Here is a 288,358-nt window from a genome sequence, read left to right as displayed (position 1 = left end):
AAATGGCCCAAACTGGTATGCATTGTTACCAGATCTTACTCTACAAAGAAATGTGTTGCTATAGTTGTCACTCTGCTAAGTTTCAGTTAAATACATGTAATCTGAACAACATTAACAATAGATTCTGATTTTGTGACCTGAAATAAAAACTAAAACTTCATTAATGAATTTAAGGATTTTCCTTTCACATCTCACACACCTTAGGTTTATAACATGTATTTTATGGAAGTCTGAAAAAATTAATATTTAAACATTGACATTAGTAACATAGTCTCTATGTTCTAAGGTAGCAGTTTTTAATATCTTGCATTTATTTCTTCAAATTTCTAATATGGCGCACATTGACTATTTTAAAATTCTGAGAGTTACCTAAATTTTTAATAATTCACAAATAAGTTACTATTCTCCCACTTTAAAATATCTTTATATGTACATGTACAAATTTTAAAATTCTAAGGAAAGGGTAGTGAGGTAAATAATTATTATTAATAACCAATTACTGATATAGGAAGATGCAGGTTTTGTTCCCTTTCCTTTTCCTCATTTAAATACTAAATCAAGGCAGCCTGTGAAGGACAGGGCTTATGATGCAATTGGATTTAATATTGGGCAGGATCCCACCCAACTGAGAAAGCTTAGTTCTTGATGCTAAGTGAAATGAGCAGAACCAGGAGATCATTGTACCCAGCAACATCAATATTATACAACAATCAATTCTGATGAATGTGACTCTTTCCAATAATGAGGTGGCTGATGCTAGTTCCAAAGATCTTGTGATGAAGAGAGCCATCTACGCCCAGAGAGAGGACCGTGGGAACTAAGTATGGATCACGACATAACAATCTTGCTCTTTTTGTTTGTTGTTTGCTTGCATCTTGTTTTCTTACTCATTTACTTTATTTTTTTATCTGATTTGTCTTGTGCAGCAAGAAAATTGTGTAAATATGTTAATTTGTATTGGATTTAACATATATTTTAACATGTTTAACATATATCGTATTACTTGTCATCTAGGGGAAGGGGTGGATGAAAGGAGAGGAAAATTTGGAAGACAAGGCTATGCAAGTTGTCAAATTATCCATGCATATGTTTTAAAAATAAAAAGCTTTTAAAAAATAAATAAAATGGTGTCAGAAGAGTTGAGAGAGAGAGAGAGAGAGAGAGAGAGAGAGAGAGAGAGAGAGAGAGAGAGAGAGAGAGAGAGAGAGAGAGAAAACTTAGTTTTGATTAAAGGGTAAAAACTATTTTATCTAGGTGGAATTCTAAACTCCATCATTGTTCTCCTCAGGTAAGACTGAGAGTAGATCCTTTTGTCTAGATTGCCTGAGACAGAGATGGTCCAAGAACGTTACCATCAAAGTCAGATTCTCCAGACCCTCATTAGGAAAAACATCCATCTTTATTGTAACATTGATTTTCTCATTAATTGTTAACCAATCAGAATTAATTTCTACCTGTTGAAAACACCCACTTTTCCAAGGTTATTTAAACCACCAAGGTTCATTTTTAGTCTGTGAGAGAAAGTCACTGACCTCAATCTATTATTTCCTAGTTATAATTAATAAACTGAATACTAATTATCCAGAAATTATGTCTCAGATTTTTCATTCAGAACTGTAGCTTGATTGATGGTCAATATCATAGATACTAGTTCATATTCTAGAGGACCCAAAAACCCTCCTTCGTTCTCAACCTTGAAAAAAGCATCCAATACTCTTGGCTCCCCCTTCATCCTTACTCAATGCAGACTCACCCAAGTGAGTCTTTCAGAGCTGAAAGGAATTCTGGGGGCCATCCCTTGCTCAAAATCAGAAGCCATTCTTCTTGTGTTTATCCAGCCATTTATTAAAGCTTTCTAATGAACTAGAACTGACTGTTTTCCAAGACATCCCAGTTCATTTTTTGGACAACTCTACCCACTTTTTCATAATTTTACAACCAAAAGGAGGCTTTAGTGATAAGATATCCCAATGTTTTCATTTTCTAGATGAGCATCAGAAACCTAAAGAGGCAAAGTCACTAACCTAAGATCCCACAGGAAGCAAGCGCCAGGACCAGGGTCCCACCTCAATCTCTAAGACCGTACACTCGGTGTTCTTTCCACTGCACCTCACTGATTCATGTCAAGCCCACATTGGCCACTCTATAACTTCCAGCCACTACATCCATTGCCCTATAAAAATCCTCTCTCCTCCTTTGGCTACAGTGATACTGCTAGATCCTTCTTCCTATTAGACAAATCTCTTTACTGTTTCCACTTCCTCTTCCTGTCTCCATTACAGCTTTCCTCCAAAATCCTTCCTGTCTTCTCTCTGCAATCTCATCCTCTCTCCTATGTCTGCTCATCACCTCTAGACTCCTGGTCTCAAAGTCTTTCTCTCCCCCCAACATCTGCTGAGCTCCAACTGCACAAGGGGCATTTCTATTTCTATTTCTCATGAATAATTTAAACCAAACCAAACTCTTTCCCCACCTGAATCATCAGCTTCTCCTCCTGGTTTCATTTGTTTGGATTTTTAATGACAAAAATTCCTTAAGAATTGGGACTATCCTTTCAAGTCACCCAGTCCATCAAGCATGCATTAAGTATTCACTATGTGCCTATCATTGTGCTGAGTACTGGGATTACAAATATGAACAAGAGAAAAGCACTCTCTACCCTCAAATAGCTTATATGGGAACTGAAAACTGGAAGGGGAAGGATACATCCACACAGGGGCATGGTGACAATGTCCAGATAAGCCAGAACAGAGCCTGGAGAGAAATGAAGACCCCTTCCTCAAAATGGAGGTCTTGTCATTTCCATATTTTAGCACTGGTCTGTACCATAGTTTGGGGAGGGGGGCAGGGCGTAAGTTCTTTGTGATATGATTGATCTTCCTGATCACCCAGACATCAAAGAGCAGTTATTTCCTGGCTCTTCCTTCATTCTCATGGGAAGCTGAGTGAAGTCCATTCAGTACCAACTGTAGAAGAGACACGATATAGATCCATAAGTACCTATGTCTCCCAGGCTGCCGCTATTCCTGTTACCAAAAGTCTGGGTTTTTTTGGACTCTCCATCAATCTCCTTCATTGGATCAAACTCTCCTGCTCTGAAATTGCACCAAATTGAACCACTTTGTGGACCTGAGAATTGACTTGTCTCGCTAGTCCTCTATGTGATACCCATAAAACTGGATCATTTTCTGGGACTTGGATTTTTTCCAGGCTTTATGCTGGGAGATTTGAAGGATACCTGGACAACTCTTCTGATCTAAAATTATCTGACACAATGCCTGAAATTCCACCATTAAAGTTCTAGTTCTTTGAATGAAGTGAAAGGTTTCTATTCACAATCCTCATTTATAGACAAATATCTGGGAGGGTCAACATTAACATCTTTTTTACTTCTTTAAAGAGATTCCATGACTTTGCTCATAAGTTTTTCTTGTTACAAGGAAAGATATTGCCTAGCTTTTTTCCCTGAGGCAATTGGGATTAAGTGACTTGCCCAGGGTCACACAGCTAGGAAGTGTTAAGTGTCTGAGATCAGATTTGAACTCGGGTCCTCCTGACTTCAGGGCTTGTGCTCTATCCACTACGACCCTGTTGCTCCATTACCTAGCTTTTTCTGTGAGATCTGGTTATCTGTCCTTTCTACAGAAAGATGCCAAAATGACATCATACTTAGATCGACTTAGTTACTTACCTACTTAGATCTACAGCTCAGCTGAAGGAATCCAGATGACTCCCTGCCAAGAGGCCTGCCAGACCTGAGTCCCCATCCAGGGAAAGCCTTGCTGCAAAAGCTAGCTTCGTGGAGCTCTAAACGAGCATTCCCAGAGGCCCAAGAGTCTTAAATAAATCCTATTTTTACATTTTCACTTCAGCACACATACTTTCTCTGCAGACAAGTGTGAGCTGCCAACTTTTTCTGTGTTTTTAATCCCTATTCTACCAGAGGGAAATAAATGTCTGCTAATAACAGTTCATAGAGAGTGGAAAGTTAAATACCCCTCCTTCCTTTGTCTTTTCCTCTTCTTTCAACCTTCTAACCTTCCTCCTACCTCCTTCCTTCTTAGTTTTCCCCCCTTTCCCCTTTTTCTTCCTGATCTCCTTCCCTTCTTTTTCCTTTCTTTTCTCCCCCTCTCTTCTTTCCTCCCAATCTTTCCCTTCTTTCTCTCCTAGTCATTCTTCCCTTCTTTCCCTGTTAAATTTCTTCTTCTTCCCCCCCAACATCTTTCTCCTGTTCTCACAAACCTAAAGCTCCTAAAATCCTAAAACTCCATAATACAGACTTTGAAAAAATAACACCACTCTAGAATTAAGTGCTTTGGGATTTTAAGAGGTAACAGACGCCCACCATCCTTAATAGTCTTGACTTGGTCTTATTCCAATCTAAAATAGCCAAACAGCCATAGACACCCTCCTGCCCCGTCAACTCATGGGATAGAAGAAAGATTATGGATTTGAATTCTGGAGAAATCTGAGATTGAATATGATGTTATGTTGACTGTATACCCAATATACCCAGTCATAGAGCAACATAGAAAGGAACTGGATGTCCACCATTTTGTCCAACCTATATCTGAATAACAGCTTTACAAGTGGCTACCCACCTTTTTCTTGAAGCCCTCCAGTGAGGGGGAGCCTACAACCACCTGAAGCAGACCATTCTACTATTGTATAACTCCACGTGAAGGAAGTTTTGTTGTTGTGATTGTGATTGTTGAATCATTCAATGTGTCTGACTCTTTGTGACATTTTAGGGTTTTCTTGGAAAAGTTAGTGAAGTGTTTTACCATTTCCTTCTCCAATTTATTTTACAAATGAGAACACAGAAGAAAATTGGGTTAACTACTTGCCTGAGCTCACATATCTAGTAATAGTCAACAAAATGAGCCTGGCACTCTGTCAACTGCACCATTTAGCTACCCAAAGGAATTTTTACCAAAGAGAAAACAGTTTTTCCTTACTTTTCTTTTTTTCATTTATCTCCTCCTGAGCCTCAGTTTTCCCATCGGTAAAAGGGCATAATGACACTTGCACTTCATTAGGAAGAGTTTAGTAAATAGTTGTAGATTAATAATTATAACAATTAATGAGAAGATGAATGAGAAGGATTCAGCCCATCTGGAAGTAATGTCAGGAAAAGTTGGCTGGCACTGACCTCTGCCCTATGTCTAGATGTCGTTAAGCAAAGGCTTCAAGGTAGGATTCCAAAGAAGAGAATTCTTGATTGAATATGGTTTGGATTAGGCCTTGGAGATCCTCCCAACTTAAAGATTATGGGATCATTCATACACACTCATTATTGTTCTTATCATTATGTCTATGGATTCTCACATCTCTGTAACTTAAAGAAATTTTCCAGCTTCTTCCTTAATTCACTCTTAGCCTATAGGGAGAGAGAGTGGGCTAGTGTGGGAGTGTGGCTGCTAGGCAACTCAGTGGAGAACACACTGGGTCTGGAATCAGAAAGGTTTATCTTCCCATGATCAAGTCTGGCCTCAGCTACTTCCTGATTATTGACCCTGAGCAAGTCATATAACACTATTTATCCCAGTTTCTTCATCTATAAAATGAGCTGGAGAAGGAAATAGCAAACCACTCCAGTATCTGCCAAGAAAATCCAAAACAGGATCACAAAAACTTAGCTTTCTTCCCCCCTTTCCCCTTTTCCTTCCTGATCTCCTTCCCTTCTTTTTCCTTTCTTTTCTCCCCCTCTCTTCTTTTCTCTCAATCGTTCCTTTCTTTCTCTCCTAGCCATTCCCCACTTCTTTCCCTTTTAACGTTTCTTCTTTCCCCTCTCTTAACATCTTTCTCCTATTCTCACAAACCTAAAGCCCCTAAAATCCTAAAACTCCATAATAAATCAATAATAAACAGTACATTATATGATATTTCTCCCGTTAGCCAATAAGAACTGTTACCTCCATTTTTGAAAAAGGAAAAGAAAGAAAAAGAAAGAAATTCTAGGAGCATGATGTAGCATCATTCATTCAGTTAAGACTGTTGAACTAGAAAGAGTGGAAAGAGTATTGACTTTGAAACTGGGGGTTCAGATTTCAGGCCTGCTACTAGCTATGTGATTTTGGACAAGTCACCCCCTTTTCTGGGCATTTTTTTCATCTACAAATGAGGTAACTATATGCTCTCGTCTATAAGAAATAACAAATATTATAGAAACAAACTGAACTTGAGGCTTCCATTGTTGAAAACTGTCTGGAGAGACTTACATGATCTGATGCTGAGTGAAATGAGCAGGACCAGGAGATCGTTGTATACTTCAACAACAATACTATGTGATGATCACTTCTGATGGGCGTGGCCCTCTTCAACAATGAGATGAACCAAATCAATTCCAATAGAGCAGTAATGAACTGAACCAGCTACACCCAGCGAAAGAACTCTGGGAGATGACTGTGAACCACTGCATAGAATCCCCAATTCCTCTATTTTTGTCAGCCTGCATTTTGGATTTCCTTCACAGTCTAATTGTACACTATTTCAAAATCCAATTCTTTTTGTACAGCAAAACAACTGTTTGGACATGTATACATATATTGTATTTAATTTATACTCTAACATATTTAACATGTATTGGTCAACCTGCTATCTGGGGGGAGGGAGAGGAGGAGAAAAATTAGAACAAAAGGTTTGGCAATTATCAATGTTATAAAATTACCCATACATATATCTGGTAAATAAAAACTATTAATAAAAAATGTTTAAAAAAAGAAAAACAAAAGAAAACTGTCTGGGGGCTGAGATCAGGGAGCACCTATACAAAGTTTTCCTCCTTTACCTTGCTAAGTACAAGTGGCTTCACCTTTCTATAGAAACCATAGCTTGTTCCACTTTTATACTCAGCAGGAAGCTGAGACTCTCAGGTGAAATGAGAGGTCTTTGGCAGCCCCTTACCCAACTGGAGAAGTGACCCCTAAGTGACCTTCACAGCCGCTTCATTGCTTCCACAGCTGCCTGCTCTTTTAAGCTTTCTTCAACAAGTGTCAGACATCCCAATTTTTATTATCAAGAGGTCTAGCCTTTAGATATTCTATTATTTCCCCTTTTCTTTTTTTTTCTCTAAATTAGAGAGAATTTACAAATCTGGAATGCTGTGAGCAATAGTGCAGGTGTACACCAACAAGCTGGTGTTTTGCTTATTTTTTATGTTTATTTTTACTTAATAAAAAATTTCATTTGTCTGAGCTACCAATCAGAAAATTATATTTATTTTACAACAAAGGGAAGACATTATATATATAGATATGCATATGAATATGAACTGACTCAGTTTAAAGTAAGCAGAGACAAGAAAACAATATAAATGGAAAGAAAAACAATAAAAAAGGAATCATATAATGATTTCACTCCAAAGGAAAAATGAGAAGATGCTCCCTCTGTTATTTGCAGAGGTAGAAAACTATGAGTGTAAAAAGTTGCATAGACCACTAGACTGTGCTCATTAGTTTCACTGGACATTTTTTCTCTTTATTTGTTAAAACTTTTTGTTACCAGGCATAGTCCACAGTGTAGAGAAGGGGAGAGGAATATATTTAAAAATAAAGGTATTGTTAAAAAAGCAATTACATCAAATTAAAAACAAAACAAATACAATAAATTAGATGTTCTCTAAAGTCCAGCTTCTTAAACTACAATTTGCAACCCCATATGGATTCTCATAATTGAATGTATGTATAGACAAATTATGATTTATTATCAGTAAATGTTTGATTGCCATATCAATTTTTCACATAATTGAGGTCATGCAAAAATTTCTTGGATGAAAAGGGATCACTAGTGGAAAAAGTTTAAGATGCTCTGTTCTAGGCAATAGCTTCTAGATATTGTTCTCTGAAATACTGATATTTTAGCCTGCCTCAGTGAGCTGAACACACCCCAGGAAAACAGGAGATCCCAGATGAAATCATATGGGCCATGTGGTACTAGGAAGCCTAAAGCTCTCTAGACAAGAATCTGCAATTCTCCCTAGTTTTATGTGCCACAGTCCCATAACCATTCCAGAAAAGAAACTCTGCCTAATGCCTACCCTAAAATGTTCTTGTTTCATTTTCCCTTCATCCAGGCCTTATACACATCTCACAATCATCTTACAAATGAGATCATTCTCATTTGGCCCTCAATGTAATGCTGTGCAGTGGGGGCCATTATTGTTCCAGAGGTGGAAAATGTAGGCTGCAATTAAGTAATCATACCCAAGGTCACACCATCACTAAGCACCTTGGACAGGATTTCAATCCAGGTCTTCCTAATTCTGCACAATCTGTCCAATAGGCCACATTATTTCTCAATCTTATTGAATATCATTATGATTGATTCATAGATTCCTTTGTTTGGCTCTGGAAAGGAACTTGGAATCGATCTAATCCAAAAGTCAACACTTTACAGATGAGGAAACTGAGTCACTTGTTTGTGACTTGAACAAGGTCATGCAGGTAATTTCAGAGAGATAATTTCAGAGAGATGATTTCAACTCAGGAGTTCTGGTTTAATAAATATTTACTGATTGGTGGGTGTCTGCTCCAGATCCAGTGTTCTTTCTGCCATACTACACCACCCCCTATATCAAAGTCTTTCCTAAATCTATCCCCAAACTTACCCCCCAACCATCATCTATCCCATATGGAGGAGCCAAGCTATCGAGCATTGGCCAAGCATTTCTTAAAGGGATTCTCAACTAACTTCATACCCACTTGTAAAAATTATTTCACAGCATCAAAAGAACAGTCGCAGAAGCATCTGTACATATACCATGTTGCAGGTATGGGTAAGCCCTGCATTACAGGCTCACACTTGCCCTCCATAAGCATGACATCAAAGGGCACAGCCCTCCAACATTCCCATCTTAGCTTCCCTTCGCCTCTGTTCCATCGCCCAAAAAAGGAACATCCTGACCATATCTTATCTTCTCCTGGGGAATAATCCGATGCGCTTTTTATAGCTAGAAACTCTCTAAATTCCGAGCACGACATTGCCTACCCGCTTCCCCTGGCAAGAGTTCTGCTGGTTATTTATAACTTTTAAATTAGCATAAAAGTTTACATTTCTCATCATTGCTAATCAAAACACTTGCACTTTCTAAAATAACAGCAGCCTCCTAGAGGTCAGAAGGAAACCCAACATTTTCAGCCTGGGATGTATAAAGCAGCACAAATAAATTTCCTGAAGCAATTCCCTCCACTCTCCCCTCCCATCCCAACGGTTCTCAAGCTCAGAACTTTTTATTAGGAACTTCCTCCCCCAGCCACTAGCCTCTTACCTTTCAGTCACTTCCTAGAAAGGAGATGTCCTCCAAAAGTCCACTCCTATCAGCAGTTTTCAAAAAGCAGCTTTGCAAAGCAAATATCTTGAGTAGACAGGCAGAGAGGGGCTGGAGACCCAGTTGAGAGGCAGTGACAGTGGGCCAGTCAGTCACCCAGGAGAGGAGAGAAAGAGGAGGGAGAAAAGGGGAGGTCACACACAAGGGTGGGTGGTATCTAATCCTGACCCACCAAGTCCCTGACTTCACTGACAACTTGTTGCTGAAAATACTTCATTGAGGAAGCCCAGACACATACTTTACCCAGAGATCTGCAAACTCGCCTATCCCAAAGCTCAGAATAAATGCTTTCCGTTGGCTTTTTCCAGATCTGTTTTGACAGTCATGGGCTCTCTAACTAGAGATGAAGGCAAAAATTATCAAGAATGAGGAAGACTTCAAAGCATAAATCATCAAAAACCAGCAAAATCACCCTTGGAACAGGGTAATTGGATTAAAAATGTGTTTATCAACAATAGAAGTGGTTAATAAATTAGAGAAATGACTGTAATAGAAAGTTACTGACCTATAAGAAGTGACATAAGTGAAGAATACATAGAAATATGGAAGAAATCACATGAAGAGATAAAGATAGAAGAAAGTAGAATCCAAATGGCCAACCCAGCATTTTTTAAACTAAAAGAATATGCAATGATTTGAAAAATAAAGATTGTAATCACAGCAACAAAATTTTAAAATATCTGAAAGCAAAATTATTCAGACGGAGACATGGAAGCAAAGGAGATGTTTTTACTGTTGTTTAATTAGAGTTCTCGCATACATTTTTCACAGATTATAAATAATTTGAAATATATTGGGTTTTGAATGATCTTTTTCATTTATTTGTTTTTCGTAAATTATAACAACAAGGGGGAAAATGGATAAAAAGCAATAAAATATATTACATATGGATATATATATATAATATAAAAGATAGCATTTCAGGTCTATTACATCTACATAAATAATGTCACAGTTAATGCACAATAACATTAATAATAACAATAATAATAAACTAGTGAAATTTATATATCAGTGAAAGGTATGGGAAGCACTTTGCATCTCATTTGAATCTCCATCAAAGATTATTATCTGTGGGGCAGCTAGGTGGCGCAGTGGATAGAGCACCAGCCTTGAATTCAGGAGGAACGAGTTCAAATCTGGTCTCAGACACTTGACACTTCCTATCTGTGTGACCCTGGGCAAGTCACTTAACCCCAGCCTCAGGGGGGAAAAAAAAAAAAAAAGATTATTATCTGCATTTTAAGAAATATGAAACTGAGTTTTTAAAATGTTAAATGATTTATTCTGAGTCAATATAGCTAACAAGTGTCAGAGGCCTATTTGACTCCAAGTCCAGCATTCTCTGTGCTAAACGATGTCTCATTAAATACTTTTCTTCTGAAACTATGTCCACGATGCAACTTGTGTCAGGTTTTATATTGACTGGTTACAATAATGTCTGGTTACAGTAATGCATGTGGTTAAATAACATGATGGACATGTTAGAGATGGGATAGATAGAAAGATGTGGACAGAAAGTCTCAGTTCACCAAATCAGAGTTTACCAAAAAGTTCATTATAGTGTCTGATTGCAATAATATTTATGATTAAATTATGTGTTCAATAATGAGATGTCAAAAAATAAAATAAAAAATAAAATAAAAATTTTTAAATGAGATGTTCAACAAAAGGCACCATTTGTTAGGTAGAATCCTAGCCCTGGAGCAAAGACGATTCCAAGGTCACAACTCATCTATCTACTATAAAAGGAACCTCACTCCAACCTCCCAACCCTATTTTAAAGATTGAGACCCAGAGAAATGCTGGAACTTGCCCCAGCTCACACAGATTGCAAGGGGCAGAATTCAAAACCAGCACCTACCAGCGAGTCCTTTCCTCTATAACAGGATTTCCCTATCACAGTTCTCATTCTGTCCTTCCTCATCTGTGCCCTCTATGCCACAATTCAGACTTGCCCTATTTTGTGTGCTAGAAATGGGAGAGGAGGGGAGGGTACACTCAGTACATGATGCCTTATGGTCTTACATCAGTTGCTTTGCAGAGCATGCCCTTGGCTTGCTTCCTAGTTCCCCTGCCATCCCTAAGTCTGTTGCTTTTTTCCTACCACCACAAAACAATAGAGGGCAACTACCCTTAAAATAGACCCTCTGGCACAGGTTCCGGAGGCCTCTCTCTGAAAGGCTGAACTCTGAGCAAAAGAAAACAGTTATTTATGGATCCCAAAGAAAGCATCTCAATGCAGAGATCATCATCATGGGGGCAAGAAGAATGGGGTTTCCAAAGAGGAAAAGGGATAGTCAGGAAGGATCTGTCATGCAAGGGACTTCATTACATAGGATTAGCACAGAAGTCTGGGGCTTGGCAGCCTTTGGTTACTGATGTGGTCTCTTTGTTTATAATTTAATTAACAAGCATCAGCCTAATCTGAAAAGTCTTGGTAGGCAGCAGTATGGCATCCCATAATTATTCCTCCTCATTAGTCTTCCCCTGTGGCTCTACTAGAAATATTCTTTATTTTACAATGAGAAAAAAAAGAATAAGTTATTTTATCATCTCAGTTCCTTCTTGTTAACATAAAGAAATCACTTGGAACTTCCTGAAGTCTTGAAAAGTTTTTTTTTTTTTTTAATTCTTTTATGGATTTTTCTGAGAATGCTTTCCTGAGAACGGGTTCTGGCATCATGACATAAATCACCCAGATTCTATTCTAAGCCTAGCTGCTAACCAGTCATAAAACTACAGGCCAGTTCCTTGGGATGGTACTCTGTGCCAGCATCCCCATCTGGAAAGGGAGGAAATAGTCCATTCAATTCCACAAATCCTCATATTATGGAAGGTCCACTGGCTCTGGAGTCAAAAGACCTGAGTTCAAATCCCAGAATCCCTGAGTGAATATGGGCAAATCACTTTATCTCTCTGGGTCTTTGCTCTGTAAAATGAAGGGATTGGTATGAAATGAAGCTATCTAGTAGCTCTTAAGGATCTCTCTCATTCTAAATAAAGGATCTTATATACTAGACATAAGAGGATTCTAAAAAGATGAAAATGAAAGAATCCCTTCCCTAATTAAAAAAAATACTTTTTTAGGCACAGCCAATGGGAGAATTTGTTTTCCTTGATTAAGCTTATTATAAGAACTAAAGTTTTTTTTTTCCTTTTTTCCCCAAGATCTCCAAAGATGATAATATCTTTTATGGAGATTCAAATGAGATCATGCATGTATACCAAACTGCATACAACATTTGACCCAGAAATATCATTACTAGACCTATATCCAAGTTTCCCCAAGTTTCTTTTTCCTTTTATTATCCTTTTTGTAGGAGAAAGTGGGAAGAAGAAGAGAAGCAGGATTAATTTAAGGCAGTCAAAAGAAAAATAGAAATATTTCAAAATCCAAAAGAGACAAGAAGCAAGACAACTTTGAAAGTGATGTGTCATATTTTTATATTCTTTTCAAAAAACAAACTGTACAGAATAGAGATCTACATTTACATGGGTGAGTTTTTTTTCTATTCTATGCATGCAAACTTTAATTGATGCTTTCCAATTCAGAATAAAAATAAATTTAGTAAATCATTCCACTTAAAAAATAAAGAATCCCTGCCTTGAAGCAGTTTATATTATGTGAGAGGAGAGGAATGGACAGGGATGTAATATATGCAAAAATATATAAATACAAAGTAAATTAAAGAGGGAAAACACGTCCAATTGGATAACTCAAGGAAGGCTTCATGGTAGACTCTGTTACCTGACCCAAGATGATGAAAAGAAGTTATGACAAAGAAGAGCATCCCAAGTTTGGGAAACAGCCTACAGGGAATCAGAGGAAGAAAAGAGAATGGTGGTTTCTGAGAACAACTACAAATTTGATTGGAAAGTGGAGTACTAGAGTAGGAAATAATATGAAAGTCTAAAGTTGGAGACAGATTTTAGTGAGCTTGATGTGAGTAATCTACATTTCGTTCCAGAAGCAATAGGAAAGTAAAAAGGGGAGAGGGTTCTCTGAATAGAGGACAGACATCATCAGATTTGTATTGGAGGAAGACTATATTGGTAGCTATCAGGAGAATAAAGTGTAGAGAGGACAGACTAGAAGCAGAGAGACCACCTCATGGAGCTGTTGGGAGATCCAGCCAGATTCGTGAACATAGAGAGCTTTATGAACCTTAAAGGGCTAAATAAATGTCATGTGTTGCTATCAGAGGATATGATGTTACAAAGAAACCTCAAAGACCTTCTGGTCCAGTTCCCTCAATTTACAGATAAGGAAAATGAAGTCCACAAAGATGAAGCAATTTATCCAAGACCATACAACCAATCCATGATATAGCCAGAATTTGAACCTGTTTGCTCCAATAAAGTCAAGATAGAATATCTAGACCAGACCAAGGATGCATAGAAGAAATGCATGCTGGTAGTATCTCTGTCTTTTGTTGTAATGTTCTTTGTTTAGTTTTCCAGAGATCTTTGGGGCAGCCTTTTCAGTAGACTAATCACCAGGAGAATAGCCATGTATTAAAGTCCAAATCCTTTATTATCTCCTTTACAATCCAGTTTCCTTGCCTGGGGCTCAGGCTAGCTTTCTTAAAGGCCTTCTGGAGTCTTGGTTTCAGTGGAGAAGCTAAGGAGGAGAGCCTGCCACCATGGTGGTGTGAGATAGACTGGTTATCATAACAATTTTGAGATTTCTAAATAAAACTAAAAAGGAAAATGAAGACTTTCATGAACAATTAGAGATTTTACAGGGATAACCACATAACTGATTAGAAAATTTATAGAATGCAAGACCTTATTGTGTTTGCTAATTAAAACAAATGAATAAATACATAAAGATATACAAAAATGAATAATTAAATGCATGTGAGAGCAAAATAAAGTGACTTGCCCAAGTGGGTAGTAACACTAAAACTCAAACTCCTCAATGCTAATGTTTACCAAAATCTGGCAAAGCATCAGGATGTAATGTCTTTTAATATCTTAATGATCTCTTTTCTTTCCTTTTTAGAGCTGTTTACATCTCCCACTACCCATTAAAACCACCATCAACAAATAACAGATAAACATAATCAAGAACAACCAATGTATACACTGGTCATCTCTAAAAATTGGTATCTCCTTCTGCACCTCTAATCCATCCCCTCTTTGCCAAAATGCAAGAAGTTCTGGTTAGTCACTATTTCTATCAGAGTTCTGAAGTGTTTCAAAATCATTATCCTTTCCTATACCCAGAAAGTTACCAAACTGTATACACCATTTGACCCAGCAATACCATTATTAGACTTATACCCAAAAAAGGAGGGGGAAGAGAAAGAGGAAGAAGAAGAAGAATGGTTAAAGGAGAAGAAAAGAAGAAGAAAAAGGAGGAGGAAGAAGAGGAAATGGAGAAGAAAAAGGAGGAGGAGGAAAAGGAGGAAAAGGAAGAGGGAAAGAAGAAGAGCAAAAAGAAGGAGGAGGAGGAGGAAAAAGAGGAAGGGGGAAGAGGAGGAGGAGGAAGAAAAGGAGCAGAGGGAAGAGAAGGAATAGGGAGAAGGGGAAGAGGAGGAGGGGCAGAGGAGAAGAAAATGAGGAAGAGGAAACAGAGGAGAAGGAAGAGGAGGAGGAGAAGAATAAGAATAAGACCAAGAAAGATGATGATGATGACAAAAATCTCCAAATATTTACAGTAAGCTCTAAGAACTGATAGAGGAAGAAGTGAGTAAAAACCTAGAGAAACAATTTTTAAAATGACATAGAGAAAAGCTCTGGTCAGCACAATGATAATCTAAGGATCCAAAAGAATGGAGAAAAAATAATGAGGCTCATCTCCTGACAAAGGAATGAATTTAAAATGCAGAAAGAGACATAGTTTCAGAATTGGTTGATGTAGAAATTTGCTTTTTGTTGGACAATGCAACTGTTTAGTGAATGATTTCTTTTTCAGTTTGTTTTTTAAGGTTTCTATCCTTTACCACAATGTGGTTGAATAAAAATTATTCAAATGTAATCTTAAAAAGTTAAAGGCACCAAAGTAACAAAAAACTGAGCCAAGAGTAAGAAAATCTGAGTTCAACTATAGCCTCAGACACTTAGTAGTTCTGTGATCTAACAAATCACCTAAACTTGTCTCCCTCAATTTCCTCAGCTATGAAATGGGGATAATAGCATCCCCAATATTGTGAAGATCAAATGATATATTTGTAAAGCATGTATAAGCACTTAATAAATGCTTGTTTTGCCTTCCCCAGTTCATCTACTTCTTCAGAATTAGTCCTTGGAGGATTTCATCCAAGATCCCAGAATCATGGACCATGTTTAATCTCCCAGAATCCCCAAAGGTCCTGCTAATTCAAATAATATGCAGCAGGATGTTCCAGGGCCTTGGCTGGCAGTAGACACAGATCCCCTAAACTTTATTTCCTACACTAAGAAAAACACCACAAAAGTAAACACAAGAAATGTGGCCTTCCTTGACTGTTCCCTGAAGTCTAGTGGACTCTAAAGAGCTCCTGAAAGTGGCCTGGCCCCCTGGGTTTCCCAACCTGGCCCACCTCCAGAGGTTCACAGTAAATCCTCCTTGTCCCCATGCCCAGCATTTATTCTTCTTCCCTATTGACTTGTAGCCTTTCTTGAGACTGGGCAGACTTGGACAGCCTGGCTCACCTCCAGTTGGGGTGAGGGGCAGGGAGACTGATGAATCAAGCTAGCTATTTTGCATTCAACCCAGGAGGTGACAGGCTGCATCTCTGGCTCCTAGGAGTATCCAAAAACAGAAGCCAGTCGACCATATTTATTGAGTTCTTACTAAATTCAGGCTAGTGTATCCAGTGCTGAGGGTTGGGGGGACGGATTGGAGGAAGGAGAAAAGAAAGGAAATCTTTAGCAAGGCTATGGCCACTAATTATGGTGTCTGGCACAAGGTGGAGTTGGGGAGGGGACCTCTGTGAAAGGCCTGAGGACATAAGGCTGAGACACCTCAGGACCCTGACCAAAAAGGAAAGGGATAGCAAGTTAAAGAATATGACAGAAGGAACAAGTTCTGTATCTGGAGACAGAATTATAGCTGTTATTTTTCAAAAGTATCCAATGCTCCCATGATCCCACGCCATTTCTTGGCAGAGATACTGAAGTGGTTTGCCAATTCCTTCTCCAGTTCATTTAACATATAAGGAAACTGAGGCAATCAGGGTTAAGTGACCTATCCAGGATCACATAGCTATTAAGTATCTGAGGCTGAATCTGAACTCAGGACTTCTTGGTCCCAGGCCTGGTGCTCTATCCACTGTACTGTCTAGCTGTCCCCAGAAATAGAGACCTGGCTTCAAACATCACTGCTGACACTAGTTATGTGTGACCTTAACAATTCATTCAAACTCTCTCTGCCCTACTTTCCTGCTCTGTAAAAGGAAGCAGATGGTCTAGATGGTTTCTGAGACCTCTACTACTTTTTAATTCATGATCCTGTAAGATCTCTGGACCTTGATTTCTTCATTTGAAAACTGAAGGGACTGTACTAAATCAGTTTTAAATTAATGTGCCTCTGACACCCCAGAATAACCACGGGAAAGAGATTTTTAGATAAATGAAGAGAAGAATCTCTTTAATCAGAGCTGGCCACCTTCTTACCTTCTTCTCATTTCAAGTCACTTTAATACTGGTGATTAGGCTGTTGTCCAGAATCACGAAGATATTTTATTTCTTTTCCCTGAAACTGAAAAATGTTCATCCTTTCACAGCCAAACGACCTGCACAGAAGAGAGAGTTCAAAGTCCGTGAACAGATAAAACTTTTTTTTAACTTAAACTCAGAGAGAGTTCCTGCTTCATCTTCAAATTTAAGACCCAAATGGGGCTGCTAGGTGGTGCAGTGGATAGAGCTCTGGTTCTAGAGTCAGGAAGACCCAGGTTTAAATATGGAGTCAAACACTTGACACTTATTAACTGTGTGACCTGAGGCAGTCACCTAATCCTGGTTGCCGACTAAAAAAAAATTAAGACCCAACAAAATGGAAGAGTAGGCACTTAAATATTTGATTAGATGACAAATTTAGAGAAGGGAATTTTTTTTATCTGTTTTATTCAATACCTTGATTAGGTCACAAATAACAGGTTATGTCTTTATATGTGAAGTGAAATTAAAAGTTGAGACTTTTTTGGAATATCTTTTTTTCTTTATTTAGCTTTATTTGAATTATTCAGATCAGCCATCTACACTGATATACTTTATCATCTTGTTCAAGTAGCCTCCTTCACTTTACTTGTGTAGACAAGGTCAGAATATTCACCGGCAGAGCTGTTCCTGGAGATTGTTGCACCGAGGACAAGAGTTACAGCATAAGCTGACTTGGAAGGGAGAAAGGGCAGCACCACTCCAGGAAGGGAAACAGAAAGCCCAGGACATTGGCATATGCCCGCTGCTGAGGAGACACTGTCTTGGGATTGGGAAGGAGAGGGAAAGGAGTTCATTTAAGAGATAGATAGCTTATCATGTGGGGAGAAAGCTCAAGCCCCTCTCAGCTACATCTTGGTTATATGATCCTAAGTAAGTAACTTCTCAGGGTTCTAGGTGATTCATTCAATCCTAGAGAAAGTGCCAACTTTCCCAGGGAAAGGAAGTTCCTTACTTGGGAAATCCCTATAACAATAAAAACCGTCCTTATCATTACTGATTCTTACTGATAATAAGAAGCAGTGTTAGAATTTGAATTCAGGTCTTCTGACTCTAAATGCAAATCTGCTTAGAGAAAGCTATGAAGAGAAAAAGAAGCAATATAACCATAGTATTCATTTTTACCTCTATAATATATAATGTTAATAAATGCAACATGATTGATGAGATTATATTTATTAACATAAATAAATGGATCTTGAACAGGATATTGAGCAGGTTCTGAGTCATGTGGTTGAAAAAATGAAAAGAGACAAGAAGTTTACAGTTGGGTCACAAAGTCAGACACAACAGAACAACATCAAAAAATTGTGGGAGGAGGGGATTGGTACCCCCCAGTGCTTAGAACAATGCTTGCCCTATTTTTCTGTCTGGTTACGGTCTAGACATAAGTCAAGCATTTAAAAACAAAGCCATTATTTCATAATCAGGGCAAACATCCTGAGCATTTTAATGAACATGTTTTTGTTTGTTTGATATTTAATAACGGAATATGTTTTTTAAATCTCAGTTGAACTATTTTGGCTCCAAGGAAGATTGAGACCCCACATTTGCCTTGGTTGTCTGGGTGGTGACTGAGGGCCCTGCACTACATGTTTTCCTCATTAATGTTTCTCATTTCATTTTTTTTCAGGTGCCAAGTCTCAGCTTTGATTGTCCATCTTGCCACTAGTCAATAGCCTTAAACAAGCTCAGTAATTACAGTCAATCATGTCTGCTTTAGTGCCATCGATTCTTTGCTTACTTCTTTCTCAACTTGCTAATGAAAATGCCCAGAACAGACCTTCCCAGTAACATTTCTTTTATTAATTAGCTCTCTTGCCTGGTCCTCAAACATATTAATAAGCTACAGGATCCGGTATTGATGGCTTCAAAAATTTGCTGAGCTTGAAACTCTAAAAGTCAAAACCATTTTCAGGAATAGATGCAGTCCAATGGAGGAGAAAGAGGAGAATTAGTGCTAGTGGTGGTGTGGTGGTAAGTAACAGTGGTGATGTAGAAGTAGCGATGGCAGTAGTAATAGTGGTAATAGTGTAGTAATAATGGTGGTGGTAGTGATGGCAGTAGTAGTAGTAGCAGTAATATAATAGTAGTAATAGTGTAGTTTTAGTGGTATTTAGTAGTTGTAGTTGTGGTGGTAGTGATGGTGGTAGTACTAGTCATATTAGTAGAAGCAGTAGTAGTAGAAGTAGTAGTAGTAGTGGTAATGGTAATGATGGTGGTAGTACTAGTCATACTGGTAGTAGCAGTGGTAGTAGAAGTATAGTAGTGTAGTAGTAGTGGTAGTAGTAGTAGTAAAGCAGTAGTAGTGGTAGTGGTGGTGGTAGTTATGGTATAGTAGCAGTAGTAGAAGTGATAATGGTAATAATAGTGTAGTGGTAGTGGTCGTTGTAGTTGTGGTGGTAGTGATAGTGGTAGTACTAGTCTGGACTAGAGTTAACAGCAATTGTCTGGAGACAACGGTTCTCTACAGGAAGAAGAATCTGTCCGAGAGATTTGAGTTGACACAGCAGATCTCCTCCCAGAGAGTGATTGGTAGCTTCTGGAGCCAACAGCACGTTACAACAACAGACTTAGATTAAGCCTAGAACATTAGAACAAAGAATTTGATGTTTGAACTTTGTACACAAAACACAGAGGATAGGAAGGGCCTTTACCTTCATCACCCATCAGGGGCCTCAGAAAATATATCAGAGATGGGAAGAACCTTCAAGGTCACCTAGTCAAGCTCTGTGCTTTTCCAAGAAAGAAATCTAAACTGAGGAGAGAGGCAAAAGATTGCAGCTGGTCTTCGAATATTAGAATATAGAAAAATAAAGCTAGAAGGGACCTTGCAGTCTATAACACTGCTACCAACAGGAAGCTTAGAACACAGAATGTCAGAGCCAGGAAGGGACTTTGGAGCTCATTGAGGCCAACCAAGACCAACCCTGTGCCTTTCCAGAAAAGGAAGTTAAGACCCAGAGAAAACACTGAGTCTAAAAGACATTGTCATTTACCCATGGTTCCAGAGCTAGTGAGTGTCCAAGGCAGGATTTTAATCTTGGGCTTCCTGACTCCCCATTCAGAGTTCTAAGCATTTATTGAGCATCTACAAAATGCCAAGCGCTATTCTAGGTGCTGAAGACGCCAAGACAAAATGACACAGTCACTTGTATTCTGTCAAACAACTTGCACATACATAAGAATATACAGAATAAATGCCAAAACTCCCACTCCCCAGAGTCACCTCCTCTTTCTTTAATGGACCTACTCTATCTCCTTTACCCTAAAACTGTAATGTGAATAATCTCACCTTCTTCCTCTCAATTCTCTTCTCTCCCTAACTCCTTGAAGTTTTCTCCTTTAGAAAAAGGAGAGACTTAAACTGGATGACTTGCAGGGCCCCTTCCAGTTCCAAATTCATTATCTTTTTTTGCCCTTGTGCTGATGATGGAGGCAGAGACAGCTATCAAGATGGTAATGCTAAAGATTATGTGGATAATAGTTGCCTGTGGAGACAACAGTGATAATAAAGATGGTTTGAATTTGATGATAGTGATGGTAAAGATGATTTAGATGATGGTAAAGAGGATTTGGGTGATGAAAAGTTGATTGTGGAGATAATAGTGATGATAAACATGATTTGAATTTGATGATAGTGATGGTAAAGATGAGTTGGGTGATTGTAGAGCTAACAGTAATAACAAAGATATTTGGTTTTATTGATAGTAATGATAAAGATAATTTGGGTGACGATAAAATTGATTGTAGAGACAATAGTGATAATAAGGTGGTTTGAATTTGATGATATTGATGGTAAAGATGATTTAAGTGATGATGGTAAAGAGGATTTGAGTGACAGTAAAATTGATTGTGGAGATGATAGTGATGATAGACATGATTTGAATTTGATGGTAAAGATGATGGGTGATGAAGGTAAAGATGATTTGGGGGATGATAAAATTGATTGTGGAGATGATAGTAATGATAAGACAGTTTGCATCAGTAGTGATTTTGATGATGATGATTTGGATGATATGAGGTAATAAAAATGTGAATGATTGCAATGTTGATTATAACAGGGACAATAGTAATGGAGGTAGTAAAGGTGAATAAAGTATATCATTGTGACACTCTCAGCATGGCAGTGTCATATGAAGCTGGCTAGTCTACTCCAATTTGTATTATTTTAAGATAATAAAATATCTAAATCATTCCCACCTTACAAAAGGTAAATATCATAAAGTCACTATATTCCATTTGCAACTATGTCAAGAATAAATAGGCTTAATTAGAAATGTAACTTTGAGAATGCATTGTCATTCTTTCCACATTTTCACTAAGTGGGTATGGAGAGAGTGTCTAGCACAGGAATTAAGCATTTAGAACATTGAAATCTCTCAAAATGTTATCATCTTTTAAAAATAATCAATAATGAACATCTAAATCTCTTTCAAGGACATTTATCTCTTCTCCATTGCCATATAAGACGCCTATAAAATCTATTAAATGTCCTCTTGGTTTAATATACCAAGAGTCTATTTTAACTTTTCTAATATGATAGGACAATTAGATCCATTCCCAGTAAGTCCAGAGTGCTTTGGTTGATTAAATTGATCTAGAAATACTCTCCAGGGCCTCTTATGATACCTGCAATTCCTTCCAGACACATTATCATAACAATACTCAGCCAGAAATGGGTATGAAAGCACAGGGCAGTAAATAAAGTTGACCCGAAAAAAAAAAAGGAAAAGAAAATCTTTCCATTTCTCAATGTGCCATCTGATCATCAGAATCACAGACTCTTAAGAAATAACTTGTCTGCAAATTGAGAATTTGATTGTTTGATTTTTTGTTTCTTCTTATTTAGGAGGAGGATATGACTAGGGGCTTGAGGAAGATTGAAGAAGATGTCTGTATCCTGGGAAATCAAAATGAAGAAAAAAGAAAAGGGACCTTGGTGCTCCATCAGTATACAAGCTGCACAATTAGCAATCCTGCCATGCTCCAAATTGGCAAATAATAGAGGAAGCTGGGCCATCCACTGCAATTTTAGTGTATGTGAAAAGCTGTCATATTTTGTTTCTGTTTTAAAAAGGATTAAAAAGAAATGATGTATGGGGTTACCACTGAAATTCTGTTGAAAAAGATGAAACTGGGGCAAGCTAGGTGAAGTAGTGGATAGAGCACCAGCTCTGAAGTCAACAGGACCTGAGTTCAAATTTTACCTCAGACACTTAACATTTTCTAGCTGTGTGACCTTGGACAAGTCACTTAACCCCAATGGCCTCAGAGAAAGAAAAAGAAAGAAAAGGAAAGGAAAGGAAGGAAGGAAGGAAGGAAGGAAGGAAGGAAGGAAGGAAGGAAGGAAGGAAGGAAGGAAGGAAGGAAGAAAGAAAGAAAGAAAGAAAGAAAGAAAGAAAGAAAGAAAGAAAGAAAGAAAGAAAAGAAAGAAAGAAAGAAAGAAAGAAAGAAAGAAAGAAAGAAAGAAAGAAAGAAAGAAAGAAAGAAAGAAAGAAAGAAAGAAAGAAAGAAAGAAAGAAAGAAAGAAAGAAAGAAAGAAAGAAAGAAAGAAAGAAAGAAAGAAAGAAAGAAAGAAAGAAAGAAAGAAAAGGAAGGAAGGAAGGAAGAGAAGGAAGGAAGGAAGGAAGGAAGGAAGGAAGGAAGGAAGGAAGGAAGGAAGGAAGGAAGGAAGGAAGGAAGGAAGGAAGGAAGGAAGGAAGGAAGGAAGAAGAAAGGAAGAAAGAAACCTGTGTATGAACATCCCAACATGTATATGAACATCCCACCAGCTACTTCATCACACTCTCTATCTATAGGGAAGAGAGGATTTCTACCTGACATTAATAGGATGGGAGAGTGATCCCATTTTGAGTACCAGCAGTCCAGAAGGATATGTTGCCAAGGACCTCATCATATTAGCGGCTTCCTAACTGGAACCACATTCCTGAGCTACAGTGTAGGAAGCTGAGCTCTGGAGATGGAGACAAAAAGATTTAGATTTGAATTTCCCTCAGATATTTTCTAGCTGTGTGACTCTGGGCAAGTCACTAAGCCTCAGTTTCCACATTTGCAAAATGAGAATAATAATGGCATCCACCTCACAAGGTTTTGAGAGGATCAAACAAGATATGTGCAAAGTATTTTTGCAAGCCCTAAAGTACCATTTAACAAAAAAAGAATTCCAAGGCATCTTGGGAAGGGGGAGGCACCTCTTACTATGGACCATCTCTGAAAGTTTTATACTGACAAAATAAATGTTGTATTAATATTATTATCAAAACATAATCCATTCTTTGGAAATGACTAAGTTGAAGAAAACTCATTATCTAGGAGAGCAATTTTTGTAATTTTCCAATTATAATGATTTTTCCAAAAGGTCAAGCATATGTAGTTAAACTTCTCATCCCTGGGCTTCACTAGCTGCCTGAATCATATTAATCCACCATGGAACATGGAGATTGTCAACCACGAGCCTTACCACATAATTAGTATCATAAAGAAGCCACAGACAAAAGGATCACTCAACTGGTTGTGATTCTGGGGCATTTGGAGGAGGGGAGATCCTTACCATGGAATGCCTCTAAAAGTTTGGTATTGACAAAATAAATAATGTGAACACTCATGGGCTGAGGGTCAGAGAAATCTGAGATAGAAATTTCTTTGGAGAGTACTTAGTTCCCATCCACACAGACAAGAAAGCAAGAGAGTACATTTTATTCCTTATTTCCTAATGGTCTCTCCATAAAAGTCTCCAATTTTTTTCTTTACTTTTTTGCCACAAAAACACTTGAAAGTTGAAGAAAATGTAAAATTCTTCCTCTTCCCCCTGCTCTTCCTAACTCATATTTCTTCAGAAAAGGCACTCTTCTGTCTCCCTGGGATCCAAAGCAAATCTCAGTTTCTACAGCTTATGACTCAAAAGATTTGCAGACTTACTTTCATCAATCCCACCCTCCTCCAACCTTCTGTATTATATTTGAAAATGTTGAACTCCTGCCTTCAGCCCAGGGATTAGCAAAGTGGACTAAGAGATTTTATTCCCCTACACACCAATCAGAATAAAAATGAGGAAGCAGCATTGTTGGATGGACTGAGCTAAAATGACTTCTCCAGATGTCAAGGATTAAATCTGAGGACCATAGATTTAGGTGTCCTAACTCCTAATGGAGTGCTCTTTCAACTGTCTGATCTACGATGGTATGACATATATAGAAATGAAGATTGGAGTAAATAGATCTGGGGTCAAATCCTCCCCTTTCACTATCACTATCTCATACTATTTCATGTGACTTTGGCAAAAAAAAAATCACTTAATCCTTTTAGATCATATTGCCTTCACCTGTAAAATGAAAGTGTTGATCTATATCAGGGCTTCTTAAACTTTTTTCCACCCACAATCCCTCTTCACATGAAAAGTTTTTACATGGCCCTGACTATATAGATACATAAAATAGGTATATAAATCAAATATTTACTGATAATAATTCATAATTTCACAGCCCCCCACATTTAGTTATGAAACTCCTCTTGGGATCATTAATCACAGTTTAAAAAGCTAGAATCTACATGAACTTTGTGGTGGTCTCTAGATCTAGAGCAACAATCATATCATTATGACAGATCAATTTTCATGATTTTCTCATACATTCTTCCTATTTTATTAACTAATGTCATTGAGGGTTTTTTATCCAGCTTCTTATAGTCTCTCAGAAGTCTTTACCCTGATTTCCCAACCATTTATAGCTACATAATTTAATATTCAAATGTGAAAGACATATGGACTCATTGAGGTTCTATTCTCACTGGAGATTATACTTCATAAGAAATTTTCTACAAATAAGTAGGGGAAAATCCTCCATTAAAATGATGGACAATTGAAGAGTATTTCCCCCTCCTTCTTGGTCAGAAACACTTTGATAATTGATTAATCCAAGATCTCATCTCTGTGGGTATTCCTTTCATATTGCAATCCACTGATACCTTCCCATCAGCTGCAATTCTCAAAGATGTCCTTCTCCACTAAGAATCTATCCAATTTCTTTCAGCCTATCCTTTAGGTCTACGAATATTTTGCAAATACCAGTGCAACATTCATGCTTTCCATCTGTTAATTCTCATTCTGGTTACATGACTGGACCATGACCTTTTGTAGCTAAGATGGTTATCTAGGATATCCCTGAGGTGCCAAATTTAAAAGATCCAGAAATATTTGCAGTCCTTTAATGTCACATAAACAGAGATTAACAGCTAATTAACAAAATAATTAACAAAAAAAAGCTTTAACTTTCTCCTTCCTCATACTGACTCCCTCCCTCCCCAGCAACATCTACATCGATGTCCCAGAGATGTCACTGTCTGCCCAAACATATGTGCATACACATGCACACACAAACACTGACATGCCCAAAGAGATGCTTAGAACATCACAAAAAGTAATATACAGACCTACTGCTCTCTAAATTTCCCTTGACCTTTCAGTCTGTGAAACTATCTATGAACAGGAACCATAGCTGACTGTTCTTTTTTTTTTTTTAAGGGAAACCAATTTTAATAAAATATAGTTATCAAACTATTTATAAACCCAAGTTCAAAGACTCTGAATTAAGAACCCTTGACATCCACCTCCTTTTAATCATTCTATATCTGTATCTATCTTTCATTCCCAACCACGCAATCTCATACTACCCCATTCTCCTGTGTTGAGAGTCTTTGGCACTACTTGATCAAACATGGAGGAATTACTACCTTGGATTCTTTGGCTGGCTCCATTCTAGTAACATTGATATTTTCCATCCTATAAAATCTTTCATATTTTGGTACTTCCATGCAAGAAATCCTGAGTAATATGCTTCAATTATTATACCCTTCAAGTATCTTTCCATCTGAAATCTCATCTTTCTAATCAGGGATATTATTTAAGGAGCCACTATGATTCGATTCAATTCAATTCAAAAAAGTACATAAAAATATGCCATATTGCTTGACCTTTGTGAGCCTTGGTTTCCTTATCTATAAAAAGAGGAGGCTAGAATAGATGACTTGAGAAAGAGGGTCCTTCTAAAACTAGGATCTAGTATGCCAGACACCAGGGAGTCAAAGATAACTCAAACCCCCTTTGATGATCCCCATGGCATTGAGGCAACTCTTAAGTTTCTCTTCACAGTAAAGTAAATCAAGTTCCTACCTTGGCCATGTCCACAAATGTTTTTTCTCATTCTGAATTTTTTGACCATCACCTCGCTGACAGGATGTCATCTGTCTCCCACTATATTCCAGGGCACTATCTACGAACCACATCAGGAAGATGGGTAGCTTTCTTTATCATCATGGTTGATTAGAGTTCTTCAATTTTTCAAACTTGCTCATCTTTACAATATTAGTGTTATTATGTAAATCGTTCTTCTTGTCAGCTAGAAGAAGCAGAGAATAGAGTTAGGAAGTCAGATACATCCTTAACTGGGTGACTGGATAAGTCACTTAAATTCTATCTGCCTCAGTTTCCTCATCTGTAAAATGAGGATAATAATACAAATATTTCATGATCCTGGAGAAGATTAAGATGAAATACTTGCCAAGTGCTTTCCAACATTGTGATTGTGATTATCATTATTATTACTTCATTCTGTGTCACTTCAAGTCTTCCCGGGGTTCTCTGAAACCATCCTTTATATCATTTTTTTCTTAAGTAAGTTTCTATTTCTCATCCATCATAGAAGTGCAGAGGCCACTCATAGGTGGATCCCACAACTGATCTGCGTAAAAGCTTTGATCTGCTCCCTTTTCAACATGGTCAATGCCTTTTTCACCTTTCCAGTCTTCTTACATCCTATTCCCCTCCAGATGACCCAGTGATACTGGGCTCCTTTTCTATCCTCATCAATAAATTCCATTGCTCCACTTTAAGAATTTTCATTGTTTGTCCCCAATGCCTGGAATTCTTTCTGCACTCCGGCACAGCTAAACTCTCACCTTCTGTGAGACTTTTGCCAGTCCTACTTGATCTTAGTACCTTTCTCTTGAGACTATTCCCCAGTGTATCTTGCTTATATAAGATATATACATGCTGTCGCCTCTGTTATATGGTGAGGTCCTTGATGGAAGAGACCATCTTTTGCCTATCTTTGTAGCCCCAGATTTAGTACAGTACCTGGTACACAGTAATTATTAAATAAATGCTTGTTGACTGACTGGCCAACCAGCTTGGAGCCCAGACGTGAATGTGAGGAAGAAGCTTGGATCATCATTACATATACTGAATAATGAATTATCAAGGGAAGAAACCAGGTTACAAAATGGAAAATTCAAAAATCAATCATCCAATAGCAAAGCAGAAAAAGAGTCAACAGGGGAAATTGTTGCATCCACAGGAGTGGTCAAACAAGTTCAAAAGCTTTGAGGTCTCAAGGTCAATGACTGGCCTCCTATAGTTTTTCAGGAAATATTACTTCAACTCCTGAAAAAAAAAAAAAAAAGTACAATCCTATTATATCTGCATGTGGAATTCATATTCTGATTAGCTCCCAAATGCTGTAGAAACATTAGCTCTCTTCAGTACCTGTGCACAAAACAGCAAATGGTTGCCTTCTAAAATTCCAAATTTATATTTGAAATCAAGTTTTATTTTCCACGCAGTCTGCCTTTGCTGTGTTGGATAATGTTTCTTTTTGCACGGAAATGCATTTGGGGGAGTGATATTCCAATCTTGATGACTGTATTTACATATAGATTGTCCTTCAAGAGAGCTGCTGCTCTCTCAATGGCTTTTCCCAGTCTTCAGAGATTCAGGACGGATGCTGCTGTGGCTGACAGCTGGCACTCTGCCTGTAAAAGAATGGAGAAGTCAAACTTGCATTTCTGCCTCAAAGTTGGAAGGAAGGGAGCATGCAAGGAACCAAGAAGGCGGAGAGAGCCTGTCCTAATATCCACTTCAACATCAAGAGCATGTTCCCTAATGCTGAGGGCCCTAACTCAGGCACTGATTGGAGGGAAAGTACAAAACAAGCTACCTACTCATCAGTAGCTGAGATGACTGAGAGCGATGACATGATCAGGAACATGGGGGGGGAGGGAAACAGGAGTCTGGTCAGTGCCACAGAACCCCAAGACCACACAGAGTACAGGAGCTGAGACAATCTGTCTAGGTGGTACCAGTATGGGAAGCAGATGGAACTATGGAAGAGATAATCATCAATGCTACTGCCTTCACTAAAGTCCCCATTCCTCTGCTGTTTTGAGATCTTCCCCCACTGATGCACTGAAATTATTTAATAACTGCTAACTTTTATACACTTAAGGTTTTCAAAGTGTTTTACACATTATCTCATCTAGTTGGCATCATGGAGCTTAAAGCACAGGGCCAAGAAGGCCCTGAATTCAAATTAGAGCCAGAGACTTAGCAGCTGTGTGACCCTAAGCAAATTACTTCGCCTCTGTCTGCCTCAGTTTTCTCATCTGTAAAATGGGAAGAACAAGATTTCCTCCTTCATAGACTTGTTATGAAGCTTGCATGAGATAATATTTGCAAAGGGCTTAGCATAGTCCCTGGCATATAGTTGATGCTATATAAATGTTAATTCCCATTCCTTGCCTTTCATTTGATCTTCCCAATAGCTCTGTAAAGTCCAGGCTATTATTATCCCAATTTTACAGATGAGGACACTTAAACTGAAAGCCATTAAATGTATTGCCAAGAGTCACACAGTTATTATGCACCTGATAGAACTCAAGTCTTCCCAGCTTCAGCTCTGGCATTTAATCTACTGACATTTGTAGAATCCATCTACAAAAGCACTTTTTCTTCTGATAACTAGACCACAGGAGAAAGTCTTATTTTGTTCTTTATTTGGTTTTTAATCAATTATCTTTGTGACTAAAAAAAAAAGTATTGGTAGCCTTAGTTGGTTGGCTTGCTATTATACTGACTACTCTAGACATGAGCTGAACTGAGATGTTCCTAGAACAATTCCCTGGATCAGTGGAAGTATGAAACACATTAATCATTGCTACAGAGTTTTCCAGGTTAGAATGAATCTTCAGAAGTAGAGGGATTCTTGGAACCCTTCTGGATTCAGATTTCATCTTAAAGGTGGTAGGGGCTTCAAATTTATTCTCCCCACAACTAATTTAGTCATTCCTCCACGGACTCTCTCCTCCTCCTGGTACCAATATCCTGGAAAAAGGGAGACAAGCAAGCTTTTGACTTCTTACTTTGCCTTTAGATATTAGTTGATGTCTGCTTTTTGTCTTTAGTATTTTGGGTGAGAATTGTAATTCTGAAAATGCTGAAGATCTCTCTCCTTAACTAAGAAAATTGGGGCCATTTGACTAGAGCTTATTCATCTCTTCTCTACACTTGAAACCTCTTGCCACTATCCCCCATCCTTTCCTTCTTTACTCCTCAAACCAGCTTCCCTTTATATAGATCCTTGAGCACATCCACTTCTATCTGTTGATCAAATAAATCATCCTCTCTCCCCTTAATTTTTTTCTTTTTTATGAGTTTAACAATCATCAATAAACTCAAACATTTTAAAACATGAAGAAATAAAGAGTTTGCAAACGTCTGTTAAGTAGTTTTGAGATTTTAAGTGGGTAATAAATTTAACAAGGTAGTTGCAAAATTGCCTTCTTTGTGTTTTCATCTGAGATAGTTTGTTTCATTCCATCATTTAATCAAGTAGAATTTCTTACATGATTATTATGTGCCAAGCACTGTGCTAAGCAATGAGAATACTAATACGAGTAGAAAAAAGTGCCAGCCTTCAAGAAGCTTCTATTCTGATGGGGGAAGACCAGCACATGAGAAGAAGCCAAGAGAGGGTACAGGTGGAGAGAAAGATGCCCAGTAGAGGGACATGGTAGAGGAAGTCCAGAGGACAAGTGGAGAGGGATGAGAAGCAGCGAGTCTAGAAAGAGCTGTCCAATCACAGGGAAAGACTCAAAAGATAGAGAACATTTTCAATATATAAGTTCCAAGGTTCTAGAGAGGGATTTCTGGATGAAGAGTTTGAGCACAATAGAGGAAGTCAGAGTGAATCATGGAGAAGAATGTGGTAGTTTAAATGCTTTTTAAATATGTGTGTGTGTGCATGTGTGTATTTTAAAGTATGAACTTTAAATGTTTTATTTATTTTTTTAAAATCTCTATCATAGCCCACTAACTGTCCACATCTCCCAAAAGAAACCCTCCTTTTTTTTTCCCTGAGACAATTGGGGTTAAGTGACTTGCCCAGGGTCACACAGCTAGGAAGTGTTAAGTGTGTGAGATCAGATTTGAACTCTGGTCCTCCTGAATTCAAGGCTGGTGCTCTATCTACTGTGCCACCTAGCTGCCCCCCTGAAGCCCTCCTTTTTACAAGGAAGTATAATAAAGATGTTGTCTTTTTCTGAAACATCTCACATCATCCCCCTTTTCTCTACTCTTTCAGTTCTCTTTCTACTGACTCCTTTCCATTCCCAGATCTTTCTAACACTTAAAACCCACACAATCCTTCCATCCCCTTAAGGTATCTTCCTATATCTCTTCTTTTCACAGTCAAATTCCTCCAAAAAAACTATCTACTTTGTTGCTTCCATTTTCTCTGTCCTTTCTCCTCACCCCTCTGCCTACCAACCGCACTCAACTGAAATTTGCTCTCTACAAAGCTACCAATGATCTCTTAATGTTCAAATCTGGCAGCGTTTTCCTCCAGCCTTCTCCTCATCCTTCCTGACCTATCTCTGTGACAGAGCTGACAACTTTCTCCTCTCAAATATTCTCTCCTCTCTGAGTACTCGTGAAATTGTTCCCTAGATCTGAATTTTCAGGCCTAGCTTCTCTCCCTATCATACATCAATCACTAACTGCCTGAGCTGACCAACTGTCAAATTCAACAGGTCCAAAACAGGACTCATTATCTTTCCCTGCCAAGCTCAGCTGTCTTCATAAATTCCTTGTTTCCATCTGAAAACTGCCATGTTCCCAACAATATAGCTGCATCACCCAAAACTCCCATGATTTCCCCTTACCCCACACTCTCAGCTAAAAACCTTGTTCATATTTTACATGGGAAAAAAAAATTGAAGCTATTTAGCTTGAGCTTCCTCTTCCTTATCCCCTATCACTCAGATGCTTTCTGCCTCCTTCACCCCTGTCTCACATGATGAAGTGTTCCTATTCCTTATTAAGACTAAGCCTTCCACTTCTTCAAGTGACTCCTTCTATTCTATTTCCTCCAATGGATTGAAATCCCTGCCCTTCCTCACCCCTACCACCGTCCCCCTTCCTTTACTTACTTCAAATTTCTGTCTACTGGCTCATTCCCTACAATACAAATAGAGGTGGCCCAGGATGCAATGATTGACTTTTGTATTTCCATTCTTCTTCGATCACTCAGGAAGAGAGAGTAAAGCTAATGACCTTGCACAGCTCTGCCTCACACATCCAGTTTACCCATGAGTCATTGCTCCTCTTTGAAAATGAAGGAAAAACAACTGCCTATAAACATGCCCATGTCTCCTTTATCCTGAAAAAGCCTTCACTTGGTCTCTGAACTCCTTTAAACCCTCCTATGTCTCTTCGGCCTTTTGTAAGCTAAACTCCTCCAAAAAAGCCTTCTCTAAGAGATGACTCCATTTTCTCTCTTCTCACATGCTCCATTTTGAAAAAAAAAAAAATAATGGCTTTTTTATTTTTCAAAATACATGCCAAGATAGTTTTCAACATTCACCCTTGCAAAACCTTATGCCCCAAACTTTTCTCCCTGCCGCGTTACCTTACCTTTTCCCCTCTCCCCTAGACATCAAAAATCCAATATAGGTTAAACATGTGCAATTCTTCTAAACATATTTGTCATGTTGTACAAAAAAAGCAGATCAAAAGGGGGAAAATGAGAAAGGAAAAAAATTAAGCAAACAGCCAACAAAAAAGGTGAAAATAATATGCTGTGATCCACATTTAGTCTCCATAGTTCTCTTTCTGGATGCCCTGGCTCTCTTCTTAACTTTTACAATCAGCTTCCAAACTCAGCATTCCATTCTCTCCAAAACTACAAATGATCTCCTTTACTGGAGTTTTCTTTCTCAAGTCTAATTATCTTTGATTTCTCTGGAACTTTTAACATCATCGAACACTTTCTCTTCCTTCTAGATTTTCAGGACATTACTCTCTTCCAGTTTTCCCCCTACTTATCTAATCATCTTGGACTCCTAACTATCTCTTACCCTCAACCCTTCATATCCAAGCAGCTGCCAAGGCCTTTCAATATCACCTTTGCAATATCTCTCCAATACACCTACTTCTCTCTCCTGATGTGGCTATTCACTCTAATGTAGGCCCTCAGCATTTCGCACCTGAATTACTAAAATAGTCTTATGATGGGTCTGCCCGATTTAAGTCTCTTCCTACTCCAATTCATCCTCCATTCAACCACTAAAGTAGTTTTTCTAGAGCATTGGTCTGATCATGTCATCCCACACACACATACTCAATGAACTTTAGTGACTCCATAGCACCTCTAAGAGGTGTTTAGCATTCAAAGCCCTTCATAACCTAACCTCCTTCTGCAAGCACAGGCTTCTTATACCTTGCTTCCTTCTTCCTACACTTTGATCCAGAGACCTATGTCTCCTGGCTGTTCCACAGGCTCTTTCTGACTACTCCCCGTGCCTGGAATGCTTCTTCTCCTCCATTCCCACTACTGATCTCCCTGGATTCAAGTCCTAAATGATATCAGATGTCCTACAGGAAGCCTTCCTTAACCCCTCTGAATTTCTTCCCTCTATTAATTATCTCCCATTTAATCTGGATGTAACTTGCTACACACACACACACACACACACACACACACACACACACACACACACACTTATTTCCATGCTGTCTCCCCCATTAGATTGTAAGCTTCTTGAGGAAAGCAACTGTCTTTTATAATCTTTTATATCCCTTCCCTCTTAACACAGTGCCTGACAGAGAGTAAGTACTTAATAAAATATTGACTGATAAAACGATCCTGACCTTCTCACTCTCATTCATACAACATATCCAATCAGTTACTATCATTTACTCTACCATCAGAATCTGTCTTAGAATCCATCTCCTACGTCTCTTATTCCCTCCAACCATCACCACCATTTTTCTGGCCCATATTGCCTTTTACTTGGATTATAGTCTTCTGTTGGCTCCCTGCTGCATCTCTCCCTCCTCTCCCAATGCACTTTCTATTCAGCTGCTTAAATAGTGGTTCCAAAGCTCCATCATTTTTCCCAAAGGACTATAATTGTTGAGTCTCCATTCATCCAAGTGGTATAAGTGCCCATGTTCATGTCTACTGAGAAGATAGTGAGCCCAAGACCCTTGACTAGAGCAAGGACTATGGGTAACCTCACAAAAGTAGACATGGGGAGTCAGTATCCATCTTAAATGGGTCATCCAGCAGCAAGTAGAAGCTGGGCAATGGAGGCAAAGATCAGAAAGAAGGTTTCACCATCTTTTCCTCCTCCCTACACCTCAGTATTAGCTCCTACTGGGCCCTGACACTGCCTATTGGACTATGGGTGCACAATAGTAGAGATTTGAGGACAGTTCCCATAAGGCACTGGGAAACTGACTTTTCATTCCCCCACTTTGTGGAAGTTACAACTAACTCCTGTTTCACTCATTTTTTAGAACTCTCAACCCCTTCCCAGATATCATGGGTCAAGAACCTAGCCACTCACCTTGATTGATTGAGGAGGAAATCATCAGCAATAGTCTTGGTAAGATGACAGACCATTGGTCCTTTCTTACCAACTGCCTGGCATTCCTACTTAAATATTCCTGGGCATTACACTGGCCCCACAGCAGAACTTCCTATATATGTACTCTCTAACCCACACTCCACCATCTCCAATTACAGTATAGCTATATGAGAATAGAAACAATCTCATTTTGCCATTTCTGTCCCTAGATCTTAACATGGTACTTGGCACATAGAAAGCACTTAATTAATCCTTTTTCATTCATTCAGTGGGCCCACTGGATCCCTATGATCTCTATGGCCAAATCAAAATGTCTCCACTTGACATTTAAAGTCCTTTATAGCCTGAATCTAATGATCCTTTCCAGTCTTATTGTATATTTTCTCCACATACTCTCTGATACAGCTAAACCGACCTCTCACTCTTTTTCAAGAGATTCTCCATCTACCACCTCCAAACCTTTGTACAAGTTATCCCCCATGGCTCAAATGTGCTCTCTCTTCACCTGCTCCAGCATCACCTTCTTTGGGAAACCTGTTCTAATCCCCCAGATTTTAGGGCTCCCTACCACCATCACTCAAAGAAATTACCCCATATATACTGTGTGGTGAGACGCTCCCTCAGGCTTCATAGGAAGACAAGAGAAAGAAGTTAAGAGCTGTTAGGGATGCCATAGCTACACAATACCTCTTCACAGCATCTTCATTCTCTAGGGCAAGGGAGAGGTGGGATGAGAACCTGATACATTTAGATTCCCATGGGCCTTTGTCAAGTGATGGCTTAGAGGAGGTAAATGGGCATCAGAGCCTCTGGCTGTGATGGTGAAGTTCCTCATATCCTAGACCAGAATAAGCCATACCTTTGGATACAAAGAGAAGAAGAATGGCATAATGCCTGGAGAACCAGGAAGTTCTGAGTTCAAATCCTGCCTTTGACCCAGACTGGCCTGAATGGTCTAAAAAATGAAGAAATATAAAATGTAAAGGAAGTGCCAACCAGTTTTGGTAAAGAGAGCAGCAGGAAGTTCCCTATATCAATGAAATAAAGGATATAGTCACTTTCCCTGTATACTGCTATGTATCCAGAATGTCTCTTCATGCTCCTCTCCTTTAGAAAACAGGCTCCTTAAAGGCAATGACTCTGGATTTTGTCTTTTTATCCCTAATACCCAGTATGAGGTGGGCACAATAAATACTAATTGATTGGTTTTTCTCTTATTTTTCAACTTTGTTAGAAGGTTGCCTAGTTAGAAAAGAAATGCATATATTTGGGAAATGAATGCAATAATAAAACAAAATACAATCAATTGAGAAAGAGGATGAGAGAGAAAGACAAGGAAAGAAAGAGGGGAAGATGGAGGGAAGGAAGGATGGAGGGAACGAAGGAAGGAAGGATGGAAGGATGGAGGGAACAAAGGAAGGAAGGATGGAGGGAAAGAAGAAGAAAGGATGGAGGGAAGGAAGTAAAGAAGGAAGGAAGGAGGGAAGGAAGGAAGGAAGGAAGGAAGGAAGGAAGGAAGGAAGGAAGGAAGGAAGGAAGGAAGGAAGGAAGGAAGGAAGGAAAGAAGGAAGGGAAGGAGAGAGGGAGGGAGGGAAGGAGGAGGGAGGGACAAATGAATTTTTTAAAAGGACCAGAGAAATTTAATAATCCCAGATTAACCCTCCATTTATTTTGAAACACCATGTGCTGCTCATTTGTAACTGTATTTACATACTCAATCTCATAAGCCTCAGGAGAAGCACACATCTTATTTTTTCCTGGCTTTATAGACTCAGCTCCAAGACTCTTAACTCCATTCCACTGATAAGTTGGTGACTTCCATATCTGTGACATTCCCAGCCCATCAATGTTTCACATCGGTGTCTGATAGGGGAAATTATTAAACCCACTGGAACTCCTCCTGCCAAGTTATTTCAAAATAATGGTAGGATTTCTTTTTTTCCCTTCTTTTTTTGTCCTGTTTACTGAATGACTCAAAGGAATTATAACTTGGAGATAAAACAACATTTTCAGGCTTTGGAATTTATCTTTATCAAAGGACTCTCGCACATTCTATATTTCAACAAATTCAGGGTTTTTCTCAAGTTTTGTACTCTGCTCATTAGTTCCTCATGAGGTACCTCCATTCTTCAAGGGCAAAGGGAAACAGGATATTCTAAGTTCTATGCAAGTGCCAACATCATCTCTTTGCTGACAGCAGCACAAAGGCCCCCCATTATCTCAGCCTGGAGAATCTAAATTAAATGTCCACTTGTACAGATATTACTGAATTCAACATATTACCAACAGCTATTTTTAGCTTCATGGCTTACAAAAGTTTCTATATGCAGTAATGAATAATGGAGAAATCACTTTCTTATTAAATCTAATGGAAAGTTGTGAACAATTGCAGAGAAGTAGGTGCATACATAAATTGGGTAGAATGGAAGACTGGAAACATAGCTTCGAACATTCTCTAGACAAGAAAAGCAATTGTGCAGGTAATTCCAAAGAAGCAAGCCTTCTTTCCTCTTGAAGTGAAGGAGTAGAATATTGCTTTATCCAATGTCATTGCATAATAATATTATTGATAATGATTGTTGACATTTTAAAAATTTTGTTTTTCAAAAAATTTACATATATTAATTCATTTGCACCTCACAATAACCTTTCAAGAAAAGCAAGATAAACATTTTTATCCCCATTTTATACCTTAAGAAATCAAGGCCCAGAAATTCAATTTCAATTCAATCCAAAACATATTTATTAAGCACATGCTCAGTGTCAGACAAGGAACACAAAGACAAAAATGAAACAGTCCCTGCCCTCAAGGAGATTACCTTCTCTAGTACAAGAAACAATGATTAAAAAACAGTTTGCACCAAACTTACAAAAAGTCATTTCAGGAAGGAATATTAATAATTGGGAGAATTGAGGAAGATTCAGGAAGGAAATGGCTTCGATGAATTTTACTTATTGTCTGGCAGCTAATAAGGACCAAAGGTAAAACCCCAACCTAGGACTTTGTGATTTTCAGTTCTCTGCCACTCCATTATTCCATAAGACATTGTTATAATACCCCTCATGGGATGATTCATGCTATGAATCAGATGGTTGGTTAAAGTAAACTCTTTCTTTTAATACTATTTCCTCCAACATCATACAGAAAAATTCAATGGATGTGTAATATTTATGTTTCTGTTCCAACCAAACAACTGGTCAAAATATATATTAATATCTCTAGAAAAAGAAAAAGTGAGGAGGCTCAAGCAATAGTCTCTTCTTATTTCAGATTATCAAGAACAATGAAGAAATAGGAAGAGGAGGGAAAAAAAAGAAGAGTCTGAATATGATAATCTTTCAATGAAGTAAAAGATTTTGAAAAGAAAGAAAAGAATCCTGATTTGTGTCCAAAGGTTGTCACAAAAAAAGAAGAAAGGAAGAAAGTCCACTGAATACTCAATGTGAGAAAAACAAATGTTAGGTTCTTTCCAAAGTAGGAGTTGTGTGTTACGGGGAGAAAGCAGTTGCATGTTCCCAGAGAAATGAAGGGGCCTACGGGTACTAGAGATGATAGATTATCCAGTAAAGATCAGAGAAAGAGTAGAAAAATATTGGTGGGTGCTCAAAGATACAAAGGCAGTGATTTGTTGACTGGTTACTAACAGCAATGTCTATTACATCTCTGTAAATGGGCATAAAGCCAAGATGTGCTTAAGAATTTCCAAAAACACTTCAAAATTATGACCATCACCCTCTTCTTAAGATACAAGGAGATAGAGACACAACAGATACTGCCAGAAGGAACCTAGAAATCATTACCAAGTATCATAAAGCTTTGAGGAAAACAGTGAAAACCATAGAGGCACAGATGACAGTTTTCTTACTGCTGCCTTTTCAAGACAAGGAATACTAAAGAGCAGATCTGAAAGGTGAACAACTTGTTAAGAAGGTGCTCTCAGAATAGGATTTGGGTTTCTGAAGTACAGGTATACACAAGCAACAGGTTCTTACCAGGGTTAGAGAACACCTAACAATGGTTCTCAATCAAACAGCCACCAAGTATTTGTTGCATTTGTTAAGCAAATACTACTATGTGCCAGAAGATCAGTGTGATGAAATAAATGAAGATCTGGGTTGGAGAACTGCCTCTGACACATGCTAGTCATATGACTTTGGGCAAGTTATTTAATCCCTCACTGCTTTGGGCAACTTTTTGAGATGAGAATCTCAACCTTTTTGGTGGAGGGGATTTTCATATATAAAACCTATAGATCTCTATTCAGAATAATGTTTATAAAGAGATAAAATAAAACACGTGGATAACAAAAGAAACCAATTATATTGAAATGGTCAGGAAAGAAAAAGGGTAACAAAGGAGGTGATGCATGATGGAAGAATCGGGATTGCAGCCTGTGAAGAAATGAAGAGATGGAGGGAAGGAAAAGGAATAAGCATTTATACAGTACCTACTGAGTCCCTAACACTGTACTAAGCACTTAACAAATATTATCTCATTTGATCTTCACAATAACCCTGGAAGTGCTGTTATTATCCTCATTTTGCATTTGAAGAAAGAGAGCCATTTCCCCAAAGACCCATACCTGGAAGGTGTCAGAAATCATATCTGAATTCAGCTCTTGCTGATTCCAGGTTCACCATAACTAGTCTGAGCATCCTCCTTAAATAGAGGGTCTGGGAGGACCTGTCCAATCAGAATGAGAGGTTGCCCAAGGCTGGGAGAACTTCTAAAGAGTTCATTCCAGAGCTGATATGATCTTCCAGGATGAAGATTTTCCCCACACATAATGGTGAAGTCTCTGGACTATACACCCTGGTGAGAAATGAGAAGGATGAAGTTTGGGAGAGTTTGAAAAAGCAAGAAGAAGTTTGGAAAAGCTTGTGTAGTAAATTGAGACAGGGAGGAACAAAAGGATCCCAGGGCCAAGTTAAAGTTGAATGAGGTGGAGGGTTGAGTGCCTTGCCCTAACTTTGGTAGCAGTATGTGAGTGGGAGCAGAGGAGGCAGAGAATGGGAGCAATCCACACTGAGGCTGGTAAGAGATGAGTGGTGCAGGACAAGGAAAAAAGAGGTGATGGTAGAAGAGAGCATAGAACTAAATTGGAAAACTCTTGGACCAGTGCTATAAAGGAAGGGAGGGGAAGTCAGAGACGAATTAATTGCCTGAGGAAATAGTTAAGGGTGAAGAGATTAGAGGTGTCTTTGAGAACATAAAATGAATCTACAAGATATGAGCCATTGAGACAAATGAGCTAAAAGTCCATTATTATTATAATCAAATAGGAAGGCAATGAGTAATGATGAAATTCAGTGGGAGATCACCTTATGTGTGGCCAAAGTGGAGTGATACATTTAGGATTGGAGAAGATGGACCTATTTCTTTGATGTGGAGAATTTCTGATAATGACAATGAAATGAATAGAATCAAGTGAAATTTTTATATAGTTTTTTAAAGAAAGAAAAACAAATTTGAAAGATTTTAGAACTATGATTTTTCAATGATCTCACAAGGCTCCAAATTCCAATAATGAACCATTTTCCACCTCTTTTCAGAAAAGTGATGGTCTAGAGGTGTAGAAGAGATATTCTTTTCCAGACAAGACCAGGTTTGCTTTGCATTACTATAGGCTTCTTGATTATAAGGATTGGGGTAAGAATGATGGAGGATGAAGGGATAGGAAGGGTAATGGGATGTAGTGATAGGAATACAAAAGAAAATAAGGATAAGATTTTCAATGAAACATTTTTAAAGTGTAAAAAATTGGAAGAAGCTCAAAAGAAAGCACAAATTGTACAGCTTTGAAATAAATATATTAAATTTTTGCATCCTTTAAAGAAAAAAGGGCTAATTGTACATAGTGAATAATGATAGTTGGATAGGTTTTTATGTTATTTATGAGTGGAAATATTCATCAGATGTTTGCCTGTTCATAATATTAAAAAAAGAATGTATCTGTCTAGAGTCAAAAATATAAACAAAAGGGATTTAAAGTGAAAAGAAAACAGGTCAGAGAAGAGAGTAAAAAACAGCCCATATATAATCATTAAGCCATATGCCAAGATATAATGGTTTCCAAATCTTATGTAGTGTCATCTACCTTTTTTAAAAATTTCCTATGATTCTATACTTTGCATAAAATAATGCATGTAAATAACTTCTAAGCTCATTTTTTGTTAAAAGTCAGAATTTATTACAATAGCATTAGTAAAAACAAAACCATTATAAAACACAACAAAAGAATTTTTAAAATAATGTGGCATGCAACCATTATTATCGATATAATCCTTCACAGTGTTCATATTTGTAACAAAAATAATTTGATAATAATGGCGGTAATGTTATTAATGAGACAAGCGGTCTTTTTTTACATGGCTTCTGAAAACTTGGTTTCATTAATATGGCTATTCATAATTCTTTTTCATAGTGTTTTGTCTTTAAACCATCAATAACAAGAAAAACACTTCATACAAATACAAACAATAGTAAAATTTATATCACTTTGCCCAACCAAAGGCCCCTTTATTTAACTGTGCTCAAAATACAAGACTTTTAGATTCAAGCACTTGTTTTTATGTTTTTAATGTACTTTGTTGTTGTTCAACCATTTTTCAGGCATGTCCAACTCTTCATTATTCCATTTGGGGTTTTCTTGGCAAAGACACTGGAGTGGTTTCCCATTTCCTTCTCCAGCTTATTTTATAAATAACATAATTGAGGCAAATAGGATTAAGTTACTTGCCTAGATTCACACAACTAGTAAGGATCTGATGCCAGATTTGAACTCAGAAAGATCACTGTTCCTTTCTCTAGTCCCAGCTCTCTGTCCATTGTGCCATCTAGCTACCCATTAATGCATTATCACAGGGCAAATCTATTTATCCTTCTTCAGATCAATTGCATCATATTTGGCCATGGCAAATTAGTTCTTTATCTATTATATTCAGAAATACTTTAGCTAAATCTCTAAAATTAAAATGAAAATTCAAGTGATTATTAAGCAGATCTTTTATTTTGTTTTTGTGGAAAGTATATTTTAAATTTTGAAATGTAACAAAATTTTTTTTCTAAATTTATTTTTATCTTTTTTCCAGAAATAAAAACCCTTTGTTTTTGTTATAAGAATATAAATCTTGTTACCTTGAAGTATTGAATGATTTAGAGTTCTTTGTTTTTCAGGGGAAAAAACACAAAGTATGTAAGTTTCAGGAGGACATTTTTGATTTTAAATGAATTTCTTTCATCTTTACATCACTAAGGAAAATTGCAATTTCTTCTTTTAACTCAAACACCCTTCCAAGTTCTTGGTAAAATAATGCTATGGTCTTCCCTCTTATCACAATACAGTTTCACAAAGAACCATCTTTTCAATGAACTTCTGAAAAAAGGTTGATTACTCTTAAAAATAACTTGAAAAACTGTATGTTGCTCCTTACTCATACTTCCCACTACAAAGGATTATGTGTGAAGCATGCAATGTGTCCAAATTGCAAATAAAATCACATTTTTAACCAATGCTTCAATTCTCTATTTTTGTCATCAAAGTGATTGAGCTCTACCAATAAAAGGATCTGATGTAATTCTCCTAAATTATATCATTTTAACATTTAAATCCATTAATTTTTTAAAATATGTTTTGATGTGGTAAGACCATTAATTAATAGGTTTGCAAAGTAACAAACTTTCCTAAACATCATTTTCAGCATATTATACTTAGTTAATTAAAAGAGTATCTTTAATTATATCTGTTGCTTCATCCACAGGAAATGCAAAATAGAAAGACTTTGATTTCTCAGTTAATTGATCGAGAAAGTCTCTAGATATAAAGAGAATATCTGCAAGTGGAACCATTCCAAAATAATTTGCATGTGATACACCAAACATCATTTTGACCACATTTATAGCTATAGGTAGCACAAGTTTTTTCATAAAATGAGCCTTTTTACACTTAGCAATTCTGTAAGCAACATTAAGCTAGTCAAGCTATCCTTTTGATGTTGGACATGATTTTTGAAAAGTGTGTTTTTTGCTTTTGAAAAGCATTTCATTTTCTCTGGGAAAAATACTCATTTTGTCAGTATATTCTGCACATACACTTTCCAGATATCATTTCACTTTAATTAGCTTTCATGCTATCTTCAGCTAAAGAAGTTGTACAAAGCAAAAACTATGATTTTTCTATCAAAAAAAGGTATTTTCGGGGCAGCTAGGTGGAGTAGTGGATAGAGCACCAGCCCTAAAGTCAGGAGGACCTGAGTTCAAATGTGATCTCAGAATCTTAATACTTCCTAGCTGTGTGACCCTGGGCAAGTCACTTAACCCCAATTGCCTCAGGGGGAAAAAACTAACTACTTCAGTCTCTCTATGGCACCAGTCAGTCATTTAACAAACATTTATTAAGCACCAACCATTTACCAGACAGTGTGCTAAGTGATGGTGAAAGAAAGAAATGTAAAAGACAGTTCCTGCCCTCCAAGGAAATCACAGTCTAATGAGAGAGACCATGAAAACAACTATGTACAATCAAGCTAGGATGAATGTTATTTAAGGAGAGAAGCCACTAGAGTTAAGGGGGAATCTGGAACGGCTTCTTGTAGAAGGTAAGACTTGAAGCCAGGAAGCAGAGATGAGGATGTGGAACAGTCAGTGAAAATGGCCACACTTGGAGATGGAGTCCATAGTTTGAGGGACAGCAAGAAGCCAGGGTTTCTGGGTCAAAGAGTACTGGGAACTGATTGTGTGAGAAGACTGAAAAAATAAGGGGAGGGGGTTCTATGGAGGGCTTTGAATGCCAAACAGAGGGTTTTACATCTGATCCTGGAGCTGACAGGAAATCACCGATGTTTGTACAATAAGGGAATGACATAGTCAAATCAGCCCTTTCTTATGTGATCACAATTTTTATCTTTGATATCTTTTGTTCTAGTTCTCCTCAATGGGGATCCTATCAGTAATTATAGTATATATATTAAATCTGCATATAATATACATATATATACACTATATATAGTATGCATATTATATATCATATAACAATAATATGTACCATATATATGAAATATAATGATTTATATGGTACTTTTTTTAATGTGATACTGTTTAATATTCTTTATTAATAATAATAACTATAGGGGCAGCTAGGTGGCGCAGTAGATAGAGCGCCAGCCTTGAACTCAGGAGGACCCAAGTTCAGATCTGGTCTCAGACACTTCTCACTTCCTAGCTGTGTGACCCTGGGCAAGTCACTTAACCCCAGCCTCAAAAAAAAAAAAAATAATAATAATAATAATAATAATAATAATAACTACTTTAAAGTTGGTGTTCTATTTAAAGAGTTTTTTAGTTCATGCTCCATAAGGCTAGCTTTTTCGGTCCTGTCTATCATCCCTGGAGATCCATTCATCTTTGTCCCAGCTCCTTTTGGATTTCCGCACATTTACTGCCTTGTTAGATTTTATTGTACTTCTTTTAAACAAAGATCCACCTGCATCGTTCATGGGATAATAAAGAAAACTCAACTTCCAATCCAATTTACCTGTAGCCCACTAAGCCCAGCGGTTTTAGAGAGAATAAGCTTCCCACAGGCTGTGTTTCCTTGGAATCCACTGATGAATCAAAATGGCCCCGTTAGAAAATGAGCAAGAGAGTGGGAAGCAAAGGACAGTGACTCTGGGACTTCCGAGGCAGCTGGCTTCCAAGGATTATCTTTGACCTCCCTTTCCAAGGACTGGTGATTGGAGCGGTTAGCAGAAAGGCACGTCCATCTGCTCTCAGCAGCAGCCCCAGTCCATCTGGCTGAAATGAGGAACTGCTATTGGTTCCATCCGCAGTTGGTACAAGTCTCTTACAATCACAGACCCTTTCTCATAAGATTTAGAATTAGAAGAGATCCTGGCCATGGTGGACTTGGAATCAGGATGACCTGAATTCAAATCCAGCCCCAGCCAGATTCTTTTGTATAACTCTGGGCAAATTATTTTGTGTTTTTAAATCTCGGGTTTATTTTTTTTTTTATTTTTAAAGTAGAAGTGATAATAACACCTCCTTCACCAGTTTTTTTATGAGGCTCAAATGAGAAAATGTATGTGAAGGGCTTTGTAAAAGTGCTCTAAGAATGAGAGACACCCAGACCCCTGCCTTTCAAAGAGAAAGAAACTGAGACTCGAGACAAAAAGAAGCCTGCCCCAGGACACATGGCAAGGCAGGAGCAAGATAGGGACTAAAGTCCACGTCTCCTCATGACTTTACCTCTCTCCAATGCTCCTTTTGGACAAGGAAGTTCTCAGACAGGGCTTCCTAAGTGCTGTGATGCACCAGCCAAGCAACGGTTCTCAGTTTTTATTGCTCTTTTCTTCTTCTGTCATCGTATCCCTGCCACCTCACCTACTCAGCAAGCCATCCCTCTGCAACAAAAGAAGGAAGCGGAAGCAGAACAGCTCAGCTATAGGATCAGTGGCCACATCTGAGAGCGAGTATAAAATTCTACATCAAGGGCAAACAGGTTAACATGGTGAACAGAACACAGACAAGGCCTCGAACCCAGCCTCAGACACGTGCTACCTATGTATCACCAGCTAAGTCATTCAACTTTTGTTTTCATCAGTTTCCTCATCTGCAAAATGGGGATAATAATAGAACCTGTCTCCCATGGTTGTTGGCTTGTGAGGATCAAGAGAGATAATTGTAAATTACCTAGAACAGTGCCTGATAGAGAGTAAAAGAAATATTGTTGTTAATTTTACTACTATAGCCTTTCACTTCTGCAAAGAAGGGAACGTGCATTTTTTTTATCTGTTCTCTGGAGTCAAGTTTGTACAACACATCTCGTTCAGTTTGAGAATTTGTTTTGATTCTTTCCATTTATAGTATTAAAGTCATTGTGTATTATTTTTCTGACTCTGCTCACATCCCTCTGCATCAAGTCTTATGAATCTTCCCATCCTTCTCAAATTTCCTCATAGTCATTGATTAAGCCATTCCCCAATCATGGGGAATTCTTATATATTGCTTCTAGCTTTATATTACTTATGGCAGGTTTTTTTCCAGTTTCCCATAGGTCCCAAGGTTTATTTTGACCCTTTCTGAAGTAACTTTGTGAAAGGTTTCTTTTGGGGTTTTGTTTCTCAGATCAGCACTCTTGTTTTCCTCCAGTGTATGATAGAGTAGAGAGAACTACCTGTCTGTGTGTCTGTGTCTTTTTTTGTGTCTCTCTCTGTTTCTGTCTGTCTCTTTGTCTTCGTCTCTCTGTCTTACTCTCTGTCTCTCTGTCTCTGTGTGTATGTCTGTCTGTCTGTTTGTCTCTCTCTCTCTCTCTCTCTCTCTTTATCTCTCTGTCTCTCTATCTCTGTCTCTATCGCTCTCTCTGTCTGTCTCTTTGTCTCTCTGTCTGTCTCTTTCTTTGTCTCTCTCTCTGTGTCTCTGTCTCCCTGTATCTCTGTGTCTCTATCTCCCTGTCTCTCTCTCTGTGTCTCTGTCTCCCTGTCTCTCTCTCTGTGTCTCTGTCTCCCTGTCTCTCTCTCTCTGTGTCTCTCTCTCTCTCTCTCTCTCTCTTTATCTCTCTGTCTCTCTATCTCTGTCTCTATCTGTCTCTCTCTCTCTCCCTGAATTGGTTTCCTTTGACCTTTGAAGTACTAGATTCAAGAAAGGAGGCAGAGAGCCCTCAGTTGTGGTGCTTGGGCCATAGGGCTCTTAGAACCCATGATTTCAGGCTAGATGTTGCAACCAGCCCCAGAATCCCTAAGGTCAGAATCTGAACTTTCTTTTGCTGAGGCTATTGGGGTTAAGTGACTTTCCCAGAGCCACACAGCCAGGAAGTGTTAAGTGTCTGAGATCACATTTGAACTCCAGGTCCTCCTGACTTCAGGGCTGGTGCTAGGATCTGAATTTAGTGGGGATAAATTTATTTAGGAACTTAGCTAAACTGTGAACCTCCCTAAAGCCTGAAGTAGAAGGGGAAAGGGAAAAAGGAAAAAGGAGTGTGCCCCAGGATGTTAGAGAAAATATTTGTATATTTATTCTTTCTATGCCTTTGAAGTAAATATCCCTTTGCAAATGCTAATCTGGCCTTAAATGGTTAAATGGAATATATGCTTATAGTGGGGGTTTGAGCTAATGGCACAAAAGAGAGACATCTCCCAATCCTTCTGGGAATAAGAGAAGCCTGGGACCCGGCTCTAATAAAATAGGGTTAGAGTACACCCACGTGGCCCAGATAATATTACAGAGACAGTTTAGCATCAAGAAAAAAGAGTGCTAGATTGAAATCTGGTTCGGATATCCACTTGTGACGCTCAACTGGATGGCCATAAGCCATAAGGGGAACCACTCTGAACCTTAGTATCCTCATCAGTAAAGTGGGGATAACAAGACACCTTCCTTCACATAGTTATGAGGATTAAATCAAATAATGTATACATGATGCTTTGCAAACATTAAGGCTGTACATTCATGTGAGCTTAATTATGCCCATTTTTTCCCTTGATCTAGAGCTCTGATTTCTCATCAATAGAGGAAGCCTCCAATGAAGAAACTCCTCCTCCCCATGGAGATCAAGGAGAGGAGAGGGGGAACAGAAGAGGGAAGCTAATAAGACTTAAGTGCTTTATAAACATTATCTCATTTGATCCTCAAAGCATTGTTTTCATTGTTTTACACATAAGGCAAAGAAAATTAAATGATTTGATCATAATCACGCAGATAGTAAGTATCTGAGGCCACATTTGAACTCAGGTTTTCCTGCCTCCAGGCCTAGGGCTCTACCCCCTTCACCTCCAGATGCCCCTAAATCCATACTTCCTCTGTAATTTGGAATCAAGTGGAGGACTTGAGCCACACAGGGTCCCCAGTGTCACATAGTCAGTATGTGTCAAAGGGAAATCTAAACTAAGATCTTCCTAAATGGGAGTCTAGCTCTCCATTTGTCTCTATGCCCATTTTATAGTTGAGAAAACTGAGACTAAAAAGGTGAAATGATTTGTCCCATGTTCACACAATCGATTTTTAAATGTAGAGAATAGATTTTAAATGTATAAAATAGGATTGCAAAGAAAAACAATTATGTTGGAACACAGTTATTGAAATGTTTAAAACAATGATAAAATGATAAAGGTGGAATCTGAACTCAAAGTTTTCTGACTTTAAGCCCATCCTTCAACTCTTAGAGTTGCTGGTTAGAGGACCCAGAAGACCTTGATTCCTTCTATATCCCAACTCTGCCCTATTACCATTCTGTGTTCCCTGATGAAGATGATGAAGGATGAAGGTGGGAGACTTGTTTTGTTGTTGAGTCATTTCAGTCATGTCCAACTCTTTGGGATCTCAGTTGGAATTTTCTTAGCCAAGATACTGGAGTGGTTTACCATCTCCTTCTCAAGCTCATTTTACAGATAAGGAAACTGAGGCAGACAGGTTAAAGTGCCTTGCCCAGGATCACCCAACTAGTGAGTGTCTGACGCTAGAGTTGAACTTAGGGAGATGGGGCTTCTGATTCCAGGCTTAGTGCTCCATCCATTACACTACCAGGCTATTAACTTAAGGTTACCAACTTTAATGGATTCTTTGTTAGAAAAGGCCCTGATGACCTCCCTTCTCTCTTTCTTTTTCCCCTTCCTTTTCTCTAACACCTTCCAATTCCTTGACCCTTGAGCAGAGTCAAACCAAAAGGGAGAATCTATTTTGTTCATAGCTCTCATAATTTGCTTTGCTCGTATTATGCCCTTGCTACCAAACTACTGCAGAAATCACCAGCACTGCTTTTGACTCTTCTCCTGTCAGCTTCCCTAAAGCAACTAAAAGGTGACCCTGGGAAATTCCACTTCATTTAGGGCCTGTTTGGGAGGAGAGCCCCAAGCAAAGCATAACAATAAGCCTCGTGCCCACCCTGCATGGCAAATGGCAGTGCTTACAGACTGCTTCAAAATGGCAGGAGCGTTTACAGATCTATTAACTTATTTGTTAAATGAACCATACAAGATGGGGAGGGAAGAGATTGCCCACCCCATCTTGCCTGTGTCTTTCAAGTCTTTGTCTAAATAAATGTCTAAATATCCCAAAATAAAAACAATAAAGGGAAAGTTAAATCCCCTGCTTTGTTTTCTGAAGGCTATAATTTCTGCTCAAGTGCACCCCATGCATTCCTAGTTTCCGGAGCAAGCGGGAAATTTTAATAGGTTGCCGGAAGGCCCACATCAATAGCCTCTTCTAATTGTCTGCCAAGAGGAGAACAAACTGCATATGAGATCATTGACCTAAAGCACTTTGTAAACCCTAAAGTGTAAAATAAATGGCACTTTTATTATTATTATTATTATTATTTTGATTAGCATCCAAGAATGATATGCCAGGGAAAAAGGTTGGGAATAGACAAGGAGCTGTCCAGGGTACTCATCTGGCATCCTAATGAGGTCAGGACTTCATAATTTGGGGTCAACAAAGAATCAAGGTGTCCATGGATAGATTTGGCGATCCATGAATTTGAGGGGTTTTAACATTTCAATAACTGCATTTCAACATAATTGTTTTTCTTTACAATCCTATGCATTTTATACATTTATTCTCTATATTTAAAAATCTATTCTGAGAAGAAATCCAGCTTTTACCAGACTGCCAAAAATTCTCCAAGACCCACAAAAAAAAAAAATGAAGAACCCCTGACCACCAGGTCCAAACCTTGTAGTTCAGTTTCATTCACTGAGACCCAAAAACGTCACACAGATAGTGAGTGAGTGATAGAGCTTCAGCCTGTTGGCAAACTCTGGGGATGACGTGGGTGGCCAAGAGTCTCACAGGATGAACAAATAGGAGTACAATGCAATCAGTATCATAGAGGGAAGTCCTGAATCAATGAGATCCATTTTGGCAAGTGATCATCAATAGGCAACACATCTTTATAGTCACACATTGACCAAAAGTATAGATAACACAAACTCCCAGTACACTTGTTTTGATTGGCTAACTTTTAATGCTTTAATTTTTCAACAAAGCTAAATAGCTTCTGTCTGACAAGGTGACTCCCCAAACAGATGGTAATATCTTACAAAATCCCTTAATAGGTACAATAGAGATCATTCAGTTTGCTAAGTCTCCTAATTTGCCCATGTCAAGCAAGCCATAAAACACGGTGCCATGTATTTGTCAAAAGTCTCTGCTGTTGTCATCAAGGATGTCCTATGCAAAGTCCAAATGGAAGAAAGAGTAGATGGTACAGTCTATCAGATGCCCCTGTTTGTGAATGTCTTCCTGTAGTTTTAAGCAAGCCTTGGAACACTGCAAAGACTCCTCTATGAAATCTATGATCATTCACTAGAGCTTGGCCCGAATGCCCCCCTGGAGAAACCCAAGCGGATGAAGCATGTCTATTGTCTAGACCATGCTATGCAGTTATGAACAAGCCCTACGGCTGGTCCGCTGGGGCGTATATACTGGATAGACATGGCAGCCAGACAATGAAATGAGCCAGCGAGAGAGTGGGATGGATTGTGTTTGGGAAATTGTTCAGCATCTTCAATGACTGGAAGCTTCTCCCTGAAATAAAAGTCTGTCTTCGTAGCATTCAAAGTGTCCTAACAAGGCCTCATGGCTGTAAATCATGCAATGTCCCAATCTCCAAAGAATCAAAATTGTGCATCCATCAGAGAGCAATAGAAAGATGCCCTGTAAATTGTCAATAGCACATTACTAATGAAGAATTTCATGCACAAAGTGAGAGAGGGAGGGATAAAAAGATTTTTAACTGGAGAGGAATAAGACGGATGCTTAAATTAGACCCAAAAGAGAGGTGGAAGGGCCAGTCCCATGACAAGGATGAGGAATAACCAAAAGGCAGCTTAGGCACTCCATGAGTTTCCATGTCTTGTTAAAACACCTAGAAAGCAGGACTTCTTAACCTGGGGTCAACAAAGAATCAAGGTGCCTGTGGATAGATTTTGGGCGGGGGGGTCCATGAATTTGAAGGTTTTTAACATTTTGATAACTGTATTCCAACATAATTGTTTTTCTCTGAAATCCTATGCATATTATACATTTAAAATCTATTTTATACATTTAAAAATCTATTCTGAGAAGAAATCCAGGTTTCACCAGACTGCCAAAAAGTCTCCAAGATCCACAAAGAAATTTAAGAGTCCCTGACCTAGTCCAAAGCTTTTAGTTCAGTTTTACTTCACTGAGACCCAAAAAGGTCACACAGGTAGTGAGTGAGTGATAGAGCTGGGATTCAAACCTAGGTTCTTTGATGCCTTCTATCATATCACATCACATTCTTGAATCCTTTTAAAATTCCAGATTCTTACAAGAAAGAAATATTTTCAGAGGAAAATGTTTGATTCCCTGCTCATGGTACCCTAAGGCAAATCTCCAGCACAAACTCGCTTAGGCAAGTGTTTCATTTGATTATTTCCTTGGCCAATGGACACATCATTCACTCTCTGGCCCCTGGGAGGGATTCTGTCTTTCAGGTCACAGTAGCCTAGTCTAACATCACACTCTTTTCCTCATTTCAGGAACAATCTCAAGGCAGTGTACTTACCCACCTGCTGATTTGCAGAGAAAGGTAAGACTTTGGGGACACCTGGGATAAGAGCTATAAGAAGCTATAAGATGGCTGCTTTAGTTGAGTCAGGGTCATAAATTATCTTGGTAGACATCCTTTTGAAGAACTACAGGGAGATGACTTTAATAGTGAGTGAAGGACACTTATTGTGTGATAATATTCAGAGATTCTTTTACCATTAATAGTTATTTCAAATTCCCAAAGACACAAATTTTAAAAAATAGAAAGCTCATGTGCCAAGTCATTCAAATAAGAGTTTTATGATGCTACTTAATTATTATTATTATTTATTAATAATTATTATTATTAATTTATGATGGTACTTAATTATTCAAATTAAGATCTCACTAGAACATCTGGATTCCTGATGCCAAAAATCAGGAAAGTCTCAGAAACTAACATTTTTTGCAACTATTTTGGACCTTTTTTTCAATCTTCTATATTAGTATTTTAAAAAATTCTTCTGCTCCTCATGGAACCAAAGCTAAGAGGCCCACTGTGGGATTTGAAACTCTGCTGATGCCAGAGACAATTACCTGTCCTCGGGACAAGAACAAGTGCTCACAGCTGGGAAGCTATGGTTTATAGGATGTCCCAGCAGGTCTGACTCTTCTGAGACCTCCTGACAAGACTCAAGGCTGCAGGATTTGGGAATATGTCCAGTATGAGACAAGCAGTTAGAAAAGTGAGACCCAGAGGTGGTGACTTGGACAAAAGTCATAGAGGTACTAAGTAGGAAAACTGCCATCTGAAGTAAGGTCCTCCAGTTCTAAATCCATCATCGTCATTATTATCATTATTGTTGTTCAGTCCTGTCCAACTCTCCATGATTCGACTTGGGGTTTTCTTGGCAAAGATACTAGATGGGGTTTGCCAATTTTTTTCTCCAGCTCATTTTACAGATGAGAAAACTGAGGCAATATAGGGTTAAGGGACTTGACCAGAGGTATACAGTGATTAAGGATCTGAGACCAAATTTGAACTCAGGTTTTCCTGACTCCAGGCCCGATGCTCCATCAACCATACCACTTAGCCACCCTTCCACTGCACCATAGCAATCATTTGGGAAAGAAAAAATTAGAGATGGAAGAAATGCCTGGAAAAGGGAAGGGTCTTAAGAAAAATAAAGCTATGGGTTTGAGCAGAAATAGAGAAAAGAGGTGGAGAACAGGAAAAGAGCTGCAGAGAAAATTGTAATTACATTCTTAAATCCAGGAGCCTGGCCCTTGCCTCCCCATCTCTGCTCACTCTTAGGGTCTGCTTTTTCTAATTTCTCTTCAAGAGTGCGCTGGAACCAACTCCAACAGGCTTAAAAGAGAGTTGATTGTTCAATTTTCAGAAGTTAGGGAATGTTATAAATCAATATTGATACATAAATCTTGGAAGGTATCACAGATGGACAGCGAGCAGGCCTTGGATTGAATAAAGGGGAGAAGGAAGGGAATGAGCATTTATTAAGTGCCTTTTATATGCCAGGCACTGTGCTAAGAACTTTACAAATATTATTCCATTTGATTCATAACAATCCTTTGAGGTAGATGCTATTATTGTTTTCATTTTACAAACGAGGAAACTGAGGCAGGTAACAGTTATATAACTTGACCTGGGTCACACAGCTAAAAAGTATCTGAGGTCATATTTGAACTCAGGGCTTCTTGATTCTAGTTCCATTGCACTAATAGAGAACAATGGGCTGAATCACATTTGGTGGGGAGGGGAGGAAGCCTGTTCAAGAATCCTAAGCTTCTCTCCATCAGTGTATTTCCATACCTGACCAAACAAGATGGCACATGAATTCAAAGCAAAGGCACTTAATTAAAACAGAATGGCAAAGGAATACAGAATTGGATAAAATATTAAAAGGTTCTTGGAAACTGTTCTCAAATGACTTCCACCCTCTCCTCCACCAAGGATTTCCAAGAAGTTCCAGCTCTAGCTCCCAGGTGTCTTCTCAGAGCAGCAGGAGAGCTTGCTGTCTGCTCACAAACAGCAGGATGGGAGCCTAGCACACACAGCTCTCAGGAACAGGTTGGGGAGTGCTGGGATGTCCAGGACACCAGAGCAAGCCAGAGATCACTGGACTTCTCCCAGAATTCAGCGGGAAGCTTTGCACCTGTCTGTCCCCACTGTTTCCTTCTCTCTCCCTAAGTGCACTCACACCTGTATCTCCTCATCCTAGCAAGATCCACATCTCCCCTTTTTTAGATTGTATATTAGAATAATACACATTGCATGACATCATCATGCAGTGAAGCTCAGCACAGACAACTGGGGGATGTAGGACCCAGATAACACGGGGTCTGCCAAGGGATACAGAGCCCTTCAGTCTGCGGGCTACACTGAAATTCATTACATATTAAAAGACCCAGAAAAAGGCCTCCTCTGAGGAAGATTTACATAAGTCATAGAGAAGAATTGTACAAGACAAAAAAACACGATGTCCTGTGATGTGCATCAGGAAACTGAATAGCCATATGGAAGAAACAGTGGATCCGCAGGCTTATCCAAGTATGTCTCCAGATAGATTGTAAATAGCACCTATTTACTGGGAGAGAAATCCATTCAAGTCAGGAGGCGTGGTTTCTAATCCACCAACCCCAGTGGCATTCAATGCTGAAAAAGCTCCAGGTTGGCCCTAATGAACTCGAAGATCTTTCCAGCATTCCCTTTTATGTCCATAATGAGGCACAAGTCACAACTGAAGAAAAGTTCCCAAACACTCATTTAACCATTTAATTAAGTCCCCATTTGACTCAGGCAAAAAGCCATAGAGCCCAGAATTCTGCTTTGGACATCGGGAACAAAAGCATCGCCAATCGACAAGGTAATTCTCTTTGATGCGATCATCCTGAAAGATTACAGCCATAACCCAAACATCCCCATGTTCCCTTTAATGAGAGAAGAAAATCACAGAAAACAATATTGCCAACAGTTTTACTTTCATTTTGAATGGTAATAAAATTCAAATCAAAGTACCATGGATGACTGGTCATGGAGAGGAAGCTGGTCATCTCACCATCTGGTTCCAAGTTATTCCCCTCTGTCTTCTTCCTGTGTTTTTTTGTCTAGTAAAACTCACCTGACTATTGTTCCCCATTCACATCATCACAGCTCCTACCCCTAAGCTTTGCACAGGCTGCCCCTTTTTCCCCCTCTGCCCTACAATAAACCCTTTACCTCTAGAAGCCCAAACCGCTTTGAATGCACATTTCCAGTGTCATGTCTCACAGGGAGCCTTTCCTGATCCCCTCTCCATTTTCTACCCTGAAATGATGGTTTATTACTTTGTATTGACTTATCTATGTGTTATCTTTAGGGGAATTAAAAATCCCTAGAAGGGAGAGAGAGAGAGAGAGAGAGAGAGAGAGAGAGAGAGAGAGAGAGAGAGAGAGAGAGAGAGAGAGAGAGAGAGAGAGAGAGAGAGAGAGAGAGAGAGAGACTGGGGAAAGACAACAGCAAGAGGGCAGGGGGGAAACTGGGAGAAGTGATGTACACAGGCATGGAGAAGTCTAAAGATTCAGGAGCAGAGGGGAGCAATTATGGCACCTCAAGCATTTCCCCAAATGGAGGTTCTTGGAATCACCAGAGAAGGAGGGAAAAGCAACTTCCAGAGCAGGAAGCTACTAAGATACAGATAAAGTCCGAGGCCCATGAGCACAACCAAGAGAGGGAGCCCCAATTACTAAGGCAGTGCCCTGCAAAAACAGTAGGCACCTAACAGACGTTTGCTGAATCAGAGTCTAATTGGCCTTTGGCCAGTGAGGAACCCAAGACCCACCTGTGGACCCAAGAGCTGGCACTCAGATCCAATTTCTCTGGCTCCAAAGCAAATGGATTTCTGGGCTTCATTCATGCTGTTCTTGAATTGCCACCACATTAGTTGGCAACACTAAGGTCTGTCTCGTGAAATTACAATATTCTCTTGTTTTTCTAAAGTTAAATTTGAAATAGCTCACACGGAAAGACATTCAGAGTTCAATTATCATTCTCTCTGTGCATTTTAAGAAATAAGAGCAGTGAAAAACAGTCAAAATAACATTTTAAAGACCACTTTAATTCAAACTGAAAATTATATTTTCCATACAAGCATTACACTCTTGAGATGTAGCGAAAGATTGCAAATAACAATCTATCTCACAAATACATATTAATTTAGTAGCATTTTCTTCCTATCTGGGCAGGGTTGTTTTCCCCTTCCAAACAATCCTCTCAGAACAATTTGGGGTTTTTGGTTCACCTATTCCAAAAAGAAATCAATCCCTTGTACCGCGCAGCTGTTGAGTATTTAAAAAACACTCTGAAAATGAAGGATCTCAAGCAAGAGAGAGTGATCGCTACCCCTGAATGCACATCCCTTCACTGCAGTGAAAGAAGGAATAAAGGCAATCAAGGGACAACTAGCTAAAAAGAGCAAATTAAATTCCAGCTTCTCTCAGAGCACATTTGGACACTGAGAACAAGATGAAAGTGGATAGAAAGTTATTACTCCTCACAAAAAGGCAATGAGACTTAAAAGGCAGAGGGGAAATTTCATGCATGTGATAAACCCAAGCCTGGGAGTCAAAAAATTTTCATCACCTTTTGGTCTCATTCGCTATCCCTAAAGCGAGGATGATCATTTAAAATCACTGCTCCAAATCAAAGGCAAAAATAATAGGAGGGAATTTTTCCAACGGCAGAAATATTTTAGAATAGAATAAATTTGATATTCAATACTTTGTGGTACCCCGCTCTCATCCAAGTGAACATCCTTTCCTCTTGCACAGATTCAGTCGGGATTGTCCCATTTGGGCTTTTCTTGGTTTGCCATTTCCTTCTCCAACTAACTTTACAGATGAGGAAACTGAGGTAAAGAGAATGAAGTGATTATAATATATTCTCTTGGGAATACAGACAAGTTTACAGGCCCACCCAACAGACATTTCCCATTGCCATGAGGTTTCTGAGTGACTAGGACTTTCTAAGTTCTTTTAGCCATCACATCCTCAAGTATGTGGTAATCAATCTCCAAGAAACTGTTGCAAAATCACTTCCTCCTAAGCAACCAGCTTCAGGACTCCCAGCCCCTGGATTCATAAGGTCACCAACAGGACTGAAAATAGCATTTTTCTTAGGATTGTTATCTGTGACCTGAGTTCAGGGAAAGGAATAAAAACAGAAATGGCTTCCAGGCTCAAGCTCAACTAGACAAGAAAGCGTCCTTGCTGCAGGGTGCACGTGAGTCACCCCAGGAATGGGGGTTCCAGGGAGGAAGGGGAGTGATTCCCACTGCAACTTCATCGGGAGATCAAGGGAAAATTGTCATTGACTAAGTTCCAACAAAGAGGATGTTCCAAAAGAGACGGAAAGCCGCAAAGTGGGCGATTCTTCTGGGCTGGGCATGGAGGGAGGGGAGAGGAAAGAGAGGAGGCAAGGAGGAAGAGGGGATGGGGAGGAGCAACAAAGACTGTCAGCCCTGGGTCTGTCACGCTGGCCGATGGCCAAGGTCTAACTACGGATGGAGAGGAAACGCTCGGAGGGCAGGGCCAGCACCTCAAACTACAGCCCGGAACCTCCCCCAAAAGGAGGAAGGGGTCATTGATCAGGGATAGCCGCACCTCCTCCCCCAACACTTTATATCCACAGCTCCCAGAACCCTGGTGGATTTGAGCTGGGGAGAAGAGAAGGTAGAGAGGATGGAAGAAGAGGATAGGGAAGGGGGAGAAAGGAAGAGGAGGGGGAGAAGAAAATTGGAAAGGGGAAGAAGAGGAGGAGGGGGAAGAGGAGGAGGGGAGGGGGAGGAGGGGGAGGAGGGGGAGGAGGGGGAGGAGGGGGAAGGGAGGGAAAGGGGAGGAGGGGGAGAAGGAGGAAAGGAAGGGAAAGGGGAGGAGGGGGTGAAGGAGGAAAGGGAGAGGAAGGGGAGGAGGGGGAGGAGGAAAGGGAGGGAAAGGGGAGGAGGGGGAGGGGGGAGGAAGGGGAAGAGGAGAGGGGGGAGGGGAAAGAGGAGAGGGGGAGGGGGGGGAAGAGGAGAGGGGGAGGGGGGAGGGGGGGAAGGGGAAGGGGAGGAGGGGGAGAAGGAGGAAAGGGAGGGAAAGGGGAGGAGGGGGAGAGGAGGAGTGAGAGGAGGGGGAGGGGGGGGAAGAGGAGGAGTGAGAGGAGGGGAGGGGGGAGGGGGGGGAGGAGGAGAAGAAAGAATTGGGAAGAGGAGAAAGGAGGGGAGGGAAAGGGGAAAGGAGAAAGAAAAAAGGAAGGGGGGAGAAAGAGGGAGAGCGGGGAAAGAAGGAAAGGGAGGTGGACCAGGGGGAAAGAACCGATCACAGAAGCAAAAGTTCTGGTTTGAATTTCTCCTCACTTCTACGAGCCCTTGGGCAGATCCTCCCCTCCCCCTCAGTTTCCCCAGAACCCCACAGCCTCTGCATCTGTAACCTCGGAGTTCCCAAACTGCAGCCCCCTTCTCGGCGGGAGACGCCGCAAGAATTCTGGAGCGGGCGGGGATGCATCCCAGAGGAAGAAAGACTAATTGTTTCACAACTTCAGTGCCGACTTCGATAGGCGCTCGGGCGGGTCACTAAAAGTCCAAGAGCCCGGAGCCCCTCCCGGAAGTCTCCTCTGTGTGACATCACCCTGCGCAGGCGCCTCGCTTTCCCGGCCGCTCCCCGGGGAGATTCGAGGGCCCCGCCCCGCAACAGGCGGCGTGCGTCCGCATTGGCAAGTACTCTAAGGCGTCCCCGCCCGCTTCGGTTCCCGACAGCAGCGATGGCCGAGTGGTTAAGGCGTTGGACTTGAAATCCAATGGGGTCTCCCCGCGCAGGTTCCGAACCCTGCTCGCTGCGGGTGGAGCGGGAGCTTCGTATTTTAGCGACTTTTCCTGCTGCAACTCTTTATGGATTTCAGTCCTTAACAGCTCCTCCGGGTCCCAGCAAGAGCAATGAGGGCAGCCTCTGCGACCTCAGAAATCGCCTCGTTTTACAGATGAGGAAACTGAGGCGCGAGCTTGGGAAGCGCTGGCCCGAGGCAACCCGGAGCTTCCCCAGATTTTGGAATGAGAAGCCGGAGTTCGCCTCTTCTAACCCTTTCACATTGTCCAAACAGGCCCCGGCGAGGAGATCTTCAAAATGGATTCCTTGCCCCGCGGGGAGACGGATGCACGCGCCCTGCTCATTCGCACCCTCCCTGAGGACCTGCTGGGCGCCCTCCCCGGTGTACGACCGGAAGGGCCCCAGAGTGGGCTCCAGGGAGATACCGGTGGGTTCAGGCTCAAAAGCCCCTGGCTCCTTTACCTAGAAAGTAAGAGAAGTCCAAGGCGGGGAGAAGCCCCCTGGGCCCCCCCCGGGCCCTTTCAGAGATCTCTAAGTGTTGGGGAGCCCCCCGGCCCCCCACGTGTGCACCCCTCTCCCAGGGCGGCCCCATCTACTGGTCAGCGGCGGTGAGCTCCCAGCTCCCAGCGCGGCCGCTTTCGAAAGCCGCCCCCTGTCACGTCCCTGAAAGTGTCCCCCAGGCTCTCCTCCCCACTCCCGCCTGATCAGGGATTGAAGGGCAAATAGTGAACGGACGCGGGACGGGGCATTCAGAAAGTCCCCTCCTTATTGGAGCGTTTGAGAAATTGGGGAGCCGAGAAGGCGGGAACTCCAGGAAGGGTTAGTGCCTTCACATGGTCAGGAGTCTCCCCAAGGGAGACGTTCTGGGCCCATGGGCCGCTGACCCCGTGACCTCGGCCAGGAAGTGCCCCGGAGTCACGGAATTCCCTTAGTGTTGGGTGGAGAGAAGAAACACGTGGGAGAGACACGGTAGCCACTCACGGCGAGCCCTGGATGCCAAACTAAGAAGTTTATAACTGATCCCAGAGTTAGGTTTTTAATTAATGTATTTATTTATTTTTCCCTGAGGCTGGGATTAAGTGACTTGCCCAGGGTCACACAGCTAGGAAGTATTAAGTGTCTGAGATCAGATTTGAACTCGGGTCCTCCTGAATTCAGGGCTGGTGCTCTCTCCACTGCGCCCCCTAGTTGCCCCAACTTGTTAGGTTTTTTAAAAATATTTTTGATAACTGGGTTTCAATCGGTTCCCCTTGTAATTTTATGATTTAAAACTATGATTCTAGGAAGGATTTCATCTACCACGGGGTCTGGGAGCCCCAGGTTAGAGTCCAGTTTGTGAGCACAGAGCCGATGTGGTTCCATCTGTGCCTTGTATAGAGGAAGTGACCTGTGGGGACCACCCCGTAGTAAAATTGGATTTTTAACCGTAACTTCAACGACCTTCTGCCACACCTGATGTCCACATTATAAGACCCCAAGGCTCACTGTTCTGCCTAGGCAAGCTTTGTACCATGGACACCGTCCCTGGCCGATCCTCCAAGCTGGACCTGCCGGGACAGTGATGAGGCCTCGAGGCTGGGACACTGCCACCTCAGAGGAGGCCGCATGGGAGAGTTAGCGAGATAACTGAAGACCCAACAGTGACTTTATATAACGGGGAAAATCCAACTCCAACTTGGAAACAAAGTAGGAAGTGGCGACCCGGACGCTTGGTGGAAGCCATCTTGGAGGAAATGGTTAGAGGGTTATTTTTCTAATGAACCTAAAAAGAAAATGGGGGGGGGGGGGGCAGCTAGGTGGCGCAGTGGAGAGAGCACCAGCCCTGAATTTAGGAGGACCCGAGTTCAAATTTGATCTCAGACACTTACACTTCCTAGCTGTGTGATCCTGGGCAAGTCACTTAACCCCAGCCTCAAAAAAAAAAAAAAAAAAAAAAAAAAAAGAAAATGGGGGGAGGGACGCGAAGAACGATTCAGAAAGATGGAGTGCTCCAGCCCCGGTGCTGTATTAGCACACGTAAGAAATGAATTGCTTTAGAGGCGTGGTCTCCGAGACCGATGGTCATCTTTCAAGACCGGAGAGAAGCAAAGTAAAATCACGTGGTCGCTCAGAAATCAACAACGATATACTGGCAAATTTCCACGGTAAAGTCAGGGGTAGGAAGAGCAACAGATAATGAATTTCTGGGTCGGTTTGCCCAAATTTTGTAAATAAATTAGTTCTTAAAAGAACCCACCCTTAAGCAAAGTGAGGTTGGAAACTGAATTTGGAATGTCTACTCATGATGACTCAGTGGCAAAATTCTTGTCCCGCGCACCCATTTACAGACAATCCTGTCCTCCTACAAGGCAGCTCTCCACCCTGAATTCTTTGTAATTCTCCGGCAAACATGTGCCTTTCTTGTTCCCAAGGCCTTCCCCTGGGGGACAATTCTGTCAGCCTAGGCTAGTGTAACCGGAACTTTCTCTAGGGATGGCTGGAATTCTGAACGGAAATTCCTAGAATCCCGGCCATTTCCCAAGCTGGAGCTAGAGCTGACTCATCTGAGCCAGTGTGCTGCTAGGATGAAGCCTCTGGGCTGCTCACATTTTAATTGTGAATGATTGTAAGAGAAACCGAAGAAGCAGGAGGACAGGAGCACGCCCCCTCATTCCTTCCATTATTGCACAGACTTCCAGTTTCTACTAGATCCCCTTTAACCAGAAAAGTTCCTTTACACTTAAACAAGTTGTGGCCCCATCTCTGCGCGTTCCACTCCGTAGCAGTTAAAACTGTTGTGAAAGTGAAGATTGACTGGCTGGACGGATCAATCGATGGGTCATTTATTAAGTGCTTAGCGTGTGATAGGAGGATGCTGGGAGATGAGGCTACAAAATTAAAATTAAAAGATTTCCTGCCTGTAAAGAGTTTATAAGAGGAAACAATGTAATCCTTGTCCCAAAGCCTATGAGATTCCTTACTGGTGGAGATGAATGTGAGTGAGAGGTAGGCTGGAGCTGTCCAGAAAGCAGAGCTCCAGTTCTCAGCCAGTCCCTGTCCTGAACTCTTGAGGGCATTCATCTCCTCTAATTAAGAGCAGCCCAAAGGGATGGGCTTTGGAATAAAGGAGTGGGGGAAGGGGGTGCATGGCAGGTGGGTGACACAGTAGATAGAGCTCTAGGTCTGGAGTCCAGAAGAGATCATTGAAATCCAGCCTTAGAGGCTTAGAGGCTGTTAGCCTCAGTTTACTCATCTGTAAAATGAGCTACAGAAGGAAATGGAAAGCCACACTGTATCTTTGCAAAGAAAACCCAAATGGGATCACAAAGAGTTGTTCATGATTGCAATAACATGTGTATGTTGTTCATATATATGCATATATATAATATATACTTACACATGTAAGTTTACACAAGTTGTTGTTTTTTTGTCCTTTATTCTCAAGAAGGACCGTGAAGGTCACGATAAGCAAGTAAATTGGATTTGAGGGAAGGCTGTGCAAGATTCACCTGCCTCACTTTCCCCTCCAGAGCCACCTGGGTCCAAGATGTAGATCAAGATATTCCCTGGATGAAATGGGAGACCTTGACTTTTTTTAAGCTAAGGTCTTCAACAGGCCTCAGTTTTTAGTTAAGAAAAAAAGGTTAGGAAAGAAATTAAATGTTTTAAGACAAGGCTAGGGTCAGTGGAGTAGCATTACACATATATAATGTGAGGGATCTAGAAACATCAAATGTAGCTTGACATCTCAGCAGAGCCGCCCCTTTCTTTGGGGACTGGACTGTGTGAGTCTGGGGGAGGTCAGAGGTGGAGAAGAGCAGGGGCAAGTCGGAAGCAGAGAGCAGCTGTCGAAATGGCAGATTGGGGACCACGAGCCTCAGAGTGACAGCCACAGCTGGTAGAGGACCAGCCCAGCTGGTTCCCTTCCCAGATCCACGGGGTGAAGAAGTGATTACAGAGAGGTTCAGAGACAGCCCTCCTTGGCAGCTGTCCATGTGGCTGAAGTTTGGGTCAGATTGCAAGAAATGGGGGGGGCTGGCAGTTTCCACCCATCTCTCATCTCCTTTCCAGTTGCTTGTTCATTAGCAGGCATTCACTGCTGATTGTTCCCTTGTTATGTGCTGAGCTGTTTACTTTCCACAGGCTTTTGCTTGCTCTATAAAAATTTGGGCAACCAAGATGTGTGTCTTGGCACTTGTGCCCTTCCAGCAGTCTGAGAGGGCTGGGGGCATGTGTAACTGAGTAACCAGCTAGCTGCAGATGCCCACTCCCAGTGTGGGGGTCTCGGTGCCCCGGGAGACTTAAGCTCTTGCTGAGTTCTATATGAGTCATTCCACGACGCCCTCACTAAGCAGAACCTTTAGCCTGAACTTGGCTGTTCACTTTCTTTCCCCAAAAAGACTGAGCTTGTATAACCTGAAGTACGGCTGAGAGCCCAAGTCTGCTCTCCTGAGGTCCTTTATCATGTTATTGTATGGACCAATGACAGCAGGAGAATTGGATTTAAGTGAGAAGCAGAAGGAAAGGTTGAGAAGAACTCTTTTGGGCCTATCATTCTCTACCCTGACCTCTAGATCATGTCATATACAGTGCTACCTAATATATATAACACATATATAACATGTATAACACATATACAATATATGTGTACATATAATGTATGTATTATACATACACATTTGTATATTCTATATTATACATGCCTTATACACATATCATATATGTGTACATATGATGAATGTGATGTGCATGTACGTTGTGTGTATATGGTATTATTTGTACACATATATGTGTGTTATGCATATTGAAAGGTTTTCTTTAGAGAATTTTTTAACCAGGTATCCATGAACTTGTTTCCTTTAATATCTCAATATAATTGATTACCTTTGCAATTCTTTAGATTTTACTTTTCTCATTTAAAAATATTGTTCCAAAAAGGGATGTACAAACTTCACCAGGGGTCCATGACACGCACAAAAAAATAAGAAAGATACTACATGTTTTAAGGAAAGGATTGGGTCAGTGCAGTAGCATTATACATTATGTATTTATATTCATGTGAGGAATCTAGAAACCCAAGGGAGAAAACAGTAGAAATGTTTAGGAGGAAAGATCAATAGCAAGAAGGAAAGAGAATTGATGTCTCTGAAGGAATATAAGAGACCCTTAGAAAAGAAGTGAGAAGTTTGAGACGCAAATCACAGAGTTAAAGTATAATATAGTAGCTATGAAGAGACATCATTCATCCAGAATTGATGTACTGATGAGAAAATTCTATAGACTGTCCATCCAAATGGACAAAGACATTCTCTATCCACTTGAATTTTCTGGATTGTTTGGTTGAATTCTTTTGTATGGTTGTGACTCTCACATAGAAGGTTCTAAAATATCCTAAGATGCAATCAGCTCAATGTCATCCCAAACTAGGAGCTATCTGAATGGCCTCACTACATGGAGAGAATTCTTCTTCCATTTGGACTCTAAAGTGAATGTCCTCCTTGACAGTGGAGAACATTTTGGTTAAACATCTGTCTCTCTGCTTTGTGTGCATTGAGTCATTGAACAGCCATCTCTGTCAAATCTATCAAGGAAGATATTCTTAATACAATAGACCTTAGAAAGCTCTGAGAACTTTGGATCTGCAGCCCTTGGCTCCTTTTCCTAAGTCCAGGGAAACAGTGTCAGGGAGTCAAATACGTAAATCATTGCCTGAGTGACCATCTAGTACAATGTTCTATTACCAGACCTTGCAAAGGTCATCAATCCAATAGAAAGGAACACACAAGACACAAAGCAATGTAACAAGTAAAAATAAGTCAAGTTACATAATCATTCTCAATCACATAAACAAATGAATATAATTATTATACCTTCCATGACAGAAAATGGAATGATTAACCTCTCAAGGAGAAAGTCACAAGGCAATGAAAAACTATTCTTCAACACATGTGTGAAGACTGAAGAAAGTCTATCCCTCTTCCTATTTCATTTCTACATAGGCTCATTTGTCAGCATAAATAGCTCTCTCAAGGCAGGCTGGAATTTGCTCACTGACTCGCCTATGTGATCTCCAAAGTCATCAGGAGTCCATGGACACTCTCACAGTACCATTCTATATATACACCACCTTCTATCTCCCCATTCCAACCAGTCTCTAGACATACTCCAAGAGTTCTTGAGCACTAAAGTTGGTCCTTCCATCATGTTCCTTCCTAACTCTTCCTTTTCCCTTTGATTCATCACTCTTTTTTCCAAATTCTTTCTGTCATGGAGGATGTGGTGCTCACAGTGCTCAAATGAAAAAGGGATTCTCCATGGGCAGTGAAGTTCTCCAAAAGATCTTGTTGGCAAAAGACATTGAGCTGATTGAGCCCAGCAAGACAGTTCATAAAGAAAGACCAAGGAGATGAAGAATAATTGTTGGCCAGACTGTGACATGCAACTGCATCGGCAATCTATTGTAGTAATCAATTAGCACATCAAGCTTGGGCAGACATTGTAATTGGTTAGGGAGCCAGAATTGAATAAAGTAATACAGTTAGGGGCAGCTAGGTGGTGCAGTGGATAGAGCACCAGTCCTGAAGTCAGGAGAACCTGAGTTCAAATCTAGCTTCAAACACTTAATACTTTCTGGTTGTGTGACCCTGAATAAGTCACTTTCACCCAATTCCCTCAGCAAAATAAATAAATTTAATGGCATTTGAGAAATTGAGAAGTGCTTTCAATGATCCTAAGCTGCTTCTGCATCAAAACTCACCTGAACACTGAGGTTCTCCAGGTTATGTTGGAGCCATCTATGATAGAACCCCAAGATCTTAGAGATATCAAATTTTTAGGTTACATGGAATAACATGTGCTGGGTGAAAGAGACTTTGCAAACATTTGTAAACACATGATTTGTGCAGGAAAGAACAACAACAACAAAAAAAGACACACTCAAGGAGCAGACAGGAAGATTTCTCTACATGCTTTCCCAACATGATTTCTTCTCTCTTGGAGAGAAAGGATAAGGGCAGGCCCTTCTTCAGCCCCAAAGCTGCTGGAACTATTCATCATTCTGTCTCATAAATTTATAGATCAAGAATGGAAGGAAACTCAGATCATCTAGAAAAATCCTCTTTATACAAATGAGGAAACTGAGGCTAGGAAAAGTTAAGTAACTTGCTTAAGATTTCACAGTAATAAATAGAAAAGGCAGAATTTCAACTTGGAAACTTTGATTCTAGAACTGGTGATCCTTACAAAGTATTATGGTGCTCACCAGCTACTCTCTCAAATCCCAGCAGAATGACTTCTGTCTCCTATGCTGTACTAAAGTTATTCTCAAGAGTCCTTGTGGCCAATAGAAGTAGCTTTTTTTTCAGCTGATTAATCAACAAGCATGTCTTATGCATCAGTTCTGTGCCAGGCACTGTATTAATCTCTGGGGATGCATAGACAAAGAGTGAAATTCTTTCCATCCTCACGGACCTTGCATCCTGCCCTCTTCCCACTAAAATCTTCTTCTGATGCTTCATGGTATAATAGAAGTGAATTGAATTTCAATATCTATAACTCTGAGCTCTGGCAGATCCAACCAGGCTAGAAAGCTCTTAAATATTAGCCAGACAACTGACTGTATTTTTATTGTCCAAAAACCTAAAGCTCTGGGAAACTCCTCTAAAAGTGGACTACAAGGAGACAGAATTGGGGGCTGTGTAAATTCTCAAACATCTTTTGAGGGAGGGGTTAGTTTCATCATCAGAGAAAGCATTCACACCAAAAGTAAAAAATAAAATAAAAGTTCAGCTCTTCAGGGTATTGAAGAGGATTTCTCTACCAAAATTCTTATTAGGTTTTTAAGGAATCCATCCAAGATGTTACTAATGGACCAGTTCTATTGGTTGTATTTCCAAGAGTAAATAATGGTAAGACAAGGGTCATTCTTCATCCATCTGGTTTTTCCTGCTTTTCCTAACACAATCCCACAAGATCTTTTTCCTCCAACCTTTCTCCCTTTCTGCCTACCAGATATGGAACTCCTTTCCCTGCCTGAACAAAATCCTGGTCCCCCAGCTTCTCGTTCTCATTCTCCTCTTTGATCTCCCCAAACTCCCAAATCCATAGATTATATTTTCCATTGCATTTTAGTAAGTTTTGTACTAAAATCAGAACATCATTGATTTAGAACTGAAAGGATCTTCAGAAACTATCAAATCCAATACCTTGATTTTACTGATAAGGAAACTGCCTATCTCATAGAGAATAAATGGCAGAAATGAAATTGGAACCCAATCTGACTCTAAATATAAGTTCTTTCCAATGTACCACATTGCCTAATTTTGTGGCATCTTAAAATATAAAATGTCATTTCAATCTCTGTTTTGTTAAATTTCTAATAAGTTTTTCATTGGAATACTTCCTCAGCCAATTTAAGGGTAGAAAGCAGGGCCTGGCTAGAATCTTATCATCCTTTAAGATTTGGACACAAATCCCTAATTCAAATATCACCTCCTATCACCTCCTCCATGAATGAGGACTTCCCCACATACAAAGACACAACTGGTAATGATCCTCTCAAATTACACAGTATTGACTATCTAGGGGATGTTAACTCCTTGAAGGCAGGGATTGACTCTATGGAACATGGCAGACTTTCAATAACAACAAATCAAAGTGACCTGAATCAAGTCATTATTACACAAGTTGACATTCACAAACTGGGAGTCAATAATTTCTAGATTTGTTTAATTTCATGGTCCTTCTCCGTGATGGAGAGTAGTCCATGATCCCTCTGACCGGTTCACAATTATGAACCTTTATGCAGAATAGTATGCTCATCACATCCAAAGCTCATGGACAGACAGAGAAACAGGATGCCCTGGATCTTTTAAACCTGCTCATGGTGCTTGGTCAAATGCCAGCCTGCAAACTTTCCTTTGCTCTCAGTCCAATAGTGCCATCTCCTGACCATCTCAGGGAAGTCTGGTCAGCTCTAGAAATTCAAAAGATTTTGTTTCATTTACTCTCTTGTGTTCCTTTGCTTTCGATCTAATAGCCCCTTTCGATTGTTTGGAGTTTAGACAGAACCATGGGTGGAAAGGGGGAGAAGAAGAAGCAAAGGGGGGCGAGGAAGAAGGACCCAAGAAGAGAAGGAGAAAAAAGACAAGAAAGAAGAAAAAAGAATTGGTATTTATAGTGGGTTTTAAGATTGACAAAGTATTTATTTTTGTTATTAATTTAATCCTTAAGGGGCAGCTAGTTAGCACGGTGGGTAAAGCATCAATCCTGGACTCAGGAGGATCTGAGTCAAGCCTCAGACACTTGAAAGGTAATAACTGTGTGATCCTGGCCAAGTCACTTACCTCTGATTGCCAACAACAACAACAACGATAATAATGATAATGATAATAATAATAATAATTTGATCCTTACAACCCTATAAGGTTAAGGCTTTTATTAATCCATTTTACAGATAAGGAAATAGCCTAAGGGTGGTTAAAATGCTAACCCAGGGTCAGGCAGCTTATTAAATTTTAAATCTAGATCATGCAGACTTAAAAGACAGCAATTATCATTATGGTGTGACTCTCCATCCTTAGAGGTTTCTATGTGAAGGCTGAATGACCATTTGTGGACAGGAGATGCTTATAGGAAGATTCCTCCGCTAGTCGAACAAGATAAACCACATGGTACACTGGAAAGAAGGCTAGATCTGGAACAGTATCACCTGGGTTCAAATCTTTTGCTGCTCAGCTGTGTTCCTTTGAATTGGTCATTTAACAACCTTACTTGGCTTTAGCTTCTTCATCTATAACAGGTGAGAGTTGAATTGTTGTTGTTTAGTCTTTTTTCCCCAGTTAATTCTTACTCTTTGTGACCCCACTTGGGGTCTTTGTGACCCCACATATCTTATGGCACTATATATATATATATGGAAATGTTCATCTTATTTGATATTCATTATTATATTTAGAATAAAGAAATAAATAAAAAATAAGCCTCTTCAATCTAACTGCAGACCTCAACATTCTGATCTTTCTAAAATTAACGATGCTTTAATTGTCAAATCTATTTCTCAGTCCTCATTTTTCTGGATTTCTCTGCAGCATTTGACACTATTGATCATCTTCTTTTTGATACTCTCTCCTCTCTATGTGTCATGACTCTCTAATCTTTCCTAGTTCTCCTTCTACTTGTCATTCCCTCTCCCTAGTTTTCTGTGCTGGTTTTTCATCCATACCATGTGCACTAGTTGGAGATATCCCAGAAGACTTTGTCCTGGGCTCTCTCCTTTTCTATACTCTCTCAGTTGGTGATTTCATCAGCTTTCATAGGCCCAATTTCTATCTTTCCATATCTATGTATCCAATTCTAGTCTCTCTGGAGCTAGTCTCACATTGCCAACTGTCAGTTGGGGATTTTGAACCAGATACCTGGAGTTCTCAGAATTCCAAACAAAACTTTTTTCCCCTCACAAATCCTTCCTCCTTCTGAAATTTCCCCATTATTCCCAATAGAATCACAAGATTTCCAGTCTTCCAAGTCTGAAACCTTAATATCATCCTCAACTTCTCTCTCTCAATCACACCACAATTTAGTCAGTCATCCATCAAAGCTTTTCATTTCTTTCTTTATGAAATTTTACATAAATTCCCAGCCACAGAGTCACTAGCAGCACGAGACCTCGATTCAATTCCCTTGCATGGATTATTGCAAAAACATTTTAAATGGGCTCCCTGCTTCAAATCCCTCCCCTCTCCAATCTATCCTCCATTCAGCTACCATTATTTTTTCTTAATTACGAGTCTGACTTTCCTCCCAATTCAGCACTCTCTAGGATTCAGCACTCTCTAGGATCCAACATAAACTTCTGTGACAGTTCCAGCTATTCATAATCTAGCTCCCTCCTACCTTTTCAATCTTTTTATATTCTTGTTATCAAGTCAGTGTTATTCAAATCTTCATGAGTTTTCTTGATAGAAATACTGGAGTAGTTTGCCATTTCCTTCCCCAACTCACTTTACAGTTGAAGAAACTGAGACAAACAGGGTCAAGTGACTTGCCCAGGATCACATAGCTAGAAAGTATCTAAGGCCGGATTTGATCTCTGGTCTTTCTGATTTCAAATCTACAACTTTACCCATTTGTTCTATCTAGCTGCCCCATTATATTACATTCTTCTCCCCTCTACAATCCAGACATTCTGATCTATGTGCTATCCTTATACATATTCCCTACCCCTACAATGCTCTCTCTCCCAACTTCTGACTCTTAGACCCCTTACCTTCCTTTAAGACTCAATTCAATGATCACCTCCTCCAGGAGGCCTTTCCCAGTGCCACTAGCTACAAATGCTATATCTTTCATGGCTACCTTCCCTCTACTCTCCATTTATCTTAGTCTTCTGATTCATATATATTATTTTTCTTCTTCCCCCCCCCCCAACTAAAATATGATCTCCTTTGGGATCAGTGTTTTTTTTTTCCTTTTTGCTTTATATCCCTAAGTACTTAGTAAATGTTGATAATTAATTGACTTGAAGTCAGAGAACATGACTTTAAATCTCATTTTACTAGTGTGGGGAATTTAACTAAGTCACTTCACCTCTCTGGGCCTCAGTTTCCTGATCTGCAAAATGAATGGAGGGAGATGCCTCCTAAGGAATCTCACCAACTCTAAATCTATTATTTAATGAACTTGAGATTATGTGAAAAATCCTATCGCAATTTTCCCACAAATTCCATCTTTCATCCAAACTGGCCATTCCTCTGCCCACAGAGCCAACCTATGTCCTCATTCTTCTATATTTGTGTCTAATCTCCATACAAGACTAGGCATAGGGACCATGTTCCATATAAATTTATGTCTCCCTATACCTAGCATAGCTCTTAGCACTCAGCAAGTACATAATGAATATTTGTTGAATGAATTCTCCTTAACGATAATTTAGTCCAAGGGTAGTCAACTTTCTTTTAAAACAGACTCGCTAAAAACCAAAATAAAAAGGGGAGGTGTGACTCTCCATCCTTAGAGGTTTCTATGTGAAGGCTGAATGACCATTTGTGGACAGGAGATGCTTAGAGGAAGATTCCTCCGCTAGTCGAACAAGATAAACCACATGGTACACTGGAAAGAAGGCTAGATCTGGAACAGTATCACCTGGGTTCAAATCTTTTGCTGCTCAGCTGTGTTCCTTTGAATTGGTCATTTAACAACCTTACTTGGCTTTAGCTTCTTCATCTATAACAGGTGAGAGTTGAATTGTTGTTGTTTAGTCTTTTTTCCCCAGTTAATTCTTACTCTTTGTGACCCCACTTGGGGTCTTTGTGACCCCACATATCTTATGGCACTATATATATATATATGGAAATGTTCATCTTATTTGATATTCATTATTATATTTAGAATAAAGAAATAAATAAAAAATAAGCCTCTTCAATCTAACTGCAGACCTCAACATTCTGATCTTTCTAAAATTAACGATGCTTTAATTGTCAAATCTATTTCTCAGTCCTCATTTTTCTGGATTTCTCTGCAGCATTTGACACTATTGATCATCTTCTTTTTGATACTCTCTCCTCTCTATGTGTCATGACTCTCTAATCTTTCCTAGTTCTCCTTCTACTTGTCATTCCCTCTCCCTAGTTTTCTGTGCTGGTTTTTCATCCATACCATGTGCACTAGTTGGAGATATCCCAGAAGACTTTGTCCTGGGCTCTCTCCTTTTCTATACTCTCTCAGTTGGTGATTTCATCAGCTTTCATAGGCCCAATTTCTATCTTTCCATATCTATGTATCCAATTCTAGTCTCTCTGGAGCTAGTCTCACATTGCCAACTGTCAGTTGGGGATTTTGAACCAGATACCTGGAGTTCTCAGAATTCCAAACAAAACTTTTTTCCCCTCACAAATCCTTCCTCCTTCTGAAATTTCCCCATTATTCCCAATAGAATCACAAGATTTCCAGTCTTCCAAGTCTGAAACCTTAATATCATCCTCAACTTCTCTCTCTCAATCACACCACAATTTAGTCAGTCATCCATCAAAGCTTTTCATTTCTTTCTTTATGAAATTTTACATAAATTCCCAGCCACAGAGTCACTAGCAGCACGAGACCTCGATTCAATTCCCTTGCATGGATTATTGCAAAAACATTTTAAATGGGCTCCCTGCTTCAAATCCCTCCCCTCTCCAATCTATCCTCCATTCAGCTACCATTATTTTTTCTTAATTACGAGTCTGACTTTCCTCCCAATTCAGCACTCTCTAGGATTCAGCACTCTCTAGGATCCAACATAAACTTCTGTGACAGTTCCAGCTATTCATAATCTAGCTCCCTCCTACCTTTTCAATCTTTTTATATTCTTGTTATCAAGTCAGTGTTATTCAAATCTTCATGAGTTTTCTTGATAGAAATACTGGAGTAGTTTGCCATTTCCTTCCCCAACTCACTTTACAGTTGAAGAAACTGAGACAAACAGGGTCAAGTGACTTGCCCAGGATCACATAGCTAGAAAGTATCTAAGGCCGGATTTGATCTCTGGTCTTTCTGATTTCAAATCTACAACTTTACCCATTTGTTCTATCTAGCTGCCCCATTATATTACATTCTTCTCCCCTCTACAATCCAGACATTCTGATCTATGTGCTATCCTTATACATATTCCCTACCCCTACAATGCTCTCTCTCCCAACTTCTGACTCTTAGACCCCTTACCTTCCTTTAAGACTCAATTCAATGATCACCTCCTCCAGGAGGCCTTTCCCAGTGCCACTAGCTACAAATGCTATATCTTTCATGGCTACCTTCCCTCTACTCTCCATTTATCTTAGTCTTCTGATTCATATATATTATTTTTCTTCTTCCCCCCCCCCCCAACTAAAATATGATCTCCTTTGGGATGAGTGTTTTTTTTTTCCTTTTTGCTTTATATCCCTAAGTACTTAGTAAATGTTGATAATTAATTGACTTGAAGTCAGAGAACATGACTTTAAATCTCATTTTACTAGTGTGGGGAATTTAACTAAGTCACTTCACCTCTCTGGGCCTCAGTTTCCTGATCTGCAAAATGAATGGAGGGAGATGCCTCCTAAGGAATCTCACCAACTCTAAATCTATTATTTAATGAACTTGAGATTATGTGAAAAATCCTATCGCAATTTTCCCACAAATTCCATCTTTCATCCAAACTGGCCATTCCTCTGCCCACAGAGCCAACCTATGTCCTCATTCTTCTATATTTGTGTCTAATCTCCATACAAGACTAGGCATAGGGACCATGTTCCATATAAATTTATGTCTCCCTATACCTAGCATAGCTCTTAGCACTCAGCAAGTACATAATGAATATTTGTTGAATGAATTCTCCTTAACGATAATTTAGTCCAAGGGTAGTCAACTTTCTTTTAAAACAGACTCGCTAAAAACCAAAATAAAAAGGGGAGGTGTCTACAACTACCCATCCTTATGCTCCTGAATACTAGTTTTGAATATTTCACAAAGAAATTTTGCTAACATAAAAGCACCATTAAAAAAATTTTTAATGTCATCTGTTCCCAGAGGGTAGCCCAATGGGATAGATATGGTTGGGATCACTTCACATTTGTTTGAAGTACCTCTCCAATTTATATTTCTTTGGAAATTCAGACAAAAGTGAACATATCAGGATATATTTTTCTCCCCTTGAGTAAAAATAAATTTCCAAATCCTTATTTTCAAAACTATATTGCAATAAAATTAATGCAAACAAGATTAGAAAGGAAGTAACAAACTTGGAAAACATTTTTACAGTCACAGGTTCTGATAAAGGCCTCATTTCGAAAATATATAGAGAACTGACTCTAATTTATAAGAAATCAAGCCAGTTTCCAATTGATAAATTGTCAAAGGATAGGAACAGACAATTTTCAGATGATGAAACTGAAACTTTCCACTCATATGAAAGTGTTCCAAATCACTATTGATCAGAGAAATGCAAATTAAGACAACTCTGAGATACCACTACACACCTGTCAGATTGGCTAAGATGACTGAAACAAATAATGATGAATGTTGGAGGGGATGTGGGAAAACTGGGACACTGATACATTGTTGGTGGAGTTGTGAAAGAATCCAACCATTCTGGAGAGCAGTCTGGAATTATGCCCAAAAAGTTATCAAATTGTGCATACCCTTTGATCCAGAAGTGCTATGAAAGGGACCTGCATGTGCCAAAATCTTTCTGGCAGCCCTTTTTGTAGTGGCTAGAAACTGGAAAATGAATGGATGCCCATCAATTGGAGAATGGCTGGATAAATTGTGGTATATGAATGTTATGGAATATTATTGTTCTGTAAGAAATGACCAGCAGGATGAATGCAGAGATGCTTGGAGAGACTTACATGAACTGATGCCGAATGAAATGAGCAGAGCTAGGAGATCATTATACACTTCAACAACAATACTGTACGAGGATGTATTCTGGTGGAAGTGGATATCTTCAGTAAAGAGAAAATCTAATTCAGTTCCAGTTGATCAATGATTGACAGAATCAGCTACACCCAGAGAAGGAACACTGGGAAATGAGTGTAAACTGCATTTTTGTTTTTCTTCCCAGGTTATTTTTACCTTCTGAATCCAATTCTTCCTGTGCAACAAGAAATTCGGTTCCGCACACATATATTGTATCTAGGATATACTATAACATATCTAACATGTATAAGACTGCTTGCCATCTAGGAGAGGGGGTGGAAGGAAGGAAGGGAAAAATCGGAACAGAAGTGAGTGCAAGGGATAATGTTGTAAAAAAAATTACCCAGGCATATGTTCTGTCAAAAAAAAAAAGTTATAATAAAAAATAAAAATATATATTTAAAAAAAAACTATATTGCAGAATAGCTTGGTTCTCTCTTAAATATGAGATCCTAAAAATTATGATGGGTTCAAAGCATAGTCAGGAGCTATTCAAAACCCCAGCTCAGTTGCCCCCACTAATGTTTCAAAGAGCATATTAATTCAAAACAAGTCACTTAATTAAATAAAATAGGTGACATAACAAATTCATTATATTCTCAGCTCCTTGGAAGGAGAGGGAATGGGCATCTCATATTCCAATATCTAGGGACAGAGAACCCAGTCTTGCCTCAGAAGTCTCACTTACAGACACTATCTCCTTATCTTATTATCTTATTATCATCTATTGGATGGATTTCTTCATCTCCTATTAGAGATAACATTTGTAAAGTACCTAGGACAGCGCCTAACATATAGTAGGTGCTTAGTAAATGCTTATTCCCTCCCTTCCTGAGCTGGGAGCTCTGATAGCATATGCTAGCTTGTTTTCAGCACCCTGCTGCCACCTCTTGGTTTCTGGGGCTCGTTCTTTGCTAATTGACTACTATCATCTGCTTTTCCCTGGTGCCCTCGGTACTGCTGAAGCTCCTCAACCTCTTCCCAGTAGGAGAGTGATCACAGGACTTTATAGGAATTACCTCAGGGTAATACTAGCTTTCTTGTGAGGCAGAGGGAAAGTTTCACCCACCCATCCACCAAAAAGCCTTTGATTAAATCTCTTTTGAAACTTCTTTGGACTGCACATATTTAACCTATCAGATAGCCTGCTGTTTGGGGGAAAAGGGAGGTAAGGGAATGAGGGAGAAAATTTTAGAACAGTTTTATAAAAATGAATGTTGAAAACTATCTTTACTGTATTTGGAAAAAGAAAATACTATGGGGGGAAGAAACTTATTTGTAGGGATGGTTAGAGCACTAACTCTGGAGTCAGGGACACCAAAGTTCAAATCCAGCCTTCGACACTGAACCCTATTGAAAGACCCTGTGCAAGTCACTTACCCCTGATTGTCTAAGTGAAAAGATTGCTTTAACCTACATAAACAAAACCCTATGTAATTGCTACATATTATAATTATTGTTGAAGATGATGATGGTGATGATGATGGTGTCTTAACAACCAGTCCCTCCAGCCTGTCAGTATTCAAGGTTGGACTAAGAAAATTCTTTTCAGTTCCTATCATCCCCCTCGCTATTGATTAGCCCTGAGGACATATTGATGTTGTTGTTGTTGTCCAATTCTGTCCAATTTTTTGTGACCCATTTGGGGTTTTCTTGGCAAAGACACTGGAGTGGTTGGCCATTTCTTTCTCCAGGTCATTTTATAGATGAGGAAACTGAGGCAGAGTTAAGTGACTTATTTAGGGTCATGTAATTGCTAAGTGTCAAGTCAGATCTAAACTCATGAAGATGAGTCTTCCTGATTCCACTATGCCATTCTAGCTGTCATAAATTATCTTAGAGCTTTGTTTAAGAAGACTACGAAGATGGAGAAGAGCTGGTAACTATCTTCCAATTGTGCTAAAATCATAATTTCCATTTTCCCTAGAACCACAGAATTCCCTGATGACTGCCATAGCAAGTAGAGTGCTGAATTTGTACTCAACAGATCTGGGTTCAAATTCTACTTCTGATGCTATATGTATGAGAATAAACAAATCAGCACCTCAGTTTCCTCCTCCGTAAAATGATTGTACTATCCATCTTGACAGATTGCTTTGAATAAAGTGCTTTGCTAACCTGATAAGTGAGCTAGTGCTCCCTTTTTAATGCTATTAGTAAAACTTAACCCTTTTCCCACTTCAACAAATCTTTGATGCCATTAGTTGTGAACACTTTCCTAGTTGTAAGAACCTTAGAAATAAGTCCAGAACCCTCATTTTATACATGAGGAAACTGAGACCCCACTACAGAAAGTGAATTGGTGAAGGTCTAAGGGAATCGGGGGAGATGAAATTGAAACCCAGGGTGACTAAGTACAGACCCCACATTCTTTCCACTTCACCTTAGTCTCTGTCACTCAAAAGTTATTGATCAAGCTCCTGGGGATGGGAGTAACAGATATCTTGCTGCTGGACCTCGTACATGACAATTAGTGGGATCTGGTAGAGCTTGTGTTTCGCTGATAGGGCCTTTGAGAAGCTAGGATCACCTCTAGGCCATGATAAAGCATCAGAGAAGAGCTTTAGTGTATCATGCTTCCCATTCAAAAAAATCACAAAATCCAACTATTACTAGTGATAAACTCTAATCATAAAAGCAACATCCAGAGCAAGATGTTCTTAACCTGGAATCTATGAGCCTGGACTAAAAAAACAAACCAAAAACATTTTTATAAGTTTATTTCAACATAATTGGTTTCCACTGCAATCCTGTGTAATTTATTTTATTTAAATATTTTAAAACAATATCCTGATAAGGGATCCAGAAGTTTCAGCATGTTGCCAAAGAGTCTATGACACAAGAGATTAAAAAAGAGAGACAAAAGAAAATTTTATTGGACTAGATCAATTTATACCTGCTGACCGAAGCCAGACAAAGACAAATTTACATTAATGAAGTATCTCAAGGTGCCACTGACCTCAGAGGTCAATAGTGCATCTTATATCTCACCAAAAATCTCTTCTAAATCATCATCATAACTGGCATTTATATGGTACTTTAAGGTTGGCAAAATCCCTTTTCCTATATTATCTCATTTGATCCTCAAAACCATCCTGCGAAACAAGTGTTTTTATTATCCCTATTTTACAGATGAGGAAACTGAGGCTGAAAAAATTTCCCAGAGTCACCCAGGCAGTAAATATCTGAAGCAGGATTTAAACCCAAGTTTGCCTGAATCCAAGTTCAGCCCTCTATGCCCTGTATCATCATAGCTTACTATTACTCAGCAAGATTCTTGAAGATATCTGGGGAAAGTAAATCCACCATGTTCTAAGGTAGCTCATTTTATAAGGAGATATCTCCAATCATTTGAATTTTTTTTTCCTTATTTCAATAATAAATATGTATTCTTGTATTTTCTACCAGTTGTTTTCACTCGTCTGATCTCTTTTCCACATGATAATTCCTTAAGTGATTAAAGTCATTCTCCTTCCACAACCCTTGTGTTCTCCATTCACTCCGCATTGTCAGTCAACAAACATTTATTAAATACCCTCTGCCACGCAATGGGTTAAGCACAAGAATGCCTTCTCCTTTGCCATCATCTTCTCCTTTGCTCCCTTCTTTTTCTTCTCCTTTGCCTGCCTTCTTCTTCTTCTCGTTTGCCTTCTTCTATACTTCAGTTCTTCAAGACTTTGTGATTTTATTGGTTACCTGCTACTTCACTTATTCCCTATTTACCTGCTTTATCTAATCTTTAACAGCTCAAATGTAGCCAGTTTCTTCATCCAGCTCCTTTAGGTCATGGTCTCTTCTCAAAATTTCAGGATGGGAGTTGATTTTCTGAGATGTGTGGAGAGGCCCAGGAAATGCCTCAGGAGAGTCTATTCAGAAGCTAAAGCAGCAACAGTGACATCTTTTTATCGCCTCCAAATCTTGGAGAGATTCATTCAATTTTATTTCCTACATGCTAATCATATGTATTATATTTTTGTGAAGTCTAGTGTTTTAATATTTCAGTGAATCAGTTATCCCACCACGGAATTTCAAAATTGAATGGAACCTCAGAAATCAACAGTTCAAACAGAGTCTACAATAGTCCAACTAGTGGTCATGCAGTCTCCTCTCAAAGCCATCAGTGAGGTGGGAGCCACCACCCTCCCAGACAATCATTCAACCACCGAATGACACTGTTAGGAAGCTTTTCCTAACATCAAACTTAAACCTTCCTTGCTTCATCTTCTGTTTGCTTCTCCCTCTCCCCCATAACAGATGACTGTGCACTCAATGCAGCTTCCGAAGTTGAGATGCAACAAAATATGGATCCATTCTCTGCCGCTTGTACTCACTTTGGCTTAGCAATTTACATCAAGAAAACCCATCAGGGACATGCCTCTCTTCAGTAGTGAGATGATTTAAACCAGTTCCAATTGTTCAGTGATGAAGAAAATCAGCTACACCCAGAGAGGCCTGTGGGAACTGAGTGTGGTTCACAACATAGCATTCTCATTCTTGTTGTTGTTGTTTGCTTGCATTTTATTTTGCTTCACTTTTTTTTTCTTGTGTGGCATGATAATTGTATAAATATGTATACATTTATTTGATTTAACATATATTTCTACCATGTTTACTATATATTGGACTACTTGCCATCTAGGGAGGTTGTGGGGGAAGGAAGGAAATTGGAACACAGAGTTTTGCAAGGGTTAATGTTAAAGAATTGTCCGCTATGTTGAAAAATAAAAAGCTTTAACAAGAAATAAAAATAAAAAAAAAAAAAACCATCAGCCAGCACCACACCATCCATATGTGCAACCATTGGGTTATAGCCAATGGAGAAGTTCTGAATGCTGTGGGTAAGTTCTCTTGCCTTGACATTGTATTTCCAGGGATGTCCACATTGATAATGAGATGGACACACACATTGCCAGAGCTAGCTCAGGGTTTGGGAGGCTTCAAAGAACAGTATGGGAGAGGAGAGGTAATAGACTGCTTACCAAACTGAAGGTCTACAGAGGCATTGTTGTGAAAGCTGGAAGGTACAGCAGCGCCATGCCAGGAAATCATATTGCTTCCAGTTGACTTGTCTTAGGAAGATTCTGAAGAGCTCCTGGCAGGATAAAATACCAGACATTGAGATCCTTTCTCCAACTAAACTGCCAAGCACTCCAACTCTACTACAGAGAGCTCAATTCCATTGGGCTGGCCACGTTGTTCAAATGCCAAATGTACACTTCCAGAAGGATTATTTTATGGAGAAATGCAGAGGAAGCATTCACAAGGAAGTCAGAAAAAGCCATACAAAGATACTCAAGATCTCTCTTAAGAACTGAATTGATTGTATGACATGGGAGACACTGGCACAGGACCGCCCAGCATGGCGTGTCCTCATCAGAGAAGGTGCTGTGCTCTATGAGCAAAGCAGGATTGAATTAGTTCAGAAGAAATGCAAGATGAGCAAAGTTAGAGAGTCCATCCTAGATGTTCATAGGGATTATTTGTATCTGAGCTGTCCCAGAGCATTCCAAGCTTATATTGATCTGATCGGCCACGGTGGGACACACTGATATAACTCTAACATAATGGTGCCATTTTGGTACTCTTTGAGAATGAAGGACAACTAGTGACCAGGAAGAAGAAAAAAAAGTAAAAAAAACACTTTGCAGTATCTTTTTCATTAAGAAGAATCTGTGGGGCAATAAGACCACCACCACACTTATTCTGGACCCACTTAGGACTCATCTTCCAGGCTATTTGTATAGTGGCTCACTCTATTGATGTGGCTTTCAGTAAGTCCTTCCTTCTATATGCCCACATTACTGTGGCTGAGGCAGCCAGGTGGCAGAGCATAATGAACCGGGGCTGGAACCAGAAACACCTGAGTTCACATGCTGCCCCAGGTGAACTTAATAATATGTGTCACTGGGTTAGTTACTTAACCTTGATCTGCTTCTGTTTCCCCTCTCCCGTAAAAATGAGAAATAATAACAGCCCTTAACTCTTGGAATTGTTGTGAAATCCAAATGAGATGATATTTGCAAAGCACTCACATAGTATCTGGCACAAGAGAGATGCTTAAAAAATATTCATTTACTTCCTTCACTTCTAGTTTGTAAGATATGAGTCAAGTCAATAAATATTTGTTATTCAAATGGCAAATATACACTTCCAAAAGGATTATTTTATGGAGAACTCACTCAGGGCAAGCATTCACAAGGGAATCAGAAAAAGCCATATAAAGACACTCTCAAGATCTCTCTTAAAAACTTTAGAATCGATTGTATGACACGGGAGACACTGGCTTACAATAGGAATACAAATTCAAACACAAAGGAAGATAGTCCCCAATGTTTTTTTTTTTAATGGGTGAAGAAAATCCATAAAGGGGAGTGTATGATAGGAGGGAAGTTGGATTGGGACATGCGAGAGAAAGTCCTGTGGAGAGTCAGGGGGACCAACCTGGAGAAAAATTCAGATATCCAGTCATCCACGGAGGTTCTGGAAGGGATCAAGCACTCGGAGAGAGATGCTGCAAGAGTGGAGAATAAAGACAAGGTGAGAAATGGCACAAGGATGGAATGAGCTTCCAGAGAGAAGAGCTTTCTATGACATGGTAAAGAAAGTTTGGTGGGGATAGATCACTGGTGCAATCTAGAAGAAAATGTAGAAGATGAAGGAACTGTGTGACTTTGACTAAGATCTCCAGTTCCTCATATGAAAAAGGAGGGGATTGGACTAAGTGAACTTCAAGGTTCTTTCTTGATCTAGATTTGGATCCTATGACCCTGTGATCTACCATGTTGTAGACAGGAGTCCAGTTGGGGTCTGCCTCAGACACCACTTCTTATTCTTAAATACTGAAATTCTTTGATTCTGTAACACCAATCAATGTCATTCTCTTATTATAATACCATAAAAAAGGAAGAGGAAGAGGAAGAAAAGGAAAGGAGAGATAAAGAGAAAGAGAAGAGAAGAGAGAACTGCTAAATTTTGATGAGAAAAAGGAGGAGAAATGATGTCAAAATCCTCTTCTTCACAATCACACATGTCCTATGCAATGTCATCCTATTACCTCCTCCAACCCATACCCCAGGGCACTTTCTGCCCCAAACTTTCTGAGTCTAGAAAAAGCTCAGAAAACACTAAATCACAGAAGGCCAAACCTTCCTCCCAGTATCTGATCAGTGCTCTTTCAGGTCAATCATGAGAAGACTGCAGGGATAAAGAAAGTTAAGCTCAAGGTCCATTTACATCAAATTCTCCTCACTGGTGGAATTTGTTGACTGTTCTGGGAGTAGGGGAATTGAGTCTCTATTGCTTCAAGAACTTGAAAAAAATCTTCTCTCTCAAAGCTGGAAGCCAAAAGATCAGGCTCTCTCTTCTCCCAAGTGCTCAACAAGAAATCAGTCTCCATCATTAAAGAGAATTTTCTTCAAATGGGCTTTGGTTACACACACACACACACACACACACACACACACACACACACACACACACATATACACACACAAATAGAAAAGTAAAAGCAGTCCTTACTCTCAAGGAGATAGCATTTTAATTGGGAGGGGAAGAGAGATATATATATATATTGAAGGTTTTAGCTGCAAGTCAGATGGAAAGATCCATTGATCTTCAGAGTTTGGAAACAAAAAATATAGCAATGCATTGTCTTGGATCTGTAAGCTCTTTAAAAGTACCAATTATTTCATTCTTTTCATTTGTATCCCCAGAATTTAGAAGTGTCTTCAAAAGAGAAAATATCTAATAAAAATGCTTAATGACTCCTGACAAAAATCTGATGGACTCAGGGTATCTTGAGATAGATACATGGATAGATGGATGGACAATGTGTGTGCACATATATAATATGTATATGTGTGTGTATGTGTGGAGGGAGAGAGAGAGAGACAGACAGACAGACAGACAGACATAGAGAGAAAATCAGGGTGGACATGACCAATGCAGTAATTTGTTTTGCTTAATTATTAATTATCAGTGTTAAAAAAGGTGGGGTGTTTTCTTTTAAAAAGAAAAAAAGGAGAGAAAATGAAATTTTGTTGGCTGAGAATGAATTATTTTTAAATGCGTGTTGATATGATTGGTGACTGATCTTTAGACCCAAAGGGTAAAACTGGAGATAATGGATAGAAGTTACAAAGAGGGAAATTTATCATTCATGTAAAGAAAACTTTCTAATAATTCATACTAGAGTAGAATGAGTTGCCTGGGGAGGGCATCAGTTCTCGTGAAAGCTGAATGAAAGTAATGGAGAGGATTGAACCAAATAGTCTCTGGAGTCCTTCCTTCCTGTTCTTACTCTTCTATCATTGTCTCACTCTCTATTCCTACACCACTCAAAACTCACATCCACAGTATTTCATAGTCTCAGATATTGAAACTTCCTCTCAGATTCAAGCTCATTCCTCCATTCCGTGGTCAGTCATTCCATCAAGAATGCCTTCTTGGACCCAACACCAACCCTAAGTTATTTCTTAAATAGTCCTCAGGGAATATCTGGCAATCATGATACTGTTCTTTATTTTCTTCAACCTCTGAGGAGACAGTGAGAGAATCTGAAGAAGAAGGAAAAACAGAAGAGAAAAGAAAGAGTACTAGAGGAGGGGAAATAATAGGAGAGAAAAAAGAAGAAAAGGAAAGAAAAAAAGGAGAAAAATAAAAGGAGAAACAAAGGAAGGATTTAGAAGTAGAAAAAGAAAGGAAGATGAGAATTTGGAATGGAGATAAAAAGCAAAAGAAGAGGAAAGGAAAATGGTGGATCTATACAAAACAAACAACTTAACCTTGTTTGACAGGACCATGCATGACAGAACCAATCAATCAGTTTGACTTGCCTTGAGCAGTCAACTCCATCTATATGGACACTGCTGTTAAATTGATTGTGCAGTGATCCAGAGAGATCTTGGAGATGACCAAAATTGACTGTTTTCTCCAGGTCACAGTCTATTTGATTGCCCTGATGAGACATGGGTAATGTGTACTGTACCAGTAAAAGGATCTGTGTCCTTTGAAAGTCAGAACCAATAATAAAATTCAGGGATTCAGAGGATTTTAGTGCTAAAAAGCACCAGAAAGATTATCTACTTCAACTCATTGATTCAATAAATGTTTGTTGAGTTGAACTGAATTTATTTTATAGATGAGGCATAGTGGAATCAGAGAGATCAGGTCCAAGGTCAAACAGTGAGTTATTTTATTTAAATAGAATCTGTTATATATCATTCCATCACTCAGAATGCCACAGATATACTTTGCCACATCTCTACTATATTTTATCAAACTCTCTAATATACCTGTTCTAAAATTTTATTATATTTTCTGCCTAAATGTCATTTTTAAATGTTATGATCTATGGTAAGAGATACAAACTCTTCCAGAAAGAGATGTTATAGAAACAAAATTATTTTCAATCCTATGATAGAAACCTCACAAACCAGCCAGAAAATATTTCCCGATTAAATTTCAGTTATTCAAGGTGACAAACTCATAAACATAAAACATCAGAGATGTAAGGAACCTTGGAACATAGATTGTCACGGTGCTGGGAGGAACCTTAGGATATAAAATGTCAAAGCTGAGAGGGACTTTAGATGCAAAATGTCAGAACTAAAAGGGACTTTGGAATAGAATGTCAGAATTGAGAAAAACTTTAGAATATAGACCGTCAGAGTTGGAAGGAACTTTGCCATTTTTTTTTAATTCCCTATTTGGTATTTTGTTTTTTTCAGCAATTACATGCAAATCAATTTTAACATTTTTTTATTTTGATTTGCAATTTTCTCCCACCCTCCTGTTGCCCTTACTGAGAAGAGAAGCAATGTGCTACAGGTTACATATGTGCAATCACACAAAACATATTTCCATATTAGTCATATTATAAGAGAAAGCACAGACCAAAAAAGAAACTGAAAAAATAAAGTTAAAAAAGTATTCTTCAATCTGCAGTTAGACTCCATTAATTCTTTTTTGGAGATGGTTATCAATTTTCATCATAAGTCCTTCAGAATTGTTTTGAATCGTTGTATTTGTGAGGATAATTGACATTCGCAGTTGATCATCATACAATATTGCTATTATCGTGCACAATGGTTCTCCTGGTTCTTTCACTGTGCATCAGTTTATATGTCTTTCCAGGTTTTTCTGAAAGTCTTCTGCTCATCATTTCTTATGGCACAATAGCACTCCATCACAATCATACCATTACTTGGTCAATCATTCTCCAATTGATGAGCATCTCCTCAATTTCTAATGTTTTGCTTCTGGCTATTTTCTCCCCCAATCTACCCTCCCTTCTATCAGCTCCACTCCTTCTTCTATCCCCTTTTCCTTTTTCTTTTCTATGGGATAAAAATGATTTCTATACCCAACTGAGTGTGTTATTTCTTATTTGAGCCAATTTTGATGAAATTAAGGTTCAATAGTCCTCATATACACACTAACTCCATGTTTCTGTCCACTGTAAAAGCTCTTTCTGTGTCAAATAATTTATTCTATTCTACTTCTCCTTTTCTCTTTCTGCTAGTGCATTGCTCTTTCTCACCCCTTACTTTTATTTTTAAAGATATCATCCCAGCATATTCAACTCACACCAATACCTGTAAGGGGCCTTTAAATGGGTGCCACAGCGCATCGGGAGATTGAGGCCCGGAAGTAATTTCTGTGGATATTAGGACTGCCCTTGGGCGGGATCCTGGCCATATTGAGATAGTTTCGTAATGGGTGACTCTCTCGCTGATTGGCTGTGTGTGACCTCACAGGCCCTATGTAAGCCCACTGCAGGCAGCAACCGCCCTCTTTAACCTCGTGCTCTTCACCCTGGCTCCCCAGCCTGGGTGGCCAAGCCAAGATGGATAGCCAAAAGAGGTAAGGGTTTTGGTAGTGAACACATGGGTCTTCTGACCAGGTGTTCACTCGGGAACCAACAAGTCAGGGCATTATGTGAGTAGGTATAATAAAGGCTTTTAAGATTACATGTGGCTGTTCTTGAGTGTGCTACCAGTTATTAAGCTATAGATTCAAGAGAGAGGAGGCGAGCCGGGTAGAGTTCACACTGCAGAGGACAGTGGTCAAAGGTACTCTGGTGGGTCTAGGACAGACTAGTAATTGTAACTGCCAGGAGAGCACGTTACAAATACCGGCTATGAAAATTCCTTATAACTATCCAAATAATAAGAAAATTCTAATGAATTATAAGTACCATCTTTCCATGTAGGGCTATAAATAGTTTAACTTTTTTGAGTACCTTATGATATCTCTTTTCTGTTTCTCTTTTTTTTTTTTTTTTTTTTTTTTTTTTTTTTTTTTTTTTTTGCTTCTCTTGAGTCTTATATTTAAAAGCCAAAGTTTCTATTTAGCTCTCGTCTTTTCATCAGGAATGTTTGAAAGTCCTCTGTTTTGTGGAGTATCCATTTTTCCCCTGAAGAATTATATTCAGTTGTTCTGGGTAAGCGATTATAGCTCCTCATATTCCTCATATTCCAAGCCTTCTGATATTTGAATGTAGAAGCTGCTAAATCTTGTGTTATTCTGACTGTAGATCTATGATGTGATATGATATTGTTTCTAAATGGATGCTTGCAATATTTTCTACTTGGCCTGAGATCTCTGGAATTTGGCTATAATATTCCTGAAAGTTTTTATCTTGGGATTTCTTTCAGGAGATGATTAGTGATTTCTTTCAATTATTTATTTTTATCTTCTAGTTCTAAGATATCAGGATAGTTTCTATCTAAGCTCGTTAAAAAAAATCATGACTTTCAGCTAGTCCAATAATTCTTAAATTATTTCTATTTTCCAGGTCAATATTTCAAATAAGATGATTCATATTTTCTTCCATTTTTTTTAATTCTTTTGATTTTGTTCTATCGCTTCTTAATGTTTCATGGAGTCATTAGAGCTTCCATTTGCTCAATTCTAATTTTTAAGGAGTTATTTTCTTCAATGAGCTTTGTGCTTCCTTTTCTATTTGGCTAATTCTGTTTTTAAGGAGTGTCTTGATTTATTGGATTTCCGTGCTTCTTTTGCCATTTGTCTTATTCCTTTTAAGACATTATTTTCTTCAGTAATCTTTTGTATCTCCTTTACCAAGCTTGCTATTGGCTTTTTTCCCATGATTTTTAACATCTCTCTCATTTTTCCACAATGTTTCCTCTACCTCTCTTATTTGATTTTTAAAATCCTTTTTGAGTTCCTCCATGACCTGAAAAATTAATATTTTTCTTAGAGGCTTTGGAGATAGCAGTTTTGACTTTGTTGTCTTCTGAATTTGTGTTTTGATATTCTCTGTTCTCATAGTGACTTTCTATGATCAATATCTTTTTTTGTTGTTGTTTGCTCATTTTCTCCAGCTTCTTTCTCAACTTTTAACTTTATATTAAATTTGAGCCTTGCTTCTGGGGTGCAGAGAGCATTGTTCCAAGATTCATGTTTTTTTTGTGCAGCCATTTTCAGAGCTAGTTTGGGAGATGGGAGTGTAAATTTTTTGTTCTTTCAAGTTGGTATGATCTAAAAAGAGGTATGTTTGCTATTATTCTCCTTCAAGTGCCATAAGCTCTCTTTTCTGCCCTGAAATTGTGACCAAGGTGTCTTGCTCCCATACTCATAAACTCTAGTACACTAGTGCTCTATCCATCTCTGGGAACCAAACCCAAATCTTACAACTAGAGTCCTGTGCCCAGTGCCAGTAAAGTGATCCCTATAAATCCTCTTCTTATCAATTATCCAACCCCTTTAGTGTTTGCTCTGAGAGCTTTGGAAGCATTTAGGGCCACTGCTAATTGTGTTGCTCACAATATCTGCTCCTGGTTTGCTGCATTCTACTTCCACCCCAGCATGATAGAAGCCAAACTTCTAAGTTATCTTGGGAGGGAAAATTGTTTCACTCTTTCCCTTTGTGTGTTCTACTGCTCTAGAATTCATTTTGAAGCATTATATAAAGTTGTTTGAAGGATATTTGGGAGAACTCAGGCAAGTTCCCTGTCTTTTCTCCACCTTTTGGTCCTGCCCCTCTGGGAGGGATTTTAAAATATAAAATGTAGAACCTAGAAGGGCTTTAGAATATAAAATGTTAGAGCCAAAAGGGACCTTAGAATATAGAGTGTAAGTGCTAAGAGAGACCTCACAATAGAGAATTTTGGAACTAAGAGGGATCATTAGAATATAGAGTGTCAGAATTAGGACAGATATAAAATGTAGACTATCAAAGCTGAAAATTTACAACTTAGAGCACAATGTTCCACTTGGAAAAGTTCTAGAACATGGAATATAGTATCAGGCCTGGAAGAAGCCATAAATTATAGAATGTAGAACAGAGAGAGCCTTTTAGACAGAGAATATGTTGTCATATTCTCAAGAGCATCAGAACTTAGAACATGGAGTGATAGTTCTGGAAGCGACCTTGGAATGTAGAACACAGAATGCTAAAACAGGGAGAGATTTAAGAATATAGCGTTTCAAAGCTGTAAGGAACCTTAGAACATAGAATATGGTTTCTTATGAATAGTGAAATGGTTTCCCCAGCGTCACTTAGTTAGTATGTATCTGATATCATATTTGAAATCCCGGAGAGGATTCTTTCTTTCTCCAAACCTGGTGCTCTATGTGCTATGGCACCAGTTAGCCACTCCATAATCTTTTGCACATTCAAATAAACTGTAGCCCAGGAGAATATTGGAGAATTAGTATTCCTGGAATTCAGCCAGACCATTTGATAAAAGCTCTCATTCTCTGGGGCAGCTCAGAGGGTGCAGAGGATAGAGTACCAAGCCCTGAGTTCAAATCTGGCCTCAGGCACTTAACACTTATTAGCTAAATCTGATTGCCTGCCCAAAATAATAATAATAATAGCATTTAATAAAATACCCATTTAGCAGATTTAAAAGCTGAGATTCAGAGAGATTAAGTGACTTGTTTTGGGCTACACAATGGATAAATAAGTGTCTCAGGCAGAATTTTAACTCACACTTCCCTAACTCTAAGGATATACTCAACCCAATATGCCATCCAGCTGCCATTATGCTATCAAATGAGGTAATATTTGGAAAGCACTTAGGATTGTCCCATTTCATCTTGTCCAACTCTTCATGACCCCATTTGGGTATTTCTTGGCAGAGATACTGGAGTAGCTTATCATTTCCTTCTCCAGTCCATTTTGCATATGAGGAAACTGAGGCAGACAGGGTTAAGTGACTTGCCCAAGGTCACACAACTAGTAAGTATCTGAAATTGGATTTGCAGTCAAGAAATTGAATCTTCCTGACTCTAGGCCTGGCACTTTGTCCATTGTGTCTCCTCACTCCCTATATTCCTGGTAAATAATAGGGACTTAAATATTTGTCCCTGCCTTCCCCATCACCCCCATCTAGCTTCCATCTTGGAGCACAGAAATGACATGGCGCATATACCAAAAAAGAAATACTGTTTTTCTCTGCCCTCTCCCTCACAACCCACCTCCAACTTCATGCTTATTCCTAAAACAGGAACTAAGTACCAGAATTTGCCCCACTACCATTCTAAGATCTGCAGACTCTCGGAGCCAAATCCTAGCACTGGTCTCCTAGCAAGAAGGAGCATCAGAAGCTGAGGTGTAGGGAAGAGAGTCATAGAACATATGTAGAGAAAGTCCCAACAGCTGGGCGTGTGTGTGTGTGTGTGTGTGTGTGTATGTGTGTGTGTGTGTGTGTGCACAAGAAAAGTAATAATTGTAATAATAATAGCTAACATTCATATAGCACTTCAAGGTTTGCACATTAGCCCCTTTGAGTGGGGGCTCTGGAAGAGACAGGGATGCAGGGAGTAAGAATTTGGGTGTGTGAAAGTCTTAGGCCCACCAGGTGCTGAGGTAGCCTGTGTTCTGAGTTCTAATAATACCACCTGTCCACTCACACATGCACACATGTGTACACATATGTACATGTACACACATATACACACATACACACTCTATACAGCAATGTCTGTTAGAGCGACACTCAGATTCTGTAGTAAGGGCAAGTTTGTGTGTTCTCCATGGTTCCCAAAAGTGTGTTTGAGGGTGAAAGGAAGGGAACAAGTAGGTCCAGAGTACAGGGCATTGGAGATCCACAAGTACATCTACAATTAAAGCCTTCCCCAATCGCTCTTAATTTTAGGGCCTTTCTATCTTTTTTGTATATTTTTCTTTAGGTGTTGCACCCCACCAATTAGAAGGTGAGCTTTTTGAGGGCTGGAATTGTCTTTTGCCTCTTTTAGAATCCCCAGCACTTAGCATAGTGCCTAACACAGAGTAGGCACTTTATAAATATTTAAATAAAAACTACAGTTTCAACTAGAGTTTGGGGTGAGAATGAGGGCATCAAAGAAGCCAGTTCCCACAGGAGGGGGTTCCCAAACAACTACCATCACACCAATTCCTGCCTAACAGGGAAAATTGAGCTACTTAAGAAAGGGAAAATAGTGTTCCCCAACTGGCTAGTGATTCTGGTGGGGAAACCAGTATTTGCTAGCTGCTTAATAAGTGTTTATTGATTGTTTGTTGATTAAATATCAGAGCATGGATTTTTTTTTGATTTGGGTTTTTTGGGGGAGCAAGAGGGGAGTGCTGAGGGATATGCAATTAATTTGTGCATCTCCAGCCTCCTTCTGTAGCTATGGCTGAAGAAACCTCCATAATCCTTTAAAGGCTTTTTCCAAAGTCCACAAGGGAGATGCCATAATCTTATTAAACTTCAGAGCAACCCTTCACAGAAAGTATAATTCTGTCCATTTACTAGTGGAGTAAATGGAGCTCACAGTTACCAAGCAATTTGCCATAAGTCACCCAGGGAGCCATAATCAGGAAAAGACTCATCTCCATAATCCTTAGCCCCATTCCCCATAGAAACACCCTCTTGTAGACACGACATCAGTGACAGACTTTGAAACAATAAGACAAGAGGCAGAGCTAGAGAGAGACGTATGAAAAAAGAACAAGCTTTTAATATCCCCCACAATGGCAGGGCCATGCACAAGAGCCAAGGAACAGTAATAAGAGTGAGCATCCAGCAACACTGATGAATATCGCCCAACCTAATATGGAAGGAGGCTGATGCTGCTCATTGGGCAGCACTTTATCATTTTCTCAGAGATTGTATCAGCTTTATATTTCTTCCACCACTGACTCCCTTGCTGTCTCATTTGTGTTATGAAGGGTAATGGTGTTTGCCATCAGGAAATTAAAGGCTCCCCTGAATAAGGGGTTCTTGCTATCAGCACTCTGGACTCTTATTGAGCTTGAAGTCACCATCAGATTTGAGCAATGGAAGGATATGAAAAGGAACAAAGAGAAATGAGATCAGCTCCTCACCCAGATTTCCTTTTGTCGGCAACTTTGGCAAAGTCTTAGATATTTCCAAGCCATTCATCAGACACACGACCAAGTTTTTGTCCATCAGCTCCAGGAGAGCATTCTGGAACCATGTTTCTCCTGGTCGGGCAAAAGGGGAATTACCAAACCAGAGGCAGAATTGTTTCCTGTATGGGAAAGAGCGAAGTTGTTCCAAGAGGTTGTTTCCACCTAGTCTAGTATGGATTCCAAGGTCCTCGTTATCCTCCTGCCTCTGAGTTAAGCATCAGAAAAACTGTGCTACATGGTTAATATATATATATATAGGAAATATATATTGCCATTTAGGAGATGGGGAAGGAAGGGAGGGAAAAAATTTATAACTCAAGGTTTTGCAAGGGTGAATGCTGAAAACTATGCATTTGTTTTGAAAATATAAAGCTTTAAAATAAAAAAGAAAATTATATTATGGTGAAATTTATATTTGTGGTGAAAATTATAGATGATGATTATTTTTTAAAAAAGGAAAAGAAAAAGAAAAATTTTGCGTTCAACTTGAGCTTAAGGTGAGAGTAAGGGCATCAAGGAGTCTAGGTCACAGCAAAGAGGCTTTATCAGACTGATTCCTGCCTGAAAATTGAACTGCTGAGAAAAAAGAGATGAGAGTATTCTCTAACTGGCTAGTGATTCTGCTAGGAAAACTAATATTTGCTGGAGTCCCAAATCATCAATTCCCCAAGTCAGTTGTCAACTCATACCCATTGTTACTCCTGAAAACATGGAATATTTTTCCTTTTCTTTATTTCTTAAGATGTAGCACACTTCCTAACACATCCTAAATGCTTTTTAAAAAATCTTGTTGAAAACAAAAGTATAAAAACAAGGTGAGCCCCAAAGAAAAGACCTGAGAAGTCATCTCTTCCTCTTCCTCCTTTACAGGGATGAAGAAGGGGAAATAAAGATAGAGAATCTGGGGGATGACAGGGATGGATGTAAAACATTGCATATAACAGCTCTGTCCATATGCTGATCAATTTCACTTTTTTTTCCTTTTTTTGTCATTTATTGTTATAAGGAATAGTTCTAACCTGTAGAAATTCTCATTAAAACTTTGAAAGTAGGAGAGGCTAGGTGGTGCAGTGGATAGAGTAACAACCCTGAAATCAGGAGGACAAATCTGGCCTCAGATACTTAATACTTCCTTAGCTGTGTGACCCTAGGCAAGTCACTTAACCCCAATTGCCTCAGCAAAAAAAATTTTGAAAGTATAAGGCAAAGGAGAAGTCTGTTTTCTAAAAGATATACTTACTCAACTCATTGTGTTCTTATATCAACAGCCAATTAGCCTTTTAAAATTTATGTATTTTATTCATTTTTTTGGTTTTATATTTCCTAGATTTCACACAGCTTTCATCTTTCCTCTTCTCTCCTTCAACAAAGCTAAAATCAAATACATTCTGTGTTCACATGTTATTATTTTCCAGATAAGGAAACTTAGGCCATAGACTGAATGCAACCTTTTCAATCTATAAATATGGAAACTTGGGCAGCAAGAGGAAATGATTTCAGGGTCAACAGGCAGTAAATGGCAGAGGAAATTTTGAACTCAGGGTCTTTGCCTACAAATACAATATTCTTTTTCATTGTACCAAATTGCCAGGCAAGTTTCAAGGACACATTCTGGGAGGTGGGAAGGGGTCCAGAAACTCTCCTTCATCTTTCTGAGCATGGCCAGTTTCTCATCCATCATTCTGAAATGTAGTTATTCACTGCAGAAAGCTAGAGATCATTTAGTCCAACTGCCTAATGAATAACAGGCAAAGTGGGTGAGTGAGCCATCTTGTCTAACCCAGCTCCCTTCATCACCTCAAGCCAGGAAGTTACATGCCAACCAGAGAAAAGGCAAAGCAATGACTGAAGAAGGGGAAGGAAAGAAACCCTCCCAGTGAAAGCTTCCCAGAAAGCCAGGGGGGAAATTAATGAAATAAGTAAACCTCTATTTTTACCCTCTTTCTAAATTCAATCTTTCTTGTGCAATAAGATAACTGTATAAACATGCATATAGCTATATATATATATATATATATATATATATACATATATATATATGTATATATATATATACACATATATATGTATATGTATATGTATATATATATATATATATATGTTGTAGTTAACATATACTTTAACAAATTTAACATGTATGGAACTACCTGCCATCTAGGGAAGGGGATGGGGGGAAGAAGGGGAAAAGTTAAAACAGAAGTTTTTGCAAGGGTCAGTGTTGAAAAATTACCCATGCATATGTTTTGTATATAAAAAGCTATAATAAAAAAGTAATCTCAAGTAAAAAATAAATAAATAAGTAAACCTCCCCCCACAAAGGACCTTAAATGATTAATGTAAGTACTCTGAGATTATTGTTATGTGTTCTTCATTCTCAAAAGGACCGAGAACATCAGGAGGGTGATGTCTTGACTTGTAAGTGGATTGGATTTAATTGAGGGTGGGCTGTGCAAAGTCACCAGTCATAGATCAAAGCAACTGACAATGGCCCCATTTTGAGGTAAAAGAAAGTGAAATATCAGAACTTTTCCAAAGAAACAGAAAACCTATTGGCTACATGAGCTTCTATATGAAGTAAATTCCATTCATAAGGCTTTGATCTAAAAGGTTTTCAAAAGATGAAAACTGGAAGTGGGGGGGGGGGAAGGTCATCATCCTTCTCTAACCTCCGTCTTGGTCAAACAATATCTGAAATATTCTTAAATTTCGAGCTGGAGATAATTCTAAATCCTTTTGTCCAAGCATCTCCCTCCATCTTACAACTAAGGAAATTAACTAGGAATTCAATGATTTATCTAAGATGTGCAGCTCACGCTACAAGGGAATGGACACAACGGTGTTCTTCTAATGAAAGAGACTAGAGCAGTTTCGTTTAGATAAGTCTCAATGAGGATATGATAGCTGTGTTTAAATAAAGTAGCAGCAATTTGGAGTGAGGAAAGTGATGGAATTAGAAGTAGGAAACCTGAATTCAAGTCTACCTGTATTTATGATACTTATTCTGTTTATATACATCAGACATCGCTTACATGTTATAGGAAAAGAGATTTATAAAACTGAAGGTGCTATGAAAATGGTAGTGATTATTAAATAATAGAGACAGTGATGAGATGAGTGATTTCTTTTGTATAAGGAACTTCTAGATGAGAAATCTGCTTTTTCTGCTGCTGGTTGGTAGCTGGTTGGCACTAATAGGTTAAATGACTTACTCAGAGCACACAACCAGAAGTAGAACTTGAATCTAGGTTTTTCTAGCTTTAAGACTAGCTCTTCATCTACTATATCTCATATGTTTCACCTTAAATATTAGTTTATGTTTTGTATGTAGTACCTGGGAGCATCCTCCAATTCACAATAGATAATCTGCACAAAATCATCTATTGTTCAAGATATTGTGTGGATCTGTAAATACTCAAAACCGTAGTTTGAGAGCCCCCACCTTGTGTGTACCTTTACTAGCCAATCAGCCAGAGGAAACAGTTCTAAGCAAAGGCTTTTAATGAAATAGCTAAATTAAGAAAAATAGGAGCTCATATAGCTAGAGCATAGTCTCCCTCAACTACACAAAGACATCAGTGGGAAGAATAAACACGTGGCTGGGTATACGTATTTAAAATAATGTCTGGAAAAGACCAAATTTAATGGAAATCAGTCATCTAGCAGAAAAGGTATAAGAAAAACCAAGAGGAAACTGATTAGAGGGATAGTAAGATGACATCACTAGGAGGCATCTCAGTATAGAACTGTGAGTTGTAACCCCAGTTACGTGTTTAGCACATGTACCTCCACATGTATGCCCATTCCACAAGCAATTCTCACAGATGTGGCCCCCATATTTGTGTCCTCTCCATACTTGCTCCCTATATGAGTATGTCTTCGTATGCCCTAGCTTATACATCCCATGTGTATAGAAACTGCCATATATAATTCCACTGGACAAAGGACGTTAATGCGTTCTGTTTTCAGTTTCTGTTTTTAACCAGAGTCCTTAGTAGTTGGATTTGTCTCTTATTCTTATTCTTACTCATAGGAAAGTAAGTAAACTCTTCCATCACTTTTAACTTGAGGCTTGGAGACTTTCTTGTTAACTTTCTCCTCTAATCATTACTGATCACAAAATAGAAAATTTTGAAAAAAGGTTTTGTACAAACAAAACTAATGCAGACCAAATTAGAAGGGAAGCAAAATGTTTTTACATTCAAATGTTCTGATAAAGGCCTCATTTCCAAAATGTATAGAGAATTGACTCAAAATTATAAGATTTCAAGCCATTCTCCAATTGATAAATGCTTAAAGAATATGAACAGACAATTTTCAGATGAAGAAATTGAAACTATTTCTAGTCATATGAAAAGGTGCTCCAAATCACTATTGATCAGATAAATACAAATTAAGATAACTCTGAAATACTATTACACAACTGTCAGATTGATTAAGATGACAGAAAAAGATAATGACAAATGTTGGAGGGGATGTGGGAAAACTGGGACACTGACACATTGTTGTTGGAGTTGTGAACGAATCCAACCATTTTGGAAAACAATCTGGAACTATGCTCAAAAAGTTATCAAACTGTGCATACTCTTTGACCCAGCAGTGTTTCTAGTGGGCTTATATCCCAAGAGATCTTAAAGGAGGAAAAGGAACCCCACATGTACAAAAATGTTTGTGGCAGCCCTCTTTGTAATGGCTAAAAATTGGAAACTGAGTGGATGCCCATCAATTGGAAAATGGTTGAATAAATTATGGTATATGAATGTTATGGAATATTATTGTTCTGTAAGAAATGACCAGCAGGAGGATTTCAGAAAGGCCTGGAGAGCCTCACATGAACTAATATTGAGTGAAGTGAGCAGAATCAGGAGATCACCATACATGGCAACAGCAAGATTATATGATGATCAGTTCTGATGGACATGGCCCTCTTCAACGAGATGATTCAAACCAGTTCTACTTGTTCAGTGATGAAGAAAGCCATCTACACACAAAGAGAGAATCGTGGGAACTGCGTGTGGTTCACAACATAGCATTTTCACTCTTTTTGTTGTTGTTTGCTTACATTTTATTTTGTTTCTCTTTTTTTCTTTTGCAGCATGATAATTGTATAAAAATAAATACATGTGTTGCATTTAACATATATTTCCACCATGTTTAACATATTTTGGACTACTTGTCATCTAAGGAAGGACATGGGGGAGGAATTTGAACACAGGGTTTTGCAAGGGCTAATGTTGAAGAATCGTTCATGCACATGTTTTGGAAAATAAAAAGCTTTAATAAAAAAAACTGTCTCCTCAAAAAATGCAAAAACTCTAACATATCCAATAATTAGATCAGGGGAAAGAACCTTCCTAGATTGTTTCTTTCTAGGAATAGTCAAGGAGATTCAAAAGGATGGGGATAGTGTCCTTGGAAGAAATAAAGAAGCTTAGAAGAGGGGAAGGCTTAGAGTTAAAAATAATGAGTTTTACTAGGACATGCAATGGATAATCAAGCAGGTGATGGGATGGGGGCTTCTTTGCAAGATATGGTCCCTGAATAGTGACAGAGAGCTTTATAATTACCCTTTACACGATTGGCTAACTGTCAGAAAAAAAGTCAGAAAAAAAGACTTCAGGAATCATTAGTGGAACCAAGGAGTCATCTGGAGGAATGATGAATGTACTGGGTAACAAGATTTGCTGATAGATGCTGATCTGTGAAAATGGAAGAAAGGAGGAGAATAATGAAAGGGAGCCAAGATGTCAGGTCCAAGAGGCAGATGACAAGCATAGTCATTGATTCAAGTCTGGGCCAACACAGTTCTAAATGTGATGCCAAGAAAAGTCAATTCCATCTCTGATCCACCTTCCACGAACCTGACAAATCGACGCTAATAAAACATAGACCTGCCCACATCACCTCCCAACAGTAGTTCCTATTGCCTCTCAAACAAGCAAACTCCTCGGCCCAGACACACAAATCCTCAACCTTTTCTCCTATCACTTCCTTTCCCATATTCTCCACTCTAGTCCGACCGGCCTAGTAACTGGCGCTTGGGCATGATGTTCCCATTTCCTGCATCTCTTGTTTTGCACGGGTGATCCCCCATGTCTAGGATGCATTCTCTCTATGTTATAAAATTCTGAGCTTCCTTCAAAGCACAGTTCAGGTTTTTCATGTCCTTCATGAAGCTTTCCCCCGATTGCTACAGTTCTTGTACTCTTCTTATGGAAATTACTTTGTATCATTGCATATTCACTCACTTGCCCACATGCTGGATCTTGCCATCAAACCAAAGCTTCAAGTATTTTCTCTAGCCATCTCCTGTGCCTGGCAAGCTCTCCCTCCTCATCTTTGCCTGCAGGCTTTGCCGGCTTCCTTTTGGTCCCAACTAAAATCTGGAAGCCTTTCCCAAGCCCTCTTAATCCTTGTGCTTTCCTCTGTTGGTTTTCTCCTATTTATCCTGAGTAATTTGTTTGTATATATTTATTTGTTGTCTCCTCCATGAGACTGTGAGCTCCTTGAGAGCATCGCAAGGGCTTGGCACAATGCCTGACATACAGAAGGTGCTTTATAAATGTTATTGACTAAAAGTGGGGGGGAGTGTTTGCAGTGTAGCCTCACCTCTAAAACAGTGAATGGCACTTTTATTCTGCACTTGATGCAGAGAAAACAGCTCCTTACAAACAACTTCCTTTTCCAGTGCAGAATGGCACCCTTTCTACAAATCAGGGGAAAGAACTTTCCTAGATTTTTGTCTTTCTAGGAATGTCCAAGGAAATTCAGAAGGATGGGAATAGTGTCCTTGGAAGAAATAAGAAAGCTTAAAAGAGGGGAAGGATTGGAGTTAAAAATAATGAGTTTTATTGGGACATAGTCTTCAAGTTGCACGGCACATCATAGGTGCTTAATAAATGTTTGTTGAATTTGTCATTGAAAACTTGTGATGGAGAGAGCCATCTGCATCCAGAGAGAGAAAACTGTGGGGATTGAATGTGAATCACAACAAGGTATTTTCACCTTTTATTGTCATTTGTTTTTTTTTTCTTTCTTATTTTTTGTCCCTTTTGATCTGATTTTTTTGTGCGGCATGATAAATGTGGAAATATGTACCAAAGAATTATACATATTTAACCTCTATTGGATTATTTGCTGTCCATGGGGAAGAGGGAAGGAAGGAGGAAAAAATAGAACACAAGGTTTTACAAGGGTGAGTGTGAAAACTATCTTTGCATGTATTATGAGAAAAAAGCTATTATTATAAAAAGTAAATGATATTTTGACTAAAAAAGGAAGTTTTCAATGAATGATCAAATTAAGTAGATCAAATGAAAGGAAAAACCTGCTACTTAGATGGTACTAACCTGGGCTCATAGATGGGGTGAAACCAGACAGGAATCCCAGAAATGGGTCGAGGCCATGAAAAATTGGGGGACATCAGCAGAGAATGGGTTTGGGGGTACTTCTGCCAAAGAATGCCAATGTGCTAATCCTCCTTACTTTTGTGCCTTGAAAGGGGCAAAGCTAGATACTATAGTGTGTAAAGCTCTGGACTCAGCATCAGAAAGACCTGAATTGAAATCTACCTTTACCACCTGATGCTGGTTAAATGATTTAATGTCTGTCTCCATTTTTTCTTCTATAAAACAAAATTAACAATTGCATCTACTTCCCAGGGATAAGGCTAGAAGCAGACAATGTTTGAGAAGTGTTTTGTCAAGTTAGTTATTATTAATACTGATTAACTGATTAAATTATTATTGTTGGACAATATTAAAGATCTCTTTTCTGATTATTCAAACTTTAAGGTTGATGCTGAATGTTACAAGTTGGGGTGGGATGGAGGGAGAAACAAGTTGTTAAAAAAATTGATCAGTGCTACTAATGACTCCAGAGAACTGATGATAAAGCTTGTTACCCATCTTTTGACAAAGTGTAGATTCAACATGCAGAATGAGACCTACATTTTCAAATGCGAAGATATCTTTCATTCATACATGAAAAACGTAAATTGATTCTTCCTCCCTCCATTTGTACAATTTTATTTAAAAAGAATCAAAACTTTTTGCCTGAAAGAAAAAATAGAACAGCAAATAAACTGAAAACTGAAGGAAAAACCATTTGGATCGGGCCAGATGGCCACTGAAGTCCCTTACCATTTCCAAATTCTGTGAAGGGGGCCCGAGGCTGAAGTACTAGGGATGCAAACTGTTTTTGCAGAGGAAGGGACATGATCATACAAGGTGGGAGGGGCGTCCTTTAGGCTGGACTTAAGTATCAGCAGTGACCTAGGTTTGAGAACTAGCTGTGATCCATGCTGATTGTGTAACCCTGAGAGAGTCTTTTCTCTGAAACCCCAATGTCATTAGTGTAGTTACTGTCTCCACTGGTACAGCTCATATTCCATCCATGCTCTCCTGAAGAAGGTCCTTCCTGAATGGCAGTTGGTCCCTCGGAGTAAAGTCTGATTTGCCCTTCCCTGGGTATGACTGTCTGATCAACAAGGGTTTGTATTAGTCCGCGGGTATAAGAAGCAACTCATGGCTGTAGTGCGAAGTAAGTTGTGTCAAAGAATGTGTAGCTGCTATAAAACCACCACAGTAGCAGCCCAGTAGCCCACGAAATATTCAAACCAGGGTTCTGCATCTTCAGGACTGTGCTACAAGGCTGAGTGACCTAGGCTCTCCGAGAAGGGGCAATCATACACTTTTGAATACTGACTAATTCTTAGAACTAGATTCTTGGGAAAGAGACCTGTATGTGCAAGAATGTTTGTGGCAGTCCTCTTTGTAGTGGCCAAAAACTGGAAACTACATCAGCTGGGGAATGGCTGAATAAATTGTGGTATATGAATGTTGTGGAATATTATTGTTCTGTAAGAAACGACCAACAGGATGATTTCAGAAAGGCCTGGAGAGACTTATAGGAACTGATGCAGAGTGAAATGAGCAGGACCAGGAGATCGTTCTATATTTCAACAACAATACTATATGATGATCAACTCTGATGGACGTGGCCCTCTCCAACAATGAGATGAACCAAATCAATTCCAATAGAGCAGTAATGAACTGAGCCAGCTACACCCAGGGAAAGAACTCTGGGAGATGACTATGAACCACTACATAGAATTCCCAACCCCTCTACTTTTTGTCTGCCTACATTTTTTATTTCTTTCACAGGCTAATTATACACTGTTTCAAAGTCCAATTCTTTTTGTACAGCAAAATAACTGTATGGACATGTGTGTGTGTGTGTGAATATATATGTATATATATATATATATATATATATATATACATATATATATATATAGTATTTAATTTATACTTTAACATATTTAACATGTATCGGTCAACCAGCCATCTCAGCCATCTGGTGAGGGGGAAGGAGGGGAAAAGTTGAAACAAAAGGTTTTGCAATTGGCAATGCTGGAAAATTACCTATGCATCAATATTTTGTAAAATTTTATTAAATAAACTAATTCATTAATTTTAAAAAAAACTAGCTTCTTTTGTTGCTGTGCTGCTGAATAAATTGCTGTTTATCCTTCATTCTTAGAAAGGACCCTGATATCAAGAAGGTGATACTATGTCATGCCACGGAACTGGATTGAAGAGGACATTACAGAAACGATACCCTGACATGTAAGGGAATGAATCAGTGTGGACTGTGCAAGGTCACCTGTCTCCCTTTCTCCTCCAGAGCCATCTGGGTCCAGAGGCAAAATGTAAATCAGGACAACTGGAGATGGCCCTGGATGTAGTGGGAGACCAGAACTTTTTTTAATTATTAATGCTATAAAACCCTTATTTCATAGTCCCTACATAAAAAAGTCTAGGATGCCCAGCCCAATTTCAATTCTAGTGATATTTATTTGAGATATAAACTGATGTATCTCAGTTAGATGGTAAGATATTATAAGGAAGATGAGATTAAAAAAAATCCAGAGAGAAGATTGTGGGAACTGAGTGTGGATTACAATATAGCATTTTCACTCTTTTTGTTGTTGTCTGCTTGTATTTTGTTTTCTTTCTCATTTTTTTTCCTTTTTGATTTTATTTTTCTTGTGTAGCAAGATAATTGTATAAACATGTTTACATATATTGGATTTAACATATATTTTAACATGTTTAGCATATATTGGGTTACTTGCCATCTGGGGAAGGGATGAGGAGCAGAGGGGGAAATTTGGAACACAAGGTTTTGCAAGGGTCAATGTTGAAAAATTACCCATGCATGTTTTGAAAATAAAAAGCTTTAATACATACATACAGATAGATGATAGATAGATAGATAGATAGATAGATAGATAGATAGATAGATAGATAGATAGATGAATAAATAAATAGATAGCTGGATGGATGGATGGATGGATGGATGGATAAATGAATGAATGAATGGATGGATGGATAAGTAAATAAATAAATGCAAATAAAGGCAGATGTAGAGATTGAATCGGTTTTACAATGTGAAATCTTCTCCAGGTTAGCTTTATGTCCTGGGCATTTTGGGGAGAGGCAGGAACCTAAGATAAGTGATGGCTACCAGTCTTGTCTTTGAGGGGAGGAGGCAGGAGCTCAGAGCACTCTGCTATGCCAGCAGTTATAAAGTCTGGACTTGGGCCCTTCATACTCAGGCAGTATTCCAATCTCCTGCTTTTCCAAGTTCTAAAACTTCATGTGATTGGTTGCACTTGTATGACCTATATCTGAAGCTTACCATCTCTGAGAAGGAGGAAAGGAAGGATAAAATTTGGAACTCAAAACTTTTTTTTAAATTTTAAAACACTGCTTTAACATATAATTAGAGAACAAATAGAATATATTTGTAAAAGTTGTTGGCATTTAATCTATATTGGATTTCTTGCTGTCTTGGGGAGGAGAGAGGTAAGGAAGGGAGGGAGAAAAATTCGGAACACAGTTTTACAAAAATTAATATTGAAAACCATTTTACATGTATTTGGAAAAATAAAATACTATTAAAAAAAGAAATGGTTAACCTGAAAAAAATAAAAACAAAAAGTTGTTGGGGTTTTTTTTAATTGTACCTGATTCTTTTCTAGTCTTTTCATAATCAAGAAGTGGTGACAGGTTAACAGACTGACAAAAATCACAGTTCCAGCTATATTAAGAATAGGGAAATAGATTCTATGAAGTTCATTTTAAAGGATATGCTATATTGAAAACCTATTGATAGCTACTGGAGTGACTGGTGTGCTTGCATAGGCTTTAAGCCCACATTGCAATTTAAGTCAGAAATAGGAGCATGTTTTTTGTGTAATCAACACTGATATAAAATATGTATATATAGAGAGGGGGGTTGAGGCATTTGGGGTTATGTGACTTGTCCAGGGTCACACAGCTAGGAAGTACTAAGTGTCTGAGGTCAAATTTGAACTCAGGTCCTCCTGACTTCAGGGCTGGTGCTCTATCCACTGCACCACCTAGCTGCCCTGATATAATATAATATAGACTAATAATCTATAAAAAGGCCCATGAAATTTATGTTTATCAATGTATTTTAAAATTTAATACTCAACAAACACCATTTAACAAACATTTATTAGTTCCTGCTGTATACAAGGTAACATACTAAGCACCAAGGATACACTGGCAATAATAAAGTATAACTATAAATAAAATTCACAGGAGAACAATATAAGCCACCAGAATTTTCTTTTTTTTTTTCATCTAGACCTGTGATTTTATCAGTGTGGCGACTTTGCAACATGTCCCTGGATGGACACTAGCAAGTCTTCTATAACTTATAATTTAAGAGAGTCACATGGGGACTCGGAGAGGGAATGAGACTTTCCCAGGATGACACAGCCCAGATAGGGCAGAGGCAAGATTTGAATCCAGGTCTTCCCAATCAAGACTGGCCTTCTACCCATCAGGCCATGCTTCTCTTAGTACAAGATATCACAGGCTTTGTGAATCCTGCAGGGAAGTGGGGGATCATCCTCTTCCCGATTTTCCCCTCAGCACAGACATCATGGGGATGACTTCATGAACTGAGCATGATGCTCAGGGTAAGAGCTAATCCTCTTCTCTACACAAGCACAAAGGACAAAGACGTCTTTGTTAGGGACGTGGACCAAAGGACTAAATGGGACAAACTGAGGAGATGGCAGCCGCCTGCCCTGTTTCCGCTTCTCTCTCCGTTGACGATGAGATTTATATCTCATAGTTTCTGAATTTCCGCAGGAGCTCCGAAGGGGCATCTCCTGACCAGCGAAAACGCAGGTGCCAGGGGTTGCCAAATGGAAAGCCTTTAAAAGAAAAGAATCCACTTTTAGAAATTAAAGAGAAGGAAGCCAAGCTTTCTACAGCAGAGTCCAAAAGCCTCTTAAGTTGGCCGGGACTCTGGAGGTCATCTGGTCCAACCTGGGCCCGACAAGTTTCCTCAACAACAAAAGCCCAGTGTCCTCCAGTGAGGATGACCACTCATTGGAGATGCAGCCTGTTTAGGTTAACATTTTAAATCAATTTACTAATTTTTTTTTTACATCAAACCTAAACTTGTTTCTCTGCAGCTTCTGTCTATTAATAACTCACCTGGGAAGGACCTCAGAGGCCATCCAATCTGACCTTCTCAGTGAAAAGACGAGAAAACTTACCCAAGTTCACAAAGGCAGTAAGTTTGGGGAGGGATTTGAACCCAGGTCCTCTGACTGCAGAGTATTACCCTTCCTGACCATGGTCTTTAAGACCAAGAAGTGGGACCTGTCTTCCATATGAAATAAGTTCTCCCCATCTCCTCTTATCCAGGATAACCATTCCCAGCTTCTCCCATTGATCCTCATGTAGCATGTCTTTGAGTCCCTTCCCCAACCAAGCTTATCAGTGTCATCTCTAAAACATGGAAACGTAACAAGACTTCACCGAAGTAGCTGAAATGTCAGACAAAGGGAGGCCTTCATGGTGAAGCACAATCTTGAGGGAAGGCTATTCATTAAGCCATGTCATAGAGTCATAACTAGGAATCAGGGTTTAGCTGGTGGGAGCCCCCCAAAGATTTCAAATACTAGGGCCTGTATGGAATAGATGATTTTGGGAAACATGTCCTAGCTCAAGTAAAAATGCTAGGCTTTTGATCTGGAGATTATTGGTCTGGAGGTCTGCATTCAAATCCTATAGCTGATACTGAGTGCATGCCCCCAGAAAAGTCATTTTTCCTCTCTGACTCTCAATTTTCTCATCTGTGAAATGGGAATGCTGTACTATCTTGCACTACCTACCTCATGGTATTATGAAGAAACTATTAAACCATAAAGTGTTACAGAAATGGGATGATCAAAATGGTAACTAGGATGAAACATCCCCTCAATTGGGTGGGGAGGGGTGGGCAGAGACCTCAGGGGAGTAATAACAAGTACTGTTGAGAAGGTAATCCCCCCACTTTTGAGAGAGAACAGGGAAGGATAGAGAAAGAGCTCAGAATTGCTACCATTACCAGATTGTAGAGGCCATAAACTCCAAACCCATCTTTTTTAAATGAGATAACTGAGACACAGAACAAGATCACAGAGCTAGTAATTATCGCTGGACTTGAACCTTCTTAACTTCCTGCTCTTCCCTACACACTGCACCACATTAGAAGTATAACATGGAAACAGCTTGGTGGCTCAGTGGATAGAGCACCAGCCCTTAAGTCAGGAGGATCTGAGTTCAAATCTGGCCTCGGACACTTAACACTTCCTGGCTGTGTGACCCTTGGCAAGTCACTTAACCCCAATTGCCTCAGGGAAAAAAATTTTAAAAATTATATATATATATATATATATATATATATATATATATATATATATATATATATATATATATATATATATATATATATATATATATATATATATATATATATATATATATATGTTTATAACATGGTACAGTTAGTTACTAAATGTTAGGATTACTAAGTGAGAACTCGGGTTGTCTGGATAGTGACGAGGTGAGAATTCAGGTTGGACAATTACAAGGTGAGAACTCAGGTTGACTTGATGGAAGGAGCAGGCTCATTGGCTGAGGTGGTTCTTCCCAGAAGCCCTTGCATTATCCCACGCCCATTCAATTGTCCAACCTGAATTCTCACCTCGTCACTATCCAGACAACCCGAGTTCTCACTTAGTAATCCTAACAACTAAAGTGCTGGAATTAACCAGGAAAATGAATGTTGGTTCAGATGCTGCTTTAGGCACTTCCTGTCTTTGTGACCAATGGGCACATATTATTTAGGTATGCAAAGCCTCAGTTTCCTATCTGTAAAATAAAGAAGTTGGACTGCACAATGTCTGGAGTCACTTCCAGTATCAAATCTAAGCCTCTGATCCAGTAGTTTACTTATGATAATTCACTTTTTTGCTAACCCAGTGGGAAACTCAGTCATTTCTGTAGAAAGAGCATCATCACCATGATCAATGCCCTCTCAGATGTGGTTCTCATTAAATTTGGTACCAAAGGGCACAGCCCTGGTCACCCTACTGGAGCTAAAAATCTGAGTAGGAGGAAAAAGACAATCCAAAAAAAGGAAGTCCAGCTAGAACTAGTCAATTTTCTCTTCTAAGTAAAACGTATGTTCTATCATAGGTTTTCACTGCCAAACACGGCCTCTCCAAATTCAGAAACCTGCCAGTTGTCAAGGAATCCTGGAATGAAATTCACCACAGGACCAATTTTCATCCAAACATAGCACAGTATGAACATTGTATTATCAATGTAGACTCTCAACTCCTACCAAGAACCTGGGAGGAAGGATATTCTCGTCAACCCTGAGATCAGCATTGTAAACTGGTTTGGATAGAACTCCCATTAAAATAAATCTCTGAATCTGTGAGTTTGGACAAAACAAGGGGAGAGATGGAAATGATATGTTCATTCAAATGCTGATCATTTAAGGTGAGATTAAAAGTTCCTAGTATACAAGATCAAAAGAAAAGGAAAAGGCCCAATATGGACAAAAAATGTTTGTAGCAGCTTTTTTGTGGTGGCAAAGAATTGCAAATTGAGGGGATATTCATTAATTAAGGAACGGCTGACCAAGTTGTAATATGTGTTTGTGAAGGGAATACTACTTGGGTTTCAGAAAAACCTAGAAAGACCTATATGAAGAGATGCAAAATGAAACAAACAGAACCAAAACAATACACACAATAATACTGTTTATAACAATATTACAACAATTGTCAATATGAATGACTTAGCTACCCTAATCAATACAATTCCAAAGGATCCATAATGGAAAATGCTATTACCTCTAGAAAAAAAAATTAGATATTTTTAAATTTTATTTTTCTTGCTTAATTTTTTTACAACATGGCCAATATAGAAATATTTTGCATGTCTTCACATGTATAATGGATATTATATTGCTTGCCTTCTCAATGGGGTGAGTAAAGGACTTTAGGGATAGAGAAAATTTCGCACTCAAAATAAAAAATTAATATTTTAAATCTTTTAAATTAAAAAAAAATTTGAACAAAACAAGCAGAACCAGTACACGACAGCTAGAATGTGTGATGATCAACTATGAAAGACTTGGTTCTTCTCAGTGGTTCAGTGATCCAAAGCAATCCCAAGAGACTTTGGACAGAAAATGCCACCTGCATCCAGGAAAAGAACTAAGGAGACTGAATGTAAATCAACACATACTATGTTCACTTCTTTTTTCTGTTTTTTTTTTAATCTCTCTCATGGTTTTTCCCTTTTGCTCTGATTTTTCTCTCCTAACATGATTCATAAAGTAATGTTACACATTACTTTATGATGTGTATTAAAAATAATTTTAGGGGTAGTAGTTGGTATAGTGGATAAAGCACCAGATCAGGGGGATCTGAGTTCAAATGTGACCTCAGACACTTAACACTTCCTGGCTGTGTGTCCTAGGCTTAACCCCAATTACCTCAGCAAAAAATAATAATAATAATAATTTTAAAAGACACAAAAAAATAAAAATAAATTTTAAAAATTGTAATTCCTAGTACAGAATTGTGTATACTTTTGATCTGGAAAACCAAATTTGATTGTGTTGGTGTAGAGAAGTCACAGGATAGAAACTCCACTCTTGATGATACTAGCTCACAGAACTCCCCAGGACACTGACAGGGTAAATGATTTGCCCAGAGTCATACAACCAGGAGGGTCAGAAGAAGGACTTGAAAACAGGACTTCCTTAGTGTATCCACTATGTCAAGCTGCCTTTCATCCTACACATCTTGTAGACGAAAATGGGCATTGCCATACTTTTGGCATTAGCCACACACACACACACACACACACACCAAACAAACAAAAAAATCAAAAGCAGCATAGGTGAGGGAATGAATGTTATAGAATATTACCCATCACAAAAGGTGAGAAATTCAGAAGTACATGCTTGAATAAGTAAAGAATGTCCATGGGGACTGAGAGAGGAAAGGGAAGAAACCAAAAATCAAAGAACAACATAAACAAAATCAACACCAAAAAAATATTAAAATTTGGTTTAAGAGCAATGGCCAAACCTAGCTCCAATTATCTAAAGATAATTTTTAGTGAATTTCTCTCCTTTAGGCAGAAAGGTGGGGATCACAGTGCAGAGTGCTGTATATGCTGTCAGGCATTGTGATAATTTATTCAACTTAGCAGTTTTTCTTTTTTATTTTCTTTCTTTCTTTTTTACAAAAGAGAATTCTGAGCAGTTGGCAATGGGAAATATCTATGGCATGAAAGAAAAAGCCCCAAAATATGCATGAATATCTAAACTATACATTTATGCTTTCAGAGGGAACAAGTATAAACCTGGGACCACGTTGCATGATACACATACATTTCAGGAGTCATTTTCCATACTTTTCATTTTTATCAAAGAGCTCAAATGAGATTGAGGATCTCAGCTGGCAGTCTGCCCAAAGTTGCAAAAGAAATCTGTGACAGCAGATGTCAAGCACCTGGGGCTTGCAGGAGATTAGGAAGGGCACCAGAGAGTGATAGATGGGAAATTGCACCGAGCTTTGTAAAATCTACTCGAATGCTTTTTTTTTTATTTCTTTGGATGCTGGGGCCATGAAAATTGCTCCATTATAAGAAAACAGGATTCTCTGTGACTATGCTGAGAGCATGCTGGGATCGACTCTGTGCTTCTCACAGCAGAGAGGCTCTATTTGAAAGACAGCAGGAAAACATGAGCTTCGCCAGAATCCCATCATTCTCCAGATCTGCTATCCAAAAGAAAGACATCCGTCCTGTTTCCCCTCCCACTCCAAGTAATGGCGTGCCCAAGTCCAGCCTCAATTATCACCTGCTACGGGAAACTTCTGGGCATCTAAATGGCTCAGTGGATGGAATGAGTGCCAGGTCTGGAATCAGGAAGAATTCAAATTGGACTTGTGTGATCCTGGGCAGGTCACTTCACCCTGCTTAACTCAGTTTCCTAACCCTGGCAAATCTTTCCAGTATCTTGGCCAAGAAAATTCCGAATGGGATCATGAAAAGTCAGACAAAAATGTCAGAAAAATGCCTGAATAACAAAAAAGGGCACTTGACAAATCAGCACCTTCTCTGCAGCCAAGTTACGGAGGGACTAAGTGATTTGCTTAGGTTCACACTAGAGCCAGTCTGTAGCAGAGACAACAGAGATTAGGGAAAAACATTCCAACTCAGGCATCAAGAAGACTTAGGTTCAAGGGTCATTTCTGGCTGGCCAAAAATGCCTCCTTTTCCCCTTGGTTGCACAAAATGTCCATGTACTTATGTAAATAATGTGCCTTTTTCTTTCTTTTCTTTTTTAACCTGATCTGTGATTTCATCAGCATAAGGAGCTCCCAATGAGGAATTTGTTCTACCAGTGCAGGTCAGCCCCTGATGGGCAAGGATCAACTTTAGAGAATTGACTTTGGCTTGGAGAGGGGTGAATTGATAATGTCACACTGGCAATACATGTTAGAGGCAAGATCCAAACTCTGAGGTTACTTTTCTGGCCCCTCAACCACATGATCTGGATTTCTTATAGATGCTAATTACAATGCTCTCTTTCAAAATGTAACATTTAATTTCATTTCATATTTCAAAATGTAATATTTTAGAGCAAAGGTTCCTGAACACAACTATATGGCATTTTTAAAATACTTCAAAATTGTGTTTCAAGATATTTGGTTTCTTTTGTAGTTTTATAAAACATGATTCTCAGAAGAGGTCTAAAAGTTTCCATGACTCAAAACAGGCTAAGAACCCTTTCTATAGGGGATAGGGACTGGAGCCTTGATTCCACTGGAATAAGGAAATCTCAAGAGAGGAAAGTCCCTCAACCAATGCCCTCTGGACCTTCTTGGAAGTTTATGGTCTTAAAGAGCTGCCTAGAATTAGTGATGTCAAACTCAAATAGAAATGGGGTCACTAAATTAGTATATATGGTACCCTGCAGGCCATAGATTGACTTAGAAAGTCAAGTAGTAACATTATCTATGTTTTATTGCATTTTTATTTACTTTGTTAAATATTTCCCAATTATATTTTAATCTGATTTCAATGGCAGTTGGCAGAGTCTTTGACACCTTTGGCCTAGAGAATGGGGTCATATTTAATAGGCCAGTATGTACCAAAGCAGGACTTGAACCCAGGTATTTCTGGCTTCCAGATCAGCTCTCTTTCCACCACTTAAACCTGTCTTTCAGTATCACTATAAAGAAGAAGAAGTGGAAATATCCACCAAAGTCTGCCAGGAGTGTCCTAGGTTTTTCCCCTTTTCTCCTCTAGGTATCTACCATGGACAGGACTTACTTGAGGAGTCTGGGCTTTGGGTGGACTTGTCCATGGTCCTAGGCTCTCCTTCCTCCTTTCTCTCTGTAGAGGAGCTCAGTCCTTTCTTGGCCATTTCTGTCTGGCTTCCTTCCTCCTCTGTGTTGATGTCAGTTGGGTCAGGTTCTTCCAGCATCTTCTCCTTCTTGCTTCTGACAGCCCAGTGCATAGACTAGAAGAATTGAAATAGGAGACAGAGGTATATTGTAGGTACGCCGGTGTTCTACATTTAACTGTAGGTACTCTCACTAACCTGCTGCATGACCTTGACCTCTAGGAGACTTCTTGTTATTCAACCATGTCCAACTCTTTACGACCCTTTTTGGGGCCGTTTCCTCCTCCAATGGATGAAGACAATCAGGGTTAAATGACTTACCTAGAGTAAGTCACAGTCCTCCTGAACCCAGGGCTAATGCTTTAACCATTGTACCATCTAGCTGCCCCCAAGAAAAAAAATTTAAAATATAAATTATATTATATATAATATATTATATAATATAAAAATTATATTATATTATTATATACAATATAAATTATATTATATATTATTTTATTTTATTTATATATTATACATAAATTATATTATTTGAAATTTTAAATATAACATGATAGACTCGATAGAGAATTGGCCTCTAAACTAGGAAGATCTGACACATACTGGCAGGGTAACCCTAGCTAAGTCCTTAAGCTCTCAGTGGTCTAGGCAACTCGCTAATGTTATAATTTATAAAGAAAAAGTTTTCCAACTACACTGGTAGAAGAGGTTTCCTTATCTATAAAATAATAGACCCAATAACTATTATTGTTATCATTAATAATACATGTATGTGTGTATAGTGCTTTAATGTTTGTAAAGTGTCTTACATTTGTTAATTCATTTGATCCTCAAAATCACCTCCCTGACTTCAAATCTAGCCTGTGATTTAATAGTTGATCTTATTAGCTGTGAGACTTCTAGTATGTTACTTACCTTCTCTTTGCCTCAGTTTCTTCAGCTGTAAATTGAGATTAATATTTGCAAGGTTAATACAAGAATCAAATAATATATATCAGCATTGTACTTAGCATTTAGCACAGTGGCTGATACATAGTAGGCACCATTATAAATGCTTATTTTTCTCCCCTTGTGTTCTCCTATTATATATGTCCCTGTGTTGGTTTTTCTTAACTGTTTTTCTTCATTACAAGGGACTTAGACAAGAGTGGGTGGAAATTATGAGAAAGTATGATAAAAATGGCTGATGTCAAAATGAAAGACATCAAGAACTTTTAAAATAATTAACAGTGGTTTTCTAGCCTGTGTTTGCTAGTTCTGTGAAAACCAGAAATATCTTTATAGTCATCCTCATTAGGCTGTGAGTACTATTAATACTGAATCCTTTGTTCCCAATGGGTTCAATGCAATGTGACAAACAACATTCATTTATTAAGCAAAGTGTTGTGCTAGCTGGATGTTGGGTTCTACAAACATATAAAAGAGCCCTGTTCTCAAAGAGCTTACAGTCTGATGGAGAAAGAACAAGTGCCCAAAAAGAGAGGGTGAGATAAGAGCTGAGGAGAGGCCCAAACAAGATGTATAGAGAAATCTGAAGAAGGAGAGCTTACTTTCCCTTGGAGGATGGAAGTGGAGAGAGAGGTTTAGGACCTACTTTGTGAAGGAAGAGACATCTTAATGATAGAAGAAGGGAATTCTAGACATGCATATTGGCAACAAGACAGAAGGCAGAATGAGAATGAAGTCATTTTGCCTGGAATTCAGAACAAAGAAAGGGTAGTAAGAGACAATAAAGCTGCACAGGGATATCAGAGATTAACTCCGGTGGGCCTTGAATGCTAAAATCAGATCAGGATTTATTTGGCTGGCAATAGGGAGTCATGAAAAGTTGCTGAGTAGTAGAATGACTCTAAAAAGAGAAAAGTGCTGAATTTGGAATCAAGGGACCCAAGTCCTAATTCTGATTCTGTTATGATCTTGTGTGATCTTGATCAAGTCCCACTCATCTGTAAAATAAGGGGGGGGGGAGAATAATAAAACAAACTTCAAGGTTCCTCTCATCTTCAAATCCATGATCTTATGAGTTTTATATTTGTCTTGCTTCAATTTAAAAATAATAATAAATTAAATTGCTTTTTATAATGTGACTTTGATTGTTTTTTTTTTCTTCTGAGTCACTCTCAACAAAAGGGAGGAAAGTGTTCCCCTACAGTGTTTTAAGTAAATGCAGAATGAAGTTTGCTCAAATACAATGAAATCTTCTGCAAGCAATTCATTTTTAAATTCATAGAAATTATTACCCAGATATCTGAGTGTATTTGTCGTGCAAGGCACAAATGACGTCAAGGGAGCTGTCCTTGGTGGGATGACTCACCCCCATTCAGTGAAAAGCAATAAAAGCTCATGGTAATAACAGTGAAGAGGAAGTACAGCAGAGAGGAAGAGATTTGGGGAGAGTGAGGCAGCCAAGAGTGAAACTCACAGGGCATAGAGTCAGTAGTACAAATAATGGAACAGCTGCCCAAATGTATAGACACTGAATACCAGAAACAGGAGCTTATTCAGGAACTTATTGGAGAATATTCTTTTTTAAAAAGAAAGAAAGAAAGAAAGAAAGAAAGAAAGAAAGAAAGAAAGAAAGAAAGAAAGAAAGAAAGAAAGAAAGAAAGAAAGAAAGAAAGAAAGAAAGAAAGAAAGAAAGAAAGAAAGAAAGAAAGAAAGAAAGAAAGAAAGAAAGAAAGAAAGAAAGAAAGAAAAAGAAAGAAAGAAAGAAAGAGGGAGGAAAGGAGGAAGGGAGGGAGGAAAGGAGGAAGAGAGGAAGGGAGGAAGGAAAGGAGGAAGAAAAACACTGAAAGTCAGAATTAATTGCTTTAGAAGAATATCTTCTGAGTCCCTGAGGGGGTTGTATTTGGCATGCAAAAGTTATGGGAAGAGTAAAGGTGATTTGAACATTAACATTCCCACACACTACATACACAAACAAATCCTGCCTACCTGAAGCAACCACAACAATAACAAACCATAGAGCCAATGTAACTTGGGCACAACATATCCTAATCCACATGACATTTAGTTTCCTCATTTATTTAAACAGAAGAAATAGACTGAAATCGGTAGGACTTCAAACACATCAGATTACACAACATGAGAATCACAAGCCAGAGGACAGAATGTCCATGAACATGAGAGAGCAAGAAACAACAAAAATTGGCCACCCAGAAGTCTTGTAAATGAAAGCCTGTGCTGCACAAAGACCAGGGTTTCAGCACATCTGGATCAGATCGATAAAAGCCAACTAATGGTAGAACTCCAGCTAAGATATCCATCTTTACTTTGCCAATAAGGTAAAGCATTCTGCCAGCAAGATTCAAGATTAATTATCAGAAGGCTAGTGAGGCTCATGGATGAGCAAAAGCTTGGAGTTTGGTTTGTTGGACTGTTAGTGGATTGGTTTGTTTAGGACTTTTTCTTTTTTTTTTCCTTTTTTTTTTTTTTTTTTTTTGGAGGGTGAGGGTGAGGGGATATCTTGAGATTACAAGTGGAGAAAGGGATGAACACCTAATATAAAGGATGCATAAATTAGTAGTGAGTCTCTGAAAGAGAACTGATTCCCAAAAAAATCCCCAGCTAAATCAACATTTTCTGTAAAAGGAAGTAAACAATAGAAATAAGCAAAAAAAAAAAAAAAAAAAAAACTACGAATCAAAGAAGTAACACTCTTGGTTTTGGTAAAGAGAGTTATTAAAGCATGGCATATTGCTACACACAAGAGACTGAACGTAATCAGAAAGAACAAGTAGTCATATTTAATTTATTTGTGCTTAAAATCACTATCCCACTCCCATCACCAAATGTCATCAACCAAGTCTGGCTAGAGAGAGACAGCTGGAATTTATTTCTAAGTGTGTGAACTGAGTTACAGTGATAAGACACATTTACTTTTGATTACTTGTATAGATATCAACCTTCCCTTTTTGGGAACCCAACATAAAGGATATTAAATTCCTTAAACAAACAACTGTCACTTTTTTGACAGTTATCTTGAAAAAAATCATTTAACTCACTAGAGAAAGAAAAAATTGTGCATTTCCTATGTTCTGTCTATACTAATCCTGTGCAAACGGACAGTGGAGTCACTGTGGTAAGCCCTATGGTCACAAAAAGGAGAAAAAAGCCAGTCCTTACTCATAAGGAGCCCATGATCTAATAAGGAGACACTAAACAACCATGTACAAACAAATAAGGAATAATAGAGGAATAAAGAGTGGTTGAAGGGTAGAATTTTAGTTGGACCTGAAGGGGGTCAGGAGGCACAGATGAATGAGGGAGCCTTCCACACCTGAAGGTAGGGGATGGCATATCTTGTTTGAGGAACAGTCAGGAGCTCATTTCACTGGATCAAAGGGTACATGGGAGAAAGGAAGATGGAAGAAGACTGAAGAAATGTGGGGAGCTGAATTATGAAGGGCTTTCAATGGCAAACAGAGGATTTTGTATTTGATCCTGGAGGTGCCACTGGAGTTTACTAAGTAGGACGGTGACATGGTTTGACTGGCATTAAGGAACTACTGGAACCTACTCACCATGGCGGTGATGTGCCTGAGCCTCTTTGGAAGAATTTTGTCTGTTCTCTATCCTTTGTCCCTTGTGCCATGTATTCACAAACTCCTGAATATAGTTGGGGGTTTTTTACATGAAAATTATAATAAAACCTCAAGGATCATAAATTTAGAGCTGGAAGGGACCTTAAAAAGCATCCAATCCAATCCTCTTGTTTTCTAGATTAAGTTGTTAAGTAGGGCCCAGAAAGATCACACAGCTAGAAAGAGCCAGAGAGTAGGTTAACATCCAAGTTTTCTTGTCTGTCCATGATATTACCCTACACCAATATAGTCCTAGTATGCCTTGCTTTAAAGAATACATAAGTAAGTGAGCTTCTAAAGTTTTGCATGTAAGATTGATTTGACTATTGATTTTCATTATGAAATTTGAAATGTTCCTATGAGAATAATCTTGACCCCCAAATCAATTAAAATATTTTAAAGTGTAGCAGATCTTTAAGAAAATATATTATTTAAATTTAAAAATATAATTAAGATAAAATGCAAATAATTGATATATTTTCATATATTAATCATATATCAAATTAAAAGCAAATTAACTGCTGTAATTTCTCTACTTAGCAAAAGATATTAGTGGTATAAAGAAAAAGTTTATATTAAAAGTTCCTTGGCTTATATCCATTCACCTTTCCTCCAGGGGTCTTAAGGTATCAGTATTGGAAAAAGTCAAAGGCTAAGCAAGCCTTCAACCTGATTTTATTGCTACAGATTCTACTCTGGAGCAACTGCCTCCCTTAGCAATCACTGATTGCCACACACAGCTCTCAGAACCATTTCTCAGTTGATCAACAACTACATATCTGTACTCCGGACTTTGTATGATACCAACTTTGTGGACTTGGCCTAGGGCCATAATTCCTATCAAAGAATGAGTCTTGTAGTAGATTCAGAGTCAGTACTGTACCCAGAATACATTGGGTCTTCAAAATGCTCACACAGGCCTGAATGTAGACCATTTGGAGACCCATTAATAATTAAGTAGAATTGACGCCTGTATGTAAACCTGGAGTAACATGTTGAAGGATTAGAATCCTGACCCATAATTTTGGCCAGTCTCCTCCCACAATACACTTCAGAATATTGTTAAAAATCCACACTTCTCCTGATCTAATTACTTCTTTATGGGGCGTGAGGCACAATAGAACAGAAATCACAATTTCTACTCTCCCTCCACTAGTTCTCTATTACTCCAAGGATAGAACAGGAACTCCTCTGTTTGGAACAACCTGCCCTACATCAATACTTCTGCACACCCCCTAAGTTGCCACCCTACGTCTAATGGTCATTCTGATCACATGCTATTCCATGGAAAGAAAGATAGTGGGGCTGGCACCAGTCCAGATCAGGAGGGAAAAATGGTAAATTTTCAGTATAGGAGCAGAACCAAGAGAACACTGTATACAGTAACAGCAATATTGTTTTAAGAATGACTGAGCAAATAAGTCAACTATTATCAATACCCAAATTAACTGTATTAACTATATATTAATTATCTATATTATTAACTATAATTAATCATATAAATTATACTATATTAACTATATTAATTATTAACTATAAAGGATATTTGAAGAAAGACACTATGTGCATCCAAAAAAAGAAATGATAAATAGAAGTATGTATAGAATCAGTTTACATATCTATCTACATATACATACACAGACAAACACACATACACACTTACTTATGTCTAATAGCAGGCATCTCTCATTAAGAGAGGAGAAAGAAAAAAAAGGAAAAAGCAGATTTGAATTTTCATGTACAGTCATCTTTTTTATTATGCTATGCTATGTAAATGTTTGCTTTATTCCATAAATTAAAAATAAAATAAATGAATGTGGAGGAAATTTTTCAGTATGAACATTCATCCCTTGGAAATAAGCAAATACTCTAAATCAGGACTTGATTTATTAAACTTTAGAAACTGATAATAATGCGGATTAAACCTAAATATGTAGCATGCACACATTTTTGTTCTAAAAGTCTAATTGTTAAATTTTTACCAATTAGCCCCTGAGCAGCTCCCATCTCCTCCATTACACTATAAGTCCTTTAAGAACAGGGACTGTATTTTACCTTTTTTTTATAATTGAACACAGTCCTGGGTACATAGTAGGCACTTAATAAGTGCTTTTTAGCTTCTGGTTCAATGTTTCTGCACCATCTTGTATCCCTAGAATGTTGTCCCTCTACACCTACACCTCTTGGAAGGTCTTTTTCTTCAGGAATCAGCATAGATAACCCCTACAAGAAGCATTTTCTGTTCCATCCAGGACAGTGTCTACCATGCAAGGTTACTTTTGTACGTGACTCGTATGTAGTTCTATAAATGCATCGTGTGTCTCCCATCTGAACATAACAATGTTGTCTCTCCCTCCTTACTATCATTCGGCAAAAAAATGAAAAAAGGAGTGGAGAAATTCCTTGTATGAACAGATGTCCCTATATAAACAGATGTAAAATGAAGTGCGCAGAACAAAGAGAATAACATATACAATAATAACATTGTAAAAGCAAACAACTTTCAGAGATTTAAGAACTCCAATCAAAGCACTCACTAGTCATGACTCCAGAGAACCAGTGATGAATGCTACCCCTTTCCTTAAAGAGAGGTAATTAACTAAATAGGCAGAATTAGGCATGCATTTTTGTTCTATTCGACTTTTTTAATTTGTCAGAAGGGTTTTATGTTATTTGTTCCCAGTGCAAGTGGGAGAGCAGAAGGGAGACTTTTTCAAGAACATAACCTCCTCGAGGGCAAAAACTTTCCCTTTTATCCTTCCTTCCTTAGTATTTATCAGAGTCTGGAACATAGTAAATACTTAATAAATACTTACTGATTGATTGAAACCCAACTGTGGTTAAATGAAGACACACTGTCAAAAACAAATAGCTAACAAAGCACAAGTTACAAATAATTAGTATGCAGCTATGATTATTGCAGTCACAAATAGAAATTAAATTAGTAAATCTTCCAGATATTTTGTTACTTTCATCTAGAGAAGTCTAGATTTTTGACCAAAGGTCCTTGGTCAGGTCCCAAAGAAAAATAGATGCTTTTGGCAGGTTATGCAGAGCATCCAGAAATAAATGATACTCCTTCATTTTTTTCTAAATTATAACCAATTCCATAGCTCCTAGGCAATGCCTTCATACAAATTCTTGAATGTGCCACCGATAGTATGAACACGGCAGCATGAGAACTTTCAAATGGATGCCATTTCATATGGATAAAAGATATTTATAGCTTGTTAACAGTTTGAGTTAATAAGGTAATTTCTGTGCCAGTCAATTTTTTATGCTCAATTCAAATGATGGATCAGTTCTACCATAGGTTCTGTGTGACCTTATGTAAATGTTGAGGATCCAGTTTCCTCAAATGGAAAAATAGGAAGTTGAATTAGGTGATCCCTGAGATTCTTTCTAGTCAGAGATCTAAGTTCAAATTCACTGATTGAGAGAGTCAGTGGGATCAGGGAGACCCATTTATTGAATTAACCAAAGTAATCCCAAAAATCTCAAATGAGTCTACAGCAACTACCAAGTTACCCAGATAGTAAGTAGCAGACCCAAGATCTGAACCTTGCATCTCGAGTCTAAATTCAATATACATTGATCCAGTGGATGGCGTATAGTGGTGCATTTTACAATGAGGTCCATTTCTTCCACAGTAGATTACTGGATCTCTTCTCCACCAGTGACCCTTACAGAAAGACAAAGATCTACTCTACAGCAGTACTTAGCAATACTTGCCACATGACCATCAAAGAGAGAAACCCACCGTTTTGACTGAGTTACTCAGAGCTTCCCACTGGTGGAAAGGAATAGGAATCCTGCTTCTCCGCCAGTAGTCATAGCGATCCCGACTTTCCTCATTGGTCAGAATATCCTTGGCCTTCTGGAGCCTCTGGAAATTTTCCACTGGGGGAAAAAAGGATAAACGAAAAATACTTTTTTCTTAGGAAGTTATTTTAAATCCCAAAAATATATTTCTAAATTTTGACCCAATGCACATGACAGAAAGAGCCTACTTCCATATAGACAACCTACTACTCTCCTCATTTATAGTTTGGGATTTGTGATTCTATTAATTCCCTTCTGTTTTAAGCAGGATTGAGGCCAGATGCCAAATGGGAATAATAGAGAGGGGAGGGGAAATAAAGGAAGGGGTTGAGGGGAAGTGAATAAATACATAAATACAAAGATGAGCAAATGCAAGATAAATTGAGAAAAAGGAGCCAAAGGTTCAGGGGAAATGAGTCAGGAAAAGTTTTACAAAGGAGATGATACCTGAGATGGTTAATGCACAAAGCCATCCAGGCAAAGGAAGGAACCAGAAGAATTTTATAAAGTGCACTGTGCTCAGAGCTTTACTGATATTACCTCATTTGGTCCTTACAACATCCCTGAGAGATTGAGGAAACTGAGGCAGGCAGAGGTTAAATTGCCCAAGATCAAACAGCTAGTAAGCCTCGGAGACTGAATTAGAACTCTAGGGAATTCAGAATTGAGTACAGTAATCTAATTCCTTCATAATTATAGTCTAGTTATAGGTTACTGAAAGTAACACTATTAATTTTTTCTCATTCAAATTCATGAGTTTTCTGAAATAAATCTCCCAGGTCCCTTGGGGATGAAGAGGACCAGTGAATCTCCATTTAAGACCCCCCCCACTTTACAGTGAGTCCTTAATTAGCACTTATTGAATTGAATTGTTCACCAGGCTGATGTTTCCCTCCTACTATAGGCACAGAGGCTATAGAGATTTTATTAGTGCTGTGAGTTAGGAGTTATATGTTATGAGCCACCATTACATCATGCAAGAGGAAGACATCATTTGGATTTTCTACCAGGAAATTTTGTGGCCTCTATTAATGTGGATCACTAAGCAACACTGATAAACAAAGATCAAAGGACAGATTATCTTTGCTGGAAAGCAGTCCTCCCCTTTCTCTCTCTCCCTTCCTCTACCCCACTGTAGAAGATAAAAGCCAATTTCATTTGATGTATGTCTTTCAATATATGAAGTAATCAAATGAATCACATAAGATAAACATATTCCCATTTGCAGAAAATGGGCTTCTGTTAAACAAGCACAAAAATAAATCATGTGGAAAAGTCTTAAAAGGAATGATAAAACCAAAGATTTCAACCTTTGTTCTGCTTCAAAGCTAGACAGGCTTTTTGCTGCATTCTGCTTATTTCACCGTGCAAGTCTCTCTCACTGCCTCATTTCTCATTTCTGCTGTGTTGAAATCATCGAAAAGCTCAATTTCATTGATTAGTTAGACATGGCAATGTGTCTATTCTAATTGGCAGAAGGGTTTGGATTATTTCAAACAATCAATGGATTCGATATTTGTTTTTCTCTTTGACTATTTAGTCAATACTAAAAAATTGATTACTGCATTCTTTCTTTGTGGTGGCAAAGATCTAGAAATAAAGTGAGTGTTTATCGATTGGATGATGGGTAAATAAAACAATGGGACATATTTCCTGTCAGAGAGGTGAAGTACTCAAGATGTTGAATGAGACATAATATTTTTGGATAGAGCAAATATGAAAATTTATTTTGCTTGTTTACATATTTGCCACAAGGATTTTAGTTTGGTTTATTTGTTTTGGGGGTTTTTTCCCCATCAAAGGGAAAAGGGATTGAGAGAAGAAAGTGGATTTAAAAATTAAATTAATTTTAAGAACGATGGCATATCAATATTTTTGTTTGTTTTCTTTGATTGGATAGGAAGATTATAGCAAGCTGTGTCTTCAGGAAATTACAAAATTCCTTTAATTATTCCAGGATTCTCATGGAATCCATTTCTGCCCTATTAATGCAGCCTCTCCAAACTAGACCATATTCTGAAGGAATTAAATTACTATACTCAATTCTTAATTCCCTGGGACTATATTCCACCCTGACTCTTTCCTTAGGGTAGCCTATCCCCATTATCTTTCCACCTCCCATTCTGGGAATTATAATCAAACCAATGCTATTACTGCTTTTTGAAATGACATGTCATTGTACTCTGCTATGGCTCCATTTGCCATTTCTGTAATTTCCCAGATCAAAACTCCTTTCCCTGGCCATCATTCATTCAATCAATCAATAAGCAAACATGTATCAAGTGCCTACTAAGTGCCAAGTGCTATGCTAAGTAGTAGTGATATAAAAGGGAAAAATAACCCTGCCCATAAAGAGTTTACAATCTAATTCCCCATATATGTTTTCTTCCCTTTTACAATGTTAAGTTCCTTGAGAGAAGAGCCTGTCTGTAGTTGTGTTCATAGCACTTACCATGTGTGAAGCACTGCACTAAATGTTTAATAAATGGTTTCTTATCCATTCATTCATAGAAACAAAGACCTATTATTTTAATACCACCATTCAGCTACTGTTATTATATGGCAACAAGTCATTGAATGCAACAGAATTAAAAATAGATATTGCAAAATATAGATATTAAAAATAGATATTACAAAGACTTCTCTATAGTAGTATACTGTGATCTCCCTCAGGATGCAAAAGAGAACCAATAAGGAAATTCAAAAAAGAACAGGAATGATGAATGTCATGAATAAAAGGTATGATGGGGAAAGATGACATGGTAGATGTTCCTCTGGAACTTTCAAAATGTCAGAGAGCAAATCAGGCTTCTAGCACAATGAGGGCATCCTCTGTAGAGAATTTATGGAGGACTATACAGAAGAATTACATAGGACGGGAAGGGTTACTGCATTACTGGAGAAAACTTCCAAATAGATAAAATGATGGGTCTATTTGAGTACAAATGGAACAATATTGTACAAAAAGAGATGACATATACTTTAATATATTTAGCATGCATTGGTCTACCTGCCATCTGAGGTAGGAGGTATGGGAAAGGAGAGGAAAAGTTGGAACAGAAGGTTTTGCAAAGGTCAGTGCTGAAAAATTACCCATGCATATATATATCTTATAAATAAAAGCTATAGTTTAAAAAATCCTACCATAAAACATAAAAAATAAAAATGTGTTTGCATGAAAAAAGAGATGACAGAAACAAAAAAGTGCACAATAAAATAAGCAAGCCCAAAAGTTAACATATGAAATTACTACCACAATGTAATTTAAGAGATTACTAAAAGGAAATCCAAACCCAGGGATTCCATGAATAAGCACACACCCCAAGAAGGTCATTGATCAAAAAGAAACTCTAAGAATATAACAAAGAATTTATAGTAGCAGTGTGTTTGTGTGTGTATGAGAGAGAAATAGAGATAGAGACAGAGAGAAAGAGAGACAGAGAGAGACAGAGACAGAGAGAGAGAGAGAGACAGAGACAGAGAGAGACAGAGACAGAGAGAGACAGAGAGAGAGAGAGAGAAGGAGAGAAATGGAGAGAGAGGGAGAAAGAAAGAAGGAAAGAGAGGGACAGAGGGACAGAGAGAGTGAAAGAGAAGGAAAGAGAGAAGAGAGGGAGAAAAAGAGAAGGAGAGAGGGAAAGAGAACAAAGTCAGTGCTCACCAAGTGAGGAATGGCAGAGCAAATTGTGATACGTTGTTGTAATGTTACTGTGCTATAAGAAACAACAAATAAGATGACTACGGAAGAGCAAGTAAGGACTTACATGAACTGATTCAGAGTAAGTAAGCAGAACTAAGAAAACAATACACACAATGAATGCACCAATGTAAATTGGGGGGGGTAAAGAGGGGGAAGTACACTAGAGCACCATAAAACAATGGAAAGCAAATGCTGCAAAATTACAAAGAATAGACTTGGCTCCAAGGAAAAATAAAAGAAGATATAACCACGTTTACCCTTTGAACAGGTAGGAGGTGTGGGGGGGGGGATATTGTATATATTTTCAAACTTTTAGTGTATTGATCAGTTTTCTGGGTTTTTTTTTCTTTAAAAATATCATTTCTTATATAGTGGCTTTCTGGGAGGTTGGAGAGGAAGGAGCATCAGAACAAATTAAATGCATTGAGGAAAATTCACATCAGGACTACACAATGAGCCTGGAACAAAGCTACATTGTATCTAAGGGAACTGCATGAGTTCCCCCATAATAGGAGAAAAACCAGCTTTTGAATAACATCATTTGTTACATATGTTTTAAGTTTGAGCCCACTTTCTCCCAGAATCCATATGTACTCATGGGAGAGAAGGACTCCAGGTTAAGGAGATGTTTTTGTACCAATTACTTTATTTTTTTAGTTTTTTGTTAGTTTGGTGTGTTTGGGGGATGGGGCAGAGATGAGTGAGAAGGTGATGCAGCAGGGTGGGTGGCAAGGCCACCAGAGGGATGGCTGGTCAGATAGGATATGAAACATCACCTTCACCTACACCCAACACCCCTTTACTTTCCATCTCTTGTTCTGTGATCAAAAATCAAAAAAAAAAAAAAATCCTGGCTTTTTAGTCCTATAAAAGCAGGTACAGTGGGTAGGAATTGGAGAAAGGGAATGAAATGACAGAAAAACTATATCTTTTTACATGGAGAGACAGAGATATAGGGAGAGAGGGAGAAAGGGAGGCAAGGAAGGAGGGAAGATAGAAGAATAGTTTTAAAATTATCTATTTGGGGGGGTTAGAAATCATTTTAAAATATAATGTTTTATTAATCTTATAAAGACCTCTTTATAACCTCTTTAGCTTGCAGAAATTAATATCTTTCCCAATGTACTTAAATTTATATATAGAATGTCTAAAATATAAGAATATTCTGGAAAAAACAACAAACTATAGAAACTAGAAATCAAAGGACACAAAATTTTCATTTCCAAATGAAATTATAATATCTGCTTATAATGATTTGTATTAAAAGTAAACTTATACTGATAGAAGAAATTACACTAAAAGTTTTTTTAATCTTAAAATAGTTGCTTCAAATGACACAATTGATAAGTTTGCTCTTTCATGTTAAATAAAATGCCTAAAGGAACAGCTAGATGACATAGTAGATAGAGCATTAGCCCTGAAGTTTAGAGTCTCTGAGTTCAAATCTTAACTTAGATATTTAATACATTCTAGCTGGCACTCTGAGAAAGTCACTTAATCCCAATTACCTCACCAAAAAAAAAGAGAATTAATTTAAAAATTAAATTAATAATAAATAAAATGGCTAGTCTCTGTAATGTAATGATTAAAGAATTGGATTTAGAGCCAGAAGATCTGGATTCAAGCCTTGTTTTTGTTCCCTTTTCTAAGACTTTGGGTAAATCATTTCTCATCATCTAGAAAATGAGTCTTGGGCTGGATGGTCTCCGAAGTCTCTTTTAGTTCTAATTGCTAATAAGTTCAGGTAGGGGAGTCTTTTCTCTTCAATGGGTCTCAGGCTTCTCCCCTGTAAGATAAGTATTTGACCCCCATGAGGATCCAAGTTACAGCCTCCCAGAATGCCAGAGTTGGTTCTATGACAAGTTCTAAGGTACAGAATCACTTCCATTAAAGTACCTCCTTAATCTAATATCATAAAAGAAGATATGGACATGGATATCCTTTCTCTTTAAACAATATTTATTCAATCTCAGGTTCAGAAATATTGCGTAAAGTCTGTCTCCATGGCAACTAGAAGTGACAAGGATCAGGCAAAATCCGTGACATTCTCGGATGTTTTCTAGAACTACGTAAATGCTACCATAGGTCAAGTTTCATTAAAAAGAAAAAAAAAATCTGCTTTGTTTTGTTTTGAAAACCAAAGTGCTTCTCAAATATTTATGCTTGTGTTATTATTTCTGTTCAAAGACATAAACCTAATTGTGAGTTGCTTAACTCCTCTGTCAGAAAGTAAATAGACTACTTCCCAGTAGTATTTGACTCATTTTGCTGATGGAAATACTCAATTACCACAAAGTCCCTACATCCCAGTCACCTACTTTCCACCCCCATTTTTTTGCTTTTCCTGGATCTCTTGGAACCACACCCTGGGTAACAAAGTACTTAGGTTTGGAACTGGTGAGTCCAACAGTGAAAATACACATGGTCCTCTAGAACTACTGACTCCAGACCCAAGATCTCTATATGCTTTATATCATATCTGACCAGCCATTCTTCTGGCAGCCTTGCCATTCACCCTGCTGCATCACCATCACCAACACCCCCTCTACTCTCTACCTTTTATTCTGTGATCAAACACCAAGCCAAGATTAACATTGCTTTGGGAAAGAAAGTGTCTGCTGAATCTTAAAGGACCTAGCTTCTGATATTTTGTAGCTGGGTGATCTTGGGCAAAGCCAGCCTGGACAGGAGTTATCCACTCTATATGAGGGAGTTGAGCTAAATGAGCTGGAGGGCTCTTTCCAACTTAGACTCTATTGTCCTATAATCTCTATAGCTCCCCCCTTCATCTCTATAATTTCCCATACCAAAGCATTCTTCACTAGCCTTCTATATGTTGGCTCCTCCTACTGTACATAAGCTCTTTGAAAGAAGAGTGTGTGTATCTCTACAAATTGAGAAAGATCTTGCTAAATAAGAACAGGGATAAGAATTGGACCTTTGATTTCACTGGTATTAGGAATTCCTGTATAAGAAGTTCTTCCACAAATACACGGTGGTACCTTTGCTGTAATTTACAATCTTAGAGAGTTGCCCAGAGCAGGGTCATATTTATTAAAAGGTATTTTATTAAAAGGGAGACTGGAGCTCACATCTGCATGGCTTTAATGCCAGCTCACCATCCGCTAGGCCAACCTGCTTCTGTTATTCTTTATTCCCACTATTACTATTTAATATTGGTAAACAACATCAATAGACATTGGTAGCCACTAGATGGAAGCAGTTAGGTGTCTCAGTGGATAGAGCATTGACCCTGGAGTCAGAAGTCCTGAGTTCAAGTCTGGTCTCAGATCTGTTCTGCTCCTGTGACTCCAGACAAATCATTTAATCTGTTTGCTTTAATCCATTGGAGAAGGAGATAGCAAACCACTTGAGTACCTTAGCCAAGAAAGTCCCACAAACAATATTGACATTCTGTGATGTTCAGGGTCACCATGAATTGGACACAACTGAATGATTAGCAGATAGTAAGTGAGTAATAAATGTTTCCAAAATTTAAAACATGATGTGGTGCAAGGGAAAGGTGGTAATGGTTATGGTCCTTCATGTTTGAAGAGGGCCATGTCATCAGGGAGATGTAAGACATTGGATATGCATGAGAGATCTGTGCAAAATCACTAATCTCATTCTCTCCTCCCGAAGCCATCTGGGTCCAGTGGCAAGATATAAATCAGGATGACTGGAGATGGCCCTGGATGAAATGCAAGACCTTTGTCTTTTAAGCTCACCTGATTCCAGTACTCAAAATACCATCTGAGAGCTCTGTCTCATCTTTAAAATAAAGGAACTACATCTATGAACAGAGAGGGAATGGACTCAAGATGCAGAAAAAGGCATACATTTTCAGCCCCAATCCCTGGGAACATTTATTTTGTTTGTGCACATCTATTATAAAGATTTGATTTTTCTTTTTCTTTTCTTTATTTTTCTCCATAAAAGGATGAGAGAGAAAAGGCAAAGGAGGCTAGTCAGTGCAGCAAAAAAGGGGGAGAAGCATCTTACAGACAATACTAAAATGAAGCCAAACTAAATAGTTTAACAACAATCACCATCATTACTATCACCACTTTCCTCTTGCACCTTGGATGAAAACATGTGTTAATCACTTACTATCTGCCAATCTTGTTCAGTTGTGTCCAATTCATGGCCCTGCATGCCACAGAATGTCAATACTATCTGTGGGATTTTTTTGGCTAAAGTAGTACAGTCATTTTCTATCACCTCCAATGGATTAAAGCAAACAGATTACGTGATTTGCCTAGAGTCACAGGAGCAGTAAGTATCTGATATCAGACTTGAACTCAGCGCTTCCTGAACTCCAGAACCAATGCTCTATCCACTGAGCCACCTAATTGATTCCATATATTGAATATCAACGTCAATTGTCATTGTTTACCAATACTAAATTGATTGATTAAATAGTAATGAGCAATTTTCTCCTGGGGAACAGGTAAAGAAATATAGTTCCTTCTACTTGGCAGTCTACAGGAGAATATTCCATACCCTCTCAAATGAGGTCATTATGTTAGCTGGTTTTTCATCTTTTGTCAAGGTAGGGTTCAACAGAGATAAAAGGAAGGATCCAAAAATGACTGATATGAAAACAAAACACATCAATAAAATATTCCAGAAAATTAAAGGCGTTACACCCTATTCACTTATGAATAGTGGCATTATTTCCATTCATCAATCAATAAGTATTTATTAAGAACCTACTGTGTGCCAGTGCTTATGACCGTGAGAAAATCACTTAACTTTTATCTACCTCCATTTCTCCAACTGAAAAATGGGGATAATAATAGCACCTCCTTCCCAGGTAGGATTATTACTACTCTGGAGGTAGTCCGTAAAGCCACATTTGAACTCAGATCTTCCTGACTCCAGGACCAGTGCTCTATCCATAAGGGGGGAAATAAGATCAGATTTATAAAGCTTGGCACAGGGCTTGGCACAGAATGTGAGCCTATTAAATGCTGGTTCCCTTTCTTCCTTGATCACACAGTGACTGGTACATGGGGATAAGGACGGAACCTGAGATTTTATTAATATAGAAATTTTCAGATGAATAAACATTTTCTACCAAGTCTTGTCAACAAATGTTTATTAAGTGCCTACTGTGTGCCAACAGAAGAGAAAGGAAAAAGGAAAGGAGAGAGGAAAAGGAAGGAAAAGGGAGATGAGGGGTAGGGAAGAGAGAAGAAGGGAGAGCAGGAGGGAGGGAAAGGCAGAGGAAGAGAGAGAAGGAAATGTCTACTTTTTGTAAGGATTAAGCAAAGCCCTGAAAAATAAATAAGAAAATGTACTTCCCTCTCTTCATTAGTGGGGTGGGAGCTTTGAATATAGTATAGAACGCTGAATATGGCCAACTTTCTTAAAGTGTGGGTCAACTCCATATGGGGTCATGTAATTGAATGTGGGGGTGATAAAATTATGATTTGTAATCAGCAAATGGTTGATATTTAAATACATATCTTATATCCTTATGTATTGGGATCGTGTAAAATTTTCTCAGGCTAAAAAGCATTTCAAGTGGAAAAAGTTTAAGAAGCCCTGGAATATAGTATAAGACTCAATTAATTTTGTGGAAATGCTTTTTTTCTTTTTCTCTTTTTAAAAAATTCTTTGATATAAGGTATTATTCTGTTGGTAGGAGAAAGAGAAGGAATATATTTGAAAATAAATCAATGCACAAATGAAAAATAGCAATATAAAATTTTTAATTAATTTTCATAAAAACAAAAAATGCTTACATTTAAAAATTTTTTTATTAAAAAATAAACCTACCTGCTTGGGGGTCTTCAGGATTCTTATCAGGATGACATTCAAGAGCTCTGATCTTAAATTCTGCCAGGATTTGGTCAATCTGAAAGAAAATTAATATTTCAATAAACAAGTAAGGTTAGTGATGGAAAGCACTTGTATAACTACTTTTTCGGTTCTTCATTAAGACAAATCATACTCTTGGAAGGCAGAATGCTTAAGGAAAAGATCATTCTATCTAGAGCCAAGAGTCTGCCTCTGAAGTCATTAAGCTTTCTGCTCCATGCTTTCATAACTCTTAAAATGGTGAACATGGTTGAAGAAACTTTCCACAGATGCCATAGAGTCTAATCCTTGGCCTAAGCAAGAATCTCCCCTTTGGGAAATTATGTTGTCATAACCCCCAAGGGGTCTTTCAGAATTGACTTCCAGACTGGAGGGAAATAGAAGTCTGATCCACTGGGTTTGGGAACATCATGACTTGGGATGGACTTTCCCCAAGCTTCAATTTGCCTCTTTGTGGCTTCTGGCCATTGCTTCTCGTTGTATCCTCTGAAACAAAGTGGGCCCAATTCTTCTGCCCCAGGACAGCCCTAGAAGTTTAAGGTCAGTTATCATTTTCAAGTTTTCTCTTTTCCAGGCTATTATCTCCAGTTCATCAGATCCCTGTGTGACCCTTCTTCCCCATGTTGAATAACTACCTCCAAAACTCACAAGTTTATCTATGTCCTTCCTAACACAATATGCGACATGTAACAATACTAATACCTATGGTACCTACCCAGTTTATTGTGATAATCATACAAGAACACATGTGGTAAATTAAAATTATCAGTCTATCTCATTTGTTCCCAGCAAGAATCTCCCTTTAATGGACAATGATCAGAAAGTCCTCTATCACTATGTGACTATTTAACTAACTTCCTTTTATATCCACTTACCTAAATGGTAAGTTTGCTTTGTATTTATTTTGTGCATATTCCAAATGATTTTGTATTGATTTATCTGTATCTTTTGCATCTTGCCCCATTCCCAACCAGAAAAACATAAGCTTCTTGAAATCAGGGGCTTTCTTTCTGGTGTTTATTCAATGCAATGACTGATGGGAGACTTACAGAGCCACATGCCCATCATCATCACAGATTGCAGGTGTTGTAGGACACGCGTACACTTTCTGATTCAACGGAAACAATGCAAATGTTGGTTACAAAGGAGGAAAGGCATTAACAGTGAAGCAAAAAAAAAAATTAGGGAAAAAGAAATCTCTAATTTTTTCTAAAATATACAGTAGAGACAAGAATAAAATTCAGAAGGGGAATCAAAGAAGCAGGTCTTTGTTGGCTCTATATTAAATATATTATATTTATTTTTTAAACAAGCGGAATGCAATTGATTCATGGTTTCAGACCAAGCCATTTTTTCTAACTTTCTTTATATATGAAAAGTTCCAATTTGTTGAGGATTTGCTAATTCATTTTTTTATTTTTTTAAATTTTAATAATGCTTTAATTTTTTTAAAAAATTTAATAGATTTTTAAATTTTTTAATTTTTAATTTTAAAAAATTTAATAGAATTAAATTAAATCCATGGAAACCTTCTAACAATGTAAGTTCACAGTCAAACAGAAAACAAAAGGTAGAAATAAATGCAAACAGAATTGTGAGGGGGGGGCTCAGCTAGGTGGCAGTTGGTGGAGAAGTGGATAGAGCACCAGCTGAAGTCAGGAGGACTTGAGTTCAAATCTAATCTCAGACACTTAACACTTCCTAGCTGTGTGACCCTTGGCAAGTCATTTAACCCCAACTGCCTCAGAAAAAAAAATTTTGAGGAAGGGGACACAGTCATCTCTTAATACTGAAGAAAAAAAATTTATATAAAAGAAATAATATGGCTTATCATTCAAAGGACCAACAACAAGCCCATGGGTGACACTTTGGCTTTTTCTGAGCCTTCAGAGACTGTTTCATTTTAGGTGCTTATCACACACTGCTTTTCCTCTAGTAGATGCTCAGTAAGTAAATGTTTGATTTTTTATAACACAGGGTTCTATATGCAGTATAAATAAAGGCCATGGTTCACATTTAAATTCATATTTAAATAACATTTTAAGGTTTGCAAAATGTCATATTGACCTTATCTCTTCTGATAATCACCACAAAACAAACTTGGAGGTAGAAGTGATGGTGAGCCCTATTTTAAGCGAAGTTTTACAGGTCATGGAACCTAAGTAGGCAAGGGTCAAAGATGGAGTTTGAACCTTAATTTTCTTGACTTCAAGTCCAAACCTCAATCCATTAGACTTGTGCTGCCTAGATGAACTTGAACATTGTTTTCTGTGAATAAAATGGAATATTTGTAATGAAATGGCTTAACATTGTCTATAAAGAAAATGGTAAAAGATTGTATAATGTGTGAGGTTATCACAGAAGCAGAAGTTGAAGGCAGGTCTTCCTAGCTCTGTGACTAGCATCATTCTACCCCAATATTCTTCTCCTCAAAAGAGAATTACACTAATAAAAGAAATGCTCGTTGGTTGGTTACACTTTATGATAAGAGAACAAGAAGCAAATAGGAAGGCTGAGGGGAAAGAGGAAATAGAATTGTATCCTTTCTTTGTAGGTTAAAAAATTACTACATCTTTAAGAGGACACATCAACAATTCAAGGCTGGTAATCATCTCATAGTTCATATTGTTCAATCCCACCATTTAATAGATGGGGAAACCAAGGGCCAGAAGTCATCTGGACCAAACCCCATCTTTTATAGATGAACAAACTGTGACCAGAGAGGGTAAACCATGCAGATACAAAATACTACAGCAGAGGAGCCAAACTCAAGGTCCTCTGATGCCATCTCTAGCATTTCTACAATCCAAGAAAGTAGATTACCTGCCTCCAGTTGTGGGCCAACTGAACTCTTACTAGGATTTCACCAATAATTTGTTTAGGAATATTCAGATTTACAAAACAATTTTTGTTAAATAGCTCAAAATCCTAGAATTAAAAAAACAGAAGCAGCCAAAGCATGGGGAGGGGGGTAAGTCAAGAAGACCTAAGTTCAAGTCCCACTTTTTAGTGCCCCCAAACCCTCTAAGTCCATTAGTAACAGAAAAATTGGATATCTGCTTTGGTAGAGGAAGTTTCCTCAAAGGAAGTATACCAATGAAAGTACAGGTCCTGTCCTGTCCCATTCCAATATTTTTTTTAATCAATCTTATATACATTGTTATATTCTATCAAAAAGCATTTATCAAGCACTTCCTGTAAGCCAAGCTTTGTACTAAATGCTGGGAAAACAGACAAAAAGCAAAGATGGGAAGGATATCTCTGATCTCAAGTAGCTTATATTCCAATAAAAGAGACAATTCTCATGCAAATAACTGTATACATACAAGATATAGATAGTGTAAAAGAAAGGTAACCTCAAAAGGAACTAGAATCTGGGGGGAACCTATAAACATCACTTTGTTCATGATTTTGAAATATCTCAGATCTCTGCATCAAGAACACATTTAAATGGAGCATAAAAATCAAAGAGTGCTAGAAAAAATATCAAACTAATATTGGCTTATGTCTGTGTACACATTTATTAAATTAGAAAACTTGTGAGGAGAAATCAGAACCTATTCTGGGGGCTTTCCTCTAATATGGGTGTATATAACCATCTAATCTTTTTGTTTTTAATGTAATCTTTTGTTTTTAAATCATCATCACTTCCAAAGCCCTCTACTAGTTAAAAACCATTTCAAAGGCAACTAAGTATAGGTGCACCTCAAAGCATAGGTGTGTATAATATTCTAGAAGCTCTTATATATTAAACAGGACATTGAAGTTAAAAATATATATATATTAAAAGTCTCCTCTTTTATGAATATAATGGGCTTTCTAAGCAACGATGCAAAATTAAATCATAAAATTAAAAGCTCAGAACTTTGAGCCAAAAAAGGCTCTTTGGGATCTCTAGTTCTAGACTAAGAAAGGATGTTAGGGATGATCTAGTCCCACCTCCTTCAGTTCCCAGAAGAGGAAATTAACGATCTTAATTCTCTTACCGTAGAAAGCTCATCGCATCCCAGTAACTCATAGTAATCTTCAATATCCTCCATCCTAGAGTTCAGTATTGCATCCATTCTGTACTATCGAGACTAACTCCAGCAGCCAACAAACAAAAACCATGCAGCCTGAGATAAATAGGAAGCTTTGCTCCAATCTCTATAGCCCTGACTCCAAGCAGCAGCCACCAGTTTTAAGGTGCTGAGAAGTTAATGAGCACAAATGTCATAGGAGACTCTTGGCAGCTCTCCCTTTCATTGGCTGTTTGCATAAGAGAAGGAAATGGGTTCCTGATGGCTGCCCGGGATCGTTGGGATTTGTAGTTCTTGTGCAAAGGATTCTTAATCTATCTGTGTCATCAATCCCTTTGGCAATCTGGAGAAGTTTATAGATCCTATCTTAAAATAATGTTCTTATGTGAATAAGATAAAACAAAGTCCTTAAAATAATGTTCTTAAATGAATAAGATAAAACAAAGTCCTTAAAATAATGTTCTTAAATGAATAAGATAAAACAAATAGGCTTACAAAGGAGGCCAATTATATTAAAATATAGCTATTTTTTTAAATTCATAGATCCCAGATTAAGAATCCCTGAATTTTAAAGGCAAATTAGATTTGTCAATTAGTCCAATGGGGTGAAGGGAAAGGGGAAGGATGGCTACAGAAGGGGAGGAGGGAAGTAAAAGCTAAGGACAAGAAAGTTAAAGTGCATTACCCAGTGTTCCATATGTGGTAAGTGATAGGGACAGGATTTGAACTTGGGTCTTGACCAGAAGCCTGCATTCTTTTCACCACGTCTCATTCTTGAGAATGAGAAACAGAGAAAGAGAAAAGACTTTGAAAAGTGTCACATATAGAAAAGCTGGCATTTCACCATGACTTTCATCTTGGATTGGTAAAGAGAATGCTAATGACCTATATGATTGAGTGAGTAGACCAGTTGGAGGGAGAGCTTTGAAAATGAATGACATCCTTCATCTTTCTTGTTTCAAAAGAGGAGAAACGTGATTCCAGAGAAAGAAACAGGGAATTAGCAGACCTATAGAGAAGCTAGTATGTCCTCATCCCTGATATCTAGCTTTCTTACTTAGAGACTTTGAGGAGCTTTCTTTTGTGTGAGATTGGGACATTTCTCTCTGTCAAAGTGAGAAATCTTTCTCCCAATGAGAGAGCTAATTCAATCTTTCATTGTCTGGTTTAGTCTATTCTGTAAATTTCCCAAACTATCTGCTGCATAAATGGGTTTCCTCTCTACTTCCTACTTATGATGGCATTTTGTGTAACTAACATTTGGTGAGAGGAGTCAAGTCTGTGGATATAAAGCACCACCTCCCGTTAAAAAACATAGTAGCCAGGATTTGGAACTGTGCCCAGTGGGCTATAAAACTGTGCATACTCTTTGATCCAGTGTAAGTGCCATTACTAGATCTGTATCCTAAAGACATCATAAAAAAATGGGAAAGGACGTACAAAAATGTTTAATGCAGTTCTATTTGTGATGGCAAAAAGTTGGAAATTGAGGAGATTCCATTAATTGGGGAATGGCTGAACAAATTGTGGTATGCAAATGTAATGAAATACTATTATTCTATAAGCCAGCCGACTTCAGTAAAGTCTGGAAAGACTTAAATGAACTGATCCTGAGTAAAGTGAGCAGAAGCACAAGAATAATGTGCATAGTAACAGCTAGATTGTATAATGATCAACTTTGATAGACTTAGTTCTTAGAAATACAATGATTTATAACAACTCTAAAAGACCGTGATAAAAAATAGTATCCAAAGTCAGATCTATGGAGTCTGAATGCAAATCAAAAAGTACTATTTTCAGTTTTCTTCCTTGAGTTTGTTCTCTTTTGTTCTAATTCTTTCATAAATTTAATATGATTATACATGTGTAACCTATGTCAGATTTCTTGACCTCTTGGGGAGAAGGGAAGGGAAAGAGAAAAAAAGTTGGAATTCAAAATCTTATAATATGAATGTTGAAAACTATTTTTGGTGGGTCTCTCATGAGTGTCACTTTTATCTGAATTTGGCATTGGGAGGTTTCGGGGGCAGGGATAGTTCAAGAATAGAAATAAATAAAAAGTGAACTGAATGGGAATAGGGAGAGGGGAATAATAGGGTTTGGTGAGATTAGTATTAAGGAAGAAATAGTCATGAATAAAATAACCCAGTTATGGAGAGCAGATGACACAAACAGGAGAGACTGCAGAATATTAAAAGATCCACGTCAGAATGATTGGTAACAGAAATTGGAGCATCTGACCTTGTGATTTCAAAAGTCTAGATGGCACTTTGATATTCTGGTCTTTCAGCGCCAGTTAAGTATTAATGACCCAAGGAACAAGGTGTGACCTTTAGGACTAGAAGGTACACAAAGATTTATCCACAGAGATACATCTTTATATGAGAAATTTTGAAGGCAATGCTATGTAAGAAATGAGCTAAGTTTTGAGATTCTTTCTCCCAGAGACTTATACAGCATGGGGACAATGGCCTCAAGGCTTAGGGTGGGTGGAAGGGGAGAAATTTATTTGTTTTTACTACATAACTGAAGTAACTATTTCTTCCTAAAAGTTAATTGAAGGGGCAGCTAGGTGGTGCAGTGCATGGAACACCAGCCTTGAAGTCTGGAAGAACTAAGTACCTAAAATAAAGCTTCAGACGCTAAAGGGCTGGAAAGTCCCTTAACCCTCATTACCTCAAAAAAGGCTAATTTATGTTAAGTGGTTTGGGGAGTAGCATTAAAGGGGCTGAAGTCAATGGCAGAAGAAAAGAGATATTCACAAACCTCTCTGAATATCCTAGAACCCTGAGGAGGGCAGATATAGCAGCCTGACTCTTGGAGAGCCAGAGAGGCTACAGCCTTGATATTAGCACCTTCTCCAGAAAAGTAAGGGAGTCAAGATGCTCACACAGAAATAGGGAGAGTTAGAAGGGCATGTACAGAGAGAAACACATAATTTCATGGATGTACCCCCCCCCAGAGATATACCTACACATGTGAGACACATGAAAAACCAATGCAGGCACATAAAAAGTACATGCACCAAACACATGCACACGTATGCAAATATATACATAAATCACAGACTTGGAAAGAACCTTAGAAATCACAGGTAGAAATGCACACAGCTAAAGTCACGAATACAAAATATGAGCATATAAGCACTCATAGAGACAGAGAGAATTTCAGACACTAACACCTAGACACAGATCTATGTCCACACATACAAAGATGCACACCTTTACACACAAGATCGGTACAGAAAAGAGCAATTCTGGCCTCCTGGTGAATGAGATCCCTCTGAGAAACCCATTGGGTTTCTTTACTAGGAAGTTCCTTTGGTAAGAAAGAGAGAGATGAATCCATTTGGTGTCTACTCAAGAAGCTTACTCTAAGAGAGGAGGTCCTTGGGATGCAAAAGCTAATTCTTGTTGATGGATCTAATAACCAACGAGATATATGGTAGTAGTGGAATACTATTGTTCTATAAAGAATGGTGAACAGGCTGATTTTAGAAAGACCTGGAATTATTTACGTGAACTAATGCTAAGTGATACAAGCAGAACCAGGAAAACATTGTACACAACAACAGCAAGATTGTTGCAATGATCAACTATGACAAATTTGCTGCTTCTTGGTGATTCACTGATCCAAGGCAATCCCAATAAATTTTGGATAGAAAATGTCATCAAACTACAGAGGGAGATACCTGGAGAGTGAATGTAAATTAATACACTTTTTTTTTGTTCAATTTTCTTTTTCTTCTGTCTTTTTTTTTCTTTTCATGCAGCTTTCCCCTTTTGTTCTGATTTTTTCCTCCCGACATGATTTATAAGTAAACATAAGTAAATGGGAAAATGAATTTACATGTTTAATTTTAAAAAAAAGTTGTTTCTACATGTCAGTAGAGAAAATTAAAATTAAACAAACAAAAAAAAAATCACACTGAGGCTGTCAGTTCCAGGCTGAAGGCAAATCATCAATCAACTATGAAAAGTGACTTATAGAAGCCTGGAATAGCAGAATGGGAAATGATTTTATTTTAAATAGCTTTTTTATTTTTCCAAATATAAGCAAAGTTAGTTTTCAACATTCACCTTTGCAAAATCTTATTCCAAATTTTTCTCCCTTCCTCCCCCTCTTTCCCTTCCATTAGATAGCAAGCAATCCAATATAGGTTAAACATGTGCAATTGTGGAATAAACCTTAAAAACATAACATAGAATGTCAGAATTCAACATGGTCTTAGAATCATAGAACATTGACATAAATATTCTTTATTTACCTATATGAGAACAGCTTCCACTGTAATTAATTACAGTAATTAATGTAAGCTCTCAGAAGGCAGGGATTATCCTTTGTTTTCTTATTTTTGTTTTTGTCTTTTGTATCTCTGAGAGAGAGAGAGAGAGAGAGAGAGAGAGAGAGAGAGAGAGAGAGAGAGAGAGAGAGAGAGAGAGAGAGAGAGAGAGAGAGAGAGAGAGAGAGAGAGAGAGAGGGAGAGAGAGAGGGAATATATTCACTATACCTGGAACATAATAGATGACTAATAAATTGGCTTCTTAAGTAATTGATTTAAAATAAACTATCTTTACAACTAATTAGAAAAAATAAAATACTATTAAATGTGAAAAAATAAATGAATGAATTTGGGAGGAAAAAAACTAGTCAGGAAAGCAGCTTGAAACTAAAAGTTGTGCCCCTAAATAGCAATATTTAGGAGAGCTTTGTTGTTGTTTTTATTGAGGGGGTAGCTAGGTGGTACAGTTGATAGACTGCCAGGTCTGTCAGGAAGATTCATCTTTGTAAATTTAAATCTGGCCTCACTAACTGTGTCACTCTAGGCACATCATTTATCTCAGTTTGTTGTTTGTTTGTTTGTTTCCATCTATAAAGTGAAAAAGACACTGACAAGTCATTATCTTTGCTAAGGGTCACAAAGAGATGGACACAACTAAAAAAACTGACTAAACAATAAAAACAACCAAGGGGACAGATAGATATAATAATTCTGGTCCAATATCCCTTCTCTGAGAATAGAGCACCCAGATTTCTGGGCCCATCTCAAAAAGATGTATGAGTCCAGAGATAGCTATTAAAGCCTTCCCTTAGATATCCCCATGTGACATATACATCTTACACAGGCAGTTTGCACATCTTACAGTTATATTTACTTATCTGCTGACCTGTTGCATACTCTTTTTACCTTTGAAATACAAACTTGTTCCTCTCTTTGTAAAATGCCTTGCACACTTGAGTAGCATTTAAAAAGGCTTGTTGCACCATTTTCAACAATGAGATGAACCAAATCAGTTCCAATAGAGCAGCAATGAACTGAACCAGCTACACCCAGCAAAAGAACTCTAGGAAATGACTATGAACCACTACATAGAATTCCCAATCCCTCTAATTTTGGATTTCCTTCACAGGCTAACTGTACACTATTTCAAAGTCCAATTCTTTTTGTACAGCAAAATAACTGTTTGGACATGTATACATATATTGCATTTAATTTATACTTTAACATATTTAACATGTATTGGTCAACCTGCCATGGATGGGGGGGGGGGGAAGAAGGGAAAAATTAGAACAAAAGGTATGGCCAATTGTCAATGCTGTAAAATTACCCATGCATATATCTGGTCAATAAAAACTATTAAAAAGAAAAAAAATGCTTATCGCATTATATTGAATTGTTCTGCTGCTAATTCTGCCCTCTGAAGCCACATAAAATGAGTCTTTATCTTAAAAACCATTCAAATAATTGAAGAAAGCAATTGGGATTCATCTAAGTCCTCTTTGACTCGGGCTGAACATCCTAAATTATTCAGTGTGCCGCAAAATCTTGAGCCTTCCACCACTTTTGCTCACCCTCCTCTAGCCTGTCAATGTCTCTCCTAAAATGTAGAGTTCAGAGTCAGACACAATACTCTACATATGGTCTGACCAGGGTAAAAGCCAGTGGGATCATCACCTCCCTTTGGAAGCAAAGTTCAATAATCTTGCCCACCCACTGCCCCAAGGATGGTGATTTTTTTTAAACAATTGCTTTTAAGGGTTGCCAATTGGCATTAAGATTTTTAAAGAAAGTAAGTCATCATCAATTTTCGGTGACTTCAAAGAGAATAGAAAATATTTACCCACAATCACAAAAATTGCAAAACCTTTTCTTGGTAGTAAAGAATTCAATGGATAAAGTGATCACAGAATATAAACAAATATGTAATTCTAAAAAGAATAGCAAGCTATCAACAATCACGTGAAAGAGTGTTTTACTCACTAGCAAGAGAAATTCAGGTTATGGCACATGAGTGTAATGACATGTCACTGTTATAAGAAATGATGGATATAAAAAATACAGGGAAGCATAGGAAGATATATAAACTGATGTAAAATGAAATAAACTGAAATAGGAAATATACAAAAACTAGAAAAATAGTTGAACTATGAAATAAACCAAATATCCTATGAGTAGAAAGATGGAATCATACACAAGAAATATTATGAAAGTAGAAAAAGAAAGATTTAGTAATGAATTAGATATATACAGTGAATGAAGATGAGTAAAAAGGTGAAGATAAAGCCAAGATTAAGGAATTGAGCCCTGGAGAGGATGGTGTTATCTTCAATAGAAACAAAGAAGTTTGAAAGAGAGGAAGATATAGATGGAATAATAAGACGATTAAGAATTAAAGATAAGAATTAAGATGATTCCAGGAGGTCTAATCTGAAATATTCTATAATCAATTAGTGATCCATAACTAAGGGGAGAAACTGAAGCAGGATATATAGATCTTAGAATCATATATATAAAATCATATATATAAAAACCCCTCAGAATTGATGAAGTTACTAAAGACTAAAATTGCAAATGGAAGGCAGGAGAACAAAATGAATATATTGTTATATAAAGTTTGGAAACCACTTGTAGATTGTACTCAAACGATAAAATAAGTACTCACTCTCAGAGCTTACATTACTGTTAAAACAATACAGAAAACACAATATCTATAATATATAGGTATTCATTATATATATGTATTTATATATAATATATATATATGTTATATGAGGTAATGAGTCTTAAAGAGAGCTACCCTCTACTTTCTCTCTCTCCATCTGCCCAGACCCTTCCAAATCTCTCCCAGAAGGAGAATCATGACAATTGTATATGGCAGCTAAAGCCCACAGGTGAAACTAAGCTAATGGTAACTATCAAACCCCAAATATTTGAAAACTAGTTTTAATATGTTGAGAGAACCCAAACTCTCACTTGCTTCATCTACTCAAATCTCTATTGATATTGAAGCAAAAGCAGGACTATCAAATCCAGAATCCCAGAAATCCATTGTTATGGGCCAGAACTTGAAACACGTTACTAAGTCAGTGGAATCGATAGAGACAGTAGTTATTTAATTTAGCATGGTTCAGTATAAATGATTTAATCCTACAAGGAGATGCTATGGGCCAGAATTTGAAACAAGGTACAAAGTGGAATTGAGAAGACAATGGTAAAGTCTAGTTTAGCACTGATTTAATCCTACAACAAATAATGGCTTCCTAGTGATGTAATGATTGATGTATACTCAGTGTACAGCATATAAGCAAGAAGCTCTCAGGGCCAGAAAGGACAAGTGCACTAGAAGCTCTTGGAGGCTGAGACAGATTCATTCCATCTTCCACCTTTGTGGGGGCTGCAGGCTGAAGCACAAACCCTTGGAATTCGGAGAGATTCAGAGGCCAGAGAAGGAGGCAGGTGCACAAGCTCTCGGACCCAAGACTACAGAAGGCTTCCAGAAAAGCTAGCCGAAGTCCAGGAAAAGAGACAAGCCTTTGAAAGAGATAATAAAGGATTTGGACTTTAATCCCTGGCTGCACTTGTGGTGATTACTGAAGTGAAAGGAAGGCTGCCTCCAGAGACCCCAAGAAAACCCCAACAAGAGAACATTACATTTTAGAGAGAATATTGCAATCCATGATCTGAGTTGGAGTCGGAAAGGTTATTTTGCAATAACATCTTCCTTGGAGAAGATGATGGTGGACAGGAAGAGGAATTCCAGGCCTGGCCTGACTTGTCAGAAAGCAAGAACCTGGAGGAATTGTTTAGGCAATGAAGAAAAAATAAGGTGAGATATAAAATTTCTATTCAATAGACCCACAGACTGTTTCACGTTCTGATATTGAAATCTCAGCCTTCTGGAAGAATTCAGCAAAGTTATATTATTTCTACTGCTTAGGTCTTTTGTTAGTGTGTGCTCCATATTCTCTTATATCAAGTATTTAATTTATATGGAGGTGATAAGTAGCTATTGTCAGCCTGATTTGCACTGTACCTTAGGTATCTTCCCATTCTCTCTTTTTCTGAATATCTTAGACAGGAGCCAAAACAAAGCTTTAGGTCATTTTTTCCCAAGAGCTCCAAGATTGGGGAATAAAGAGAAAATAAATTCAAGAAAAAGAGCCTGACTTCTTCCTTTGGAAGACAAATTCCCCCAAGGCCTGAACCCAAGCCACATGCCAGGGCTCAGGGCTGAATGAGATCCTTTAATGAAAAGGGAGAGGTCAAGCAACCCAGCTCTCTCCTCTCCCTCACAGGGCAGCTATTATTCTTACACATAGTAATCCTTTAGAAAGGTGCAAAATAAAGTTTTATGTGTGAATCACAGATTTCAATTTGAAAGGGACTTTAGAGCAACTAATGTTACCTGTAAAAGAACCGATGCTAGGGGAAGAAATTATTATTGGGGAGATCACAGAAGGTTTTCTGGGATTGCCATTTGACTGTTCTCAAAAGGATGAATAGCAATTCAACAAGCAAAAATGGAGGAGGAGCTTTCTGGCATGGGGCAAAAGCTAATTAAAAGTAAAGGAAGACAGGGTCTATCTAAAGCGATTTTAAGTTAAGATGTAGTGGAAACAGTAAAGCTTACAATTTGTGTTACCTCAAGCAAGTTTGGGTATCTTTTTTCTACACTGTAAGAAGGCTGGGTTCTAATTACTCATTTACAGCTGGGTGCCTTCCAGCTTTAAACAGGTTGATTATAAGGTTTAATTGAGATTTCTGATACTAGGGTAAGTTTTAACATTCTTAGCTTTTATTTCCTCTCCCTATACAATTGATCATTTTTTCAATAGATCAAAAAGTGATCCTAAACGTCATAGACCAATCTCTCCATTTTACAAGGGAGGAAAGGGGTCCAAAGCGGGGAGATGGCTAGCCCCATGTCACAAGAATGATAAATGACAAGAGCCTGGAATCAAATCCAGCCAAAATCTAGCTCTTTCCAAGATAGCACATTGCCCCAAAAATCAGAGATTCTAAATGTTTTTGTTAAGGTCAAACACGCTCAAAGCGCTTTGGAAAAGTTTACTGATTATTCAAGGAAATCCTGGGCACAACCTGGGCACAAGGAAATATGCCCTGGGCCAGGAATAGAGGGAGGAGCTGAACTCCAGCTCCCACAATGCAAGGTGGGTGGGTGTGGCGCGAAGGGGAAGATGGGAGTGAAAATGTCTAAATCCGACAACCAATGTAGTGAGACCAAAGCGATGAACTTGTGCAATCCCCTCATTTTACGAATGAGCAACTGAAGCCCTGAAAAGGTCAGTCTTTGGAGGTGATCGATCCTTCCCTAGTGATTTCCAGGCACCAGTGCACAATTTCTTTATGGAAATGCCCCATGAACCCAGAGCAAACAAGAGAAGGTCCTAAAATGTACACGAATGAGGGGAGATAGAAGGCAGAAAACTACAAGTCCCAGAATCCTCTCCGGCGGAACCCAAATAAATGATATTCTCAGCCAATTGATAGTTCTACCGGGTGACGAGATCACGTCGCTTAGCTAACTAGTGTCTAGGATTTATCCAGACATAGCTGGAGGAAACTGAGACTCAGAGAGTTTAAATAGATCCAACATCACGCATAGTCCATGACACATGCAAGATTTGAACCTGCGCCCCTTGCAGGGCATAAGGGTGCCCCGATGGTCCTGTGGCCTGGCCGCCTCTATTTCTCCTTCCATTGCCCACCTTCAGATCTCCCACAGAAACTTAGAGAGGGAGGGCCCGGGGGAGCCGGGGGGGACCGGAATCAGCATTTTTGGAGCACCTCCAACGAGCCAAGGTGCTCCGAAACCTTCCCCTGAGGTCCTTGGCTCCCCAACTCCTGATTTCTGCCACCAGACTCGGGATCTTGGAACAGAAAGCACCAGAGGCCACCTAGCCCAACCACCTAGCCCAATCACTTGTTTTATAAAGAACGCCGATATTGAGTGGCAGAGCTGAAGGTTGAACTAAACCATCTGATTCCAACTCCGATGCTCTTTTAGACCCGATTCGTGACCCCATCTGCGGTTTTCTTGACAGAGGAACTGGAGTGATCTGCCAGTTCCTTCTCCAGCTCAGCGGGCAGATGCGGCGGGCGGGGTTACAGGACTAGTCCTGGATCACTAGGCCAGATGTGAATTTGAGTCCAGGCCCAGGCCTCTATCCGCTGTACCCGGTAACTGCCCTGTGACAAGAGGGAGTCATAATTGTGATTCTTCTTCATCTTCCTCTCCATTATTATCATTGTTTCTCCATCTCCATCAGGTCCACCTGAGCCTCTGCAGCGCGTAATCAAAGTTGACTGTTTGCTTTGTGCCAGACTATGCTGAGTGGGAGATACAGGACAAAAATCCCAGAGTCCCTTGCGGCCAAGAAAAATCTACTTGAAAAATTGTGATTCTGTTTTACAGAATCACAGTTTGGGAGGGACTTCTAATCACTAATATTCTAAAGCAAACACCTCCATTACAGTATAACTGCCAGGTGATCATCGGGTCTCTGCTCTTGAGGGAGAGCTCAGGGCCTCCTAGGACACTTTTGACAAGCCCTAATTATTGGGAAGTCTTTTCTTGGCTTCAATCGATCAAACATTAAGCACCTGCTCCATCCTAAGCACAAAATTCAAAGGCAAAGATGAAGCCTGCCTTCTGTGACTCTGGAGACAATATGCACAAACAAGTATATAAAAATACATATATTTTTGGTTGAAGAGAACATCAAATCTCAATTATTTGTGATTTAACTCTTGAGTAGTGGAAAAAAAGTTGGAGTCAGGGAAGTCCAAGGTTCCAGGTTAAGTATTTATTTGACTCTGGGTAAAATTGATTTTATTTCTTAGGACCTGGAGCTGCTCCTCTGTAAGATGGGAGTAATAAGTCAGAAAAAAAAAAGTTATATTAATGTTAAATAGTTAAGTAAATATGTGGTTAGTCTGATAAGAGAGCAACATGATGGCTGAACTTGGAATCAGGACGAACTAGATTCAAATCTTGCTTCGGACATTAGCTGTATAATTATAGGCAAGAATAATCTGCTAAGTAATAAAGTTATAGATGGGTTGAGATATGTATTGCTGGAGGAAATTCTCACACTGACATTGACCTATGAGAAGATGGGTGTGTTATCAACTAGAATCTTATGGATGAATGAAACAAAGTAATACTATTTAAATGGCATGGTGAAGCTTGAGATCACCTTGATCTTCACTAGGAGAAATAGGGAGGTGCCATGATTAATTTTTTAAATTAATTTTTTAAAAGTTAGTAATCTCTATCTATCCCCAAGGCAGAAATAAAGAACTGGATATTTAAAACAGAAGGACTTTGGAAAGATTTATACTCCAGGTCTCCACTTACAGAATCAAAATTTTTTCCACTTTTCCACTTTCTTAAAGATCTCTCCTACCTTTAAAATGGCATTTACCTATTTAAAACATTCCATCTAGCTTCCAAGCCAGTGAGACTCTTTAAAAATATTAAATGATTTGCTCAGAAAGAATGATTGGTTGAAATTTTTTTAAATATCCATAGAATCGAGAAAGGTAAGGTTTTTTTTTTTTATTATTATAAAAAGTAAATAGTTTGGGTTTTTTTTATTTAAAGAAAAGAAAACCAAATTTTGTTTTAAAAAATGAAAATGGAGAATTAACACTAGTTGAAAATGAAATAAGGGAAACTTGGAAATTATTTTGTCCAATTATAGTCCAACAAAACTGATCATTTAGATTAAATGGATGAATACATATATGTGTGTGTGTGTGTGTGTGTATTAATAGATTCATAGAAAAAGACAAAAAATCTATTGATTTAATAACACAATATCAGAAAAAGAAATTGAACAAGCCATAATTGTACTTCCAAAGGGGAAAAAAAAAGATAAGATATATTTACAAGTGAACATTCTACCAAATATACAATATTACATAAATTATTTTTTTTTAATAAGAAGAGTCTTCCAAACTATAATACAAATATGACCTTGATACCTATAACAGGGGGAGATATAGCAGAGAAAAAAACCTTACAAACCAATATCCCTGAAGAATAGTGATGCAAAAAAAAATTAAATAAAACATTACCAAAATATGTTGCAAGAATAGATTTAAAAGTTTATATACCAAGTTAGATTTATATCAGGAGGACAGGGTTGTTTTAACATAAGAATATGAGCATATAAATATTAAAATATATTATAATATATAATAAAAATATAAAAGTACAAAAAATAAATATAAATATAAGCATAATATACTATATTGATAACAAAATAATAACCAGCACATGATATATCAATAGTCTTTGAAAATCTTTTAACAAAAGCCAGTACTTGCTTGTGTTTAAAATATTGGAATCCATTGGCCAACATGGAGCTTTTCTTAATATTTACAAGCAAGCATCTAAATCTTAATATCTAATAAAATTTAATTTTGTAGTATCTTAATATCTAAAAGTACCATTGTACATAATAAAAATAAAGTCTCCAAGTGGCATGAGAGCAAGCATGAATAGCCTATTCTCCCTACCATGGCTGACATAAAGCTCAGCCCTCTGCATCTGTTCTTATTGCATTCATTCTCTCCAGTTATGTCTAGTCTTTTTCTTGGATTTATGTGTGAATGTGATGGAATAATATTGCCCCATAAGAAATGAAATCATTTCTGAAAAATCTTGTTTGAACTTCATTTGAAACTTGTATGAACTGATGCAGAGTGGAGAATTGCCGAAACAGGAGAACAATTTGTACAATAACAGCAACACTGTCAACACAACGGCTTTTGAAATGAATAGAAAACCAAGAGGAACCATAAACAAGAAGGACAGCTTTGAAAGTTATATGTTCTTGTTGGTGGAATTGTGAATACATCCAGCCATTCTGGAGAGCAATTTGGAACTATGCTCAAAAAGTTATCAAACTGTGCATCCCTTTGACCCAGCAATGTTACTCCTGGGCTTATACCCCAAAGAGATTTTAAAGAAGGGAAAGGGACCTGTATGTGCAAGAATGTTTGTGGCAGCCCTCTTTGTGTGGCCAGAAACTGGAAACTGAGTGGATGTCCATCAATTGGAGAATGGCTGAATAAATTGTGGTATATGAATATTATGGAATATTATTGTTCTGTAAAAAAATGACCAGCAATAAATTTTTAAATGAAAGCTATATGTTAAATATATTATATATTTAAATATATAAAATATTTTATATTTTTAAAATTCAAAGGCGGCTATGATAAAAAGAGATTCACAGTTTCATGTACAATCTTCCCTTGTATATGTGGAAATCTTATCTCTCATTTCATAATTAAATTCAGATTTTTTTAAAAAAAGGATAAATGGAATGATTATACAGACTTTGGTTCAATAAAAGGAAAAACTACCCATGAATCTGTATAATCCAAAAATGAAATAGGCAGACACTAGAAATAATGGGTTCCTCCTCCATAAGATTGTGAGCTTTTTGATAGTAGGGACTGGTTTTTGCCTTTCTTTGTATCCCCAGGGCATGCTCAGCATAGTACCTAGGATACAGTATGTGCTTAATAAATGCTTGTTGACTACAGATCTTCAAGCACAGAATGGAAATCATCACATATTTTAGATACATTTAGAAAAGCCTCATTTAAAAACCATTTAGAGGGGTAGCTAGATGGTGTAGATGTGTAGCCCTGAAGTCAGGAGGACCTGGGTTCAAATCCAACCTCAGACACTTAATACTTACAAGCTGTGTGACCCTGAGCAAGTCACTTAACCCCAATTTCCTTGCAAACACAGATCTTGTTCTAAGATGGTAACCTCTAAAATCTCTGCATACAGGAAATTCAAGTCATCTGTGATTTCAAGTGGTTGGAATAAGTGATCTCAGAGCCCCCTTTCGGTTCTAAGTCTGTGGCCCTATGATTTTGGGTAATAAAAAGGTAATCACATCTTCCTGACTCCACTTTAATAGGTATATGAAAGATGGGTCAGCCAGGTGGCTCAGCGATAGAGTGCTGGACCTAAGGACACTTAGTTGTATGTCCCTGGGCAAGTCACTTAACCCGGTTTGGTTTCCTAACTGGAATGAGAGCTGGAGCAGGAAACGGCAAACACTCCAGTATCTTTGCCAAGAAAACCCCAAATGGGGTCACAGAGAGTCAGACATGACTAAACAACCAGAAGAAAACCATCTTTATAGAGGAAGCTTTTACATCTGTAAATGTAACTGAAAAGTGAATGGGAGCGGCCCTAATTAGATTGATCGTTTCTCCTGAGCATGACTTGGTTATTGAGAGTGGATTACATTCAGCACTGTCTGCCTTTGTATTATTTTTCATTAAAAAAAAAAACTGGAGACCCCCAAATCTCCTTGGCTAAGCTCAGGCCATTTCAGGGACTTGACTATAGTCCGCTGAGGACAAATTGAATATAGTTTTTAAATATTTTTATTTCTAGGAGGCAGAAAAACAGTAGCTCCTGTTCACCACTAGAGGGAGCGCGTTCCAAGTGTAACAGCCGAGTGCTGAGTCGTCCCGGGCGAGAAGACAATTCACTCCTGAAAAGGAGTCCAGCCCGGCGGGAGGGATGCTCCTGCCTCTGCTGCGGAGCCCCCAGCGGGGCGGTCCGGGGCAGCCCAGCCCAGCCAGCGCTCTTTCATCCCCAGGGGCCAAGCAGAAAGAGATGAAGCCTTCTTCCTAGGAAGCACTTGACTAACACAGGACCTGGGTAGTGTAGTGGTTAGAGTCCCAGCCTTGGAGTCAGGAGCTCAAATCCAGTCTCTATCCTGGGCAAGTCACTTCACCCTGTTTGTCTCAGTTTCCTTCTCTATCAAAAGAAAGACAGAAAATCCTAAACTGGGTCACGCAGACGAGACTGCACCTCAGTCACCATAGCCACACACCCCGTCCGGGCCTGGTTTTTGAGTGGGGGGGACGGAAAATTTTAGGAAGTCCCTCTATATTCCAGGGACTGTTCTAAGTACTTCACAAACGTTATCCCTTTGGTCTACACAACAATTCTCCCAGGTGGGTGGGATTCCAATCCCCATTTTCAGTTGAGGAAACAAGCAGAAGATAGCTTGCCTGCCCAAGCTGTAGGGAGATTTGAATTCAGGGCTTCCTGACTGCAGACCCAGCAATCTAGCCATTCCATCCCCTAATCTAATAAGCGTCGGGAAAGGTGGGAGTGAGAGAGGAGGTCATCACAGAAAGCACTCCTAGACATCCCTCTGCCTCCTGAAGCTGGGAACTTTTCTCAGAAGCTTTTACTCGGTCAAGAGGTTTAAACGTTCTGGGGAAACTGAGCTTGAAACTGAGAGATCCTGGAGGGAACAAGGGGCTTCCCTCAGCCACTCCAGGTATTTTTACTGCTACCAAAGGACCCAGCTCTGCAAGGGCCAGTGCTTCTTTGACCCTGAGAAAGGTCAAAGGTAACATCCTGACAGGATACTGACCTAGGAAGACTTGGGGTTCACTCCCTTCCCTGATACCACCGTTGGATCTCTTTTCTTCTCTGTAAAAGGAGAGGGCTGGTCAAAAGGGTCTCTAAGATTCCTCCACCAGTAGTTGCTGCCTATCACCTTCATGATCAAATACCAAAATGCTGTTTGGTGTTCAAAGCTCTTCACAGCACACCCCATCTACTTTCTCTGTCTTCCTACCTAGACCATGCTCCCAACAACATACTCTCCAATCCACTGGCTCCTTGGCTGTTTCTTGATCAAAACTCTTGGCTGTTCCTTAATTTCCAGACTCTAGGCATTTTCCCCCATGCCTGGGATGCTCTCTCTCCTCCACTCTAGCTCCTGATCTCTTTGGCTTCCTTCAAATCCCAATTAAAACCCACCTTCTAGAAAAAGTCTTCAGTACTAGTCTCCTCTCTATTATCTCCCATGTATCTTACAATCTCCTCTCCTCATGAGATTGGGAACTCCTTGAGGGCCTGATGCACTTACATTTTTAGGATTGAGTCCATAGAGGAGGGACTTAACAAATTTTGGTCGTACAGTCAATTGCTTCATGACCCTGTAGACCTACTATCCATGAGGTTTTCTTGGCAGATATCGGAATGTTTTTTGTTTTTTTTTGTTTTTTTTTTTTTTGTCAGGCAGGGTTAAGTGTAAAGATCAAGGCCTGTCCTGAGACCCTCCAGAAAGCCATCCCGGACATTACACAACTCTTAACTTGACACCTTGACAGTTGGGGAGAAGCTGTGTGAGGAGAGTTAAAGTCAATTTTGAAGTCCTATCCCCAAAAATGTCTTCCCAAAACCTTTGCCATTAGGGTCACCTCTCTACTCCCATCCAGCAGCAATCAGTCTTCTAGGATGCTGAGAATAATGAGGCAATTAGTCTTGGTACCTAGTTAGCAAACATTAGTTACGATAAGGTCAGGGAACCAAATGATGAGGTTAGTGGCAGTGCAGAGAGTTGTAGGAATGAGAAAGAAAAATTTTTTTTTTAAAGAGGCAAGTCTAAGGAAGTGGCTCGGGTAGGTATATACTGTTTATGACTCAACCAATAATCTATAATGTCAGTGGAAATGACGGGCCCCTTCTAAAAGAGACTTTTTAAGTCAACACTCTTCCCAACCCCTCCTCCCCAGATCTGGGTCACACCCTCAGTTCTGAATTATTTATAAATAATAAGGTGGGTAAGGTGCTTACAATACAAAGGTGCTTGCCTGACGAAATCTCCTTGTGACTGAGGCTGGGGACCCTATCTCCAGAAAGCCAAGATGCTGATCCCTGACTTGGGCCATGCAGCAATACTACAACTGGTTCTGGTCTGCATCACCAAGTGATGAAGAGATTGCATGTTGAATGATTGGTTAGGCAGAACTGAGGCATATTAAATAAGACATTAAATTGCCAAAGTCCAGAGGGTTCTCTCAGACCCACAAATACATGACCCTGCTTGGGTATTGATTTTTTCCTGCTTTTAGATGGAGAATGGAGATCTATGGTTTTATTAGCTTTGGAAGATCAGGAGAGGGAGGACCAGAAGTCTGCCGTTTCAGTCAATACAAGGTTCTGCCAGAGGCCAGAAGAGTGGGAATGAGGTTAGCCAATGACCTGCTTAAATCAGTCCAGGGGTTGCTGAGACAGGGATCTAACCAGAGCCTGCACTGAATTTGGAAGAAAACTGGGGCTGCAAATACTAGGTAGAAACTATGTTAAGTCTGAGCCCACTCTCCCCAGGGACTGAAGTGGTGGAAGAAGCCGTATCCTTTCAAATGCTGAAGGAAATGGTTATATTTCTGCTCCTGCCGTGTATTTGCAGTAAATATCCCTTTGTAAAAGCCTATGATGTTAAATGATTAAGTAAAGCTGAGGTCCTCCCTAATCACTAGTAGTTAACACATAGGACAAGGCTTCTCAAGCCAAAACCATTTGAGATTCCCTTGACCCTTACTTAAAAACAAAACAAAATGAAGAACCCTGAATGGTGATGTCTTGAAGAGTGAGTCCTGAATCTTACATGTAAAATCTCTAAAAACACTAGCCTTTCTTTTCAACAATGAAGTGATTCAGGTCGATTCTAATCAACGTGTGACGGAGAGAGCCATCTGCATCCACCGAGGACTATGAGGACTGAATGTGGATCAGCACATAGTATTTTCACCTTTTTTATTTATGCTTTATTTTTCTCATTTTTTCCCTTTTTAATCTGATTTTTCTTGTGCAGCATGATAATTGTGGAAATACATAAGAATATAAGGTTACTTGCTAAGGGAAGGGGAAGGGGGAAGAGAGAGAGAAAAAATCTGGAATACAAAGTTTTGCAAGGATGAATGTTGAAAATAAAAAGCTAAAAAAAAGTAAAAGGCCAGGATAAGGAAAAAAACTAGTCTTTTCTACCTTTGAGAGGCAGTATATTTGCTACATGTGAACACAAGTCTGTTCATTTTATCTCTGCAACTTACCTTGTATATGTTGTCTGTTCTTGTGACACTGCTACCCCCATCACTCCTCTCTGAGACTCTTGCAATATCCTGATAATTGTTCTCCATGTGTCAAGTCCAGTCCATCCTCCACTCAGCTATCAAAATGACTTTCCTTAAGTACAAAGATGTCATTCTACCCCACATCCCAGGCTCCTTTCAATCAATTCCAATAGCTCCCTATTACCTCCAGGATTTGATATTCAAAGCCCTTCACACTCTGGCCCCCTCTTCTTCTCCTGATTACATACTCTGCAATGTAGTAACACTAGGGTTTCCTGACTATTCCTCATACAAGAGACTCCAAGCCCCGATTCTATAAAATTTCAGTGTCTACCCCCTATTCCTGGGACACTCTCCTTAAGTCTTTCGATGTTAATTAAATGAAACTAAGGTCAGTTGAGTATTATTAACCCAGTTCTTCTGGCTCTAATTCTACTATGGCTGGCAGTGTAGAGAATAGAGCGCTGGGCCTGGAATCGAGGACACAGAAATTCAAATCTGGCCTCAGACTCTTGCTAGCTGTGTGACGTTGGGAAAGTCATTAAACCTGTCTGCCTTGGTTTTCTCAGCAGTAAAACGACAATCACGATATCTCCTACGTTTCAGATCTGTTGTGAGGATCAACTAACATGTTAAAAGCACTATTTAAGACAGCGTTCTTTATTAATGATATATTGTGATATAAGTTATGTAATATATAATTATATAACAAACAATACAATATGAAAACAAAAATATAACAAATTATATAATTATGACATGTAATAGTCAATGTATTATATCATAAACAAAGTAATATGATTATTAATATACATCAATGTGTATATTAACATAATTATATACTACAAAGAATCTTATTACTTTAATACATAAGTACTATATAAATGTTTTCTTCTATTTCCCCTTTCCACTATTCCATGATAGATAATCTCTAAACTTCTAATGGGTTTTTCCCTATTTTTTTGGTAAGTGGTTCCTTTTTTCTGCTAGGAAAAATATTGCTTCAAATGCTTTTGTCCTTGTGTGTCCTTGTCTTCTCTGTTTCCCTGACTTCTTTGGGGGATAGGCCTAGTAGTAAAATAGCCAGGTCAAAGATTATGTATATTTTAATGCCAAATTACTTTCCAGAATGGCTAGACAAGTTCACAGAGCACCCCAAGTGTGTTAGTATGCCTGTGTCCTGTGGGAGGTTTTAGAAAGACAGACAGGTGAAAAAGGCTCGCTCTTGGTTTCAGCTAAAGTAACCACCGACTGTGTTCAACCAATGGAATTCTATTTAACATCTGTTATGACTCCATGGAGATCTTGTGTCTGTTCAGATGCCTTTAAGATTTCCTAAGTGAGAGCTAAGAAAATCCAAGGGATTGCCCCAATTGATTCACTGAAGTCTCCGTCCACAATCAGCCTATGATGAAGGGAATTCCCCATCTAAGCCTCCATTTAGCAGGATCTCTATGCGGCTAGGAAATGAGAACTACTCTCTCTCTATAAAAGTAATTTAACTTAACACCACTAAAAAGCTATTTTTGCTCCCAGGTCATCATTCTTAGGCTGGTTTTTCCCTCCCTTGAACCTAAATGCTCCATAGAAAATAATCTCCCACTCACTTTTTAAATCCCTTACAGACTAGCTTTTTGCTTTCCAAGCCTACCTGCCTATCTAGTCAACAAAAACTGTTTAACCAAGTTATTAATGATCTCCTTTAAAAAAAAATCTTATTGATGTGCTTCATATTGCTGTCTTTCCCACTGACTATTCCCTTTCCAGCAATATAACTGTCTCTTTTTAACAAATAAGATGAAGGAAAACAAGTCATTCCAGAGTCATCAACTGTAATATTCTTCTCTAAAATGTAATGTTCTCTGGGAACAGGTTTCTTGGGGGGCTTCTGGAGGCAGGATTTGTTTCAGTTCAGTTCAATAAATCCAAATGCAGCCAGGAGTTAAAGTCCAAATCTTTTATAGTCTCTTTCCAAGTCTTGTCTCCTTCCTTGGGCCCCATTTGCTCTCTTAAAGGCCTATCCCTCTCCTTGGTTCCGAGAGCCCCTGCCTCAAGTCCTTTGCCTCCACCAGCTTCTGCCTCTAGCTTACCTCTGAATGAGCTTCTAGTGGGCTTATCCTCTTTGACCTTGAGAGCTCCTCCTTATATATGCTCTCTTAAAGGTGTGAATCTTGTGGAATTATAGTAAGTACTAAGTACATGCCAATTAGAGAATCATTATCTCCTCAATTCCACTTAGTACCTTGTTTCAAGTTCTGGCCCATAACATCTCCTTGTAGAATCAGATCAATCATACTGAACCACGCTAAATTAGATAATTATTGTCTCTATCAATTCCACTGACTTAGCACCTTGTAAGAATCCTAACAATCAACCTCCACCTCTCTCCAGAAATCCAGGGGATGTGACTCCTTAATTTTCAGAAGTCACTATTGGTCACTATGTAGTCAGAGTTCTAAAGTCTTTCCATGTTTTCCTTTCCATTCATGGTTATTGGAAAAACTATCCTTCTAATTCTGTCTTTCCACATTTCTCTAAATTCTTCATATTTGTCATTTCTTATGACTATTCCTTTTCATCAACATGCTAGTTTATGTTATTGCTATTGGTCAGTCCTGTCTGCCTTTCATGATCCTATCTGGGATTTTCTTGGCAAAGATAATAGAGTGATTTGCCATTTCCTTCTCCAAGTCATTTTACAGATGAGGAAACTGAGGCAAACAGAATTAAGTGACTCCTTGAGTCATGAGCCTAGTTTTACTGAGTCAAAGGGAATGAATGTCAGTTTCTTTATATATATATATATATATATATATATATATATATATATACATATACATATATATATATACATTATAATACACATACTTACATTGTAAACTCCTAATTTATCTATTACAATTCCAGAATGTAAGCTCCTTGAGGCAATTTTTTTTCCTTTTTAATTCCTGAGCTAAAGTGCCATGCACGCAGTTTATACTTAATAAATGCTTAATTGAATTAAATAAAACCGAATTATTGAATGAATCCTCCCAGAATCAAGCCGGACTGCCCTTGTCTCAGTGATCAAGGCAGAGACTTTAAACTGCTAAATTCTTGGCTCATTAAGTAACCCTGTGTGCCAGCAATATGGGTCAAATTAAACTTATAGAACAGAGGCTTAATTTAGAATTATTTTTTAACTGAGAGGCAGCATTGTGTACTGGAATTACAGTGTCCTGGATGTTAGGAGGTGTGGGTTCTAGTTTCACCTCTGGCTGAAACCTCTGGGTCTCAGGTTGCTCGTCCATGAAATGAGGGAATTGGACTGAGTGCCCAGGAGCCTTGCAGTTCTGAGGTTCAATGACTCTAAGGGTTCCTTAGATAATATATGGCTCTATTATAATCATTTGAACATGCTAATACAGAATACAATGATGGTCCCAGCAAGATCTGTTACCTGCCATAAGAACAGGTGAATGACTGAAAGTATCTATGAAATGATTGCTCTGTGCTAAGTTTGGGGACAGATGGAAAGTCAAGCCGGCTCCTGCCCTGGTGAAGCTCACGTTCTAATGGGGAGAAATCACACATTGAGGAGATTTCAGCCGACAAACAGATGGGAAGGGCACCTGGTCCTTAGGCATATCAGCAGAGCAGATGGCGATAAATCATTAACAGATCCACTGATCAAATCTATCTATTTCTGGGGTCAAAGCATGGCAGCATCAAAGGCTGCTGGGGGAACTTTCTTTTCCTGCTCTTCAGTAGCTGTGATTGGTAAGAGGGTAGATACAGCACCTGCACAAAGGCTGACACTCTGGATGACATTTGGGCTGAAGCTGAGAGAGCCTGTGTCCTGGGGATACATATTTGGGAAAGTCCGTGAAGCCACAATATCTAGGTGAGTGGAACCTAGAACCTCTAGAACATAAGTGATCACCAAGCCTCCCAATGACGGGGAGACCATTAGTTAGTGTCTATTTTCTCCTAGTTGAATGTAAATGTTTTAAGTTCTAATGCTAGCGGAAATATTTTTAGGCAAGGAGTACTTTGGATAATACTAACAACATATCTCATCTATCCTCTCTGCCATCTCTTACTATTCTAAATTACTTTAAGATCCATTCAAGAGCTCCCTACCATATTGGACGTTTCCCATCCCTATTCTCAACCCCTGCCCAACTGCCAGGACCTCCCCTTTTAGAAATTACTTGTACATGTTGGTGACTACTTACAAGCCAAAGCTGAAGGGAGAGTTGTGCATGATTTTTTGTTAGTAGATGTATACTAAATGCAGCCTCTGAAGCAGAGATGCAATAAAACTATGGATCGATTCTCTGTTACCTGGGCCTAGAAAGCGCAGGTTCTCCACGAGCCAGCAGCACACCATCCGTACATGAAACCATCGGTTACAGCAAATGGAGAAATTTTGAATGCTGTGGATAAATTCTCTTATTTTGGCAGTATGCTTTCCAGGGATATACACAAAGATGATGAGGTTGACACACACACTGCCAGGACTGGCTCAGTGTTTGGGAGACTGCGAAAGAAAGCTGGATGATCTACTACTGCCATGACAAGAAACTGAATTGCTTCTATTTAATTTGTCTTAGGAAGATTCCAAAACTTACCTGCAAAGGTTCTGAACACTAAGTTCCTTTCTCGAGCTAAACTGCCAAGCAATGAAATCGTACTGCAAGAAGCAAAATTCTTGATTGGCTGAACACATTTTTCTGATATCAAACATACATTTACCTAAAAATCTCTTTTACAGCAGAATTCATGCAAAGCAGGTGCTCACATGGTGGTCAGAAGCAGCAATACAAAAACATTCTCACAGTCTCTCTAGCAAAGGATTGCTCTGCATGAAGGGACGTGCCCATCAAAAGCAGCAGCAGCTGAAAAAGAACAGTAGATGTGCAAATTTAGAGACATCTCCACTCCAAATGTTTAAATGGACTTTTTGCACCCCATTTGTAGTAAAGTCTTCCTAGCTGGTATTGATCTGATCAGCCACAGTCAGACACATTCAGCTCCAACATAATAATGTTATTTTCATCCTCTTTGATTAAGAAGAACAATAACCAACTAAGGCTTTCTCAATACCAATACCATTGGGATTTCTCAATAACAAGCTGCTAAGCTCCTTGAGGGCAGGGACTAGTTAATTTTTGTCTTTTAACCTTACTGTCTAGTACAATGTTCTGCACATAGTAAGTAGGCTATTGATGAATGTTAAATTGAATTGAAGAGAAGAAAGTGTAGGACTATATGATAGATTCGAGTATGGAGGAAAGGAAGGGTAAGATTCAATGATGATTCCAAAGTGCTATGTTGGGGAGAATGATAGTACCAAATTAATAAAAATGGGAATGCTGGGGAAAAGGCTATATAACAAGGATTCTGCCTTTGGACATTGAATCTTACTGTTTGAAGGGACCTTGGAACCCACTTAGTCCAATCACTTCATTCTACACAGGAGGAAATTGAGATCCAAGAAGACAAAAGAACTTATAAGGGTGAGTTTAAGATGATGGCTGGAAATGTAGGCCTAGTAAAGGTCCAAGTCCTTGGTTAGAGCTGGGAGCAGATGCTTATAATCCATCATCATGGAAGTGGTAAAGTTGAGATACTCAAGGATATGATGATTAAGGAGTGGGAGAAGGACATAGGTAAGAAAGGAAAAGAAAGAATGCCTAGAAGAAAGGAGGTAAGAAAAACCAAGAACACAACCTTGGGAAACAATTACTATTATGGAACTGAAAGAAGGAAAGGAATTCTTGAAGAAGCTGTCATGTAGGAGAGGAACCAGGAAAGAGCATTTTGGTTTTATTTGATCTCTAATCCTTTCACTCTTGAGAAAACAAAAGACCATCCCTCCCATTTCTGGGAGCTGAGTCTTGATCTGGCAGTAGATGTGCCAGCCTGGTGTTCCTGACTCCTGAGTTCAAACGCAGCTTCATATACTTAAGCTGTGTTCTCTCAGGCAAGTCCCTTAACCTCAGTTTCTTCAACTGTAGAATGGATATTAAAAAGCATCTACCTCCCAGGATTGTTGTGAGATTCAAATATCATAAAAATTGTATAGCATTTAGCACAGTGCCTGGCACATAATGTTATTAGTCACAAAATTCAGCAATCTCATGTCAATGAGCTTTAATCCCGAGCCAGACCCATCTTTTACCTTTGGTTTAGGCAAGATTGCAAACTTTGGATTCCCATCTAAAGTTGAACTAATATAGAGATGGCTATTGGGATGAATAAATTTGCCCAGGAACTGGACCACTGTTTTGTGGTTCTTACAAAAATATCAGGATTAGGATTCAAAGAATGTGTTGTAAAAGTCTAATGGCTTATTACTTACACACTGTTACCTTAAAATCATAGGATCATAAATTTAGAGATAATAGGAGGGACTTTTAAGGTTAATACACTGCCTCATTCTACAGAGGAGGAAATTGAGGCCTAAAGAGCTGAGATCACCTGCCCCATTTCACAGAGCTAGTGTCAGAAGCAGGATGGGAAGCTAGTACTTCTGTTTCCAAATCTGGCCATCTCTCCACTGCCCCATGCTGTAACCCATCTCTCCTCTTAGGGCCTCAATAAAGTGAGGGGGATCTGAACAAGTGCAGGGACCCCTTGAAATTGAACCATGAACGACAAGTTAAGAGCCCATCTTTTCAGGCCCTAAATTCTTCCCATTATTTAACTCCTCTGGCCTTCTGCAAACATTCTGTCAAATGTACAAAGGACACTTAGGTGTGTAACTGAAAACATTTCAGCCATCATGAACGACTTCAACACTTCAAAAACCCTGAGATTTCACCCATGTTGAGTTCTCTCCCAAAGGCAACAATGAGATCCCAAATTCGGAGCTGGGAGGGATCTTGGGGCTTATCTATTCTACCTCCCCTCATTTCACAGAGTAGGACGGCAAATATCTGATGAAGACATAAAGTGACTGGGTCCTCTGACTCCTAAGACTTTCACTAACCCTAACCCCATCCCACTGAAGGCAATGGTTTTGAGTGACTTTGCCAAAACACACTCGCACAAAAACCCCCGCAGAGCCCCCTGGTAACAGTTAAAAAAAAGCGAGGCTGCTCCCCAGACCGGGGACACAAGGTCTCCTTCCAGGGGCTTGGCAGGACCTGGAGAACACCGGGCACTCCTTGCCAGGTGACTGAGCCTGCTTGGCTTAGGGCTTACACTAAACGTCTCAGCTTTCTCCTCTGGCCCAGCCTTCCTAGGACTGCCCGGACTCTCCCACATAGAGATATAGAGGGTCTCCTCACTCCTCTGCCCAGCAACCACTGTCCCACTGGCCTCCACTCGATCTGCCTGCTCTCCTCCGGCCTTCCCAAATCCCCCCAGCGCCCTGGCCCAAGCAGCGCTTTCCTCCGGCAGGAATGCCATCCTTTGCCACCGCGTGATGCCCCGCTCACAGGGCGCTTCTTCCTGGCAGACCTCCCTGGTTCTGCCAAAGCTCTTCTCTGCGCCCAGCAGATCACACTTGTTTAATGCTTTAATTACGTGACTTTTGGACGCCTTATTTGCAATTATTGATCTTCGTATCTTTGGGCTTCCCTTTCTTGTCCCCCTCTGCCCCGTGGCCTTGTAAGCCCCGGGAGCTGGGGCGAGGTGTCTGTCCCGAACGTTGGGTGTGCTACCCTAGCCTGCGCATCCCAGCTCCTGGAGCCCAGCATGCCTCCTCCCCCGGGGCAGAGCCCCCCAGCCTTCGGCGCGGTCAGCGGGAGCCCTGAGCGCTGCGCACTGCCCAGCTCGGGCGCCAGCAGCCTTCCGGTCCCTGCCGTGCCCCCTTTGCCCCACGACGCGGCAGTTCGGGATGCACGGAGGAGTGCCGGGAGGGGGACTCGTTCTTTTTCCCACTCGGGTCCGGCATGCTCCGAGCGGGCACCAGGGCACCACCAAGGCCAGACTTGTGCGCTGATCCACATCCCGCAAGGGAGGAGCGGGGCGAGGTGGGTGCTGGGGGGGAGCTCCCGTCCCTTCCCCGGGCCGCGGCCGAGCTGGCCGGAGGAAGGGGAGGGAAGGCGGCCGGCGCGAGCCAGGCACACGCCGGGCGGGCGCGGATCTGCGCGCGCGCGCCCGCGGGCCGGCCCGGAGACGGAGCCCCGCCCCGTCCGCCCCTTTCCCTCCTCCCCCCGCGAGCCCTAGCGCGGGGCCACGTGACCCATTTTGTTGTGGTCCGGGCCCGCGTGGGTGTCAGTAGTGGCCAGACCGGGAGGGGAAGGAGGGGAGGGGCCGGGAGGGGCGGGGCGGGGCCGGGCGGCGCGGGTCACGTGACGGGGGTTTAAATCTCCCGCAGCCGGCGCGGCGGGGGCGCCAGAGCTGCTGCTGCGCGTCTGCCGAGCGGGTGGGCGGGGGCGGGCGGCAGAGCGCGGGCGGCGGAGGCGGCGCCGAGGCCAGGCCCAGGCCCAGGCCCAGGCCCAGGCGGGCAGGAGGCGGTTGAAGATGGCGGACGAGGCGGCGCTCGCCCTGGAGCCCGGCGCGGGCGGCGGAGGTCCCGCGGAGCCCGGCGGGGAGCCGCTCAGCAAGCGGCAGCGCAGGGACGGCCCGGGCTCCGGCCCGGGGGCGGAGCGGGCCGGCGGGGCGGGGAGCCCGGGTCCGGAGGCGGCGGCCGCCTCGCTCGGGGAGGCCTCGGACGCGGTCGCCCCCGGTGGGGACAATGGGCCGGGCCCGCGGGACCTGCGGGGCCTGCCCCGGGAGCCGCCGCCGCAGCCGCCGCCGGACGACGACGACGACGACGAGGACACGACGACGAGGAGGAGGAGGAAGAGGGGGGCGAGGACGAGGACGAGGCGGCGGCGGCGATTGGCTACCGAGGTGCGCAGGGTCCGGGCGGCCGCGACTGCGCACCGCCCCCCGCGGGCTGGCCAGGCGGGGAGAGCCGTGGGGGGGAAGGGAAGGGAGGGAAGCAGGCAGGGAGGGCCGGGCCTTCCCCGCGGGGCCCGCGACCCGAAGCGGCCCTCCCCCAAGCCTCCTCGGCGGGCCCCTCCGTGTTCCGGGGTCCCGGGTAGTAGGCGCTTGGAGCGGGCTGTGCGCTCTGGCGGCCGCCGGGCCGGGGCCCTTGGCCGAGATGTTCATTTCTCCCTCCGCGCCCCGGTGCGGGACCCGAGTACTCCGCCGCTTGACAGGCCGAGGGCGGGCTGCAGGAGCGCTTCCCGCGGCAGCCCTAGCCAGCCCGGTCCCGAGGTTTCAGGAGTTCGAAGGGGCTTGCCCGCATTGATTCTGTCGGACTGGGCCAGCCAGGCTTGGGAAGCAGAGGGAGCAAAAGCTTCCAGTAAATGGAGGCAGAGTCAGGGGGCAAGGCAGTGATGCCTCCTCCTGGCATTGGCACTTTGGTGCCGGGGGCATCCCCAGCGCTGACAGGTTGTGTCCCTTCGGGCCGGCTCGAGTGAGGCTCCTGGAAGTGAAGGGGTGCCTTCCTAAAGTTAGAGAAGGCCACACTCTCCTGAAACGCTTCTTCCCCCACCCCCCACTCTGATCCCGTCTTTGCATCACGTTTTCTGCTGGCTGCTACTTAGCGCTTTGTACAAAGGTTTGCACCAAAAGACATAATTGGAGTAGTCCTTATTGGCGGTGCTATCCTTAGGAGGGAGAGTGAGCAGTTTGGTTTGTGATATTGACCAGCAACTATTAGCATAATTTACCGCAGTTGGCATCGAGCTCTTTGGTACTACTGGCTTTTGAAGAATTGCTAAGTGTAACCTGTTTGCCTCAGTTTTCTTAACCCAAGGGTTGCTGTAAGGTCTAAATCAGGTAATTGTAAAATGCTTAGCAACAGCACAATGTCTTGGCACTTAATAAATGCTGTGAAAATGTTACTATTATTATGAAGGATTTCTAGCTACATGTTAGATTCATATTAGAAACTGGTTGAAGGAAGCAAATGTGAATTATCTTGGTTTATGTTTAAAAGTGCTCCAGTTTGATGGGCAGTCAGTCCTACTTTAGTAAATATCAAATTTGTTTTTGCTGAATTAGATTCTATAGTTGGATTACTAATTACTGGGAATGCAGAATCTTTGAGATGAAAACACAATGATGCTTATCAATTTAGCCAATAGTAAAGAACTGATCTGATGTCTCATAACAAGGAGGTGGCGCTGGATGCCCAAACACTGGAGGCCAAGTTTAGGTGCATCCTCCCACCATGAGACGGGAGGCACAAAGTCTTGCCACTAAGAACCAGGAAGGTGCCCAAGTCATTGATGATATTTAGTTATTAACTCAAGAAACTCCCAATTTTGTTGGAGCTATAATATGCCTTGTGAGAAAGAGTAAAACATGGATGATGTTGTTTTTTAGAAGTCATCTGAATTTACTTAGCTACAAATATTATGCTCCAGTCCCCAGAAAAATATAAGGGACTGAAGATAGGAACAGATTTTTTGATCTCCCAGTTCTCCAGTGCCAAGCACAGTGGCTTGAAAGTAGACTTTTAAGATAGTCGATTAATATAATAATAAAATAGACATTTGAAGTAGTAATTGAAGTAGGAAAGAGGAAGAGAATAAGCCTTTATATAGTACCTACTGTATACCAAGCACTTTTTATAGTTATCTCATTTGATCTTCACAACAATCCTGGGTGGTAGGTGTTATTACTTTCCCCATTTTATAGATGAAGAAACTGAGGCAAACAGAAAAGTGACTTGTCCAGGGTCACACAATCCGGGGAGATTTTTAATTCGTCCTGATTTCAGGCCCAACATTCTAATCTATCCTTTCTCTAACTGCTTCTAGTGAGTAAAATTTTGTGATTTGTGTATTTTTGAAGATAGTCATAATGGATCTTTAACAAAAGCATACTTTCTTTTTGGTCCTGTGCCGTAGCCAGCTTTCAGGAAGGAATTTGCCTCCTTGGAGCTGCAGTTGTTTGCCAACTTGTTCTCTCTGAGAACTGAGGTATGCGCTACTGTTGCAGCGCCATTTGTCAGGACAAACCTGAACCAATCCTCTGGACTTGGAGGTTCTTTCACCTGTGCTGTGTCGTCCCTTTGGTCTGTTAGACCATCCTTGTTAGAGAGATGGACTTTTTTCTAAGGTAATTTATTTCTGTTTTGCAGAAAATCTCTTCAGTGATGAAATTCTTGCCAATGGCTTTCATTCCTGTGACAGTGACGAGGATGATCGAGCCTCTCATGCAAGCTCCAGTGACTGGACTCCCAGACCTCGAACAGGTGCAGGTTTGGGGATGTTTTTGGTCACTCTGGGGCCATTTCCATCAGAATGCTGCCCTGCCAGGGCCATGAAAGGTGTCCTGCAATGAGACATTTTGCCCTTGTACCAGCTTGAGTTCCAGGGTCTCCTTTTTGGTTTGTTGCCAAGTCTTTTTAGTGGCTTCCCAAGGCTAAAGGGTTTCTTGTCGGGGGGGGGGGGGGGGGGGGGAGTGATATGAGAGTGTCTAGAACAGCATCATGCAGAAGGAAATTTGTCATCTGCCAGAACAGATAGCTGCTGGCATGGCCGGCTACATGTGAGGCAGGAGGGCTAGCCCCTTCTCCCACACCAGCTAGGTGAGTGACTTTGAGCAGGTCCCTTAAATCTTCTGAAGCCTTTGGCCTCAGGATACAGTGAAGGGACTGGTTGTTGTCCCTCATAATCGAAGAGGACCAAAATGACGCCGCTCTGTTGAGACCAAGGATCAATCATGTCTGACTGTGGCTCGGAAGCCTCTGCTAAGGGTAGGGCACAGATAGCTTGCCTGCCCATTTGGAGTAGACATGTTTCACATTTCTTTGGGACTTCTGCAGTTCTGTTTGCTCATAGAGCACAGCGCCTCCTTTAATGCAGGGATGCCTTCTGAGCGGTTCTCCCATGTCTCACTGAATTCCAAGGTTCTTCAGAGACAAGATAGGCAGATAGACCTTTGTAGTCTTTTCTAGTTCTGATACTATAGAAGCATATGCTTCAGCCTTCTTGGATTTATGTTATTATATCATCCATGTCATCATCAGAAGGAGCCCTTCTCGAAAGGACAGTATCCATCAGACTGGGTCTTCACTTTATCCCTCCAGGAGGAAAGGATTGAAAGTGTCTCAGCTGGCTGGGCTTGGTCTCATCTTGGTACTTGGCTCTAGAAGAGTCTTTAAAATCTGATTATAGAACCTGAAGAGCCCTAATTTGGGAACTTTTCAAGTCAGAAATTGATGCCTTTGTAGCATATTGCTAGCCTTGAGCTTTTTCCTCCTGGGATAAAAGAAGGCTTCTAGAATCCAAAGTCACATTTTTCAAGATGACATGTCAGGATGGTTACTGCCTTTTCAACCTTTTGTCATTTGTTTCTTAAGAACTTTTTGCCTTGGCCTTCCCTACTGATATTCAGACAAAAGCTCTTATGTTTTTGTTTTGATATTAAATATGGCTCCCACATCTAGATTTTAATATTTATTACTAAAGTTTTTTTTGTTTGTTTTGTTTTTATTAAGTGTATCTTCTAAGTGCATCTTTGCTCATAAAGCATTCTGTAATGCAGGCACATCATGTTCTGTGGTTCTGTGCCAGAGTCCCCCTATGTCTCCCATATATCTCCAAATTTTGAAATTCCTTAAATTTTCTACATTGTGGCATCAGTTTTTTTAGAGGGGCGGGGTCTATAGAATTTTATTGAAGTCCTTCACTTAACACCATGCCTAGCATAGGTGATTAATAAATGCTTGTTGACTTGATTTGACTCACTACTTATTTGGATGTAAGTATCTGTGGCTTTAATGGACAATCTAAGATTGACTTCTCAGCTCTTTTGAATTATACATGTGGAGTGCATATAAAAGCAAGTGTGACACTGTGACAGATTGTCTTGGAAAGAGTTATTCTGCTTTAGTCCTCATAATTAATGTATTTTAATAGGAAAGCTACAGGTGAAAATTGGAACTTTAACTTTTTGGAGAAGTATTGACCTTCTCTAATAAGATCTGTACTTTGGAGAAGATTTAATGTAAGAGTTATTGATAGAACTCAGTCTAGCTGGCATTTTAGTGAACAGTTAAAAATCTCCCCTACTTTCTTGATTTCTCCCCCTCCCCCCCAGGCTGGGGTTAAGTAACTTGCCCAGGGTCACACAGCTAGGAAGTGTTAAGTGTCTGAGACCAAATTTGAACTCTGGTCCTCCTGAATTCAAGGCTGGTGCTCTATCCACTGTGCCACCTAGCTGCCCCAAGATTCTTGATTTTTAAAATCTTAGATTTAGCGGTGTTTCCCCTGCAGAAGAATTAAAAGTGTGATAATCTTTTAATACCATATAGTTTGAAAATACTTGAGAAATTAGAAGAGGTGAGGGAACAGTGTTAAACATTTGTAAAAATGCTTCTGGGAAGTGAGTCATCTAAGTGAATAGCAAATTCTCAGTCTAAATTTGTGAATGCTAAATTAAAGATGAATCTCCATCTTCTACAGTACACAGAACTAAGGTTGGTAGAAGAGAAAACTCCTTTGACTGCCACAGAGTTCTATGTAGATAGTTGTAGCCCCAGTTTACTTTAGAAGCTACCTCTTCTGGCTTCTTTTAAGTGGGTAGTCTTGACTCACTTGATTGCTAAAATTTAGATTGTTAAATTTCAGGCATGTGAGCAATATCTTTTGGGACTTTTGAGAATATCTTGAGTTGATTCTAACTGAACTTGCATTTTTTTCAATTTGAAAAAAAAATCTTACTCAGTTGTAGATGTTTTTAGAAGGGTGATTTAATCCCATTCTTTTCCCCCTTATAATCATAGGTCCTTACACTTTTGTGCAGCAGCATCTCATGATTGGCACAGACCCTCGGACAATCCTAAAGGATCTGTTGCCAGAAACAATCCCCCCGCCTGAACTAGATGATATGACACTCTGGCAGATTGTTATAAACATACTTTCAGAACCACCAAAAAGGAAAAAGAGAAAAGATATTAATACAATTGAGGATGCTGTGAAATTATTGCAGGAGTGCAAAAAAATCATCGTTCTGACTGGAGCTGGGGTATGTATGGTTGTTAAAAGAGTAAGCTTTTAATAAATGTGTTTCTCTTCCTCATACTTTTCCCAGTAAAGTTTGTGTGGGGTTTAAAAAAAATAATTAGTGTAATTTTTTAGATACTCATAGATGTAGTAATGAGTGTATATGATTGGCTGCAGGCAGATTCAGTATAGCAGCAGGATATATACTTACTGTCAAGTTAAATGTCAATAATGAGGGGAAAAAAAGCTCTTCCCTAGAAACCTTCTGGGTAATCACTCCATAAGACAAATGGCGAATGGAATCAGGGCCTAGCCCTTAATGTATACATCAGTTACATTCCTTTGATCCCTCCAAAAGAGACTGGGAGATTGGCTTCAGTGGGGGCAGGGTTGGGTAGAGGAATCCAATGCTTGTCCACTTAGGACTGTGCAAAACAGCAAGTAACTCATGCTTCTCTAGGGGTGATGGACATTCAAGCATTAATTGCCCCTGAGTCAGGAGCCCATTCCTACCATGAGGACAGCAAGAGATTTTTTTTAATCATAAAATTGGGATAATAGTACAGTGGCAGTTGATTTATGGTACTTGGTTTAAGGCCCCTTCCTAAAAGGAAAAAAAAAAGTTCAAATTGGGACACTGGAGATGGAGCTCTCTGTTCTCTGAGGAAAGAATGCAAATCCAAAGTGTTCTCAGTGAGTGGTTAGTGCAGAGAAAGGCAGGTAGAGGAGGAAGAGCAGATCAGTGGTGATGGGGAATATCTCCTAACTGGGAGATATTGAGGCAGGCTTTGGTTTGACTGTATGCCCGTCTTCTGAGGCTGGCATCCTACATGTGAGGCTGGTTAAGGCTGATCAGGCCAGGTTACTGTTACCTCCTATGGGTGATTCCTTTGCAGCCATGATGCTGCTTGAAGGAATTCTGTAAAGCAATCTAAAGAGTAGCAAGTCTGCCCTTTCAAAATGTCCCCAGATGAAAGAACTTAGCCTGCTAATATATTTGAAATTGTGAGAATCTCAAGCAGATCAAATTTAGAGGTACAGGCATTGCACCCTTAGACCTTGGCTAGCTCTACTTGGGGTGTCCATTGCAACAAATTTGTAGATTAACAGGCCAAAAACTGGCACAGTATGCAGCTGCTGTTTGAGCCTCTGAAAGCTTATGGATCGGAAACCCCGTAGAGTCTACCCCTGGCAACAAATGTCTAAAGTAGTACCAGAAATGCCATACTAAAAACAATGGGAGAAATGGATACATTTTCCAAATCTTTTTATTATTACTATATATGGATTTCTAAACTTTTCTTATGAAATGGAGATGTATATATTATTTTAAAGATAAAGGCCAGATAACTCCAATATTTGTGATGTTGTCTGTAATAAAGGCAAATGATTTAGCTCTTAGGAAGAGGAATCTAGACTTTGCTTTTATGGAATTTCCCCTCCAATATTGTCTTCTTAAACAGATTATTGTAGAGAAAGTTCACTTTCTTGATCCTTGTCAAATCTGAATTACTCCTATGATGGGGTCAAAGGCTTCAAAATAATTTCTTTTGCTTGTCTCAAGCTATCTTCTCTCTTTCTGCTTTAGCCATAAGGAAATAAGCTGACATCTTAAAGATCTTTGGTTTTATTCCCTTTGAAGTTATAGGTAGCCCATCGAGCTATCTCCTAAAAGGAAGATCAAACTACAATTGATTCCTTTCCTTGTTTATCTCTAGTTGTGTGGTAAGAACCTATCTAATTATAGAGCTCAAATATCTAATTATAGAAATTATACCATGCATGTTCCAGGTATCTGTTTCCTGTGGAATACCTGACTTCAGATCAAGAGATGGTATTTATGCGCGCCTGGCAGTAGATTTCCCTGACCTCCCAGATCCTCAAGCAATGTTTGATATCGAATATTTCAGAAAAGATCCAAGACCATTTTTCAAATTTGCAAAGGTATTGTTTTCAGGATTAAATGTTTTAAAGAGATTGCCATTTTATTGCAGAAATGAACTGTTTATTTTGCAATAAATGCTATTATTGAGTAAGACAATTAAAATGAAGTGCTCATTGAGGTGAGATAAGGGAGTGAAGATTAACTTGAAGAAGATGCTACTTCAGGTGAATAAGCATGCATATTACCAGAAGGGATGGAGAAACAGCATGAGTTTTTAGCAACTTATTTTTAGGGCGACTAGCTGAAGCAAGTAAACCTATAACATGAAGGAAAATTGATTTTTCAAAATATCATAATTTCAAATATAGGTTTTAATTAAAACCCTTGAAAAAAATTTTTTCCTTTAAAAAAAAACAAAAAAAAAACCTTGATTTACCTCAAATTTTAATGAGTTTTGGGTTGAGAAGGTGCTTAAAACTTTACAAGTGTGTTCAAGAGACCTAAAATTTTATATTGATTTAAAATTTTATCTGCTGTTTTTACACTATCATCCCTTTGCTATATAATGGACATCCATTGAATTCTCTCCCTGTAACTAAAAAAGAAGCCAATCTGCATAGCGTTGTGTATCTGATAGAATGTACGTTACTACCTTTCTTTCTATATCATTTGTGCTCTGGCCCTGAGGTGGGCTATCACAGTTATTTAGGGTCTTTTAGATAATCACACTTTACAGTCTCTCTGTATTTACTAGGAAATTCTACTTCCTATTTCTTTTTTCTTTGCTATGCATCAATATATAGTTTCTCAAGCTTCTTGGAATCCCTCTGCTTCTAATAAATTATTTTCTATTGTATTCATAAACCATGGTTCTTTTGACCATTGCATTGTCAATACAGGTTTTTGTTAGGATTACAAGAGACGTTGGGGAGGCTTGAGGGAAAAGAAGGCTTGAAATAGATGCTACAGGGAATGAGATAGGAAATAAATAGTAAAGGGGCTGCCTATTACAATGAGAACCCAGATGGAATTAGAAGAAATCTGTAAATTTTCTGAGATTTATATTATTTTCAAGTAAGACTATGAAATTTTTAAGGAGAAAAGTGGTTTTGAATGTATTAATAATGCTTTCTTTACTGTATAAAGGGATAATCATTCTGTATAGTATCACCATTTATTCTAGGTAGCGTGTAATAGTGTCAACTTTTTTGTCAGTCATCTTTGGGAAAATGGGGGATGGTTGAGGCAGCCCTCAGAATTAGGGGTGGATGTCATCCATGAATAAAGAAAGCTGATCTTTCAGAAATTGGCTCTTGAGGGTGTTTGCTGGACTAGACCCAAAACTCTTGAGGGGAGTTTATAACAAATTAATCCTAAGTTAATTTTTACTAAGTAGAAAATAAAAATTAAAAGCAATAATCATTAAACTTTATTTAGATTTTTCTCTAAATTTCTACATAGTTATGTTGTTTTCTTCCTATATTTCTCAAATATATTACTATAGAAATGTAACTGCACAAAATGGAATCACGTCTTTCACCTATTAATGCATTTTTTCAGGTAGCTATTTGGTGTGCACCATGTTAGGATATTTGCTTTGCTATTTTCCTGTTCTTGGTCTTTTTCTTATATAGTGTTGTCACAAGCTACTTTTATACACATTTTTCTTTCTTTAGGTTATTTTTCTTAGGAATGATCAGGATCAAGATTGTGGACAGTTTATGGTTCTTTTTTACATATGGCCAAACTACAGGGTAGTTTCAAAAATAAATAATGCACTTAGGTTGATTTTTTTTTTTTTTTTTTTTTTTTTTTTTGGTCAAATTGCACATTTGTCAAGTCAGATATAATGAAAGTGATGATGACTTGACATTTCTATAGCCCTTACATACCGATTTGCCAGTCTTTTACATGAGAGCTTATTTGAGATAGTATCTACATGTATTACTATCCTATTTTACAGATAAATAACCGAGACTGAGGGATGTTAAATGATTTTTCCATGGCTGCAAAACTAATTGTTAGAGATAGAATTTGAACTCGGGTCTTTGTTACCCCAAACTCAGTTTTTTGCGTATTCTGACTCAACCATTTCACTTTAATTTTAGTAGTAATACTACTACCCTTAATTAGCAAAAATTTCCATGAGTTTTGTTTAAAGACAGATAGTGATTAGGGCTTTTCTTGTGCACCTGATAAGAAAGATTTAATTCAGTAGTATATATACAAGATGCTCATAGATCTTTGCTACTCATTCAAAGGAAAAAAAGTAACATGGACTGCTAAATCAGTAAATCTCTTCATTTCTCCCAAATATCCCACTCTAATTTACCTGCTAATATTAGCAACTAAAGCTAAATACTGGAAGTTCATTGTGGCCATCTTATTAGTATCAATTTAGTTGCCTTCTTTTAAAAGTAGTCTTGAAAAATTTGTGATATCTGAGAATAGAAAAAGCAAAGCACAATATGCTTGATAGCTGAACATAGGTAGTCTAGTTTTTAATATAACCTCAATTGTACTAATTCTCAACTTATTGAGATTAACTTTTTGAAATTGGCTAAAGTGATTCTAAATTTTTTAAAAATTACAATAAGCTGAATGGCCATCAACAAAACAAATAAGCAAACTTACAAAATAAAGGATAAAATATTTCATAAAAGTCTTAGCATTTTACAGAATAGAAGCAAGTAAGCAAGAAATGCTTTTGTTCTGTGTCCCAACTTTGCCCCAAATTTTCCCTCTAACTTTGTCTTGTCTCCTTTTTAACCAGTGTTGTCTGATAAAGACAGCTCTTCAGAGAATAAAAAAGATAAAAGGTATTTTTTCAAGTAAAGCATAGTATATGCACTTAATATCACGTTGTGTGAGATCATATACATCATGCAGAAAGGAAACAGTGAATAGAAGTTTATATGGTGAGAGGAAAGGAATCACTTTACAAAAGTAACCTGCTTGACTGTACTTTAAAATAGGCATTAATTGCATCAAGAGAAACTGACAAGGAATGCTTTCTAGTTCTTGAAGGTAACTCTTAAGATAAATGCTTAATCAGTAGCATATGGGAGAGACAGAAGTAATTTGAGCAAAAAATATTTATTTGGGCAAAACATTCCAAGAATTAATATTTAGTATATAAAGGCATTAAGATCAGCATATAAAAATTGGGAGGATATTTAGAGCCATGTTTTTACAGGGATTCACAAAGCTACCTTAGCAGGAAAATTATGAACAGAAATTGACCATGGGCCCATATTATATGTCAAGCAGCGAGGAGCATACTTTTGGCAAAATGTGGGAAATATCTCTTGCTTCGTTGGGAAAAGTGAATGATTGCCAGACTTAAACTCTATTGCCCTAGCACAGACACCGGCAGAATTCTTGAGCAGTCTCCCATTCTCCCCTTGCCATGCCATGCTGTGCGACAGCCAAATAATTGAAAGTAGATTTAGACCCAAGTGCCTCCTCACTAAAAGACTAGGTATTGCTTTGCCCTTCAATACAAAGGAACTACAGTTGGGTCTAACGTGAAGGCTGTATGGCCATGTTCTGTCATTATTCTTTTGGACAATGAACTCTCTGGGGAAATTTAATTTTCTGATTACTTTGAGAATGAAGAGAGTGAAAATTCACTTATAGTGGTTGATGCCATGGATGTTGTATTTGGAGGCAAAGGAGGTGCCACTATGTGAGGATGTACATGGATCCCATTGTTATTTAGACGTTCACTTGTGTTGTGCATCCAGAGCTGGTGTGGGCTAGGAGGGCTCCTGAAAGCTCATGTGCAATGATGCTCACCTCTATGCCCCAGACCACTGAATATATTATACCTGCCTAGTCATGGGGCTCAGGGAGAAGTTACTATATTATCCAATAGCTACTGGCTCAGAAATTCTTTGTAATCTAGATTCTGTTATTTTAGTTCCATTCAAAACGCCTTCACTTAAACAGCTACTGCTGGTTAACCCTGAGAAACAACCAAAAAAGAAACCGTCCTTGAAGGAAATATTGACTTTGTGGAAGAAGGGTACGAAATGGGAGGGATACAGCTAGTGTACACAAAGAAATACAGAATAATCTGAGAAGGTAACACTATAAGTGGAGATCACCTGAACTGAGCCTTGAATGAAGACATAGATTTTCATGCCAGGCCTGTGGCAAATCTTGTAGAAAGACATAGGAATGAAGGATAGAATGCTCATTCATGGAGAAGTCACCCAGGCCTTTTTGGGATGGGGAGGGAGGCTTAGTGGAATTGGAATTTCGAAGACCCAAGTTCTAGTTGAGACTCTGAAGTTCACTGTGTTATGTGGCCATGGAAAGATCATGTAAATTTCCCAGGACCTGAGTTACCCTGGAAGACAGGAGTGCAGGAGTTGCTGCTTTGCATGTGTAGAGGGAATTTTCTCACTTCCCCACAGATTCCAACTTCTTCCACAAATGGATTTGGGCTGAAAATCCTTGATTTCCAATTTACTATCCAAATGCAAGTTATGTTGGATTGATAAAAACCCGTGAACTAGGAATTCATTACTCTGAAAACTATTTAAATGAAAACTAATGTTAATTTTTAATATTATCTTGAATGTTGTCCCCAAAAGGGAACACTTGAGTTTAAACAGTGATTCAGACTCTTTGGGCACCTTTCTCTCCAGCCCCACACAAGAATGTGGACAGAAATGACCCACCTAAGCTGGTTTTGTCTTCATTCTTAGAATGTAACTTCCAAGAAGAAAATGAAAATCTGTGGGTCATCCTTTCCTGAAGAATATTGGTTCCATTATGTGTAGATCACTGGGAAACCTGGATACAGAGAGCCAGGGCAGAGAAGGGCTGACTCCCAGGTTCTCCAAAGTGTTTGCTGTTCCTTCCTTGTGCTCCTGGACCCTTTGCCTTGTCCTCCCCTTAGCCACCCAACCTTCCCTCCTGCCTCTTATCTTTGCCCTCCTGACAATAGGGATGTGGCTACTCCTGCTGTCTTTTTTCTGAAGGAGCCATACTAGGCATGACAATGTGTGGGGGCAAAGACACCATTATCCCAGTGCCGGAGGGAGAGCGTGAGTGAACGGGCAGTGTGTGCTGGGAATGGGCAGATTGGTCTTCCCCAGAGAGGGAAGGCCTTTCCTCTTTTTCTTTTTACTTTTCCCTTTATGATAGAGGCGTTTTGTTTTGGTTTTTGCTTTAGTAAAGATTCCTTTTTAGTACTTTTGTCTACCTCTCTCTCCTGGAGACTGGCTATTCTCTAGATAGCAAATGGATATTAATGAAATAAGCCTGATTTAAGACCAAAATTTTGGTATCAAGGAGAATTATGTTTTTTATAAATACAGGTCAGACAAAGGAACCTGGGTATTTTTAAGCGTGAGGAGATCTGAAGATGCTTTGTAGACAGATGGGAAATTGCCAAGGATGAAGAACAGATTGAAGGTGAATGTGAAAGAGATGATAACTGCAGAGCGAGATCCTGACTTGTCATGGAGGGTGTGGATTAGCTTTAGTGACATAGTGAGGTGGCACAGTGGTCAGTGTTGGGCCTGGAGTCAGGAAGACCCAGTACCCTGGCCTCCTACACATGGTGGCTGGATGAGCCTGACAAGTCATTTACCTTTATTTGCTTCCGTTTTCTTAGCTGTAAAATGGAGATAATAACAGCATCGAGCTCCTGGGGTTTTGGTGAGGATCACATGAGAATTTTTGTAAAGCCCTTAGAATAGTCCCTGACATAGTAGGTGCTGGATAGATATTACTGCACAAATGGGAGTGAGTGGATGAGCAAGCATTTATGGGTCAGTAACATGCTAGCTCAGGGGTTCTTAAACCGTAGCCCACGGGCCAGATGCAGCCTGCTGAGGATGTTTGTGTGGCCTGCCGCATTATGGCAAATGGACTGAGGGGCAGAGACAGAGTGTGAGCTTTTGTTTTTACTATAGTCTGGCCCTCCAACAGTCTGAGGGACAGCGAACTGGCCCCCTATTTAAAAAGTTTGAGGACCACTGTGTTAGCTGTTGAGTGTACAAATAGGAAAAAGTCCCTGTCTTCAAAGAGCTTCTCTTCTAGTGGAGGAAGACAACAGCTGAGGGAGCGAGAGTCGAGGAGGGTTGTTTTAGTCTAAGAAGTCATGAGAATGGTGAGTGGAACAGCTCACTTGGTTGACTCAGTGTCTATAGCAGTGATTGTTTTGATTAAACCTAGAGGAAGCAGGGCAGGAAGGTGGCTGAAGTGCATCAAAGGAGATCTAAATCTGGCAGGATTGGGGTGGGGAGGCGAGGAGGAACAACCTGGAAGAGGGAAGGCAAGTGAATCCAGCCTCTTGGAGATAGAATGGGCCACGTGTGTCACTTTGCTCTAAGCTCTGGAGATAAAAGCAAGATGATTCTTGCTCTTGGGAAGCTTTTATTTTAATGGGAAAAACAAGTCAAATGGAAATGTCCCGTAGTTTTTTAGGGCACAGAAGCAAAGCAGGTGGTAACATTTGACAGTGCCAGGGGATAGCATTGATGGTGAGAACCTTCTTTTCCAGGTCTTCAGGAGTTATGGCAGCCGAAGAGGTAGGGCTGAAACACCTGCAGAAGAAGTTGCTAGATCACATCTTCATGGACTTTGCTGTGAGGGTCTTGGACCAGATACAGCGTGGGCTACTAACCAGGGTTCTTGGGTGTTATGGGTTGTCAGGGGCAGCAAGGAAGAACAGGAGGGGTCACATTAAATAGGAAGGGTAGGTCTATTTTGAGGCAATCATTACTGGAATTGGAGGATGTTGAACTCAAGGTAGATTGCAAAGTTTTGGATCTTTGAGGTGGTGGGTGGTATATTGGAGTCCAGAAGAACACAGTTCAGATCCCAGGCCCACCGCTTGCCATCTTGAATTGTCACCAAATCTCTTGGCCTCTGGTTCTTCAGCTCTGAAATGAGGGGCTTGGGACTAGGTGGCTTCTGTGATCTCTTCCAGTTCTGAAGCCATGATCAGATGCAGAAATCTGAGATGTCACGGCCCCTGTGGGACTGAGTTGGGAAAGAGGTAAAAAGTGAGAAGGTGGAAGAGTTGTATGGTTTGTTGGCTAGACGGATCACCATATTGAGGTTTCTGAGATCAGTGAAATGGAGAGCAAGACCATGAACTGTGCATGGGGAAAAGTAGGTTGACCTTTCAGAAACTGGTTAGGTGACAGTAAAGATGCTATAAGCAGCATGGACTTGAGAAAATAGGTGACATGGGGCAGTATAAGAAAGTCTGAAAATGAGCAGGAGCTGGGAATAGGCCTCCCACCCTAGTCCTTTGAGGCACAAAAGATGAGAAGTCTCCATTGAAAAGGATTGTTTTGGATGTATGGAATCTTCAGGAGGAAATATGTTTCTGTTGATGTGCTTGGTACATAATAGGAGCTTACTGACAGTGCAAGGATTCAGAAAAATGGGATTTGATCTATAGAAGCTGAAAGAACGGTTAAGTAGGAACCACTTAATGGGCAGCCAGATTTAGTACAGTGGATAGAATGTCAGGCCTGGAGTCAGGGAGACTCCTTCTCTTCCCGAGTTCAAATCTAGCCTCAGATATTTACTGGCTATGTGACTGAGCAAGTCACTTAACTGTCACATTTTTTCATTTATAAAATGAGCTGGAAAAGGAATAGCAAATCATTGTAGTGATTACCTAAAAAACCTTAAGTAGGGCAGCAAGAGTCGGACACAACTAGAGAAAAAAAAATGATATGAAACCATTTAAAGAAAAAATTATGAGGGAAATTGATTATGACAACCATGTTTTGTAAAGAGATATCTGCTTTTTAAAATATTTGTCTTGAGCTGGAAGGGAATAAAGCCCTCATTTTTCCTTTTAATCTCAGTGCTAATAAGACAGTGAATAGAGGCAGATCATGGAGTTTAAGAATGTTGAGGCTGAAGTTCAGTCTGTGACACCTTGCTGGTTGTGTGACTCTGGGCAAGTGGTTTAACCTCAAGATCCCCGTGCAACTTGAACTGAGTTACTGATAAGTTGCCAGGCTGGGTTTGTGGAGTGAATTTGAACTGGAGTTCTCTACCAAAAATCACAGGCCCAGATCAAAGTCAAAATGAAACATTGGCAGAGGGGTAGCATGATTTTTTGTTTTTAGAGGAGAAACTTTTCTTTGCTAGTAAAAAATGCACAGTATAGTAGCCCAGCATTCATAATAGTTGAATACTCCGAGTGTGTCCTTACCAGGGCAAGGAAATGTCTGATAAAGAATTTATGCCTTAATTTTAGACATGGCACAGGCTGCTGTTTATTATAAATGGCAAAGGAGAAAAAAAAGAAACTTTTCAAATGTTTTTCTCCCTTGCTTTCCAAATACTTCCATGATACTTTGCAGCTTTGAAACCTGAAATTCTTGTTTGTATCTATTTATTCCTTTTTTCCCTAAGAAAAATTAGACTCTATAGTCCAGTGGCTAAAAGAATCTTAAATGGCATAAATTAGGTCTTATTTCAGATGCCTAGTGACTGACCTGAAATAGTAAATACTTTGGCAATTTTGTGGATAAACTTAAGATGACTACGTTGGGGGGAATGAATTGTTGTGGTTATAGATAAATTAAAATATCAGATGTCTCTGATAAAGGTGAGACATGCAGACCAAACCATTCTCCAGAAGATGAGTGGACAAAGGATTTGAGGAAATAGTTGTCAGGACAAGTATCGCCATCTCCTTATTCTACCAAAAAAAATGTTCAATGTTCAAAATAAGATTAATGCCCATCAGAATGGCTTTACATCATCCTCCCCCACTCAGTGGACAGATAGCAAAAGATAGGAGGGGGATTGTACAAAGATGGAGCTATGAAGTGGTTCAGCCATTCTGGAAAATAGTTTGGAATCTTTCTAAGAAAGTGAGTAAAATGTTTTGGCCCTTCTAGTCATGTACCTTAAAGGGGAAAAAAAAGTCCCCCCTGTTCACTAGAATAATAATAGCAAAGAACTGAAAACAAAGTAGCCTTCTATCAATTGGGGAATAGCTGAACAGCTTGTGGCCCATGAGTGTATTGGTTTATAGTGTGCTGGAAAAAACATTGGCTATGATGAGTCTCAAGAAGAAAGTTACACGAGAACTGATTGAAAGTGAGGGAAATAGAGCCAGAAAAACAATTCCAAGCCTTTAGTGCAGATTTCTAAACCACAACAGCGTAAATGGAAAGAATGGCCCCCAGAGGATGGAAACTTAATCCTTGAATTTATTTTGACCAAGTTTTATCCCAAAGGAAAGACGGGAAGGAATCTCTCTCCTTTGCAGAGATGAGGATGAGGGGTGGGATAGAGCAGTAGGAATGGAACAATACAGATAATTTCAGATTTTTTGATATGTTGGTTAATTTTAGTGAACTATGGGGTTTTTCCCTTCTTTTATAAGACACGTCTCTGGGAGGGAGGGAGAAGAGGAATGATTTTGGAAATGTCGGTGATGTAAAAAGAAAAGATATCCACAAAAGGTTTTTTTAAAGTATAAACTAGATATTCTTTTGCATTCTATAGGAAATTTATCCTGGGCAATTCCAACCATCTCTCTGCCATAAATTTATAGCCTTGTCGGATAAGGAAGGAAAACTGCTCCGAAACTACACTCAGAACATAGACACACTGGAACAAGTTGCGGGAATTCAGAGGATTATACAGTGTCATGGTTAGTAAATGCTTCAGAATTGCTTTTGGGGAATTTTTTTCACCTGTAAGAATGTTATCAATACAGAACCTGAGATGTGATGATTGGAATGAGCTGATATCATCAAAGCAATCAAGAGGCCTGTGAGAGTGAAATAAAGAGCTTGAAAGGAGCTTTCATTTTCAACAGGGGAGATGACAAGGGCATTTGTGATGAATATGTACAGGAAAGAAAAGCATAAAGAGAATAAGAAATAGAAAGCAAGTCTGGGGGCAGGGATGTTGAGTGGTCAAGCCAGGCAGAGGGGATGACCATCAAAAGGCACAGAGATAGGAAGTGGAGAGGAAAGGAGGATAGGGGCCACACCCCAAGGGCTTTGGAAGCTTGGCAGAGGTAGAATGGGGTAAATTATCTAAAGAGGCAAGAAAGAACTTACACAAGTGAAAGGCAGATGGGGGAAGAGGTGGGGAACACTTGAACCTCATTGTCATCAGAATTGGCTCAAAGAAGGAATAACATCTATACTCAGTTGGGAATATAATTCTATCTTATCCTACAAGAAAGAGGGGAAGAGGATAAGATAAAAGAGCTGGGGAGACAGTACTGCTTTTAGAAGGGAAGGTGTATTAAGGAAGACAGAAGCAAGGGGGGATTGAGGAGGGATTTTAAAAAGTCAGTTTTTAGGTGAAGTAATCAAAGTTATAGCATAATTCTAAATCACTATTGATTAGAGAAATGCATATTAGTTTGACTTTGAGAATTTTAAATGTTAGAAGGGATGTGGGAAAATTGACACTTATGCACCAATGGTAGACTTAGGAAGTGATGCAGCCATTATGTAGAGCAATTTGGAACTGTGTCTTAATATTTATAGCAGCTCTTTTCTGGTAACAAAGAATTGGAAATTGAAGGATGGTCGTGATATAAGAAATGAGCTAGGTGCTCTCAGAAAAAGACTTCAGTAGACTGATGCAAAGTGAATTGAGTAGAACCAGAAGATTGTACACACAGTAACAGCAAGATTGTAAGATGATCAGCTGTGAATACCAGTGATCCAAGAGAAAACTGAAGGACGTAGGAAAAATGCTCTTCATCCCCAAAGAAAGAGCTGATGGAATATGAATATAAATCAAAGTAGACTTTTTTAAAACTTTTTATTTTTCTTGGGTTTTGGTCTGTGTTTTCTTTTACAACATGACAAATATGGAAATATATTTTGCCCAATCACACATGTAGAACTTAGATCAAATTGCTTGCCTTCTTAATGAAGGGGTGAGAAGGGAGAGAATTTAGAATTCAGTTTTTAAATTGAATATTAAAATGTTTATATGTAATTGGGGGAAAATAAAATAGTAATTAAAAAAGAAAAATCACTTTGGCAGAGGGGATCACAGGCTGGGAGATTACATTGTACATTAACATTGGATGGGATGAAGCATAAGTCAAGGTCATAGTAAATTGAGCAGAAATCCAGGAATCAGAAAGATCTGAATTTGAATCCTGCCTCTTATTAAACTTGAGCAAGTCACTTCACCTCCATCTGCCTCAATATTCCTTATCTGTACAGTGGGAATAATATTAGCTTTTATTTCCCAGGGTTGTTAAATTCAAATGAGATATTTGTAAAGTGCTTTGCAAATATTTAAAATGCTATAGAAATGCTAGCTTGTATTATTTTTATTATTGAAAATTATTATTGAAAAATTATTTTTATTATTGAAAATTAAATTAAATGTAAACATTAAAGTTGGTCTTTAGTAGATAAATTCAGAAATGACAAATGAAAACCTTTAAAGCTGGCTCTACAGTTGACCATTTCCTTTGGGCACTTCAATTGTTTCTATATGAACAGCTGATCAACTTAACTTTTCTCTGAGGATCAGTGTGTGACCAATTTTGCCTGGGATTTCTTTGGGGAAGGACAAAGAGGTTCAGAGGTTTTTAAGATCATTCTCCTGACTGATGTTCTTAACTATGAAGAAGTCTGCCTTGCTAATTCAAAATTGTTCAGGGTTTTTTCTTAATTTCAACAAAGTCGATGCTTATCCTTCATTTCTCCTGATCCTCTTGTACCAAGTGAAGACAGTGCTGAGTCCTAGATAAGTCTGGGTGTTTTTTTTATGTTTAGGGAGTCATATTTTAAGGCCATTTCAGCTATTTCGAGAGTAATTTAATTATTCTAGGATACTATGAGAGAATTTGTGCTTATATACATAGAAGGAAACATTCCTTCCGTAACACCTGTCTCTTTTCAGGTTCCTTTGCAACAGCTTCTTGCTTGATTTGTAAATATAAAGTGGATTCTGAAGCCGTACGTGATGATATTTTTAATCAGGTAAAGTAACTTGTGGGATGAGGGCTGGTTTCTCTTCTCAGAGCCTAGTAGAAGAATTCTGGGGACTAACATTAGGGATTTTAGTTAGTTGGCCCAGGTGACTTGAGCACCCTGTAGGGGACAGCAGCCCTCAGGTGGAAGTTGTAACTATGTCCTGTGTTTGTCTCTTTCTTGAAGTGCACGATTCACTGTTAACACCAGAAATTGAAGGACAAAAAAGATGTAAACAATCTAAGTGATATTGTAGCAGATAGCATAGCCAAAGGAACACATTCTGATCAATGTCATCGATGCTTTATAACCAACCACCACCATACTATCACTATTCCATTATATCATCATCATACATTTGCAAAAGAACTGTTCTTTGTTCAGTCTAAATTCTTTTTTTCATGTATCAGGTAACAATGTTTTTAAAATGCCATTGTTAGAAAGTTTAAGAAGTTATATGGCTTCAATAACTGTATAATTCTAGAAAAATCATTCTTGAACTTAAGGTTGAAAATGTTGGATCTTAATGATTTGGAATTGTATTTGTTTTCTTTTGTTTTTGGTCCACGTGTAGGTGGTTCCTCGATGTCCCAGGTGCCCACCTGATGAGCCACTTGCCATCATGAAGCCAGAGATTGTATTCTTCGGTGAAAACTTACCAGAGCAGTTTCATAGAGCCATGAAATATGACAAAGATGAAGTTGATCTCCTGATTGTTATTGGGTCTTCCCTGAAAGTAAGACCAGTAGCGCTGATTCCGAGTAAGTTGGTGAGGAGTTTCTGGGAGAATAATAGGATGTGCATGAGATAATAATGAGGTGGGAGTCCCCTCTATTCATATCTCAGTGAATTAGTTGTTGCCCCTAGATCCTGGTATAGCAGTGCCATGGCAGGGTTCCTGAGAGAATAATAGCACAGTTTTCTTCTGCCTGAGGGGGTTCAGGTTATTAATAGTGAGTATTAATATTGGTGTGATTTTGACCCTTGTACTTGGAGGGCTCAGGGATATCCAAGTACACTTTACTTCTGCCTTGTTTTTACCATCTAAAATGGGGATGATAGCACTTCATTCCTAGGATTACCGTGGGGATTAAATGAAATATTTGTAAAGTGCTTTTGGCAAGCTTTAAATTACTATATAAAGCCTAGCTATCAAATGATTTTTTCTTTCTTTTTTTTTTTAAGCTAAAAAAGGCTTTTGTGTAGGGGGTATGTTTTAAGATAATTTCAGTTATTTTAGTTGTTAATCGTAGAATAGCATATGAAAATTAGTCCCATGTTTTCTCAAAATCGAAGTAAACTATAGAAATGGCATTGACTCATTTCCAAAGTAGGAGCCTTGTCTTGATACCTTCTCTTCTTGTCAGTGGGTTATATCCCACATTTCCCATAGTAGCCAGTCATGGGGCTCTTCCTCAACTCAGCCTGTTTTTAATTCAAAGCCCTCTCCCTGTCTATAGCTTCTCTCCATGTTAAAAGCTCCAGCCTCCCTCAGGACAGTTCCATCCTAACCATTAGCCCATCTTGTGGCTGCATCTGGTTCCCCCACCTCTCCTTTTTGTTTTAGGTGGTGCAGTTTTGATATAATATGTATTCTAGATATGATCTTATCTTTATCCCAGATCTCATGATCATTCTCACCATAAGTTCCAGTTCCTAATCTGGGACTTCTCTTTAGTTCTGGCTCTTCTCTCACCGGACATACCCAACCAGGCTCATCTTGGCCCATCCAACGTTCCTCATTCTGTCGCCTTCTGTCTGCTTGGGCAGCCCCTGCTTTAGTCCAGACTTTCATCACCTTCTCACCTCTCCTTGCCTCCTGTGTCTGCTTTCTCCAGGCTTCTTCCACACAGCTGCCAAAAGTGGTCTTCCCAAGACATACGCCTTTTCTAGGTTGCTATTTGACTTAAATCCAAAAGTTTCCTATTACCTCTGGGATCAATTGTTATTTCATATTGATCTTATCCTTGAAAAATGTGTATCTTCAGGTAAATGGGTTTTTATTTTACTAATTATTAATATGGTATATACTCCAAATACTTTTAGTTGATAACTTCTTGATTTTTTGTGGATCAGATGATCAAAAAAGTTAGGATACTCTTCTGATCTTTTAGTCTTACCAGAAAAAGGAAGGATGTTAATCTGACCATGACCTTTTCTAGTTGTTTACTAATGAATAACAATCAGTAGTTCAGGCCTCCAGCTTCTACAACATTTGGAGGGCGCCACAAGCCCTGTGCCAAGGGGCCTCACCTGGGAGGTCCACGTGGCTCACCAAAGCCTGGGTTGGGACTGGGCCCGGCCGCATTTTCACATGCTTTTCGTCTCCAGGTTCCATACCCCATGAAGTGCCTCAGATCCTGATCAACAGGGAACCTCTGCCTCACCTGCACTTTGATGTCGAGCTCCTGGGCGACTGTGACGTCATCATCAACGAGCTCTGCCAGCGGCTGGGGGGGGAATACAGCCGCCTCTGCCCCAACCCGGCCAAGCTCTCCGAGATCACAGACAAGCCTCCGCGTACCCAGAGAGACTTTGGCGCCCACTGGCTGGCGCTGCCCCCCACGCCGCTCAATGTTTCCGAAGACTCTAGTTCCCCTGGCAGAACTTCCCCACCACACTCTTGGGCAGCTGAGAGGAAACCTGGGGATTCCGATGAGGGGGCCACGTCACGGGGGGGCTGCAAGGCAGAGAGGCCGGCGCCAGAAGGGCGAGCGCCTTCGGGACACTCTGCCAGCATTATGGAACAGCTGGAGGATCCTGGAGCTCACAGTGGGGAGAACAGAGAGAAAAACGAACGAACTTCCGTTATGGAAACGCTGAGGAAATGCTGGCCCAACAGACTGGCCAAAGAGCAGATCAGTAAGCGGCTTGATGGTAAGTAATCGATGTCAATCCTCTTGGGAAATTGGCTAATCTTGGTAACCCCAATGATGAGGCATCTTGGCAGGTGAGTCTGTGGGGGGATTGGGGGAGAGATTGCTCTGAGGGGGACCATGCAGAAGTGCTGCAGCAGGTGCAGTGAGGAGAGCGGCTCCTGGGCCCCAAGCACAGGAGGGAGAACAGCGAAGGAGCCCACCAGTCTGAGAATTCGAGGGCAGAACCGCGCCTGGGAGGGCCATTTATGCCGCACTGCTCTGATCCCAGATGGCCCTTTCTGGAGTTTCCCCAGTAGGAGTGTACTCCTGGTGGGTGTGAGGCTGGACTCCCAGGAGAGAAGGGAAGCACCTGAGCAAGTTCTGACTTGTCACCAGCCAAGCTGCCTGCCAGCCAATGGTTTTTTACTTTTTTGACCACAGAAACTCATATAGTCAGTCTAAAGCTAAATCAGGGCTGGACCATAGGCTTCTTTGGGGGGAGGTGCGCCCAACTGGAAGTATTGGAGTATTATTAATGTCCCCACCCCTTCCTGTGCAGCAGGAACCACCCCTTGGGCCCTGGTGTCCTGGGCAGGTGCTATGTAGATCCTCTCCCTCCCCCACAGCTCCCTTTCTCTTAGAATGATTTTAGATGGGGATGGGACAGGGCAGTGTTCCGGCACTCGTTTAGGATATCATCTTCCTGCAGAGAAGTAGCTCCTTATTTGGGGGTTTCCTCTGAAGCCCAGATTAGACCTGGGGGTGCTTAGGTGTGCCCTTTGTGTGGGACGGCGGAGAGGAAAGAGATTAGCGCTTCTGAGCAAATTTCTACCCATCCCTCTACTTGTTTTTAGAAAGACCTCTGGGAAACTGGAAAAGGTTTATGTTTCCTTTAAGCCCCAAAGGAGAGGGAAACAGTTAAAATACAAGGACAAATATTATAGAAAGGGAAGTGGGCCTTCGGTACAAGAGGTGCCCGGGGAATTTTCTGGGGACTGAGTTGTACTCCCTTGGATTTCGGGGAGAGCAGGATGTTTGGGTCTCAAACCCAAGGAAGCTCCCTCTTTGGGAATGTGAGAGATCTCCCTCCAAGTCCCCTCCCCTTTTCTGTCTATATCTCCATCACTAGAGCAGCAGGCAAACAAGTTGAAAAGGTTACCCCTAAGTGTGTTTGGCAGTCAGGCCTGCCCTCTAAATTCAGGTATTTCAGGCTGGCCCAGAGCCCAGTATTCTTCCCTTCTTCAATCCTTTGGGGAAAAGTTTTGAATATCGACCAGTTTGTAAGTTGAAGAGGGCCTGGTGAGATCAGCCCGAGATATTTGGCAGGATAAATGTTTATTCCCTTCCCTTTTTTTACTTGGAACTTCCTCTTTCACATTTGGGACACGTAAAGATGTCCGCCCATTCTGTCATTGAAACTCCTGGAGTCGTTTTGGCTATTTCTCAGAAAAAACCATGTTTTAGGTGGGATAATCGCTATTTAGCAGAGTAGGCTTATTTATTAGTTGAGGCAAACATGGCTGTTGTCCTCATCAGTGAAAACTCGGAAGATAAAAACCTCCTTTTGGTATTAAATATGCAGGTAAGGAGGCAAAGCCGGAGAGGGTAGAGGTGGGAGGAATTGGAACCTGGCTTTTAAAACAAGAGATCCAAGAAGGGGGGGTCTCTGAAATGTAAGTTTCAGGTCATTGATCGACTATTTAACTCTTATAAGATGGTGGTTATTTTGTAAGAAATAAGTAACCAGAAACAACTGACATAGGAGCTTACCTGGTGAGCACTAAATAACATCGGTCTCCCTTTTGTCTCACAATCTGATTTTAAGGTAACCAGTACCTCTTTTTACCACCCAATCGTTACATTTTTCATGGCGCCGAGGTCTACTCAGACTCTGAAGACGATGTCCTGTCCTCCAGTTCTTGTGGCAGTAATAGTGACAGTGGAACCTGCCACAGCCCCAGCCTTGAAGAACCTATCGAGGATGAGAGCGAGATGGAAGAATTCTATAACGGCTTGGAGGAGGACGCCGATGTGGCCGAGCGAGGCGGGCCCGGGTGCGTGTGTGACCGAGACGGCCAGCGGGCCGTTAACGAGGCCGCGTCCGTTAAGGACGAGACGGCCGAAGTCGACCATCCATCAAACCGATCATAATGTCACCTTTGCCTGGTCACAGAAACTTTTCCACCAGCATTAGGAACTTGGGCATGTCAGAATGAATGTTTACTTCTGAACTTGAGAGCAAGGAAAACTCTAAGGGTGTGGTGTTTATAGACAGTTAAATGAGATTTTCATGTATAATTTTTACTTTTTCAGTAATTCTATAATTGTACACTCAACACTAACTTTTTAAAAAGAAAGGTAAGGTACTAAGTATCTTTAGTCAGCTATTAGTCACTGTTCACTTTCCCCTCCCCCCCAGATTCATTTTGTGTGATAATGCATCTGTATGTATATATAGGTTAGAGGTTTTTTTGGGGGGTGGGGAGGTATCTAGTGAATCTCAGCATTTTAAAGTTTTTCCAAAAGCCATCGGATGTTAAATTAATATAAAGGGAACAGCTAATCTAGACCAAAGACTGGTATTTTTCCACGGTTTTTTTCTTTGTAATATTTCAAATGATTGTTTCACACCTTCATGCTTCTGTTCTGCTAAATTTTTTTATTCAACAAAGTAGCCTCCTCCCCCCTTTCCCCCCAATCCTCTTTCTCCCTTCAAAACAAAACACTGGCATTTTCAAAGACTTAGTGGCAGCTAACTTAATTTTTGGTCTCAAAAACACGTAATGTTTGTAGATTGAAGATGACGACGACCCGGGAAAGCACAGAAAGTCTTTGCTTTCATAAGACATGGGGCTTAAGAGATGATCAGGAATACTTGAGACAAAGAAGGCTTATGGAATTTCCTGTGGATGGGTTAGCATTGTCTGAACTGGCTCATAAAACTCCCATGGAAAAACTTGGCTAAAAATGCTTTGGAAATGTTTATAATACGAGGTGCCTCGCTGGATCTCCCCGATTAGAAGATAGCCTACCATTATTGTGTAAATACCTATCACTGTGGTACAGCTTGCATTGGGCCTTTGCCACAAACATGAAACTGCCAAGATGTGAATATGCAAAGCTTTTCTGAATCTGTAATAATGGTACTTCTAACAGGGGAGAAGATTCTCTCTCATCTCTCTCTACATATATACATACATACATATATATATATAATATGTTTGGTTTTTTGTTTTTTTTTTTCCGGACTGCTGTTTTCCCTTCCCAAATACCACAGGAAAGTGACAGGAAGCTGATCGTTTATTCCAAAGTAATTCAACATTCAGTATAGTCTGCCAGAAAGTATACCTCTTGGAGGTCACACACATCTCCTGTTTTGGAGAATGTGGGGTCATAAAAATGCCAATTTTTAGTCTAGTGTGACAGACTTTGCCATGGCGCAGAAGGTCCCAGCAGCAAGGTCAATGAATGGTGGAACTCGTTTCTATAATGTAGCTTTGTTCAAATGTCATGTAGCCTGCCTTAAAACGACATCACAGTTCCTCAGCTACGGATTTTCCAGCTTTCTGAAGTTCATATTTTGTAAAATTGCACAATAAATAAAGCATTTATTTTCCAAACCACTTTTTCAACACGACCCAAAAAAGGACAGATTCTTCATGCTTTGCTTTATTATTTATTACAATGTTTAATTAGTAAGGGTTTGAAATTGTAGCTGTTCTTTAAGCATAAGACACCAATTAGGACCATAACTGCCAGAGAAACTAAAATTGTATTTAAAAATGGACATTTGTTAAATCTACAAGCTGTTGGCATGTTGTCTTGAAGTCTAAATTCAAAACTATCTTGGATCTCATTTGGTTCCATTAAAGAATGCAGTATGTTTAGTTTTCATTTGCATGATACGAAGTGCTTGTGCTATAGATGATATTTTACATTGAAAGATTTCTGTTTTAAATTATTTTTACAGTGAGGATTGTTTTCAGCTTTTTATATTGTATATATGGTGTCTTTTATGTAATCTACTGGCATATGTTTTGTAGACTGTTTAAAATGACTGGCTCCCTGCAACTTTTGAAATACAAAACCAGTGTTTTATACTTGTACACCCTGTTAAAGTCTATTAAAAATTTGTCATTTGACTTTTTTCTTTCTGTTAAAACAATTTTATTTTTCCCAGAGGTATACATTATGAAACCGAGGGGATTTTCCCATCTCTCTTGTGAGTAAATGGGGAACTTTAAGCAGCTGACAGACACCTTGTTATTCCTAAACTATTTAAGACCATAAGAGCAGGATTTTTTTTTTTTAAATAGGTACAGAAATTTAGACCCTGCCCCAGGAATTAAGTGGATGATGTCTGATCTTGATTGATTAATGGAAGAGGCAGGTATAAAAAAGCCTCCAGAGATTCCCAGCCTCGATTGCCATGAGACTACCTACCTTTTTCTCCCATATGTCTGCCTCGAAGTGCCAGTTTTAGAATGTCAATGCCAGTATCCCACTTATTTTCATGATACCTTAAGCTTAACCACGAATAAAGCTGGCACATGCTTTTAGTAATTTGAGAGTATGACACTAGAGAAAGGCAGATAGTGACCAGGGCAATGGCGATGCCTTCAACTTTAGGACATGCTTGGAAAGTTACTTTGAGAAAGGATGTTCCTGTGGCTGCCATTCAATGTAAGAAACCAATGTGGGGTAAGGAAGGTGTAGAGGAAAGGCCTACAGCTTGGTGGTGAGGGTGCTCCTGCCATCCACTTGCAGAGATTCCAGCTCTTAGAGGCTTGCCCACTAACATGCCTGCATCAATAGTTTCACACTTCACTAGAAACTGCTACATCATCATATGTGTGTCAGACAGGTTCTAGAGTCTTTCTTGGAAACTCATTGCAGCCTACTCGTGCTCACCACGTAGCTCTTCTTTCCCCGTCATAATTTTCATTGGTTTTAAGAGATGGATTTTTGTAGTAGAAAACAATTTGGAATTCCTGCAAGTATTGCAGTTTCCAAACTCAGTCTAGTTTAAAGTATATATACCCAGCTCAGCACATTAATTTGTTTAATGTCAGGGACTGTTTTATTAAGAGCAGTGGTAAGGAATGGTTATAGTATTACAAGGTGTTATAATTTACCTGAAAGAAATGTCAAATACACTTTTGTGGATATGCTTTATCTTGAATTTTTTTTATTAAGACAAAAACAGTACATAACTAAACATTTTTTCTTAAAATAATTAGCTTCTACTTCAGATCTTTTTTTCTTACCCAGTAGTATGGGATGAGCAGACAAAATATTCCAAGACAGTTAACAACTAAGCAGAAAATGCTAGCCTGATCAACTTAAGCCGACAACATTCGGTGCCACAATAAGCAGGTGGCAGAAATGGGGCAGGAAGCTGCTCCAAGCAACCCTCCTTCCCCCATTGTTTTTTAGATTCAACTCCCAGGAGTCCTTGGAAGCCTTGGTTAAAAGAGGGATTCCTCTGGAGGCAGAAGAGGAATAAACCAGAGTGTCATCTTAAAGTTCATCTTTAGGATTCACACACAGCTGAGGAAGATCAGGAGTAGCAATTACAGATACTTTTAATAGTTTCCTTTGTGGGTTATTTAGCAAAATGCTTTCCAACTGACCCATCTAAGTTCTGTTTTGAAATGGACCCAAACTTTGGGTTTTCCAAAGGCTAGAGGACAGACACCAAATGCCTAAGGGAAACGTGAAGATGGGTATGTTGGGAAGTGAAATAAATACCGGGAAAGGAGCATAGAAAGGGAGGCTCAAGATTGTGCATCATGTAGACTAACAGTTGGTAAGATTATCCCCTCAAGCCAGCTAAGGGCAGGATCCTTGTAATTAGGCAATCTAGTTGGGAAGATAAAAAGGGACAAATCTGGCCCTAAACTCTAGCAATTTGTGTACCAGCCATTTTGAAAGTCAGCTAAGGGTCTGGGTAGAGGGGCTTTCCTGAGGCAGGAAGTGAATATGCTTTTAATTCAGGATTTGAAAACTCTCCTTTCCATTCACTTAGTGTGAAATATGTATTCAATTATGTCAATGTTGGAAAAAACAGAATTTTAAGTCTTTATAAAGAAGCTGGCCATAACGAAAAAAGCCAGTGAATATGGGTCCTTTTAAGTGCTGTTGAGAGAACAGGATGTTTTTCCTGTCTTTGGTATAAATCTGTTAATAAACTACTGTTAAATGTGTTTGAAACTGCACTTCTGTTATTAAAATATTTTAATTTAAAGATTGGTGTTATTTCTTTATCGTCTCCCTAGCAGCTATAAGAATACAAACAATTGAAGTCTTGAATTGTGACCAGATTTTACTGTCACAAGACTTCTCAGTACAGGCCCTTACCATGGCCCAAGATGAATCTTCTTCCCTTCCTAACCTTCCAGAATTTTCATTCCATCATATTCAGTTAAAATCACATTCAGTCAGGAGGTTACCATTCCATGGGACAGAAAAGACTGGACATTACTTGGGAAGCCAACTCAAAATACTGTCTTCCAAATGACCCCGTGGGGTCACTGAACAATCTTGAATTGTTGGATGTGTCATGTTTTCTCTCTGGCAATATTGTTACCATCTCAAAATTTAAATATAACTCAATTTGAAGCAGTAGAAAGGAGAAAAGAACTGATTGTAGACACAGCACCAACATCGGTACCTACTTGTATATAATCTTTGCTGAAACAGCCTTAGTTGCCCCACACAACTGTTTCCTCTTCCATTTTCCCCACTTTTATAGTTTGAAGCCTGAGTACGTGTTGCATATATAAAATAGCCACTCAATAAACACCGAGTACTTAGCATCTTAAAGCAGTTACCACCACATAATCTTGGGTCAGCTACAGGCAAATCACTGCGGATAGAGAGCAGGGAAAAAATGATGGCTCCTACCCAGAAGACTCGTATTCCTCCTCTAAGCTTAAGGTGGGGAAATAGAAATATTTATACAAAAGTCTAATATAAAAGGAGATGTGATGGGGCGATATAAACTATAAAAGTGGGGACTATCGGTATCGTAGCACTCCCTCTTCAATAATCTTGGGTGATGTCTTACTCTGGTTGGGATAAAATACTTACTCCTCAGCTGGGCATCTAAATCCCTTCAGCTTTATTTCACATTAACATATTTCATGGATTCTAAGTTTCAGTCAAAGTGGTTATCTGATTTTGGTATAATTTCATGTCCTTGTATCACTATTTTAATGCTGTTCTGCAGGCTTGTAATGCACCCCTCTCCTCAATTGATGGTTTCAGAATTCATTAGCTTCCTTCAAGGCCATGATTGCTTGTCATTAATGACGCATCTGACCTGACTCAAATTGCCCCCTACTTACTTATCTAGGATTTACAAATGTGGTTGTTGGAGAATTTAGCATAGTGACCTGAACACAGTAAACGCTAAATTAATGTTCTTAGTATGGGGCCCGCAATATGGCAAGTACTTACTGAATGGTGGTGGTCGTATTGAGAAGCAGAAATGAGTACAGGTGATGGTCTCTGTGCATCCAGGGTTCCTATGCCCAGTTTTGTATATACCGAGTCCTAATGTTCTAATTGACTCAAACAGATAGGTGAAGGGGACTGTGACGCAAAGTGTGATGGTGGCAGATTATGGTAGGCTTTCTACTTCAACCCAAAGACAAAAGGGCACTAAAGGGGTCTCAGAGATACAGTATGAGCTGTAATTAGGAAGGTGATATGGCAACTATATGAAGAGAAAAGAGGAAGAGAGGAAGCAGGAAAGGCACAATAAAGAGATTCCAAGTGGGCCCAAACAAGAATAACCAACAAGTGAATGGATGAAAAGAAACGGAAATAATTGATCAATTTGACATCTCTTTAAAGTGGTGAATATATATGCATGTGTGCATGCACACATGGATCCATAGGTACAGTAATGTGAAAGAGAGAGGAGAATCGAGAAATGATTGCAAGATGTTCAGACTAGGAGTTGTTAATGCTGTCAAAACAAACAGAGAAGATGGGAACAATAAGGACAAGGAGGGAAAAGGAGGACAAACTCTGTTAAGGCATTATTAAAAATATCATGTCCTTAAAGCATCTAGTTAATTAAAGAATTTTTCTGAAGGGAAAGGAAGCATGTTATTTATTTGAATGGTCATATCTATACTCTGGTAAGCAACATTACTGAGGCAACCTATATTATGTAAATTATGTAGGCAACCTAAAAAATGTTGGCATTTCAGGATATTTCCAAGGGGAATGAATTTTTCTATGTTCTTTAGGTTGGTGTTCCTGAATACATATCAAAGCTCGGAATGCAATGGAACATGAGCAATGATTCACTAGCAGAGACTTCCGTGTTAAATTTACCATAATCAAAGTTGTAAAATATTTAAATTTCGCTCCACCAAAAAAATAAATAAAATAGATAAATAAATAAAAATAAAAATTTAAGAGTCCTGCCCTGAAATTTGCTTAGAAATATTCTTGAACAGTGCTAGAGCTTACATGAGAACCACTGAAAATTTAATTATTAAACCAATAAAGCTTTTATTCAAGTATTTTATTTAAAGTTTTCATTGCATTTTATAAATTTAAAAAATAAATATCTGCACCATAGCTGAAAGTCACATGTATTTCATATTAACACATTCCAGGATTTAAGGACATGAGAAGAATAAAATCTGAAAGTGTTTCAATCACAATCAGCATCTGAAAACTTGTTGTCGTTTTCAATTTAAAGAACCCTGAAGAAAAATCTTCTACATTAGCCAAAAGCACTGTGGAAAACGTCTTGAATCAAACCTTCACAGTTAGTACTGTTCAAAGCTGTAAGCTGAAGGTGTTGGATCTCATTGTAGCACACATTCCTATTCTTGGCAACCATGGGAAAGCTTTCTTCCACTGCTAAATTAACCATGTTTGATCCCCACTCCCCATTAGCAATATCACCACAGTACTCCAGAGGAAGGACCTAGAAGATACTTAATAGAACCCAATTCTAGGCACATACCATGATACTAGAAGACTGTCCTAGTACAAAACAAGTTCTAAGTTTTTACCCTTGTTATTTTTGCTATTTGAGTTTCTAAGAAGCCAGAAAAAAAAATTTAATGGTCATAATTTTTAACCCATAAAAGTCATTCCAGTTCAATTACAACATAGAAACTGTACTGGTATCAGAATGTAACTATTTTATTACAAAAACTTTAACATTATTTACAAAATGAAAAATAATCAAGTGACTATTGCAAACCAAAGTTAAAGGTTTTTCACCCAGTGATTGAAAAGAATTAAGCAACCATTCCATGCACTCACACACCAAGATCAATTCTGTAATATGCAGACCATTAAAATTCATGTTAGTGAAACTTGAAGATATTCACAATACTTGCATGTTTATTGGTAGATGACAAAAAAAAATGTCCATGGTTCTGTACAATACGTCTTATTAACATAGTTTGTTCATTTTCTTTTAGGACTTTTTGGCTTTCATGAATATTTGTATGTCACAGAACATTTTGTAAATAAGCAATTAATTATATTATCACCTCTGTCACCTTGTCCACTGAACTCACCACCACAAGAAAGACACAAAGAATCAGTTTAATGCTATTGCATTAAACAAAATAGTTATAATACCTCTAAAGTTATATTAAACTGAAGCCTTCGTTGTGATCAATGGCCTGGATCAGTTTAGATCGTAGAGTTTCTTTCTCTGTGTATTTCGGAAGATCAAGAAGATTAAAACAGGTATGGGAGACTGGGAGATATGCCTCTCCACCTCCAGTTGACTGAATGACCAGTTTAAGACTCTTCATACCAAGAATAGGAATCCGATCACTACCTGTCAAAAATACTATCACAAGAAATTTTTTTAAAATGAAAACTTAAGACAAACATCTGCATTATAACAGTACTGTTCAACTACATGATCTTTAGTTATTTATCTGCTGAAGCCACTCTTGTCAACGATTTTTGTAAATAGGTTTATACCTAATTTGTAGATTGGTTTACCCAAAATGAAAGAAATGCTCTCAATTTGCTGATAATTTTCTTTTTCTTTTTTTTACAAATAGCTTTGGCTGAGGATACTGTTTACCAGTAAATATTTAAAAAACTGAACCTACTAACCTTGAAGCAGATCACTGAAACAGTGTGAGGGATAGTTCACATGCCAAAGAACAATACTGTTTCTCATTATTTTTTTGTCCATAGCTTGTTTCTGACCAAAAATAGTATTATCCAACTTGATTTTTATTCCCCAAATCTTTTTTTAAATGATTTTCTGCAGTTTCTAGAATGATATCCTCTCAAAAGATGAAGATTTTACAACACCATCAAGAATATTAACGCTGAAAGCTATTCCAAAAGAGAAATTTCTATAATGTCTTGAGCAGTGGTCCTCAATCTTTTTAAATAGGGGCCAGTTCCCTGTCCCTCAGACTGTGGGAGGGCCGGACTATAGTAAAAACAAAAACTCATACTCTGTCTCCGCCCCTCAGCCCATTTGCCATAACCCGGAGGGCCATATAAATGTCCTCAGTGGGCCACGTGTGGCCCCCGGGCTGTAGTTTGAGAACCCCTGCTCTTGAGTAATAGCAACACTATCAGAAGCTGCAAATGACCTCCCACGATGTCTTCTTTTAAAGACTCCAACATTTTAAGGTCAGAGTAGTTACAGTTTTTCTCTAAATCTCTTTGGGAGAAAAGATTCATCTGTGCTGCATTGGAGGAGGGTCCTCTCAGATAAGAAAACGCACACTGCCAGAGCAGGTTGATACCTTCTCATCGACTTCTAATCCTGGAGAAGCTTGCTGACAAAGCCAACACGTGGCTGAGATGGGGCCTGACCTCTACTTTTAGGCTATCCTTCAAATAGAATCATGATTTAGAACTGGGAGGGACCCTAGAGATAATGCCTTCCAAGCCCTCATTTTACACATTAAGAAACAGCCACAGATCAATGAAGTTGGGCCACGGCCTGGCAGCGGGGCCCATCCTGGGGTAGGTACAGCCCAAACTGGAAGTCCTTTCCCACTGTCACAGGCTGCCTCTTTAACACAACAGAGGACAATGGACTGGGCCATCACTTATTCCAGGGCATGGGGAATGTAATAGTAGTAAACTGGGTCGTAGCTCTAAAGAACAGTCCATCAATTATACTGGCTGCTTCTCTCAATGAACTGCAATGATGATAATGCCTTATTAACAGACCCATAAATAAAATACTCTATGAAATTTTCAATTTAATCTTCAAGGTGACACTTAACTGACCAGAACTGTTTCCTATTAGACTAGTCAAGTTCCAGTCAAATATTAAATAACAAGAATATCAATTCTGCAGACTTTACAAAAACCTGATTTATAGCCATTTTCCCTTTGTTAAAAGCATTGTCATCTGGGGGCTTTTTTGGTTGTTTTTAAGTAACTAAAAGTTCTCCCATGATTTGGTTATATATGAAAAATTAACTAGCATCAACCCTCATTAAAACCTGTTATGATTCTATTTACAAAAGAAATATTTAATGTTTTAATGTAGAAGCAGGAATGGTTACCATTTTTAAAAAAGACTCACAGAGCTTGCTCATTTGTGATTCAATAACAGTCACAGGAAATTCCCAATCCTAATATAATGGTAATTTCTTTTTCTCCATATTATATAAAACAGCATACATTTATTAAGAAATCAAAACAAAACAACCAGCTTCAATGATTTTAAGAATCTTTATGTGAAACATTTAATATAAAAGCTGGATAATAAGACTTTTGAAAATGTTCATAATTAATCAATTATAAGACAGACTGGAATTCTAATCTTTCAATAACTCAAGCAATCACAAAGTGACTAATGAAGCCATATAAAAATATACTAATCACTACAAAGCTGTTTAATATCGTAAGGCAGAGAGCCGATAGAACAATTCAGTTCTCATTTAAAATAGAATGAAATGGAAATACTTACAGAGAAATTGTTTTTTCTTTTCCAATGGCAATTCATGAAAAACTTCCCAGAAAATTTTTATTGTTGGATGTTCTGCCCAATATTCCCCTTTGTATTCTGTATTCTAGAGACAACAACAACAAAGCCAAAACATTAGCTCAATGACAAAATTAAGCTAAGGAGGTTGAAGACAAGAGCCTGGATCCTTAAACACACACACACATATATATATATATATATATATATATATATATATATATATATATTTCACGTATATTAAAGATGGCACTAATATATGTGCCACTAGTACAAGGGAGAGGAAAAAAATTAATTATAATGCTCATACATACAGTAAAGATTTACATAAAGTAATTTAGCCAAATAACTAAGCATCTTGACACCTAACTTCCCTTTCAATCATCTATTTAAAACATTAAAAACCTATATCCTGTTATTATTTTAACAGTTTCCCCAAAACTTCTCACCAATCATTCTTAAAGGACAATAAAAGTATAAATTTTGTGCAAAATTTTGGCCCTTATTTGCTTTAATAATTCTTAATTCAATAATAATTTTTGTTAATATTATTATTTAATCATTACTAATTAATAACTCATACTACCTTTCTGTATGAAATCTAACATTTCTACATATAGCAGCCAGTGGGAGTGGGGAGAAAAAGAGTGGAAAGGAAAAGACAAGAAAAAAAGTCTTCTGAAAACAACTGTTAGTGTATATTCAACAAATTATTATAAAAGGGCTCTTTCTAGGCTATGATCTATCATTACTGCAATATTGACTCAAAAAATATGATTAAGAAGCAGGTATAAGAGAGAATCTGCTTAGGACATCTACTTTTAAATGTGTTAGCTTTCAAATGGCTTAAGATGGTTCCAAGTTAAGTTGTAATAATTCACTATTATCATGACCCCTTTGTCATGAAAATGTCATCATTTATTAATATTGCAATAACAAGCTTACCTTATAGTATTCAGAATTCTGTAAAGTACTTAGAAGATTATTTCCAATAATACTAGATGGTATAGATACAGTAGGAGTTAATGCCTTCAGAGATATTTGAGCTTTCTTAAATAACTGACAAGATTTTCCTTTGCAACTTAGAAATGGACAAGTGATATGTAAAGAGAAATCTAAACTTTTCAACTTAAGTTCTTTGCTTCAAAATCAATGTTTGGCAAACTATTTTCTAAAGCCATTAATCAAACAAGAAATTGGTAGGATTACCAAAGAGAAGGAAAATTCCCCTAAAGGAAAAAGAGGAGAAAGAAGAATTACAAGTACAACAGGACTAGAGGACCAGCCCCGCAAGAGCCATGAGGTGGGTAGAAATACAAACATCCCCCAAACAATGTTCTCTCCCTTCACTTCTCTAGACTACTCTCAGAGGATTGAGAGCTGGGAGGGATGTTAATGATCACACTGTTTCAACCTTCTTCTACATAATGTTCTACATAAGGAAACTGGGAAAAGTAGAGAAGAAATTTGTCCAAATTCCTTAAGTGTCCACTAAGCTTGTAGCAGAGCTAAAATTCATACCTAATTTATTAATTGTGCATTAATTGAGAGCTGCTAACGACAACAAAAAGCCTTTAGATAGTTAGGTGGAGCCATTGTGCACAAAGCACTAGTCAGGAAGAGTTCAAATCCAGCCTCAGATACTTACTAGCTGTGTGATCCTGGGCAAGTCACTTCACCTGTCTGCCTCAGTTTCCTCATCTGTAAAATGGGGATAATAACAGCACTGACCTCCCAGGATTTTTGAGAATCAAGTGAGATAATCATATACAGAGCTCAGTGCGCACACAATAGGACCTGTAACACCTGCTGATTTGATTCCTTTCTTTTCCATTTAGAAGTATTATGGATCAGGCATTGCTGATCATTGAAAATTATCAAAGAAAAATATAGAGATGCTGACCTTCCAGAACTCACATTCTAATGAGAGACAAAATGCAAAAAAACTAGTTTGGTAAGTTTTGTTTGTCCACTGTGTCCTTTAGAATCAAATTGTCATATTTATGGAATTAGACTTCTGAGATCCTGAGATTTTTAACACTGCAAATATTTATTTCTAAGTCAACAACCAATATTTGTTAAGTGCTTCCTACATGGCAAGTACTGGGGATACAAAGAAAAACAAAAAGTCTTTGCCCAGAAGATCTTACCAAGTAATGGAGAAAACAACATGTAGACTTTATGTGCAGTGACACATATAGGATATGCTGGAGTTCATCTCTAAAAGCAGGTTATAGTATTGACAGGAATAAGGAAAGACTTCTCACAAAAAGATGGAATTTGAGCTGAGACCTGAAGGAGGCCAAGAAGTAGAGGTGAAAAGGGAGGAACAACCAGGAAGCTGGTGTCTAGGGATCACCAAGTACATGGAAGGGAACAGTGTAAACATAAAACACTCCTATGTGAATTCTGAATATATCTGACAGGCGAACAGCCCTCTTGTAACTGTAACTGCAGGAATTTATGCAGCTAATATTTTAAAATAGCTTTTTATTTACAATATATATATGCATGGGTTAATTTTTCAGCATTGACAATTGCAAACCCTTTTTGTTCCAATTTTTACCCTCCTTCCCCTCACACCTCCTCCCCCAGGTGGCAGGTTGACCAATACATGTTAAATATGTTAAAGTATAGGTTAAATACAAATACATGTATACATGCCCAAACAGTTATTTTGTGCAGCTAATATTTCAAAGAGGAATTGATGAAAATCAATTGTTGAAATTCCCAGACATGTGTTGAAAGAGAAGACTTATTTCTCAGATCATCATCCTTTTAAAAAACACTGTTAATTTAATATTACTTTTGATGCACAGATATTTCACTGCTATTCTAAAAAGAGGTCATTTCTGATACTTGTACCATTGAACTTCTGAGAAAAGTTAACAAATGACTGCTCTTTCTGCTCCAGACCAGTGGAGGAAAATGTGAATAAAACACTTCCTTGGCTGAAGCAAACAGAAAATCTCCTTGGTTCTCCCTAGAGCTACCACCTGATGTCACAGATCCCCTATTTTTTAACAAGAAGAATGCCAGCAACATCAAATACAGAAACTAAAGCTAATTAAAGGCACTGTTTTCAAACACATTTTACAAATAATTTATTGTCTAATATCAACAAGAGTGGCATTTTATTTTCAAACAATAAAGATCAAGCTGAACAAATGCAGGTCAATGAACAAAAGGTAAGATTTGTAACCAAACTCAGTATTAACTTGAGCTTGTTATCTCCAAACATGTTTCTCATTACCTTTTCAAGTTCTTTCCAATCATAGTTTGTGTTCCCAATCACCATTGCCTGGAGTTCATTAGGATGGAAGAGCTGAAGGACTTTCCCGCCACATACTTTATGGAAGCCTTCATGAAAGGCATCAAATAAGGAAGCCACTGATTTATTGAATATGTAGTCCACATAAGAATCAACAAATTCCTGCCTAGAAATGAGAAGAAAAATTAAGACATGCATATCTGAATTTCTTTTTTAATGAAAAGCTGCATTCTCTTGCTGGGAAGTTCAATGTCATTACTATATCATGGCATGTGTACTTATGGGTATTATGACACATTTGTGGCCACTTTCCCACAAACTGAGACACAATGTGTCAAGTAGAGCTCTTTGAAGAAGAGAATAATAATAAGTCTTCTATTATAGATAAAAATTCACTGACCACCCAAAATGACTTCTAAAAGAACAAAAAAATTTCCCATCTGCAATGGTGGCATATAAGCATGTGGAAAACTACAAAGAATATGGATCCATTCACTTTTGGGTGAGAAAATATTGTACAAGTATAACTGAAACCAAAAGGAACAGTAGTTTTTGAACAATGAAGACTAATTGTGCAACTGGGGAACCTCATGACATTTAACTGTCTGAAGCTGTTACAATAAATGCTTGACAATCATTGTGAAATAATAATAGGACCCAAATATGTCAGTTACCTCACTAATAACTTACTATGTGCCAGACAGTATTCTTAGCACTTCAATAGTGTCTTATTAGACAATTCACAAAACTAATATGATTTCCCAAGGAATTAGGGAGAATAATGAAGACTGCTCCTGCAAATTTCAATTTCATTCTCCATGATCTTAAAAAAAATAAATAAATAAAAGGAAAACTGTGGTCCTACTAACAACCTCATATTACTATTAACTCTGCATTCCCTTAGGAAAGCTACCAAGGTAGGAGTACAGATTGTTACCAAACCCAAAACATGTTAGCAAAAGGAAAGTAGAAAGTATTTAGGAAACTTTCAAATCAATTCTCACCCCTACATTGCAGTTACTATACTCAAATATTTTAAAATGTTGATCTGAGGATAACCTTTATTAGTCGAGATATAAAATAAACGAGGGGAAAACTTCTAACCTCTGTTAGTACTCTACTGGCTTCTAGGATAACATCACTTACCTATTTTGTTTACTAACAGTAGTGTCTGCCCCATTCGGAATCAGGTCTTTCACTTCAGTTGTACCAAAGTTCTCAACGGTGATCTATTAAATGTTTTTGAAAGTCAGATTCAATCATGCAGATTATTATTACTGTGACTGTATTTAAACTGTATATTCTTTTAAAGAAGCAAAGACCCAACTGGAATCTGGGTGAAAATCTGTATCTTCTGCTCTAATTCTTGGACTATTGAAACAAATAGTACACCTGTACTATTTGCAACTATCTAGTGATACTACTCCTTTAGAAAATATTTTTACCTGTAGAAATAGCCTTGTTCATAACGATATTATGTGAGTGAAAGCAACTTTCCATATCTATGTCTCATTATCTCCATGAGCTTACTGACTGTGATTGTACCTTCAATGTTTCACCATTCTAGTGATCACCTTTCACATCCTCCCTAAAAGCCCTCTCACTTCTTCTCTACTTTTTGAATACTTCAAATTCAAGCCATCCTGCCAACCCCTAGTATATTTCCATCTTCTCTGATCTTTTCCTATAGTCCATAGAGGAGATGCTTCAGCAGTCTTACTCTGTAGTTGTCCTTGAAGCACTTCTCACAATCTACCAAACATCCCAGAATTTTAAAGCTGGAAGGACCTAAAACTGGGCAATCAAACCCCCTCAGCAAATCAATAAACTGAGGCCCAGAAAAGTTGTGTGGCTAAACAAGATTACACAATTAATCAAGTATCAAATCTGCAAAAAGGTCTTTCAATTCTCTGAGCACCACTCCTACCACAATAAAACACTTCCCTATTATTCCTTTTCTTTGGGAAGGCCCTAGTGCTGAAACCCTAGTGCTGAACACAAGTCAGCAGTTAAAAAAATATTGGGTTTTCAGTCTCTGTTAACAAAGAAACAACATAAGGGAAAAAAACTATGAATAAAATACTTCCCAAGATTCAAATAGAAGGCGACAGAGCGACAGGCCATGTTTCAAGTGGCAGGTTATTTATTCTATAATACACCCTTCTAACTCACCGTAAAATTAAGACAAAATGTGTCCTCTATATCATCTTCTGGATAATCCAGTAATTGTTGCATGCTTCTGCAAAACAATATATAGGATCCTTTAAGGTGAAAAAGGATAATTAGGTGTTCTGAATGTTTGGCCTACATAAAACAAATATTTTTTCCCTATTAACAATAACTAACACATATAGCACCAATGATGCACCATTCCCTGTGCTAACCCTTTTACAATTATCACTTCATTTCAGCTTCATAATAACCCTGTAAGGTAAGGGCTATTATCCTTATTTTATAGATGAGGTTAAGTGACTAGCCCAGGTGAACACAGCTGGTAAATATCTAGGGCTGCATTTGTCCAGTTTTCTTGATTCAAAACCTAGCACTCTACCCATTTATCATCCAGCTGCCTGATATGTCTTTTGGTAGCAATTTAGATTTTCATTAGCTGAATGATTAAATTCTGTGGGATCTTTTTATCCAGTTATATTTTGTGCCTCTTTCCATGCAGGAAAACCCCAAAAACAAATTTGAAAAAATATCCAAATTTTTTTCTCTTGGTTCTTGTGTAAAGAAAAAAAAAAATCACTCTAAGTCTTTGATTATTTTATATGAATGCAAAGATCATGTGATATACCCATTTTGAGGAAATGTGTTTGTATAGCACGTTTTTATTCCATACTCTGGGCAATTCAATAAGTAGTAAAAAAAAATTTCTGAAACTTCCAGCTGGGAATTTAGCACATAAGAAATAAAAGTGATGTAAGTTTTCATTGAATTTTCAATGTTTTGCCTATATCATCAAAAGATTCTTAGAAAATGTTACTCTCATCAATATATTCAGAACTATTTGCAATGGACATGGCCAATTTTCTTTCCTTCTTTCTTTTTTTTCCCCATCCTAAGGCAATTGGAGTAAGGTGACCTGCCCAGGATCACACAGCTAGGAAGTATTAAGTGTCTTGGGCCAGATTTGAATTCAGGTCCTTTTGACTTCAGGACTGGTGCTCTATCCACTGTGCCAACTAACTGTCTCAACATGGCCAACTTTCAAGCAATCAGCAAAGATGCCTTAACTTGTATCTTTTACAGAAAATACAAATCAGTGTCATTAAGTGGATTTCAATCTAAGGAATGCTTTGTAATCACCCTGTTAAAAAAGATTTTTTTCCATTTCACAAACTTTTACAAGATGTTTAACAATAATAAAATAAACCTGCTCATTTAAGATAAAGTCCACACTGACCTTCCAACATCAGGCATTAGCTCCTTCAAATCATCCAGGGACGCCTTCTTTTTCAGCAGCTTCTTGTACAAAGCCAAAGGAAAATGGAGGTCTACAATAGTAAAGTTATAAATTGCTAATCCACAGATAACTCCAATCAAGTGGAACAAATCACTGTCTTCAAAGGTCTATGAATTTCAAAGGGGAAAAAAAAATCAGTGATAACTTGAGGTCACAAAAATTAATCCAAAAAATTTTACTACAATAAATAAAAATGAATATAATATTGCATTTTAAACAAAGTCTATTGGTCGACTGGTGGATTCATTGCAGTTTGAGACTCTTATTAAGGAGAGCCACATAAAATTCCATTCTGGGTACTGGTATTACAAATAATTCTTAAAAGACATAAGCATCAAGGTAAAGAACAGAAGCAGACTAATCATCACTGACTTCATCAAATTCCAAGTTCTACAAGTTGGGTAAAGCATCTCAAGGAAGTTTACTCTGATCTAATGACTTCATTTTTTAAGTGACAAAACAGAGAAAAGGTGACAGAGGTCTTCTATGGAATACAACAAAATTAAGGTCACCTTAGATTTCAACTGGTAAAAAAAAATTTTAGTGGACAGAGTCTCTGAAGTCTTCTGGTGGTTAATCTCTCCCTCTAACTGACTTAACATGGGGTGAAGAGATTCAGATAATTTGAACAAAAGCTTTCTGAGTCTTGCCAACTATTAAATGTAAGTATTTTTACACCAAAGATGCTCATCACTGCCAGATATTTATTTGCTAACTTTTGAGAAATTATTATTATCAGAATAACTCAGGAAATTTAGGTAATTTTTTACCTTGTCAGAAAACCAAATGAGCCTAGAATCTTCATAATACCTAAACATGCCATATTTTGGATCCAACAACTCTCTCATGATGAGCAAGAAAAATTCTTTGCGTACCCCTCCTGCATCAACAGCATCTTCTCCTACAAAAATAACCTACAAAAGGCAAATTCATTTAAAAACAAATGAAATTATGCTTTGTGTGTTAACAGCTTGAATAAAATATTAAACAGCAATTCAAAAAACAAAAACAAACGCCAGACAACAACGTTTGATCATCTAGATGACAAACACACATGAATGCTCAAAAGGAGACAGGTCTCTGAATACACAGCTATGAGAAAATAAGAAAATTGTCAAATTACCTTAAGTGGCTTTTTATAATCTATATTCTTTGTCTTCCTAAGGACTTCCATTGCATCACCTACAATATTTTCTCTACGGACTACTAGAATTAGACAAGGATTCACAGACTCAATCACAGGAAGAAAAAGAGAGGAAACGTTCTGTCTGTGGGCCTGGTCAATAGCCATCTGTAAAAACAAAAGGATTTTAGAAGTGGTGCTTCTAGAGATTACTGCTACAACCTGGACAATATTCATCAATCAGTCAGTTAATAAGCAGTATGACTAGCACTATGCTCAGTGCCAGGATAAAAAATAGGCAAAACATATTCCCTAGTTTCAAGGGACTCACAATCTAATAAGGGAAACAACAAACAAACATGTAGAAATGAGTTATAGACACACTAAACAGGAAATCATTAAAAGAAGAATGTGTAGGTATAAGAGGTGTTGAGAAAATAGGATTTTATCTGGGAATTAAAGGAGGTGCAGATAGAGAGGGAGAACATTCCAAGCATGGAGAATGGCCAAGGAAAACGCATAGAGATGTAGTGCCTTGCTCATGCTCAGTATGATGCCTGTCAGTCACTGGATTGAAGCACACATGAAGGGACGTAAAGATTAGAAGGTGGAGGGAGAGGGAGAGAGAAGTTATTAAGGGTTTTGAAGGCTAAAGAGAAAACTGTATGTGATCCTGAAGGTGATAGGGATACACTAGAGTTGACTCAATAGGAGGTGGACAGGGTTGGAACTGCTCTTTAGGATAATCACATAGACAGCTGAATGGGGAAGAGACAAGGCAGGCAGACCCACTAAGAGATTACTGCAATAGTTAGGAAGTGGTGAGAACCTACACCAGAATGTGGCAACACTGCCAGAGAAGAAAATGGGGCACACTGAAGATTTGTGGCAAAGGTAAAATCAGAAAACTCTGGCAAGGGTGAGGGGGAAGGAAGTGTGTGATGATTCCTAAGTTGTGAACTTGGGGACCGGAAGGATGGTGGTGCCCTCTACGATAACTGGAATGATAGGAGGAGGAGAGAGTTTAGGGGGGAAAATTAAGGAGTTCCATTTTTAAGTGACACCTTCATATGAATGAATTTGACAACTCCAAACAATTCTTTCTATATGAGATCCACAATTTCATAGTGATGTGATGTCATTAACAAATTCTGAACTTTTACAAAACCGATGGATCTGAGCACTTCTGGTCTCTCAAGGTCTCCTGATAAGAGCAAGTAGCAGAGGCTAAGATTCTATAGACAAGAAATTCAGCACTTCTTGTTCTTCTTTTACTTGTACTGTTGATTCTTCCTGTCTACAAACTCAGCTTTCCCCTTTGTTGCAGTTCTAAAAATGTGCATTTTCTATTAGAGCTCTATTAATATGAAAAACTACTCTGCCCATAACTAAAATGGGAACCTAGGGAGGTATCTATGTGTTCTGTTAATAGAATGATCTGGGAGTACTCATTTGAGGGAGGAATTTTCAAATGTCTATGGAATTGGGGAACATAAAAACCCATGAATAAGGAATGAACAGTCGTTCATTAAGGGAAGAGGCTTTTTAAAAAGTATTATGAAACAGGCCAGAATCTAATTGAAGGGAATCTTTATTTCACAGCCTTTTTGCCTGAATTTTCTACCACAGAGACTAAAGTCATGAAACTAAGTATCTGAGGGGAAAACCCAACTAGCAACCACATAGGAAATTCCATTCAAAGCCTCAAATGCGAATATTAAACTGTTATTCTTCTTGAGAATAGAATGGATGTGGACTGAGCATGTGAGCATATTCCACTATAGAGCGACAAAGAGAAACAGAAGTCCCCAGGGTCTGGTCTAAGTAGATATCAGTGAATTGCAACAGTCCCTAAACAATCCCTAGATGCCATTTCCACCACATTTTGCTCCTCTCTAGGATGCCAATAGTAGCACTTTTTCAAATCACATTTATAGAAAAGAACAGGAGCTTATGGACAACCTGGCCTTTGAGCCCCGAAGAGCTTCCCAGAAGGAGCCTTCCCACTTCTACAAATTGCCTAGCTAAGATGCTTCTATGGCACTAGCTCAAGGTTGTAAGCGCAACTTTAGAGGTCAGGTTGGGCTTGGTCAGTCTAGTGGCCAGGCCACTTGAGATGCACAATCTGTTGAACTGCAGTTCACAATGCAATGCAATGCAATGCAGGAGAATAATTTCATTGCATCTTATTACTCTTGCACAGTTTCTTTGGAGTAAGTATCTTCAAAAGCTTCCATTGATCGGGATAAAAGAGATGAGATTATAGCCTTTAAGACTACTGCATGGATTAATAGGCAAGAAAAGACTTGAAATTCATTGTCTTGATGACATATTGGGAGAGGCAAGGAAAGTGTTTTGTAAGGCAAAAGGCTTTGCAGACCTTAAGATGCTATACAAATAATATTATTATCATTACTTTTCTGAATAGAAGGCCCCAAGAATCTGGGACAAGCTGGAATCTGAGTTATATTTGGCATCCTGAAGCTTATTCCCTATAATGGCTAGCCAAAGCAAAGTTAGGCCAATCAAGGATTTAAATGGAATTAAAGGGGCAGTTAGGTGGCACAGTGGATAGAGCACCAGCCCTGAAGTCAGGAAGACCTGAGTTCAAATCTGACCTCAGACACTCAATACTTCCTAGCTGTGTGACCTTGGGCAAGTCACTTAACTCCAATTGCCTCAGCAAAAAAAAAAAAAAAAAAAGGAATTAAAGAAGAAATATGATTGTTTGCTTTGTTGCTGTAGCCTAAGAGACCCTAGGACCTCCTCATTGGACCTGCAGCTGAAACCTTCACTATGAATTGCTCCCCATTAAAATGTAAGCTATTGAGAACAGGAACTAACTTTTCTATTTGCATCTCCAGAACTTACCATCACTTTGGTCAATAAATATTCTTATTCATTCAGTCAAGTCCTCACTTTCACAGCTAATTTCCTCTAGAAGGGAATCTACACTCAGCTTTTCTACTTCCTATCCTCTTACTCTCCGGATGCCGGCTTCCCACCTCATCAATTAAGTGAAGCTTTTCTCCAGTTACCAATTACTCTTAACTGCCAAACCAAATATCATTTTCTCATGCTTCATCATTCTTCCTTTCTGCAGCCTCTAACACTGTAATTTTCTCTCACTGATAATCTCTTCTCTCTAGGATTTTGTGACACTGTCCTCTTCTGGGTCTCCTCCTATCAGTCTCTCTCTCATCCAAGAATGCCCCCAATTAATATAGGCACACACACACACACACCTGCAAGATATCTTCTGGGATCTCTTCTCTTCTCCCTCAATACTTCTTTACTTTATGATCTCCATCAATTCCCATGGGTTCTAACATGGATTCTAAGCTAAGGACTGTTCAATCTATTTATCTTAACTTGCAGTCTCCTCTTTCCAACTGTTTACTAAATATCTGTAGCAGAGACATCTTAATTTCAACTTGTTCAAAACTGCTTATTGTCTTTAGCCAAAACCCTCCCCCTTCCAAACTTCCTTATTATTTTCAAGGCCACCATCATACTCTTTATATTGTGTTTGAGCATAGCTGAATGTAAGTGATCTCCTCACAAAAACAGTGAGCTTCTTGGCAGTGGAGACTGTTTTTGTCTTTCTCTGTATCCCTGTGAACAGTACCTGTTTTTTTTTTTTTTATTTGTTTGTTTGTTTATTTATTGACTGTTTTTGTCTTTCTTTGTATCCCTGTGAACAGCACCTAGTTTTATTTATTTATTTATTCATTCATTCATTCATTTATATATATATATGTATGAAGTGCTGAGTACATTATTATGGCTGACTTGGAAGGAAACCTTGGTAGTGTTCAGAGGATCCTGGATAATAATTCCATAAATCTAATGACAATCCCATTTTAAAAGATACAATCTATTTACTAAATTACATTCAAACAAAAGAACACAGAAATTTCCCTAAAATTTCTGATTAGTAAATCTTTAAAATATTTGCTATTTTGAAATACAAAGGATAAAACAGTAAGTATACCAAAGTAATAAGTGAAATATTTTTACCTGCATCTGCAAGACTGCATCTGTTTGTAACAGTGTAGTTTTTGCCTGGGCATCAAATACAAATGGATATGTACAAATTGTAACCGGGATTTCTGTTAACTGGAAATAAAAATTTTAAAAATTAAATATTAGCTTATGGCTTTGTGATAGAATATTTTGTAGGGCAAATTTCAGAAAAACAATGAAGTTAAACAATGTCATGTACCTTTTTTATATTTTCAAAAATTGTTATTATATTTTGCTAGTTCGGACCCATGTAAAAAGTGCTTTATTCTATGTCACATAACAAGATATTGCTCATTTTTTAGTATTACAAAATTTGATGGATTTTCTTCAGTGTGGATGCACCCTCTAAACAAGTCATCACTCAGCAGGCCTCTGTGTCTCAATAAATAGTTGTGGCTGGAACAATGCATCACTTGCTGAGCCTTTTCTCTGAATACCTGATCTTTGCCTAACTAAAGTATGGAATAAATTGATATCTAATTCCAGGGTAGGACATATTGAGAATGTATAAAATAGCAAATACAAACATTATTTACTTCAAAATGAACAAAATTACAAGTTTAAGAGAAGGTTAAATAAGGCCAATAATTTAATTTGACAGGAATACTTTTCTATAAAGATATATTTCTATATATCCACTGGTACTTAAGAGGACAAAAAAAAAAAATGACAGATTCATTTTCATTGAAGAGTGTTGCCCCCAAGATTTGGTTGGCTGGGACTCCCGGGTGGTCAAACTTTAGAAGAGAAACAACTCTTATGTGAGAGGAGTTATTCCTTTAAGCTGGCACATAAAGCTAACAACCTACCAAGCACCTTTTTCATTTTTTTTTTTCCTGTTCACAGGACCAAACTAGAGTGCAATAGAAAAGATAGGTATATGTCTAGATGGCGGGGTCAAGGAAGCATGTCTTTGGTCACTTTTAGCAGTCTCTTTTTTAGGTATCATATAGCAGAAACACATAGAAATTACATAGGTTCACTCATACCTTTCCTAGTCATGTGATAAGAGGAAAGATTTCCTAACAAAGGACTTTCTTAACCAAAGAGAAAGCAACAACTGGAACAATAGTAATCATTCCTGCAAATATGCTTGCTAGAAGTAGACATATACCTACTTTCCTACACGGCCCCAAGTTGTTCATGGACAATGTTCCTAAATGCAACCCTCCTAGAGAAGGGAGTTTCTAAAGAATTACGATTTCAGAGTCTTAGCCTTCTAGCAGAAGAGGTAGACTTCTTGGAGGCTACTTCATGAATAACCACAAACTTGAGAAGTACAAACCTGACAGTACAAAGACAGAAAATAAATTCTCAAGCAACTTACTGCTTATAAAAAAGAAGAGCACCAAGGAAGGATTAAAATCAGGAGACAATGTACTTGTCTTCCTTCTATAACCAAGAGTGATTCAGACAGTACAGATTGGAAGAGGCAATGTTGCTTATCCAATAATGCCATTATATATTTGCCTTGTTGTGGCAGTTCAAACCACTTGGGCAATTATGAGCCTGGGAAGGGACTATGTAAGAACCTGTAAAACAAAGCAGGCGGACTAGAATGTTGGAGTACTATCCTGCCACTCCAAATTCTGTTTCTTGCAAGGAGACATACTAGAATGTGTTTATGTATTTTCTATACCTATTTGTGGATTCCCAACAGTCCCCTGAGCTTACATGAGTCCTTTGTGCCTTCTTCATTTTCTGTGAGGGAAAGAAAAGGCTTTCCTATACCTGTCATGCATTTGTTACACTGACTTCTTATATTGGTACTAGGAACTTCTTTCACCTACATTTGGAGATTTCCCGTAATAAATGCTGAGCGAGAGGTAAAAAAAATGAAAAAGAAAAGAAAATGTTCTTTTTGGATAATGGTCCCAGTTTAGATCTGGGTTGTATAAGCTCAAGAGTTTGGGAGGGAGGGGAAGAGAGAGAAAGAAAGGAGAGGGGAACCACAGGATGACAAGTCATAGATTAAATAATTCACTGAGTCACATTAAAAAAAAGCATCCCTCAAACAAAAGATTTGGAAGGTCATGTGTCACTACTCAATACACACCTGAGATTCACTTTTGCTACTACCTGCCATAGTATACAATTTCCCTTACTACATGTATTTGCATCATGATTAGCACTTAGGCAGGCTTCACCAATAATTTTTTGATATGGTTGTGCCCAATGATTACAAAACAATCAACTGAATAAATAACAAATACACTCAACTTATTTCACACCATAGTATGATATAGATATTAGCCAGTTAACAAAGAATTCAAAATCCCAAAAGATATTTGATAGTAATCTACTACTAAGCATCTACTAAACATTTCAATGAAGGAAATTTTGACGTGCTAATTTCATCCCAATCATATGCATAATTCCTTCTATTTATGAATGCTGTCATAGAGTATGCAAATGAAGACTGAATAAAGCTGTACAAACATTCAACCCATTTCTGCAGGTTTAAAAAATAACCATATGTATAAAGCAACACATTAAAAAGACAGGACATATAACAATCATTAACTTCAAAGCACCAGGTAAACTTAAGAGTTAGAAAGATTTGACATAACATGTTGAAGAAAAATCATATTCATAGTAATATTTTTAAAAATACTATTCTGTACCCAATACCAGAAAATAAAAATGTAATAAGTGAAAATATAGTAGGCCACTAAGAATTACTCATATCTTAAAATTCTGTAAGTAAAAGGATGTAGGCAGAAATAAGATTATATTATCAAAACTTACCTCAGTCAATCCATGGTTGATATCCTAAGACAGCAATGTAGAATGTAGCAACAATGAGGAAACAGCAGTGTTAGTGTCCAAATTTAACTATTCCTATTCAAAGTAGCAATTCAAAATCTTTTTTTTTTTGGGGGGGGGGGCAGGTACTTAACTGAATTAAAAGGACAATCAAAAATGTATGTATTTTCAAACTGTCCTTTCTATAGAGTGCATAAAGTGCATTTAATTTTTTAAAATTCCTTTGCCTCAGTTCTTCATCATTATAAGACCAGGGACAATAAGTAGAATAAAGTTTAGTTTCTTCTCAATGCAGTCAACTACAGAGATGCCCAAAATTTTGTTCTTTGCTACTTTCAGATTATGTAAGCTCTCAAGAGAATGTAAACACCTTTTCAGAATTGTGCTGATTCAAGGGAATTAGAAGTCTCCTGGCACAACCCTGACTCAATCTTAACAAAGTCATGTTGTCATTCACTGGCTCAGTTTCTTCATCTGAAAAATGGCAAGAATGCTCCTTAGAAATTTGCTAAACTCAGTAAAAATGCTTCAAGTTTGACAAGTATAAATGCTATGATGAAGCAAAGGGATAGTTCTATTTTATGAAAAGAACTATAAGGTGAAAGTTGATCAAGTTCCTTGACCAAAGAACTTGCATTAAATTAAGAAGACAATTTTGAGAAAAAAAAATTATTTCTGTGATCACTAACATGATTGAGAAACAGTCTAGTAATAGTGAATGTGGTGGTCAAAAGAAGTAAATGACAACATAAGAAAGCAAACAAAGCTTTTGAGGAAGGTGGGTTTGGGGCTTGTGATTTCCACAATAAAAAGAGCTACCAACAAGGATCTTTCACTTACTACTGTAGATCCTCCAACTAGTACTTTGTGGCCTTGGTGGGGGCTCTTAGGTCACTTAACTAGGAGGTAGTTCCACCTGTGGATGGAGGTGCAACTTGATTGCAGGTTATTCTGGCTTCAACATTCTACTAAAACAGGATGCCTCTCAAACAGGATATTTAAACATAAAAGTTAAAAACAAAACAAAAAACAAGGATAAGTCCAAGGGACTTGGAGGGTAGAGAGGAGAAAGGAATGTTACCTCACAGAACAAGAGATGACAAACTCAGCAGGCCTACAAATCCCAAAGGTGCAGACCATCTAAAGAGATGGGTTTTTTTTTTGTTTTTGTTTTGTTTTGTTTTTTTTACTGCTGAATGATAATGGTGAAGAGAACTAAACATTCCTTTATGTACAGACCTTCTTGCCCAATATTTTAAAAAAGGAAAATAAGTTAAAGAGACTGACTTTAAGGGTATAATTCAAAAATTTTCATTTGAAGGTAAAGAAAATTAAGAGTAGGAAAATTAATTGCTATGTCAGTTCCTCTGAGTAAGAAAAGAAAATAACTGATACGACAGGGATATATATGGTATAAGTAACTAAATATTGCCCCCTTGGTGTCCCTACTTACACCTATTTTTGAGATAAGGTTGTTTTCTATCTGGGCTCATGGATAAGTCTAATTTCAGTTTCTCTTTACTTTGGCAACATGAGCAAGAAAAAAATCTAGTAGTAATCAGTGCCCACTGACATCCCAGGAAGGCAAGTTTTAACCTCAAAATGTAGTGACTGGTTTCAACAGAAGCACAGAATATAAGAGTTCCTTATGACTAATCTGCGGCAGAAGAATCAACATAGAAAGAACTGCTTTTGAATTGCAAGACTTAATTACAATAGCAGAATTGAATGCTGACAATCAGCAAAAGGGAGCAAAGAGTTGGTTGATGAAACTGAAAGACAGATGAATAAGGGTTTGCATGGCAGAGAAAGCATGGAGTCTATAAGACATGTTATTTTTTCCCATACTACACAAACTTGATTATCTGAAACTGGAGAAAGAGAAGAGAAAAAAATCGACTAAGATCTGACATTCTAACATTCCAAAGTATAACAGGACAATAGGTCTGCAGAAAACAGGAGCCAAGGAAGAACAGGTTGATTCCCTCCTGTTCATGGGGGTCTCTCAACACTAAATACTAGCATTCTATGTAAGGGATTACTACTCTGGCATTACTAGAATGTTGAGTAGTTAGAGCTCCTATAACACATATAACCGACATCCAAACTTTAGTTTTAATGCTCACAAGATCTTCGATTGCCAGGAAAACCTTGCAATAATCCATGCTGTTCTTGGAAACACACATACAATTTAGCAGGCAGGGATTTGATGTTACACCACTGATTTAAAGAGCAGCACCTCCCAGTAACTGGTGGAGTTGGGAACTGATCCAACCATTCTGGAGAGAGATCTAGAATTATACCCAAAGGGCTATAAAACTCTGCATATCCTTTGATTAAGCAGTACCACTTACTAGGTCTGTGTCCCAAAAAGATTTAAAGGGGGGGAGGGAGAGAGAGAGAGAAAGGACATAGTTGTATAAAATATTTATAGCAGTTCTCTTGGGGTGGCAAAGAAATGAAAATTAAGGGAATACCCATTAATTGAGGAATAGCTGTATCATGTGATTATGATAGAACATTAATATGTTATATGAAAAGCAGGATGCTTTCAGAAAAACTTGGGAAGATTTAAATGAACTGATCCAAAATGAGGTGAATAGAACCAGGAAGGCATTGAATGCCATAAGAATATGAGAATCAAGAGTGAATGACTGTACTACTCTTGGCAGTACAATAATTCAAACCAATTCTGAAAGACTTATGATTAAAAAAAAAAAAATACTACCCACCCCCAGAGAAAGAAGTAATGAAGTCTGGATGCAGATGAAAGCATATTTTAAATTTTTTTATTTTTCTTGGTTTTTTGGGTGGGTCTGTTTTCTTTTGTAACATGGAAACATGTTTAATCTATATCAAACCACTAGCCTTCTCAAGGAGAGGAAAGAGGTAAGGCAGAAAAAAGACAGGAAGAGAAAAATATGGAACTCAAAATTTTAAAAGAACAAATGTTCAAAGAAAAAATTTTATATGTAATTGAGAAAAAAAAATTTAAAGAAAAAACAAACAAATAAAACTCAAAGAACCTGCAAATGCTTTCCTACAGACTTACCCACTTCCCTATCATGCCCTTAGGAGTATAAGTGGTTCAAGTTTTGTCCTATGTAAATTGGGAAAGGGAAGAAAAACAACATTTATTTCTCCCCTCTTCCAGTCTAAATGGTAATGCTGTCATTACCATTTAGGACCTGGCATAGCTAAAAAAAAAAAAAAAAAAAAAAAAAAAAAAAAAGCTTTTTATTTGGGTGTAAATGAAAATGTGATCTTCCTACTACTTCTAAAATGATAAAAACAATAATAATCACACATATATCTATATATCTGTCCACCTATCATTTATCTACCATCTAGCTAACAAGCTATCAACTCTCTCTGATCTATCTCACTCTATTGTCTTTACCATTTATCTCTTTATCTGCCTCCTTATCATCTAAGTACTACTTTGACTAGAGTGGACAAGAAGACCAACCCTGAAACACCCTAATGGAACTTGGAAATGAGAGTTTTTGTCCTGAATCACCAGAAGAGACCTTTACATAGTACTTTAAGGTTTTCAAAACAGCGCTATATATGGTTTATCATGAGGTAGAATCTAAGTTTTATCTCCATTTTTTAGATGAGAAAACTGAGGCTCAAGGGTATAACATGATTTACCATGATCATAAAACTATGTGTTTGAAGCAGAATACAAATTTAAATATGGACTCTTGCTCTGAATTCTATTTTTCTAAAACAAGTATTTATATGTCTAGGAAAATTGTTCTTTGTTTTTGTTTAATTTAATTTTTGGAAAATTATTCTTTAAAAATTATCTTTTAATGAATTTAATTAAATTGTGCTTTTTATGGCATGCACAGAAAGATTTGAAATCATATTTTGTGGCTTCATTTGTTTAAAATATAAATATGAATAGAGGGAAAGGTAGCAAAGTAAGTATATGCTTATGGCCACATTTCAAAAACACCAACACCAAAAAAGACAAAGAAAAGAGAAAGGAGGAAGCGGAGAAAAAGAAGAATACACACTATTTGATGTTCCCTAGTTTGGAAAACTCAAGAGGTCTTGCCACTACACTGAGACTGCTCACTTTTACAATGGTAAATGTATTCTCAAGACATTTCTAATATCAACTGAATTCAATTAAAATTTAGTAAAGACCTATTACAATGTTACAGAAACAGATTAAAAACCATTATAATCTCTTTTGTTAAGGAACTTAAAACAGAAAAGTATACAAATCCAAGAGAATACAGCATCACACTTGCGCTTTTTATAAGTTACAATCTTGTTTGTTTTTATACATCTGGACTATTGACTGAGAAATCACACTATATACACAACTTCTGTGCAATGTGCTTAAATTTTAACAATAAGTGTTTGACATTTGTCTCAAGAGATGGCTCTATTCTGTTTTTCAAAAAAGACAATTATGTAAAAACAAATCACAGTTTTAGTGAGGAAACATACCATTCCATAGGCCTGCTGTTGAACCCAGTTGATGTAATCATTCCGTATGTCTATTAATTCTTGTACTTCATGAATATAAAACTTGTCATACTGTATGATCTGTCCCGTTTTCTCATTTACCTGTGAAAAAATGAGACTGCTACTTATATATCATGTATATAAATAGATGGATATATATTTTTAAATGGCCTAATATAAAGAACATTTTTCACAGACTGAGCAACCCTGAAAGACATAAATGCTCTGGAGCTTTTTTTAACCTGTAAGCTTCATTCATTTATGAAAGGTTCACTGTAGGCCCACTATGTGCAAATCACTAAGAATGAAACACCAAGGAATGTAAAAGCCACAAGACACAATCCTCACTCTGCCGTACAATCAAATACAGAAAGAAGAAAATTGAAAAACAACAACAACAACAACAAAAAAAAAAAAAAAAAAAAAAAAAAAAAAAACACACTCCACGAGAGGGTGCATGTATGCTGGAACGGAGAGAAAATTGGCCCAGAGGCAAAATTGTGCCTGGTATTCCAGCTGTGTCCCTGAGGGTTTGTCTCATAATCTCAGTTCTTAGACAACTCTGCACTGCTGAGGGTGCAGAGAAGAGCCCAAAGTACTCCAGCAGAGGGAGTTTTCTCATTTGGAAACTCCCTACACAAATGAAATCACAAGTCAAATTGTTATCCTTGCCATAAGAATGATACAAAATAAGGAACTATAGCTATTTTAAGGACTGTAATTTCTAGCTAGTTTGTTAAAACTAGTTTGTTTCTTGAAATCTAGACCTTGAAGGATGGGAATGACATGGCGCTGAAGAGACATTTTAGGCGGAGGTAGTGCCACAACAAAACATGGCACACATTAAGGATGGCAGGTAGTGAATAATGCAGGTTACCTAAAGTTAATGGCATATATATTTCTCTTCTAATATATCAGAATATATCTGGAAAGGTAGGCTGGAAACTATAGAGAGCCTTGAATATTATGCTAAGGCTTTGGGATTTACTTAATAGACAATGGTAAGATCCTAAAAGGTTTATAAAAGTGGTAATGAAATAACTGGAATATGATAGTGTACCATGATTATAGTCTTGTAGTGCTCTCAGTACAGAAAATATGGATTAGAAAAACTAGTTAAAAAATTCTTCAAGAGTTATAAAGGAGGAAGAGTCTGACCTGAGGTGGTCATAAAATGGAGACTGGAAGAAAGGAATGAATGTCAGAGATATTATAAAGGAATAAATATTTAGAGTCAGTAACAAATGGGTCAAGGGATGAAATCAACTCTTAATAACAGAGATAATTAAGAAAAAGAGGGAAGTAAAAAATAGTTGGTTTTGCTCGAGGTAGGTACAGAAAAGAGAAACTAAAAGTCTGATTTGTTATTTCTTGAGTTTATGGTGCTGGCAAGACACTCAAATAGAACTGTTCAGAAGAAAAGGCAATGAAAAAATGGTACTGAAGTCTGGGAATTAGACAATAGCAATAGGAAGATCTCTTAAGACCGTTAAGCTCTGGGCAGATTTACTTTCCAATTTCTCCAAAGCTCTGTGACAAAGATTTCAATCAAAGAATTGCTTATAATGTATCAGTTCACAATGATAGGACAATTTTATTGCCAGGTACGGCACAAGAACAAAATAATTACTTTAAATCTTATTAATCTCAACTGAAATCTTAATCGCATCGTAATAATCCAAGAACTCTAAGGAAAAGCAGTTAAAACTATTTGGAAACCGGAAGGAACACGAAGAATTGACATTGGGAAGCTAAAGAAATCAGGCAGAAGTCTCAAAAGAAATCCAAAGTTATTCTTTTCAAATTTATTTTTAAAATGGAGAATATATATGAAATTCTGAAAAAGAAACAATAGTCAGTGACTCACTCACATCTCTAGATACAGACCTGACATCTAAAATGTTCAATTAAAACCAGACTCTCTAGGGAATATAAGCTTCTATTTCAAGAACATCAACCATCAGCTAAGAAAAAGTACCTGAGATTACATCTTACCAACCTGATCTTTCTATTCCTTATAAGATAATTACATGTCACTTTATATCATCAAAAGGGCAATATGAAACCTCAGGATATAAAGAATATGGTAATAATAATAAATAGAAAATATTTATATCATGCCTACTAGGTGCCAGGCCCTGAGATGAGTACTTTACAATTATTTGATCTTCACATCAACCCTGGGAGGTAGAGGCTTTTATTATCCTCATTTTAAAGATAAGAAAACAGAGGCTGAAACAGGGATTTGCCCAAGTGCTGGGTTTGAATTCAAATATTCCCAAGTCACATCAAGTGTGCTGTGGCATCACCTAGCAGCAGAGTATACTGCATTAATGCACCAAGTCTATCACTAACACTATCACCAAAGCTGTGTCTCTCATTATGCTATTTGATATATTAAAAAAGGCCAAAGTATTTCCATATGACATGATGGGAGAGAGAGCCATATGCTTCCATTAAGAGTGTGATTACAAATGTATTACGACTCTTGGAGGCAGTGAGGGGGATGGGGGAAAGAGAACAGTGCTCAGCTGACAAATTTTTTAGTTTAATTCAAATCATTAGCATTTCTCCATCACTTTAACCTAGACAATTAACAAAACAACCAATTAAACACTGATTGGTACTTTTTGTTATTATTTGAAGGTATAAATGCTCACAATAAAATTTAACAATCTGCTTTCTATAAGCTGCTCCAGCTCCCTTAAATGTTACTGTGGACAAATTCTCCAATTCTCAATCTTGTTCTAAAGACAAGATAGGAAGCAAAATTGTTAGAGGAGATTTCTGCCTTTTTCTCAATCATGCAAAAGGAAGGGTTATGCATTCATGTTGATGGATTTATATGTCTTTGGAGAAGCAATCTCACAAATATCTGGATTCCCAAATTGCCTCTAAGATTAATGAGAAATTCCTTTCAATAGCTTTAAGGTCCCAGGCAACCAGGCTCCAGCCATACTATCTTGTGGCCTCACTGAATATTCCCACAATCTTGTCAGGCTGGTTCTATCTGAACCTCATATACTCATCCCCAATATTACATAGCTTCCAGCTCCATGCCTTAGCATTGGTGCCCCACACAATCCCCTATCCAGATCATCTCCTGTAAATCTTTTTCTTCCTTTAAGATGCAGCCAATTTGCAGAAATGTATTTTGCATGACTTCATGCAGATAATAGGTATCATACTTTTTGCCTTCACAATGCATGGGGTAGAGGATAAAGGGAAGAGAGAGAAGTTGCCACTGAAAATAAAAATAAAATAAAATGACTAAAGAAAACCCCAAGCATTATTCTTAGCATTATCAAGCTTTTCTTAACAATGCAGTGATCCAAGATAATTCCAATAGACTTGGGATGGATCATGCAATCTACATCCAGAGAGAGGATTAGGGAGACTTGGAGACCGAATGCTGATCAAAATGCTGATCAAAGCATAGTATCTCCTCCTCCTCCTCTTTTTTTTTTTTTTTTTTTTTGGGTATTTTTCTTTCTTTTTACCTTTTAGAGGTTTTTTGCTTCTTTTCTTTTTCCCTTTTACTCTTATTTTTCTTGCACAACATGTCAAATATGGAAATATGTTTAAAATTGTTGTACATTTTAACCTGTATCAGATTGTTTGCTGTCTTGTGGAGGGGGGAGCTAAAGAAGAGATAGAGAAAAAAATGTGGACACAAAAAGAGAAAAAATATGGAACACAAAATCTTATAAAAATGGAATGCTGAAAACTATATTTACATGTATCTGGAAAAATAAAATAACTGAGGAAAAAAAAATAAACAATTATTCAGGCTCCATGGAGACCATATCATTCACTGGTTTTCTGTTATCTCCTCCATCAATCTATCTCATATGATGAAGTGGCCTTACTTTTTACTAAGGCTAAGCCTTCCATCTATTCAAGTGACTCTCTAATTGAATGCCCCCATCATCACTTTTTCACTTTATTCTTTAATTTCTCCTTCTCCACTATCTGCAACAAACATACCTCTTATATCCTGAAAAACTCTCATTTGATTATTTCATGCCCACTATCATCCTGTATGTCTACTATCTTTTGCACCAAAACTCGTCAAACAAAAGAACCATTTACAAACAGTAGTCTCCACTTTCCCTCCTCTCACCCTTTTCTTAACTGCTTACAAATTTGGCTTCTGATCTTATCATGTTACTAACACTACTCTCTCCAAAATTATCATTGCTATCTTAATTGCAAATCCAGTGGACTTTTTCTCAATTCTCATTCTCCTTGGCCTCTTGCAATCCTTAACAGAGATGATCACTCTCCTCTCTCAATTTTCAAGACACTATTCTCTGATGGTTCTTCTCTCACTTCTCTGACTGTGCCTTCTCCATCTCCTTTACTGGGTCTTCCTCCAGATCATTCCAGCTAAATGTAGACATCCCATTGGGTGGTGTCTTAGGCTCTCTTCTCTTCTCCCTTTATATAGTTTCACTTAATGATCTCAGCAACTCCCCTGGATTTAATTATCATCTCTATGCTGATGATTCTCACTTTTATATTTCCTGCCCCAATCTCTTTCCAACTGATTTTCAGTTATCTCAAACTGTATTCCAACAAACATCTTAAGCTCAATATGTCCAAAATGGAATTACCTCCCCCCCCCCTCCCTGCCCCCATCCTCACCCTTTCCAAAGTTCTCTTGAGGGCACCATGATTCATCATCCCATACCTCTCAGGTTTTCATACTTGACCTTTTCATTTTTTGACTTTTCATTTTCTCACCCTCCATATCCAATTTACTGACAAGGCCTGTTGCACTTTTGCACATCTCTTGAAGTTGCCTCCTTTTCCCTTCTAATACTACCATCATCCTAATGAAGGCCTTTTCTCTCCTCATGTCAGACTATTGTAATCACCCACCAGTTAGTTTCCCTGCCCCAAATCTCTTGCCACTCCAGTCCATCCTCCATTCAGCTGCCTAAATGATCTGCATAAAATGAAGGGGCTGTCCATGTCAGTTCCTCTCATTAATCAATCACACTGGTTCTCTATTTCTAGAATAAACTGCAAAATCCTGTTAGACACTTAGAGCCCTTCATCAGCTCACTGGGCCCCACTCCTTCTAATCTTATTCCACTTTACACTCTCCACTTCAGTCCAGTAACACAGGCATCCTTGTTCATTGTCCCAACAAGCTTCATCATGCCTCAGCTTCAGGCCTCTTCTCTGCTTGTCCTTTATCCCTGGAACGCGCTACCATTTTCCTGGAATGCGCTACCATTTTCTGGCTCCCTTTCCAATCCCTCAATTCCAGGGCTTGCCACTCTGTTAGCTATTCCTATCTATTATAATTATGGTTTTTTGAATGTAGGTGTTTGCTTGTTGTTTCCCCTATTAGATCCCTATTAAATCATGAGCTCCTTAAAAGCAAAGATGATCATCTCCCTCTTTTTATATCCCAAGCACTTTTGCACAGTGTGTGGCAGGTAGTAGACACTTAATGAACACTTACTGACTGACTGGTTGACTTACCCTAACTCCAGGGAGGTTAGATCTAGAAACCTCCAACTGAGGTGGCTGAAAGAGTGAACAAAAGAACTAGTCCAGGTGGATTTACTAATCACTTCAAGGGTTGGAGACAAAGACTATACCCTCAGACCCCATCTTATGAGACCTCCCAAATGGTCTAACAGACTTACGCCTATGGCACCAGCTAAGAGAGGTCATTAAACTGTTAATGAGATAAAATAGCAAAGATGTCACTTCCTCATTTATTCTTTGTATTATTAAAAATGTGAAGGCTATTGCAAAAGCATGGTAAGAAGAGCTAGCAAAATAATGGTCCAGAGTTATTTATATTTCTCTTATCAAAGTCAGATCTATTTTGATTGAGGTAATGAATACATGTGAACAAATAAAAATCTGTTTGAAAATCTAAAGCAATGTGACACTTAAAAAAAATTCTAAAACTAATAAGACAAAAATGTTTTCATGATAAAATGGAAAAGGGAACCAATAGTTGCAAATTTGCTAACTGCTCTTCCCCTACAAGAAATGTATCACTATGGCACACAACTTCAAGCATTTCTTAAAGGGAACTAAGACAGATGAATCTTTATAGTCTTCTGATATGAAGTTTTGGCTCCTCGTCAAATCTAAAGTGGGTTCAAAATAAATAGTGACATATCTGAAAAAGCCATTTGGAAGAAAAAAGAAAATAAACATACCCTATGCAGTATTTCCAAAACCTTTAGAGCAGTGTGAAGGAAGTTGTTGAAAACCCTTCTTTCAGAAGGAGGGATTCCGATCTTGTAGAGTTTCAAAAGATGAACCACGACTTCCTTGAACAGCTCCACTATCTTGAGGAACAAGGGAGGTTCAAGTACAGACCACCAGTTTTCTGTCATTAAAGGATGAAAATATAAATAAAAACACACAAACCATGACTCTCACAGTGTCTTTTCTAACCTAAAGTTTCAACAAATGGAAAAATTGAACAATAACATCTTCCTGGCTAAGTTTTAGCCTTGGCTTGCATCTTTGGATTTCTTAGTATAAAATCAAATAAAGATGCATACAGAGTCAGTAGAAGATATTTTAAACTCTTTTAAACCATTTTAAAATTTTAAACCAGAGACTTTAAAAAGATATTAAAAACTCAGTATTAATATCTATCTATTCACAACTGGTTTAAATATTCAAATACCCAAGAAGCAGCTAAATTTAAATATCTTAGTATTTGGTTGCTGTTAATTCAGATTTGTTCCCAGTCTTATTTTCTGATCTAACATAACATCTGCAATACAAGTATGTTTATGATGTGATACGATCTTGGAAACTGAGTGAAGAAGTCAAATGTCACAAAGCTTGTGTGTTTGTCTTGTTAACAGCTGCCTTTGGTTTTCCCAACCCCTGTACTAGGCAAGCAGTGTATCATTATTTCAAGTGTACTGAAGGAGTGGTTCTTACAGAGCAGAAGGTCAGAAATACCTGGATAGCAGAAAGCAGTTCTCTTCAGCTACCAATGAATCCTGACAGATAATCTTTGTGTCTTCCACATCTTTATATAAATTAACAGTTTCCTGATACATAACTGTTTATCTGGACTCATTTCTCTGCTGATCCTCCTTACCTGCTAAGCCTGAACCTTTCTTACTCTCCTTACCTGTGTACACCCCAACCTGAACTATCAGTGCTGGGCTTGTAGGCAGCCAGTAAGGTTGCTTATATAGCTAGAAATAAAAAAGCCTGTTTTGGGGTGCAGAAAAAGCTAAAGTAAGGAGGTCTACAACAAAGAAGCAAAAAAAAAAAAAAAAAATACATAAAGGGAGTAACAAGGAATTAAGAGTAAAGATCACCCAACATTCAGGGAAATGTGTCCATAATCAGGAATCAACAATTGAGGGAAAAGGCCCAGAAAAATGCCAGAATTCAAGAAGCACCTGATAATGGCTACATGATGTCCTACTCTAAGCAGGATCCCTGGAGATTGGATAATGAAGGCATCTAAGAATTTAGCAGAAAGAAAAGATGTAATCAAACACTCAGTCCCAAGTATCTGTCAAGACCCTACTAAAACCAGTTATGTGCAGAGTCTTAGTTCTGACTTCCTAAGCCCCACCCTTTCTTTTACTCTTCCCCTTCATACACCTTCATTTCTAGCCAAACTCTATTATATTTGCTGTCAACATTCCTTATAGTTTTGGGACATGAACCCTGAAACTACATTTGGGGTCTCAGACTCCAAAAAGACCAGTAGTGGAAATACAGACATATACAGAAATAACTCTAATGCAAGGTAAAATGTGAATATGAATAAAAGAGATATGAATTGTTATGTTAATTCTAAATTAGTAGAGATTACTGAGGAAACAAGAGAAATTGCTTCATGAAATGGACTATATTTGAGCTGGGCTTGAAAGATAAGTAGAAATTGAACAGGGAGAACTAGGAGAAATAAGGGCACATTTCACACAGAAGAAATAATATAAACAATAGAGAGGAGAGAGAAACTATGGGGAATGTTGACAGCAAATATAGTATAGTTTGGCTAGAAACGAAGGTGTATGAAGGGGAAGAGTAAAAGAGAGGGTGGGGCTTAGGAAGTCAGAACTAAGACTGGACATAACAGGTTTTCTAAGGAGATGGTGTGACTGGTGCTTAAGAAGACTAAAATGGCATCAGGGGCAAGTATGAATATATCACCCCTATTCATTAAACTCCTATGGCTCCCTATCACTTCTAGGGACAAACACAAAATGCTATTTGTCATTCCAAATCCTTCTTACTCCAGGCCCTTCCTACATTTCCAGGCTTCTTACACCTTACTCCCCAACACATGTTCAATGATCCTGACATTGGTCTCCTGACTGTTTCACAAACACCCTCCCTTCTCCTGGCTATGGGCACTGTCTAACTGTCCCGCATGCTCAAAACACTCTCCCACTTCCCCTACTGACCGTCTTGGATTCTTCTAAGCCCCAACTAAAATTCCTTCTTTTACTAAAACGTCTCCCTTCTTCTCTCAGTTCTAATACCTTTCCTCTGTTAATTATTTCCTATTTACCTCGTATATAGCTTGCATATATTTGTTGTATTTGTTTGCTTGTTGTCTCTTCAATTAGAATGTCTTTTGGCTCTTTTCATACCCCTTGCACTTAGCACAGTGCCTGGAATGTAGCAAGCACTTAATATATAAATGTTCATTTGTTATGGGAACAACCTGCTAGTGGCTGCTAGAGATCTAATTCTGTCCAGCAGGATAGATCCCTTCATGTGAGAGGATGATAATAATACAAGGAGACCGAGAGGCAGTTGCATTCTCTGACCTCTCGCTTCTTTCCTCTTGCCTCTGATTTATTTCATTCCCAATCACAAAATCACAAATACAAGCTGATCTGCAATTCCTTCAAGTATGTTCTAATTCACAGTTGTAGGAGCTTTAGGAGACTCAACTTGACCCTTCATATTTAGGCATGGTCCTTAACATTTATTGACTGAATGACTTACTGGAAATCAGGAACCAGTTAGGAGTCCATATGCTTTAAAAAGTTTTATCAGAGGCATTCTGAAAGTGAGGGAGCATTGCACTATTGTGTGCAGCTAACATATTTAGGGAGGATAAAAGGGAAAATTCCATGGGAATAGTTGGAAATGTGAAGATAAAGTATACTTGTGTGAGGCAATGTTAAGTAAGGAGAGTCAGGAAGCTATTCAGCAAGTTCATAGAAAATGTCATGCCTTACCAAGTACTTTCAATGGTGCCTTTTCTAGGTTCACAAGTGCAGTTCCAAAGGGAATGGCTATTGTTGTGAAATTATTGGAATCACTCATCAGTGGACATTCTGGTAGAATGAGATAAAACCTCAATGCCTCAACATCAGGTAAGGAACTAGTCAGTTTTGGAAGAAGATTCTTTTCCAAACTAGCTGCCACCTACATTTTAAACAGAAAATAAAATTTAATTCCCATTGGACATTACAAAAACAACAAAACAAAACAAAACAAAACAAAAAAAACCACAAAAAAAAAAAAATCAAAAAATCTTTAGTAAAGAAAATAGGAAAATGAAAAAGTATAAGATAAAATCGGAAACTTAAAATCACCATAATACACAACCTGAAAATTAATGGCTAAGTCTTTCAGGAAAATCCACAAAGCTTAAGATATAACTGAGATTAATATAGCTCTATCTGTGTCACTACATAAGCGCTTAGCTGTTAAAAGTTTATTCAGCATTTTAACTATAGCTACATACAGAACAACTAAACTGCAGTTGCCTTAAAACAAAATCTTGCCACTACTATAACCAGTATTTAATACTAAAATATACAAAAGTACACCATGGTTGAAAGACTATCAAATTGCATACAAAATGGAGAAAAATTACTTGGAAACTTCATGATCATCTTCCTCCACTCCCCTCACCCCCCAAGACTTAATAGTAGAACAAAGAAAAGTATTATAAATCATTTAAAAAATATTTTTTAAAGTCTTAAAAAAAAAAAAAAGATCACAGAGTGAGTCTTGCAGGACATATGATACAAAATAAAAAGCCCTTTAAGAACAAACCTGTTGAGCTATCTGAGGATGGTCAGGTTGTATAAGTTTATGAAAGAGAAGTCTAGCAGCATTCATATCAACCCCTGAGTACTTGGAGCCTGTTCTATAGTGATCATCATTGCTGGAAAAAATAAAATGAAATAAAAATATTCTCAGTAGGTAGTAAGAAATCATGCAAGGTTTCTTATTCAACAATATAATGAATGATATTCAGATACAGTAAAAAGCTGGTACTTACCTAACAGCTAAAAAACTGCCATTTAGACAAGCAGCTGAAGAAAAGGTTCCATCAATCTCACTGAATAAAAATTAATAACAGATAGTGTTTATTCAATCTGTTTGTTCATATCATTTATATGAATATTAAACCTCTCTTCACTATCACAATGCTTTGAACCTGATGCCCCAATAGTGCAACTGTAAACTGTGTTAATGATATTACTGTATGAGGTACTACTACCAATTGTCAAACTCTGGAAATTTTACTTTATTTAAATTCACATTTTTAAGAATCATGGGGTTTTTTTGATTTTTGTTTTTTTTTCTGAGGCAAATGGGGTTAAGTGACTTGCCAGGGTCACACAGTGTTAAGTGTCTGAGACCTCATTTGAACTCAGGTCCTCCTGACTTCAGGGCTGGTGCTCTATCCACTGCCCTCCTAGTTACCTCAGACTCATTTTCTTAAAACAGCTTTTCTTTAGTATTGTGACTAAGATATATAACAGTGGGATAAAGTGCTGGTTTGGGAATCAAGACCTCCTGGGTTTAAATCCTACCTCCAGTTTAGCTATTTTGTGACCTTGGAAAAGTAATGTAATCTCTAGGTCTAACTAGTAGACTGTTTACTGAAACACATTAAGATTACAGAAACCTTGTGCACTACAACATAAAAATATTTATTTTTAGGATGTAATGAATTTTTTAAAAATACTTTTTTAACACTACTTCATCAGCTTTTCAAAAATGCTTTCAGTTATGGGGCATGTGGCCTGTAAAACCAGTTTAATAAACAAAATACAAAAAATATTAACTATATTCATTGTGTCAAGATGTGAGAAAGAAATTCTTTTGAAATTTTAACATATGAAATAGTAATAAGATGTCCATAGTAAGATGAGAAGGAATATATTTCTAATAAAAGTTGGTCAAATGAAAAGAGACAAAGAAAGATAGTTAAAATCTAGGTTGTGAAGCTACAGAGTACAGAGGGGCAGCTAGGTGGCATAATGGATAGAGATCCAAGACTGGATCAAATGTAGCCTCTAACATTTACTAATTGTGTGACCCTGAACAAGTCACTTAACCCTGCCTGCCTCATTTTCCTCATCTGTAAAATAAGCTGAAGAAAGAACTGGTAAAACATTCTTATTATCTTTGCCAGGAAACCCCCCCCCAAAAAAAAAGGGGGTCATGAAAAGATGGATGTGATTGAAAATGACTGAATACCAATAGTATAGTGGGATATGCTAAATTTGGAGAAATGGCATCTAGATTCAAATACTGACTGACACCTATTGTCTATATGACCTAAGGAAAAAAAAAATCACTTCCTTCCTGGGCTTTAATTTCCTAAGTTATTGAACTAGCATTCAACCTCGTTCCTGGCACATAGTAGGCACTTAATAATTCTTTTTCGTTGGTTTATTCATCTATGGTCATATGTGAATTATAATTATGGAGTTTTGAAAAGTTTGAACATTCTCTTTTACTTAAGTGATTCTGACAAGGTTTCCTCACTAAATGGAAAATCTCAAGTAAAATTGATTCTACATTTCAGGGTTTTTTTGGTTACATATGAGGCATTATGTTTAATCACAGCTAATAATTTTCTTCCTTACTTGGCTATTTCCAACGGAAATCTTCCAGAGGAGTAGCTCAACCATCTCTGAATGAGAGTTTCATTTACGGTCCAGATCTGTTTTGAAGGATCAGGACATCTAAAATCATCTGGTGGCCCAAGGCCCTACAATGAGAAAGAAGCAGACAAACTCAAAAAAAAAGAACTACTTTACTTGCTACCCTACAATTTAGAATTGACCACAATAAGACAGAAAAAGATTATCATTAAAGAGCCTGAAGTAAAAAATATCAAAAGGGCTTTGGCATGTATAATTCCTTCATAAATCAGAAAGCTTTAAAGGAAAGGAAAAACTCTACAGCTAAGCCAAGGAAGAAAACAGGGCACCAGGGAAAAAGGAGAAATAAAGACCGGATAAATCAGAGAAGATCTAGAGGACAGCAGTCCTTCCTAACAGGAATAAGGCAACTAGATTCAGGCTAAAGTTACCACTTCTGGCTCCTTAAAGAACCAAAGGAAATTAAGAAATGACCTGTTCTTTTCCCAGTTTTCCCTTCCAGTCCATATGCATTAACAGATACCCTAGCATATTCAATTAACTTCTTTACCTTAATGTAACCTGAGTTTTTGCTGCCAGTTACAGGCCAGGTGTTAGCTAGATATATAAAAGTTCAGATTAGGGTGGAAGTCAAAGCTCTGTCTAAATGTTGGAAATTTTCCTAACTGGGGGCTCTGAAATATATGAACATACTTCTATTTTAATATAAATTCCATAGAGCAGCAAAAGAGGGGAGGGGACCTCAATGACCTTGCAAGCAATTACAAGTACCAGGCTAAACAAATGAGCTAGCTGCTCTAAAAAAATATAGCTAATTTAAATCTCCAGGGACAAAAGGGAAAGAAAAAGAGAGGTCAGTGACTGGCCTATTGGTCAAAGCAACTCCCATAACTACCAGTCTGAAGAAAAGCATGTTGGTTTTTTTTTTATTATTATTATTATTATTATTATTATCGTTAATAACACACATAAAGCATTTCTCCAAATGCATAAAACATATCTCCAAACACATGAAAGCATGTCTCCAAAATAAGACTTCAAAGAATTTAAAGAATTTTGATAAAGTTATATGAGCTTGAAAATAGTTTACACAACTATATTTTTACCTGTGGACAAGAATAATGGGAAAAACTTTGGTCACCACCTGAAAAAATTCTTTTAACACAGAAGTATTCTTCACCATCTGTAAAAAGAATAATATGCAATTTATAAGTTTCTCAAAGGCTGGACCACTGGCATTGTTGTTTCTATTGTTCTCTCAAAATTTAGCACTGTGCCTTAGATATAGAAGGCACTCAAAAACCTATTAATAGCAATGTAAACACTACATAAGTTCTTCAAAAGTTAGAGCAAAAAAAAGGAATAGGAATATAGTATGCAAGAGAAATGAAGAAGGGGTCAAGGAACATATGAACAAATGAGTAGTTTATCCTGAAAAAAAAAAAATATTACCTCAGGACAGCTGAGCAGAACTAGAGAAATAGAACAAAACTAACAATGTTCGCTTTATTTTCTAATAAAAAGTGTTCCTTTAGTAGGAATTTTACATTTGAAATGAAACAAGACATTTTTTTCCTGAATTTTCAAGAGAAATATCATTCAAGTAATTTCTTTTTTTCCATCAGAATCCCTACAGCAGAATCCCTGCCCTTCAGCCACATACAGCATTTATTAAACATGTATTAGGAACTATGCTAACATAATATAAGTTTAAAAAAAAAAAAAACTAATTTCCCCCTAGGCCTGTAAAGTCACCAATGCAAGAAACAATTAGTGAGGAAAATAGTATCAACTAAGATTAGCAAATGTTCTTAAACATGTAGTTTGATGATGCTCCCTAGGGTGTTACCAGGTTCAGTTGTCTGAAGATAGTCTTCCTGACTCAGAGGGAAGCACACCATTCTAACTTTTAAAAACAATTATATTTCCCTCAAAAGGCCCATAAATGTCATGAGAATAAAAAGGATAAGTGGAACATTCTAGAGAAAATGTTAAGTCTGTCTAGCAATTATTCATCTGTTACTTTATCTCCAAAGTTTATCATTGCCATAAATCGTTTTGGATTCTCTTCATTCTGCAGAAAGAGACTGGGGCAGAACCAACCCTGTCAACTACTGGGTCCCGAGGCTTTACCCTCATGACTAGTAATGATCTGTAATAATAATTTACAACATCATGAACATAAATTTATATCACAATTACATTTACATGTACATGGGAATTCACTGACTGAATTATAATCAGCAAATTCAATTTGTATAATATTTTGTACTTTTAAAGTACTGGTATTAGTTAATTTATTTAATCTTTACTTCAACCAAGTGAGCTAGCCAAATAGCCTGAGTCTTTTTATTCCCATTTCACAGACAGGAGAAAAGAGAAAAGCTAAGTAACTCACTCAATGAGTCAGTGACATAGAGAAAGCCAAAATCCATGCATCTTGACCACTCCCTGCCCCCCACCAAACATACACTAAGTTTTTGTACATCATTAATCAGGATTTCTCAAAGGGAGTATTAAAATAAATGTTTATACTGTTTTTCAAGGAATTGCCTGTAACATAAGTACTGTTAGCTGTATTGTACAGCCAAAGGTAGGTTTTTAAAATTAATTTTTAGATAGAGTTGAATCTTGAATATAATGGGCTCAATCACTGAAAGACTGATTTCAATATTAGAGAATGGAACGGATTTATTACTAAATGTAATGCTAAATGGCTAATGCTAAACTTTAATAGCCAATTATTTGGTTCCACAAATTTTATTTTGGATACATTAAAACAGGATTAAATATCTTTATTATAAAAATCTAAATCCCTGATCTATTTTTTTTATTATAGCTTTTTATTTACAAGATATATTCATGGGTAATTTTACAGCATTGACAATTGCCAAGCCTTTTGTTCCAATTTTTCCCCTCCTTCCCCCCACACTCTCCTCCCCCAGATGGCAGGCTGACCAATACATGTTACATATGTTAAAAGTATAAATTAAATACGCTATATATATATATACATGTCCAAACAATTATTTTGCTGTACAAAAAGGATCAGACTTTGAAATAGTGTACAATTAGCCTGTGAAGTAAATCCAAAATGGAGGTAGACAAAAATAGAGGGTCTGGGAATTCTATGTAGTGGTTCATAGTTTTCTCCCAGAGTTCTTTCACTGGGTGTAGCTGGTTCAGTTCATTACTGCTCTATTGGAACTGATTTGGTTCATCTCATTGTTGAAGATGCCCATACCCATCAGAATTAATCATCATATAGTATTGTTGTTGAAGTATATAATGACCTGATCTATTTTTTTAACCTCAAACTTCACAAAAACTTAGTACAAGGATTGTTTCCCAATTTACAATTTCCTTTCTAATTTTAGATGCCATGGTTTTGTTTGTGCAAATTTTAATTAACCAAAATTGTCCAGTTATTCTCCTGGTATCCTCTCTAACCCTTGTCTGGCTCTGAATTCTTTCCTTAGCCATAGGTACAATGGTAATTTCTTTCTTGATCCTTTAATTTGTTGAGGATGTGACTTTTTCCATTCAAATCACTGAGCCACTGGAAGCTTAAGCTAGTACATGGTACAACATCTGCCAAACTGCTTTAGTTTTCCTGGCAGGTCAGTGAATTCTAACTTGTTCTGACAACTTCTCTTCGTGGGACATGTACTCTTTCCTTTGTGTTTGGCTCAGCCTCCTTTCTTGATGCTTCTGCTTCCTCTCTTGGCTTAGCACTCTCACCTGCCGAAACTCTAATAACACAGCTCTGTCCTGCCCACTAACTGATGTCTGTATCCATCCCCATCCTATAGAATGTATAGCTGGCCTGGTTGTTCATTTTGCAGTCTTTACACTGGTGGGATAGATATTACCTCAAGAATTCCAAGATACATTGCTTTCAGAGAAGAGCAATATGATTATTTATTGTAATCAAGCTGTTCCAACTGAATTATGGAGAAACTACAGCAAAGCCAGTCGTTAGGCTAATAGCTGCCATCTTATTCCATAATGAAACATCAAGTGTGCCATTCAGAAGCTCACAGGGAGACTAATACCATTAAAATTAAAGAAAAAAATAATATGTAACTCCATCTTTACATTTGTTAGAGCTAAAGTATAACCAAAATACCATCCTTTGATTTGTCAAAAGAATAAAATTTATCTATTCAAGGAACCTTTGATACTATTTACCTTTTAAAAAAAACACTAAGCATTACTTTGGATGAAGGTCATTAAGACTACTTCACAAGATCGCTGTACACTTCAATGCTGTATGAAGAGGTATTCTGATGGAAGTGGATATCTTCAACATAAAGAAGATCCAACTCACTTCCAGTTGATCAATGATGGACAGAAACAACTACACCCAGAGAAAGAACACTGGGAAGTGAATGTATATTGTCAGCACTAGTGTCTATCTACCCAGGTTACTTATACCTTCGGAATCCAATACTTAATGTGAAACAAGAAAATGGTATTTACACACATATATTGTATCTAGGTTATATTGTAACACATGTAAAATGTATGGGATTGCCTGTCATCGCGGGGAGGGAGTGAAGGGAGGGGGGGATAATTTGGAAAAATGAATACAAGGGATAATATTATAAAAAAAAAATTACTCATGCATATATACTGTGGGAAAAAAATTCTAAAAAAAAAAAAAAAAGACTACTTCACAAATATAACAGTTTAAATCTTGCCTCAAAAAAGAGAGAATTATGCTTCTCATTAAAGGTTACCAAGTTTCATCTCAAGAGCCATACTACCACATTTTCATATTTGGCTTCAAATAACATAACTGAAAGAAAATTTCATTCAAAGGGATTCAGAGACATGGAAAAAGGAATGAGAAAATAATTTTGAAATGATAAAAGGAGGTCTAAGACATAAAAGGAAAAAAAGCAATGTGTAGTATCTATTCTCAAATTAATGACCTAATTCCATAATGACATACTTACCACTATCTGGTAGACATTTCCCACTATAAGGGAACCAATTTCCTTTCACAGTGAAAGGGCTTTTTCTATTGCTTGTTGAACCAGTTCCAAGTTGCCCATTGCCACCAAGCCCAAAAGAATAAATTCTTCCTGACGAAGGAACAAAAGCAGAAGTGTGCTGCCTAGGGCAAAAAGACAGGAAAAAATATATAGACTTAATATATTACCCTCGAAATAATTTTTCTGGAGGATGCAATAGTTAAAAAAAAAAAAAAAGTTAACTGATTAAGGTACCAAAAAGGGTTAAGAAGTTCTTTAGAAGGCATCTTTCAATGACTGCAATCAGGATACATTTTCACAGTTATATAGCTTATTGAAAAGTATAAGGAATACAAGATCCCACTGGATGTAGAATGTAAATATCTTTAAGGTAAAAGTTTTTTTGTTGTCATCTTTGTATGCTCAGTGTAAGACTCTAAAGTTAATCAATAAGTATTTATAAACTCATTACCAGTTGGTATACATGGAGTTTTCTGGAGGACTAGCAGTACCTCTGGTAAGAGAGCTTGCTAAGTCCTTTTCAGAGGGGATCATCCACCTATGAATGTCCAATTGAATCACCCAGCTTTCACCTGTGGCTCAAAAAAAGGTGTAGCAGCCAAAACTCAGTAAACCGTCTGGGCAGACAGACTAAACAAGGCTGAGGGTAACCAACAGATCTCAAACTCACTGATGAATATTCTAATAACATATGATGACTTCTCCCGTGGAATGTGTGGATCAGAACAATTTGTTTCAATGGCCATGAACGTGGTTGAAGCAAGCACTATATAGCACCTAGAGTTTGATTAGACAGTCAAGGTCATCTACTAATCTACTACACGGAGCGCCGTCATCAGGCACCTTGATTTTTGTCCTGTCACTAGACTTTGATGACCTAAGAATAATGAGTGAGGCTGATAACTTGATATAACTCTATCTTCCTTAAATCCAATTCATTCACCATTCAAGACATCATTCATGACACCCCTGGCATTAAAAACAAAGGACAAATAACAATCACCATGTGACATGCACTCTGTTAAATGCTGAAAAAAAAGAAAAATTGCTCTCTTCTCAAGGAACCTTACACTCTAGCCACTGCCCATTGCACATAGTTGGCATTAAACAGATATTGAAATGAACATATTAGATTTTAGAGAACAAAACACAGCTTCAAAGATTCTTAACCAATGAAGGATCCTTCATGTGTACATTATAATTATGCATGATTCCTTGATAGATGCAACTAGAGAAATAACTGAGGTTCATTCATCTTCTTATCAATGTCAAAGAAAACACAGGAAAAAGGAGACAATTATTTGCTAAAAATATGCTTGTCGCTGTTATAGAAGATGCCTTGAGAAGTGTCCAAACTGAGGAGCATATTAGGCTAATTGTATCAAAATGCAAAATATTACAGGACCTCCTTAAATTAGATTCATGACAACTCAAAAGAGACTGGCTTAATCTACATAGGAAAAACCAAACAGATGAAGAGTGTCTCTTCTATGACTTGAAGTTGGCCAATAATCAAAAAGTGTTTACTAAGTGCTTACTAAGCACCAAGGACACAAAGAAAGGCAAAAATGAACAGGGCCCCAAGGAGCTGACATCACTACAAAGATCTTAGACAAGCAACATAAATTGATGAGCTACATCTATTATCAAATGATAGTAATTAAATTGAATTTGTGAAACTATATGATACTCAAGCTGCTTCATTTATAGCCACTCTCCCTCTTCCCCACATCTATTTAGTACCAGAATTCTTTCAGGGTCATTTTATGACTGAATCACAGAATGTCAACATCTCAGCACTTAACCCAGTGCTTGGCAAAGCAAAGAAATAGGCTCTTAATCAAACAAGTGCTGACTGAACTATAAAAAGTGACAAGTCACCCAAAGCAACAGGGAAAACATATGGGTACTTTTAAGCATGTGGACACATTTCAACAGATGTGTGATAGTCACATGTGTCCAAGCAAAACAGCATAAAAGACACACAGAAAATTTACAATCTGAGGAGGAAGTGGATCAGCCATACAGCATGACCACAAAATTACAGATATGGAGCCCAAGTAAAGTATTGGCATCCAGGGAAGAGTAGAAGACAGTAAGAAAGGTTTCCTGTGAATTAGGTCAATTCCTCCCTGGAGGATTTACAAAAAGTGAAAAAGGAATACACAGAATGTGAAAGTGTGGATGGGTTGCAAGGGGCTCAAGGAAGCTCATATTGGCGATATTATGGATAACATTTAAAAAAAAACATGTGGGGGAGAGGATGACCATTGTTATGAGACAGTAGGTAAGGAGAGCATCAAGGTAAAAATTAAAAGGAATTTGTCTCAACAAGATGAAAGACTGACTTTTCTTCTGAGACTGATAATAATCTTGAAAAGTCAAGGGCAAGAGCAACTCCCCCCCCCCCAAAAAAAAAAAAATCTTCAGAGAGTCTTAATCTTCTCGATGAAACAGGAAGTTATCATCTCCTTTAAGTCATGGGCAGAGGGGAGGGACAACCACTAAACATTTGGGAATCTGAAGAGAAAAATATATGGAACAGTAGTGGTAAATCACAAAGCTGAGAATTAAGAGTAGAATAGAAGGGCTAAGCAGCCCTAAAGTAAAGGTGATTCAGTACATGTGAAATCACTCAATATTGTAACTTTCACCAGAGATGCTTATCAACTTTTGGAAGATGGAGTAGGGACAGCCAACTGAAAGCAGAAGGCTAATGTCACTCAAAGAATTGGAAGACTAATGTGATATCAAAGGTGATTACTTCTAGATGCGAAAAGGGTAAAATAAACAAAATGCATGAAGTTTGAAGGAAGAATAATGATTAAGGCACAGTGAATCAAACAACCACAAGTATTTATTAAATGGACAACTCTATGTCAAATACTATATTCCTTGCTAGAGATCCAGAGACAAGAATCATTTTGAAGGGCTAGAGAAAATAATCTGTGAATTCACACTCCTGACAACTGAGAGAAGGCAGAGGAGGACAAGAAGCATTCACTAGTAAACTGGGCTACACGTGGACTTTTCCTCAAAAAAAAAAAAAAAAAAAGCCAATTTTCCATTAATGTGAGGATGCAGTAGCACTGAAGAAATTGCTTGATCAGGCAGTATATATTTTAAATTTAATTTTAATATTTTTGTTGTTGTCCAGTCATTTCAGACATACCTAACTCAGGCCCATTTGGAGTTTTTCGGCAAAGACAATGGAGCGGTTTGCCCTTTCCTTCTCTAACTTTACTTTACAGATAAGAAAACCAAGTTAAGTGACTTGCTCAGATTCACATAGCTAGTAAGTATCTCAGACTGAATTTGAACTTAGGTCTTCCTGAATTCAAAGCATGCACTCTATCCACTGTGCCACATAGCTTCCTAGATTTCTAATATTACATAAAAAATACACATAATAAAGTTCTTTATCTTAGACTGGGATACAAAGATGATGGAGGAAAAAAGAGAAATATGCTGCAGGAATATAAACACCAGGATTCTGTTCTCCAAGGTACTTTACCGTCCACAAGCAATCTGTGTGACAATGCTTCCCATAAGTTCAAAAACCTTTCTGGGGTTTATCTCATGACTGGTCGAGTTATGCCCCAACTGACCATAGCCTCCAGCTCCGAATGTAAAGACCCCGCCTTCCTGGAAAAAATACAGAGTACCCAATTCATTACACAAGGACCATACCTTGCAAAAATAAGTTTCCTTACTGAAATTCAATTTTTCCCCTCCTATATCTTCCCTACAAGATAGTGTAATGCAAAGATAACAATTTCAAATATTTTATAATAATAATTTACTTACAGTCTTGGAATGAAGGCTAGTGGTACAAGCATATAGTTACTGCCATTTTATTAATTTATTCATATAATTACTAAATTATTCTGAAAAAATATCACTATCTAAAAAAATGAAAACCCTTATTTTTCTCTTGGCATTTTCTTCTATAATCATTACACACACACACACACACACACACACACACACACACACACAATTAGAATTTAGAATTCATTATATGTCCACTAAACCTTAAACTAATAGAGCTTTTATATTTCACAACACAAATATACCTCTAAAATTGGAACACCAGGAGCATATGCATCAAATTAGGCAAATATTATTTTTATATCATTGAGAAATTTTTTCAGAATCTATCATAAATTATTTATTATAAATTCTATCAGAAAGTTACATTCTCAATTTAAACCTAAGCAAATGAAGTCATAATTTTCTTCTCATTCCACATTATTACAAATCTACACAGAAATTATTAAATTCAAATTGAGCAATTTTGTTTGATTAGAACCATTTTCAGTAACAACTTCATATCATTCAGCTGCAAAAATGTGCCATCAGCTAGCATTTCTACATGAATGATGATTTTTAAAATTTTTCTTCACTTGATATAAATACTAAACTTTAGTTAATAGCATAGTTAATACTATTATAGCAAATAAAAACTCAATAATACACCTTGATTATTCTCATATTTTCCAATTCTTCTGCTAATAACTAATAGATATTGCCAAAATTTTTATTTGACTGTGATTTGTTTTATAAAAACCTACTGAGAATGAAGGTTTATAATCAAGCAAAAGCTTAAGAAATAAAATTTTGTAGTTTAATAGCAGTTAATTTTCAAATTGTACTTTGTGTATTTTAGACATCTTAGATTGACAAATATTTATTAATGATTATTAAGAATACTATTCATGTAAGTCAGTTTTTTAAATTTACAAATCACTTCTAAATATGAAAGAATATGAAATTCCAAATTCTAATGAGCACTTCATCTTCCTAACCATGTTTATCCTTCAATGCAAAGGAAAAAAAAAAAAAAAAAAAAGACAAACACTCTGATTTCAAATCTGATAGATATAAGACCTTGCCAATTCTCTTACAGACATAAAAAATACTACAATAGTGACCTTGAGAAGATTTGGGCAATCACATCCATTTTTTCTTTGTGCTTAACTGCTGATCTCTCTATCAGACCAAGCAGCACTGACACTGAATTAGCACTCACCCTAAGACAGGGTGCTCCTTCCAGGTCAGGGTTGAAGCCACTGGCAAGATTGTGTGAGGAAAGCTCATATTGTAACTGCTTGCACAATACTTGGCCTGTGGATAATAGAGGGCTTCAGTTTCCTCTGCTACTTAGTGTAAAATATTTATAAGCCAAATGGATGCTAAATTAAAACAATACACAGCTGTAAAGTATAATTTGGAGTTAATCTACCCAGCATGGCAAGCCACAAAGCACCATAAAGGAAGCCTTAACACTGAAAAGTTTGTCTCAGCAATATTTAACATAAAAGTTATAAAATTATCAACAGAACATATCAACGTAATGTCATGCTATCAATTTTTCTTTTAACAAAACTCTGCCAACTGAAAGAGAATGAAGACAACTATTGAAAACTAGCATTTATAATAATCCCCTTCATTACTGATAGCAATTAACAACCACCACACTCACATTTTAATAAATATGACACTGAAAACAGTTTTTATTAAGTCCAAGAATTGTCCTGATTTTATAATTACTACATAGAGAATGAATGCAACAATTTTATAAGTTTTATACCTTGGTAAGAGCTGCTGTATGGTCTTCTCCACAACAAATATAAACTATTTTCTGTGATCTTAGTGATTTCAGCAAATTAGGAACAAATCTATCTGAAATGTAAACAAAAATATCAATACTGTTAAACACATCTAATTTTAAAATCATGTGTTAAAATTATTACTTTTAAAAATTAAACTAAGGTTTAATTTACTTGATTCTTAAAAATTTGTTTTACTTGTTTACTCTTATAGGACCATACAGTGAATTAACAATAATAGCTAACATTTATATGGCACTTGCTATGAACCAATAGTGCTTAGTAAACACTTCACAATTATTCTCTTATTTAATCCTCATAACAACCCTAAGAGGTAAATAATATTATTCCCATTTTATAAGAGGGGAAACTGATGGGAACAAAGACTAAGTAATTTCCCTAGGCTCACCTAGCTGGCAAGTAGATGCTATTATTACCCCAATTTTACAGATGGGAAAACTAAGGCAGGAGCTAAGTGATATGCTCTAAGTCACACAGTTAGGAAAGATCAAAGTCAGATTTGAACCCTGGTCCTTCTAGGCTCTAACCCTGGCACTCTGAGAACTGCGCCACCTCTATGCCTAATAAATGTCAACTATTTTGCAGGAGATATACTTTTAACAAACTTCCCTTTGTCCCACAAAGTGCCCATTTACTTCATTAGTGGCTTACTGATATCAAGTAGTGCTGGTGATCAACAATCCAATTGTTACTCTGTCAGATGACTCTCAAAACTCATGAACCATGGCAGCCAAATGGTACAGTGGATAGAGTGCTGGCCATGTAGCCTTGAGGACTTGAATTTAAATCCAACCTTAGACAAGAGCAATTGGCATTTCTTTTATAGCCACATTCACGAGAAGCAAAGGTGAGATGAGAACTTCAGCTCTGTGATTGTCACAACTCAGTGTCCTCTAAACTATCATGTCATGACTTCTGGCAGGTATGTGATCTTACAGAATAGACCAGAAAGATTGACTCAGAGGTTTGTATTCTTTCACTAAGCATGTCTTCAAGTTAGAAGGACAACATGGGAACCTACCATTTTCATCATTAAGACCCAGTTGACCAAACTTGTTCCGTCCCCAACCAAAGATAGCTCCAGAAAGAGTGAGAACAAAACTGTGGGCTCCGCCTGCGGCAACTTGAGTAAAAGGGATTCCAAGCAAGGACTTGATCAGCTGTGGGGAACTCTGCCTTTTCAACTCAAAACCTAAACCCAACTGGCCATGCTTATTCTGTCCCCAGGAAAAAACTTCACTTCCTGTAAAATAAAAAATAAAAGTTTAAATTTGTATGAATTATATCAATAAATTTTATTTAAAGATTCTTCAATCAACAAATTGTTCCTTTTCATCTTTGATAAAGTATAATCTCTCAGAGGGCAGGGAATATTTCAATCTTTGTCCTTGTGTCCCAGTATCTGGCATATATTAGGGAAATGTTTATTGAATTGAATGAAACTAAATACACAGGAGGAGTTGCACTGATTGTTACTCTATTGATTTAGTCCTAATCATACTTAAAATTCAAACAGAAACAGAAGATGGTGACTAGTCAGTCATCTGGTAAGCTGTGCTGTGTTGGTGTTACACTAAGCAGTTAGAAAGCATGGTTAAGGATTTTTTTATTTACCCTCAGATGCTGGGAAAGGACAAAAAAGAAACACTCCTAATACAAAATTTCAGATGCTTTCCTGTAGAAGACGATGCTAGGAAGTACACCATCCAAACAATGCAACTCTGCAGAAAGGGATACCATCTGAAACAAAGCATCCTCTGATTATGTTGGCTACAAAATTAAAAACTAAAGATAATTATAAGGAAATGTTTAGATTGCTCATTAAAAACCTTTTTTTAGTACTTAAAAAAAAAACTAGGTTAGTGTGCTAATTTTGTATATTTCGTATCCATTAAAGTCAAACTAAAAAGACTTCTACAGAAAAATATGGTTAGCCTTTAGTTTATGCTGTTAAATATTCATTAAAGTAATAAAATTCCATTTCTTTTAAAGACAACAAAACAAATCTTTAGTTCAGAGGTTTCACCAATTCAACATCCCCTCCTCCCTCCTTTCACAATTGCTCCTTTTAGATGCAATCATGCTCTAAGTAGATATATATCACAAAACATTTACTTTAGCTGCAAGTGTCAAGTGTACTTTATTCTACAGGAATCAAAAATTAATACCTTCATAATGTTGGCAAATAGCTTTCTATGACTTTTAACTCTAAATTGGTTTTAATTCATCACCTATTTTGGTCAGATAATTCAATTTGGTTGTTATCTTGTGCAGATGTTTTCTCCTCCCTCCCCCAATAGATTTTTTTCCTTCTCTCAAAAAAGCATGTTCTAAATAAGTCCAACATTTTCAAGGTGGCTAGATTAACTCTACTTATAGTAAGCTACTTGACTCTGAATTTGTTCTAAAAAAAGACTGTCTAGATCTTGAGGCCTGGCAAGATAACACAGTGAAAAGAGGCCGAGCTCCATCTCTGCCTGCTGCCAGGATTTGGCTATCCTGGGCTCATAAATTTAAAACAAGAAGGTAACTTTGAGATCCATCACCTGCCCAGGGCAGCAGGTGACACCACAGCTTCTGCCACCAAACCCACCCCTCTTTCCCTTAGGCCACACTGCTTTTTTCTTAGCTTATAATACTGGGACAAGAATCCCTACATTATCTAATTCAAGAGTAAACATTCAGGAAATCTTAAAATGCTATGTAAGAGTAATAAATGATAGGTGGGTGCCCAAACTCTAACTTGTAAAAGATGATAAAAAATAAATACACAGCAAGTTCTCTTCTCTCCATAGTTTACATCTAAACTAATACTGACAGAGAAACAAGAAAAGTCTTAACTCATTGCACTTCTTTTTTCCTGCAAAATGGAACTATTAAGTAGAATGAGAATCAAAACAAAAGCCAAGTTAGTAATTGGGAATTTCAATAACCCATTTTGGAATTGGTTAAATTCCTCCAAGCAGAGATAGAAGAAAATTTCTGGATAAATTAAAATTTTTTTAAGGAACAATTAGTTGTATAGACATGTTAAGAAACTATAGTAACTTTGGTTCTTAAAAAAGAAAAACATTGATATAGGAAGTGTGAATGTATGAATCACTTAATAGAGTAATCCTAAACAAGAAATTATGATGTCAGTGTCATGTCATTTCCTGTGATGACATGATATGCTAGGATCAGCCAATGATGGTCCATGGACCACAGTCAGCTTACTGCCTCTTTCTGCTCAGTCCACATGGTTTTCATATTTTAAAAATTGTATGGAAATAGTCATTTCCATATTCTCTATAGCTGCTATGAGATCACAAGGCAGTTACATGATTACAAAATAGAATATAGATGATGTTTCTCATTCCATAACATCTCATTTCAGATCTTCATTAACTAATGAACATTTACAATCAATTTTGACCACAGGGGACTTTAAAAATTCTGAACCCCAGTTAAGCAAAATGTTATTTTCTCCAAAGAGAAGTCTATTCTTCTCTTTAGTAGACTTCTATGACATACACATACAAAAAAACCTGTATTCAATTACTGTCAACATTGAATTTCAATTGAATCAATAAACATTTTTAGAAATTTGTTTTCAACCTTGTTACACAAATATCTACATGTTATCCTTGATTTTGCCTCTTGGTTTGCAAAGTCTAAAATATTTACCGGATCTTTACAGAACAAGTTTCCTGATCTCTGTGATTACTCAATTTTCACAAAGAGATGTTACAACAAAATTCTAATATAAGAGGAAAAAAATGAATGTAAAATATGTCAGCCTAAAGAATGACTAAAATACACTGCACTGGAAGTCCAAGAAAATGCATAATTTTATATATTTAATTTATGATTTTAATGAATATGTACATGGAAAAACTTACATTAGACTGTTTGTATGTCTTCACAAACATCACTCATTCACTCCACAATGAACTAATGTCAAGAGTGATAGATGCATGAGAGATCTTAAATATATTTAATGGGCTAATGTCATCAAATAAGATGACCTGCTATCATATATTTTCTCTTTTCCAAATATCTTTATATTGCCCTCCAAGACCAAAATCCTAGTTTAATAGTGATGATGATTTAATGGTGCCTTTATGTAAGAGTAGCTTAATCTGACAGCAAAATGAAGTGATTTTTCAGAATTTTCTCTGTGCTAATAATCAAAACTGGGTAAAATCGATTGTTAACTCAGTTGGACAAAGTTGTAGTTTGATTCAGTCTATTTAGCAATACCAAAAAAGATAGAATTATTCCTCTTGTTCAATCCAGACAGATGTGTGACACCTATCTTTCTAATGAATAGAAGTGGTATATAACTTTGATTACCTGGGTAGCATTATCTTTAGTGATGTATTCCTTGAAGAAACAACTGTTTAAAAATCTGACAGTCAGTCAGTCACAAGCTTTTGGATTTAAGCTGTTTTGGAACATCAAAGAAATAATCCATAGATTAAACAGATGGGTCTTCTGACAGTGTTCACCACCTTATTATATAGATGTGAAACACAGACCCTGTGTTGCCTTTAAATATGGAAGTTTGATGAATTTAACACATAGCCCCTGAACAGTTAATAAATTTATAATTGGCAAGATGAAGAATGTGACTGAAATGGCACATCACCAAAAGTTCATTACGATATTATCAGTTTCACTAGATTGATATTTCATAAAGGAAAGACATTCAAATTTTCTCTCCATTGTTTCCAACTCAATCAAGAAAAAGTATGTCAAAAAATGCCTTAAAGGAGAATATCAGGTCATATAACATCTGCCCTCATTTGTGGATATTTGTAATAAAAATGAGATCCACATGGCAAAATATGCTCTGACTTTTCCAAAAATGTTTTCCTAAAAAGCAATGACTAAGAGAAAAACCAAAGCAGGCACAGTATTGATGACAAAGTTCCAATGTTACATCAGTGGGAAGTGCCTTGGTCTTAAGATTGAGTTTTTCTCAGAATAAATAAGCTACCCACAAGATTTATCAAATAATGGCTCAGTACATTTATTCCCTGCAACTATAAAATAAAAATAATGATAAAATATATAACAACAAAAACAAAAAGAAACTTACCTTTTGAGAGTGCAAGGGAATGATAGTAACCGCAAGCAATCTGTACTATCTGAATATCTGTCAAACTTTTAATATTTCTAGAAGGGGGGAAAAGAGAGTTTAATCAAATACGGAAATACATAACTATATGTTCAAATGGCATGTCAGGCACTTTCTCATATTGTGATCAGAGCACATATTTCCTAAAGTTAATAGGTAAAATAATGAAAACATTTAGCTATTTTAGAAAAACAATTTAAAAGATATAAGAAAATACCTTGAAAAGGCAGCATGGATTTAAACAAAGTATATACTTATACCCATTCTCTTTACCTCATACTGTCACCTGACCTAATTCTGCCAAATGAGAGTCTAGAGCAAGTCAATGCTCATAATTTTCAGGAAGCAGCATGTTTAGCAATCAAATATTGAGTAGGAAAAAGGGAAGTTATTCTAATTACACATTCTGTATTATAAATATTTGTTTTTAATTTAATGGATACATCTTATAACTACAAAGTTACTACTGAGCTATGAGTGGAACATAATTTTTACAATTTAGGAATGGATCTTCTCATAGAAATTTTTCTTAATTCAGAAAATGTCATTTCTGTGCAACAAACAAAATGACAAAAGACTAGCACCAGGAAATGTGTACATGAATGTCTATATTTAACTAAAAATGTCTAATATAAAATACTACTCTACATTGCCCCAAGTCCCTAAAACAGTTGATTTTATTTGCGAGAGAGACCTAATGGAAAGGTATTAACATTTTTATATATACTTAAAACATTATTTATTTAACTATGTTGTACACTGGACTAAAGTGAATTGAATTCATCAGATGGACTGCTCACTTACAATATGAATGGCAGCAAATATTTCCACTATCACAATAAAGTGGATCAGATTTTTAAAAAATTCAAATATATATATTTGGAAGCTTCAGCAGTAACCTTGTATTAAAAAATTTGGTCCAAGGAACACCTGAAGTTGGTCTGTAATAGCATCCAATGAATAAAGACTTTCATTCCAAAAGTTAAGACCTAATTTTAAGGTTAACTTGCATTCTACTTTATTTATTATGTACTTTATACATAATTCGGGGAAAATACTTTCCTGTTGATTATTTTTTTTAAAAAAGTTTTTTCCCTGGGATGCTGTTTAGTCATATTTTAGTCTTAAAGCAATTGTGTATTTAGTTACTTTCACTAGAACAAAGACAAAACCCAAACAGCTATAGTGCAAAGATCAAATGGATCTACCCACTACCATTTTAGATCTCTTTTTTGTGAACAGAAAACTGCATTTACTAAATCAATTACTCTCTTGGAGGAAACAGGGATAATTTTTAGTTGCTAATAGTTTTCTATTAAAACTCTTAAGTACTTTTAATTGAATAACAATTAAAAAAAACCTTCTAAAATAAATTTCATTATTCCTACTTATTAACTAACTGTGTGGGAGAAAGAGCTAAGCTAGCTTCTCAAAGCATTTATCTCACACTTCTGCTTTTTATTCAAGTAAATTTATTCTTCCTTCTCCATAAAATATATGACAGGACCTGTCATTTAGATATTTGATTTAACATTTTTTAAAAAGTATAGTTTGGAAATTATGAAAATCCTTCATTCCAACAATAAATTTCTTTAGATAACAACTTTTAAAATTCTTTAGGTCAAACTTTTTTTAAAAATCAAATTCAATATGAACTTTTTGAGCAGTTCTTAAAAGAAACTTCTTAAAAGAAAATTTACTAATTTTTACATTTGTCTTCAAACTCTTCAACTCTTCTTCAAACTACTAAAATCTATAATTTCCAATTTAAAACAAATCACATATTGCTACTAAGTATAGTAATAATAAAAACACTAAGGATTAAATAAAATTCTAACAAATGAACCTACAAAATTCACATTAATGGTTTTGCCAGAAACTACTGACAAATAGTCTGAAATGCCAACTAAGCAATCTCTTGCTGGATGATATAAGACATGTATGTAGCTTTAAATAGAGGTTTTATTTTGCCAAATAATTAACAGAAGCTATTTTGAAACTATGAAATAGTATCTTCAATTTTTTTGTTTTCATAAGGAAAAATATATTTCTTCATTAGGGAACAGATATTATTATTTCAAATATTAAATATAGGTTGAAACTATGAAAGCAATATTTTTAGTAAAGAGTCAGTTCCATCTGAATGGCAGCACTAAATAGTAATAATCCTCAGAAATGCCATATATCATCTAAGTCAGAAAGCTCTACATTAGCCAAAAACCAAAGTCTGTAAAATCCAACTTTCCCCAAGGTTTTTTTTAAAATGTGAGTGTGAAAATTCAGATTTTAAGCCACTTATTTTGAACTATTATTTTTAAACTAATTAAACTAATATTTTTAAGAACACATACCATTTGTATACTATCCAAATTCATTATTTCTTCAAAATTCCTGATTTCCACATATACCCTCAGCTGAAATTAGAGAAGATCTACTAACAGAATTTAGCAAATTATCTCCCAAATGCACATGGAAGCATTTTTAATACTAAGTAGCACTAAATTAAGTTGCTTTCCAAAAGAAACCTTTATCTAGCAAAACCTGTGATCTGAATAAATTTAGGAAGAAGGTCATCCTGGACTCTCTCTTTTATTAAATTCCTTAGTTTAATGAAGAGTCCAGATGCAGTCTGTTGTTAATTTCTTAGGCTGACTTTAATGCAACAGTGGTCACCAGGAACCCCTTCAACATTTCTCTTGCCTCTTTTGAAAGATTTCTAAGCATTAATTTTCACTTGAGATTTAAATATTTTCTGTACCTCTTGTCTGTGTAGTAAAAATAAAAGTGAATTAAAGGAAAGAAGATAATAGTTCTATGCCCAGCTCTGAAACCTAGGTGACCCAGGGCAACTTTTCTGCCACTCAAGCTGGTCACTCTTCAATGGAGACAATACTACTTCTGCCTACCTCATGGGGCTGCTCTTGGAATTAAATGAGAAAAATGAAAGCACTTTATAAAATGAAACTGAAAAAAAAAAATTTTTTAAAGGTAGTATTATTTTTGCTGTGGTTTAATTTAACACTAAATAGAAAAAGTAAGTATTGGTAGCTTACCAATAATACAGTTTAAATTATCTTTAGGTGAATAAAGAACGTTTTACATTGCTTCAGTACTGCTATTTGATATTGCATTGGATGATATAAGACATTTATGTAGTTTTAAATGGAGGTTTTATTTTACCAAATAGTTAACAGAAACTATTTTGAAACTATGAAATAGTATCTTCAATTGGTCTTTTATAAAAAATACCCGCCAAAAAATGAGTAAACTTTAAGATGAATTTAAGTCAGGAAAAATAGCAAAACATCTAAATAAATCAAAGTTTATTAGTAAGATCCATTAAAAAGTAAAACACTAGGAATAACTTGGTGTCATGAAATTTAAAGCCACAGACTTAAGTAAGATTTTCCCCAAAGGTATTTCAGATAAGAATATGAAAAAGAGGAGGAGAGTTCATAAGTATTATATTCAATTTCATGCAATTTTTAAAACTGCTTCCTTGATTTTTTTTCTTCTTTATTACCTTTCAACCCTTAATTTATTTAGTTCATTGTAGAAATGAGAATCTGAAGAAAGGATCTGGCTTCTACTTTTAGAACTGTCATCATCTAGTCCCACTGCCTCATTTTACAAATAAAAAACAGACTGAGAGAGGTTAAATGACTAATCTTCAGTGAGACAGGCAGTGAGGGAGGAGAATCTAATCCTGCACACTATTAATTGTACCATATTGCCTTCCTGATGAAGTGCAAGAGGGCTAAGAAGCACTTACCCTTTTGTAGAGACTTAGGCCACAGCTTAAGTGTGGTTGTGAATTTTGGCTCAGCTTAATAGCTCAGTCCCTGGGTGGCACTGGGCCAGTCACCTTATCTCTCCAGGCTGTCTCCTCATCTATAAAACGTGAGCAGGGGACAGGGTAGGAGGGAATGAGGTGATATCTCACTTCCTTCCAGTTCTATGATCCTATAAATCCCATATTCTGCATATAAAAAGAATTTAGCAATAATATGGAATGAGGAAGACACAATCAAAGGTACAATTCAGAAGAGGATGTAAAGGTGAAAGAAAAAAAGAAGGAAAAGAGGAGCTGAAGAACATCCACTAAAAATGCTGCCACAAACTGCTTTGAAAATATTGAGCTAGAGGGGGCAGCTAGGTGGCACAGTGGATAGAGCACCAGTCCTAAAGTCAGGAGGACCTGAGTTCAAATCTGGCCTCAGACACTGAACACTTCCTAGCTGTGTGACCCTGGGCAAGTTACTTAACCCCAATTGCCTCAGCCAAAAGAAAAAAAAAATATTGAGCTAGAAAAGACTGGTGTTAGGAGATCTAAAATCAAATTTTTTTCCAGTCTCAAGAAGATCAAGAAATCAAACAAAAGCCTTGTCAAGTGAAACTTTCAGGAAAGAATAAAGAAAGGGAAAGAAGCATTAGACGGGTGGACAGAGCACTGGACTTTGAGGTAGGAGACCTGGATTCTAGGCTCAATGCTATCACTCACCAACTGGTTAAAATGTCTTCAAAAACAGAAGTTACATCTTTTTTTTGTTCTTTAGATTTTAAAAATCAAAGTATTTTCTGTAAGAATAGGGGACTAGTTTAAGCAGAGTTAGGCAGCTAGATGGCACAATGGAGAGAGTGTTGGGCCTAGAATCAGGAAGACCTGAGTTCAAAACCAGCATCAAATACTTACTTGCTGTGTGACCCTAGATAGGTTGACCTCTCTTAGCCTCAGCTTCCCCATCTGTAAAATGTGGGTAATGGAAAGGGAAGGAGAAGGGAATAAATACTTCTAAGGAGCCTACTATGTGATAGGCACTATACTAAGTACTTTTACAAATATTTTCTCAATTGTTCCTAAGAATTAATTAAATTCATATTTCTATCTTAAATAACCTCTGACATATATAACAGCATAATGTGAATTTAGAAGGAACAAGTTGAGTTTAAATAACTTTAAAAAATAAAAGATTTCACCCTGATACAAATTCATTAGGAGGCTGAATGAAACAGCATTTTGCAGTCAAAGAACCTGAATCCAAATTCTGCTTTACATCCATTTTGAGCAAGTCATTTAATCTCTCTGGGCCAGTTTCCTCATCTCTAAAATCAGATGATTAGATTCCATGGCCTATGAAATCCCTGCCAACTCTAAAGCTCAGATTCTATGAGCTCTCATTTTCCTCATCCTGTGAATAAATCTCAATTCAACCTTACTTTTTAATCCATACATCAGCATCAATGAAAGCATAAAAACAGAAAAAAGTTATTTCAAACTGTTAATTGAAATAAGTCTAAAATTAGGTTGACAAAGCCACATAAAGCTTATTTGTTTGCTCCTGTATCTAACCAGGATAAGTAAAACAATTTTAAAAATTAAGAGCAAGACTTTTTGTACCCTACTACTTTTAGCCATCAAAAGGGAATTACAAAGGTTTACAAATTCATGCATATTTTTAAAATTTAGCCAATGGCAATTTCTTATCTAAAAATCATAGATCTAAAATCTATGTAAAATTATAGCAGTAGAGAAGCATTCCTATAAGAGAAAATTAAGATGTTCAAGCAGATCTATTTTACAAATTTTAGTAAAAATAACTTCTATAAGTAAGCATTCTGATTTTTTCAGTTTTTAAAAATTTAATTCAAGGCAAGATCTATTTGGGGGAAGAGGTGAATAAAGTAAACTGGCATAACATTTCAGGACTACTAGGCCATACATGAAATGAGAGAGCTCATCAAGTAGCCTTATTCCAAATTCACAATGAGGGCAAAAGGTTTTTAAGATAACTCATTTCTGCAAAGCACAGGACCCTGGCAGAATGCTTAATAAGACCTTGAAAATAATTTTCACAAATGATCCTTTTCAATGTTTTAAAATAACTATTAAAATAAAAATGGTCCCCTTTGTTACCTGGGCACTCTGATATACTCTTCTGTCCCTGGCAGACCCAGCTGTCCATCGGTATCAAGTCCCCAAGCATACACCTGGCCCTTATCATTGAGAGCGAGTGTATGAGCTTCTCCACATGAAACAGCTACAATATTTTGGGCATCCAAGGCAACAACCTGCTCTAAAGAAACCAAGAAGGAGAGAAATTACGTTCTATTTTTGTACTTGTAATGGGAAGAATAAAGTAACCAATTGTATTCACTGTGTACTAAGCTATTATCAGATCAATCATTCTCAATATACCTTATAAGCAAATCCAGTCATTTTGAAGATTACAAAAACAAACCATAACATGTTTCTCTTTCTCACCCATTACCTTATCTTTTTCACGAATGGTACAATGTAGGTTAAAATTCAGAAAATCCACTTAAGCTGGAGCCTATTTACACTTGTCACAACTATTAAATTATATATGAAATCATCATATTTCAATAATGTTCTGTCTTCATTAAAGCCATTAGTGCCTGGGGTAAATAGATATTTTAATTTCCAAAAATGTTTAAATTTATCACATTGTAGAAATGTAGGGTCAATGTGATAATAGTAATATCTGTAATAAAGGGATAAGGTATTAAACTCATAATTATTTTTCCATAAGAGAAATATAAATAGCTTCCTGAATACTGAATTTGCTAGTCAGTTTCCTATTCCCAGAGGTCTTTAGGTGAAGTTTATGTATATGTGTGCATCTGTCTACTGTGTCTGTCTCCAAGGAAAACTTTTCACTCTCTACCTATTCAGGATATTAGTGACAAATGTGTTCTAACTGTGGGGCAGAGAAGTTAGTGTATAAGTTCATATGAATTTACTGTGAAAAAAGAAGTAAAAACACTAACACACTAGAGGCAGACTTGTTTCACAAGCTTTCCATTAACTTTATTATTTAAGCACCTGCTAATAAGCAAAGGTTGTCACAGCTGCCAGTGATAACGAAGGGACAGCTTCTGCTAATGGACATACAAAATCAAGAAGTATTCAAATGAAAAAGCTAGCATACATTTTGTGATTTTATAACAGATCCATGAAACATTAGAATTCAGAAAGCAGAGCTTATGTGTGAATCAAAATACATTTCTTAAAACTGAAGGCATAACTCAGCTTACAAATCAACTAACTGTTTTGCTGATGTTGGTGGTGGTAGGTTTTGTTTTTTGCTGAGACAATTGGGGTCAAGTGACTTGCCCAGGGTCACATAGCTAGGAAGCATTAAGCCTCTAAGACCAGATTTGAACTCGGATCCCCCTGACTTTAGGGCTGGTGCTCTATCCACTGCACCACTAAGCTGCCCCTAAATCAACTAAGTGACAACAAATGCATATTTGGTAAGAATAAATTGTTTTCTATCACAGAACAAGAGATGGTGATCCTGAGCAAGTCACTAAACCCTATTTGCCTCAGTTTCCTCATCTGTAAAATTGGAAAAGGAAACGTCAAACCACTTCAATATCTTTGCCAAGAAAATACCAAATGCGGCCACAAAGAATTGGACATGACTGAAATGACTGAACAACATCATACAAAAATTTCACTTAGAGTATACATCTAATTTATCATTAGCATGCTTAATCTTTAACATTAAAAGCAGGGCCACTTAATTGCAAAATGTTACCAATGTTCCTGAACTAAATTTAAAACAGCCTCACTAACCAGAATCAATATTCCTTCTGCCAATCCAAACATATATCATCCTTACATTTGAGTCATAAATAAGAAAAGGTGGTATGTTTGCAACCCGTATGGGTTTGTATTTATTTGTATTTATTTATTTGTATTTATTATTTATTTGTATTTATTCTCTAGTATTTTAAGAACAAAGAACATTAAAATTCTACATATTAAATAAGGAAATATTGAATAACTTCTAGAAATTGATCTATCAAGGATACAAAAATCTTAACTCAGTAAATATCTTGAAAGTGTACTAAAACTTTCACAATGTGAATGTATTTTCCCAGTTTATATTCTATCTAATTAGATCTAACAGCTCAAAGTCAAACGCCTACAAACAGAGCATCTGGTTATTTGGAGATAGATAAATTCTCAAAAAGAATTCTAGTGTATTAAAATATACTCAAACATCCATGTACAAAAGAAAAAATCATCAAGGAAAACCAAACCTTTAATGATTGCTGTGTTTTTATTCTAAAATTTGTTTTTCTTGGCAGAACATAAAAGTAAAGACAAAAGAATGGCTCAGGCTCCTGTTTAATTCTGTTGCTTCTTTCCCTCTGCTATTTTGATGACTTTCTGAAGTCTTCAAAAGTAAAAAAAAGTTAAGTTTGGTTGAATCCATCATATATTAAAACCAGCCTATGTTGATATAGACTCATCAGTTTACCCCTCAAAGGAATAAAAGTGTATAGAAAAGACATATTCTCAGTTAAATGACTAACAAAGTTAACCAGCTCGTTAGCTCAGTTGCTTCAAGAGTGAGTGATGCTTTCAACCAGAGGTCTTCGGTTCTTAAAAATAGCAGCTTCCATTTCCACAGCACCTTCTTCACAATATCTCCATAAGGTACAAAGGACAAAATCTTAGTAACCAGATCTTACAGGTTTAGGTGAACAAACTTGCTCAGGCCCATATTGCTAATCATTGAAAGAAGCAAGTATTAGATTGTCTCAAGGCACTTAGTCTTAGAATGCCTTGAAGAACGGAATCTTTTTTTTTTTTTTTTTTCATTCTACTAGTACAGTTTAGGACCTCAATGTCCTGTCCCACCCCCCAACTGCTAAGTTAGTGTGGCTCGAAATACCTAAGATACAGTCATGTTTCCTTTCATTATACTCCTCATGCTCTTTCCCCAGCCACCTTGCAGAAGCCTACGCACCCTCATCAGCCACAACTCCTATACATCTTACACCTTTTTTTTTTTTCCAATTCTAGGCCTATAATCAAATCAATACTGTTATGAGTAATGGAGAAGGTGGGCTGACCTATCCCCCATCACACATTTTTATTATTCAGTTCTTTCAGCTATGTCTGAATTTCCATGAACCCATTTAAGAGTTTTTCCTTGCAAAGATACTAGAAGGGTTTTCAAACACGGTACTGTTTCAGTAATTTTCCAAATCAAAGTACGCATCCCTTGCCACAACTTCCTTACATGTGTTATCTTTCCTTATGAGAATCTTCCCTTAGCTAGAATATAAGCTTCTAAAGGACAGAGACTAATTTTACTTTTGAATTTGCATCCTTAGCATTTAACTTGACACACTGTAAATGCTGAATATTAAATGCTTTTTCATTCATTCATTCATCCCACAGTCTAATATGACAATTGTCCAAATGACTAACTTCATAACATCTCAGTTTATCCAATTATCAGATTGTGATAAACCAATCCTCTGAAACAGCCACAACTTGGAGCAGAAAGTGGGGGGGACCCCAAATAATGAATATTATCTTATTGGTCAATTTCAAATCCAAGGCTTCTCTGAACTACAGCTAAGAAGCAAGAGAAGCAAGAGAGGAAAAGAGAAGGACTGCATAAAAGTAAGGAAAAGAGACAGAAAGCAGGTGAAACTACAAAGTGTCTATGAAGCAGACCCATAGAAAGCAGAGGAGAAAGAATAACAAGTGGGTAGGAACCTGAGAGGATGTGGTACCAGAGCAAACAACTCTAACCAAATCAATAGGTTCTTTCAATGTCAACATTAAAAATGCACTAATGAAAATAATCTATAAAAGTGAAGACATTTAGTAGAGGGATAAATTTTTTCTACATGTAAATAATATCTGCTAAATAATGGGAAATACTCACATTTTTAAAGCACTGAAGAAAACTACCAAACAATGTTGAGGTCTAGTCATCCCATTTACAGATGGGATAGAGTGGAGTAAGCAGAGGACTGAATCTGGAGTCAGGAAAACCTGAGTTTAAATTTTGCCTCAGAAACATCCTAGCTTAACCCTTCACAGATTCCTTTTCTTCATTTGTAAAATGAGTATAATAATAATACCTTACTTCACAGGGTCTCTGTGAAGAGCAAATGAGCGATTTCATATAGAGTGCTTCATAAAACTTAAAGCATTAACATAAATGCCTCATTTAAATTATTTAGATCATTAATATTATTAGTGATGATATTAAGACATCAAGAAAATGTACTCAGTGAGTATACCATTTACCAAAGCTAAAAAATAGATTTCCCATAAAAAGATTTCTACCAAAATCTTTAAAAACAAAGTTCTGGTATCTGAAGGAATCTTTTTTCCCCTGAACAATAACATTTTTTTATTATTACTGATAATAGTATAACTAGCAACAAACTTATAAATGCACAGGTTCATCAATATGGACATGCTCTCCTGGATCACTTCTTATTCTTGTTCTCCCCCTTAATCTCTACAAAGGACATAGCTCAACAACTGAAGGACTCTAAAGACTTCAGTGATATCAGGGTCATTTGGGGGTCATACACCTCTTATGACTGATGCTATGAGATAAGCCCCCCTCTTTTTAGTATTTTATTATGCTTTTTGTAACTTATTTTATAATATAGTATTTGATATATAATAACTGATTTATCATATTTTTTATTATAGTGCCTACATTTTACATAAGGAGAATCCTCTCATCCAATACACTCAGATATTGGCCAAAGCCTACTATAAAAGATAAATTGTTTGATGTGAGCTACATAAAGTGAAAAGCCTGCTTTTCCTGTGTCTGCTATAGAATTTAAGTAACCAAATCAATATCTAAAAAAGAAAAAAATTGTGCTGCAAAAAACTCAGATAATGGCAGCTTTGCCTACACAAGAGTAATATAAAAGACCAGCAAGGTATCATAATAGATAAAATGCCAATCTTGGAGTCAGGAAGACTCTTCTTCCTATGTTCTATGACCCTGGGCAAATCACTTAACCCTGTGGCCTCAGTATCCTCACTTGTAAAATAAGCTGGAGAAGTGTTACAGGAGCCACTACTAGTGGCTGCTGGGGATCTAATTCTGACCAACAGAAAAGATCTCATCATGTTGAAGATCGATAATGATACAAGGAGACAGAGAGGCAGTTGCAGTAAAAATCTCTGAACTTCTCTCTTCCATTCCCAATACGGAATATGTATAAAAGTTTTTTTTTTAAAGTACAGCAAGGTTATTAAAATAAAAGCATACATTCTTTCACAAACAACATCTGTGTCAATAAGTTTGTTTTATGATCCTCCAGACAAATATCTCTGACTTCTCTGGATTATGTTGATCTTCATCTTGGAGTTTGTCAGCTCTGCTCAGAGTTAGATAAAGATTACCAAAACATTCCTTTAGTTTCTATAGTGTGCTGGAATTCACAGATGGGGGGTGGAAGGGTTAAGGGGTGGGGAGCTTAGAAGAACCAAGTGCTCCTTAAAGGTGCAGTTCCCTTGAACCTTTTTACAGGCATTTTGGATTCCACACTTAAGCATGGTCCTCCACAGAGAAGGAAAAGGCAAACCACTTCTATAAGTTTGCCAAGAAAATCCCAAATGGGACTACAAAGAACCAGAAACAACTGAAAAATGACTGAATATCATCACAAAAAGTTCTTCTCTTTCATCAATCAGAAACCAAATCCATAAAATGAATTAGTTATACTGATTTCAAGAATTCACTTTCTGAAATATCTAAAAGATTTTGGTTATTCCAATAAAGAAAATATAGAAAAAAGGCAAAAAGAGCCAAGGACTAGGAAGAGGCTTAAGCTGCAGCTTTGAAAGGAGTGAGGTATTCCAAGAGATAGAATTTATTAAGACAGAGAGAACAACTGCTTTGGAAATGTTGAGTTTGAAACATCCCAAGGAATTCAGCTTCAGATATCTAATAGGCAGTTGGTGCTACAAGAGCTCAAGAGAAAAGATGCCTGGATAAGGAGATTAGGCCTGTACTCCAGGTACAACCTGCCAGAATCAGCATTCCCCTCCTAGAGTTTCCCAAATCAGCTCCAGGGAACAATGAGGCAATGATGATAGAACTGACTTCTATTATAACATACTAATAAGAATTGGAGGCATCCAATTCTCATTAGCTTTTTCCTTGATGTTCCACTTCAAGCTTACATTGATTTCTTTTATTTATTCCTATTATACTCTTAATAAAGAGAAAATAACTTTTCTCCCTTAGGATTCTGGTTTATTAATGTATTACTACACTTGACCTCAGGGTCAACACTCTCCAAGTTCAGGTATCCTGGTGAAAGACCTACCTTGCCCTACTCTAATTGCTTTTCTTTTCCCACTTGTTATTTAGGTGTATTAATCTACCAAAGTTCCTAAATTTTTCTCTTTCCACCTTCTTGGAGATAAGTGCTTTTTATGAAGATTCTTCTTTCTTCACCTTCCACTTACTTCCTGATGGAGCAAATGAAAGGAATGTTACCACAGTCATTCTGTAGGTGTCCTGAGACATACTGGTTCCTTTAGCTACCCAAAAGGACCTGTCAATTCTGGAGCTTGACATTCATTCCACTTCTCTGGAAAGTGTCTTCATTGAAGAGACAAAGGGGCTTCCAAGACTAAGTTTAAAAGCAGCATCTATCTTCCAAAGAAAATTTACAAAGACAAGTGCAATTTGCCCATTACTAAGCCCTCTTGCTGCCCCATTTTTCCAGCCCCAGAGACCAGGGCTAAGAGTTAGTACACAGTAGATATTTATTAAAATCTGGATGTAACTGAGAGATTAAAAAACAAACAATACAGACAGATCTTGACTTATGTAAATTCACATTATTCAAACTTGACTTTTTATGTTAAGAATTCTGAAAGAAATCTGCATTCCAAAAATATGACAAAAATTCTTTACACAAAGCAGATGTTATATGATAAGATATAGTATTGGTAACATAAATGGTCATGAGAAGCTAGGAAGTATCTCTATATCAATTCCTAGGTGAGTGACATTGTGTTTCTCCCTGTGTTCAATAGAGATTCTTATATTTTCACAATGGCTGTCAGTAAATGTGTACTCAAGAGGAAAAGTGAACTATCTCCTAAGCACAAGTCAATAGACTTGGAAATGAAAATGAAAACAATTAGAAAATAAGGAGCACAAAAATTGTCAGGGATCGCACATGAACTTTACCTTGTGATATCAATTACTAATGCCATAATATAAAGTCAGAGCCTCTGAATGGATGTTTGTGGCCACAGGGAATGAAGGAAATAAGAGAAGAAAGTTGTTCCACAGAAGGAAAGAGAAGGAACAATTCAAGAGGTAAAAAGAGAACCAAAAGTTAGCATTTTAGAAGAAAGAAGATAATTTCAAAAGCATTAAACATAGAAATTTGGGGGGGGGGGGAAGTTTGAGTATATTAAAACAGTTGTAATAAAAAATTCGACTGATCATTGTGATATTTATTGGATATTGGAGCTAGACTAGAAAGACTAGAAGACTGCTGCCAACGCTGAAAAGAGAGCTGTATGTTTATGTGTGAACATGTTACGTATAGTGCATACTTTAATCTGCTCTATTAAATCAGTTGTCATTATTTTCACCATCATCATCATTTTCATTAATGCCTAACAAGTTTTGAGATATTCTTGAAAAAAAAAATGTATAGGGGTAGACAAGGCTAGTCCCAATAGGGCAGGCTGGTCATTTAGTACTAGGTCATTAACTCCACTTCATCCAAGTAACATATACAACTAGGAAATCAAGATATAGCCTAAATCTTTGGGTACAGAGACAGTAACAAAATCCTGGCTACCACTGCTATTTCCTGGATAGGTGGATTATTTGTTTTGCCTCTCAGAATTTAAATCTAGCAAATGATCAGAAGAGTACAATGAAAGATGAGATATAAGGTGAGCAAATGAGAAGGCCCTTACACACACTATAAACGTGCTTGGGAACATTACCTACACATCTGAATCCCCAACAGCCCAAGAGTTAAAAAACACCCAATTCAGAGACAAGGCCCTAGAGGAAGGCTTGGAGAAGAGAAGAACCTCAAAGGCAGATTTGGGACTTGACTCTCAGGTTCCCTTACTCTGAACCCAGTAGTCTTCCTCATACCTGACACTACTGCACAACAACCAGAGACTCTGAAAGACTTGCAAAAGAAACAAACAAAATAAAAAAACACTAATACTAATAATGTTCTGTTTTTGGTATATAAAAATGATGCTTCTAACCTATAATAATATGGCCAAAGAACAACTTATAAAAATTGTTGTCCTGTTCAAAACTATAAAAGAGATATTTGGGAAGCAATATACACATCATGGTGTTATTTTTACCCTTTTATCTATAGGTTTCAAAGCCTTGTAAAAGCATTAAATTAAGCTCACAACAGTCTTGTAAAATGATGCATGTATTACTATTTTTATTGCAGATGGCACACACACACCAAAAAAAGCAACATCTCGGCGACAACTCAATGAGTAACTGGTGAAAAATAAGGCCAAAGAGTTTCTGATTCATAAAGCCAACAGTTGTATGTGTTTTTTTTTAAGATTTCAAGAAAAAAGAATAACAGTAAACAAGAGAGCTATTTTTTTCTTAAGGTTCTAAAGTTTATATAAAAATCTGTTTAAAATTTTTTAAATCCTCTAGTTGTAATTGTGGTTAATATATAAATTTCTAGTAGTTCAGAATCGAAAGAAAATTCATATTACTTTATGTTTGCATTTTGACGATGTTACATATTTAACTTTTAGGAAAAAGAAACATTTAAGTAAACAAAATATTGGGAATCTATTCACAAAGATTGTGTTTTATGATCAAAATTCAGTACAGATTAATTCATTCATTAAAAATAATGTCTTCATATATATTATATATAGGACTTACAAGGCCTACCACCTAATTTCAGCACATATTTTGCATTTTTCACTAATTATTGCATGAAGTTTAGTTATCTTCCTCACTTTGCTACTAGGATGTTTCTGGGGGAGAGGCTGTAATTTCCTTGAGATTGCACTCTTGCACAGTACTAAATAGGCAAATGGTTGGTGTCTTATTCTTTCTAAAAGTTAAATACCACTGACATGCATGATTTAGACAGGGAACCCAATACCTACTTTTAGCATTATTTCTATAAAATGCACATTCCAAATTGCAAAGTACTTAAAAATTAGAACTAGAACACAAGTCTTTTTTGGGCAATTTGGAGTCTGCTTATCAGAAGGTACTACTACTATATATAATCCAGTTCAAGAATGAAAACTTCTTAGTTGAAAGAAACTAAAAGAATTGACAAATATGTTAAGTACTGACATAATTATGTACTGCATTTGTTTAAAATGCTGTAAATTTGAACAGCCTGAGTATTCTGCTCAAGCCCCAGTTTCTAAACTTTTTAACTGTGCATATTGTCATGGACAAGATACCTCTGAGCTTGTTTGATCATCTATGAAACACAGATAGCAACAGATTATTTTCCTTCAGGAACTGGTGGAAAGCAAATATAAATTGTTTTACTTACCTCAGCTTCTAGCTCTTTAAAAGATTTATATTCAGTTAATTAGTTTCTGCACAGCTAGCATAGCACCTTGCAAACAAGTGCTTAGCAAAATTTCATAATGGCATCAAGGAGACACTTAATAATATTAATAAACAATAATGATAGCTGGCATTTTGAATGAGGCTCTGTTTCAAAACTCTGGTCAGTCAATATCTATTCGATTCCACAAGAATTAATTCTAATAAATGACTCCTGCCTCTTTATTTTTAATAATGACATTTTTATTTTTCAAATACACATAAAAATATTATTTACATCACACAATCATCCTATTCTAAGCATAAACATACACATAAAATCTCAATTCAACTAATAATGTCCAATTCAACATTACAAATAGTTAACAGCCCAGTTAACCCCATTTTATAACATTATATATCAGTGGTTCTCAAATGTTTGTTCTCAGTATCTTTCTACCATTAAAAATTATTGAAGATCTGTCCAAAGAATTTTTGTTTATGTGGAGTGCATTTATAGATATTTACATTAGACATAAAAATTAATTTTGAATTTATAGACCCTCTGTAAGGGTTTCAGAGACACTGCCCCCAGGGTGCTCTGGACTACACTTTGAGAACCAATGTTATATACAACAAATTCTGTTGAATTAAAAACCTTAACAGTTACCACACAAAATACCTATTTAATTATCAAGATTTGATTGTCTTTTAGTAAGGTAGAAGGATCATAATTGTAAAGAACTCCTGTAATAGAAATTCCCTATACCAATGAAGACCAGTACCTATAACTTAAGTCTTAGCGAATCATTTAGGACATTAAGAGGGCAAATGATTTACTCCATGGAATGTGCCAGACACAACCAGAACTTAGTCCTGATTCCAAGGTGGACTCTGGCCACCATGTTATGCTGCCTATCTAACAGGTCATAGTAAATAAAACTGTCATTTCTCCATAGAAAACATGTCAAAACAGTTCCAATAGAGCAGCAATGAATTGAACCAGCTATGCCCAGCGAAAGAACTCTGGGAAATGTGTATGAACTACTACATAGAATTCCCAGCCCTCTATTTTTGTCTGCCTGCATTTTTGATTTCTTTCACAGGCTAACTGTACACTATTTCAAAGTCTGATGCTTTTTGTACAGCAAAATAACTGTAGAGACATGTATATATGTATATATATTGTATTTAATTTATACGTTAACACATTTAACATGTATTGATCAATGTGCCATTTAGGGGAGGGAGGGGGAAAATTGGAACAAAAGGTTTTGCAATTATCAATGCTAAAAAAATAAAAAGCTATAATAAAAAAGTCAAGTTAAATATTTGAATACTTATACAATAAACTCAAATGAATCAGAAATCTTAGCATCAGAAGAAACCTCAGAGGTCATCCAGGAGAACCTATTCATATTAGCATCTACTCGAAAAATTCCATGATTAAAAAACTCATTTTCTCAAATGGCAAATACTGAGGAACTCTGGAAAAATGAGTGCTTACAGCATTATTGACAGGACTGTGGAACTGAACCAATCATTCTGCAAAGCCAAAAAATTATTAAAAGAGTGCATACTCCTTGACTAGGGATACCACTACTAGATCTATACTCCCCACTGATTAGTGATAAGGATGTGATCTTAAGAGAAATGAACTGAACACTTCCATCATGTTCTCAACAGACCATCATCAATCAATGTTAAAACCATGGTCAATGCTGACTTTAACTCAGGTTGAAATTAATCACTCCCTAGTTGAAGTTCCCAACTTCAGAGGTTTTGAATGTGATTAGGCTCCAGTCCTATGACAAAGCACCTCCTGCCGATTTTATTCCAGCTGAGATTTATAGCTGGGGGATCCACTGCTCACACAAAAGCTGACTGAAGTCTTCTGGATTATACAGCAAGAGAAGGTTATGTCCCAGGAGTTCAAGAATGCCTCCACTTTACATCTCTATAAAGGTAACGGGAATAGATCGCCCTATGACTATTACAGTAGTCTCTCTCTTAGTCATGCTGGAAAGATTCTTGCCAGAGTCCTCCTTAATAGGTTGATTCTATATCTGGAAGAAGGTTGTTTACCAGAGCCAGTGTAGCTTCAGAAGGGGCGAAAGAACAGGTAATACGGTATTTGCTGCTCAACAACTCCAGGAGAAATGCCAGGGGCAGAACAGAGGTCTGTATAAAACATGTAGATCTGACCAAAGTCTTCGAAACTGTCAGTTATGAGGGCTTATGGAAAACTATGTCAAAATTTGGTTGCCCAGAAAAGTTTATCGGTATTGTACATCAGTTTCACAATGGCATGTTTGCCTGAGTTCTGGACAATGGAAGAGGCCCTCAAGCTTTTCTAATCACCAGTTGAGTGAAATAGGCTATGTTGATTGCTCCCACGACTTTTTTAGCCTGATTATTTTCAGCCATATTGTCAACCACATTCAATGAAGACATTCATGGCATCAAAGTCAGCTATGGCACTGATGGTAAATTCTTCAACTTGAAAAAGTTGGTGGGTTTGTTGGTGAATGATTTTTTGTTTGCAGATGATGGTGCATTCAAGGCTGCTTCAGAAGCTAAGATGCAACAAAGTATGAACTGATTCTCTGCTAATTGTGATGATTTTAGATTAATAATTAATACCAAGAAAAACAAAAGTACTCCCATAAATCAGGACCACATCATCCATATGTGGAACCATTCACTACAGCAAATGGAGACGTTATTTTGAATGCTGTGGATAAGTTCACTTACTTTAGCAGTATACTTTCCAGGGATGTCCACATTGATAAGAAACTTGAAATACACATTACCTGAGCTAGCTCAGTGTTTGGAAGGCTCCAAAGGAAAGTGTAGGAGAAATGAGGTATTAGACTAACACACTTAAGGTCCACAAAGCCATTGTGTTGATCTCACTGTTGTATGCTGTGAAACCTGGATTATGGCAGAGCCATACCAAGAAACTGAATCATTTCCATTGAACTGTATTAGATCATCTGGCATGTTAAATTACCAGACACTTTGGTCCTTTCTTGAACTTAAATGACAATCATTCTAGTACTACTACAGAGAGCAAACTCCTTTGGGCTAGCCACAATGTACAAATACCAAATATAAGCTTGGCAAAAAGACAATTTTATGGCAAATTCATACTGAGCAAGCATTCACAAGGTGTCAGAAAAAGTGATAAGAGGACACTCTTAAGGTATCTCTTAAGAACTTTAGAATTGATTTTATAACATGGGAGACATTGGCACAGGACTGCCCAGCATGGCATGTCTTCATCAGAGAAGGTGCTGTGCTGTATGAGCAAAGCAAGATTGAATTAGCCCAAAAGAAATGTGAGATGTGCAAAGTTAGAGAATTCACCCCAAATGTTCATAAGAACTATTTGTGCCCAACTTGTGGCAGAATATTCTGAGCTCATATTGATCTGGTAGGTCACAGTCAGACACACTGTAACTTGATTCTAACATACTGATGTCATTTCGGTCCTCTTCGAGAATGAACAATAACAAAATACTCCCAAAGAGATCTTTAAAAAAAAAAAAAAAGTCAAAGAAAAATTAATCTACAACTCTTTTTGAGGTGTTAAAGAATTGGAAATTGAAGGAAGGTCCATCAATTACGGAATAGCTAAACAAGTTACGATATATGCAGGTGATAGAATACTACAGTATTGTAAGAAATGATGGAGATGGTTTCAAAAAAAATTTGGAAACAGTTATACTGACTGACGCAAACTGAAGTGAGCAGAAACAAGAAAATAATTTATAAAATAATAACAATATTGCAAAGACTGTGCAGCAAAAATGAGCAAAACAGTTCCAAAGAATTTAGAATGAAACATGCTCTCTATCTAGAGATTAAGAGCTAATGAACTCAAAGGGCAGAATAAGATAGATTTTATTTTTTTGTTTGTTTTTATTTTTGCTTTTTGAATATTTATAATGTGGAAATCTGTTTTGCATAAGTATATGTATTCCTAATAGATTTTTTTTCTTGACTTCTTAGTAGATAGGCAAGGATAAAAACAAAGGAGAATTCAAAACTGAAAATAAAATTGAATATTTTTTAAGAGAAGAAAAGATTGTACTGGATATTCTGAGATCTCGTCTAGCTTCAAATCTAAGATCCTATAATTCTACTACAAAAACAATTTGGAAGACATTGCTTGGGATATCCAGAGAGCAAGCTTCTAATTCTAACTCTGCACTCATCTGCATAATGTTAAGTAAACCAGCTCTACTTCTAGGTCTCCACTTTGCCATCTTTAAAATGATATTGAACTACATCATTTCAAAGGACCTTTTAACTCTAATACCCTACAAGTCTATGAACTTGCCTATTTCTGTCAATAGTTATCAACATCCTCATCTCCTAATTTGAAATCTTGATCATCTTTACTTCCTAGTTCAAAAACTTTTCAAAAACGTCCCACTGTCAAATGAATAAAATTCACAGTCCTTGCTGACTTTGGTTTTCAAGGATCTTCATCAGCTAGCCCCAATGTACCTTTCCAGTTATATCACAATACTCCTTATACATATATCATATTCTAGATGAATTAAGACTTCCCAAGAATATCCTATTCCTTTCATCTTTATACATACTGTTTCATCTGTAGTACTCCATTTCCCAATAGGCACAACTGTACTGTAGGCTCTAAGAGATAAGGAATTCTTATTTTCTTCATTTTTATATCAGTCTGATTCACAGAAGAAATTCATTAGTTAAATTCACTTGTTAAATGAACTATAAAACATCAATAAATGCACAAAACGTACATATAGGGTATTTTACTGTGTAAAAATTGGGACAAAGATAAGCTTACTGACACTTCAGGAATAAAACTTAACAGTATTATTCAGTAATAAAAACTTTGTTTTTACATCTTAGAAAAACTTTAATTGTTTTGCGGCAATTATTTATGACAACAAACATTTATTGAGTGCCTATGATATTCCAGGAACTTTACAAATATTATTTCATTGGATCTTCTTAACAACTTTGAGAAGAGCTCTCACTATTTTTATTGTAGGTTATAGTGGTTAAGTGACTTTCCTAAGGTCACAAAGTCAGTAAATATCAGAGGTCAAATTTGAATTCAAGTCTTCCTAACTCTAGGCCCAGCCCCTACTATCTCTTGTGCCATCTAGCTGTCCCTGGGTTTTACACAACGTGGCATTACATTCAGAAAAATTCTTTTATTCTCTGTAAAGGGATGTTAACGAATTCCCTGAAATTTTCATCTTGAGAAGTCATATTTTCCAGACACTGGTCCCAGAGCAGGCAGAAGGCTCTCAATGTTTCAAGGATGAAGTCCTGCTCTGAGCTGACATAAATGTGTTCCCTACATACCACGCTGGACTCCCCGAGTGTCCTTGGGAGTCAAGATGGGCTGAGAAACTGCTTGTGTGCTTGCAACCCTTGGAGATCAGTAGAGGTGCCTATCTTCATAGTCTAGCAGTTCCCAAGGGAAAAAAAAATCGACTTTAGAGGATTCAGTCCTCCGGAGCTTTACTGCACCTTTCTCCATCCATCCCCCTCCCAGGACAAGCCCCTTAAGGTGGAGATTCCTGGTACCTCCTCCTCCTTTTGGCTTAAGGCTATAAAAATGAAAACATATGCGGATTGTTAACTCTTTGGGTTTCACAGGGACATTCATTTCTCTTATAATTAATTTTTCACATAAGTTTGGTGAAGTTAAGATTGTCTGTTGACAATGATATTTTACCCTAGATATTAAGCATATTTTGACAAGGAGACCTTTTTCCCCCAAAGTCCAGCTTTCACTTTTAGACCATAGGTATTTTGTTTGTTTGCTGAGGCAATTGGGGTTACTTGCCCAGGGTCACACACCTTGGAAGTGTTAAGTGTCTGAGGCCAAATCTGATCTCAGGTCCTCCTGACTTCAGGCCACCTCTATGCACTGCACCACTTAGCTGCCCCTTGACCATAGGTTTCAAAGAGATTTAAACCACATGAATTCTCAGGTTATTTGAAAATATATTTACTTTGTCTCTTTGATAATTTCTAGTTTTTTTTATTTGTTCCATGGTGTAAGGTTTTGTTGCAATAATCTATTTCTCTTTGGGAATTTTTGTGATTTTTGAAACAATCTAACTTCTGAGTTCATTAGTCCTTCAACTGAGATCAAGATTTCCAGATCCACTGGAAATAAAAAATTCTCCAAACCCTTTCTGATAGATATTTTATATTGTGATAAAGAGATCAGGATAAGACTCATCTGAACTTTTTCTGGCAATAGTTCTAGTACACCCTTGAAACAAAGTGTTTCATCAGTAAAAATTACTATTTCCCAAACTTCAGTACTCCAGTCTTTGTCTTCTTTCACCAATGACAAATGTTTTGCCTTCACAGCAATGTTTAGTAGTTGTTTTTCTACCTCACCAAAGCTCACATCATATTATACAGGACTAAATAACAACCCCTCCAGCTTCCAGATGCCTCTAGAAGTCTTTGCTTGCAGCATGACTGATTCTGTTTCATCATGGGCTTGCATGATCCTTCAAACAACTGAACCTTCCAAACAAATAGCTATTACTTTATCTCAGCTATTAATATATGCTCTTTAAGAGCTACAACCTTTGTGTATTACATTGTTCTTAAACTCTTAGAAGCTTCAGAATTGAAAGTACAACAAAAAAGAATACTATTGCACAAATTCCAATGCTCAAGTGACAGAACCAATTTGGTGAAGAAAGCAGCTATTTAAAAGTTCCAGTGTATGCAAAATACTATCTATTATCTTTGGAGTAAGCCAGCTTCTCTTTCTTTTCTTTTTTTTCTAAGGCAACTGGGGTTAAGTGTCTTGTCCAGAGTCAAACAGCTAGGAAATGTTAAGTGTTTTAGTCCACATTTGAACTCAAGTCCTCCTGACTTCAGGGCTGGTGCTCTCTCCACAGCACCACCTACCTACCCCAGCTACCTTCTCTTTCTTTTAAATTCAAAGAGAAGTAAGCTACAAAGTCCCATAAACACTTTTACCAAGACAGAAATGAAAGAAAAATTATAGGAAAATAAAAATTCTTATCCAAATAATTATTTTTGTAATTTCCAAAATTTTCACTATATAATTTTATATATTCTTCATATACTTATATATTAGGCATATACACATATATATGCTACCTGCAAGATACCATCTAAATTCAATATGAAATTGGATTTCTTTCTTAATTTTTTTTAAAATGATTTTTAAAATATTTGAATTTGGTTTTTAAAAATCCAAAATAAAGTCTCTGCAGAAACTTTCCCTCATTAACATAACTCATATTTTTCAAGTTATCCACATACTCTAACCCTATTATATGTGCTTTTATAATTGTATTTATGTGCATATATTTCTGTGGACAATATTATTATTTCTATTAAACTGTAAATTCCACAACAAGACTACAGCTTTTGTTTAGAATATGTTCCAAAAGACTCTGATGAGTTCAAGAGATAGCTGCTTGAAATATCTATCCTGTAATCACTTTAATATCTACTATCTCTGAAATTCATGCCCTTCCCTATTAATTTATGTTACTTCTTTAAAGAAATATTTTAGAGGAACAAAAACCCATCAAATTGGATATCACTAATAAGAAGTATATGGAAAGTATCTTTTACATTTTGTCCTAATAAACTGCACTACTTTTATTAGTTACAGCAAGTCCCAGAGACATGGAGAAGGATCCATTTTGGAAAGAACAAAAAATTCAAGCAGGTTACTTCCTTTCAACAGAAACCAACCTGGATTTGCATTATAGGAACTCTTGCTTACTGCCCAAATTGTCCATATGCTTCCTATTCCTTTAGGAATGCTACTTTTCATTCTTTCAATTGGGTTAAAAATATATGGATACTGAAATAGAATATTGAGATCTTTGGCAGTAAAGTCAACACGACTCTAGAGGCCCCTTAGAGCTTTTGTCTAAGATTTCTATGCTAGGAAAAGTTTAAATGTTTTAAATGAGAAAACCTAAAAGAAGCAATGGTACATCACCAAAAGAGTCTCCAGATGTGCAACCCATTGTGGCACTATAATTACTCAAACTCTAAAAGTAACCAATACCAACCTAAGAATATCAGGTAGTCATTGTATTACTAGTATTTAGAAGAGAGGAACATTAGAGTGGAAAAGTTCATTGAAAAAGAATGCAAAGATAGAAGTAGTACATTAGCTGGTTTCAAACCACTCATCTGATGCCATCTTGTACAAGTTACTTTACCTCTGGGTCTTAATTTCCTCATCTGTAAAATGAGGAGGTTAGACTTGATGATCTCTGGGGTTTCTTCCAGAGCTAGATTCTATTGTGGATCCTATATCTCCCAGGGTTTCCCAAGGTAACCTGATATCAGAAAGTAAACCTCTTAGTATTATATACACATGCAAAATAACAATTCTATTAATAACCAGGAAGATGGCAGGATATCTGACCCAGAATTTGCTCTAACTCAAACAGGAGATATGAACTTAAATTCTAAACAAGCATATAATTTAGTGATTAAAGTAAGAGGCTAGTAAGCTCAAGGTCTTAGGTTTCATCACTTGTTCTTCACTACCAGGCACAGGACAGGCTTACACTTAACAATTTGTGGAAAATTATTGTTCTTTATGACACATGCTTTTTGTAAGTTAATTATTAATGCTTTTGAAATTTTTTCAAATGTAGGACCCTATGTGAAGTATTATTATATATCTAAAAGACATCTCTCTGTTCCTTTCCATTATGAAGATTTTTTTTTTTTACTCTGGACATTCCAGTTCTTATTTACTACTGAGATTTATGATGAGTCTCTGCTCTAGACCAAAACCATGGATCATAACCACATATTGGGGCAACATATATGGGGGGACTGCCAAAAAAAAAAAAAGGCAATAATAAAAAATATCAAATATTCTGTCAAGATTTCATTCTTTATGTAAAAATAGCAAACATCTCATTAGCATGAAAATTTGTCTACCTCTTTAATAATGTTTACCAAAGAAGTGTTTTAAAATAAGCTTCTTCATGATTTATTATCAAATATTTGATTTGTATACCTATTTTACTACTTATATACCCAGGGTTATATAAAAAAATTTTAGGTGAAAATTGGTCACAAGTGGAAAAAGTTTAAGAGGCCCTGCTCTAGATAACAATTTTTTTCATTAATTGCTTTTTTAAAAAAAATCATATTCCTGTATATGTGCAATATACTGAGCTATCTAGATGATAAGAACTTAATCTCTTGGTTTTAACAGCCTTGTTTCATTTTGGTAAGATGAAAAAGATATGAAATGATTGGGAAATTAGGGTACTCTTTAACTAAATCTGATTTTTTCCTAGAGATATTCCAATAGTAATTGCAATTGTTTATAAAATTGTGAATGAATAAAATTTCTTCATTCAAAGATCATCAGTGTCTTACCAACATAAATACCAAGGCAAAAAAACATAGCTGAGCAATTGCTGCTGTGAATAAAGATGTATATAAGTAACCTGAAATCAAATCCTGAGCTTTTGGGAGATTCTAGGAATTTTGGGAAAAGAAAAATCACATTATGTAGCACTAATGGAAATCTGTTACAACTAAGCATCAAGTTCATTACAGATATGGACTTCACCTCTTTATGGCAGTGATAATCAAGATGTTTCCCTGTTAGACACTCTGAGAATAAAAGTTCTTCAGTAAATTATACTAAAATAATACCAGTTCATATAAAATGAAAATTTGCATTTTTCCTCAAGTATTTATTTCAGTCACATTACTTTATTCATTATCAGAGAGAAAAAAGAGAAAATGTTTTCCCTTTGAATATATACAAAGAAATGGATTAATATCAAGCAAAATTATAAAAATCTAATAACTTTTGGGTTTTATATAAATTCAATTGAACAAAGAACCAAAATGCTAAAGGTAAGAAGCTGTTTATGATCAGGGAGATTTACTCTTCACTGAAGTAAAGGGCTATTCTTCTGCCTACTATCTGTGAATATTCCAACAAATGCAAAGCCTGTGTAATGATAAAATTTTCACACACACAGACACAAACACAAAAAAACATGATTATCAAATAATGCTTATTACAAAAGATAATATCACAAAACAGAAATAGCTACACAAATAAGATTAACTAGACCCACAGGTTCTGGTTAGCTATATGTAAAATGAGTTAAGGATGAAACTCATATACAATAATAAGGGACATTCTTCCACAAGATCTTTATATCAGCTCTCAAGAAATGATTCTTGAACAGATGAAGTAGAATGAAAAACATAACATCATAAATTTAAAATCCTACAGAGATGCTAAAACACATGAATTAGGAACTTGTGACTTGTTTATATCAAAAATCAAGAGAACTAAGTATGTCCAGAATGGAAACTCATTTTAGGTCACTGGAAAAATAATAAGCTTTCATTGTGACTCTCAAAGGGATAAAACAGCGATGAATAACAGAATTTAACATTTTCCCCCACTTTTCAGCCTTGAACCTTTCACAGTGATATCTAAATATCTGGCTATTTCCTTTATAGGAGCTTCTCCTTTCTATGCTGGTATTCAATTCTAATTAAGTAAAATCCCATCCTGTATGGCTCTGGTATTATGGCTGGATATATTAAGAAATCAGTTAAGCAATTAAAAAACACCTAATAATTGTTTCTCTAATCTTCATTTTTCACTGCCAAATATTATAAGAGAGGAAATGGAGGGGCAACTAAGTAGCACAATGCATAAAGTATTATACCTGGAGTCAAGAAGACTTGAGTTCAAATTTGATCACAGACATATCACTTACTAGCTGTGACTTATTAGCAAGCCACTTAAACCAAATTGCCTTACAATCCCCCCCCCATAAATAAATAAATAAAACGATGAAAAAAAAAAAATGATGAGCAGTATCTATAAAAAAAAAAGCAAAATTAAAATAAAAAAGGAAATGGAGAGGAATTAACTCAAATAATTTCTTAAAAATTATTTTTTCTCAAATATGGCACTTTTTTGTACTTCTACAATAAACTAGATCCAATAATGTGAGTGGGGTTTCTTCCATCAGCACAAATCACATTTCATTAATGACCAGTGATCCTGTACAAGTCTTGCCCAAGATAGCTTCACAAAACTATCCAACATGGGAAAAATTGTGCTGTGCTTTTTATACTTCATAGCTATCAGCAGGACACTTGGCTATTCATGTTTCCACCTTCATTGTCACTATGTAATTAACCCACTTCCTTTTCCAGTCATATAAATCCTTGATACTGTTTATCTTTTTTAACCACAAAACCAAAGAAAAACAAAGAGATACACTATCCAACTAAGTTTATAGTTTCTTAAGCATAAAAAAAGCATCTGATCAGGCAGCTAAGTGGTACAGGTGATATGGAGTCAAAAATCAGAGTTAAATACAATTTCTGACAATTACTAGCTGTATCATTCTAGTCAAATTACTTAATTACTATCTGCCTCAGTTTGTTCATCTATAAAAGAGATAATTACAGAATGTACCTATCATAAGGTTGCTGTGAAGATCAAGAGAGATAATATTTTTAAATGTCTTTGAAAGGGGCAGCTAGATGGCCCAGTAGATAAAGCACCATCTCTGAAGTCAGAAGGACCTGACTTCAAATCTGATCTCAGACATTTAACACTTCTTAGCTATGTGACACTGGGCAAGTCACTTAATCCCAATGGCCTCAGGAAAAAAAAAAAAAAGTATTTGAAAATGTTGAAGCACTTACAGAAATATGAGCTAACTATAAGGCAAAATGTCCCTTCCATCATAACATAGAAATGTTAAAATCAGATAAGATTTCTTAAAAGCTGCAACAACAAAGAGAATTTTGTTTCATGACCCTCTGATTATGATCAAGCAAAGTATAAAAAGAGACAAAAGCTCACCACCATCATGAAGGATGTCCAGCAAAGGATCTAACTAGAAGAAGAATTCCCCACAGTGGAGAAATCTGTTCAGATGTTTTTATTTGCAAATTGATTTATTAAGATCTAAAATACTACAAAACCTCCTAGATGTTACAGCAGATAGAGCACAAGACTAAAGTCAGAGAAGAGTCATCTTTTTGAGTTCAAATCAGGCTTCAGACACTTACTAGGTGTGTAAGCCTGAACAAATCACTTAATCCTGTTTCCCTCAGTTTCTTCATTTGTAAAACTCTAGTGTCTTGCCAAAAAAAAAAAAAAATACAAATACAAATACAAATGGGGCCATAAAGAGTTGGATATGATTGAAGTGATTTTTAAAAATTCCTAAATGAAATCCTTAATCATCCAAAAGAATTTAGCCTAACTATCCACAAGTTTGTTGTCTGGACTATGGTATAAAATTGTGTACAAAATCTATGGTACCATTCCAGAGCAAACACCTTGAATAGACACTGAGGATGGATAATGAATTAGGCCAAACGGAAGAAGTGAGTTGGACAGCATTAAGGAAACTGTAGCCAGCTTTCAACAATTCCAAACTTCTTCCTAAAACAAAGGCCCATTTTTTAATCTCAGAAGTCTTCTGCTGAGGCTGTGAGTCACGTATTATCATAGCCTCAGAAGAATTAGTTTAAAGTCATTGAAAGGGCAACAGGAAGATACATAGACAGTGAATAGAACATACCGGCAAAGAAGTGAAATAGCACAAAATACATAATCAGAGAAATATGACTAGAAAAGTGAGCAGATCAAATAACAAAAGCAAGAGAAAACTGATAGCCATGTGTTTCAATTATATCCACATGTAAAGAGGATAAAGAAAGGTTCCTGATCCCCAGCATCATGGGTGGATCCCTAAAAAAATTTTATGGTAAAGCTTAGAGAAGCTGTGACTAGGATGAGAAGGTATGGATGATAGGCAATATGCAGCAATGGAAGGAGTGCCTACATCAATGAGTCACTGATGTGAAGCATCCCTAGAAAACACACCACAGCCTCTCTACATCTTTTGAGTCTGCTTCTGAAGCATTCTATATTACCCACAATTCAGATTTTTCTAAAGTTATATTTCAAGATTAACAACTATATAGCACTGCCACAAGAACATTTTGTCTTAAGAATCCAGGTTTCTTACACCGAAGAAAAAATTTCAGTTGTTAACAGATCATGCAACTTCCCAAATGAAATCTAGTCTGCTCATCTTCCTATAAAAATCCTAGAAGCAACTACTCCTTTTTTAATGATAATGCTTGGCCCATTTGAATGCACTGATGTTCTGACTGAACCCAGACAACAGATGAATACACCACATGCTTGCTTAAAAACAATCCAAAATGTTCTGGCTTTTTTCACCCAAGCACATTACAATAGAAATTGGGAGGTAATATAGTGAGGGGATACTGAAGAAGTCATTATAGCAACTATACTCCTTACAGAAAACAGATTTTGCTCTATTTTCTTCTAATTCTAATCAATGTTGCTTGTGACCCAACTCCCACTGAGCCCAACTCTTTATGGTAATGTTTCACCTGAGTCTTCTACCACATTCTACAAACTTAGGAAGTCCCTATTTCATTTTTATTTTATTTTTTATTACATACAGCCGTTTGTAAGCTCCTCAATATAACACCAGCTTGGTAAATCAATAAATCTTTATTAAATACCAAGCACTATGCTAAGTCCTGGAGATACAAAAAGCAGCAAAAGACAGTTCCTGCTCACAAGAAACCTGAAATCTGAGCAGAACCAGAAGATCACTATACACTTCAACAACAATACTGTATGAAGATATATTCTGATGGAAGTGCCTATCATCAACATAAAGAAGATCCAACTCACTTCCAGTTGATCAATGATGGACAGAAACAGCTACACCCAGAGAAGGAACACGGGAACTGAATGTAAACTGTTTGTACTACTGCCTTTCTACCCAGGTTACTTATACCTTTGGAATCCAATTCTTAACGTGCAACAAGAAAATTGGATTTATACAAATATATTGTATCTAGGTTATACTGTAACACATTTAATATGTATGGGATTGCCTGTCATCTAGGGGAGGGAGTAGAGGGAAGGAGGGTTAAATTTGGAAAAATGAATACAAGGGATAATGTTATAAAAAAAAAAAAAAATTACTCATGCATACGTACTGTCAAAAAAAATTTGTAATTATAAAATTAATTAAAAAAAAAAAAAAAAGAAACCTGAAATCTAATGGGGGAAATAATATGCAAACAAATATAAAGATAGCAAGCTACATGGAAGATAAATAGGAAATAACTAAAGAAAGCACTAGATTTAAGAGGGATTGTTGTAAAAGATGGGGTTTTAGTTGATTTAAAGGAAGTCAGCACATGGAAGTGAGGACATCCAAAGACAATGTATACAGCCAAGAGGTTCACATAACAATCAGAAGTCCACTACTATTGGAACAAAAAAAAAAAAAAAAAAAAAAAAATATATATATATATATATATATATATATATATATATATATATATATATATATATATATATATATATATATATATATATATCAAGAATATGGTAAGTGAAAAGGAAAGGCAGAAGGAGATTAGGTTATGAAAAGCTTTGAATGAAAAACAGCACATTTTGGTTTTGATTCTGGAAGTAGTAGGGAGACAGTGAAATTCATTTGGGGGCCAGGAGAAGTGACATGATCAGACCTATAATTTAAGAGGAATCACATCAGTGATTTAACAGAAGATGGATTATAGTGGGGAGAAACTTGAAGTAGCCAGAGCCAAAAGTACCTTTTATAATAGTCCAGGTATGAGTGATAAGTCTGCCCCAGGGGACAGAGAAGGAGGCAGGTTTGAGAGATGGCACAAAAGTGAAAATGACAGGATCTAACAACAGCTTAGATTTGCAGGGGGAAGAGAGAGACAATGAGCAATCAAAGATTGATCCCTAGGTTGTAAGTCTGATTGAGACACAGAGGATAATGTTGTACTTGACAGTAATAGGAAGGAAAGAGAGGAGATAGTTTAGGGGGAAGAAACAAGCTTTATTTTGGTCATACTGAATTCAAGATGTCTACTCAACATCCAAAATGGCCAAAAGGCAGTTGAAGTTGAAGGTCATCAGAGAAATCAGGACACTGCAGGTAGATTTGAGCCTTATCAGCAAAGACAAGTTCACCAAGTGAAACTAAAGGACACCTATAGTTAGTGGAAAATCTAGAAGCAGATCCAGCAAAGGAGAAAGAAGAACTGTTAAAATAGCTAGAAGACCCAGGAAAGAGTTTTATCCATCAAATTTAGAGAAAAGAGATATCAAGTATGTCAAAAGCTGCAGAGAAGGTAAGGGGAATGAGGCTGAGAAAAGACCATGGGATTTATCAATTAGAGATTATTAGTGATTTTGTAATTAGTTTAGAGTACTTAACATATAGTTAGCATGGAATGATTAGTTCCTTTAGAAAGTACAGTATCATCTGGTAGAATGATTCGGTCAGAAGCTAGATTGTCAGATAAGAAGAAAGGAAAAGGAGGGAAAATAGATGTATCTATTATTTAAAAAAAAAAAAAAAAAGCCCACTTGTTTAGCCTTCTCAAGGAGCTAGCTATAAAGAGCAAAAGAGAGAAAAGATAATAGGAATGAAAAGATCAAGTAAGTGAGGGGGGTTTTTCCAGATGAGAGAGATGCCAGTATGTTTGCAGGTAATAGAAAATGATCCAGTAGATTGAAACTAAGTGTAAAGAGTGGCAGAAGATGGGGTGGAATGGGATCATTTGAACAAGCTGAGGGTTTAGGTTTAGTAAGGAATAAGGGCACTTCATCTGAAACAGGAATGAAGAAAGAGAGTGACAGAAGATGAAGAAGAAGGAAGAGGGATTTTATGGCAAATGGCTTTAATTTTTTCTGTGAAATATAAGGCAAAGGAAAGGGGGAACAGCAGGAAGTTTGAAGAGGAAGGAGGTGTAGAAGAGTCACTAAGGAAAATGAGATAGGGAATTGATAAGAAAGGATGAAAAGGTATGATAGGATTGCCTACCAACCATGAAGGCCCAGCTGAAATTACATAACATAAATTTGAGGGGGACCCAGTCAGAGTAGTTATGTGATTTTCTCCATCTTTGTTCAGTAGTGCATGGGTGGGAGCAAAGGCTGCAAGTGGTAAAAGAGATAAAAGCTGAGACATGATTGAGGTTCATGGCATGGAAACTGACCACTGATTCTCAAAGGTTAACCCTGCAGCTAGCAGCAGACACTACCAAGCTGAAATGGCTTTAAGTACAGGCCCAGCAGCAAATTGGTGTTAAGAAGACAACAGAGACAGATTCAGAGCTCACTACTTTCAGAAGACTGGACTGTCCATTAAGTGATGGCATTTTCTGGCCACAGAAGTTCATAAAGACCATTTTCTAAATAGCAAAGGAATTGAGATCTGTGTCAGTAAAGGGAATACCAAGGGTGATGAAATTCCAAATCTTTCCCAAAGCAAATCATTGGTGCTCATTAAAACGATCCTTTGTGGGACTAAAATCAAGACCCTGTACCTCCCTTCATAGGGTTTTTCCTAATTCTATCCCATAACATATCTCTTACTTTGAATTCCCAAATCCATTATTACAGCTTCTCCAACTTAGCTTCTTAAATACATTACCCTAAAACTAAATGGTTTTCAGGGCAGTGAGGTGGCCCAGTGGATAGAGTCCTGAAGTCAGGAGGACCCAAGTTTAAATGTGGCCTCAGACACTTAACACTTCCTAGATGTATGACCTTGGGCAAGTCACTTCACCCCAATTGCCTCAGCAAAAAACAAAAACCTAAATGGTTTGTTTTACATATGAATCTTCCCACCCCAAATATAAAAAATTACTTTCTTCTTTTGCATCTTTCATAGTCTAAGGTGCATATGGGAAGGAAACAAGTTCCCCAAGTATATTACTGGGGTGCGATGCTGAGTGTCAAGGAGTAGGGAAACCCATTTCTCTACCTTCAATACTATAAAATGACATTTCAACACTATAAATTACCCTTCTTAGTGTTGAATGTGATTCTGATGTCACAATGCCTTCATCACAATGTCAGCATGACCATAAAGAACACTCAAGATCCTTATGAATTCTCCAGTGTCACAGAGCCCCACATCTAGGGTCATCAGTATATGTACTAAGTATTTCAGAATTAACACTAAGCACAAAGTTTTATCTTCCAAAATCAGTCTTCATAAATCCTAATGACAACATGGGCAAATTCTATTCTCCCAAAATTCCACTTCTGTTTCGTGTAAAACTCCCCAGAAATAATAGAAACAAAAGGATGCTAGAATGTATATATATATATATATATATATATATATATATATATACACACAAATAAAAAGGATGCTTGTATCATTAAAACAGTGTCATAAAATTAGTTAAGACAAAACAAAGAAGAAAAAAAAAAGATTTGTTTCTGCTTGAAGCAAAGGCAATAGTAGATTAAGGAATGAGAACTTACTCATTTTTGTCGATATGATCACCTTGATGCTAAAGTTTAAAGAAATATGACAGGATTCTATAACATATTTTTAAATATTAAATTACAGGTGGCAAACAACTTCAATCTTGTAGTTGTTATATATTGTATTTACTTTTCTATGATTTAGAAAAATTCACAAAATAAAACTAGAGAGAAAAATGAGAGTAAAATGGCAATCAAAAAAGTTTTTAAAAACCTTATAATACAAAGTCAAGATGGTGAAGTAATATAGATGTAACAAAAGAGAAAAGATCTCTTAATTTAAGGCCATAACATTTTATGCTATTAATAGCTCTCAAAAATAGACTAAATAATATAAATTGCTTAAATAATGAGGTCAGTTAATTAAAATGACTGCCAAGGGAAATATTCATGTCATTAAGAAGGTATTAAAGTTAGAAGGTGAGCACAAATCGAAAATCTGCACAACTATATAGGAATTACTTGAAAAGTAAACATTCTTTTCTATGTAACAACAGTCATTTTGTTTCCATTCTTAAATTAATTCATGAGGAAGAGGAGTATGAAAAACAGAATTTTGCTGAATTTAGTGATATTGTACTATGAAGTATATTTGTTAAAAGAATCAAAATATGAAATAAGGCCAAACTTGTCAAGATATATTAGCCTAAAAGCCATTTTCACTTTGCCACATTGAGACACTTTATATTGATCCAACCTCAATTAGTTCTTTAACAAGAAATTAAGATTAAAATTATTATTTCAAATGAACAAAATAAAAGCATACATTCAAGAATTATGAAACACTTTAATATTAAAATGAAAAGCTTAAGACAAAGTATTATTGGCTGTTAAGTGCAACAAAGAAAGTACATCTGTATATGGTTAGGCGGGTAGTAAGTGGCAGAAATTTGTGACATTCTAAAAGTGATCATATTATACCCTATTGTCCTCCCCCCACTTTTGTCACTTAAATTTTGGTATAAAATTAAAACTTCCATAATGCCATTTAAGTCCCTTGTTAAGAGCAAAACCAGACACATCTGAGATACTCAGAAAGTCACACACTGACATTCCCAATTCAACTTTCAATTCCTACTTAGCTTTACAACTGTTTGTTCTTGATTCCAAAAGGAAAATTTAAATAGAAACTATAATTTGGGCAGATTTTAAAACCTTTGATCAAAGATGCCAGTTTGAGAAGAGAAAAATTATACTGTTTCAAAAACTAAGCAATTATTACTGAATGTTAAAACATACCTTGAATAGGACAAGCAAATTAGAAAGTTAGCTTACCTGGCTTCTTCCTGGATTTTTCATGACCCAATTGTCCTAGATCATTACATCCACAAGTATATACTGTCCCATCATGTAGGACAAATACTGTATGTCTGAGTCCACATCCTACATCTTGGACTTTTTTATTTATGAAAAAATCACTTTTCCTGGGCTCTAGTACAATTTCTTCATCAATTCCACCCAAACCTAGCTGTCCAAAGGATGCGTTTCCCCAGCACAACATGCTTGTATTTCTTTTGATCTTCTAGATTCAATGATTTTAAAAACTCTCTTCCGTATAGAAGTAGAATGTGTCCCTGTGTCAGGGGAAATGAAAAGAAACTTTATGTCAGTACCCCTTTTCAATTATCATACCTATATACTTATATATATTCACAACACAAAGAGTACTTAATCTAACATCTTAGAAAAATATTCATTTTGAATGTTAGTTGTTTTTTTTTAATATTTCAGAAACATTTTACAAAATCACAAACACACCACAGTTGATTCTACATTTATGGACTAGAACACTTGAAGAGTTTTTACTTTACTTTTAATAGACTATATTCAGGGGAACTCATGAAAAGCATCTCTCTCTAATAGATTTACTTTTATGCTTCTGAAATTTTCCAAAACTATTTCTATTAGAATAAATTTTCCCTACACATTATTTTTAACTATATGTATATATATATGTGTGTGTGTGTGTGTGTGTGTGTGTGTGTGTGTGTGTGTATAACCTTATATATATAACAAGTTATTTTAAACTTTATATATTATGTATCTTACTACAATTGTTATAACAGCATAACTAAAAAGTAAAAAACAAGTGCCCAAAACTGATACATAATCCTCTTCTAGAAAAAACTACAGCATTTGTGAAGGAAACATTGTAGAAGATGTATACATAAGATGTGTTGACTTTATAGACAATATCAACTGTAGCACACAGGCTTCTTTATTAAATGTCTTTCAGTGAGACTAGAATTAAAGCTGGTCCACATCAATACCAGTTGCATGAAGCAAGTTCCGCCCAACAGAAGAAAAGAGAAACAATTGTAAGAACTTCAACTGTTCCATGATTAAAAAAAAAAAAATCTTCCAATTTTCACAATAATTTTACTTGTAAGGCAATAGAGAAATAAAATTCATCACAATGTCCTATGAAAACACAAATTTATGACAAATTCAAATAAGTATTTTTAAAAATGTATTTCTACTTCATTCTAAGCTTAAGTTTAAAATGAGAAAAAACCACAAATATACAAATATTAAAAATGTACACAGTTTAAATTCACTCTAATAGACATTTTCTATCTACAATAAGAATACAATTCTAATCCTGTCCTCTATGTCTCTGTCTAGTAAAATAGATTTTTTTTTTTCCTTTCTAAAAAAGTAAATAACACAGGCACAGCCAACTTTTCAAGGATTGGAGAGGGGGAAGGGCCATTCATAGTTTACACTGGTGGTGAAATCCCTGGAACTTTCCAGTTTGATGATTATCCTGTTACTGTAAAGACAGATTTAAACTAGGAGAAAAATACAGCTAAATAGGCAGCATTTCTTAAAGACACTGCATTAGTAAATCATACTATTTACAAAAAGTCAGCATTTAGTCAGGGCTATTTCTCCCAACTATCCTGTTAAGTTTCAAACCTCATTTTCCTATATCCATGACAAGTAAAAATTCTGCTGAGTCTCTATGACAGACCCTTCCGCGAACTCCCTACGAGTCATAAAGACAGAACTTTTTTGATATTTATTCTTTTATTAGGAAGAGGGACCTGTGGAATGGTTATGGATTTTCAAATTAAAATTGGGAGTGAAGGTGGCAAATGTCTTTATGCTCTTTTTGCAGCACAAATCAAGGTGTGAAATGCAGCTATTTTTATCCTTCTCTGAGCCTCGAACCCCAAAGAATAGCAAGTGGGAAATCCGGAGTGGGGGTGATGGGAGGGTCCGTACACACCCAACCACAGGAGACCAAGCCAACAGAGAAGAGCTGCCAACAAAGCAGCAACTCGGGCCCCTGGGAAAGGGAGGCTCGGGGCTGGGAAGGTCCTCGGAGACCCCTCAGTTCGGCTCTCTTACATAAAGAGATGGGAGCTTCCGAGTGCTTGGAGACGGACATTACCTTGATTTCACCTAGCCCCAAGCGGCAGGTAAAAGGACCGAAGCTTTAACAAAATAAGAACACGGTAAACACCACGTACATATTTGGTTCGTGGTCTTCTAAGCTATGGACTCCCGTTTCTACAGAGTTTGATCCCCCTGATGTAGACCAGCTCCCTCAATTTCCAGAAGTAAAAACCGAGGCTGGGAACTTGAAGAACTTGCCTGAAAGGACAGGGACCACCACCCAGATCAGGGCCGGGAGGGGCCCGAGATCGCCTAGTCCGCTGCCCTCCCCAAGGAAAACTCGGAGGCTCTCCAAGTGGACACCGGACACTCGAGGTCCTCTGTTCCCCTGAGACCCGAGGAAACACCGCTAGCCTTGGAAAGGGAGAGCTCGGAGAACATCACAGAGGGAGAAACTGAGTCTGGCAAAGGCCGTGACCACTCGCCTTCCACACAAAGACCCCAGGGACCCCCATTGTCCAGAAGAGCGCAAAGGAACACTTCACAGAAGGGGGGGCTGGAGGGGCTTGCCTCCAAGACAGAGCGGCAGGAAGCTGGGAGCCCCCCACACAAACACTGCCTCCGGGTCCCTCCTTCCCAGGAGCGGTGGGGAAAGTCCGAGAGGGGCTAGAAAAGGCAGAGGCGACCCGCCCGGAGCCATTCCGGGGTCCCAGCCCGGGAGAGAAGGGCCCCCTTGTTTCCAGGGGAAGCCAGAGAAGTGGAGGGACTTTCTCCAGAGAAGGGTTCCGCATTTTACAGCGGTGGAAACTGAGGCCCGGCCGGGGAAGGAGCAAGAGAAGGGGGCACCGGGTAGGGGTGCGAGCGGACGCCCGCCCCGCCCGGCCCCACCCGCCCCCGGCTCGGCCTCCTCTCCCTCCGTGGCGGCGCCGCGTTTACTCACCGGGCTCCGCGGGGAGGGCAGCGGAGCCCCGGGGTGCGGGGCCCGGCCCCTCCCGAGGCCGCTCCTCCGGCGTTGCGGCCGCCGCCGCGGTCACTGTCGCCGCCTGCGGCTGCCGGGAAACTTTCGCAGCTCCCTCCCGGGCGGCGCGGGCGCGGGGGGCGCGGCGGGAGCAGAGCAGTCGAGGCGAGAGCGAGGAGAGCAGCCGCCGCTGCCGCCGCCGTCCAGTCCCGAGCCAGAGCCAGCGACCCGGATGGAGATGGGGGAGGGAAGAGGGGAGGAGGAGGAGGAGGGAGCAGCGAGGAGGGCAGGGCCGGGAGGGAAAGGGGCGGGGAGCCCGGGGAGGGAGAGGAGGGGAAGGAAAGCCAGGGAGGGAGGGGCCGGGGCCCGGCCGGGCGGAAGTGAGCCGAGGAGCGCGCTCCCGCCCACTTCCTTGCCCCAATGCGCCTGCGCGGAAGGCCGCCGGGGCCCTCTCCCTCCTCTCCTCTCCGCTCCCCTCCCTACAGGGAGTGGGGGGTAGGGCCGGCCCTGGCCGCCGAGGCGCATGCGTCACGTCTGCTCTCTCGCGTTCTCTCCCTTTTTCTCTCTCTTTAGCTCTCACTCTCTTTCGCTCTTTTCCCACTCCACCCCACCCCCGCGTCGGAAGGTGGGGCCCGGAGGCGGAGAGAGCATTCGAGGCGGGTGTGTTGGTGCGCTGGGTCCTAGCGCCGTACGGAGGGGCGGACCGGGGCCATCCAGCCCTCCCCCTCCAGTTGCCTGTGGCTGCGTACGGCGGTCCGAGGGGACGTTTGAACCCAGAGCCTCCTGCTCCTGCCACAATTTGAGATTTCTGAGGGGCAAAGCACCGTCTGGGCCGTGGAAAGCCTCCTAAAGCGCTTCGCCATTTCCGAAGCATTTTCTTCCCGACTTCAAGGGGAGAGTTTGGGCCCGGGGCAGGGGAAGGGGGCAGCCTTTTCCCACTCCTCCACCCCCAGAAATGCCCCTTGGAGGGAGCGATTGCCCACGTGCAGTGTAGACGGGCTTCCCTGACTGGCGGGGGCTCACACTGTCCTCAGTCTACAGTAATCTGTGTCCCGGTATGGACTAGGCCATCCACGTGTACCTGGGCATCCCGACGGGCGTGCCCTCCCCCTCCCCCACCCCGCCTCCAGACTTCCCCGGGCTGGACCACACCCCCCGGAGGGATGTTTCCCCAGTGGTCAATTGAAACCTCTCCCATTTTCCCAGTCTGACTGTAACCTGCTCTCCCCATTTTGCCGACATCTCATGGGATCCTCCGAGGCAGGGGCGGATAAGGAAACTGAGGCGGAGAGGGGTGAAGTGACTTACCCGGGATTACCAGAGAGGCGAGCAGCTGAGGTTGGGTCTTCCTGACTCCCCTGGACCGCGACTGCCTGTGCCTAGCGCCTTCTTGTCAGCATCTCCACCAGCGTCCGTGGAAAATCCACTGAGAGGGACACCCTCGTCTGCCTCTATTAAGTTAAAATTAAGTTTGCCTCTTTATCTCCCAGGTAATTAAGGTGTAGTTCCTGTCACTTCTTCAATAAAACCAAGAAATCCTTTTTTTTTTCCCCCACGAGAGAACCTAAGTTTATTCTTCCAGGACCATAGCTTTGGAGCTGGAGGAACTACAGAGATCCCCTAAATCCTCTAAATGGGTGTGTAACTAAGAGCACAGAGATTTTAAGGAAATAGCTATCAAGCCGCGTCTTCAAATTCCAAACCCAATATTTCCCCCCCTCATACTCAGTTGCCTCCATCTTCTTTTAGCAAAAATTTGAGGTAGTTTTTATGAGTGAATTGAAGGGAAAGCTCATTAAAAAAAATTTTATACCAAGAATGGGAGAGGTTTTGTTTAAATACCATTGGCATCCCTAAAAGATTTATGTTTAACATCTTTAAATGACTAATAGCTGTCTGGAATATTTGCATTGTAGCAGAATTCTCGTTTTCTAATTAACTATATTTTCCCAAGAAAATTAAAAGAAAAAAAGCAGACATTTTAAATCTCCTGACATAGTCATTAGTATTTATATCTAATTTTGGTTTATCGGTAGTCTATGTTGAGCCATGATCAATGTGAACCTAGAATGTATTGTGTGTTGGTCACTTTCAGACAAAGGTTAAAGTTCAAAGATTGCTCAAAATGTTCATATTTTGCTAGTGAAATACGGCAACATGAAGGATTATCATTTTCATTATCACCTACGTGTCATCTTCAGATTTTTGTGCATTAAAAGAACTGATAGGTGGTCACCACCTTGCTTTGTAACTCAAACAAACCATTCATCTATTTTAGTTACTGATGACCAGTCTTTGGTTAAAATCTATGAACAGATAGAACCACTACAATAAACACAAGCTTGTACAAGGCTCTACCAGTAAACAAAATTTGGAGAGAGTCAAAAGGATTTCACTGAAACATATAAGCAGACTGAAATTTCTGACCTTTGTATAAAATACTCAATTTAACCTCCATCATTTAATTGCATTTTGAAAATTCTCCACTTTCGTTATTGCTAGATTCTAAGGCTTTGACAGCAAAGTTCCTATTCTGGCAAATTCTACCAAGGTGACAGGTTTTGTTGCTGTGCTATGTGTGTTATTCAAAGACAATCAAATGTTCAGAGAGGCTTATCATGAGTTTGTCTTCCCAGTGATGATTATATTAGCCACAGAAACTCTTGAAAGCTATCTACAATCATACCTCAATATTGTAGCTTTCACTTTGGCAACTGTGATTTTATTGTAACCTCATTTTCACTTTCAAATTTGCAACCTTTGTCATTTATGGCACTTCATTGATCTTGTCCACCCTGCAGGGGTGTAGAGTAAAGAGCTCCAGGTGCATTTGTTGCACATTTTCATGTTTGCCTTTAAAATTCAAGTTTTGTGTTGTAGTTATGCCCCCAAAGCATAGTGCAAGTACTTTGGATTTTAACAAAATATTGAAACCTCTATCAGGTCTGTGTTTTCCAACAACAACAATTAAAGTCCCAGCAACTCTCTCTTGGGTTTTCAGAGGACAGCCAAGGTGGAAAGATTTACAGCAATGTAGTATAACAAAGCACTCCCTCATACCCACCATCTGACACAGTGGAAGGTAAAATTCAGGTTAAACCCTGTTTTAGTTTTAACAATTTAATTTGTTAAATAGTTTTCATGGTACTTTAAATTTCATGTGTTAAGAAAAGTGATCATAGATCAAAAGATCATTGATTCTAAATAATTAGCAAGAAAAAATGTTTTGCATGTTATCACTTTAATTTTGTGTATTACATACCATGAGTTGTTTCATGGTTACTTACACTGTTAGGAAAACTAAATATTATTAGAATGTTTTGTTTTAAAGAAGGGGATGCAAAAAAAGTGTATTTTCAGCCATCTGTAGCAAAAAATTATAGTTTTTGATAGTTGTGGGAACCTAACTCCCTATTTCCCATGGATTCAGTGTTACCAAATTCATGTTTTTTACTTTCATACTGTTTTCTAGGCATGACTCTTACTCCTGCTAAAGGTAAGGATCAGTTGTACTAAGCTCTCAAAAAACTTACAATTTGCATCAGTGGAGGGAGCATCTATATTAGCAAAATTATAGAACTTTAAAAAAATGAAATATAGTAACTTTTGAAGTCATCCATCTTTAAATTTGAAAATTGTCCATCAATGATGACTTAATATGAAAACTAGATTGTAATCTGGGCAAACTAGAGAAGGATTTTGACATAAGAAAAAAAAAAGCAGGTAAATTTTTCTAAAATAGAAAAACATTAAAATAAATGATCTGGTCTAATACTTCACTAAAAAAAAAAGACTTTACTTCATTAAGTAAGTAGAGATGATTATTTTTATCATATGAGTCAAAATAGATATTGAAAATGATTCTCCCTTTTTCTTCCTTTAAAAGATATGATTGCCTTTCCACTTTTTAAAAAAAATTTTTCTTAAAGCAATATGAGGCACAGTGTGATTTTCCAACCCAGGGCTCAAGTATTGTAGAGGTATTATCTTGGTATCCTTAGGGATGACATTTCTCTTGAGCCTTTATAGAGAAAAGGAATCAACAATGGGATTCTCCTTGCTAGAAATTCAACTTATTAATTTGATATTCCTAGGAATTTTCCCAGCCTACTTTTATTTACTGCAACTATGCTCACCTTTGGCTCCTACTTCTCACATTATTTTCTCCTTTAAAAAGCATTGACTTGGAAATGTGAACACTTACCTTCAAGGGCTGGCTCTACTACTGACTGGGCAAAGCACATAATTTTTCTAAGTCTCAGTTTTTTCCTTTGGAAATGAGTTGGGTGGTTTAGATAATGTCCAAATTCTTTTTTCTTGATCTAAAAAAATCCCAATTTTATGATTCTCTTCTTTTACTTTTCCACTTCACCTTTCACAATTTTTAATCCCTCCATTGTCATCTTCTTTTTGAGTATATGCAGAACAGGAATCAATGAATTTGAGAGAAAGGTTAAATAGAATCATTTCCTCATCTGGATCTCTTAAAAAACACACACACAACTACAGAAAATCAACATATAGTAGTTTGGTTTGTATCCATTTTGTTATTATCTTTAACCTACAATAATTATTATTTTAAGTATAATATTTCTGTGGGTTGCCTTACTTGAATCGGTTATCCTTAAGTTTGTTTCTTTCTTATATCCTCTTCTGGAAAAGTAACACTTTTGGAAGAAAGAGCAGTTTTGATACTACTGTCTTTCTTATAGCTGTCTTCTTTTTGTTTCTTTTCCAGCACTTATTCTCATCATTCAGGGGACATTTTAGCAAATATTAAGCTGAAAAGTCAGATGTAATGAGTCCCTTGGCCAGCATGTGGGGATGTATTCATACATTTGAATCTAAGGTGTCATTATTATAGTCATTACTCCACAGAAAAGATAAAAGTTATCATTTGTGGAAGAGAAGAATCAAAATATTACATACTACTACATATTGCACAGTATTATATGTTACATAGTGTTACTATGTATTACATATACTGTGAAATCAAAAAGCTTCCCATAGAAAGCATGTTAACTATAAATATTAATGAATAAAGAACATATCTATAATGGAACATATAAGTAACAACACTGTAATTGTAATTCTAAAAATTACAGAATTTTTGGCCTCTTAGAGAACAATAAGTTTTAGAATACCTGCAAAAAGGAGAAAACAACTATTGATGCCATATCAAGCATACTTTTCCATAGTAAATAGATTTATCCATTTGCTGTCCTTTTAGGATCTGGTAGCTTTATAGAAGACATTTGAAGATGAAAAGTCTTAATTTCATATTAGGAATATGCAACATACATATATATATAATATATTGTTTCATTCCTTGGACAGGGATCCATTCCAAAGTTATTTAGTAATATGGAATTTCAAGTTTGATGCCCAATGTGGAAGTCAGTTTTATACATCTTGGGAATATTGTACAGAGAATGTAAAGAGGTAAAGAGATGAAAAATATGAAAAATTCCACTCTGAAATCCACTGACAGAAAATGTTTCACTTTTTTCTTGATACCTTCAGGATACAGTTAACTTTTCCACATCCTTCCTGTTTGAAAACTTTTTAAAAATTTGGCTACTCATTTCCTTTGCCAAAATGAGAAAGATTATCATGACAGCTGACAGCTAGAAATAGATAAAATACTAACATTTTTACGGGAAGATTTTCATTAGCATTTGAGCAATGTGGTTTTATAATCTCCATATGAGATCTGATAGCCTCAAGGAAGACATTTAAGCAATAGTGACCAGGAAAGGACAGAGTGTTCCTAAAAGACAAATTATAGTTGCCACCTTCACATTCCCCAAAGATAATTTAAGCATATTAATGTGACGGAAATATTTGTCAAAGAAAAATGTCATGCAATTTGAGCTGAATGCTTTTACCTCAGTTAAAAAAAAAAAAAGAAAGAAAGAAAAAGAAAAAAAGTGACTTACAAATAAACACAGGACTATCAAGAGGTAAATTGAAGTTATACTACTGTTCACTTTGAACAAGCAAGTTCACCAGTTTAATCTATTAAGAAAGGTGTGCTAAAGTTCTCACTTCTTGAAGGATAGCTTTAAACTTCTCCCATATGCTCAATAGATATAGCAGGTTAACTAGAAAATAATCACCCTATGAAAGAGTAGATCCCCCATCCCCATTATGTTGAGAAACATAAAAATTAAGATTATCAAAAGGGGATTAATTTCCCTGAGTATATGGATTTAGATTATATAATCATTTGTTGAATAATAATAGTATAATAAAGAGAAAGGATTGATTTCCTTTATTTTTGTGTCTTTAGTAACCAATACAATTAGCAAATACATTCTTTTTTTTAAAATTCAGATTTATTATTCAAACAAATCTTTCTTTACATGTTTAGATGTTGTCCATTTGAGAATTTCCTAATCCTCTGGAGACCTTCTGGAGTTGTCTGTATTTCCTTCATTATTCTGCAAATTACCACTCAATCTGACTCTAAATCATGTATTTTATTATTGCCTTACAGGACTCCCTCGATCTAGCTAAACTGGTCAAACTACTGCTCCTGAAGCAACACACCTTCAAGTCTGATTTATTTATCCTTCCTGAAGCCTCCCAGACCCATTACTGCCCACAGTTATCTGGCTTCCCTATGAACTCAAAGCACTATTATTTTGCAACTCATTTGTCATTTATACTCTGTTTCTAAAATTATTATTTACCAGGCCTGTGAAGCAAAGCAGGATGCTAAGTATTAGGGAAAATAGATAATTTAAAATATGCTTATTATAGGATTTATAGTCTAGCAGGAGGAGATAAGACATATATTTAGCTTTTTATGTGTGTGTGTCTTCTCACTTATTCACAGTTTCTTATCATAGCTCATTATTAAATGTTTCAGAAATTACAGGACACCTCTATTTCCCATAATGTATTCTGTAGAATAATTGGTCCAGCTGACAATTTAAAATCATAGGACAGTGGAAGGTGTCGCTACTGCTCCCTCTATAGAAGTACGGTGTTTAATAGTTCAAAAATATCAAACACTGAGATAAGGACTCACTATTCAACAAAAATCTAGGGAAACTGGAAAGTAGTCTCATATGCAAAAAAGGCTCTAACCATTAATAGGAAAATGCAAATTAAGACATCTCTGAAGTTCCACCTCATATCCCTTACATTGACTGAGGTGACAAAATGGCCAAAGACAATTGTTAGACAGGATTCAAGAGGCCAGTTGAATTAATGCTTTCTTAATGGAGCCATGAATTAGTCTACTCTTTCTGGAAAGCAATGTGGGATTATGCCCTAAAGTCATTAAATTGTTTATATTCTCTGACCTTGCAGCTATTTGGAGAACTGGAAACTATATATATATATACATATATATATAGTCTCACTTTTTTTTTCTTTTACTCAATGGGAAAGATAAGAGAGAAGATAAATGAAAAAGCAGAATAAAAAAATCTAAAAATAAAAAATAATTTGGTATTGAAAAAAATCATCTTGTTGCTATTGCTAACCTAATGATAACACATTCCAAGGGCAATAAGCCAGGTGCTCAGACAATTGTTCGGTCATTTCAATCATGTCTGACCCTCTTTAGGGTTTTCTTAGCAAAGATACTGGAATGGTTTGCCATTGCCTTCTGCAGCTCATTTTACAGATGAGAAAATGAAGGCAAAATGGCTTAACTGATCTGTCCAGGATCACATAGCTCTGAAGTATCTGAGGTCAGTTTTGAACTCAGGAAGAGGAATCTTCCTGACTCTAAACCCAGTATCACCAGCAATCTAACTGCCTGACCAATAGACATATAATAAAGATGATTAGAATGTTAATGAAAGTAAGAGGCCAATAGTCTCTAGATTAGGATGTTAGTGAAAATAAGACCAATAATCAACAAATACTATCTTTACAATGATGTAAAATTGTTTTAGTTCTACTAGTTTCATTCGGTATCACTTCATATTTATTGGTGGCTTCTATTTGCACCTGTTCCTGTACTGGCAGACTTCAAGTCTTCTTAGATCTTGCTGGGTCAAAATCCTGAGGGCTTCAGGCCACACAGGAATGGTGTTTGAAAGTGCTGCTGGATTAAGGGTCCCCTGCCACATTCTAGGTCAGATTGCCATGGTCTTCAGTTCCCTCTGGAGTACCTAAATCCAAAGCACTGTCTGCTCCATGGTATATATGCAGTCATAATCCATTGAATTTCTGATCCCTTCTCAGGAGCTTTGCCATCAGGGGAATCTAAGAGTTCTTGTCTCCTAGAAAAGAGTTCTTCAAGCTTCTGGGCTGACTGGATCAGAGGACCAGCAGATTCCTGCTTTATTTTCCCAAGCTTACTCTGGCATTCCTTAGAGAGACCCTTTTCCTACAAAATGCTAGACTATATAAAAAAGTTTATCATTGTTTATTAATTTCTTATTCATTGTTTGATCTGATACCTTTGTTTAGATCTTTGATGGAATATGTTCTATATTAGGTATCCTTAAAATCACCATCTTAAGTTTTCCATACATAATTTCATAATAAGAGTGAATCAATCAGTAATCCATTATTTCTATGAATTTTTGTTAGGACTTTATGAATGACATTTCTCTAGCTTTGCACAGTCATATAAGAAAAAAACATTGCTTAAGGAATTGTTGTTCGTTTTCCTTCTTGAAGAGGACCATTCATCAGGGAGGTGATGCCCTGGCATGCAAACAAATTTGATTTAAGTGAGGAAGAGCTGGGCAAAGTCACCTGCCTCACTTTCCTCTTCAGAGCTACTTGGGGCCAACGGCAAGGTATAGATCAAGATGACTGAAGATGGCTCTGCATGAAATGGAAAACCTTAGTCTTCTTAAGCTAAGGTCCTCAAGTCTCAGTTTGAGGCCACGCACATTCAGTGATTAAGACTGGATAGAAATTGAGACAAAGAATCTCCGCCAGTCAAAAAAATAAATGAGAGGAAGACCCTCAGAGTGCTGGACATAGAACTATTTTAGAGAGTCACTTCCTCTGTTATTACTTAGTTGAGGAAATATATGTGCCTTTATTTGGACAATAATAACAGTATTTAACATGATCTTTTTGAATGAACTCTCAGGCAACAATTTACCACTTTTAAGCTATAGACAACTTGATGATGATCTTTGTCTTTATGGGACCACCCAGTAAATGAAGTTCCTTGTCTTATGTACTACACAACTACTGTGCATTTTGAAAACAATCTTTATGGTAGTGTCCATGTGTTCCAATTTTACTTTGAAAATCTCTGACCATTACAATGATTTATTCACAAACTTCTCAGAAATGACTTGAAGCTCCATATTGACAAATTAGAATCCTATAAAGCAAAACTAGAACCCAATTTTAAACTTTTATCTTGATTCTTAATGAATCCACATGGTAGAGATCATAAACTCATGCATTCCCTTGTTTTATGAAGTATCTTAGCCTCGTAGATTGGATGGGGGGGGGAGATAAACAAATGAGGCTCATGAGAGAAAATAGCCACTCCAAGGGGAACCATACACTCTGATACCCATGGCAGCAGCATGAGGAAGCAGCCTAAAATTAGCAGGAAGGGAGAGCAGTTTGCCACTCCAGCCCTTTCTGCCTTCAGTTAGTGGAGAAGAGTTCTACATCCTGGTTTAGGTGGTGAAGTGAAATTCTCTTTGGCAAGAACAAGGGGAAGAAGTGCTCACTGGTGCCATTGCCCAGGTAAGCCCAGGTAAGGAAAACAAAACTTGAAGGTGTTAAACTTATTTTGGAAGGCAGAAACTTAGGAAATACGAAGGCAGAGAAATCAAGCATACTCTTCTTGCATCCCCTCCCCACAGTCACTGTTACACTTAAATGGAAGAAATAGCCCTAATTCCAGAGATTGGGGTTTGGAGGCTGTTGCTTTGGATGAGTACTGGGGGCCCGGGGGAAGGGAGTATAGAATTGCCTCAGAGATTTGAGAAAAATATCAAGAGGTGTATATAAGGTGGTGCAAAGCAAAAAAGAGGCAGTTTGGGATAAATAATGCACAATATATTTAAGCAAGAGTCAGAAAGGAAGAATAGGGTGCTTTGATGGATAGAAGAGACCTGCTTAGCGATTCTATAGCCAGTGATGGCAAACTTGGCCACAATTTTCTTGGTGCTCTCTGGAAAAGAATTGTATCTGTAGTATATTGTGATAGAGATAAATGTGACTTCTTAATTAAGAGCATTTCCTGTTTTCTATCATTTCTTATTTTTGTGGCTTCTACTTCTTTTGACTGTTTTATGTTTTCTACTTTATAGTAGAAATTAATAGTAGCACCATAAGCTTCTCCTTTGTGTAACTATGTTTGTAGGGTCTAAATACTCAGAGGTAAACTATCCAAGATCTGTGGGATATGGAAACTTTTTGATGTTAGGTGGAGGAAGTAATTAAAGCTATATCCTATTAAGCAGGAAGAACTAAAGGAAGGTCATATCTTTTAATTTACATATTTATTCATTGATTTATCATTAGCCATTCACATTCCTTTTTAAGATGATGCAGAGGCAAAAAATAAAGAAGTTTGTAATAGTTTGTTGTATTTCACAACTTGATTTATCACCAAATGAAATCTGTTGTCTCAGTTCTTCAAGATGGAAATGCAAACATATCCTGTTCGTTAAGACTTCATAGACTTGGAATCCATTGATTCCATCTCTCTGTTCAGTGGTATTTCTAATACAGAACCACATATAACAATATACTTAATAAATATTAGTTTTGGTGACATAATTTTACTGCGTGGTAATCATGAATACTTCCTTTTCCCTTTTGACTCTTCATAACTTTGTGCCTCTTTTGTTAGAATGATACCATTTTATACTATGTTATAGTTATTTGATATCATTTGATCATATTATTGCTTCTTGAAGATAGGGTCTTTATAGCTTCATAATATCAAATACAGTATCTTGCTTATTGCAAGCAGCCAATAAATAGTTATTGAATAAATGACTTAATGAATTAATGAGTATGGAATGAAAAATTCTAATTTCTAAAGATTTTATTAGAATCTTTTTAGAATCTATTACTTCTTACCAACAGTTTCTTCCTACCAGGAACTGTCTTAGTCTTTTAACAAAACCTTACAATCTTTTTTATGGACATTTTTTAAACGAAATTAAAGGAAAGGCAATATGGACACACTCCAATTAAGTGATTAAAGCATAGATTTGAAGCTAAAAGGAATCTAGAGATAATCTAGCATAGGCTCTTCATTTCAAATGACAAAATGGAGTCTCATATCATCTGACTTGCCTCATCTAACTATGGTCACATCCAGAACAAGGAACAGAGCTGAGACATGAAGCCAGGTCTTTTAATATTTTTTGCACTGCTTCATGATAACTTGAAGGAAGCTTTCTTTCTTCACAGTGAGATCCCAAGTAGACCACTTTATAATGGAAGGAGTTTTGGTGATGGAGAAACAAAACTTTACATCTGACAAACCTTTTATATAATGAATTCTCCTGGAAGGGATCTTTTAACATATATTACATTAACTTTCCAAAACATTTTAATAATAATAGTTCACAATCATTTAGTACTTTTATTATTATAAAGTTTTCAAAAACATATTCCTGACTTTCCTCAGATTTTTTATTAAAACTTTTCACCCAAGAAGTGGTAAAATAGAACAAATTAAACTAGAGAATATCCCATTAGACTATCTGCTTATGACTGGCATCATATTATAATGCAAAGTGTAATGAATTTTGAACTAGAAGACCAGCCTGGTGACCTTGGGCAAATTTCTTCATTATTGTATACCTCAGTTTCTTTTTTGCAAAAAGGAGATTATATCAGATAATCTTTTCATTCCCTTCCAATAGAGCCTGAACTAGGGCAGGGTCATCAGGGTTTTGTTCAGGGCACCAAATTTAGGGGGTGCTGACAGAACTTAACTCCTTCAGAATCAGAGAACAACTGAGCTTAGCGGCTATTACCAAGAATAGTTCAAGTACATCTTTGCTTGTCCATGTTCTGATGTCTCTATTTCCTCTTAATGGGATTTGTCTTTAAAAGTTTAAGTGTATCTTTCTGAAGGTGTTGGGCACATAAACAACTAGTTACATTTCTGCCTTTCAATAGGATTCTAAAATACTCTGATTCAGGAAGGGATAAGGGAAAATTTATTTCTAAAACTAAAGACATTGAAACTGTTAATATTCACATCAGCAGTGTACCCAAATGATCCAACAACACAAACACAAATTGAATAAATATTACATTAAGAGAAAATAAAACTTTTGTACTCTCATTTCTTTTCTACCATTCAGCTATTTTGAAATTCTGAGCAGGTTGATTAACCTCCTTACACTTTAGTTTACTCATTTATAAGATCAATTTATTAAAGTAGACCTATTCACATGGTTCTCATGAGGAATAATTAATCAAAAACATTTAAAAGTTTTAAAATATAAATTATAGTGATGATATTTAATGTCACTAATAAAATGAATTTCTCAGACTGTCATGAATTTTTTAACATTACTACTGTACCTTATGTCTTAATTCCTAAATTATCATCATAACAAGAAAAATTAAATACATTTGAAATCCTATGTGATGTTTATATACAGTTAGTAAGTCTGCCATGTACTAAAGGAATATAATAAGATTATAAAATTTTCACCTCTTATAATGCTACTACTAACTTCTCTAGATCACTCTTCAAAATTGCTTACCTTAAATATAGTCTTCCCTTTATAATCCAAATATCTTGACTGTTCTAACAACTATCTTTAGATCTTGTTTGATGAAAGACACATATAACCTTAACTATTCTATCTTCTTGACATAAAGAAAGCATATATGTATTCTAGTGTGGATATACTGCCCTGTTATTTGTCACCCCTTGACTAATTTGGCCAAAGTTAGGTTGTTTGATACCTAGGTTGCCAGATCAGGTTATATTTTAAATCCTTTAGCTATGTTTAGCCCTTTGGCATTGGATGATTTGGGAGTTTACATATTTAGGGACCAGATGGCTCTGAAGCCTGGTAACAAGATATGAAGCACTTTACTGCTAGGTCATTGGTTTAAATCTGGACCTCACTGATCACTATTGGTGGTCTCTGCAAAATGTAATAATGATCTTGTTCAGGTCTAAGGGACAGCACCCCAAGTAAGAAAGTGCATTTTTCTTGACACTCATTGGCAAGCTTTAATAGAGAAGCCAAAGATTGAATCAGTCAGGAAATTTTGACTACTGATGTATCTGAGTCATCATTCTCAGACCCATTCAGCCTTTGGCCTTTTTTAAATTTATGGACCTTTGGGTTCTGATGAATAGTATGATGCCCAAACTCCAGGTGACTTTATGAATCCAGATTAAGATATGATTTACTTAGATATCTTTCTGAACAATATGTCCTAGTATTTAATAACATTTGCTCTTTTGTTACTTCTTGAATATCTTAAATTAAATGTTTTCTAAGTTTTCTTTTCAGAGCTTCCAGAAAATCCTTGGTGCTGCAATTGTAAACTTATTTAGCTTCTTGTCATTATTATTATTCCCATACTTTCTATGCTTTTGATGGTTTCAGGTTTCTTATAGAACTTATGTTTCTTTCCTAAATTCAGACTAAGTCAACTTAAATGTATGTTAATAAAGTGCATAGTGTTATATAGAACTAAATACACATTTAATATGACTAATACAGAATTTGTTTTGCTTGACTATATTTGCTATAGGAGTTGTGGTTTGTTTTGGTTTTCCTTAATTTGGAGGGAAGACATGTAGGAAGGACAAAAAATGTGATAACTGAAAAAAATAACATTTAATTTAAAATGAAAATAAAGTATATAGATTTAAGAAAAAAGAAATAAAATGTTGGAATACCTAAAGAAATTAGTTTTCCTCTCATATTCCCCCTGATCTCTTTGTGTATTGTCATAGATTGACCTAGAAATTATTGTAGTTATTTACATTAATGAATGTTTATATCAATAGGAAGATGTCTAGAAAAGATAGATAAGAAAACCTACAACTGTATTTTAGCCCCATTCCATCTAAGCACAATCCAGTATAATTTCCTCCAACAAACATTTATTAAATGTTTATTTAAATATATATTTATTAAATACATATCAAAATCAAAGCAGTAGGGATGCAAAGGCTGATGTGGCTCA

The 288,358-nt window shown here is 37.7% G+C and overlaps 4 protein-coding genes, 1 long non-coding RNA gene and 1 other non-coding gene across 8 annotated transcripts in view; 2 read left to right on the top strand and 4 right to left on the bottom strand.

Annotated features, from left to right (window-relative positions):
* CTNNA3 (catenin alpha 3) overlaps nt 1-9,380 on the bottom strand; it is a 2,038,107-nt gene extending 2,028,727 nt beyond the window's left edge. Inside the window, exon 1 of the mRNA XM_074296610.1 lies at nt 9,269-9,380. The gene's annotated coding sequence lies outside the window, so the exon portion shown is untranslated. The remainder of the gene's footprint in view (nt 1-9,268) is intronic.
* Nucleotides 9,381-16,788: 7,408 nt separating this feature from the next.
* Nucleotides 16,789-27,399, bottom strand: LOC141553811 (uncharacterized). Its single transcript, XR_012485652.1, has 3 exons — nt 27,108-27,399; nt 26,145-26,370; nt 16,789-17,052 (listed from the first exon to the last, which is right to left on the bottom strand). It is a non-coding gene; the product is annotated as an uncharacterized LOC141553811 (long non-coding RNA).
* Nucleotides 27,400-56,952: 29,553 nt separating this feature from the next.
* TRNAS-UGA (transfer RNA serine (anticodon UGA)) lies at nt 56,953-57,035 on the top strand. Its single transcript has one exon. It is a non-coding gene; the product is annotated as a tRNA-Ser (tRNA).
* Nucleotides 57,036-77,316: 20,281 nt separating this feature from the next.
* Nucleotides 77,317-129,803, bottom strand: DNAJC12 (DnaJ heat shock protein family (Hsp40) member C12). Of its 2 annotated transcripts, XM_074296606.1 has the most exons (6): nt 129,528-129,802; nt 125,500-125,578; nt 115,954-116,093; nt 107,538-107,727; nt 78,873-78,942; nt 77,317-77,523 (listed from the first exon to the last, which is right to left on the bottom strand). In XM_074296606.1, the coding sequence occupies exons 1-6, from the start codon at nt 129,603-129,605 to the stop codon at nt 77,502-77,504; spliced, it is 579 nt and encodes a 192-aa protein (XP_074152707.1). In that variant the 5' UTR covers nt 129,606-129,802; the 3' UTR covers nt 77,317-77,501. The 2 variants fall into 2 exon arrangements, with proteins under 2 accessions (XP_074152707.1, XP_074152708.1); XM_074296607.1 differs by lacking the exons at nt 77,317-77,523; nt 78,873-78,942 and adding an exon at nt 100,326-101,053 and having other exon boundaries at nt 129,528-129,803.
* Nucleotides 129,804-156,152: 26,349 nt separating this feature from the next.
* On the top strand, nt 156,153-182,568 carry SIRT1 (sirtuin 1). The gene is given in 10 exon segments (XM_074296605.1): nt 156,153-156,540; nt 156,543-156,612; nt 158,858-158,971; nt 161,507-161,748; nt 163,518-163,670; nt 173,116-173,263; nt 175,498-175,577; nt 176,143-176,329; nt 177,900-178,445; nt 180,252-182,568. Coding segments are annotated over 10 exon segments (2,166 nt in total). The 5' UTR covers nt 156,153-156,240; the 3' UTR covers nt 180,578-182,568.
* A 5,012-nt stretch (nt 182,569-187,580) lies between these two features.
* On the bottom strand, nt 187,581-274,451 carry HERC4 (HECT and RLD domain containing E3 ubiquitin protein ligase 4). Of its 2 annotated transcripts, XM_074296603.1 has the most exons (25): nt 274,211-274,434; nt 271,204-271,502; nt 243,074-243,233; nt 237,121-237,197; nt 233,059-233,280; nt 231,998-232,089; nt 229,919-230,049; nt 226,366-226,526; nt 222,511-222,587; nt 221,387-221,511; nt 219,787-219,846; nt 219,558-219,669; nt 218,732-218,921; nt 215,714-215,886; nt 209,505-209,624; nt 205,020-205,043; nt 202,266-202,364; nt 198,246-198,413; nt 197,893-198,036; nt 197,063-197,229; nt 195,829-195,895; nt 194,803-194,885; nt 193,639-193,822; nt 190,371-190,473; nt 187,581-188,264 (listed from the first exon to the last, which is right to left on the bottom strand). In XM_074296603.1, the coding sequence occupies exons 2-25, from the start codon at nt 271,427-271,429 to the stop codon at nt 188,056-188,058; spliced, it is 3,174 nt and encodes a 1,057-aa protein (XP_074152704.1). In that variant the 5' UTR covers nt 271,430-271,502; nt 274,211-274,434; the 3' UTR covers nt 187,581-188,055. The 2 variants fall into 2 exon arrangements, with proteins under 2 accessions (XP_074152704.1, XP_074152705.1); XM_074296604.1 differs by lacking the exon at nt 205,020-205,043 and having other exon boundaries at nt 274,211-274,451.
* Between the last annotated feature and the right edge of the window lie 13,907 nt (nt 274,452-288,358).

This window comes from Sminthopsis crassicaudata, chromosome 2, assembly GCF_048593235.1.
Source record: "Sminthopsis crassicaudata isolate SCR6 chromosome 2, ASM4859323v1, whole genome shotgun sequence".
Taxonomy (NCBI): Eukaryota; Metazoa; Chordata; class Mammalia; order Dasyuromorphia; family Dasyuridae; genus Sminthopsis; species Sminthopsis crassicaudata.
The sequence above is the reverse complement of the archived record's forward strand: the minus strand, read 5'-3'. Positions and strand labels throughout refer to the sequence as shown.

Bases quoted from the DNA above. Each gene is read 5' to 3' on its own strand.
- DNAJC12 (XM_074296607.1), bottom strand. From the start codon at position 129,605: ATGGATGCAATACTGAACTCTAGGATGGAGGATATTGAAGATTACTAT. The intron at 116,094-125,499 runs GTAGGTTTATTT...TTTTTCCCCCAG, and splicing joins TCCTGAAGACCCCCAAGCAG to TGGAAAATTTCCAGAGGCTC. The intron at 101,054-107,537 runs GTAAGTCCTGTC...TTTCTTTTAAAG, and splicing joins CCAAAGCCCAGACTCCTCAA to GCTTTCCATTTGGCAACCCC.
- HERC4 (XM_074296603.1), bottom strand. From the start codon at position 271,429: ATGTTGTGCTGGGGAAACGCATCCTTTGGACAGCTAGGTTTGGGTGGA. The intron at 232,090-233,058 runs GTAGGTTCCCAT...TTTACATTTCAG, and splicing joins GGGTCTTAATGATGAAAATG to ATAGATTTGTTCCTAATTTG. The intron at 219,847-221,386 runs GTAAGGAAGAAA...ATTTTTATTCAG, and splicing joins TTTCCGTTGGAAATAGCCAA to TGAGATTGATGGAACCTTTT.